The sequence below is a fragment of the Chamaea fasciata genome, unplaced genomic scaffold (assembly GCF_029207755.1).
Source record: "Chamaea fasciata isolate MVZ Bird 193981 ecotype frontalis unplaced genomic scaffold, bChaFas1.0.hap1 SCAF_7, whole genome shotgun sequence".
NCBI classification, from domain to species: domain Eukaryota; kingdom Metazoa; phylum Chordata; class Aves; order Passeriformes; family Sylviidae; genus Chamaea; species Chamaea fasciata.
The window spans coordinates 50,724,988-50,947,319 of NW_027094092.1; the positions used below are offsets into that span (position 1 = coordinate 50,724,988).

The 222,332-nt window shown below is 41.9% G+C and overlaps 4 protein-coding genes and 1 long non-coding RNA gene across 14 annotated transcripts; 4 read left to right on the top strand and 1 right to left on the bottom strand.

Annotated features, from left to right (window-relative positions):
• The first annotated feature begins 407 nt into the window (after positions 1 to 407).
• On the top strand, positions 408 to 21,246 carry HHIPL1 (HHIP like 1). 4 transcript variants are annotated; one of them, XM_066188782.1, is made up of 10 exons: positions 408 to 696; positions 5,397 to 6,043; positions 8,368 to 8,511; positions 9,505 to 9,833; positions 11,656 to 11,782; positions 12,087 to 12,232; positions 12,434 to 12,540; positions 15,070 to 15,151; positions 17,041 to 17,118; positions 19,756 to 21,246. In XM_066188782.1, the coding sequence occupies exons 1-10, from the start codon at positions 430 to 432 to the stop codon at positions 20,310 to 20,312; spliced, it is 2,484 nt and encodes an 827-aa protein (XP_066044879.1). In that variant the 5' UTR covers positions 408 to 429; the 3' UTR covers positions 20,313 to 21,246. The 4 variants fall into 4 exon arrangements, 3 of the variants coding, with proteins under 3 accessions (XP_066044879.1, XP_066044880.1, XP_066044881.1); XR_010721947.1 differs by lacking the exon at positions 12,434 to 12,540 and having other exon boundaries at positions 19,756 to 19,845; XM_066188783.1 differs by lacking the exon at positions 12,434 to 12,540 and having other exon boundaries at positions 17,036 to 17,118.
• Positions 21,247 to 24,055: 2,809 nt separating this feature from the next.
• Positions 24,056 to 28,555, bottom strand: LOC136291816 (uncharacterized). Its single transcript, XR_010721749.1, has 4 exons — positions 28,523 to 28,555; positions 26,979 to 27,119; positions 25,157 to 25,411; positions 24,056 to 25,073 (listed from the first exon to the last, which is right to left on the bottom strand). It is a non-coding gene; the product is annotated as an uncharacterized lncRNA (long non-coding RNA).
• A 97-nt stretch (positions 28,556 to 28,652) lies between these two features.
• On the top strand, positions 28,653 to 42,907 carry CYP46A1 (cytochrome P450 family 46 subfamily A member 1). Its single transcript, XM_066188785.1, has 15 exons — positions 28,653 to 28,823; positions 30,653 to 30,730; positions 31,227 to 31,308; positions 31,827 to 31,900; positions 32,574 to 32,660; positions 33,273 to 33,411; positions 33,999 to 34,109; positions 34,884 to 35,040; positions 35,364 to 35,426; positions 36,638 to 36,710; positions 37,156 to 37,240; positions 39,061 to 39,171; positions 39,426 to 39,514; positions 40,410 to 40,476; positions 41,301 to 42,907. The coding sequence occupies exons 1-15, from the start codon at positions 28,696 to 28,698 to the stop codon at positions 41,460 to 41,462; spliced, it is 1,506 nt and encodes a 501-aa protein (XP_066044882.1). The 5' UTR covers positions 28,653 to 28,695; the 3' UTR covers positions 41,463 to 42,907.
• Positions 42,908 to 47,465: 4,558 nt separating this feature from the next.
• LOC136292710 (extracellular tyrosine-protein kinase PKDCC-like) lies at positions 47,466 to 55,955 on the top strand. Its single transcript, XM_066188794.1, has 7 exons — positions 47,466 to 47,996; positions 48,173 to 48,292; positions 50,421 to 50,692; positions 51,827 to 51,906; positions 52,001 to 52,105; positions 53,556 to 53,732; positions 55,089 to 55,955. Exons 1-7 carry the CDS (start codon positions 47,481 to 47,483, stop codon positions 55,190 to 55,192), a joined length of 1,374 nt encoding a protein of 457 aa, XP_066044891.1. The 5' UTR covers positions 47,466 to 47,480; the 3' UTR covers positions 55,193 to 55,955.
• A 34,712-nt stretch (positions 55,956 to 90,667) lies between these two features.
• EML1 (EMAP like 1) lies at positions 90,668 to 213,272 on the top strand. 7 transcript variants are annotated; one of them, XM_066188793.1, is made up of 24 exons: positions 133,197 to 133,440; positions 160,966 to 161,148; positions 166,399 to 166,531; positions 172,170 to 172,217; positions 175,508 to 175,642; positions 181,978 to 182,006; positions 183,416 to 183,442; positions 186,542 to 186,671; positions 190,821 to 190,970; positions 192,005 to 192,074; positions 194,311 to 194,421; positions 196,247 to 196,342; positions 196,848 to 196,982; positions 198,398 to 198,497; positions 200,631 to 200,785; positions 202,047 to 202,172; positions 202,438 to 202,569; positions 203,864 to 203,931; positions 205,483 to 205,571; positions 206,065 to 206,162; positions 206,290 to 206,377; positions 206,581 to 206,676; positions 211,296 to 211,426; positions 211,713 to 213,272. In XM_066188793.1, exons 1-24 carry the CDS (start codon positions 133,374 to 133,376, stop codon positions 211,836 to 211,838), a joined length of 2,523 nt encoding a protein of 840 aa, XP_066044890.1. In that variant the 5' UTR covers positions 133,197 to 133,373; the 3' UTR covers positions 211,839 to 213,272. The 7 variants fall into 7 exon arrangements, with proteins under 7 accessions (XP_066044889.1, XP_066044890.1, XP_066044884.1 ...); XM_066188792.1 differs by lacking the exons at positions 133,197 to 133,440; positions 172,170 to 172,217 and adding an exon at positions 90,668 to 90,864; XM_066188787.1 differs by lacking the exon at positions 172,170 to 172,217 and having other exon boundaries at positions 133,198 to 133,440.
• Positions 213,273 to 222,332: the final 9,060 nt, after the last annotated feature.

Consider the following 222,332-nt stretch of genomic DNA (forward strand, 5'->3'; position numbering starts at 1 on the left):
TATCAAACATGCCCGTCAGCCTCACAAACTCCGAGTGCTATTATACTGTCGTGTTTGGGTCGTACAAGAGCCTCAACGACAGAACCGAGTCCGGCAGACATCACTTGAGGGGAGGGTCTAAGGAATCAGAACGATCCACTCCGGTGCTGTGCGACACCCGGTTGCCGGCTGTCCAGCCAAGTACCTGCCCGGTTACGCTTTGGGCGGAATCAAAATAAAATCGCCTGTCCAAAGTCATCACGGAGACAGGCTCGGCGAGCGGCGCCGCGACCCTGAGAGCCCGGAGCCGCGGTCCGGGCGCTGACAGAGCCCCGGGCCGGCCGCTCCCCGCTCCCGGTGCGGCGGGCGGAGCGGACGGCGGGGCCGGCCGAGGCCGGGCGCAGCAGGGCGGGGGCAGCGCCCACCTCTCCGGCGGGGCCCCGGAGCGCCATGCGGGGCCCGCGGGCGGCCCTGGCGCTGCTGCTGGCGGCGGCGTTCGCCCCGCGGCCGGCGCGGCCGCACCCGCAGTGCCTGGACTTCAAGCCGCCGTTCCGGCCGCCGCGGGGCCTCGCCTTCTGCCGCCGCTACGCCGAGTTCGGCTGCTGCGACCCGCGCCGCGACCGCGCCCTGCTCCAGCGCTTCTACCGCCTCAGCGCCCGCCTCGACGAGCGCGCCTACGCCGCCTGCGCCGGGCACCTGCAGGAGCTGCTGTGCCAGGTGAGACCTCCGGGATCCCCGGAGCTCCCGCTGCGCTGAGGGGATCCCGCCCCGCAGGGCTCAGCCACACAGGGGTCTTCCAATGCGCAGGGGACATCTGCAGCCGCACAGGAGTATTCAGCCCCTGCACGGAGCTCTGGCGTAGGCGTGGATGCTTCTGCCCTATGGCAGTGCTTTGGCCCAGGTGTGTGTGCATCTACTCATGCAGGGCTGCATCGAGCCCTGGTAGGGATGCTTTGGCCCAGCCATGGGCGCATTGATCCCACGCGCTGGTCCAGGCACAGGGACTTTGGACGGTCCAGGGGAGTGTGAGCCATAACGTCAATTCCCAAGCCCAGACTGGAGTACCCACCCAGAGGTGCATCAGTCATGGCATTAGCACCTGGGCACAGGCATGGGTACATCAGCTCACACATTGGGATAGCACAGCAGCCTAAGCACGTGTTCCCAGGCACTGGAAGGAGTGACTGTCCATCATCAAGTATGCCAGTGGACTTTTTGTGCTTTGGCACTTGTCTAAAAGAGGATCAGGGGTATTGCTCTTCTTCAATTTAGGAGCAGCAGTCTCTGAGATACGTACTTGGGCAATGACAGTTTGCAGACTCTCCTCACTCTCCCAGGGTTATGACACCAGACCTGGTGAAGAAATTCACAGGGCACCTGCCTGCACAAATCTTGCTCCTTGTTATCACCAATTGATGGGGTCAGGTGGGGTTTTCTTGTATTGGATTACAGCACTTTTAGCATGTGCCAGGTGCTAATAGTCCTGGTGATGGGTGCAGAGTAATGCCTAGGAACCTCTGTGGTGGCCATCCTGCTCAGGGGGGAGTTTCCACTCAGCTGATGTTCTGGGGCCAGATATGATACTGGGATGATCACAGTCTGCATAGAGCAAAGTGTCTGACCCTATCATCAGTGGAGGCCTCGCATGTATGAAAATGCCCCTGAGACAGAGCAGTGGCAGCTCGGCACCGTGCAAGTGTAAACCTTAAATTAATTCAGACAGTGGAGTCTTGTCTGCTGTGCTCAGATGGGATCAAAATAGCATTTCAGAAATCCTGCTCTTAGCATTTTGCTGGTACCTCTTGGGTTCCTTAAAGTGTGAAGAGAAAGACAACACTTTTCCACACCAGGTTCTAGAGAACTGACTTCTATTTCATGTCACATTGTACTGGAAGCAAAAAAACATCTGAATATATTTCTGAAACAAACGGTGTGTAAGAGTCCATTCACAGATAGAAAATCAGTTAGCAGTGTGTGCTAAGCACTCCTGCTTCTGGAAGTGATAACTAAGTTTCCTGTGTTTGTCAGAAAGCCAGCCATTGAAAATGTCTTCAGAAGCAGGGAAATACTTCAATGTGGGAGCAATGATTCACTGAAATGTTCTGATGAGCTCAGTGCATCACCAGCCCAGATGTGGCTACAAACCACCGCTTCTGGCTGCACAAGCACGTCATGGAAGTTCAGTCATTGCAAACACTCGAGAACATTCTGCTTCTATTCATTCATTGTGTATACAATTTATATCCTAGACCTGAATTAATAAGTGTATTTCTGTGACTTACTCAGCATGCTTCTGTCTCTTTCTGCTCACAATTCATGATTTCTCTCAAATGTGATCAAATTATGTTGAAAAGGTTCTCAATTTGTGCTTGTGGATTCCTGCTTTTTCTTGAATTCATAGAATAATAGAATAGTTTGATTTGGAAAGGACCTAGTCCAACCGCCCCAGCAATAAGCAGGGACAGCTTCAACTAGATCAGGTTGCTCCACCTGTCCCTGAATGTTTCCAGGGGTGGAGCTTTTTTCACCTCTCTTAGCAACCTGTTAGGATATTTCACCACCCTCATTATAAACAACTTCTTTCTTAAATCTAGTCTATATTGACCACCCTTCAGTTTAAAGCCATTACCTCTGGTCTTATCACTACACTGCCTTGTAAAATGCCTCTCTCCAGCTCTCTTGTGAAAGGTGCCATAAGGTTACCTTGGAGCCTTCTCTTCTCCACCAAACTGCAAGAGCAGATGCCTCACTCTGCTTCTAGGGGAACAGCTTGCTAGAAGGCTTGAGTTTCCAGATGGAGGTGGTCAAGGAATGCCTGGGATAATGTGGAAGCTAAACGCTTTTCTGACGAGTCCTGTTGCTTCCTCCAGGCTGATAGCAGCAGTAAATAAGACATTGTCTGATGTGGGTGTTCCATCAGATTCAGACTGTTGGAATTCCCCAGATAAGGAGCTGCCACTGAATTACTGGAACAGACCGGATGCATTTGGCTAGCCTGTCTTAATGTGACTTGTTTTGTTTTCTGATGAGTTATTTTCATAGTACAAACTTGTTCCAGCCCTACTGAAGTGACTGATCATCTGCCCATTAGTTTCCTCGGTTTTTGGACCACAACAGAGCTTAAAATTAATGAGCAGACAGCATCATTTGGAAATGACAATTTAGATGTAATATTGATCCTGGGCTCTGAGGTAGAGCTTCTTGGTATTTTGAGTTATGTGAACATGACAGAATGATGTGAAGGCTAAAGGACCACAACATTTGCTTCAGAAGCAAAGAAATTCAGCATAAGGCATGAGGCTCCACCTCTTCCAGAACAAAATTTGGAAAATATTTCACATGTCTTGAAAATACCCTAGGACATGCTTAGGTATTTTCAGGCTAGTGATAGATCTCTGAAAGTCACTGCCAGTGCAGTGCTGCTGTGATTAGCTATATGCCACCAGGAATGCTGTTAGGGGGGAAGAAGTTGCCCACAGCTTCTATACAGACACACCTGAGGCTGTGGTGAGCAGCCTGCAATGGCAGAGACCGGGAATCCATATCTCTGGGATATTTTTAATTCTGATCCTGAAGCCAGGGCATTGCTTTATAATGCATAAGATCACTGCATGCTTTGAAAGAGGCTTTCAGACAACGGGGTACACCTGAGTTACTCAAGTGAGGGGCCTCCTCCCTCTGTGTAGGAAACCTCCGTAGGCAACAACAGATTGAGCTCCCACCCAGCCCTCCCATCAAATTCCCGTTCTGTCTCATTTCAATTTGTTTTCTGAGGCAAATTTTTCAGTCATTACAAGTGAATTAACAAATGCTCTGTCTCTTTCTGTCCCTGGCACACCTCGTGTAACCAAGCCGAGTGTGTAACCCAATCTGCCTGTGTAATTTCAGTGCTTTGTGTCACAAGCAATCTTCTTTTTACCACATTAATTGCTGCTCATTTGAAAGCATAATAACCTTCATTTTGCAATGAATGGCTTGACATTCCAGGAGGAAAGCTTATTGTACACTAATGATCTGTTATATGGCCTCTCAGTTTATTATGGTATGTAATGGAAAATAAAATAAAAATTAAATATTGTGTATGCTTATCATCTAATTTAAACAGTTCATAATCTCAGATGTTATATCTTCTCAGCTACTGAATAGTGTTGTAGTCTGCATTAAGAAATATCTCCCTATAGTTCTAGAAACAGCTCTCTTTTTTAAAAAATTAAGCTGGTTTTGCTTAGTAATAGAAGAAGCAATGCCAGATAGGAATTTATAAATACAGAATTTATTTAAGTAGTAGTTTCTTTTCTGACCATTGCTGCCTCAGGTACTTATCAAAATATAACTTTGAAAATAATTGAGCCTCCACAGAGTCATGCTGCACTATTTGAAGAGCACTTTTGAGGTGCTTGTTGGGAAGATGCATTTTAACTGGAAAATACTGTGTTTATTATAAGCAAAAACCCTCACTAAACAGAACTGACTCACTTCAGTCAGTTTGTAACTTACAGACAGTTTTACTGGATCACAGCTTTTTCATAAGGAAAATGTGTCTGTAGGAGTTCTCATCATGGAGATTACAATGAGCTATGTGAAATTGATCCAGTCCTTAAGCAGATTTCCAAGGCTGCACCTTCCATAAACAAGGGTTGAGCTGCAGCTGCTGCCAGTGGCCTTGCCTGGGTTAGGGCCATTTTGTGTTTGCTGTCTGAAATCCTGTAACCTCAGCATCCCTTGCAGAACTTAGTGACCCATGTCATGATCATGAGATGCCTTTCACCCCTCCTGGCGGGCGATATAAACTATCTGTAGGCGAAGGTCCGCCAGCAAAGGCAGCTGGACCCAGGCAAGGATGGTGTCCCCCTCTCCTCCTCCGCTCTCACATCCCACCCCTTCTGAGCTGTAAATCATATCCATGTTTGAGGTGCATGCCTGGATTATCAGATGATGAGGTATGAATGTCCCAGGCTTTGGCCCTGTTGGCCTTTCCCATTCTGTCATCAGTGTGGAGATGCAGGGCCTGAATCTTCTCAGATAACTCTTTGGCTTCACTTCTGTTCTGTGATGGATCTTATTTTTTCGTAGATAAAGTCAAGCATCCAAGGACGAAAAGTCTCTTTTCCCCAGTACAGTCTGCTAGGGCGATGTAGCAACATAGGCATCATTGCAGTTTTTTTTGAAAAGTTCTGTGGTTAGAATAAATGAGTAACAGCTTGAGGAAGTCAGCTTTCACCAGGAATATCGAAGATAATTTCAATGAGTGCTGAGACAAACCCCCTTTCTAAGATCTTTCCCTCTGTTAATATATCTTCAGAATAAACCACAACGTATCTTGTAATTAAGATGAAATATCTCCAATTAGTATCACTGCTCAGCTGTTTCAAATCTGGTCCAAGAAATGACTTGAAGCTTTTTCTCCCTCCCTCCAGGAATGCTCTCCATATGCAGCTCACTTGTATGATGCTGAGGATCCCTCCACCCCGGTGCGGACCATACCAGGACTGTGCCAAGACTACTGCACGCAAGTGTGGCAAAACTGCCGCTCCATTTTTCGCTCTCTCTCTGCAGACCCAGAATTGATTGCACTGGAAAACAACGTGGCAAAGTTCTGCCGCTACCTGTCCCTGGAGGACACCGACTACTGCTTCCCACACCTGCTGGCCAACCAGAACCTGAACCAGAACCTGGGGCTGGTCACGGCTGACGCTGAGGGCTGTCTCCAGCTCTGCCTTGTGGAGGTGGCCAACGGGCTGCGCAATCCCGTGGCGATGGTGCACGCCAATGATGGCACACACAGGTTCTTCATCGCCGAGCAGGTTGGCCTGGTGTGGACCTACCTCCCCGATGGATCCAGGCTGGAAAAGCCATTCCTGAACATCAGTGAAGCTGTGCTTACCTCACCTTGGGAAGGAGATGAGAGAGGGTTTCTGTGTATTGTCTTCCACCCTAAATTCAAATTTAATGGTAAAGTCTACGTCTACTATTCAGTGGAAGTTGGTTATGAGGAGAGAATCCGAATCAGTGAGTTCAGAATATCTCCTACTGACATGAATGCCTTGGACCATGGTTCTGAAAGGTATTGTACACAGGTTTCTCTGACAAATGAATTTAAGATCTTAGAAATTGGGGCGCAGGACTGCACAAGATCTTAGATCTTTAAGAACTTATACATTTTTAAAGACTATTAATGGATGAGACTTATTTAGCTTAATGTTTTTGCATTCCAGAATGCTAGCATGTTAGTCCAAGTCCATGTCTAGTGTATTGAGGTGCAGAATGTGTGTCCTGCATGGATGAACTGCAAGTGTTCAGGGATAAAACATGTACAGTTCTCAGTTCTGGCATGTCTGAGGAATTAACTAAACATGGATTGAACATTATTTATAGTTAGTATTTTAGGGTTATTGTTGGGCAGAGCTTGGAGGTTTATTTGCTTATTTTGTGCTTTTATGATTACCCTTTGAAATAGACTTCTGCAAGGCATGAGTGAAATTCATTCCAAAGCCAAAGGTTTCCAAAATTAGTATAAACAAACAAAGTGATACCAGACCAAAGATGGATTTGGTCCCATATTTCTTTATCTGAACAACAACTCAACCCTTTGATATTACAAATTTAATATCAAATTAAACAAAACACTAGTCACTGTATTATTACTGAGTACATCTTAATTGGAAAGGTCATTTGTTTGAGTCTGGTCTTGCAGTTGTTCCACACTAATATGCACAGATGATGAGAGACTTGTTTGTGGAGTCAGGCTCATGGATTTATAACCTGTTGCAGAACTATGTTATAGAACCACTGTTTTAAGAGACCCTTGAAGATTACTAATGCTAAGATTTTTGCTTCATTATTTGGATTTTATTAGGGGCTTTCCAAACACCCAGCTGTGGATGATTCTAGCTCAAAAATGCACATAGCCTAATGATAGAGAGAGGGGATACTAGTTTATAAAGCAATTACAGCAATCCAGTGTAAACAGCACTGTCGATGACAGGTAAGGGGGATTACAACATGGCACTCAGGAAAGTGAATTAGAAACCTGCAGGTATCAACAGCCCATGAGCTGTCTTGTTTAAGAATCCTCAGGCTCTATGTTTGTAACAATTTCTGTGCTTACTTAGCTTATGGTTAGTACAGCAAAAGCTTAGGAAAACAAAATTGTGGTCCTATTATGCTTATGCAGGCACAGGTCCCACTGACTTCATCCTGAGCTGCTGCCCAAGAAGGAGCTCAAGCTGACATGTGGTGTGCACTGCCTCGGTACAAACGCGTGTGTCTGTTTATCCTCAGACGTTTCTCAATCCATTTTGGTTTTTTCCATCTTCTTTGGGAGGCTGAAGAAGATTCACCTTTGTCTGTACAGGATCCTCCCTCACTCCTTCTGTCAGCTGGAACCTGTGCACTCTTGCACAGAGGTGCTGACATTTAACAGGAGGTGACAATAACTTCATAGTTGGGTTCCTTCCCACAACTCACAATGACTATCAACAATTTAGAGGGGAAAAAAGCCTGTCTAAAAATGAGGTGGTGTAAGTAAATGTTATAAGTTGCTTTCATAGCTATTAAAATGCACTGCCAGCATGAAATCTAAACTTTTTTTAGAAGCTGGAAATAATAAACTTTGGTTGTTATACCTGGGAACCTCCACGGCATGTATTTGTGGCTTTACCATTTTATAAAATTATAATTTATGTATTTTCCCCTTTCATGCTATGGAAGGGATTCCAGGCATAAAATAAACAAATAAAATAGAGAGTTTGGGGTTAAAATTAAGGCAAATTTTGTTGGTACTGCTTTGAATAACATTTGGTAAATTCAGTTTGTTGGTGGGGCTGCTTTTTAACTTCCCTTTAAACTCGTAAGGTCCTGAGTGTGTAATTATCATTTAAGGATTCTTCTCTCTTTAAAAAATTAACTATTCCTTAATGTTTGAAAAGTTTTATGCTCTGGTTGAAAGAGGCTGACAGGATTGTGCCAGGAGCTGGACAGATGCACAGATGGACTGGAATCCCTTCTCTTACAATTTCCAATTTGTTATAAGCTCAGATTGTCTTTCATAAATTATAAAGAAAAATAAAAAATAAGTTTAACAAGGAGGAAGAAAGAATCAGGGGAAAAGTTTAAGTAATTAAAAGTATATTTTGTTATGTGACTTCCCAGACTTTCCATATTACACAAGTTGGTGTTTCTGTAATCTGGAAAATATGTTGAAACTATTTAAGTTTAGAAAATCAGCTATGCCCAAGAAAAATTCAGTAACATGGATATGGAGGAATTTGTATCAAAAGCAATCTGTAGCTGCTTCCATCTGTCAAGAACTACACTGTCATGACGTTGCTCTGCCCTTTGCATGGTGCTTGTGCAGTAGGTAATTGCTTTCTCCCTGTTTTCACTTAGGATAATCCTTGAAATAGAAGAACCTGCTTCCAACCATAATGGAGGAGAGCTGCTCTTTGGAGATGATGGGTATCTCTATATCTTCACTGGAGATGGAGGCATGGCTGGGGATCCTTTTGGCACCTTTGGAAATGCCCAGAACAAGTAAGAGTGGATCCATCGCTATGGCAGCTCCAGGGAGTGGGAAATCAGTGCCAGCCACCTGAAGGCTGTTCGGAGGCAAATGCAGTTATCTTGAAATGGTTCTTTTTTTCAGAGATATTCAAAGACTTGTTTTTTCTAAAACAGAAAGAATGAAACCCTAGACTTTCCCAACCACCCCGCTCTGATTTTTTTGCCATGGTCTAGTGATACAGGTTAACAGGTGGCCACAGTCTTATAAACCAATGTATCAATCTCTGAGGGTCCAGCCCTTGCAGATTGGCTGAAAATAATCTTAGCGAGACTGCTCTTCAGAGGTGTTTTGTAAAGGAAAAGGTTTAATAAAGAAAAATAACAAAATAACAAACGTTACAGAAAACAAAGGAAAAGCCAGCACAGGTGTCTGAGAAAACCTCTGACACCCTGGTAGAAACACTCCAAAAAGCCTCTTACTTCTTTTGTGCTCCTTCCTAAATACTGAATGTTTTAGGAGGGACAACCTGGCTTTTGGCCCAATGAAATTAACAGGCTTTGAGTTACACTCTCGGAGCCAAATCCGTGCTCCTGTCCTGGCACTGAGGAGTGCCAGGACAGGAATATATATCTATATCTATATCTATCTATATCTATATCTATATCTATATCTATATCTATATCTATATCTATATATCTATATATCTATATATAATATTTATATAATATATATTATAGATAATAATATATAATTATTATATATAATAATTACATTATTATATATAATTTATATATATTAAAATAATATAATGTGATAATATGATATTATTTTTATAATATAAAAATATAATTTTTAATATTATGAAAATAACACAGAACTTTCTAGTTAAACTTCCTAAAATGTCTAAAGGTAAACTGAAACTCTTTCCCTGTTCGGAAACACCTGCTGGGGGTGTGGGGTGCATTACTACAGTCTAGCCTTAATTTTTTTTTTTATCTTTTTCATTTCTTCTCCCACTACAGATCAGCCCTGCTGGGCAAAGTGCTGCGGGTCGATGTGAACAACAACGACCGGGGGCCCGTGTACCGGATCCCACCCGACAACCCTTTTGTCAGCGACCCCGCCGCTCGCCCCGAGGTCTACGCCTACGGAGTCAGGAACATGTGGCGCTGCTCCTTCGACAGGGGCGACCCTCACACCAAGGAAGGGAAGGGGAGGCTCTTCTGTGGAGATGTGGGGCAGAATAAATACGAAGAGGTCGACATCGTCGAGAAAGGGAAAAACTACGGCTGGAGGGCGAGGGAAGGGTTCAGCTGTTACGACAAAAAACTTTGCGCTAATTCTTCCTTGGGTAAATAGAGCTGCTCTCGTTTTTAGTTCCTGCCTTCAAAGCCTGGCTGCTTGGTGGTAAACACTACTCTTTGGGATGTAAACCTCTATTGTCTCTGTCTAGAAGGGAACTGGCTTAAATTCAGGGCATAAATACTGAAAGTACAAATGTTACCGTTTCTGAGTTAGGAGGAAAGCGAAACATGCTAGCTGATGTTTTTCTAGGTGATTGGTGTTGTTAGTGAAATTATTTAGTGATTCTGTGGTTTAGAGGGACAGTTTCATCTTTGCCAGATAAAATAAGCTTTTGTGCAGGAGCAAGAAAAATCTGGAGGAATTGTATTTTTCTCCATAACTCACACATAGTGTCCTTATTTTAAACAAAGAGAGAAAAACATTGACTGATCAGCCCTTACGCACGCTGCCTGCTTTGCAGGGAACTGAATGTACGGTGTCTTTTCATTTCTTTTAGCTATGCCACAAAGGAAAACCTCATTTTATTTTAATTTCTTTAAACTGTTCTAAACTTGATTGAGGGTGTTTGCTGGCTGACTAAATTTCAGTGAGCATGTGAAGTCAGAACATATTGAATTGCAAGGGCTGATGTGGACCATGTCTTGTGCTGGAATCTCTTCTCAGAGATTCAGGGGGGCAGTGGAGTGGGCTGGCACTGATTTGCATTAGCTGAGATTCTGATTCTTTTCTCATCTATGTGCTGTTGTTTAATTTTCTTCCTAATCTTAACTCAGTTTAAATTCCTTCCTTTTATTGGCTTCGCTATAAGTACAAGAGTGATTAAGTATATTTTTATAAAAATGTCAAGAGGAGGGAGCAGATTTTTTGCACTCCCTTTGCTGAAGCAGTTGTTCAGAGAGCTCATTTATTGCTCTCCTGTGTGACAGTACCCACATGAGCATTCATGGCAGACACTTTCCTGAGGTCTCCAGGGATTCAGAGCAATTTTTGATGACTTTAGAGACCCTTTGTTAGAACAGTGAAATGTCACAGCCCCTTTAGAATGATAAGTACAGCTGAAGTGTAGAAAACACCTGCTTTAGAGGAAATTCCCCTGGTGCAGATTTCTTGCTGGCAGAGCTGCTGGGTTTGCTACTTGCAGCATCTGCTACATGGGCAGGGACAAAGGCTGTGAGGATGAGGAGGAAAGGGTACCATGAGGTACCTGTGAGCCAGGAGTTTCAAAAGAAAGGGGAGGAAGACCTCTAAGTCTCTAATGGAGACCCTCAAAATCAGGACATCTCTCTCCGTTTTACATTTGTCTTATGTTTTAACTTACATTTCACAATTAATATGCCAGTACTACATCATTCATGCCTGTGCCATGCCATAAATATTTGATGGCCCTTTCAAGTTGCTTCTCCATCTCAGAGGAACAGAAGCTATTTGTGCTGACATCTGACATATCTTTTCTTCAGTGCCTGCAGTCTGGAGTCACCCATCTCTTTTTTTCCTTTTACCACCTAAACAAAGGTATATTGGGCAAGCTTTTCCCACATGGGTGCAGTGACTCCAGGAGTAACCTGTGAATTTGTAGCTAAACCAGACAAGCTCTGTAGAAATGTGCCAGAAGTGGCGCTAACAGAGATGGATTGTAGTGGGAAGAGAAGGGCTCAGGAGAGGGCTGAGGTATCTTGGTGAGGGGCAGGGCAATCAAATGTGATTCTGAAAAGGTGAAAATCAAACTAAATACAGTTCCATTGACAATTCATTTAAATAGATGATGCACCAGGGAACCTGACTGTACTCTGCCAGTCTCAGGGCAATCTAGGTAAAGAGCTATTCTGCAGCATGTGCAAAACAAGTCACAGATCTTTTCTGCCCTACAGATGATGTGCTTCCAATTTACGCATACCCACACAAAATGGGGAAATCTGTTACAGGAGGCTACATCTATCGAGGTTGTGAGTCTCCAAACCTGAATGGCCTGTACATATTTGGTGATTTTATGAGTGGGTAAGTAAACACTTAGGACACTCACTAAGTTGTAACCCCAGCCAAAATCCCCTCCCAAAATAGCCTGATAGCCCTTCAACCCTCCCCTCATTTTTTCATGTGTTTGTGTTGCCCTTGAAAGACAAGGGGTTGCAGGGTATATAATGCATTTGGATTAATATTAACAGTCTTTCACTCTTCAGAGAAGCTTCAGTTCCTATTGCAGCTAGTGGGGATAGGAAGCATTAAATATCCTTCCAGGTGTCCATGCTAATATTCATAAATCATCTGGGTCAGGTTGTAGAAGTGTTCTTTTGCCTTGCAGACGCCTGATGTCTTTGAAGGAGGATCGTGCTACTGGAGAGTGGCAGTACAATGAAATCTGCATGGGGACAGGACAAACATGCATGTTCCCTGGGCTTATCAATAACTATTATCAATACATCATCTCCTTTGCTGAAGATGAAGCAGGTAATCTTCTAACTTTATGTCACACTGAATGGCGTGTTTCTGGTTTCTCTTCAGAATAAAACACCACAGAAGGGATCAGAGAGGACTCCCGGTGGGTAGTGGGGAGGTACAGCACAAGTCTTTAAAATGCCAGATTCCTTGAATCTCCCGAATATCAAACCAGAATTACAATGCTAATTTTGAGGTCTCTGTGCCATGCAGTGCCTGCAGTGGGAGTTGGAGAGTCAGCTGCCTTGGGACTGAATCTGCTGTGCTGGACACGCTGCTGCCTGCACACCTTCCCTCTGGAGAACAGGGAGCAGAGGGGGGCAAGTATAATAAAACAAAGCTTAGAAAAAAAACCTCATTCTTCACAGTGCTGAGCCATGGGGAATGCAGGTCCTAGGAGCCAGAAGCTGATACCCAAGGGAGAGCAAGTCTCTCTTCTTGTCTAGTCAAGAAGGCTGTGAGCATTATTAATGGATGCAGGGAAACAGATGTCATGAACGGCAATTATGTATCTGCTCACCTTGGGCTGGGGTATTTATACCTCTCAAGGTGAAGCAGGACAAAAGCCTATGTTATGTCTTGAGTGAGGCATCAGCAAAAGAGTCTTTAGGTCCATATTTTATTAGTGCCAGTTGGGATTTTGCCTTGCGTAGCACTGAAGGATACAGTCTCCGTGGAGCTTTGCTGTGTTTTCATAACATTTTGCTTTCTAGAAGAGAGTTGCTGTGATTTGAAGAGGAGGAAATAAAGAGTCCTGGGGTGAAAGCTGGTGGTGTCTCCCGTTGTTTGTACAAGGGTGTTGCAGAATATGCAGCCCCTGATTGGGGGTGGGCAGAGGATGAGCCCCACTATGTACACTCCACATGCGACCCAGCAATGCAGGAGTTGTGCTCTGCCCTGTTCCAGGGAGGTCTTGGCTCGTGATCACAACCACCTGCTTCCAGAATGCCCCGGCTTTTAAACATCTGTTTTTTCCTGCAGATTATGTCAAGTTTGGATGTTGCTCAAATCATATAAATGTAAATTTTATCATGTGAATGCAAATCATCCAAGTTAAGTACTAGCTTGAAAATTTGACTTTTTTTTTTTTTTTAGAGTTCAATTCCATTTTCTTTAATGGTTAATATTCATGGAATTTAGAGCTATTTCACAGTGTTGTAGTGAGAAGGATATCTTACCCTAAAATCAAATAACTTCGTTCAAATCAGCTTTATGCCAAGTGCAATATCAAGCTGTTGATTGCAGCCCTTGCGCATGCACGTGAGGATGATCTCCCTCATCCTGTGCTTGTCAACAAGAGTCTGGACAAAGCAGGGGTGGAAGGCTGCCACCTTTTTGCCCTACACTGTACTTTGCATAAGTACGATAGAGCTGAGTGGAGATTTGGGCTGGAATCTCTTTTCAGAGGTAGTTAATTGCCTTGTGTTTGCTTTATAGTAATGGAAAGAAATCTGTTGATAGCACTGCAGTGAGGTTGCTTTATCTGCTGTGAAGAGTTTTGTCTTGCACCTTTTTTGTGTGCTGGGAATCTCATTTTTTACAAGTTTGCCACGCCATTAATTTTAACAGGGTTTTCTTCACAGAAGCATTTAAGTTTTGGGGTTGTGGCTCTGATGAATGTTAATCTATCTGCTGCAGTGTATGTGTGTATGTGGTGGGGAGATCTCTATTTTTGGCCCATTACACAGCCATTATAAAGCCACCAGCCCCGTCCCTGGCCAGCAGAACATGTCAGAGACACCCAAGGCACTGTGTCTGTGAGTCACATGTGTGTAGCCTGTGTGCTTCATGGCCTGAGCATCCATAGTTCTGCCTCATAACTTCCAGGAAAGAGGGGAGGATGTAAAACACACATCGCCACAAAACCCAGTGCCAGGTGTTTCCCGTCCCCATTTGGACCAAGGCTGCATCTGGCCTGTCATTAATGAAGCTCACCAGAAAAATTAAGAAACCAGCCAGGGGTAACCGATGGTTTCTGCCCTGGAATTATCCAGAGGAGCCCAGCCCAGGGCAGCACAGGAGAGTAGGTAGGAGGAAGGAAGCGCAGCCCCAGCTGCCACCAATTGCCCACGTTCCTTTGCTCATGCTGACCTCTCTGTTCCTTCCCCTCTTCCCCTTGGTTTACCCATAGAACACCCCAAAAAAATCTGCCTTATCCACTAAGCAAGTCTATATTGCCTCTTTTTCTGTTTCCTCTCTTTAAAAAAAAAAAAAAAGACAATTTTTTTTTTTCTCTCTGATCCTTTTTGTTTCACCACTCAAGCACTTGAGCTCTCAAAAGAGTGCCAGAAGGACTGTTTATCCCAGTCTCCCCTGCACAACAGGAGAAGGATAGAAATGCAGTTAAGAGAAAATAAGTCAAATAAATGATGATGGACATTGTTTGGTTGAAGGTTGGGCCCTGCTCATGTGACCTGACAGAGCTGTGATGAATCAAATGCCTTTTGTGTGAGATACATCTCACTCTGAGTGTGCTAGAGAAAGCAAAAGCAAAATCTTGTTCTCCTGTAATTCACCCCAAAGGAGTGCTTCATCCAAATGAGCAGAAGACAGTGAACTTGCTTAATTTCCTTTCCTTTCATTTCAACAAAAGTAATTCAGGGTTTGACTGTTTTACAGTAGAGAAGTCAAAGGACACAGATGATAATGAGATGACAAGGAAGGTCTGCGTAGGTGAACCTGCAGTGGAAATTTGTCCAAATAATAATTTTTGACAAGAATATTTTATGCCAATGGACTGCAAATGAGCTCTTAGACCCGTGATGCAGAGTTAATGCCTTTGTGCTGTACAGGACAGAAACTCCATGGACAGTTTTCATGGGTGTGTCTGGGTTTTTTTTTTTTACCAGGGGAATTGTACTTCCTGTCTACTGGTGTACCAAGTGCCACAGCTCCCAATGGAGTGGTGTACAAAGTGGTGGACACCTCCAGGTAAGAGATGTTCTTGTTGCAAGGCATGGTGATGGTGCAGTGAGTCCTGGTGTGGATGTGATGGTATGGGTGGGATGTGTGATGGTGTGGATGTGAAGAGTGATGTTGGCTGATTAATTAACCCTTCTCCCATGCTGGGCCCTTCTGGGGAGGTCGATCAAAGAACATCTGGAGCAACCCATTGTGGGTCTGCTTTGCTCCTGCAGTCGTTGGGGTCTACATTGCCTGGTGCCAAATTTTTATGGGGCTGGTTGGTGTTACGTGGGTTTAGAGATTTTCTAAATGCTAAAGGAGTGTTTTATGGGTGGCTTGTCTTTCTTGGGCAAAGTTTCTCTAGATTCCTGCCCAAAAGGAGGGAGTTTTTCTCAAGGTGTTTATTCTGCATTCTTCTCCATCCCTTTTTTCATCTCCCACAAGAGCCCTGTGCCCTCAGGCCACTTCAGCCAAAGCTGGGCCAGTGTGACCTGCAGTGCTTTCATGGGAAAACCAGACATGAATATCAAAAAGTACATTCTTCTTAGTGTTTCAAAGAGCAATATGGATTGGACAAGAGAACAGGACCATCATTACACCTCCTGGATATCCACCTGCCTGTATCTGAGACTGGGCAAGGCAGGGAATAGCTGTGTTTTATGGGAAGACTTACAGCAGTTTTTTCCATCTTCCTGTTTTTAAAGTGTTACTAATATTGGCTAAACACCAAGCTACTTTCAGCCAGAAACAGAGAGTGAGATTTAAGTAGCTTTTTTTTTTTTTAATAGATTAAATTTACAGCTTTATCTGTCTGAGGATTTTGAAGCAAACCACTTGTCTAGTTTTATGCTGAAACCCATCCACAAAGTTAAAGAGCCCCCAGATCTGTCATGTGTTTCCTCCAACTTTCCTCTGTCAGGAGCATTTTCCATTATCTAATGCAACGGAAGAGTTCCTGTAAACCATGTACTAAGAAGCCGGTGTTACGCAACTTTTGCAAAAATAAGAAAAGCAGAAGTCAAACACAAGCTGTAAGTTTAAGTTTAAAAAGAAGTTTCATTCATGTTCAGAGTACCAAAAAAAAGTCATTGGAAAATTCATAAAAGCAGGGAACATGCTTGTGTAGACACTTGAGAGAGAAGCTCCCTGCCTTCCACAGAAGTGCAAATGCAAACAATCCCAATTGCACAGGAGTTGTACCCTCCAAATGCAAACATCATGCATTTTTTTAATCAATTTGAAAACCTCTGAAAAAGTCTGAGGGGTTACCAAGATGGTTGTCATAGGGAAAAGTGGTGATGAACTGGATGTGACTTCCCAGAAGTGAGATACATCTCTATGGCAAACAAATTGGGTCAAAATTAAGCACCGCAATAAGACAAAGCCTCTGGATGAGACACTTAGAGTTCTTTTCTGAAACTAATGCATTTTTGGCAAGACATTTGTTTGGGCTTTCTGTATGAATAATAGTGTGTTATTTTGCTTCCGTGAAAACAATCTGAAACCTTGCATACACGTGACCTTTGTGCCAGATGTTCAACATATACTGTCTAGTTTTGTAATTTTTATTTTGAGTTTGATTTATCTCTTTCTGTAGTGCTTGAACCTGCCAATGTTTTATTTCCTTAATGGCTTCAATAGTGGCAACTGAAAACACAGACAGAAAACTCCACTGCCTTGTGAATATTTGGAATTTCATCAATGGTGATCTGTGATTCTTTAGTTATGTTTTCTACTGTAAGAGATTAGTTGCATCATTTAAACAGACCTTTTTTTTTTCTTTTTTTTTTTTTTCTTTTTTTTTTTTCCCCCAATAAGAATTATGTTCTTAGGAAAACAATGGGAGGCAAAATGTTGTGATGCCAGAGGAAAGGAATTAATTGTGCAGTGTATGTGTTCCTTTTTTTCAAGGACAGCACCACCAGGAAAATGCCAAGTTGAGCCATCACCAGTGAAAGTCAAAAGCAAGCGCATCCCGTTTGTGCCAAAGGAGAGTGAGTGTAACTCTTGCTGTTTATTATTGGTTCATGTTAGCTGGTAGTAGATACAAACTCCAGACTTCAACTATCTCTCCACATATGTGGAGACTACCCAGAACTTCACTCTTCAGGGTATCCTCAAAATTAAATCTTCCCAGATGTTTTGGATCTGGAGAGGTTGTTCAAATCAGTCATACAGTATTTCCCCTTTCCGGGCCATGTGAAATTTGCTTTGTAGTTTCTGACCCTGTTCATTTCCCCTTTTCGTGCTACATTGTACACATTTCATTACCACCAACTTGGTTTCCCTGTAACTGTTCCTGTCCAGGGACCCTATGCTCAATGGTGCTTTTCAGTGACAAGTGATTTTTTGCAGTAGCTTCAGGTAGTGGGGAGGATATGATGGGTGAAGGATTGGGAAGTAGCTCATAGTAAGATGAGAGCTGAGTCATTGTTAGTTGAAAGTAAGAAAATATGGGATGAGAAAATGCTCCCAAAAGAATCAGTGATCACGTAGTGAGGTGAACTTTTGGCTTTCCCAAACCCTCCAGGGCCTTTTGATTGCTTCATGCTGCATGAAGTATTGTACTGCTGAAGCTGGAGTAGTCAGTGGTGAAGCTGAATCTGCAGCAAGCCAAGTACTACTTATGTGAGCTGCAAAAACCTGAACACAATATTAGGATCTCAAAAGCAGACTAGGCAGTATCACTGTTCTTTCCCCCTGTGCATTTAATTTACACATGTAAGTACCTAGGCAGCACCCTAACAACTTCCCTTCCAACTCAGCATAGTCCACGAACTTTGTCAAAAAGCTAATGGTACTGCAGGAACTCCAAAGTCAGGATACTTTTATTTAATTTTTAATAACATTAATCACATTACATTGCATTTGAGTCACTAACAATTCCTTACAGCTTCGGCTTCAGGGAATAATGAGGGCACTCAGCACCTTGCAACACCGAGTCTTTAAGGTGGAACAAATTCTAAGGCTAATTATTGACTGCTGACATGCCTGAGGACTCAGTATCTTCAGAGATGTTCTCCTTTTCTAGCTGTGCAGGCAGTTTCCAAATATTAGTAACTTGGTTCATGTTCAGTCATTTTTGTCTGTTTCTGCTTATGCATTATTCTCTATGCAAGTCAAAAGTTGAGATTTTTAGACTATACATATAACTAAATCTTTTGGGCTTGTTTACAAGGTAGTTTTTATCATAAATTAAAACTTGGAAGTAGTGGGAGAGATTCTACCAAGTGTCTCAAGAACTACACTCTCTTTTTGGTGAAAGATAAGCACAACTATTTTGATTCAGAACCATGCAAACAAGGATGTGTAGCTGTAAATATTTATTGTTTTAGTATTTAGTCTGAATGTAACAGAATCACCAGGGCATGTGCCTTGTATTAGCTATGAGTGCATTTTTGGAAGTGTATTTATATAATGACAACTATATTTATATAATGACAACTTGATCCAGTGAGGTGAAAAGCACTCCCAGGTGACCATTAGCTTTCATACAGTTCTGCACAGTATTCAGTCAGTCCCAGGGTTTTCAAGTGCTTTGCCAGACCAGGCTCCAGCAAATGAGCTGTGCACAGGTAAGGCCTTCAGATCTGTTTCTTGCCTTGAGAACCACAGCTTTCAAAGGAAGGAAATATTTTCATGTCATGAGCACAATTCCTTTTCAAAGAGCATTATTTGGAAAAACATGGATCAGTGCAAGGGTTTGTCTTTTGGGGACAATAGATACAAAGCACAAATAAGACAGTGATATTTTTCCTCCTCTCTGTACTACAAAGCAAATGATGAATGAGAATGCATAAATCTGGGGTATAATTCAAAGTTATTACATCTTTGCAAATGTCTGTGACGCTGTTCCAGCTCTGTTAAATGTTATTCTGTGAAATTCTGAATTGCTTCCTTCTGGCAAACTAAAACTTATTTTTAAGCTAAAAATAAAGCACATGTGAATAAGTAAGTCCAGTAACACCTGGAAACTGTGACAGCAAAGAATTTTCATCTCTTCAGAGTTCAAGACTTTTTTTTTTCCCTTTTTTTTTTTTCATAAAGAAGAACAAACCCAACCCCAAATCCTGTTTTTTGTGTTGTCCTGGCAACTCCGTTCCTCTTGCACATTCCAGTTGCCAGAGAGAATTGATTCTGAATGTTCCCAATTTCAGCCCCTCTGAATAAAGCATCTGGCCCAGTGGAGAGGCCACGCTCTCCTCTGGTAGTGATCCAATCCTTAGTAATGAAGAGAAGAGCAGAAATAGTGCCGGTCTGTAAAATGCTTTCGGCAGCTCTTCACCAGGATATGGTGAAGAGCTCCTCTCCTGACTGAAATTCCAGCACCTACCCCTTAAGGGCCAGGCTGACACTTGCCAATAAAACACTTGGAGCTTCCTTTTTGGGAGAGGCTCCGTGTTGGCCTTCAGCCCTGCAGTCGTCTCTGCTAACTAACAGCAGCCGACATCTCTCACTGAGGAAATACCGGCTCGCTAAGAGTGTTGCTGCTTTTCAACAGGATCAAGTTAGGCAAATTTCAAGAAATTAGTTATATAAGTCAAAACTCAGAACTCGTTTCGTATAGTTGTCTTTCCAGCATTGCCCGGAGAGCGACAGACTCACGGTTTTCTGGCTTTTCCCCCCAACAGAGTTTATTATGCAAACACCAACACCACACCCCCGGCTGAAGACCACCACCGAGGCCCCGTGGGGACGCGTCCCCGACCCGCAGACTCCCCGCACGCCGGCAGGGGATAGACCCAGGCCGGGCAGCGCGGCAGCGGCGGGCGGCGGGGCCCGCGGGCCGGGGAAGGGCGCAGAGGAGCGGGGGCAGAGCAGGAAGAAGAAGAAGCCCCCCCGCAATGGGGCGGTGCGGCTGATGCGGCAGGGCCGGCGGGGCCGCGGCCGGGGCAGGGTGGAGATTTTCATCGACGGCGAGTGGGGCACGGTGTGCGACGACGGCTGGAGCTTGCCCGCCGCCGCCGTGGTGTGCCGCCAGCTCGGCTTCCCCTACGTGGTGCGGGCCACCAAGAAGGCAGAGTTCGGGGAAGGGACGTCCCTCCGCATTCTTCTGGATGATGTGCAGTGCTCCGGGCAGGAGAGGACGCTGCTGGAGTGCTCCCATGCCGATGTCGGCACGCACAACTGCTCGCACGAGGAGGATGCTGGTGTGGTGTGCAGCCGGGAGGAGGTGACAGACGGGTGATGAAGAGCTGGGGAACGCAGCTGGGGGACTTGGAGCACATCCCTTTCTTGCCCAACCCTCTAAACCAGCTGCAGTATTGAGGAGGGTGTGCCCTGCCTTGAAGATGCTGCATTTGTTCAAAGTAATCTTATGTTTTCTTCATGATTGTCCCCATGCATCTGCCTCAGAGGGTAAAAAAAAGTAAAATGAAGCACTGAATTGAGTATGTTATGGGCAGAGGATGCATTTCTATGGGTTTTTTGTAGGAAGAAACCCCCAAGCATCAGCCTTTATAGATCAGAGAAGAGATGCATTCTGTTGTCCTTTCCCATTTCAAAATACAGCATTCTTCAGCTGTGCTATGCAATGTTTTGCCAAAAAATAAATTCCCAGATGACCGTGTTTCACTCTTATGGAAGCATTTGCGTTGTTAGCCTTGTTTTGCCACCTGCAGCTCTGAGCTGAGATTTCTAAGGACGTGCCTTTCTATATCTGTGCCTTTCTTTGCAAATTACAAAAGTATATATATTTTTTTAACTTTCCACTCACTAGTTTAAAGGAAAATTATTTTTCTGTAATGCTTTTTATTGGTATAAACCTCTTGGTCATCAAGGATAAGTAAGATCAGATGATTTAGAAGAAATCATAGAGTATTGCATGGAAAATATCTCTGCAGTTTACATTAGCCTAAACGAAAAGAAAATCTGACCCCTTTTACATGAACAGGATTGAAAATCTGTCCCTTTTTAGATGAACAGGATCATTATCCAGTTTAGCTCTGAATATACTGTTTATGTGTTTCTCCACTTTCCCAAACTTTATGAAGGAACGTGTTTATTCATTCAGTTTTTCACATGTGTGAAGGACTAGACAAGAGGTAATGCACTGGGGCAATAATCCTGTAATATTTACCCCTTTTTTAGAGGATATTAAAAAAAAAGGCAAACAAAAGCAACCCTATTTTGTCTGAAATGTGTTTTTCACCTGAGTGATGATGGGAGACACATGTTGTCTTATGAAAGCATTTGGCTGGGTTATTTGTTTTCCCTGGTGTAACCAGAATAGGTTTTGTCTTGCTGCTGGCACAAAAACATGAGAAAGACAAAAAAAAAAAAAAAAACCACCCAAACCCCCCCCCCCAAAAAACCCCCCAAAACCCCAAACACAAAACGAAAACAAACAAAACCCCCAAACTAAAAAACCTTAAATATAAAATGACCACTGTGTCCAGAAAAGTTTACAAGCAAAACCTTGTATCTAAAGCTCTTACTGTGGATATTTATTTTAACCCAATTTCAAGTTGACAGTATCTTCTTAAGCCTAAAACATGAATAGAGTAAATTAATCTGTTTAAAATTTTTTTCCTGAACTTTCTGATAAATACTCATTAAATTGGTTTTGGTATTAAATAACACCTTCAATACACAAAACCAGATGATCCAAAAAAAAGTATTTCCCCCTACTTTTTATGAAGTATAAAGGGGGAACAGATGTATAAAGTGCCTTTTGAGAAGTACTATCATTTCGTTTGAAAACCTACAAATGCCATTATGCACCAGACTTATCAGGCCTTTCCCATTGCAATGAAGTTGCAAACTCATTTGTTTCAAGTGCAGAAATTCACTTCAGGGACATCAAAACGTTCAGGGAACAGGAGAGTCCTTTGTAAATTCTTCTGTTAAAAGAGTTGGAAGATATTGAGCTGATGGGACTAGAGGGCCAGAAGAAAATGCAATCTTTCTTTTTCCAAATTCCTCTTCTGCTTCTTTTGGCTCCTTGGCCAAATTTCAGCTCCCTCTGGGAGATTTTAAGAAGAATCTTGGTCATAATTATACCTCAAAACTTCTGGGTAGAAAAAAAGACCTGCTCAATAAAAGTTACCCTAAAGGAATTGAGGCGATTCCAGGATGTCTGCCACAGACAAATTAGGCAGGAATTTCACCGTCTTTTTCTAGCTAATAAGTATTCTTTTTCTAATTTAACTATTAGTTACCCTGCACCTGCTTTAGTCCATTTGAATGTCCTGAGAACAAGCAGAGGCCACTACATCTTAGATGTTGCTGGTGGCGATTGCCAGCACCCCTGGCTGGCAGACAGGGTGACACACAGGCTCTGGTGGCAGGCAGAGGCACAGGGGAACCAGCCCCAGCCAGCAGCTGTGGGTGAGAGTGAGCTGTGCCTGCCTGTGCTGCCACAGAGCTCTGCACACCCCGTGTCTGCTGGTGAGGTGTTTCCTGATGCTGCTACGTGGGTGCTGCCAGCTCCACAGGGAAATATTTATCAGCAGAGAAAGAGACAAGACTTGTAAGTACAGGGTTTTTTTTCTTCTTATCCTTTTTCCCAGCTTACACTGAGAGGGGAAGGTGTTCAAATGGGATCAAGCCAGCTCAGCACACGTGGCTGTGTGTGCATGTCTGTGCCAGCTCAGTACACTGCTATGATGCTGGGAAGGTATTTCTGACTATTGTGGTCCCTTCCAAGCTTAAAATATATCTGTTCTAAATCCTGGTATCCATCAGTCTAGTTCACTGGCATTTAAATTATGAGCCATGTACTATTTAAAGCACACAAGTACACATGCACACATTTAAATACCTGCTATCTCATCTGTTGTTTAATAGGATTCTTATTGATGTCATTTTTATATAGCAGGATGTCACACCAGTTAAGCATTAGATAAACTAATAAGCCCTGCTGCTACACTTGAACATGAGAGTATACTTCCTGGATGCCAATTCAGGATAAATCTTAAAGTAGCCCAGAGTGCAACCAGACTTCCATGTACTTCCATGTACTATGTGGCAGTCCCAAACTTTTGTCTAGTAGCAATATGGTTTATTGCCTTGTCTCCTGATTCAGCTCTGTGGCAGAGACTGGAGCACCTGCATTTCTCCTTACATCTCTTTCCTTAAGTTAGCACAGCTGCATCACATACAGGACCCAGCATATATCTAAGGGAACAATATAAACCCAGCCTTTCCATGTCTTTTTCTCTACCTCCAAGGCAGAGTAGCTCTGCCCAGAGCTCAGGGTTTTTCACTTATGTCCTTGTGGTGCCGAGCATCCAGCCTGAGCGCTGCCACACTGTGTTGCAGCCTGCAGTATAGACGTTACCTTCATTTCAACTTATCATGCTCTTTCCAAGAAATCCAATAGATAAATCTTCCCAGCATATCTAGGAATAATCTTTAGAGCTTGCTGCCCAAGCAGTGGAGGAACAGTGAAATAGATAGGGTGTTGTATCAGGGGTTCTCACTCAAATGCTGGCAAAACCCTCCTGGGAACTGAGCCCTGGCTGGAGCATGCCATGAGGATATCCTCCATGTCAGGGGAATTTCGGCCCTGCCTGGGTCAGGCTGCAGGGAATGAACAGCATGAGGCACACGTGTCACATTAATAAGTGCAGAGGTCTGTAATCAAATTGTACCTGAAAACATGACTCAAGTTCAGAAAGCTCAGTGATGGCACTGTAGGTGACACAGGCACGGGGTGCAAAGATGAGCCAGGGGCCCCAGCTTCACATGCTGCCATCGTGTTTGTCTTGCCTTTATCTCCCCGATCAGCCTCTCAGCGGTTAGACCTTTGTGTTGGGCTTTATGATGACCAAGGGAGAGCAGCAGCTCTTGAACACCAGCCCTGCCCCAGGGCCCTAACCCAGCAAAACACTCCCAGGGCTGTGCCCAGCTCGGCCTGCCTTTTCTTTCACCAGTTAGCATTGATACGGCTGTGGGGGAAACAGTCCCCAGCACAAATCCATCCCTCTGTAGGAGAGCTCAGCCTGCTACTGTGTGGGTGGGGTCAACACAGAAATTCAGAAGCAGAGAGGAGAAAAACAGTCACAACCTATCAATATCCAAATCTGCTTTCCTCTCAGAAACATGCCAGTAGTCCTCTCTAAAGGTCAGCTTGGCATGTGAGATGCATTGGGCCCCTTAGATACTTTCAGACATAAACACACATTTTGCTATATGAAAAGAGATGTAAGCATCTTTTGATAACTACTAACTGTATTCCAAATTTAAGCTTTAGGAAAGCATTGGATTTTTTCATCTCTAAACCAACAAAACATGGAACCCATTTGATGTGTGTTCATACCTTGCTGCCTTGTACATGACTTTCCCAAGGTTCTCATGTCTGGGGCACAGGTGCAGATAATAGAGCTGCCTTGAGCAATGCTTCAACATTGTCAGAAAAGCAGCTATGATAGAAATGGCAATCATTCCTTTACAATAATGTGGCAAATAGGGATGTTATTTTTAATTTTTAAAAAAATCTGTAGTGTTCAGTCAGTTGTAGAAGTATCACATCAAGTAATTTTTTCCTCAGGGGCATTAGCTGTTGGCAATCACTAAATCCTTGGACTGTTTCTGTTATTACTAACATCTTCCCATTTACTTGTCCACTCCATGCTAGAAAATTTTATTGACTGAGAATGATCAGGACCTCAGTATATAAGGGTTGGAGGACAACTGACTCAGAGTGAAAATCACTGCAAAGGTCTGTATTTGGCAATGCTGGGTAATACCTAACAGACTGCAGATTTTGTTTTTATTCCTATATCCAGCATAATCTGTGGCTAGAGCTCTGGTTTTAGATCAGCTCATTTATCATTATTAACTTGTTATGAGAGTTTTCCTGTCCACCTCTGCCGTGGTAAATTCTGAGTGACCAGGACGCCCAGCCCTCCGGCTATTCGTGTGCTGCTGAAGGCGTTTCCCAGCACAAGAGCTGCCTGTGCTCTGCCTTCTCCTTGCTGTCTTCACAACTTAAACAATGCTGCACCTTCAGAGAGAGAACGGAATGTTTTCAAACCTAGATAGCCATGCAAAGACCGGCCCTACGTCTCACCAGCTTCTCAAAATCACCTTGGAACTTCATCTGTGAACCGTTCCCAGTTCCCTGCTGCTCTGATCGGCTCCCAGATCTCTCCCGCTCCTCGCGTTTGCGGGAATGTGCAGGTTGGCACCACGTCCACGCGGTGGCAGTTCAGTCCCCAGCAGCAAGGGGACACGCCGAGAAACTCAGCCCAGCCCAGCCCAGCCTTGCTCCTTCCTCCCAGCGCAGCGTGTGTCTCCCGGGCAGACCATAAACACAGGAGTGTTCGTCCTGGGATCATGATCCTTCACTCGAAGGTATAGAAACACGTCAGAATACAAGCAAAGGGTTGTTTTAAAGTTTCTCGGAACACAAACAAAAGGTTTTATTTTAAACGTCATCTTTAAAGCACGAAAAATAATTTCTGCAGCGTACCCAGGCTGAATACTTACGGGAGTTATCAGCTGATAATTATGTTTGCCTGAGAAGCCTAAGTTTGAGAGCTTACCTGATTTACTCAGGGATTAGAACTGTATCACACAGCCTCTTCTTCCCATCAAAATGTATAAAATACCCAATATTTTATCACCTCCCTGTTAGCTGCTCACAAACAAGGTACAAGCAGGAATTTTTCACAGGAATTATTCTGAGACTGATTCCAAATGAAAGAACAGTTTACAGATAGTTGTGATCTATTCTTGAAGAATGCTGAAAAAACACTGATGAAACTCAGAAAATATCTTTTAAAACATGGTTTCATCAGCTAGCTTTAGTTTTTAAACCTTCTCTGGGTGATGCTATTCTTGCAATCAGCTGTATCTTTCCTAGTGATGGATACTTATACCCGATATCATTATATGCACTGCCTGACCAGTGGGAAGGAATGGTAGCTTTTTTCTGAAAACAAGCAGTTTTAAAACCACAACCTTAACAGGAAGGAAAAAAAAAAAAAAAAAAGAAGAAAAAAAGTAGTTTCAATTAAGATAAATGAAAACAATAGTTAGAAAATAATGATGTAATGATGGTCTTTGAGAATATGTACTCTAAACAGAGGGGAAAATAGTTAATGGTTGTAAGGCAATTATTTTGAGCCAAAGAAGGTACTACCAGCTCAAGAAAAATCAGTGTTAACATTGGATGTAACAGAAAGCCAAATAAGAAAACCAAGAGAAACCTGCAGATTGTTGCCTTCTAACATAGTCAGTTTCCACTTGGAAACTGAAACAAGCTGACTCTTGGAGGTGCCTGGCAGATGATTGATGCATTAGATGGACAAAAACAGAGGGTGCATGAGTTACATTTTCTCCCTTCTTCTGCAGAGAGGCATGACCATATGGGAGCTGCTGAGGGAGGGGTCCAGGAATACACTCCATTGGAAATGGGATGAAAACTCCTGCAGTTTCTGCTGTGGTGCTGCCAAACAAGGCAGAAACCCAGATGTGAAAAATACGCATGATAAAATTCCAGGTAGCTTGGTATGCTACCTCCAGATGGTTGAGCAAAGCCTGTGCAGAGAAAGGAGTGTATAATGGGGCTTTCCTGTGAAAGCCTGATTGGCAGGTGCTGTTCTTGTTTTCCTTTGGGCATAGTGGGGCTGCAGGGATCCTGCTTCTGCCTCTCCTGCTGCACTCAGAGCTGTGGAAATGGTGGAGAGGAGTATCAGCCACCCCATAGGCAAGATAGGCAACCTTCAAAGGGATGGAGTGGGCACAACCTGCTGCAGCATTGGTGGAGTGACCTAGCAAGGGTCTGAGAAGGAAGGAAGACGGGGAGGGTTTGTAGGAGACTATGGAGGTTGTTGCCGTGATTGAAAGGCTGCTGGACTAAGGGCAGGATGGGAAGAAAGGAGGATGCAGTAGATGGTTTGTATACCTTTCTTGGTCAAAAATCCTCAGAGTGCAGAAGTCCTGCTGAGGCCAGTGATGGTTCCTGGTGCCATTCTCCATCGCTTTCCCTGGCTGCTTGTGAGCCAACTTACTTAGCTCCCACAACAGCTTGTTGCCATGAGTTCCCCTGTTTAACAATTTGTTGTGAAAAATGTATTCCTCTTTAACACCTGCTGCTGGATCATTTCAGTGGGTACCTCCTTGTTCTTGGATTACACAAAGTAATGACTCAGTCTGACCCTATTTATCTCCAAACCACTGGTGGTGTTCCTGACACCTGTCATAACCTCCCTCACTCATCCTTTTTCCAGTTTGAGGCTTAACCTGTTCTGTCTGTACACTTCTGCTGAGCTGGCAGGAAGAGTTCATGATGTATTCCCACACAGGGGGTGTGCCCCGGGTTTATCCAGGTCTCTATCTACCAGTATATTCAGGCATCGTTTTACTCACTCACTCACCCATTTCCAATCCCATCAATACTCTGCTTGCTTCTTTGATCTGCACTGAGCATTAAGGTGAAATTCCTGAATAAGTACCACCACTAAATATATATAACTGGCTTGCATGTGTATGGATATGTATACACATATTTTGTCTTCTCCCATGCATTATTTTTCAATCATCAGAAATGAATTTCCACCATATTATGGCTTGGTCTCTTGTGTCCTGCAATCCTTATGCAATTTGCGTAAGTGAGTATTAGATTGCTTGTTTTGAATACAACAGTATCAGCTCTCACTCCTATGTCTGGATGAGGAACAAGCATGTTGTATAACATGGTGCACAAAACAGGCTGCTCTAAAACCCGTCCCTACTGATTCCTACAGGCATCAACAGTACAATTCCTCTGTGTCTTCTAATTTAAACAGTTAAAAGTCAACAAAAAGCCTCTGCCTTCCTTGTCCTGGGACGCTTGGTTTGTTTAGGAGCCGTCAGAGACAAGCTTCATTTAAAACATTTTTGTAAACAAACATAGGAAGGTACAGCATCCTTCCTGACCTTCTTATGCACTTGTGCAAAGTATCATCTCCACCCAGGAAAGCATATATCCATACACACACAAATATATATGTACCTGTGACAGAATCATAGAATGGTTTGGGTTGGAAGGGACCATAAAGATCATCTAATTCCACCTTCACCCCCTGCCATGGTCAGGGACACATCTTCCACTAGACCAGGCTGCTCAAAGCCCCATTCTACCTGGTTTTGAACACTTCCACGGACAGGGCATCCACAACTCCTCTGGACAACCTGTTCCAGTGCCTTACTATCCTCATAGTAAAAAAATTGTTCCTAATATCTAATCTAGATCTACGTTCCATAAGTTCAAGCCATTCCCCCTTGTCATATCATTACATGACCATGTAACAAGTCCCTCCCCAGCTCTCTTGCAGCCCCCGCAATAAGGTCTCCCGGGAGCCGCCTTATTCTCCGGGCCGAACAGCTCCGACTGTCTCAGCCTGTCTTCATGGGAAAAGTGCCCCAGCCCTGTGAGCATGTTCGTGTCCTCCTCTGGAGCATACTCACACTCCTCGGCACTGTCCGGGCGGTGTGTCCGAGCGGCACGGCGCTCCGGCGCAGGCCGCCCCGCCGGGCTCTTTAAGCGGGGCCGTCCCCGCCCGCAGCCGGGCATTCTCCCGGCCCGCCCCGGCCGCCCTTTGCCCGCCCGCCGCGGAGGGCGGCGCTGGCAGCCGGCGGGGATGGAGGTGCTGTGGGCTGCGGGGGGGCTCCTGCTGGCCCTGGCCCTGCTGGCCTTCGTCCTGTACTGCTGCTACGTGCGGTACATCCACGCGAAGTACGACTACATCCCCGGCCCCCCGCGGGAGAGGTAAGGGGCTGGCCGGGCAGGCGAGGAGGCGGCGGGCAGGCTCGGTGTCTCCGCAGAGCGCTCCCTGCCAGGCTGGAGCTGTCAGAGCAGGGAATAAACCCTCCGGCCGGTGTCCGTGGGCCGGGCCGGGCCCGGGCAGGGACAGCGGCGAGGCGTCACGGCAGGCTGGGCTCGGCCTGCGTGTGTGCCCGCTGCCCGGGGAGCGCAGGCACAGCTCGGCAGCGCTGAGGGTCGCACGGCCGGCCTGGCCGGGCCTGCGTGTCCTGAGCTGCGCCTCCCGGGTGGCCGCAGCGGCACCGAAGAGCGGTTCAGAGTCGCCCACCCGAGCTGAGCGTTTGCTCGTGACCCTGAGGAGGGACCTGACAGCAGCGTCAGCCACCGCAGGAGGGACCAGCCCCGCCAGCCGTCCCACACTGCTCCAGGAGGCACAGTGACGCTAACTCCACCAGGCACCTTCCGTGCTCTCCTTCATGAGCCAGGTGTTTAGCTTCCGCCAAAAATAAATAAAAATGTCATAAGCGATGAGGGGCAGCGAGAAAGCTGCCAGCGACGCAGTGGCAGCGCTGTCACAAGGAGTCATGGTTCCTGCAGCAGTGTGAGAGCACCCTCTTAACCTCACCTGTGGGTGCACATGCCCTCCGTAACATGCCACGGGAAGAGACACCAGCACTCATACACAGCCTTACAGGGACACCCCTCTCTCCTGCCCACCTCCACGCTTCAGCCGACTTGTGTAATCTGGGTCAGATACCAAGACTAGAGAGAGAAGGTCCTTGTCGTACCTAGGCCTGCTCGTCCTTAGGTTCATTTTGAGGTGTGAAGTAACACCGTCGGGTGAGGGCGTATCAGAGGAGCAATGAGTGGGACCTCGTTTCCTGTAATGCAGATAGAGCAGTTTCCAGAGCTAACAAAGGAGTTGTGTTGTATTTGGGGCTTCCACATCTATTTGGAATACAGTTACAAAGGAGGAGTCAAACATGTGGAGGATTAAAAATTTCTGTAGATGTTGAGTAACTTTGTTGAGTTCTTGTTATTTTAAGCACTTCCCAGTTCCAACAGTAATAAAATAAGAGCCTGTTTTCCCTCATAGCTTATTTATACTGAAAAGGATGATAGCATGGCTCTCTGTCTCTCAAATGGAAAACAGACCTTGAGTGCAGCTTGCTTCCTTTAGAGGGAAGCTTGGCCAAATCTTCCCTCAGATTTGTGCAAAGCCAGTGGGAATTCACCACTCACAGCTGAAGGAAAGAATTTATCTCTACATTTTTAATGCAGATATTGTAATTGAAGAGTTAACATTTTTTATTAATTTCTTCAATTTCCGTAATAGCCAGTCATTATCCTCCTCAGTATTTGAAATGACACAGTTTTGGACAGAAGGAAATGGTTCCTAATTTCCCTTAACAGAATCCCATTGACAGAAATGAAGTTACACTTACCAGGGATGAGCATGTATTAAAGAGTATTTAATGCAAATGCCTCTTTCGTGTACAGGAATGTAATAGATGCATTCAAGATTCAGTCAGCCAGGCAAAGAGCAAAGCAATTCGTGGGGGCTCCCATCCTGACCCAAACATCTCCTATAATACAACATAAGAAAAAGACCTGATCCTTCATCTCTGGGCTGGTCTTCCTGGCTGCATGCAAGTACCAGCCTGTCTTTGGTCCCCAGTTTTCCAGCTTGGTGAGGGCTGGGCATTGGCACAGGTCAGAGTTATTTTCATCTTCCTTACAAGGAAAACATGACCAACACTCACTTAGCAACAAGGATTGCAATCTGTACAAAACCTTGTGTTGGCATCCTCATGACACTCTTTCATATTCTGCAGCTTTTTATTTGGACACCTGCCAATCATATGGAGAATGGTGAGGAGTCGGGAGTTTACACCAGATCTCTTCCTGCAGTGGTAAGTTGAGGCACATCAATAACATTGAACAGGGTGGTCCTGCAGTGTATACGGAGAAATCAAGGCCCAAAGACCCTTACAGAATTACATAATTAGGATCACTGAGAAGGTTGGCAAAGGAGCTAGAGAGAGAGCATTGATCTTTCAGATCAGATTAGATATTAGAAAAAAAGTTTTCCACTGAAAGAATGGTTAGCCATTGGAATAAGGATGGTGGTAGAGTAACTTCGTGGAAATGTTCAAGAGATGTTTGGGCGTGGCACTTGGGGATATGGTTTAGGGGTGATTATGATGGTGATGGGTTGATGGTTGGATCAGATGATCTTGAAGGTCTCTTCCAACCTTGATTATTCTGTCCCGTGATTCTCTTAATGACTTCATTGGCTGGGGACTGTAGTAGTTCCCTCTCTGATCCTTCCAGGTTATTAGGTCTGAGCTGTTACATGTTAGTAGTTTGTACCATAGTTCTCTTTTTTAAAAATTTCTCTTCTTACAGGGCAGAGAAATATGGACCTGTTGTACGAGTGAATGCCTTTCACAGAATCTCAGTATTGATTGTGAGTCCTGAAGGAGTGAAGGTACTGAAAAACAAAGCCAAATCAATAGTGGGGGTCAACCCATCCCTCCATAATGGGAGAGCTGATGCCTGATGATCAGAGCAGCACAGAGCATCTTGGCTCTGGCTGGGTTAGGAGGATGAGGTGCTTTGCTCTCCAGGCTGTCCTGATTTATCTTTTCCTTGATCAGTTAATTTATTTTGTTACTTTTATTTAAACAGCACATATAGCTAACATTTTCCATTTGTGAAAAGCAGGCAAGAGCTTAATATCTAAAATGAATGGGGTACAAGAGACCAAATTTCTCTCTCTAAATCTTTGCAATTATAACAGAGTGAGATTTCAGGACATTGGGCAAAAAAGTGCTTAGAGGCATGTAAAGCAAGTGAGGAACTGGGGAATCAGGGCACACCAGATAATTCATCTACTCTTCAGACTGTTTCTGCAGAAGAAGAGAGTAAATGTGTGTGAGTGAAATTTTGTATTTTGTCTGGGAGATGGATTGCACTCAGTATTTATGACCTGAGGTTTCATTTTAGGAGTTCTTGATGTCACCCCAGCACCCAAAGGATCCAAAGGTGTATGGTACTCTCTTCAGCCTGTTTGGTGAGAGGTAGGCAAAACCCACAGGAGCCACTGTGATCTGAAAATAAGCAAGATTAATAATATCACAGGCATGACATTTTGACTCGGACCATTTACCTTAGTGTGGGGATTATTTTCTAATTCCAGACACATGTAAGCAGCATGTACCTATTAAACTGTATGTCAAGTCAAATGTCTTCCCAGTCAGGGAGGAGGATATGTTGGATTTTGTTTTACCTTGACCACGTATCTTTTTTTCCCCCTGGAGATGTTCAGTTAGTCTCAGAGAAGTCTGCTCAAAACCATCATCAGACTTCTCAGATTTAGAGCACTGATTGTAGACCACTCCATAAGGCATGGCAGTTTGGAACTTCTTAATTCAATTCCAAAGCCAGGGAATTTTTCTTTGTAAGTCTGAAGCTTTAAAAAATATAATAATCTAGTTATTATGTTAATAATTTGCATAACAGCTGTAATGAACCAGCATCTTATGGGAGTCAGCATTCCACACCTACCTGGCAAAAATATCTGTGGTTCGGTTGTTGACCACAGTGATGCAGTGGTTGCATACTCAAAGGTGCTCCCTACACGTGGGAAAAATAACAGAAAGTAGATGTGAAAGACTTATATCTGTGACTACAAAGGGTACTGCAGGCTCCCTAGCATAAAACTGTTCCTTTCCTTGTTTTCCTGTGTGCTAGGTTTCTAGGGAATGGCTTGGTAACTGTTTGCAACCATGAGCACTGGCGCAAGCAGCGAAGAGTAATGGATCCAGCTTTCAGCCGAAGGTAAAGCAAATATTTCTGGGATGATCTAGCTGTTACTTTCACTGTATTGTCATGCTTCTCCCTGCCATTATTTGATATTTAGATGAAAAAGACCCCAACGTTCAGTGCCAAAATCATATTTAACTCAGAATCCAGCACTCCATTCCCATGCCAAGTATAATTTGACCAGACTTCCCATGGAGCAGTTACACCCCTGTGAACTCAGCAATGGCAGAAAGGTCCGAATGTTGTGTATCCTGGAGCATGGTTATGGCTGCCTCATCCCATTGGAAAAGATAACGCAGAGGGTTGGTCTGCTTTCCTTGTGCCCCTTGATGCGTTGTATGTAGGGTCCAAAGATAAAGTCCATGTGCCTTGATGGGCACAGGTCACCACCCTTTGCCATGACAGATGTTAATTACGTGGCAAGGCAGAGCAGGGCTGCTGTAAGAAGAATGTAGCTCATTCTGTATGTTTGCTTTTTTTAATGTATTAAGGCAAATTAGTTATAAATTTTTAAAAACTTTACAATTTCCTATGGAAAATAGCAAAGGTTATTTTGTTTGAACAAAAGAACAAAGGTTATTATGTCCTCTCCAGAGCCCCCATTACTCATCTTTATTGATTGTTCAGCTACCTGATTGGTCTGATGGAAACTTTTAATGAAAAAGCAGAGGAGCTGATGGAGAAGCTAGAGGAAAAGGCAGATGGAAAAACAGAGTTTAGCATGCTGTCGATGATGAGCCGGGTCACTATGGATATCATTGGAAAGGTACCAGCTGTCCCTTTCTTGTTTCCTCTGCGACTGACAGGAAGAGATGGAAGTAATGCCTACCAGCAGCAGGATGGGATCAGGAGCTGGAGGCAGGGAGAAAGACCTTTACCCAGCTGTGCCAGAAGACCTGCAGGACTAATTGTGCCACTTCCATTCAGGCTGAGCCATGGGAAAAGGCAGTTAGGGAAGGGTCTGCATAGTCTAGGTGTGGCCTGCAGGATGGGGACCCTTTTTAAAAGTCCTTTCAGCCTCATACCACCCTCCCCTCCGTGTCAAAAGGGACACACCAGGGCTCTTTCATGGTTGCAGGTTGTATTATTGCCGTTGCATGTCAGCATGAAGTCTGCCTTACACTGCCTTTTCCCTTTCTATGCGAACCAGTTTGGGATGAATGGAGAGTAGAAGTAAATTACTAATCCACCCAAATAAGGAGAAAACATAATGTCAGTATTGCCCTCCCCTTGCAGCCTCCTGCAAGGTAGGATCTAGCCTGAGATATTTTTAGGGGAAAAGGTGATGCCGTGAGGCTGTCCTGCTCTTCACCCCCACCCCAGCAAGTTGCCTTTTTCTCTCCTGTTTCCCAGGTGGCCTTTGGCTTGGAATTAAATGCACTGAGTGATGACCAGACACCTTTACCCAACGCTGTGACTAAGATTATGGAGGGACTGAACAAGGCACGCAACCCCTTCATAAGGGTCTGTACTCTCCTCACTTCAGTCCTCTCTCCTCACATTCAGCTGCTTCTACTTGAGTTCATGGAGCTGGGCGAGGTCCATATGTGTCAGGGAAATCGTCGTCTGTACATCTTTCCCTCCAATGTGCATCAAGATAAAATTCATTAGAGCTTAAAAAAATTTGAAGTTATCAATAATATTTAATCCTTTTTTTTCTTCTGTTCTCCCCTGCATGTGTCTCCTTCTGATATGGTTTTATGCTCTCATACCCGTTAAAAATTGAGATTTTTGCCATTCATTGAAGAAAAATGGCAGCCTTCACTCAGGGCGGAAGAAACTTGAGCATTCTTGCTGTGAAAAAATTACATTTTCTACCCAAATTCATCTACTAGGAAATGATGGATGTAATATGAAATATTTAAGTAGAGAATTATTTCAGTGTCTCATGAAAGCTGTAGATCAGGCTTTTAGAGCTCCTATTTTTTTTTTTGAGACCAGGGGTGAGATTCTTCATTGCACGCTGCATTTTCCTTCCATGGAGAGGTGATGAATTTTCCTCACAGTGCCCAAAACATCAGCTCTGATGAGACATGACTTCAGCATGCACAGATTGAAATATTTCTTATTTTAGCCCAAACCCTTCATCCTGCGGGCATTCAGTTTGTTGCATGGAGAGCAAATGTTTTTGTGACAAGTGTCATTTAGTGGAAAATAAGGTGCTGACTTGTAAAATAACACTGACATTATTTCTTACCAGCAAAAGGAATAAAATGACAAAAGAAATTCTGTATTCAGTTCATGCCAGGGAATCAGAAGCTCGTAAAGGAGGCCAGGGAGAGTGTGAGGCTGTTGAGACGTGTGGGGAAGGAGTGCATTGACCGGAGGAGAGAAGCCATCCAGAATGGGAAGGAAGCCACAGTGGATATTCTTACACAGATACTGAAAGGAGATGGTAAGAGGCACCTTGCTGTTTGAGTGAATTTCTCTGTGGTATGTCTTGCTGTGAAATTCAGGGAGGATTTTTTTGGGGGATCTGAACTTGGAACTTCCTTTAAAGTTGTTTTCCCACTGAAGATAGTGAGAGTTGCTTTGAAAATTCCCTGTTTCTTTGTGTTGGATCAAATACTGGTCACAAGTCACCACTGAAATGCTCACTCAACATCCTCTCTCGGTGCCACTTCAGCCAATATGTGCCAAACAGGGCAGAGCATTCTGGCTGGTCCAGCTGAGGCGTGGGGGCATTTTCTAATCCCAATTGTTTTTCTATCTTGACAGCTCTGGAGGAGACTAGGGATGATGAAAACATTCTGGATAACTTTATCACTTTCTTTGTTGCAGGTTGGTACCTATTTTAATGCTTGGATATATCATGTGGGAAGCTGTACTCATTCTTGAGCTATCTACAAGGTCATGATTAACGTCCTTGTTAATCATAATTAACATCAGGGTTAACGTCATGACTCCATGTGACGCTGCTGCAACCAGGAGTCTCTTGGTTGGAAGACAGCAGTATTACACTGGAATAGGACTAGCTGGGTGAGGTCTGAAGAAAACTCTTAATTTTCTCACAGGCAAATGATACCCTCTTTCAGTGGTATCAACGCAGCAGATAATGCCAGGCTGGTGTTTTCCAACCACTGGCTTCTCACTCTGTTTTCCAGCCTCTATCTTTCCACTGCCCAGTGGGGTGCAAGGCTATTCCTTGTGGGGTTCTGTCCCTTCCACCCAGATCCCACTAAACCTTTCCAAAAACATCTTTTATATATTCAGTGTGTCTTTGCATCACCTCACCCACATGATTAAATGCCATCCTTGCCTTAGTAGGAGAAGGCACTGTCAAGCAAATCAGAAAATGCATGGGCTAAGTAATTATGTGAGATAAACAACACTTTGCAGATCAAGAGGATTTAGGTTCCAAGAAGGTGAGGTCAAAATGCTGTTCTTTGGCAAGAAAGATGTTATTGCAGCAAGCATCTTTGCAGAAGTCTGTTTTCTGTAATCCTTTAAAATAGTACATATGTCTATCCATGAAAAAGAGGGAAAAGTGTCCACATCTGAGAGTCATAAAGGGGGTAAGGTTGGAACGGTCTTCTGGTCCAACCTCCCTGCTCAATTAGGGTCATACTAACATGTAAAGGAGACCTTTCAAAGAAAGATGGTAAGAAGCTCTGTTTTCTGTCAAAACCAGTAAATCCTTCCTTTTTGGCAGACACTGTGTGTCCCATAATATGACAAGGCAAATCCTGGACTTCACTGGCCCTCCTGTTAAGGAGCTCATGACCAGTAGGTGCTGCATGCAACCAGTGCAGCTTTGATTTGGGCAAGATGGGTCATAATTTTGCCAGCTATGTCCTTTTGTTGTCATTGTTGATAGCTCTTTACATAGACTTTACATACCTTTTATTATTTCCTTTATTTTCTAGAATATTTTTAATAAAACGTTTGGAGTTTGATGTTTAAACTTCCTATTCACAATCACCCTAGTAGACCATCTTGATACCGTGTTATTATTTCATACTAACTTTTAAACGGTTTTTTGTTATCATTAGGTCATGAAACCAGTGCCAATGAGATGACATTTACAGTAATGGCACTGGGTCAGCATCCTGAAATACTGGAAAGGTATGTGTGCTCCAATTTTTAGACTCTGCTTGATGTTAATTTCAAGGTGAACTTAATTGTAAGGGCTATTAAAAAGATAGGATCGGTTCCCAATAAATTCTAGCTTCCCTTCCAAAATAAACAGTTTCCTGGTACCAATATATCCAAAATGTATAAAAAGAAAAACCTTAAGATGGATTATTTCAGTTTCACCCAGGTGATTTTTTTCAAAGCCTTTATACATACGGGTCTCAAATCCCACCTGATTCAGCTGCCCTGTATGCACATTGCCTCATCCTGATATGAGGTACAAGTTTAGGGAGCCTGGATGGGAGTTGGTTGGCATTTTGCCTGAGGATGAGTGTTTAAGTCCAACTCAGAGTCTGGAAAGTAAACTAATGTAATCTGTCAACTTGCCTAGCAAGAAACAGGCATCTGCAGCTAACGAGTTTTAATTGAACTGCAGGGCTCAGGCTGAAGTGGATGAGGTTCTTGGTGCCAAGAGAGATGTTGACTATGAGGATCTTGGCAAGCTCACCTACTTATCACAGGTACTGTAGGAGTGAGGTAAGATACCAGGCAGAACTCTTTGGTAGCATCTCTGACATGTCTTGGAGGAGTCCCACACTTTTAAAACTTTAAAAACTTTGCTAATCTTTTTGGCTGATAGTGCTTGTCCCCAGAGAGTCAGCAAGCAGGTAGCCTGACACATTTGCAGCAGCCCAACCATATTGGGAAAGGTGCTCCTCAAATTTACAGATTTCTTCACTGCTTTCCTTAATTACTACCAGTCTGGAAGCTAGTGTAGAGTTGCAAAATCCCTATCTGTTTAAGATGAAACAATAGCTGTAATTTTAAGAAAGGTTTGCAACTTTGAGCCCAACCTGTGTGCGAATCCCACACACTTTCTAATTCACTGCTCTATTTTTGTTTGATTATTGTTAAAGCATTTCCAGGTATGATCACACCATATGCAATAAAGTGGGATTTGAGGATAGCCAAAAATAATGGCTGAGTTTTCTAATGTCAAATTTTCATTATTCAGTCTTGAAACCCTCTTCAGTCGTTCGGGGGTGGTGGGGGAAAGAGTTTGGTCCTAAAAGAGATCTTGTGTATAGAAATGCTGGTTGGTAATGAACTGCAAAGCCAGGGTTGGCTATCAGCCAGTGTTTGTGTTGCATTTCCTTTTTTTACAAGATGGGGGACACCAGTAGCCCTCAGGAGAGCCTGAATCACAGTCCTGGCAGCTGTTCTGCATAAATTTCCCTGTGATTTTAGTAGACTGCCATGATCCTTTTTGTTTTAAACTGCCCTGCTGAGGTGAGCAACAGTAGTTTACCATTTGGCATATCCCATCCCACAAATTACTGTGCTTTGATAGCAGATAGATTACATAGGTCTATTTCTCATAAGGAAAAGGCAACTCTATGTGATTACAGAAATCAGCAGGCTTCCTTAGGCTTCTCCAAACACCATCACAATTATACCACTCCAATTAGCATGAGGTATCTAAGCCTTTCAGCTGTAAGACAGAACACATGAGAGGTTCTCAAAGCAGACCAGTTATTTAACCGCACAAGCTTGGATCTGTACAACCAAAATCAGTCACCCTTGGTCAGAGCCAGTCCATCACTGGAGTATCAGAGACTATGGGACTCCTCTCCTGTTGTTCAGGCAATTCTGAATCCTTTTGTCCAGGTTTCTTTTTCATTAGTCCTCATGTGCATGCATACTGTTAATTGCATTTTCAGTGCGATGCTCATGTGCACTGTTAATTAGGTTTCACTTTGATGAAATAAGCCATTCTTACAGCTCACTGACACCAAAAGAAATGGTCTTGTTCCATTTTTTTTCTCAACATTCCCTATTCATTTTCCTTTGCCAGGTTGTTTTTTGTCTTTTTGGGGCTCTGACCTGGCTCAGCTCCTCAAGCAGCAGAAGCAGGACAAAGGCAGGAGCAGAGAGTGGGAAGGAGGTGGGAGCAATCAGCCACCCTCATGGCAGCCGGTGCCCAGAACAGCTCCTCAGGGGCAGGAGACTTCATTCTTAGATATTCCCTTTGAGTTTGCTTCCTAATGCTTTTTTGCTTAGTTGTTCATCTGACTTGAGGTGTTAGATCTGTTCCAGGATCTCTTCTGGGTTTTGTGTCTTCTTCTCTGTGTTTACCAGCTGTAAGAAAGAACCAGGCCTGAAGGAGCTGACTTAGCCATATTTTGCCCACAGGAGTCCAAGGCAGATAGACCAGAGTCCATTTCAAAAGTCAAAGTCTCCCATTTAGCTAAAGTGAAAAGCCATATGGAGGTAATCAATTTTATTTTTGTTTCCTACAGTGTATGAACTAACTGATCTCTTGTGCTTTTTGCTGGCACAGGTTTTTAAGGAGTCGCTGCGGCTGTACCCGCCCGTCTCGGGGACGCTCCGCAGGCTGGAGAAGGAGCTCGTCATCAATGGCATCAGAATTCCTGCCAACACCACGGTCTTTGTGAGTCCCATCCACCATCAGCAGCTCTTAGCTGCCCCAGTTAATCCAAATGTAGTGGTCCTGTGGGTGAGAGGGTCAAAATCTTCCCTGGGCATATTTGAACTGGCTTCTCTAAAATTTTGACCAAAACTGGGGTATGAATTAAGACTCACAGTTGGGCAGTGGAAGGCATTTATGGTTTTATACCTCTGAGAGCAAAGAGGCATTTTCAGTGTGTTGCTCCTGACTAACAAAAATAAACTCTTTCTTGCCAGCTCAACACTTACGTAATGGGAAGGATGGAAAAGTTTTTCAAGGATCCACTTACTTTTGATCCAGATCGATTCAACAAAGATGCACCTAAGTGAGCTTCTTTTTACTCCCTTGTTATTAAATATGTATTAAGAAACCATTATGGGAAGACATTTCAAGGGAAAGAAAAGTAGCATAAAACTATTTTTCCATTCCAGTATGAGTAACACTAAATCATCCAAATGTAAATAGAGAGCAATAATGCACAGCTTTTGTTCAAGAATTCTTTAGACCATGTTACCTTACAAAAAAAAAGACCAATATTATTGTTATTAAATGTTTATATTGAGGTCAAAGCTTTGGGCCCAAACCAGGTAGAATATGTGCCTTAGTGCAGTGCAGGCATTTAATATGTGACAGCCCTGGTCCCAGGGTGCTTGAAATGTTTCCATATTAGAGAGGGGAGAAGGGGCTGAGGGAGAGAAGATGCTGTTCAGCCACATGGACAGGCAGCCTAAGTCTAGTCAGTGGACAGGAGTACAATAGAAGGAACCAGTGAGTGACTAAACAGATGCAGAGATCAGCACCAGCTACTTCATGAGTCAGGAGTTTTCCTTCAGCTTAGAGTCTGGTCTCCTAAACCAAACACCGCCTCACTCACGTGGTTCAGAGCTGCCAAAGGAGCAATAATTGGGCAGATTGTGACATCCTCATGAAAGGCTGAAGAACATTTAGAGTGTGCTTGACATTCAGCTTTGAAATAAGGCTGGGATGCCTCAAAACAGCTCTGGCAGCTGAGCCATACAGCAAGGAGAGATGACAAGGAAACGTGCTGCTGAGCTGTATTGCTGCTCTAAGGCAAAAATGAGTTAATTTGGAGACTGCTTTAATAAGTCCGATAGGCAAGGGGATATTTAGACCATTTTCTTGCTGCTGTGATTAAATATTTGCTTGTTTCTTTACAACCAAGTTGTGAGAGTGACAATTTTAAACATTTTTATTTGCAGGCCATATTACTGCTATTTTCCATTCTCCCTGGGACCCCGATCCTGCATTGGGCAGGTGTTTGCACAGGTGAGTAGAGGCCTGGAACAACACTTAGTTAGCAAGCACTGGGCCAGCTCAGGGTGTGCTGGCCATGGGTGGTGGTGGGCACCAGAGGCCACACTGATGCCCTGTGCACTGGCCCTCCCCTCCTCAGAGGGAAGATATCCCGCCATGGCCATGACAGGCATGTCTCTCAAATGCTGTCACAGGAGCAGACATCCATGCAGCCAAGGTATATGCAGGGAGGAGCAGCAGGCTGCACTCCAAACTGTCCTGGGTCAGCCTGCTTGAATCCAAACCCCTTAATGGGGATCACAGTCAACATTCCTTTGCCAGCCAAAGTCAAGCACACAGGGGATGTGCAGGGGGTCTTGGGGGTCATCCCATGGCTGCCACTGACAGAATCAAGGCAGGGAAGACATCAGCTGGAGGAGGACACAAGCCAGAACTGGCACAGAGAGGGTGAGGAGGGGGCTATGTGGACAGAAGGAACAATTTCATGTGTGTGAGCATGGCAGAGAGCGTTTCAGGACAACCAGAGGCCAGTGCTTTGGGTCTGTGCTGTGGGCTCATCTAAGCACCAGTGCTCAGAGTGCTTTAGTTTTACAGTCTGACTTCCAAATGGGTTTAACACATAAACAGAAATACTGATTTTAGTGCCTGTCAGTTGTCTTCAAATCCTGGAAGTCACAGGCTTCCTGCCCAAACTCAACTGGCTGCATTAACAGAGTAACATTTAACTTTTAAAACTCTCTATTGACAAAGCAGTATTAAGATAGTAGACTGACTTTAAGCAGCTGCAGTCCAAGCTGTATTTGCTGTCACTGACAGTTTGCTTTTCTTCTTAACAGATGGAGGTAAAAGTGGTGATGGCAAAGCTGCTGCAGAGGTTTGAATTCCAGCTGGTGCCGGGACAGAGTTTTAAACTCTTGGAGGCTGGAACCTTAAAGCCACTAGATGGAGTAATATGTAAATTAAAGCCAAGGAGCTCTGCAAGAGCCTGCCAGGCATGACTGCTCAGGGAGGGGAGCGTGGCATGCTACTGGCAGTGTTTCTTCTGATTTTGAAGATCTTGACACTAATCAAAGGTTAGATTTAGTAGACCCCTTTAGAGGATTACTAGACTGAAATTATTTCTAACCTTCAATTTACTGAAGAAAACCTTACAAGAGTCACTTTACTGAGCATCATCAATCTGGAAGTGTACCTGGAATTGCCAAGCTTGTTCTTTTCCTGGAGGGCTATTTGATTCTGACCAGACTTGGAAAAGAACATCCTTTCACTGGAGTATCCCTGGAGTGCCAGACAAACCTACACTCCAATTCCAGCTCATGGTTTCCACTAAGCTTGTATACAACACAACATGGTCTAAGTAAGCCCTTGTTTGGGGAGTTTGTTACTTGCACAATGAAATCAGAAAAGAGTAGAGCACAGATTTGGGCTGAATTTAAGAAGAGAAGTTTGGAGATAGTCTCTTGGTCAAAGTAATTTTTCTATCCCTGCTCCAAATGAGAATAATAATTGATAGGAACAATCTGAAAAAAAAAAAGCGCAAAAAATCAGTCAGAGGCCACTTCTTTCTCCTGTTGCTATTGCCTGATTTTTATTCAGTCTCTTCTACTTTTCTTTTGATATTATGCAAAGTATAGATTCCCAGTCCACACTGTAGAAAGGAAGTCTCCTGCTTCCTTCTACCCCTCCACACAGTCTGTGTGCACTCTTCTGAGACACTCTTCTTTGTGGAGAAAGTCTTGCTGCATTTATTTTATCCTGGATCATTTTCCCCATCTTATTTGCCACAAAGCTACAGTAACACTTAGACCAGATGGTGTGGTAGGTACAGGAGGGCTGGAAATAAGTGCCTGAACTAAATGCTGCTTAAAATGGTGTTGCCACTGAAGAAATGTGTCTGCAATTTGAGCCAGAGACAGAAGGAAGGTGCTGCACCCCCTTCTGCAGATGTGCCCGAATAGTTCACTGTGTGTAGGCCTGCAGCCAGGCTCTGCTAGGGGGAAAATTATCACTTGAAAATGCTGCCTTCTAGAAATATGTGGATTCCTAAAAGGAGTTTGGGCCTCCTCTATCATAAAATACAGAGAATTAAAGGTATTTGATGTTGCCACTTTTGTTTCTTAGCTTTCTGAATTAAAAGTGCAAGAATACAGTCTGTATACGATCAGGTTCCTGTGGTGGTTTCCATACCAGGAGAGGAAGACCCCAGAGCTTTCCCTGACTTTGCTTCTGTTGTGCACCATCTCGTTCAGTGCAGCAGTGGGATAGCAGGCCCAGAAGGTTGATGCTGCTTTTGATAATACAATCAACATCTCATAGTGTAGTAATATGACTTGCACCTGGGGTACCAATACCTGCATTGCAAGGGAAGTTTTAGTCCATCAATCAGTAGACTAGCTCTTCAAGACCTTGTGCTGGAAATCTGATTATATCCTCCTGGACATGAATAAAATCTCATTGGGAAGACTGAGGACTCTTTAGGATATGTGTTCCCAGGAGCTGATGCAATGGGAAGCGGGATGTTCCATGCCAGTCAGGCTGGATATGCTGGTGGCATAGCAAATGCCTGATTCCTGAGAATATGTCAAAGGCAGGGCAGTATCTCAGTGCTGTGGGGAGTAGTGGGGGAAAGCTGTGACAGGAGTGGCATATGCTGTGAACAGCACACAGACAGCTTGACAGACGCTGGGAAATTGTGCTGAGGAAATGTGAGATACCACCACACCCGGGCTCTGCTCAGTGTTACCAATGAATGAGTTGAGATTCATTAGTTACACAAACACCTAACTGCCTTCTGCCACCTCTGCAATGAGGTCAGGCACCTCCAAGGAGGGCTCAAGGGTAGTGTTAGCATGTTAAAATCCTGCAGTGAGTTCTCATGTGCCCAAGCCCAGAGCTTCCTGACTGCTTTGTGCTTACCCTCCCCAGAGGACACTCCTCCTGCTCTCTCTGCAAGCCCAAATGCCATCCAGCTCTTCAGGGACCACTGGCTCAGGTCTTTTCTCTTTTCCCTGCATCCAAGAGTGTCTTCTGTCAGGCTGATTGCCTCCCAGCAGATGGCAAGCATTCATTGCCTATGCGCTCAACACCTGCGGGGCTCCTCAGCCTTCACCACTCTTCTCTTAAGTCAGGCTGCCCTCTACCACTGGTGGAGATGGTGGCCTCTGGGGCCACACAAATGCCCTGCAGTGTTCTCGTGGTTTCATCCTGCACCTCCAGCCAGGTGATCCCTCATCTGACCAAAACAAAACAAAAAAGAATGGAGCAGGTTCAGGAAAGTTGCTTTCTAGTACCTTATATGCCAGCTGGGTGCTGGCATCAGCTTTGCCAAACCCTGTTGAGAAACCTCTGACCAGAAGTGCTTAGGGAGACACAGCTGTGCCTGCCAGGGGCTGTAAAAACACCTGGGAGCTGCGGCTGTCTTGGACACCACAGAAAAGGCCAGTTTTTCTTCCTACTGGGGAAGAGAAACATATTATTTCAGTTCTGGGGCAATCATCATTGCACCAAGCCCTTGGCTAGGGTTCCTGGCTGGTAAAGCAAAAAAGCAGAGCAAGGTCTGTCTCCCTATTTCACTTGCTTGTAGGAAGGTATCGTATCTGCATCTACCTTTCTTCTTATCCTTTTCCTGGCTCTTGGGCAATACAAAGAGAAAACTGGAAATGGCTGGTGGGGTGACTTTTTTCCTGGTGCCGCCTAGGCATGGCCACACACAGGCCAGGGCTGCATGCCTGGAGGTTGGATGCAAGAAGGTTTCTCAGTTGACATGGAAGTGCAAAGCCAGGCTGCTCAGGACTTTCACCCTGCCCCAGATGTGCACACTTGCAGCTGGACAGGAACTGTCTGGAGACAGCCAGAAGCTCAGCTGGCAGGAGTCAAAGTAACTGCTGCCCTCAAAGGCAAGGGCACCAGTGGTGACATGTATTCCCAAGAGTCTTTATTAGAGCTAAGTCTTCCTCCTGTTCTGAAGTGGCTGCTGCAGGTTTCTTTGATCCCTCTCCCAGACCTATAAACTCCTTGCCTCCCTCTTCTGGACTGATGCCTAGGACTTTCATGTATGTGCTCAGAGGGAAAACTTTCCCCCCAGGATTTCTCCCCGGGTTTTTTTTATGCTAACCCAAGAGCTTGATCTTATCCCTTCTAGATCAGTGTCATAGACAAGAAATAGGAAAATGCTGCTGCCTAGGTCTCTTGGGATAGGAGGGAACCAACCAGGGAAATTGCACCCAGAGGTGTCTGTCTTTCAGAAAGCAAACAGTTTCAGTGCTGGCATGGGAAAATGGGATGCTTTCTCACCCCAGTTAGTCTGGAGCACAGGAGACTCCCAATTTTTCATCTCAATTCATGTACAGACTCATACTTTCTCATTTTGAGAAAGGAGCCCAACTATCATTAGTGCCAGAACAATTTTTCATGAGAGGAATCTCATTCCAGCCCTTGCAGGAAGCCAGAAGAAGCTAAGAAGCATGGGATTCAATCACACTGAAATTATAGCACAGCCTGATATTTTCTGAACAGTGGACAGCCTTCTGCTCCATCTGTAGCATATAAAGGAATGAATATAGATAAGAAAGTGTAAGATACTGGTAGGCCTAGTGCAAGCACAGAGGTTAACCGTATGTGGATTTGCACTTGGGGGGGTTGTATCATGAGACCTGCAATAGGAGGCCTCCCCTGGATTTACGCAGCCTCTGCTGCTGAGACCATACAATCACAAAGCAGATATCTGTAGCATGTACCCATCTGCTCCACACAGTGCTCACGTGCTATCAAAGGCAATAAAGTCAGGCAGAACCCTCCAAGGAACTAAAAGACACTCAAATGACCACATACTGCACTGCTACATGCTTGCTGCAGCACTTCGCTGTGTTTCCCATTTCAGGTGTCAGGTATGTCAAGCAAGGCCACCTCTTGTGCCATAGTCTGCAAAAAGCCTTGCACAGCAGAGCCACGATCTTGGTAGGAATCCTTACGTGTACTGTAAAGCACATAAATAATCGTTGTGATTTTATAAAGTCCTCTCTAATAGGTCTTAATACTATTACAGTGCTGAGGACCGGCTGAAATTAGATTATAGTACACACAGCTGGCATCTATTCCCTTGGAAACACAGGTAAAAACGCAGTTATACCTCTCCAGTGACAATGAATATTCATTAATATGACACAGATGTATACTTGATTTGAAAATAAGAATAGTAATTAAAGAGCTATTAAAGTTAAAAAGCAACAAAGGAAATTCAGCTACTGAAAGAGCTGTTCTGGGATCAGCTTCTAACCTGTCTGTGCCTGGGTAAGCACTGGAGGCCTGATATTTTCCACTTGATTATTCTACATGACATGTAGGCAGACCGTTTGTTTTGCCTTCCCTTCTCAAACTCTGCCATCTGGAAATGACCTGAGTTCAGAGTTCAGTTCTCCTGCTCTCTTACCGAAAAACTCTGCTCTGCTGAGGCACTTTACTCTGTCTCATTGGCTGCTCCAGTGATACTGAACCAACAAGCAGTGAAAGGGGAACTTCCTGCAGGCATTTGGGAAGGAAGCTATTTAAAAGTGATCATTTATATACATTATTTTTATTAAAATAGCCTTGGGGATCACCAGTCATGATAGCTGACTTGCTGTAATCTCTGAAAATCTCCATCCCACTGGCTGTGTCAATAAAGTTGAATTTCTTAGGGATGTTTCACAAAGGCTCCTTTGCAGGGGTGACTTGTGACCGTGACCTGAGCAGTGCACACAGAGTGTGTTAGAAGTGAGTCAGGAGAGAGGTATTGGCACTGCTGTGCATGGAGGGGGGAGATGGAGCAGATGTGTCCAAGGGCAGCACAGCACGGCAGGACTGAGAGCCACTGCTTGAGCCAGAGCACGCCCTGTGCAGTCTCACCCGCTGTGTGCCTCAGCAGGAGCAGGGCAGCAGCATCCTCCGACCCTAACAACTGTGCCATGCATCACTTGCTCCCTTTCTGGGGAGGGTCTAGTAGCTAGTTATGCCGCTGAAAACGGCAGAAAATGAAGCAGACCAGGTGGAGAGGCAGACCATTATTTTAATTTCTAACCCAGTCGCATAAACATAAACAAAAAAGTGAATCCACCTATTTGGCTGGTGTTTCAGGCTGCTCAGCGAGGAGTTAGTGACATATTGCCTAAATTAGAAGCAGACAAACTGCATCTGCCTTTGCCCTAAACTAATCTGACTTTCTGCACAGCAGAGCCCGGTGCAGACACGTGTCTAAAACCAGTGACAGAGCCACGGCAGGCACCTGTCCTGCTTCTCTCACCCGCGTCGGAAACGCTTTCCTGTCCCGCGCAGGTACACGTGTGTCACAGAAGGCAGCCCTGAGCTGTGTCACCACGCCGCCGATCGATCTGATCTCCTCACAAACAAACGAGAAATGTGTTTTCTGCCTGCATTGGCTGGTTTTGCTGGAGGACGGGTTTGGTTTGATTTTTTTTTTTCCACCTGGAAAAAAATCCAATTCCGTGCTTAAGCAGCGTATTGCTAATTCAACCTAATAGGGTTTATCCTTCTAATTAGAGAAACTGCCAGTGTTTGCTCTTCGTAGAAACGTAACCTAAGAGTTTTAAGCGGCAGGGAAATGTGATATCCCAGTTCTCCCTGATTTTAACCCGTCGTACATCCCTCGGCTGTAATCTGCGGTACCCTCTAGCGGGGCTGACGAAATTCACGCCCGTGAAATCCGCGTGTTCTGCTATAAACAGCCGCCGCTGGGGTGTGGGCGAGTGTCTGCGGGGATGTGCCGCTCGCACCCGGCCGCTCCGGTTCGCACCCCGGGCCACCTCCTCCAGAGCCACTAGGGCTGCGCCGCCGCCGCCTCCCCTCCCTGGGCGGTCTGTGCCGCCGCTGCCCCGAGCGCCCGCAGGGCCGGGCCGGGCCGGCGGGGTGGGGGCGCCGGGAGTCCGACACGCCCCCTCGGCGGCGCTCGCCTTCCCCGGCGCGGCGGAGCGCGGGCGGCAGAGCGGCGGGAGCCGGGCAGAGCGGCGGGAGCCCCGCTCTCCATGGCAGCGGCGGGGCGGGCGCGGCGCGGAGCTCGGCTGAGCGCGGCCGCGCTGCTGGCGCTGCCGGCCTTGGCGCTGTTGGTGCTGCCGGCGCCGCCGTCCGGCGGTGGCGGTGACCGCGGTGGTGGCGGTGAGGCGCAGCCTGACTCTTCGCCGCCGCTCCTGCTGCCGCCGGGCTTGCGGGAGGAGCTGCGGCAGAGGCGGCGCGACCTGCGGCGGCTGGAGGCGGCGGCGGGCGGCGGGGAGGCGGCGGCCACGGGAGGGCTGGGCTGCGGTGACCTGAACCGGGCGACGGCCGTCAGCGTGCTGGGCTGGGGCTTCACCAAGGTGGTGGCGCGGGCGGCGCTGGCGGGCGGAGGTGCCGTGGCCCTCAAGTCGGTGCACGGGGCGGGCCGGGAGGTGCGGCGGTGCGTGCAGCGGTACGGGGCGCCGGCCGGCTGCCGCCGCCTGGCCGCCTACAAGCTGCTCAAGGAGGTGACGCTGCTGCAGCGCCTGCAGCACCCCGGCATCGTCAAGGTACGGCGGGAGCGCTGGGGCGGGGGGCTGCGGGAGGAGCTGCCACGGCGGGGCGGGGGAATTGTTGCCGGGGCTGAGCCGGTCCGCCCGTGGTGCCCACGGCTGTCCCCGGGCGGCAGAGATGTGCTGGCTTTGGCAGCGACATCACCCCGATCGTGGGTTCTGCTCTCCCGCAGCTGCACGGCCAATGCTATAACAGCGGAGATGCTGAGCTACGGGTCACAGCCATGCTGGAGCTGGGATCCCCGCTGGAGATGATTCAGCTCCTGCAGACCCCCTGGGAGGAAAGATTTAAAGTAAGAAAACAAAGCAAAGGAGTTTTATCAGTCGCTTTTAGACCACAAACTGAGCAAACCGGCGAAGAGCCAGTGGTTGACCGCTGGGGCAAACGGGATTCTACTGCCGACACTCTGTTTGATCCTGCAAATTGTCTGTAAATCGTTTCATTTTCATTCCTTTAAAATCACATTAACACAGCCCTAGCTTGGTGTTTCACGGTTAGTTTCTTTCTCCACAGAGCGGTGTTAAAAGAACTTCATCTGGGAGGAGATAAACATAAAATTTTACTCGGTGCTGGGGCAATGGTTAATACCTTCTATTATACGATAACGTTAGGTTTGCCTCTATATTGCCTATATGCATAGATATATGTATATATGCAGAAGGGCTTTGGCCAGGGTGCCCCTCAGCAACCCGAGTCTGACTTGGGACAGCCACCTCACCATGCTCCGAGTCTGCGGTTTGCTGTGTGTTACCTGTTCTAGGCAACAAGCTGAGCAAGCTGACGCTCACATGTGTTTGTGTGGTGTTTCTGATTTTGGCCCTTTAGGAATTACTGTAGTAAAATCACTACTAAACTGCTTTCCTTCTGCTGTGGGTGCTAGGATTGCAGCCCTTCTAGTGAGATCTGCCTCCTCTCCTGGGCATCCTGCACAGGGACCCATATGCTCCCCGGGAATATAAATGACTTGTGACATGGCACTTGCTTTGGTTATAGCTTGTTTTACAGTTTGCCTCAAGGGCTCAGTTGGGGGTTCAGTATAACTTGTTTGGGTGCCAGGAGGAAACAAAATCGTCTTGAAAAAAAGCAAGGGTATCTTAGTGTCAGCAAGAAATGCTTTGGGCAAAATAAAAGCACAACAAAAGTCCTAAAATAAAATCCCTGTCTGCATGTGGTCCTTAATGTTGAAGGGGAGCCTTGCCATCTGAGCCAGAGGGGGAGTGAGGCAACTGCTCACTCAGCTGTGGCACATGAAGTTGGGATTCTTATGATTGCTTCACTAAACAAGCTAAAATACTATCAGAGCTTCCACAGTCATTTCTCGTGGCTTGGGGAGTTTTACTTTCTTCAATTCCGTCCAGGCTTCTTACATAGCTTTCCTAGCACCTCATCTTCTTAAACGTGCCAAAGTCTCCTGTAAAAAACCCATGATGCTGGATTAGCTGGTGGTAAAGTTTGGTATGGTGGCATTAGAGATTTTAATCATCTCTTGACTGCAAAAGACACTAATTCAGAATTTATGCTGGCACTGTCTAGTCCTGCTTCCTAATTAGGATGTCTAAACATGTGGGATTCCCCTGCGATGAGCCACATCAGATACCAGGGATTGTGCGAGCTGTTCCAAGGGAAAAAACCCTCGTGCCTGCACAGATCGCTATCGGCAGGGTCGAGGGGTGACGTGGGCTGCCTGGCACACCTAGCTGAGGATACTCTTTGTCTGATGCCAGGGCTCCTGATACTGAACGAAAACTGCTGCAAAAAGCTACTCTAGCAAAGTGCTGGTGCAGTATAAATGCACTCCTCTAGCTCTAGTTTGTTTAAAAATAATTTACTAAGCTTTCTGCTGGGTCAGGTATTGTCTGGCCTTTCCCTGCTGCCAGAAGGTTGTCATAAAAGCAAAAGAGCTGGCAATAAATCCATTGCAAGCCTTGACTAATTCTTCAGAAGCATGATTGTGTGCCCGAATTCATACTGCTGAGTGATGCAGCAAGGCATGAATCTGGTATTAATGACCATGGAGCCTCAGTCTGTATTGAGCAGCATGGGGGAAGGGAGGGGAATCTATTAATTTTATGCCAGACTGGGAAAAACCCTTCTGATTTCATCTGGCAAATCAATATAGCTCCTGAAACATGAAGGCTGCTATTGTTTTCCTCACAGCTTTCTCCTCTAGTTCTTCTAACTGCAAATGTCTCTCTTTGTGTACACACATTTTTAAAAAATGTTGTTAAACTACTTACCAGTCAAATCCTGTGGCAATGTTGATAATAAATTTTGTAGCATACATATAATTATCTTTTAAGTTCTATATGCTTTTTTCCCTTCTAATTTAATTGAATGCCCTCCCCTTTGTTCTACTTCCAATTTAATAGCTGTTTTTCATCTGTTTTCTTTTTCATGCATATTCATCTTCTCTTTCTCAGATTTGCCTGAGTCTTGTGAAACTGCTGTTTTACTTGGCACATTCCCCCCTGGGTTCAATAGTCCTCTTGGATTTCCAGCCAAGGCAGTTTGTTATGGTGGATGGAAACCTAAAAGTGACAGACATGGATGATGCCAGCACCGAGGAGCTGCCTTGCAAGGAAGATAGTGACTGCACACTCGACTTCCCTACCAAAAGTTTCCCTCTCAAATGCTCTGTGGTTGGGAAATGTGAAGGAATAAATGAGAAGAAGAATCTGTTCAATGCGTATCGGTATGTCCGGCTACATGGGGAAAGAAGATCTGGGGTGGTTGAGCTGACGCCCTGCCATGTAAGCCTCTAGCACCTTGCTCTTCTTCCATGTGGTGATTCCTCTCACCTCTGCCAAAGGGTAGTTAAGGATCACTTTCAGGCAAGTTATTTTCCTTACAAGGCAGGAAACACCTGTTGTCTGGTGAGAATGAAGGCATCTTACTGCTGCTGCTTTCTCTCCCCACTGCCCTCTAAAAACTTGCCCCAGAGCTTGCACCTGTAAATTTGCTGTTTGCCAAACAAGCCCTGGCGCTTGACATCTATGGGCTGTGCTTGCTGAAAGCAGTGGCAGTGCAGGCTACCTGCAAAACCCCACCAGCTTTGAGTCCCCGTTGCTGGGAAGAGGCTGGCCAGTGCTTCCCTTCATCTTCAAACCTCCCTACGGGCTCCTGTGGAAGAGCAATGGAGCACGTGACAGGCAAGGGGCTGAGGCTGCTGCAGCACTTTGTGTAGGCCATCAGCTGAAAATGCAGGGACTTTTGCTCACCACTGATGCTTGGCAGGTCACATCCTGGAGGGAAGCCTTGGCAACAGGATATTTACAAGAAGGACTTAGTAAGAGAGCTTGGATTTCCAGGATTCAGTGCTAAATGGCAAATCCCTGCATAGATTATTGCAGCCTTGGAGTTGCACTTGTCTCTTGTGCACTTGTTCCCTAGAACAGGAATTTTGTGGAAGGGTCAGGAAATGAGTCATCCTAACTTTTCATGGGCAATAAGAAGGTCAAACCTTTTCAGGGCAAGAGAAAGATCTTGTATGAGTCTTCTTTTATACAGGTCTTTTTTTTTTTTTTTTTTTTTTTTTTTTTTTTTTGGTGGGAAATACATTGTTTAGTATACAAAAATGGCCCAGGGGAATGAGGGCAAGCTTTACGGCATGAAGCTTTGCAAGGTAGATTTCACGCAGCAAAGACCAGGTTTTCAGCCCAACACACAGGAACCATCTGAGGCACCAAGATGTGCTCCAACATAATTTCATAACCAAAGCAGACTTACTAGTTGCATATGGATAATCAAGTCACAGGAAAGTGTAGACAACTTAATCACCAGGGAAATGAAGGCACTGCATTCTAATCAGCCTGTGGGATTTTTGCAGGTATTTTTTCACCTATCTCTTGCCACACTCTGCACCACCAGCTTTGCGACCCCTTTTGAGCGATATTCTGAACGCAACAGGTATCAGCCAATATTCATAAACTTCTTCATTAGAACTCTCTAAATGGTATGTCATGGAATTGATTATCTTTGTCATCTTTTTCCTTAAATGTAGGTGATTTACGATACGGAATAAATGAAACCCTGAGAGCTTTTGAAAACGTTTTACATCTGTACAAGTCTGGGCTCTATCTGCAGGAAAGACCTCTTCTTTTAAAAGGTAGTTGATTTTGAATGCTCTAAGTAAAGTAACTACTGAAGGGAGCAAGGCACTTGGTCAAATTCTGATCTCCCATACATTTAGGCAGTTTATAGTCACTAGAAAAAGCACCAGAAGTGTCTTTTTTTGAGCAGGCTTTTGCTGTTTTCTTTTCATGGGAGCTATGCATGATTGTATAGCTTTGCAAAGTAATAGCAGTACAGATAATCTGCATGGACATGTGTTTGCACTGCTTCTAAATACTCATCTCATAATGAACATCAGTGTTTCAAAGGAATGTATTTGGGATAGCAAACTGAGTGGTTCCTGTCTTGGGATATGCTTCTCCTTATCCTTTGGACCAACAGGTCAGTTTTGTGGGCTGATATTCAAACTTCCCATTTCACTGTGTGGCTTCTGTCTGCTGAGCACAGGTTACTGTGGAAACCTAGAGTGGGGAGGTGACAGCACCGAGATGAGTGTGGCAGGGTACCTGGAGTCTTGGTGCCCTCTAAGTTCCTTTTCTCTGAAGATCATTCTATTGGACCTGTGGATGGATAAATGTGACTTTACGAGGTGCATTCCTCTGAAAAGGACCCATTCAGTGGTAGAGATGAGGCTGATCAAAAGGAAGTTTCAAAATTCCAGCAGTTACTCTTGCTTGCATTTTCCTGAGCATTCACATGAGGTGGTGGCTTGCAGAAGGAAATCTCTTTACGCGTGAAAGAACTGTAATTTGCACTGTTATGAACAAAGATATCTGGTCATTTGCATGGAGGACCAGCAGCTTTAACAGGAATTACTGGTATTTTCCAACAACACCTGTCTGTTGGCTTTGCCCTGTGCCAAAAGGATCACCATCCTAGAGGTGTGGGAAGGTGGGGAGAGATTCTTAGCAGTCAGTGAACAATAGCCCGAACAACACCTGCTCAGACTTGTCAGATCTTTTGTCACGTCTCCTTGTCAGGAGCAGGATCTGGCCTCCCTCTTCCCCACTGAGGTTCCCCAGTCTCCTGTTTCTATGGGCGGCACCATGATGGGTGGGTCAGTCTGTGCCCCATGTAGCTTGGTGCTGGATCTGTGATGAGCTTCTGCTGTTGGGGCTGGGGTGTAGGAGAGGCTATTTTGAGGTTAGCTTCTCCAGGGAAAACATGGAGGGCCTGTGGCTTTGCACAGCAGCCTCCTCCTCTTACCCACCCCTGTGGTGGCACCCCTCTCCCTTCACCCTGAAGACTTCTGACCCCTCCCCAACATCTGTGGGGGAATTGCTGTCCTGTGCTCCACTGCAGAACCAAAGGGCAAGATTTGGGTTTCTCTCAACTTTGCAGCTCCACCCCACTCCACCTTGGCTGGTCAGTTAAGTCAGTCACTGTTTCAATTCTTTTAAGAGTTTCACTGATTGAGCAGCATAACTAGTCTCTGAAAGTGCACCTAGAGTATTTCCCTAGACACCCTCTTTCTGATCCCCCAGACTACATCTCCCTGAAGGGTTTCAGAACGGTGGAAGGAGAGGACTACAAGTGCTGGCCCTCCTACAGCCACCTGGGCTGCCTGCTGTCCATCCACAGCCCCGAGGAGGCCGCTGCCATTTGTAACTCCCAGCTGCAGTGTCAAAGCTTTATCGTCACCCAGCACAGGACGTGGACAGGTGAGCTTGGCAACGTGACAGGGTGCTGCCACGTGGTGCTGCTGCCGTCCTTCATAGTTCCCTGAGTCTACAGGCTGCCTTCCTTATTCTCAAGCTCAGATGGCTGTCGCTGTGGGCATCCAGAAATCCCCTGAGTGTTTGTAAGGAGACACAAGAGCAATTATGTTCTCCCTCTGCACCTTTTTTCCTCTAAAAATTTTGCCCAGGAATGCCAGGTATTGTTAAACACTTGCTCATTTCTTGCAGAGTAAGTGGCTTCACCTTGGTGTTAGGCTAAACAATCCCTGTGGTATGTATAGTTTGCAAAGCTGTGGGGATTTTAGAGATGAAAGAAGTAATATAAAAGAAGGTGGTTACTATTGTTATAATTAAAAGAATCATAGCTTACAAGTTGTTATCCCCTTTATCAAAACTAAAGCCCCAAGCCAAGGGATTTCCAGAATGTCCCTGTAATTAGCTCTGATTATAGCCTCTTGCAGTAAGCATGTTTTCAGAATTATTTTAAATTATCTCATTTAGCTGACACTTCAAGCGTGGGCTAAATTGTTTCTTGAAGTAAAACACTAAATGAGGTAAATGAGTGTTTTCATTCACAATGGTGCTGAAGAATCATGTTTTGTCAGCTCACATGACATTTAAAAAAGAAACCAAACTACCAAAAATGCAGCTTTTCTGTGGGCCTGTGTGCAATTGGCATGTGGTGAACTAGTTACATAAGAGTACTTACACGGATGCAACAAATCTCTTTGAGCCACCAAGTTTCACACCAGCAGTGGATTGTGTGAGTTGTGCATAACACAGCACATCTGGCTTCCTCACGGGGCAGCTGTTAGTTCTGTGTGTAGTGCCTGCCTGGAAGGAATCCTGTGTGAAACCACAGTGAGGATGCAGGAGAAGCATGTGGGACAGTGACCTTTTCTGCAGTGCCTTGCTAGGTTGCTGATCCCTGACATCCTGCACCATGCCTGATGTCTTTAGTGTTTCCCTTCCTGACATTTTCCTTCCTTGCAATTTCATGTCCCATCTTTGCAGCCAAAGATCCAGAACTGTGTGGCTGCAATGCTGAGTGCCTAAGTTTGCCAGCTGGACTAATGAGAGCTGTGGGAACATGCTGCTCACTCCTAGGGCTGCTTGGTAAAGCAAAGCAAGGCGTAAAAGCCTCTGGGGTTGGATGATGCATTCCTTGTGCACACTCTGAGTATCTGGAATTTACTGGGAGTGTAAAGCACATGTATGACAGGGCAGAGTGACCCTCCATTGGGCAAGCAGTGTGTTGCTGTGCCTTTTGCAATAAATAGCATGGGTCAAGGTGAACCTCTCTCCTCTATTAAACTTGTGTTTTTATTTCCTTTCCAGGACGCCCACTCGCCTCATTTCAGAGTAGCTGGACTGATTTAATACCGGATACTAACGCTGTAGTCTATATTAAACGTTCGGCTTCCTCAGGGGAAAGACTTTAAAGACAATGAGATCACATAAAATGATCCTGGGAGGAACAAACCGCTGGGGAGAATTTCATCTGCTGGAAAGAATGACATATTTTATTTTGCTTTGGGATGGGATCTCCCTGCCAGCTCAGATAGAGTCAAATGCTGCTGTCTCCTTGATCAAAGCTCAAATTTCTCATTGCTGCTCCGCTAGATTCTTTTCTGTTCCCACATTGCTGTTCCACATAAATGGTCTCAGTTTTAGTCAGATGTTGCTAGACTGTGCAATACTTAGCTTTGCTGCTTTGGCCAGCTTGTCAGCCAAGAAATAGAAATAGCTGCAATGGATCCAGCTTGGGTAGGCTTAGTTATTTCAGTCATCTCCAAAAACCTACAGATAATGCACTTTGGAGAAGGCAACGGCTCTTTCTGCAGTTACAAAGTGGGTTTTCTTCCTACTGCAAATGTAAAGGACTGGATTTCAGTGATGAGGCCAAGGTTGCAGGGTTGGGATCCACAACTGGAGGTTGATGATGGGGGTGGTCCTCCAAGGAGTGTCCTGGTTCAGTTCCTTCCAGTCCAAGGGAGGGAAGTGGTCTATAGGTCAACACTGGATCCAAATATCTGTGTGTTTGGCTGCAGGATTTGGGGTTGATCCTATGTGATTTCTCATACCAGCTCCCATGTATCAACCTTGAAGGTTTTTCTCTGTTACTTTCCATGAAAGAGCAAGACATTCAAATTATTTATGTGTAAGGTGTGACTTTCTATGATAAAGAGTGACTTTGTATTCTAAGCATGCTGTGAAAAGTTGTTGGTTTGTTTTGTTTTTTTTTTTTTTTTTCTTTAATTGCCTAAGTCTTTACTGTAACCAAATGAAGAAATGCCAGTTTCCTACCTTCAGCTCACCTGGCATCGTTACCCACTCCTGAGGCCAACCTGTGAGTGCTCCAAGCAGTGTATGAATGTTCCTGAGCCCCCTCAAACACTTAGGTCTTGAAAGACACGGTGGCTGTACTTGCAGGTTCCTGAGTATAGAGAAGACAGTGTGGTACCAAGAGCCTCCTGCAACAGCCCTTTGCTAAAACTGTAGATGTGGCCTCTGAAAAATGGCTGGGGTTAGTATAATTTCAGACGGTAAGAGATGACTGGAAGTAGTGACCATCCAGTACCTCTTCTGCAGCACTGTCTGTCGGGAAAGCCTAAATCGCCACTGACCTCATGCCTCCTAGGGAAAATCCCTGGCTTTGTGCAGGAGAGCCGCACTACAGCCTCTGTGTGATGCCGCATTGTTTTCTGCTTATCCCACACCGGAAATCACAGCGACGATGTAGCCATTTCCGTGTGGGACCTTGGAGCAGCTGGGGCACCCCTGGACTGAAGACACTGGAGCTCTTGCCTGGAGTCGTGCTGTGTTTTTGATGGTCTCTCCCCGTGTTTCCGAGTGCAGGAGCACACCTTTCAGCTCGTTAATACTCAATTAACCCACAGCAATGCCTTTGCATGGTGTCTTTCTCATGCACTGTAACCCCTGCTGCTTATTCTGGGGCTGAAGGACTCCGATAGTGATATCAATTAATGAGAATTCCTAGTTAGCACAACAAGAAGGCTCTTGTGATGACCACATTGCTGCAGGCTTTGTGACAGCGAGGCTTTTTAAATGGACACGGACAAACCACTCCCTCCGTTACAGCGGGACCTGTGGAAGTTGAAGGGAAGGTCCTGCTATTATTTTAAATCGACCCCACTGAGCAGGGCTTCAGACATCTGCTGTGCTCTACGTTAGCAAGAGGTAATGGATGGAAGTTTATTCCATATCTCTCAAGCTCCTGAGATACACATCAGAAGTACTTCCCCCAAAGCAAGGCCTTGCAAGGGCCAAGCTGGGGTCATTTCAGAGAGGAAGAAACAGAATGCAAAAGTTGAAGTGGTTCCAGTTTGTGTTAGAAAGACCTTCCCATCTTAAGAGTTTCTCCTGGTGGAAAGAACATTGAGTATTTTAGTCGTGTGATGATTCTTTCATGTGGCAGGTTTTTCTGTCAAGTATTCATTGTAGAGTTGCTGCCAATCATGTACAGCCCCTTGGCAGACGGTGAAGTTGCAGGGAATGCCACTGTCATTTGTATAAATGCAGCTTCCAGCATCAGAAAGACCACTGATCATGTCCTGAAAGTTCTGAGCACAGAATGATTAGCAAGCAATAATAATAATAATAACAATAATAAGAATAATAATAAAAGTAAAGAGAAAGAGAAGCCAGGCTTTAAAGAATTACCATGCTCGATCTGCTGTTGCCACAGCAAGTGGCTTTTGTAGGACATTTAGACCACCCTGTGCAAAGGAATAAGCACATTCTTAAAACCCAAACCTGAACATTCTTAGAATTCTGAGCACATTCTTAGAGCCTGAACCCTCATGAGTGCATTCATCTGGCTGGCACAGAGAAGCAGCCAGGGCACAAGCATACCTTTGCATGACCCATGCTGCTCATGTGCTAGAGACTTAGAAGTTGCCACAAGTATGCTGGTGCATGCACTGCTTCTCCTCCTACCTATGTGCAGCTCCCCATGCCACTGGTGGGCATGCCAACTTCAGTCTGATTTGGGGTGGCATCCACTGCAGCCCAGTGGTGCCCAGCGAATCCTGGGTGATGGAAAATGTTTTCTCACCCTGTCACACCTACAGCTGTAGTTTGACATGCGTTTGAGGAAACACAGCCACTGGGAAAAGCAATTCCCACCTTTCTTTCCCCCAGCTTCTTGTTATTGTCTGCTGAGAAACTTTTACCAATGGCTGTGCCAGCTTTAAAGCATGTAGGATTATTTCTCTGCTAGACTGCAGTGAGCAGCTTGTGACCCCCAAGTTTCAGGCAGCTCACATGTGGCTCAGGTGCAGTTTCTGTGCTAGGTCTGTGTGAAGCACCCAACCTGTTCCCAGCCCTAAGGGGAGGCTACAAGAGGAAGCATCATCTATACAGCTTTTGGGCCCATGTGGCTATTTTGTAGTGCACTATCTTTATGCCCCATCTCACTCAGTCAGTCTTTATTCATTCTATCCTTTTACTAAATTATAACTGGCTCAAGAAACTTTAGACATTCAATGCCACTGAAAATTTCAGTGCATGCCTAAAACCTGTATTTCAGTACATAAAAACTCAGATATAAACATTTATTGCCCTTAAAACTCCCAGTTGCTGGAGTCAATTTGTCTCTGCTATTGCTGATCAGTATTTCAGCCACCATTGTGGAATATATAACAGAGGAAAGTGCTTGGAAGGAAACAGCAGGGGATCAATTGAAATGGAAACCATGTGTGCTGGAGGAATGATATTTTACCTAAACATGTCTATCATATCTTCCCAAAGGATGCTGCCTTTAGGGGAGAATGGATACGAAAATATTGCCACCGTAGATAAAAGTTAGGAATATAATTTTTTTAGACACAGACTTTAATATTCTTAATTAATTCTGTATTGTAATAACAGACTTAAAGCCACATCCATGAAGGATAATACCATGTACTCCAAACCACAGTTTCATAAATAGCAACAGATGCTGCATTACTCATGTTCAGTATGTTTGCACAGACATTTACACGACCAGTGACTGCATGACAGATTGAAAAGCAGAGTGAGGGAGACAGAGCCCAGTAATGAAAAATCAACTCCTGGTGCATCAGGCAGGGTTCGAGTACCAATGAGTGTCATACTTCTATTTTTACATGGCATATTCTGCAAACTTGGATGCTCTAAACAACACTCAGATGAAATTTCAAATTAGTTTGGGGAAAGAAAAGAGGGATCTGTCACAATCAGCTGGAGGCCCAAATCACACATCTGGATTAACACTGATTTCTGTAAGGGCACCTATAAATTGGTGTACCCAGCACTGAACTTTGTGGCTAGAAGTCAGAGCACTTTGGTTCTACTGGGTTGAAAGACCTGGGTTTGGGCTCCAGTTTGAGGAATCAATGAAGTGTAACCAGTGTGGAGAATGGCCCGTTGTGGTGCATTGGTAGGACTTCAGAGTGGACCATTCCTGCTAAACTGTAGTACTTGGAGCAGTCTTTCCCCTTGGTTCCATTGTCCCAGTGTACTAACGTGTCACCACCAGCAATGTGGAGATGGGAAAATTCACAGAAGAGAATTTTATGAGAGGTTCCCATGAGCCCCTCTGCCTCGTCTGCAGCATCTACTTAGTTCAGGATGGTGGATTTTCCCTGAATTATAGTTCTTGGCTAATGGGAAAACATATCAGATTACATCAAACAGGTCTGAGTGTACCAAGGATGGGTGATAGCTGAAGGGAACAGCTGACAGACTCCTCTGCTTGGAATTCAGCTCCTGGCTCTGTGTGAGAGCTCCAGGCAAGGGCTTGTGCTTTAGGGCCTCCAGAGCCCCAGCCTGCCTAGCTGGCCAACCCACATGGCAAAAGTGCTGGGTTTGCTGGGAGAAGAGACTTCTTGGCATAGTTGTGGAGGAGACAGAGATGCTGATAGTATTTTAAGAAATACATTTGCTTGGACTTTCTGGGCACAAAGTTATGTCCCTTCGGTGCGTTCACTGCCACAACTGCCTTATCCTCACCCACACCAAGGACCACAACCACTACTCTTCCCCCAAGCTCAAATCTATACCTAATGCCTGCACACTCAAGTCTCTCTGTCCTGTCATCCACTCACACCCCTGCTCCCCATGTGCCACCCCAGCATACCTACATGTTAAGCCTTTGTAGACCAACACCCTCAACATCCACACATCATCACACTGCCTCTTTCTCTTACAGCCAACACACAGAATCACAGAATCAGTGAATCACTGAGGCTGGAAAAGACCTCCAAGTTCATCGAGTCCAGCCATTAACCCAGTACTGCCAGGTCCACCACTAAACCATGTCCCTAAGTGTCACATGTTTTTTTAACACTTCCAGGGACAGTGATTCCACCACTTCCCTGAGGAAGCAGTACCCCATAGGGCTGGGGAGCCCTTGTTTCTATACTATCAGGGGTGAAATAGCCCTGTGTGTATCAGGAGGCTGCATCTGAAAGGTGTAACGCAACATCAGCCTGCTTTTGGTTTGTAACCTCTCTTTTCATTTACCATCAATGGTTTCTAGATTAGCAAGTGCTAAATACAATGTAGTAATAGCTTCCTGAAAAACAACCAAGTTTAAAGCTGTGCATTAAATTCACATTGCCTTAACTACATTGTATGTCACATGGTGTATCACACCTTCCAAATCCGAGTCTAGACAAGGCTTAGGAAAATGCAAATTCCGACATTATGTTACATTTATCAGTATTTATCCTCGAACCTCATCAAAATCAATAGGAGTCTCAAGTGGACCTTTTGGCTAAAATCTCTTGCCCTACTTACTGTACTGGAAATGTAAGACATAGCCTCAAAACTAAGTTAAACACCAGCAGCACTTAAAATTACAAAACAAATACCCAAATTTTCAAATTCTTGTATCTGAGAGTTGTATCTCCCACACAATATCTTTAGCGACTAGTTTTTCTTTGCTGGGAAAAACCCAGCTGCAAATTCCCTCACTACTTCAGATGATAGATCAGAGAGTTCAGGTTTAGATTAAAAACTTGATAGTGAAACCTAAGGACACAAGTTTATCATCACAACAGGTAGCCAGAGGCATGGTTTATGAATGTTTTGGAAGCACCGGAGTGCAAAGGAAATTCTCTTGGACATCCAGTGGAAAATGTCGAGAAATATTTTTACACTGCTGCTGTGTCCTGTCCAGCACTGTTCCTCATTCACTTGGGGAAGGAGTAATTTACTCCCACTCCTAATTAATCTTGCCCTTGTTTGTTTGTTCTAATTCTTTAAATACACAAGAAACAAACCATGGTCCCTCCCAGTGGAGTTAATGCTGTGGTTTGCATTTTTCTGGGCTTGACTCCTTCAGTTTATCTAGCAAAACTATTGTTACATAACTATATTAATTAACATTACCTCTGAAACAAAGCAGTGACATCAGCCTAAATTCACTTGTACCCCAGAGTTGTGTCAAACCCCAAAGTTTTACTGGCACAGCTAAAGAGCAGTTCAAGATGTACTCTGGAAATTGCCTAATCATTGAAATTGATTTGTTTGCTTGCTTGCTGAAATGAAAACAACAATTAAAACCTCTATCAAGTCCCTTTTAAATCAGCAACATATTGTTTGATTCACCCAGAGAACCTTTGGTAGAAGCTGCTTTCAGCACAAAAGAATTAACTTTTCCTTAAAAGAAAGTAATGGTGTTTAAGAACTGCATCTCATGAAATAGTTTTCAATTTTGTTTTAACAGAGTGCTTCATCTTTGAAAATCAGTGTTATTTTAACAGTGCTTCCTCCATTTTACTAAGACAACACAGCAGCATAAGGATTAGTCTCTCATCCTCACCTTCTGTTTTTGTGCTGATAGTAGCTGTCATTCCATGCTAATGGAAAAGCCCATGTGCACATGCCAGTGATGCCTCCAGGGAGAGAGAGGATGGTCTGCAAAGCCTCACTGGGAAGGACCCTGCAGGATGTCACCAACGCTGTCAAGGGAGCTGCCACCCTCAGGCAGAGAAGATGGACCTGGCATCCCCCTTGTCACAGCACCTCACAGCATTGCCCTGACTCTTCCCCACCAAGAGATAAGGCTGTGGCATCAGACAGAGGTCAGGCACTGCTGGGATCTGTCCATGGGAGGAGGGTGGAGGCACCTCGTGTAGGGACACAGCCCACCCATGGCTGTCTCTGGCAGCGTGTATGGAAACAGAGCTCCTGCACCCACAGAGCTGGGGGTGGGTGGGCCTGGGACCAGCTCCCTGTGTTTTGGCATCATTTCAGCTCCTGATCTGAAGGAACACTGTCCTAGGTCTGAATCTGATGGTGATGGTGCTAAGAAAAGCAACAGCCAACGTGCGCTGCAGCTTGTTTGAAATACAGATATCAGGAATTCTTTGTTTGGAGCCATTGTTTAGCAAAGGAGCTTCATTCTTGCTAGTCTGTAGATGAGCTATCTTGGGAAAGGGGAATTGTTCCCACGCCAGGAACCAAATCAAAGTTATACCTTCATCCTTAGAAGTGCAGTTTTACCTTGTCTGACCCTCCCACCCTCCGGAGGACCCCACGCTGGAGAGGATGGGCTTTGCACGTTCATGCACAGGAAAAGAATAGGGAGAACAAACAAAACACCCCACCCCCTTCCACTTATGTAAGATCAGAAGGAGAGTGTAGGCTAAGCCCAGAGGACTGGATTTATGGTTTCAGAAAAACCTAGTTATTAAAATGTTATGAAAGTTTTCCTCTCCTTTAAATGCATAAATATGCAGATGAAAGGAGCCATGTGATCTGGCCAGTGGCCATGCTGCTGCAGGCTCAGTCTAATTATCAGCTGCCAGCTCTGCTGCATTTTAAGTGGTGAACATGATTAAAGATACACAGACAACTGAAGAAAGTTAGATCAGTTCTTCAGGCCTGCTTCTATTTTATAACCACATGGCAGCTTGGCCTTGAGACTAAATCTGCCCTTAGATGCTGAGGGAGAAAAGTTCTGCTGATCAGACGGGTTTTTTCAACCACAAGCTCCACGTGCTCTTGAATTCATCATTTTCATAGCAAGCTATTTGCCAAGTCAGACTGTTTCCCTTTCCCACTCTGAGCAAAAGGGGGCTCTGAAGGGGGGAAAGTTGCAGGTAGAACCTGGTGCGGGGGGGGGGGGGGGGGGTCAGACACTGCAAACGTGGCCAAAATATTCAAACTCTCCCAACCAGAGAGGTGCAAACTTGTTTCAAATGAGTTTCAAAACCAGCATTTCCTGGGGCTTCTTCTTTCTCTTGGGACTGGAAATATCATCAAGAAACCCAGATGGTCTCATGCTTTTGGGGTAGAGCCACAGTCCTGTGGGCAGGACAAGGAACTAGGAGTTCTCTTCCAGAGCTGCCAAGTTTTTGAGTCGAGTGTCATTGCCATTGCAGCGACAGCAAGGCCAAACAGTCTGGCAGCATCTGTCCTTTTGTCATTGTATTCGCCAGGGGCCAGAGCCTGGCTCTGCAAAGTGACATACCCGTCAAATCTCACACACTGGGTGTGAACCTCACACTGTGGGGTTTTGCCTCAATGCTTACCACAGATACGGCTGGGTCTTGTGCAGTCCCCAAGCCTCACTCTGATCCCAGGGCTCAGCAAGGTGGATGCATCTGCTTGGCTGTGCCTGGGAGCTGATGTCAAGCTGCACCCTGCCTGGGGACTTGAAAAGTGTCAGGCTTTTGAGTCACTTGTTTTAGTGTTGTTTCATGGCTTTCCAGAAAGACATGTCTTTTCAAAAGACAAAGATTTGGCTGGGTTTTAGCACCACTGCAAGTGTGGCACAGTTATCCATATGGTCCTGGGAGTGAACTGGTGTCTGCACAGCTGCCATGGTCCATTCCAAGAGTGACCGGAGCCATTGCCTGCTTGCACATCCCTTGGATGAGCACAGCAGCTCTGCCCTGCCTCAATCTGCTGGGTCAGTCCAGAGCAGATGGCTGCCCATGCACCTGGCATGTCCAGATGAGGCAGTTTCTTAAGCCAGGTAAGCAATTTGTGCTGGAAGGGTGCACCTGGCTTCAACCTAGCCAAGACGTCCTATTTCATGCATGTTCTACTGTTGCTTCAGCTGAGCCCCAGTTTCAGCTGGGATTTCAAGATGCCTTGGATATGCACTGATTACCTGTGCAGGTTCCCTGAAGGGACACCCTGCTCCAAGGCACCATGTGTATCCCAGCTCCTGAGCAGCCACTGTGGCCTTCCCGTGAGCCAGCCTGGCCAAGGGCAGTTGCCTGGGTGACACCAAGCTGTGCTCCAGGGCACTGCTGTCTCTGTGAGGAAGCTGTGGTTCTCACAGACGAGTGGCAGCACCAAGCTGTAGGTGTTGTGCCCAGACACCTCTGCCACAGCAGGGACATCTCACCAGTGTTTGGTGGGCAGCTGTAGCAGAGGCAGCAGGCTCAGCACTCCTTGCAATCAACAGAGAGAAATGGGTCCTTTCTGGGGCAATGCATTTGACCCCTCTTAGATATCTACTCCTGCACAGGGTGAATTACATCCTCAGAGCACCTATCAATTAAAGAAGCAGGCCAGGGTGATTAGTTCAGACACAGACTTGGGAAATGAATCCTACTTGAGGAGCCTGGTGCCAATACTTGTCTGTATAAGCTAAGAGACACAGCTGGTGCACTCCCTGTGCTGCTGGAAATGTGACTCTACCCCTCTGCTGAGCCAAGGTCTTCATATGTCAGAGGCTGGGGAGAGGGGAGCCAGGCTGTCTCCTTGCCACCCTGATTTATGAGCTAGATGCTAACAAAGTCACTCCGTCCTTTGAACAGGAGCAACACATGAAGGCATGTAGCGCTCTCTTTCCAAGGTCGGGGGCTCCTCCAGTTTCTTGCTGATTTAACCATCACACATCCAACCAATAAACCAAGGGGAGACAAAGCTGGAAGATAAAACCCATTATTATGTCTCACCACCTGGGCAGCCCCAAAGGCCCCCAGCCCTACTGCACAAGATTTGGGGTTTTAGCCTCCTTGTGTTATATTTGTCAAGACACAAACCAGTCAACAACATGACTCTCCACTGTGCCAAAGTTATGCCTTAGGAAGCCCCACTGTAATTTTGTGTTCCCCTCAAAGGTTTTCTGTTTCACCACCAGGACGGGGGCACCGCTGTTCTCAGATAACCAAGGATCCCCAAAGACACAGTTTGTGATTACGGATTGGCTAAGGTAGAAATTTGCATTTTCCCTATTCTGCTCAGCCTGCATTGCTTCCCAGATCACATTCTCTCTTTTAGGACTAAAGTGGTGTTGTGCCCTAACCGCTCAATAAAGGCTATTTCAAAACATAATCTCTTTCGCTGTTTGACAAAATAAACATGCCTCTTCCTGGAGATTATTCCATTGCAAAAGATAAGAAAAACGGACCAGTTATCAGTGCTAACTCTCCTATAAAGGCCATTCCATAGTGATCCAATACATACAGTCAGGCCACACAAGTCTATTTTTTCTGACACATTAATAATGCATAAACATGCTGCTCTTTCTAGTCTCAGCCAGATGTCTCTGCATTATTAGCCTACTCTCACTAATATATTCTCTGGTAGAGGAAAAGAGGATTAATAACATGCAGAGGAAAAAAAATATATAATTCTCTGTTTTCTGTTCTCAGTATTTGTTTGCATTTAAACATGAGGAGAGGGTGGGAAGGGATTCCTTGTCAGCCTGCTGGCTCTTCCCTTGTCTCTTCAGGGCTGGCCCTGAGGTACAGTACAGCTGGGACTTCTGAGACCCTCTGCCCTTGAAGTAAAACGTTATCTGTAGATTTGCATCTCAACCCTGCTATCAACTTACTGTTTATCCACACTCCAGTCATCTAATAGCATACATTTTTGGTTAGGGAGCTGTTAAATGGATTGAGGGGAAAAAAAGTGACTACATTTACAAGCCCAATTCACATTTCAAAACCTTTGTTTTTATCAGAACAGGGGAGGAAAGAACACAAGTAATTAAATTGGAGAGTGAGAACGAACAGGAGCATCTGACTTCAGTCTGTCAGGCCAAAGCAGCACCTCATTACTGCCAAAAGGGTCTCACAAACTCCTTGTCTGCCCTTGCCTCTGTGGTTCTGCCACGTACCTTGAGCTCCTGCTCCCTGAAAACCAATTTCACCCATTAAAATGGCAGAAAAATTTCTGAGCAAAGAAATTAAAATTAGTATGTGACATTAGTGAGAAAAAACTGGCTGGGTAAGTGCCAGAGGAAGAGGGGGGTTGCTGATGGGTTAGAAAATATTGGTAAAGAAAGGCTGGAGAATGGGCAGGGGGACATAAAAGGACAGGAGAAAGGGCAGAGCTGTGGCAGGCGTGGCTGGAAGCACCATGGCACAGGAGCACTGCCCTTGTGGTTTCGTGCTCCACTAAAACAAATAGGAATCTGTGTTTCTGGAAAAGCTTTACCACCACTTCCCTTGCACCATCCCCTGCAGCGAGGCTGCTCCACAGTCAGACAGATCAACAGGCATTAGAGACAGAAATTAACCTGAAGCAGGTATTAGTGTTAAGTCAGGGAACTCCCTGCTGTGAATATGTGGTTGCATGAGTGTGGTCTGGAGGCCAAGGAGGCAGTGAGAACGTGGGTGCCAGAACCAGGGAGCTGCACAAAACCCACTTTTCCATCCATTGTCAGTGCAGATTGAGACTGACTCACCTCAATTAGGCAACTGCCCTCTGGCTCTCCTCCCTGGGGTTGGGCCTTCCACCCTGAGGCTCATGTCCTTACAGCTGCTTCTGAACTGTTTTTAATGGGACACAGAATCATCACAGAATGGTTGAGGTTCAAAGGGAGCTCTGGAGGTCATCCTGTCCAACCTCCCTGCTGAAGCAGGGCCACCTACAGCTAATGGCACAGGATTTAACCTAGGTGTTTTTTTATTATCTCCAAAGAGAGAGATTCCACAACCTCCCCAGACAGCCTACTTGTGAGCGCAATGTGAACAACACAAGTGCTCATCAGCTCTCTTCTACAAGGGACTTCAGGGAAGATCTCAAATCTGAACTTGTGAGATACTGCGTTTCATCACCCTGCCTGGACTCCCGTGTGTCTAGTTGTCCCTTTGTATGACAGGGCAACTGTATATGCTCTGTCACATTGCTTTAAAATTACTTCGGTTAGCACTGGCATGGCCCCCCTCTTGCCTAATGAAAATACCTCCCCAAATGGAGATACACCCTGAGAGGCACTCCCATCTCCCAGATACTGCAATGAGCCAGTGCAAGAGCTTACCTAGCAGAAAGTAATTTTTTTTTTTTTTTCCAGGTCAGTTTTCTGCTGGTTTAGTTTCCTGAGCTGACTTACCCCACGGTCAGATAAGCATCATGCCAGCAAACAGGTATGCAGGAGGGACTGGGACTGCACACCAGATGAAACACCTGGTTAATGATGTTTAACCATTGTGCAACTACAGCTTGCACAGTTCATGTAAGTAGTAGTAAAGCTCTTGGCCTCAGAAACCCCAAATCTCTAAATACAATACTGCACGAAGGGATTCTGCAGACCCATTACCTTGGATTATGAAAGCACAGTGAGTAAGGCCAGGATGGCAGTAGTGCTAAGCATTTTGCATGACCCCAGTTATAAGAGTTGCATGCATCTCCTTTGTATTGACTCTTGGTCTGATTGCTGATGGCAGGAATCTGCTTTCTCACAGCAGCAGCAAAGACATCCATCCCCTTCCTCAGCTTCCCCATCTGTGGAGGCTCTGCCAGGCTGAGGTGATGGCTGTTGGGGAAGGAGCTGTCATGCACTGCCCTTGGTGAAGCCCCAGGGAAGGTCCCATGTGCCCTTGAGGGCTTCATACCCTGGTTATTGCACTGCTCCATGCTGCTGAGAGCTTTCTTCTCAGAAAGGGCTGTGCTCTCCACAAGCTCTTGTGCTTGCTGTGAGAGCCAGGCATACAACTTCCATGATGTTGTGGTCTCACCCCAGCCAGCAGCCAGGCCTCTTCCTTACTCCCCCACCAGTGGGATGGGGGAGAGAATCAGAAAGGCAAAAGGAAGAAAACTTGTGAGTTGAAATAAAGACAGTTCAACTGGGGAAGCAAAAGCTGCACAAACAAGCAAAGCACAACAAGGAATTAATTCACTGCTTCCCATGGGCAGGCAGGTGTTCAGCCACCTACAGGAGAGTAGAGCCCCATCACAGGGGATGATGACTTGGGAGGACAAACACCACTCCAAATGTCCCCCCTTCCTCCTACTTCCCCCTGCTTTATATATTGCACACTGTGTCTTATGGTCCGGAATATCCCTTTGGTCATTTGGGGTCACCTGTCCTGGCTGTGTCCCCTCCCAACCTTCCATGCGCCTCCAACTTCCCTGCATGGCAGTGCAGAAAGGAGGAAAGGCCTTGGCTCTGTGTGAGCCCTACTCAGCAACAACGAAAACATCTCTATTACTAACCCTGTACTCAGCACCAATACGAAACAAAGCCCCACACCAGCCACTGGGAAGAAAATTAACCCTACACCAGCCAAAGCCAGTACACATGATCCTAAGTCTCCTTTTGGTTTATTTCACCCCTTAGTCACCCTTGCTGGTGGCAGCTGGTGGGCAGCTTTGTCACTGTGGTGCATCTTCTGACAGCTGCTCCCAGGGCTGAGGGCAGCTGAGGCTCCCTGAGAACTGCCATGCTCAAAATCACTCTTAATGGGTTTCATTTCTTCACAAGACATTTACAGTTTGGGTCTGTGTGACACACGGTAAATTCGAAAGGGATAAAAGCATGAATGGGTATAAATCATTTTGGTCACTCAGCCTTCTAACGGAGATGAATTCTTCCCCTCATATGAGTCAGTAGAAGAGAATCCACCGCCATGACTCAAGCCCATAGCTAAAAATCGTGAAGGAAGTATTCAGCAGTTAAAACAGTCAGAATTCCAGGCCTCTCTACTAATTTCTGAGAAACATAAGGGGGGGCAAAAAAAAGGGGAGGACTAAATCAGCAGGTGGTGCCAGGACAGCTGTGGATTAACCCTGGTGGACCAGATAAGGCCTGGCTGGTATGGGAAAAGTGCCTCAAAAAAGTCGGAAAACTGAAAATAGCACCCTGCACAAATGAAACTAATGGATGTTGTGATGCATAAACAGCAAAAAAAGCACGGGGATGTAGGAGAAGCATGCCTTCTGTGCCCTAGTTTTTAGCCCGCCTTGCAGCAATGGCACCAGACATCCTTTGAATGTTCCTGCATGTTAACAAAGGATACCCTTCCAAGAAGACTCGCTGGAATTTCCAAGCTCTCCTTCTGGCAATGCTGGTGGAGGCAACGACCCCGAGCTGCATTGCTGCGGGCTCCCATCCTTGCCCAGCTGGCTCAGCCCCACGGCAGCAGAGCTGGATGGAGCTGCCCCAGCTCCCTGCTCTGCTGCTGTCTGCACAAGGAAAACAGTGCCTGCTACAACATTATTTCAAGGTGATTTAATTAAACTGATACCAATCTCTCTAATGTAAACACAAAACAAGAAAAAAAATGTATCCTTGCTTTAAATCCCGTGTAATGTAGCGAATGGATGGTAAACAGAAGGTCGAAGGGAGGCTGAGCTGTCTTGTGCATGCTTAAATTTGGAGGCTGCACTTGGTGTTTGGTGTAAAGGCAGGTAAGCTGCTGCCTAGCGGTGACAGAAGGTAGGACAGCAAAAAGGCAAATTCGCAACAGTGAAATCATTCTTATTATTCCTATTGAAACCGTCAACATTTCAATTGTCTGTGGATTTTGGTGTGAAATTAGAAAGTTTCCCAGAAAAGGTGAGAGGAGAAAAGAAGATGGTGCCTGTGCTGGTTGACTGCATTTACCCTCAACCTGAGGCGTGCAAGTGGGGCAGCACAGGAGAAAAAGCCTGTGGAGGAAGAGCTACTGTGGGGAAAGAGATGGGGTTGAAAGGAGGCAGGAGAGGAAGGGGCAGGGCAGCACTGCTGATACTTTGGGCAGAGGCTGGGCTGCCTGAGCTCGGGGTGGCAGATTGCTGTCTGGAAGGATGTAGTGGGAATTGCTGTTGAAGACCCTGCCTTGGGAATGATCACACTCTGGGAAAAGCTTCTCATCTTGATCTCAGGTGCTGGGTATTTCAGCCATTCTCTCTCTGCAGCCGCCCTGAGGCCGTGGGGACTCCAGTGAAAAGTACATATATGAACTGGAAAGTAGACGCTCACAGGCTTTCTGCTGCACTGTCTGGGATGAGGTATTGTGGGGAGCAACCACATCTTGTTCCTTAAAGACCATCTGCTGTGCTCTCCAGACAGGCAGCTCTTGCCAAATGCACCGTATGGAAGCTTGATTCATCTACCAGACATGCCAGGGAATGGAAGTCACAGGACAGGCTTCCCTGAGATTGAGGGAAGGATAGATTTTGTGGGCTGTGCCACTGGCGTGGAAGTCAGAAGAACACACAGAGTGAGCTGAGAATGTTTCCCTGCCATTCATTCAAAATTAACCATCTCACAGTGCTCATTACTTCTTCAGGTATTGACACAATGCTGGTGATGGGTTTGGTAGGTCCTGAATGCCATCTCTGGTGCAGCTCCAGGGGAAGAAGAGGATGCTCCAAGGGGGCTGCACTGCAGGCTCCAGAACTCAACATCTCCTTCCTGCTGTTGCTGCTTGCTGTTTGCTGTGCCAACTTGATCAGTTTCCTGGATATATTAGTAAGGCTTGCTCTTTCTGTATCTGAGGCCTGCTTTCACAGCTTCTGAATGTCTTCTTACCTTTACTATTTCCCACATGGAACCACAATGTGCTAACCCTCACCAAGCTTCATCAGATTCAGTGGATTATGTGGTGCTTCCTGTCCTCATTTTCAAGACAGGTTTGACAGATAGAGCTGCCACATTGCTATCAGCCCATGGTATATTCACATGAAAACACAGAATCAAAAATGAGTTTCTGCACAGTCCAGCCAATGAGAAACAGGGGGAGTTTGGGGTAATTTCTTTAATTGCTCTAGTGAGTGAACTGAAAATTCACTAATTCAGATGATCCTAACTTGTCCATACAGGCAGTCACCTACCATCACCCTACAAGTCTGTAGCAGAGCTAGATATAAAACACCAAATGCCTCAAGGTAATTTTGCTGCTATTTCCCAGACTGGCTATGAAAAGCGTTTATTAGCTTCAGCACAGAGCAGTGCTAGCAGTGGCTGCTCATCTCCTGACTCACAGACACCTCATGTCCTTGCACCATGTGACATGGAGAAAACAGATCTGTCTACAAAAGATTATACAGGTATCACAGATTTCTGGTCTTAAGCCTTATTTGTGAATTTAGGTTTTATCCCCATTGCAGGTGGGGTATTCAAAAGACCCCGATGTTGCTGGTAAACTAAAATTTGAACACCTACTGTAGTAACTGGTTATGATAGAGAAGGATCACATCATGTCCTGCAATAAAATGTGGAGAAAGCATCCTTGCTGGGGAATTCATACACTTAAAGTCTACACTGCAGCACATCAGATGAGTCATACAATTAAATGATTTCACTCTCTCCACCTTCCATTTAGCAATCAATGAAAGTTCTCCCTTCAGGGAAAAGCTTGATGGGGGGGAGCTCTTGGCCCATTGTTTGCCTGGGGTGCCAAAAAGAAATACATCATGATTTATATGTTAATGGGGAATTCTCTTTAGGCAATGCATTCTGCAAGGTGTTGCAATGGGGGACTGGGCGGTTGATCCACCAGAGGAAGCTAATTCATCATCAAAGTGAGTCAGGGAGCTCCCTGGTGAGAGCTGTAAATAGGGCATTGGGAGAGTGACAGATCCCTGGGTGGCATCTGTCCCCCCCCATTAGCACTCCCACTGACAGCCCTGCCACTGCCAACTCCCAGGCTCCAGCTCATGCACATTATTTATAGAGCATTCACATTCCTGGTTGGTATCCAGTCAATGTTAGTTTCAATTAGAATAAATGCTTATTGATTGAGAGGAGATGGGCCAGCTGATTAGCTCCTTGGGAAGCAGAGCACGGTCGGCTGAGGGCAGGCTGGGCTTTGCGCAGAAGCAGCAGGGCATGGGGCTCTGAAAATCTGTCAGGGAGGAGAAGTCTTCTAGATTAAATCAATTCATTGAAGAGTCCATCTAATAAAGATAAGCGGCTAACTTCATTAGGGAATTAATGATAGGCCTGATTAAAAAGCCCTGTGGGAGCCCTGTTGACTTCAACAAGCTTCGGATCCAGCCCAATATTTGCCTTGAAGCCACAGTTCCCCACCTCTGATTAAGCTACTGAACGCTGTATTCTTACAGCCAGGCAGCGATCAGAGCAGGCACACCATGCCCTGCTTGGGCTGAGAAGCATCTAGAAATGCCCACCCAAACCAGAAAAACAACTGTATGTACATTCAGGAGGGATTTTTTAAAAAAAATTAGGCGTTCTGAAGAAGAATCTTAGCTGGTGGATAAAAGCTCCAGCAGCATGAAATCACAGAGCATCATCCCTTCCCCAGCCCGGTGTGCGCCGTCCTGAGCGCAGCGAGGTCCGGAGGCGCAGCGGTCCCGGCCGTGTGTTCGGGCACCCGGCAGGTCTGGCTGTGTCACACCCCGCGGCTGTGACACACCTCGGCTCTCGCTCGGGGTCACGGTGCCGGGCCGCCCGCATTTATTACAGTCACAAGCACGGGATGAGGCCGTGGGGACGGCCCCCGCTGTGCTGCGGGGAGCCCGGGGTACCCAGCCGCTCCCCGCCTCCTCCCTGCAGCCCTGCCCTGGGCTCCTGCCCGGGCCCGGCCCCGCGGTGAGGCCGGGGCGCAGCCCGGAGAGCCCGGGGCCGGCGCGGTTCGTGCGGCAGCGCTCCCCTCCTGTGGCCGGCAGCGGCCGGTGCAGCCCGGGCGGGACGGGGCTGCTGGCCCGGGACAGCGGCACGGCGCGGCAGGATGGCCAGGGGGAGCTACAGAGCACTGGGCAGAGACGGATGGGGGGAACATTTACGTTTTTAAACAGTTTTAAACTTTGTATTTTAATTTTTTCCCCCCACTTCCTTTCACATTTTCTTTTTATCTGAAGAGTGCACGTCGTTTTAGGTTCACCATCAGTCCGTGCTTGGATCAGTGCTGTGATTTGTGAGCTTGGGCAGGGATCTCGAAGTGGCTGCAAAACCCTCTCCTGGCGTGACTTTTCCCATCCTAGGGACAGCATGACCTTGCCAAGCACAAAATGCTCAGTGGGATCAAAAGAGAAAGACTTCGACATGAGTCTCTAATACTGATGAAGCCGCAGGAACAGCCATTCTGTAAATGATTAATGAGTGCCTCCATTATTCATGCCTGTGTCAGGTGCTGCCAGGGAAAGTCCCACTGCAATCTGCCATTGCCTGCCTGCTGCTTCACCAGAGCTCCTGCTGCCACAGGTGCAGGTGCTTCAGGGATGCAATTTCTGGGCAGTTTCGCTTTGTAAATACCAGATGAAGCACCAATGGCACAAAGGTGCTGCCTTTTTATGGGTCTCTTTTGCCATTAGTTGAATAGGTTTCAATGTTTAATAGAGTCAGGATATTCTTTAGCAGCTTCTGTGGTACATCATGCAGTACACAGACTGAAGGACGAGGTGTTTCTAGTGGTTAAAACCTAACAAAAAAATCAAATCTAACAAAAATCTCATCTACCATTTTGTCTACAGCCACAACAATACGGGAGGAAATTCCTTTGGAGCCCACACATGTAGGAGGACTCAAATCATTTGAGCAGGACTTCCCCTCAGCTGCAGGATTTTCTCCTCCAGCCTAAGCCTTGGGAGGTGAGGCTAGGATGCTCTGCCCAGGGGGGACATTCACAGCTCACCACCGTAGCTCTCCTACCCTGCAGCCAGAGCTCTAATTACCCACATCATTATCTCAGCCTGCCCTGCTGGAAATGTTAACATGGAGCATGGGGATTCGCTAGGAACACTCCTTCCATCGTAGGACAATGTAATTATTATTGCCATCAGAGAAAGGAATGACTAATAAGGACATTCAGAGAGCATTTTGTTCATCCTTCGCTCCATGGCTTCAAAGACAACTTTAAAAGGCATAATTAAGCAGCTCAAGTGCTAAAACTGCCTTGGCTCTTTTAGTTACTTTCTTTCCAATATCAAGACATAAAGTGGACAATAATTTCCCAGCAGGCCAACAGCTCCACCCTTAATGAGCTAATGGATCTTACATCTGCCCACTCTCATGTTTTGCTTTTGCTGTGCATTATTACCTGGTATTCCCTTTCCCCCCCGTGCTGATTCCAGTCATACTGCCCAGAAGAGGTGATTGGCCCATTTTCATCTCACTCCCACCCCTCTTTGCAAAGTAGCTCCTCACAGCTACAGAGGAATGCTGGGTTTTTTGACTATCTGCTTGAGAGAATAGTTTGATTAGGCAAGAGATTTGAATGTGCAGGCATGTTCACCACTCAGCACAGGTTTATTCAGCTGTTTTGTAGAGTATGTGATGTTCTTCAAGTCTTTCTGGGCCTGTGCAGAGGGGAAAGCTGGACACAGCATTGGTGACTATGGCAATTTCTCCCGTGTTACCTTGACCAACAATTCTTGATATGATGCCACAAGCTGACACTGTTACAGAATGTTCTTTTTAAAAAAATATTCTACTTACAACAGTTCCACATAGTGTAGAGCTGTTTTGGGGGGTTTTGTTGTGTTTGGTTGGTTGGTTTCATTAGGGTTTTTTCCTGTAAGGATGACTAAGCCACAGAGAAGTCCTATGTGACACATCCATTAGGCTCTCAGAGCATGGCCGTGGTGTCCTGTCCCTTCCCAGCTCACCAGTGCTCATGCCATCAGTGAACACCAAGGAGCTTTCCCAGCACAGCTATGGTGTAGGTGGTAGCAGGGAAAGGGCTACCTCTGCTCTCCCACCCCACAGGCTTCAGCATCCCTGCCTCTATTAACAGGAAAGAATGATTGCAGCTCACCCATGCTTCTTTGAGTGAATTTCTCCTTGTGGTAGTACCTGTAGTATCAATGCCAGCTCTTCAAAAACGTGCATAAACCTAAGACACAGCCAGGCCCCTAATTCTCATTGAATTGTTTCCTAGTATTAATTTTAAAATATGGTGCTCTTTTCTGTTAAAGCAAATATATCTGCTTTAGGTCTTTTCTTCAGTAAGATACCTTAAAATGAGTTGTAAATTGTAAATAAGAAAATCTGAAGGTTAAAAAAAAGTTTAAATAAACCCACACAAGCTTTTCTGACCTTCCTGTATTGAAGTCAGCGTCCAAAAATAGCAAAGCAGGTGTCTGGTATTCCTTTATACCTCTGTGTGTCAAGGGAGGCTGTTAAAATTAATGAAGTAGTACCAACATAAAGGAGGGATAATGAATTTGATTGGTTTTATTGCTTCATCCAGTGCTACTGAGAGGTCCCAATCTGTTTGCAGAAGATGTTGCAAGACACTTCCAGGTGTCTAAAGAACTCAGCCAACGTAATGCTGAATATGGGACAAACCTAATGAACCTCCTAAATGATTAATTACACATCCTCTTTTCAACACTGGAGACCAATTAAGCATTTTAATACAGTGGTCAAAACTAGGTCAGCTATTTTGATGTGACATGATGAAACCTGACTTTCTGCTCCCCAGGTGTTTGGATGGGGCTTTGAGCAACCTGGTCTAGTGGAAGGCGTCCCTGTCCTTTGTAGGAGGGATTGAACCAGATCATTTTTAAGGTCCCTTTGAACCCAGGCCACTCTATGATTCTAGGGTTCTCAGTTGCTATGAAGAAAAGCTCATTATCTGCACAGAACAATAATGCTTTGTAGCAACAACATGAAACCTTTGCTGCGCTTGGTGATCTCTTATCACCTGGTTAAAAGGAACTCCTTAAAAGTGAATTTAAACAGAAACTAGCGCAGTCTTCTCCAAACAATTAACATTTATGAAAACAAGAACTGTTTTTTGTTAAAACCACCTCTATAAGTTACTTAATTCTTTACAGAGAGTCAAATTCTATGTATACTTTTTGCCGAAACTGCTAAAAATAAGTGGAAATCTGAAAAAGCATAATAAATCTAGGTGTATCCTTGATTTATGCTCAGTCATTGCTATCATTAATATAATATATATGAAAGAGAGGGGATGTAGCTTAGAGATGGATATACCTGCATCAGTTACTAAAATGTTTTTCAGTAAATCTAGTAAGATGATAATATTGGTAGCTGTAAAAAGAGCGGGTATACTTATGAACTCTTGAATGAAGAAGTAGATCAGTTATAACCGTGCTCTTAGAACTGCAGAAAATTCATGTATTTATGCCTTTGGTTCATATATATGTACATCAGTGTGTGTTACACATATAGCATATAGTTTATATTTATATACTATATACATATATGTGTGTCACACACGTCCTATACATGATATATCTCTAAAATAGCAAAAGAAAAAGTAATTTCCATAGGTCTGATGTTCAGCCGGTTGGAAGAATGCAATAGCAACTCCCTCATGTTCCAGGAGAGGGCAGTCAGATATGTCCACAGGGTTTACAAGCCATTTGTAAACCCGGAGCGCACGTAGGGTAACCTAACAAATATGAACATTTATTTCTGCTTTTATGGCCTTGCTGATTGCAGTTCAGACTAAAAAACGGCCCTGAACTTTCCAAACGATCAGTCTGGGTTCAAAAATACAGCTCATGTTACAGCCAATGTTTTCACTGACCTCCTGAACAATGCCTTTTCAAGCAGCTGACAGACATTAAAGCATTGTATTAAAGGCAAATTTAAATACTCTGGAGCAGGTGGTCCATGGACATTTCACTCTAGCATGGCTTCTTCAGGAAGTCTTGTGCTTGTGGAAGGAGGATGGTGTTGCAATTTCCCTGCAGCTCAAGCATCCCCACAGCAAGTGGGTAATAGCCCAAGAGTAGCTACATCACTGCGAATCATCTGAAAGGTGCTATTAATTTCTTTTGTTGTGCTAATAGAAGGTACAAGTCAACACAAATAATAATTGTAAACCTGTTCAGTCAAAGTGCTTTGTGCCAAGCAGACATGGTAATGCTGCTGAGAGGCTTTGTGTTTTATATTAATTAACTCAACAAGAAAGGCAATTGAAGTGAAATGTTTTCAGTTGTGTTTTCCAGTGCTAATCAGCAGCTCGTTATCTTTAATCACACCGGCATTGCTGTTCTTTTCCAGCAGGTTATAGAGGGACTGCACAGGAGTGTGTGGTGGTGTATGACACGGGTGGGGTGAGTGCAGCAAGGAGAGGATGAGAGGGGACAGAAATCCCCTGCCCACGTGGAGAGAGCTGAGCCCTGTCACAGATCCACAGCCACCATTGTTGGCACCCACCAGATGAGCAGATCCAGCTGTTGTCCTGCCATTTCAGCAGCCTGTGCTGCAGCTCTGTTGGCCTGAATGGTGAACATTCTCCAGGACGTCACAGGGGCCAGGCTACCAGCACTCAGATGGATCCCAGCCTTCCTTCTCCCCCATCATCCTCACTGATGACTCTACAGGTGACACTGCGCTCACAGAGATTCTCAAATCCTCATGCATGGTTGCAAAAGGATACCTCACCCTCTAAGGGCCAGTCAAGGCAATAGGACCTGAATAGGCTGGATGTCCTTTCCAGCTCCCTTCAGGGCTGCAGTGTGCAGCTTGTTTCAGGGTGTGAGCACCTCTGGTCCCTTCAGAAGCAGACAAAGTGCCTATATCACTCAATGGTGTCAAGCCTGAGAGAGCAATGGCAATGACAGGGCTCTCTTAAGGCTCTACCCCAGCCCTAGAGGCCCCTCCCTCTGTGCACCATGCAAGGGACCTCCTTGACTCTCCAGCTGCCAGTCCAGCATCCACTTAGCTATAAAAGTGTGAGACTAAACTCTTACAGAAGTTCTTATAGCTTGTCACTGCCTTCAGTTCATTATCTCCCTACATCTTCACTTCTCCCCAGCGCAAGTTGGTTGACTGGTTAACAGAATGACATATCTGTTATTTTCTGTGGCTTTTGGGTAGCAGATCCAAATGGCCTTTTCTATCTTGAAATCATGTGTTTCTGTTGACTTACTGCTCTGTCCTCTAAGCTCCCCATGTCCAATATTGATGTTTCTGTCTCTGCTATGTGGTCTTCATCACTGACTTAATAAACTGTGTCACCTCACCATGGAGTTGTATTAGTGCCCGTGATTTCAGAGTTCTTTTGGAAACATCAGGTATCTATATAAGTCTCAAAATTTCAAAGTTTGATAAGTTTCCCTCATTCTTGTGTGTTTTATATCTTACAGCATTTAGTACTGACAAGATCAATTATGTTACTTAAAAGTACTATTTCTAGGGCTATCTATAGATATGAGTTTGAAGCAGTATTTTGCCGTATTAAATTACATAGTAAGATACATGTAGGTAGTGGATAACAAGGTGTGGATAAATCTCCAGAAAGAATGAAATCCTTCTTTGGAAGGTCCAAAAAACAAATTAAACCCAGATACAATCTAGAAAGAGAGCCAGACAAAAAGCCAAGTTTTTGCTATGGTTTCATAAAATCTCATCCATTAGTTTGAGCCTGCAGTGCCATCCCAACTGCGATTTTATAGAATCATAGAATGATTAGAGTTGGAAGGGACCTTAAAAATCTTGTAGTTCCAAGCCCCCTTCCATGGGCAAGGATGCTTTCCACTGGGCCAGATTGCTCAGGGCCGCATCCAGCCTGGCAATGTGAGTATGCATCTGAATTACTGGTAAGAAGAGATAGCAGTATTAGCTACTGCCAGATTCCAGATGAAATAGCTCAATACAATGCAAATGCAGATGATCAGCAAGACAAACCCTAGAGCCAGAACACCAAAGATGAAATTCTGCTTTTGGGTATTAAAAAATCCTCAGGGGGCTGTACTGGTCTCTAACCAGGCTGTATTACCCACTATTGGATATTGCCCCAGTACCCTGAGAGCTGGTGGCAAATCTCCCACTGAACTCAGTCCTTCCTTGCCCAGCTGCTGGGTGGCTGCCCAGGCCCTGGACAGGCAGAGAGGAGTCTGTGCAAACAGGCTGGGCTGAGCCTGGAAATGGTCCCTGCATGATGGCACAAGTCCCTGCAGAGAGTTGCTGGGTAACACTGCAGCACCCCGTGGACCCTTAGACAGAGAAACCAGGCTCAGCAGCCTCAGCTTTTACATGCCACAAAAATTATGGGAAAAGTGAAACCTGAATTCTTTCCTGCTCAAGACCTAGGATCCATACATCAGTGTTTGAAAGCCCTTAGGACCCTATGGTTCAGACCATCTCAGCTCTTCCTGGAGTTAATGTCAGTGCATCTCCATCCTGCTGCAGGATGACTTGCTTTGTGATGGACTCAGTACACATTGTATGAGCATGTGTTACATCAGACAGATCTTCCAGAAAGGTTACCACTTCTTGTTACTGTCCTAGGGTGACTTTATGATATTTGTATATCCTCCCAAATTCGCCCTAAACCAAGACAGTTACCTTCCAACCCCCCCGCCTCCCCCCCCTCCCCCCCCCCCCCCCCCGTTGAATTGGTTTGAAAAAATACAGCTTATCCAGTGTCTGGTAAATACATAAACCTAACCGCTAATTTGTTCCTCATATTTTTGGAGAACCTCTGCAACCTTTCATAAAAACAAAGGCAAATTACCATCATTGCTATGAAAAGCATGGGCTAAATGACCACCAGAAATAGTTGTCAGGGATGACAGTGCTCAAGAACTGAAAACTCTACACTTGCTGGAGCACCAGCCACAGCCAGAACACCCCTGTCTGGGTGGCTGTGATGTATTTCAGGTCCCTTGGCCGTACTGTTGGATGCCACGTAACCCTGGGGGTCAAGTTCACTCCTGGTGTAAGTTCAGTGAAATCAAATCATCTGCCTTTGGGTAACTGGTGCTGCACCAGGGACTAATTTGGCCCTTGGTGTTTCGCTTCGATCGTATTCAGTCTGAATTAGCATTGATCATTTCACACAGCAGGCAGGCTTTATAAACAGGCGTTTTCTCTTCACCTCCTGCTGTGTGCCTCCCCACGTGTCTTCTTCCATCTTTGAAAAATTATTCTCTTTAGTCCTATTGTATCTGAGGGAAGTATTCATCAATGGAGAGAGAAACGTGGATTAGCCTCACATCTGCTCACCTCCCTGCTATGGAGCAGGGTGACGCTGAGGAGTTTTGCCAAGGGAAACAGGAGCAGAGAGCACTGTTGATGTAGATAGAAGTAAAAAGTCTGCCCTGAGGACAGCTTGTCAAATGAAGCCTCCTGTGCCATTAATTACAGTTCCAAGGTGCAGATGAAATATGTATGTGATGGAAGACGTTTGCCTTTTAATGTATTATTTGAGCAATTTTTTAAAGAGACAGCATCAAGCTGAGCCTTCAGCTCATACACAGAGGGTTTTCTTTTCTTGTTGCTCATAGACTCGTGTCATTTCATTCCTACAATGAAAGAGTAGCTCTGGTTACACCACCAAAGACTGGGCTCTTCCTGGGAAACCTACGGGAAGGGCTCTAACACTGACAGATTGTTTATGGCCACATCAGCTCTCACATCAATATCCAGAGTTATGAGAGCAATCCCAAAGTAATTTTATTTCTTAGAGAATTACAACTAATTAAATGGAACTGCATACAAAATAAAAAGGAGTGTTGTGAAGAACTATAATTAGGCTCCAGTTAGTATTTTTGTGTTTCATAACACAAGTGTAACAAGACCTTTGATGAAAACATACCATGATTGTACTAACTATTAAAGTACCCTGGGATCTCGGCCAGGGCAGGAGCTGCAGAGACAGGAGCAGTGCGATCAAGTTGTATAATTGTATAAGCTCCCACCTGAGGCAGGTTACAAGAGGGAACTTTGCTGTGTCCAGAGGGAAACTGAGGCAGGGAGAAATCTAATCTTTGATTAGTGTTAGAGAGGCGATCCCTGGCAGAGCCAGGAACTAAACTTAGCCTGCTGAGTCCTGGCAGCAGCAGCCCTTTCCCTGGGACAGGCTGCATTCCTCCCCCGAATACTGCAGAGCAATAAATAGCAGCAAGCAGGGAAAATGGAAAGGAGAGCAGGGAGAGCTCGGGGCTCTCCTCTGAGATTGGTGATGACCTGGCAAAGCAGTGAAATGGCCAGGGAGGAGGATTCACAGCTGGGGAAGCTGTGCCTCCCTCCTCTGAGCAGTGCAGGAGGACAGTGGAGACAGGAAGGTCAGGGAGGAAGGTGGAGATGATAAAGGTGGCTTCGAGAAACAAAGAGATTTATTTTCAGCTTCCTCCTGAGAGGGCTGAGCCCTACAGGGCGTGAGGTGAAGCACTGCCCTGTGGGTCAGGGGACCTGTGGGCAGTGGGCCCAGGGCAGGCTGGCTGCTAGGGACAGACCCTGAACCCCTGCAGGGAACACTGGCTTGCTTCTCCCTGTTTTCTTCAGCTGCAATGACTCCTTTTTTACACCCCAGGCTCTCTGGCATCCCCAGCACATCACAGCAGTCCTCCATGGCCCCTCCAGCAGCCCCCACTGCAGTGCTGCCTGACACTCCAGCCTCCCATTTTGGGTCCCCACCTTCCTCTTGTGTCCGTGTAACCCTGTCTGTGCTGCTGGCAGGGATGGAGGTGGCACGTGCAGGGCAGCTCTGGGGCTCTGTGTGTGCTGCATGTGTCACACACAGTGACTGTGGGGCACACTGTCACCTGCCCCTTTACAGTATGGACAAGTGTGACCCTTAACCACTCCAATTTCTCCTCTTTAAAGAGTCCCAGTTGCTTTCGGGAAGCTGTAGGTACTTTAATGGCCTGTGAACCTCATTTTCACTTGGAACTAGGAACATGAGGATTTATTACCACAGGCACTGTGCAAATCTTGTTTCTTGAGGAAACAGCAATGAAAAAGAATATTTAAATGGCAAGACAGCACTGGGACAAACTCTGCCTCTAGATAGGATGGGTGTTTTGGTTATTTCAGTGCCAAGCACCGTGTGCCTTTCCAAGGGCTTAACTTTTATCTGGCAAAGGTGTGGCTGGCCTGGCTGTGCCACAGGGAGGAGCAGGGAAGGGAGCCATGACCTTTTAAAAATGAGCAGCCAGATTTCTGAATGCATGTGTGCTGAAAGGAAAAGCTCAGTTTTCTTACTCTTTCTTCTCTTCCCCCACTGAAAAACTCAGCTCAAAGGAAAAAACTTCTCTGCAAATGGAAATACAATTGCCACATTGCCCTTTGCAAGAGAAACAACTTGACATTTGACCATAGGTGGAATTTCCTTAGATGTGGGTTCTGCTGCAAGCCAGATTTCTCTTAGGCTTCTGCTGCTTTCGAAATTAAAGGAAAAGAGTATCAATGGTGGTTTAATTCTCTGCTCCGCAGCCTTTGAGGTTCTCTGGTCTATTCCACTCAAGTTTAACATCTTGTCATTAATAAGGTTTAGTAACTTTTAAGTATAATATTGCAAAAAAATGTAACTAACTATACACTGATACTGTACTTCAAGAAAGCCAGGATCCCTGATGAGTGAACATTAGCTGCTGCAGTGATGGCCCGGGGATGGCCCCTCAGCACATCTGGATCTGCTCTGCACATACAATGATGATTTTATGTGCCAGCCCTGTTGATTAGCTGTAAACCACATTTTCAGAGGCAAGTGTTCACCTGCTACTTCTAATTCCTGTCATTTCTGTGGATTAATAAAGTGATTGATGAGGAATGGATCCGGGATAAAGCAGAAATATTGGCTTGGGTTTGTGCTGAAGGGGAGTAAAGGCACAGTATGGAAAAGGCATCACTGAGAGCTGCAAGAGGCAGCCCTGGGGAATGTTGAGAGGCAGAAACAACTCTGGCTCTGCCCTGAGATGAGAGTCCTTAGGTTTGTGTAACTGCACGTGGGAATGCTGAGATTGGCCTCAGTGACGGTACAGTGCCTGTGTTTAGGAAAGGCAGAGGGGGAGATTCTGCCCCCACATTGTCCCTGGATCAGAATTGGAGAGGAAGAATGAAAAAGCAGCTCCATGCATCAAATTAAGAAATTGCAAGGAAGCTTGTCCCTCCAATTTTAAAGCATAAAATACTTGATCTGGACCTCCTGAATGCCTGCAGCTCCCAGAGCAGGCTGGGGCATTTGCTCATATATTGAAAGAAGCACTTGCTGCTGGACTCCTGCATATCTCAAGAATGGTTGTAAGATATTTTAGTAGCAGAAGTGATTGCAGCTTACCAGAGAGCAGCCAGGTGGACACCAAGCAAATCACAAAGCTGCCACAGCTCTGTGGTGATGCAGCAGCTACAGCCAGGCTGGCCAGTGTCCAAAGGGCACTCCTGGACCAGCTGCAGCACTTCAGTACGCTGAGACAGAGGTTTTGGGTAAGTGAGAGGATGTCACACACTTAAAGCCTCACTTCCAACAGTACTGAAGCAGCTGTACCTGTCCAAAACCCTAAGAGAACAGTGCCAGATCAGCCCATCCCACAAAAATATTTTTCCATACATTCACATTTTTAAATAGAAAGAAGAATAAAGGTTGTTACAACTTTCAAGAGCATTGAATGGAAACAGATATTATTTTCTCTTTTATTTTTTATCACAATAAGCAAATTAGGCTTCCATGTTTGCAGGCAGCACTCCAAACGGACTGATTCAATGAATCCTTTCCCTTGCCTCCTGTGGAACAGGGGCCAGGCTCGCCTTCCACCATGCCAGAGACTGAAAGGACGACTCCAGGCAAGTCACTTAACCCCCTTCCAGGATTTCCCCATCTCCCTGCTGGCATGGGGCATTCTGATTCCCGTCAGGAGCCTGAGCTCAGATCTAAGGCAGTCCCTGCTCTGCACCTTAGCCCAGGCTTCCCACCCCCAAACCCAAGAGTCTGACCACACCAAGGCAGTCTTAAATTTCTTCATGAGACAGCTGGAGATGCCTGTAGTGAAAAACATCAATATCAGAAATCTTTAACCAAATCTAATCCTGTTTTCAAATGAAAACTGTTTGAAAAAACTACTTATGTGCTACTTAAGCAGTCACAAGCAAGCTTTCCTTTTACCCCAGCAACGTGCCTCACCCACAACGTGACTAAGAGAGGTTACTTAAGTGGTAATAATCTGCTTGATTCACTGTTCCCAAGGAGTCTTGTCCTCTTTTCAGAAATTGCCAACAAGGTCACAACTTCCGTTAATTGTGACTGTGTTTATTATAGGACGGAGGCGGCTCCAAGTGACTGAGGATGGAAACTCCTCCCAGCTCATTCCGCTGTCAAACACTGGTGCCCAATGTTTGCAGAAAAGCAAATGAAAGTGGGCTGTAAAGGGCACCACATTAAATAGCCTAATGAATAATTTTCCCTGCTGTTCACCTCTGATTCCATTATCAATTTCTTAGTCAATTCTGTCTGTTAGCATGGCAGACCTTCACTCAGTGTTTTGGGGACAGCAGTTGCATTGCTAGAGGAAATCAGCTGGACAGATGATCAGCTGGACAATTATCAGATCTCTCTGGTGCTCTCTTTCTGTTGCTGGCCATTCCCAAAAGCATAGTTTGCTCCTGTTCCAAATTTGGAATGAAAGCCTGATCTCTTGGTTACCTGTTGTGGCTCACCTTGGCCAGTGACAATTTTAACATCTTCTTTTCAGCTTGGTGAAAACATCTTTCTATGCTTGACATAACACAGAGCAGGGAGAAAGTCTTGGAGATGAGAATGAAAATGAGATGTAATTTGTCTGAGGGTAGGACTATGTTCAGCTGCTGTAAATATTCTGCCTTGGTTATGTGCTCTCTGGGGCTGCTTCTAGCAAAGGTAGGTGATGGTGTGATCTCTCTCTGACCTGCAGCGGATGCTTTCATTCCCTCAAAACAAATTTCAGAGTTCCTAGATGAGCCAATAATTCAGTGTGGCTGACACCTCACCTTCCTTTACCACCAAACTGATATCCTTGATCACAGGCAGCTGCAATTAGTCCCCAGAGCAGTGAGAGTACATGATGAACGCTGTGGCTTTTGCCTTCCTAAAGAATGACACTCTGCCTCTGTAATTGCTCTCGAGATTTTCCAGCTCTGAAGCCTCTGTCAGCTAACCTTGGATATACAAGCTCTCTAGGAAAGTTATTGATTCCTCTCGTCCCCACCTTCTCCCTGTCCAGTTAGACTGATTTATAGGAATTTTGGTTGGAACCACTAAAATCCTGGCAGAACTCATTAATCTGTAAATCTTTTAAAGACTTCCCTCCTTGAAGAGACTATCTGTTTGCCTGAGTGCTATTTCTGCAGCTGCCAAATCAGGTTTGCAAGACTCTCACCTTCTTCTCAAACCCACCACATGAAACTGGAATATTTACATTCAGGGCCCAACACTTTTTCCTACCAGATCTGTGCAAAGCAAATGCAGCTTCACTCATCTGTGGAAGACTCAAGTCCAGTAAAATAAACAGCAATAATGCCCTTAAACCCAAAAGCAGCAAAATCAGACTGAATCATGTAATTCCTCTTGGCTATTATGTTCACTGGGAGACAATTCAGTAACACCTGAAACCTCTGCAGAGGGAACGGCCAATAACTGTAATTGGAGCATGAAAATCCACCTTGTATTGATGGGAAAAGAGCTTTAGCCTATGTCCCCTGTGCTGGGTGACTCCTGCAGAGCTGGGCAGCAAAGAGCCATTCGTGTTTGTCAGCAGATGCCAAAAGCTGGGCTCACGCTGTCGTGATCACCTTTCCTCCATCTTTGTGCAAATGCATCTCACCTGTGCACCATAGCAGGCTCTTTTTGGCTCAGTGTGTCAGAAGACATTGTCAGCAAGAACTGTGGTAGCTCAGAAGCCGGTTTTGTCTTTCAAATGTAGGTTTTTTTTGTTTTTTTTCACATCATTGCAGTGGTCTTTCTAAACTCCCCCCAGAGAATGTAACCTTTTATAAATTAGATGGGATGAAAATCCCACCAAGATTCAGACTATAAATTCATTTCTTATTTAAGATAAATCCTCTTTTGAATCTCTGATCTTCTTATTTTATTTACTGTATATTTGCACATTTGCATGAAGTGTTTCCTCTGTGAGCCAGCAATTATCATTGGTAAGGCTCACATTCTTGGAGATAGCTGGAATTTCTCCCCCATTTTCTTTTTAAATGTGCAAAATTATTTTCCCTGCTGCTGGATTGGTGTCACCTGACATAGTTAATCTTCTAATCTTCTCTCTGGGGTGACATCAGAGGAGACGATGGAGAAATTTCCTTCCTTGAATACAAAGCTCAATACTAGTGAAAATCTTGCTAATACCATAAAAAAAAATAGAGATAAATGCAAAATTACGACATGCCTAGTTATTTTGGGGGGCTACTATTACCTTTGTATTTGTTGTTTCCTAGAGGGCTGTTCAAGCTGTCAGCTGGATCTTGCCTATTTTTATGACTCTTCCTTCTCTGGATGAACCCACGTGAGATCTTGTCAAAGCATCAGCTCCTCTTGAAGTTGCATTATTATACTCCCCATCCATCAAGTTGAAACGCGAAGAGAATGTGTCAGAAAACAATAATGAAATAAAATTCCAATAATTGGGACTTCCTGGGCGCTCAGCTTCTTACTGAACCTGGTTGCTGATTGCTGTACAGAGGTTCAAGCCCATCTGAGCAGCAGCTCATTTCACTGCCACATGTACTCGTGGCACAGCATCCCACTGGCCCTGGCTTTGGCCCACTGACCCCACGGGTACATCTGGGACCTCACCAAGGCCCTGTCAATGACCCAGGAGATGTGGGGCTGACAGTGGGGCTGGTGGTGCCCAGCCAGCACACTCCCCTCTTGCTTCTCTGCCCTTTAACTGGGTGCAACCCAAAAGCTGTTTTTTTGTTTTTAAAATTAACCAAAAGGTTAATTTTACCCGTTACATTAGAGGACAGAAAGGCACATTCTATCCCCATGGCTGCAGGCCTTTTCAAGAGGGAAAAAGGTGTCTCAGCTAACAAATTCCTAACATTTTGGGGTCTTCAGTGCTCTGAGAGAAGGCCATCCACATCCTGATGCCAACCTGCTTATATCAGCCTGCAGCTTCTCTTCTAGCCCTGTCCTTCCCCTCCCCCTCCCTGGGCCGTGAATCTTCCGTACACAACAGTCAGAAATCTCTTCACATGACAGAAAAAAACCCGAGGGAATTTGCATAAATTAGACGGGAGAAGCGCATTTCAGCCATTCTCTCCTTAAACTGCGTGGAAATCACGCTGATGGGAGATATAAACGCCTGCCGGAGCGGGCAGTAAGGCGCTTGCTTCAATCTCACGGAAAATTGCAGATTTAATAATCAGATCTGACTTGGTTAGCCAAAGAAGTAATTCTCACTTCCCATGATTTCCCTCTGTCAGGAGAGAGAAAGGCAGAGGGAAGCAGAACAACTCACCCATGGCCCTGCAGCAGTGCTGAGCTTAGCAAAGCCCTTCCACCAGTTATGTCAGCAGGCAGCCAGAGTCTGGCAGGGCCTGAGATCCCACAGTGGGTAGCACAGCTCCCTGCCTTTCCTGTGAGGTTTGGATGAGGCTGGCTCCATCCATGGCTGAGCAAGAGGCAAGTCAGCAATAGCAAAATCTCTGGTCTAGCAGAGAGCTTTCAGGTGGATCTGGCTCTTTTCACAATCAGATTGCTGAGTCAGTCAGGTCCTGGGGAAAATTATGACCTCCCCACAGAATATGAAATCTTAAAGCCCAGATTTTCCATATTTAGGCACTTAGATGAGGCACAGATCAGATGGGATGTGTAAACATGTAGACGAGAAACAAAGTCCCACTATATGTCTTACTTGTGTAGGTGACAGTATTTGGGCTCTAAATTGAGTGTGTACTTGTGCCAGATATTCCCCAAATATGCCCTCTTTCCCCAGGCATACCAACTCAGCTCCAGGGCTTTTGTATCTCAAAAGCCCTTTGTGCTGTCAGGACTGGCCTTGAACATGTCCAGGGATGGGACATCCACATCATTCCTGGGCAGGTAATTCTTTCCTGGAAATCTCCAGAGAGGGGACATCATAGTAACTGCTTAAATATTTCAAGATGCATCAAGAAAATGCAACTGTCTTCCACAGGAGACTAAATGGTCCAGGAAAATCTTTTTTAGGAAATACTTCAGTGACTTCCTTCCATACATTGCATTTACTACCCCAGTCACAGTACTTGCCATGGATTTATGCAGATTTAGGCTTTCTCTCAGGGAGTAGAATGAAGCAGAGAGATTGATATATGGTTCTCTCTGAGTTTTGAGGGATAAGCATCCTTCTGGTTCCTTGGAAAGCCTAGGTGAGAGCAGTTATTGGCAAATACTTAGCCCATTTCTCATGTTAGTTTAATACCTGCTGAAATAATATGTGCTTTACCTCTCGCGTTTTATTGTTTATTTCAATTTCTGACTTTTGCCTTTTTTGCTATGACAGACACCAGGTTTATTCATAAATGCCCAAATCTTTCTCTGTCAGACTTAAATTTTCCAGGCTTGGCCTTTTTCCAGGAGCAAACATGGCTCTTCTCTTTTCAATCTGAGTAACAGGGGAAGCGAAAAGAAATACTCTGTTTTAATAAAAGAAAAAAAAAAAAGTCTTATAATTTATCAAAACCCACCATTATAACTAAAGTATCCTGGGATCAAAGATAATTTTTGATTGAAGCATCCACATCAAAAGAAGGTGTTTGTTTGTGAATATCATAGTAAGAATTAGGTCTTATTTGTTCAACTTTTGACCTGCTTTAGTGTTTCACTGAAGAGCTCTCCCAAGACCAAATCTGAGTAAAGGCTGTGGCAGATGAGCTCTTGCCAACTTTGCTGTAATAGTTTAAGATGTATTTGTCCTTCCCCCTCAGTTTTCTCTACTGTCTTCTCTGCCCTTCTCCCAGATGATGCTAACCACCTGCAGCAGACGTGGCCATGGACAATGTAATGGGGGTTACAGAGGCAGAGGCTTCTAAAACTCTCTGGAGGATGAGATAGATCAGACACCAGCCTGGGATTTGGCATGCCTTCCCTGCAGGCACTTGTCCAGCTCTGCTACAGGGCTCGAACCTTCAGCAGAGGAGCACCAGCACACAGCTGTGAGAGGTAACTTCAAAACCAGCTGCAGCTGTTTGCTCCAAATACAAGGAGGAATGGTGAGCCCTTAATCCTGCGAATACTTATGCATGTGTTTATAACTGTGAGCAGTTCCAGGAACTTCAGTGGGGCTTGAAGTTTAATTGGCACGTAAACGCTTGCAGAGCTGGGAGCCTGCATTTTCACAGTTGAGCTAAGAAAGCTTTGATTCTCACACATTGGAGCAATATGTTTCTGCAGTCAGATGACACTGCAAGAAAAGGCCCCCAGTCTGGTTTAGGCCTTCTTCCTTTCCCAGACATCAAGAAGAGACATCTCCCTGACTGCAAGAATAGCTAGTGGCCACTCCTTGGGTCTGTGGGCGGCAGCAGGATGGAGAGGTTAGGCTTGATGCCCTGCACTTCTCCTCCTTGTACAGCCTCTTTGCAGAGAGTACAGCCTGAGGCTCTGCTTCTCCTCAGAGCTGCCTTCCAGGTGAGCCTTACAGCAGTGAATATCTCCATGAGTCTTGCATGAGCAGCTCAAGAAGCAGACACTGACAAGGGCTGCTCTGACAGAGCTGTGCCAACAGATCCTCACGCTGGCCAGCTCCAGTGGCCACCGGACACTTCTGGCTCTGCTTGCCCAACCCTCTGTAGGCAACCCGAGGAATGGTTTTGGGAACATGTCACAATCTACTTTTGCAGCTATTTTTACTTCTTAGTCAGAGGCCTGACATCCTGAATTGAACCCATGGTTAGCTGTGCTGCTGAGTAACCAGAAGAGAATTAAAAGGCTTCTCTCCAGAGAGAGCGCAGGCAGAGCCAGCAGTGTCAGCCTTTGGGTGCTTAGACTGCAGCATCTGAGTAAAAACAGCCCAATTTTTTAAGAGATGCTGGGCACCCTGAGCCCCTAGGATAATTAATGTAATTTATGCTTTTTTTTCTTCAAGGCATTTTGAGGAAAGGCATTCCCGATGGCTCATTTCCCCCAGGGGCTGTCTCTGGCCACACGGTCTGGAAGTGCTCCCCAGAGAGCCCCCCTAAAGAGCCCCCCTTGCCTCCTCCCAGCCCTCCCTCCGGCTCCGGGTCCAAAACCCCGACATTTGTGAAGGGCTCAGACACGAAAGGTCTGAGTCAGGCAGAGCCCAGACAGTTCCTGGCTGTTCCCAGGAGAGAAAGTGGCAGCAAATCACCACCCCCCCCACGGGTTCTGAGGCTCCCACCAGGTCCTGCACATGTCTCTGCCAAGCCCAGCCTGGCTCTAACGCTGCCAGAGCCTTTGCCGGCACTTCATTAAGGTGCCTAATGAGCACACCAGTGTGCAGGGGTACTCTCCACTGACTCTGCGAGTCTGGGAATCTCATATCAAACAAATCCCACATAAACATTTTCAAAGACTAAAAAAAAACAAGTTGTAGGAGCAGCCACAAAACTGGCGTTAAAGTGGCATGTTTTAAGCAAGAAAAGGCATGAAGTTACAGAGAAATCTGCACTCACAGTATTATTATAAACTACGAAACAGCCTTTGGTAACAGTGTCACAAAACAATTTCTCAGATATTACAATATAAACAAAGACCTTTTATTTTCCTTCCTCCTTAAAGGGATACACCCTGGCTTCTGCCCCCTTTCCAGCGGTGTTTGTACCCGGACCCTGCGGACAGAGAAGGTACAGAGCAAGATGTGAGAGCCTATCCCCCAGCCCATCAGCTCCCCCCGCAGCCCCCCGGGAGGCAGGAGAGCCCTGTGGGGTGGCTCCCAGCACCAACCCCACCGCGCAGCAATTAGCTCTGTTCTCCCGCGCAGATTTGCGGCTTAGCTCTTAAAAGCCGTTTCATAAATATTCGATGGCCTTTCCGACAGGGTAATGTGCCTCTGTGACATTAAAGAGGAAACTCTGCGAAGGGGAGGGATGACAACAAATTTATCCACCAATAGCACACTCTTTTGGCACAAAAGCACATTCTTATCTTTACATCCCATAATGAGAAGGCAGGGACGGGACTGTTGCTACAGCTCTCTGGGTGGGTAGATGTGGAGTGCAAGAGAAGGGTGGCCATAAACTGTCAGATATTTCCCCCCCCTTGCCTTTGCACAGAGAAGGACCTGCCCTCGCGGTCCTGCAGTGGTTTTCCTGAGCCCCCGGTGAGGAGGACTTCTCTCACGATGTCAGACTGCGAGGGACTGCCTGTGGGTAAGCGCCAGATTTATATTTACCCCGGTGTCCTGCCGCCTGGTTCACATTCTCAGATTGCAAAGTCACACGCGAAGGCGCTTTGCTGTCGAAGGGAGCCGGAGCCGCAGCAGGGAGAGGAGAAACTCCCTGAAACCACTGCAGATCGTGGTGCGGTGCCTCAGAGTCCGTGCTGCAGGGCTGGCGAGGGTGGTAATGCCTGGATTTTCTCTGAAGGCGCAGGGGCTGGGTAGGAGGAAGGGGTCTGGGATTCGGACAGAGGGACTGGAGTGGCGGTATCCGTAGGGATGATGGTATCGATGTGTACAGTCTAGAGCGCGCTAAGGAGAGTTTGTGGGGATGGGTGCTGCAGGAGCAGGCACTGTGTGGGTGTCCTGTTTGCTCCTTGATAAACCTTCCTGGATGGTAACGGACACAGCAAGGGCAGATAAATGTAGTGCAAAGGGTTGATTTGCTGAAAGGAAACAGAAATGTACATTATTTTTAAAATAAGTGCATTACACACTTTGCCTGTATCTGGGAAGGAATCGTTTGCTAGAGCGTAGGGCTGTACCTGTCAAACTTCACTGAGCAGTAGAGCATGTCAGCAAGAGGCAGGTTTCTCAGCTGCTTTTTAAAAAACTTCTGTAGGAACTGTAAATATTATCTAGGCTGCCTGTACAAAAGGAAACTCTTGTCAAAATGATACCCCAATTCTCTGCCAAGGCATTTTACTAATGAAGAGATGGACTACTGGAAACACCTTTTATTTTTTTCTTTTGCCATGGCAAGCATTTATCTTTTCACATGTAAATGAATATACAACACGTACTGCGTAGCACTCCTGTTCCATTGGTCTGTGAAGGCTGTGCATCAAAGATGAGGTTCTGGGCTAAAAAGTGCAGCTGGAGAAGGAAAAGGCTGCTGCAGTGTTTTTCTTTTTTCCTCCTCTCTCTGCTTCCATTTTACAAAGCAAATCCCAAGTCCAAAACAGCGTACTCATAACTAGAGTGGAAAAATATAAATTATGTATATGGTGCGGAGCGAGCTGCACCATGCACAATTCCCTGGGCTGTTGCTATCAGCTAAGATGAAAATGAGTATTTCAGCTCATGAAAATGACTATTTCCTGCTTACCTGCTCAAACGGGTGAACTGTTAACCAGCAAAGTTTCGCTTCTCCAGGCTTTGATTTTAAGGGCCTGGCCCCAGTTTGCTTATTAAGCACTCTGAGTTGGGGGTGGGATATTTCAGGGTGACAGTATCAGTATCAGCTGGCATCTGATATTAATGATGAAACTGATATTGAGAGTGCATGGCATCTTGTGTGCAGAAGTTACTGATATCTCAATTACCTTTGCTGCTGAAAGGACCTTCAAGTTTTCTGCCAGAAAAACATTCATGGATGCATTGAGGGAAGGAAGCAATTTTCCATGGGCAGGAATGAAAATTAAAGTGATGTTTAGATGTGAATCAGAAATGTGCCAGCATACACAGAGCAAAGGTTTATTTCTCTCTGTTTCCCCAATAATTCTCCCATGCTGCCCAGCCCTGCTTCCAGGCCTGCTCCCAGGCCAGACACAACCAACCTGTCCCAAGGGATATCTGCTTCTCAGACCTTGCAAAATATTCTGGTTCCAGTACTTAAAGATGTGTGGATGCATGGATGCATATAAAAATATGCACAAAACCAGCAGTGGAGAGAGAAATGGTGGTACTCCATCAGAGTTATTAAGCAATCTTAGTGAACCAGTTGCTGACATCTTGCTTTTCATGGCAAGGAATTTTGAAACAATTCTCTTTGTGTCTATTGCTCTTTGACTAGCTAGGTCAAAGTTAAAACTGTAGCAGTTGAAAACTTAACTCTCCCTAAAAAGAGTTGCAAAAAGTCGTCATCAAACTTTCCAATACACTGATTAGTGTTCACTAGTGCAGAAATGCCCCTTTGCTGAATCCACTGAGGATAGCAAAGCTGGAACTGTACTTCTGAAATCCTTGGTTTTGAATGCAGCCAGATAATACAGCTACAAAAAGTTGGTGCAGTGACAGATATCATTAGCACTGCAATGTGGCTGCAATCCAGAGCCCTGCTTCTAACACAAACCCTACAGCCCTGTGCATGTGCCTGTGTATACACATGCACAGGGCTATAAATAAGTTTAGCCAAAGCACAGTATTAGTGTCAAGTGTATGTACTGCTTCAGTAACCTCTTTGCAAAGGGTATGCCTCACGAACAACCTGGGGATTGCACTTTGTAGTTACAGGAAATTAGTGCCAGAGTTTTTAGGCTGCTTTCAGCCTACACAAGAATGTAGCAGGAACAGCTGCGTAATTGTTCCCTCAGAAAAGCAACTTGGGGGGAATGGCTGAATACAATCTTTGACTTAAATAGCTGGATATAAATGGCTTGATACACCAATAATTTTTCGAGAGACTTTATTCAGTAAGAGTATCCTACTTCAGTGCTGGAAATGGTTATGCAATTTTTCATGATGAAAGCATTGGGTGTTTTTAAATTACTGGTTTCTGTTCAGTTCCAGCCTGGCTGCACCCTTTCACTGTTGTGGAATGGAAAATGAAACATGTGATGCAAACAAAGTTTTGTTTTGTTGTTTGAATGTAGTACAGAAGATATTTAAAAAAGGATCTTAAATGCCAGAATGCAGATAACATGTAAGCAAGGGTCATTTTGGATTGAATTCATACCAAAAAAGGCATTTGAAAGCCTTTTGAGATTTGAAAGTGAATGGAATTCTAAAATTTACACTAGTAATTTCCCATTGTAACACAGGGAGATAAAGAAAGAAAGATCAGTCACTTCAGGACAAATGCTCTCCTATTTCTTCCTCATTAGCAATTATTGACATACAGATGCTATCCATTAGTGCCAGCTACATAAATTTCTTGTCACTTCTACAAGCAGATAAAAGAAAAGCACATCAATTATTTAAGTGCTTCCCCTTGTGTGTATTATTTTCCTCTTGTAGGGAGTCGTAGTTCAGTCTCTGAACGACTGAACAGCTTTTCACGCACCCAGCATTTTGATTAGGAATATATGAGTCATGATGGTTCTGGTTCTTAACACAAACCTTTTGACTTCAGAAAAATCTCTGAAGTCATGCAAAGCTTCTTCAAGTGCCTCTTTTCTTTCTTTTCCCCTTCAGCCACAGACTGCTTTTGAATAGCATGGGTAACTTCTTGTGGATAACACCACTGTTGAAATAACACAGGGTATTGAGCCATAACAGATGAGGATTATAATGCTGAAGAAGAACACCAGGAGTCTCATATATGCATACTTTCTCTGTTATTTACTGCAACAGGGCTAAGAAAGGAAGAAACAGAATTGATGTAGCTTGTTTTGCAGCAGGTGGCATACGAATCTAACCAAATTTCCTTAAAATTCCTCACAAACTTTTATTGGCCTCGTTTCAGTAGACATTTTATCTGAAGTACGTTCCTAACTCTTTAGCTAAATTCTTCCTTTCAGAGTGAAAATTACATATTTCAAACATGTCTTTAAGACAGACTGGAGCCAGTTGATAAAATTGGTGTTTTCAGAATTAGGATATCCCAGAAAAATATGGGAATTTAGATTTCCTGAAATTCAACACATTCTGCACTGTCATGGGGAGTCCATTTATCTCAGCCAGAGAGGCTGTTAGTGAGCAAGACCTCCAGGTCCCCTGCTGGGCCGTCTCTACACAGCTACTGGGAATAAAATACAGCCCACATACATTTCTGTAACAAAAAATCATGACCCAGCACCTGCATGAGCACTACTCCTGTCAAATAAAATTGGCCCACTTTCACATACTCATATTAGCATAGGACCACACTTGAAATTAATATTTCATTAGATTTGGTAAAGAATGTCTGTCTTTTTGCAGGTAACTCCATGTTTCCCTTAGGGGTGGAGCACCACTTCTGCATTACAGTTTGAAAAGTGAAACCCTCAGTAAAAAGCAAGAGCCTGAAATCCCCTTGCAGAGTGGCTGTGCAGACTGCAGTCAGCACTCAGAGATAAGTAGAGAAGTGGGAAGGTTTTTCCAGCACAAGCCAGCTTATGTTACCTGCTGTAGCTTGGGAATGAAATAGCATGGCTCAAGCATCTCAGGAGAGAGGTCTGCAGGATGAATCATGGTCCCTGACTTCACTGAGCCCACCAGCACTGGCTGGCATGCTCAGAGCTCCCCAGGAGCATCCCCCTGCCAGGGGAAGGTGAGCCCAGGGTGCTGGGGTGATGAGAACCTGGCAAGTGTCTGTATTATTTATCAGGGTTTGTGACTGATAAACACTTCACAGAAATTCTGATCTTGGTGTATGGACTCCTTGGCAAACTCATTTCCTTTTACATTTGGGAAGTCAGCTTAGGAGATGAATGCTAGCTATTAGAAGCAGTCACACATTTTCCAATAGAGTGTTCTTTGATCACAAAATACAGATGTTAATAATTCAAAATGCAACATTTTGTTGACAATGGCAATACATTAATACATTTCTAAAGATCACATTTTTGAAAATTGAAATTGAGTGGGAGTGAGACAGAAAGCCTTTGGATGCTCAGGTAAAATAAAATCAAATATAATATCTAGGAGTATTGCCCCAGTTTGATGAAAATGGAATTGAAATACCAGAATTATCTTGGCAGCTAGGAACTCTCCTCCCAACCAGCTCTGTTGCTCCTCCAGAAATTCCATGTGTCCTCAGTCTGTCCAGGCATTGCCTTGAGCAGCAGAGGCTGTGCATTCAGGGGGAAAACACTGATGGTGATGAAGCAATCATTATGGTTTAAAGATTTAGGGAGGGTTTGGAACATGAAGATCAGGCAACAACATCACACAAGGAAAACTGAGTGACTCTGGTGCCCCAGAAATCCATGTTTTGTGTGAAAAACCCCAGAAGTAGATTTATGGTGCTGAGCAAGCCCCGTGGAGACATCAGGTTGGGAGCCTGCCAGAGATATGCCTGGAAAGCCCTCTGTGTTCAGACAGCATTGTAAGACAGCCCCATGAGTCAAAATATTCAGCCTAGAATCCATGAAGAGTTAAAATCACCTGGGTGCAGTCTTCAGCTTCAGAGGCTGGTGAGGGCTGAGCCTGGGTTAAAGGGCTCCCTGCTGAGGAGCGGTTCCTACCTTCAGGCAGGGCTTTCAAAGCCTTGGGGCTGTATGGCTCAACTGCAGTCTCTTCCCATGCACCTCCTCAGATGTTTTGCTGAGGGGAAAAGGGCTTTTCCATTTGGGAGAAATCTGAGACCACCCCAGACCACAAAGCACTTGCTTCCATGCTGAGAAAGGGAGAGAGCTGGGAGAGAGACAGAGGGCAAGGAGCAACTCCCCATTTGCACTTGGGCATAATGCCACAAATGGCAAAACTGGTTCTTTGTCATCAAAAGCAAAGATGAAAGAAGGTGGTGTCTGTTGCAGCCCAATATTAGGGGGTTCCCAATAGGTGTTCAGCCTAGCTTAGGCAAACTTAGTGTAGCTGTACATATCTGTGTAGTACAACACTCCTCTGCCACTCATAAAGTTATTTCTGACAACTAGCTTAAAAGTTTGCAACCTCTGGAATTAGAAAAAAAAGGCAAACTCTGTTGTTAGCTTTCTTTTTCTCCTCCAACATGGGTGTCCTGTCCCTTAGGTTTGGTGGTGGTTCGGTGGGAGCTGACTGTGTTCCAGGAGTGTCCTGAGCACAGGCACTGGGTTAGTCTTCATCTCCAGCCTCTGCCTTTAAAATAGCAGGTGTGGTTTCCTTCTAGACTAACTAGACTAGAGTAGACTACTGAACTAGTCTAACTATTCAGCTGGTAAGCAGAGGCTGTGCCAGTTCACTGCTTTTCTGAAGTAGAACGTGAGTATGTGTGCTATGTGCCACAGAGGCTCCAAGTGGGGGTATTTGACCCAGCAGACACATTAACACCCATTTTCACACGAAAATGTTTGTTTGTTTGTTTGTTTTACTTTGAGGAGGACTGCTGAAGACGGAGAGCTCTTTCAGGCAGTCAGTAGAGGCAGTAGAAGTTTGCGTGAACGTTTGCAGCTGGGGTGGGGGTTAAGGATCTAGTTAGGAAATACAAAAGATGCTACATCTTTCCCAAGTGATCCTCCCTCCTCCCCCATCCCCCAATGGGAGGATTTCCCTTATCTGCAGAAATACTTGGAAGCTGTAGTTTGTCCCAGGGTCTGTGAGCAAGAGCAGTGTACAGAACATTTCTGAACAGCTCATTCCACGATGTTTACAGTAACTTAAGGTATGCAAAAAACAACCAGTGTGATTTTTCTCCTCCTCTTCTCCATCCCTCATAACCTCTGCAGTATTTCCAACGTATTCTGTGTTAAGCCATCAGTATTTAGAGGCCACAATTGCATTTTACAACGTCTGGAGCCTTTTCTTGCACTAGACCTGTTATACAGGCAGTAATTTAGAGGGTGGGGCCCCTTTCCCTTCCTTTGCCATTCAGACTGCAAACTGAATGCTCAGTGTGCCCTCCCAAAAACCTGGCGAGTGACCAGTCTCTCATAATCATATTCAGTTTCTTCTCTGTCTCTGTTATTTCTTTCCTTACAGACTGTGATCAGCTCCCTCACCACACACTAGGGGTTTCCGCAATTAAATTTGTAACATTAAGGATTCCCTTACATCTCAGACCTCCTCTAAAACTCACATAAAAAGCTATCAAGGTCCCCCAAATCCTTTCTTCCTTGTAGGAAAGAAACTCTGGGGCAGAGGAATGCGCTCCTGACCAGTGCCAGGTGCTGGGCATGGACATGTTAGTAGTGCCCAGGATCAGTTCCCTGAAGGAGTCCTGGGTTTCACGGAGCAGCTGAAGTCACCGTTGAGTCAGCAGGGCACAGGGGGTCTGGTCATAGCTGCTCTTTGGTTCTGCACACAGTCTGTCAATCACACAAATTGCTTTTGGAAGAAAAGCAAGCCCTTCCTCGGAGGACTCCAAACCAGGCTCAGTAAAACGGTTGTGACCCTTGAGGAATCACAACAAATTCCAAGAAGGCTTTGGGAAGTACAATGCTGTCTCCACAAAAAACAGGGAGCATTTCAGAGAGGTGCCAGTGGCTGATTTACCTCGGGCACCTTTTCCACACTGTCCAGGCAGGAACCCTCCAGCACCACATCACTGCTCTCAGCACTCTTTGTATGGCTCATGTTTCCACCACTTCTCCCTGGGAGAACACAGGCTCATCCCCACCAGGTATTAGGAAGGCATGAAATTAAGTTTGGAGAGATGTTTGAAAGGTTTAGGCCCAAAATCCCCTCATAAATCCATAGAAACTACTTGAAAACTTGACATTTCTTGTGGCTCTCACCCATCTTACAGATAAATATGCACTTGCACACTTATCCTTTGTGAAGAGTTCTTTGTGGAGCTGCAGAATATGCTCTGGCTTTGCAATCACATAGTATACCCAGAACACTTCCCAGTGACTAACATGGCAACTGTCAAAATGGTTAAATCCTTGTTGCTGAATTAGAAGGTGAAAACTCCTGCAGCCAGACAACTTGCCTGAAGAGGTCTGCTGAAGAAATAAAGAAATAAAAGAAATAAAGAAATAAAAGCACACACAAAACAAAAAGACCTGTGTGTAAAACATCTGAACACCTGAGTGATTTTTGGCAGAGACTCAAAAATCTAAAGCAGTGATAGCAAGCTGAGCATCTCAGGTTGTGCTTGATCATGTGATTATGAAGGCCCTGAGTTCAGGTTTAACTCACAATTTGCTCATCTCCCACTCATGCTTTGGGAGCATGACCCAGATTCTTTGAAATCAAGAGGATCCTTTCCCTTCAGTCCAATGAATTAGGATCACAGCTCTCAAAAATCTCAGAAATATCTTTATCCCCCATACCCATCAGTACAAACTGTGGATGGGTCAATTTGGTTCCACTCCTTAGACCAGCAGCCTGAGCCCTGTACTCTGTGGTTGGTGAGATTTGCTGGGTGAGGCCCTGCCAGCAAGCACTCATGGGGCATGGGAAGCACCAGGCACTAGTCATACTTTGTCCCAGCACAATTGCTCAGAGAAATGTATTTATATTTGCACTAATTAAAACTTAGTGAAGGTTTCATATTTCCCCTACTGAAACATTGCTGGATATGACTCAGCAATAAGTCACACAAAGAGCCATGGGTGCAGAATTATTCAGAGTTTATATGTGAGAGACTGAGGCACATCAAGATTAAGCCAAAAACAGTTCCCAGAGCTGTGGGTGTGTAATAGGAGAGGCCAAGGAGCTCTTCTTTCAGAGCACCCAGCACACCACTGCATTTCATGTATTCAAGCTTCATTGGCAGCTGTGAGCACTGGGCACGTCCATAAATCAGACCTGTGGTCCCTGGTCCAGTTTGAGGAGATGAGGAACATGCCATTAGTGACCATTTCGGAAAACCTGGGTTCTCACAGTTGCTCCATGGACCAACTCTTCTCCCATCAAGAGCTGCTCTGCAACTGAGGCACAGATACAATCCAGTTCCCAGCAGAACTTTTCAAGCTAACTTCACCTGAAATTGTCCTTGATATTTCTGGAATGGTATACTTTACCATGTTCAATATCTTCAACAAGTGAAGCTGGGATATTATGAGAAACAGCATATTGGAAACACGTAGGTCATAAAATACAAGATGCTCAGACACCTCATAACTAGATCTCCAGCAATAAGTATACTTGTTAAAATTATAACTTCATATTTCACCAATTGCTTGGAGATGCTCTGCAGTGTCAATAGCCTCACACACAAACACTTCTGATGCAGGGCTGTTTTTGGGACACTAAGTCTGTCATTTTCTACAGCTCATTATCTCAAAACAGAGGTTCCCAGGTTCATCTGGTTGCTATGACAGTCAGCTGGCTTTCTGACACCCATATGACTTTGGCATGATATCACATTCTCTTTGTGCTGGAGGCATATGGATCACATGTGGAAAAGATTTTGAGAAGGAAGCTATTATTTCCTGCATCTATCATAAATTCCAAATGGTACATTCAGGCATAACTGTTCAAAACCAGACAGTGCATTGATGAAATGGAAACAACTTATCTGGGAAATCTCATCTAAACTGTTTGATTATTCTTAGTGCTGCCAACTCTTTGATGTTTTTCATGAGCCCCTTAAGACTTGTTTTAATTTCTTTTTCCTAAAGCCAGGTTTCTTGGGTCATGATTTTTTGGTGGCTGTCAAAATGTCTATGCACTGTCCATTTTCACCCAGTCAGCAACACATGGGGCTTGTTATGCCACCGAAGAGTGGGGATTTTTTTGCAAAGACGTTTTGGTCAGGTATTTAAACATCCAAGGCTTAGGGAGAAGCATCATGTGGGAAAGCGTGAGAGAATATGCAATGTCTGGAACACATATGGCAGACTGGGGCATACAGTGCTCACATTTGTAGGATGAAGAATAATATTTCTCTAACAAACGATGTCTTTTTAAACACCAACCACATTTCTGCATGTTTTCATTTTGAGTCATTTAATGAAAAAATTGGAAAACTCCAGGGAAAGCATTCAATCTGCTCACAGTTTTTCACAGGAGGAGTGTTGTTTTTTTTTTCTCTGCAAACTCCTCTCCTACAACTATTTGGTTTCTCCAGATCTTTGGGGAGCATCCTGGCACAAAAAGCAGCTGGAGAGTCTTTTTGCTGTCCTTTACTATTCCCTGCCTACTTTGATGTCCAGTAAAGTGGGAGAAATAAGAAGACAGCTTTTCTCTATTCTCCCACTACACTGGAAGGAGAGAACCACTGAAAACTGACCAGATGACACATTTTTGTTGAGGCATGGTGAGTCTCGCTCCCTACTGTAGGAGTTTCCCTGCTCAGGCCAATCAAAACATAACCAACACCAGCAAGGATCCAGCACCATCTTGGGCTTTGGGGATGCAGAGAGATCATCAGACCCTGAGCAAGAGCATCTCCCAACTTCATTCTGCCTTTGGGATTTCAAAAGACAAAGCCAGTTCCTGGAGCAGCACATGTGCTCCTGTGCCATGTCCCTCATTCCCAAGGTCAGGTGTCCCTGCAGAGGAAGGGAGACAGAGGAGTATCTCAAGATTAGTGAGAAAATTCACGACTCTCTGGCTATGAGACAAAGGCAGACAGGAGCTGAACATCTCTGTTATGTTCAAGGGGATGATACAGGATGAGAAAATACTTGTTTGTACTAAGAAGATTTTATTTTCTCCCACAGAAAAGAGTTGAGCATATGCATTTGCTTCATTTTCCCTATGAAGTTCAGCAGCTGGGTTATCCTAGATAATAGTGCCAAATCTTTAAATATTTCCTTGTTCTGAGATGATTGCTCAATTGACAACTCGCCTTGTTAATAAGGCTGCTTTGAGGGACAGTGGAGAACTGGAGGCAGCTGGATGTTTTAATGAGTCACTTGAGGAGTGATACAGGGCTGTAGCAGGAGTCCATCCCAGCACGGCCCCAAGCCCACCCCAACAGCTGGTCTGTGCCACCCAGAGTGCTGTGTTCTCAGAATAATCCCAACAGAGCTGTTTGCAATGAAGGGCTAGCACAGCATCTTGCCATGGGCCAACCTGCTCACAAGTCAGTCCTGGAGAATGCCAAGGAGTGAACACAGCTGGGCAGGCACCCTCCAATACAGCTTCTACAGGCTGTTCTCCTGTGCAAAATCCCTTGCAATGGGTCCTAGACCTCTCCTCTCAACAGTTCATAGCATCTGATGAGCCCATGTATTCGAATTTCTTTTCTTTGTTGATCCAATATCAAATATCTATAAAAGGTGCAAAAAATCAGCAGGAGTGCTAATTACTCACTGAGCTCAGAATGTGGTCAGAGACAGTCCTAGGCTTTTGCCCAGAGAGGGAGATCAACTTTAATTCAGTCAGAGGTTATTAGATCCCTGTTTCTACTTCCATTATTTCCCAAAACCACTTACCAGAACTGAGTTATCTTCCTCATCTAAATTCTCTGGCTACTGATGATGTTTGGCTGCCTTGTCTGTACTTTCAAGGCCTTATCCTAAATTTGGACAAGGAGGTGATTCTTCTCTCAACCTTCATTTTGAGTGTTACTCATTGAATGTTGTGGGCACAGTGTAAGTTAAAATTCCATTTGCTGCACAGCCACATGGGTTAGGGCTAGAAAAACTAATTTCTTCTTGCCACCTACTAGACCTCCACATGCCCTTCATGTGAAGGGCACATGCCTTGTGCCCTGAGAGATGCTGCTGTGGATTTCCAAAGACTCAAGATCACATCTTTCTTTTTTACAAGTTACCTAAGGCAAGCACTTCTTAAAAATTCTCTCTTTAGCTGTGTATGGGGATCTCAAAAGATCCTAAATAAATGATGTCTCTGCTGCAGTGCAGTGCTCCCTGGAGACACTTCCTCTGAGACCTCTCTGGCCTTTCTTTCATTTTTTGAGTCCTGCTCTGCTGCTGCTGCCTTCCTTGTTCTGCCCACCAGCAAGTCTTGGGAAAATCCCTTGATTTTATCCAGAGAGGAAAGAGGGAGCATCAAAAAAATAACTGTAAGAATTCATGAGAGTAAAGTTTTTGCATCTGAATACTCATGAAGTAGAAAAGCAAAGTAATTTTCCGTTCGCAATGAAGATCGTGAGAAAATTCTTTGTACTTATTAACAGAAAGCATCTTTTGCTATTTGTGCATCTTTAATAAAGGTGTGTTTCTCCAGTTCTTTTGTGATTAATATGGAATTCTACCAAGTATCTAGTGATGACACAAACTACAGTAGTGACATATGATCCACTTGCTCATGTCACTGAAACCTCAGAAGGGAATTACAGCCTTCAGCAGGGTTCATTTGAGGTATACTACTTAAGGTAATAAGGCTGGACAATCTCATTAAGATTTATTTCCACCCCATTTAAACACAGGTTCAAAAGTCCAGCTGGAGCTGTACTGGCTTTATCTTTGGCTTACAGAAGAGATTGGAAAAAGGAGTAAACAGAAAACACTCAGTCGCTCAATCAGGCCATGAGACTGCAGTGTAGAGCAGACATAGGCTTGTGCCCAGGCTTGGAGGCTGAGAAAATTGGAACAAACTTTTTATCCTTATTGCATTGCATAGGCTTTTTTCTTATTTTTTTCCCCTCCCATGAAATTTAGGAGATATTGCATCATTCTGTGAGGGAGAGGGAGGCAACAAAACAATTGCATCTGCTCTTCTTTTAATGGAAGTTCCCCATGTTCACTGGATTTCTTCCAGACATGAATTTGTCTGTACCCATTAGGGAAATGTATGAGTTAGGAAAAATACATTTTCAAACATTTCAGCTTGCGTTGCAGATTCCCTAAGTAGTTTGAGATGTTTACAATGCTCCCAGCACATCAGGCTTGTCCTCCTGCAGACCATGATATGTGATGACAGTAATCCTTCTATTACACTCCAAGTGCCTGTCCTTGCTTCTGTTGAAGCCATCCAGACTGTGAGTTATTTGGAAGTATTTTTCTCTTCTTTTTCAGTATAAAGGAAGCAGAGGATATTTCCACCTGGGAGAGGAGAATTCGCTAGATAGCAAATGCAGCAGGCCCCTATATTTGCTCCAGTGTCTTTCTGGTGAGGGTGAATAGATGCACCCAGATGCATCAAATGCTAAAGGCTGGCTGCTCCTGCCCAAACAGACTCCTGGTGATCATGCCCTGAAGGCTTTTGGGATCAGACATCCTATAATCCACAGGCAAAGCTCAAACTGCCAGCACAGTCCAGTTCTTCCTACTGCAGGCATCATCTTCAGGCCCATTCTGGTGAGAGATGGACTGCAGACTGCAGGACCAAGGGGAGCCTTCAGCCGGCAGATGATGTAAACAGCAGAGGACATGACCTCAAGCCTGTCCTTGGTCTGGTTTCCGCATGCAACCTAGCCGAACCCTTTGGTCTGGGAGTGGATTTTCTTGTTCGGATTGCACTCTCACCCCTGTCAGATTTGGACCATCCTTTGTGGTTTACCCAAATCCAGAGCAAATGAGTACATCCAGAGGCCCCTGGAGAATACTAAAGCAAAGAAAGGCATTTAGCCCTCTCCAACACTTTCTGTGAGAGACAGCTGAGAAGTAGATCCAGCACTGCTATTCCCTAATTTGATTTCCTTGGCACCTGTTAGATGCACAGAAATGTACAATCAGCACTGCCATGTAGACAGGCCTAAAATTTGTTTGGAAGAAAAATAAGGGATTGAATAGAAAGAAAAATGGAGTCGGCAGTTCTAAGAACCCATCACCATAGTATCAAGACACTGTTTACAAAACTTCTTTGTTAAGAAGTTTCCACATGCTCTTTCTTTCAATTTCAGTTAAACTCAACATAGTCACTGCTCTGGATTTAAACTGTGCCCTGAAAGGCCTGTAATCTAAACATGGAAACATTTAAGTCATGTGCTAAAAGAAGAAAATTAAGCTGCATCTAGTGCTGTGTGAGGACCCCGGGGCTGATCCTGGTGGACCTGCAGTGGCCCATTAACAGCTAGGGAAAGACCTCTGGCAAGCCCCAGAGCTGCCATGCTGGAAGGAAAACCCAGACATGCCATTGTTCAGTGGGGAACTCTCCTGCAAGCCCCAAAGCTGTTGTCCCTAGGTAGAAACCCCCCTGCAAGCCCCAGAGTTGCCATCTGCCAGCCCCAGAGCCGCTGTCTCATATTTACAACCCTCAAGCAAGCCCCAGAGTTACTGTCTTGGAAGTCCAAGGCTGGGCCAAAGGTAACGAGAGCTGCCCAGACAGCTTGGTGAGCTACCATATAATGTGGCCCCTCAATCTCTGCAACTGCATCTCCAGCACTGCTGACACATCCCTGCACTGTCCTCTCCCCTGTAGTCTAGGTATGCTGCAGCCCAACAGCAGCAGAATAAAGCCCTGTCTCTTCTCAGTGGCTGAGTTGTGTGGAATGAGTTCAGACTCTGGCATGAAGTGGGGGAAATTATTTGGGGAGTCAAACTTCATTTTGTTTAATTTGGAGTTACTAAGAATATTCATATTTTTAAACACAATGTTTAACCTGACAGCATCCCATTAAAATGTTTTATATAAGCTTATTAGGAGCTTCGGTGCAGTACTATATTTATTGCCATTAGCAAATATTAGTGGCTCAGACAAACTGCAAGATATATTTTCTGCCCTGCTCCTATTTCGTTCCTCATCTCCTTGCCTTCCATAACCTAAGTCTAGCTTAGAATAGATCCTGTCATGATCCTTTCTGCCTGACAAGTCTTAAAGAAGGAGAAATAAAAAAAGGAAAATGAATAGAAATTAACCATTAGGAGCCACTGAGAAATCAAAAGAGCCTTTTAGATTAAGTCTCTCACTAGTGTCAAGGCTAGTAGCAGTGCCAGTGGCATTAGTGGCATTAAGTTACTTAATTCTAGTATGATTCAAAATCATTTGTAGCTATGAGCTTACCCAGAGTAAATCCTCATCCTCCCAGGTCTTTTGTTTGCTATCTCTTGACAAGCTACGTTGCATATAAATGAGGTCATAAAACATGTGAAGGAGGAATATATTTTCATTTGTATTGAAGTTTCATGCATGCAAATGCGACTGTACAAATACTAGTAATGAGTAGTATTAGTAGTTAATGAACTCAATCCTTATTTGGGCTTTGTTTTGGGGGGTTTGTGCCCTTAGATAGATATGAAGTATGTGAGATGAAAGGAAGGTTTCCCTGAATAAAGACAGAGGTCAATTTTAAGAGGTTCTTAGACCTCACTCCAATCAGTGACAAAGGGTGGCCTGGCTGGCCTGTGTTCCAACCAGCATGGTTCTCACAGGATGGCTGGAATTTATCTTCTGAGATCTTTCATGGCTTGTGAGCAAATCACAGGCTGCTAAGCCACTTTAAGCCCACAGACTGTTCAGAATCCCATGGAGGAGCAAAGGTTTGGGTACCTGAGTCTCAAATCCTACCACATGTGCCAGAACTCTGATAAAAGGGCTAGTTCAGACCTTTCAGGTGAACTTGACGCTTGTGTGTGTACACACAAATGCCTGGGCCTTGACATTGATGAGCAGATAAGCACTGGTGCTTATCCTGCAGCCTCCTGAGAGGATTCAGTGCTCTGGCAGAGGGAGGGCAGCCTGGCTGGCTGGGCTGGGGTGTTGTGTACAGATGGTGTGGAGGAGCATTTAGAAAGCCAATGTAGGACCACTGCTCAACCCTCCACAATTGACCTTTTCCCTGACAGTGCCATGAGGGTGTGCTGGGAAGGGCTGCTGGGCCCCTGTCAGGCTACAGCCCTACTTGGCAGCACAAGATGCTAATGCTCCTTCTGCCCTGTGTGCTGGCCTGCACTCTCCATGAGTGATGATACCTGGAAAAAAAGACCAACCTTTCTGAGGTGCTGCTAGAGGTTTTTTACTTTTTCTGGAAAGGGAGAAAATAAAGGTGTCTATGAAATTCACTTACTCACTTAACAGTTAGACAAAAAGGTATCCAATCATTATCTTCATGACTTAAATAGAACTTACTGTAAATGTGTCAGGTATGTGGAGCACCGATCAGTAAAATGATTTTTTATTTCCTGTGAGCATCAAAACTATCACACAAGGTTGAGAGACCAGTTTAGAGAGCTCATTTTGTGGGCTTGGGCAATGAAAGCCCTGGTTTAAAGCACCATTCTTCAGCCATTAATTATCTAGATTCAAGGACCCAACTCACAGATATTATTGAATTCTGTTCTTTTCTATTGGAGTGGCTTGGGTCACTGCTTCTCTTCCCAGCTGTCACTGCCCTTTCCTCCTAATGCCCTCCAGTGGGACAGGCTGCTACTTCACCACTTGGGAATCAATCCCAGAGAGACTCTTGCAGATGTACTCCAAGGGCTCATCACTGGATAAGCATGACCCCTAAAGGCCATTGAACTGTGCTGTGTGTCATTGCCACCAGTAGAAATTATCAGTTGCAGGATGTCTGGAGGTGGTTTGCATTCCACCTGGAAATATTCATATTGAGTCTCTCTCATTCCTCATATTTTTACTGATTTCAGGGAGCTCAGCTTGGACTTACTGTTTGGGTTGAACTCATGCTCCTAAAATCTCGAGATCCCATCTGTTATTTTTCTTGGAAGTTTTTTGATCCAAAAATGCATCAGCTGACAAGTGTATCTTTGTCCTGTTGTGCCTTGTACAAGTGTAATCTTTATGGCATGTACTGGTTGAACTGAAAAATATCACTGATACCTACTTCCACTGCCTTTCCAGGAACTGACTTAGGACACATTCTCAAGATTGATGCCTTGGCTGATGATGAGGAGCATTGAGTAGGACCAAGATAGGGTCAGATTACATGAAAGGAGAAACACTAGCTGCAAAATCCACTACTATGTACAAGAGAGCAGAATATCTCATGGATTAATTTATCAGCATTTCAAAGCTGCTGTGTTGGAGATGGAGCCAGCTACAGCACTACAAACTAGAATCTGTATTCCAGTTATTTACTATGATCTTGCACTAGTTGGTTTACAGAGAATTTTAAAAGAAGGATAAATATTGCCTACAAGCCCTGTTGCCAAAGAAAATGTAAGAGGTATTATTTTCAGCTGCTTACTCATTAAGAGGGAACTGCAGCACTTGAGTCTTGCTTTGCCCTTTGGCTGCTGGGAGCCAACAGTTTTCCTCTTTGAGTGTGGAACTGTGCACGGCCAACTCTTGAATGAAAACAGGGAAAAATCACAAGTTTTCCAAAGCTACCTTGTTAAAATAATATGTATAGTCTAAGCATGTGCAATCATAAACATGCTGTTGGAAGGGAAAATGTTTGGGGAAACTTTTACAAATTGGAAGATGAATCTGCTGGTATCTCTAGTTGTGCTCCAGTAAGGACATGTAGTATTATGTGCAGGTTGCCTGAAGACATCACCGCCTTTGCCAGTGGTAACAGTGTTTCCTAACAAAGACAGATTGTGCCTACAGGGGAGAATAAAAGTAGTGACTGCCAAACAATGTCAGTGAATGTATCGAGAAAATACTATTTAGTTACAAAAAAACCCGTAAAACATAAAAATCTGGTTATGTGGCTTGTCTAAATTGAAAGGACTAAATTGTTGGTAAATAAGATTCCTTCCAACCCAAACAATTCCATGGTTCTATGAGCTAAGTATAACTGCCCAAAGGATTCATTCATTATTCCCCAGTTATCCTACTGCAACTTAAATACCTCAGAAAACAGTCCTTAGCAGCAAAATTAAAACCAGCTGTATTTTATTAGTTACCAGTGAATCTGCACATCAAAAGATAAACAATGTCAAGAGAGGAGGAGAGGAGAGGAGAGGAGAGGAGAGGAGAGGAGAGGAGAGGAGAGGAGAGGAGAGGAGAGGAGAGGAGAGGAGAGGAGAGGAGAGGGACCATTAATTCCAGCATCCCAGATTCATTCTCTCTGAAGGTTGGTGTTCATGGGCACACATTAGTGAGTGGTGGTTTCAGCCTCAGGAAAGGCCTGACAGTCATGTGCAGCTGTAGGGGTGTTCTGAAGGAAAAGCAGGTTTTGGCTCCTCTCTGTTTGGGGCTCACATGAATAACATCAGTATGCCCTCATTGTCCTGCCCTCTCAGCTAAACACCTCTGATTTACCTGCCTTTCACACTGGAGCAGACATAAGGAAGACCATGGGCAACTAAAGAAGCACCTCGTTCCATCATTCTTCCTAGTGTTGTTTGTGGTGGGTAGAGTTTGCATACAAAAAACAAAGGATACTTCCAGGAATATAGTGATATTTCAGTGGATAATAAAAATCCAACATCTCCAAACACAGCCCATTTCAGGCTCAAAATGTCTATCAATAAGCTCAGTTACACATTCATAAATCATCACTTGAACTACAAGGATGACACCAAAGAGCCCAATTTATTTTCCTCCCAGTCCATGACAATTTACAGGACTCTGATTTAAAATCTGGTCATCACCCTGAGTGGGTGTGTTTGGGGGCTGGGCCTTTAAGTCACATGAAGCTTTCCTTCTCACATAAAGCCTTCCTTACTTGTACTTCTAGATGTCATTCAGTGCAATTATTTATTACTTGCATAAACAAGAGCAATGCAAAGAGGTCTGCCACTGAAGTTTAGCAGTACACTCCTGTTTCTGTTATTATTCAAACACATCTAACCTAAGAAAGGGGAAATTCCTTGCTTTGTATGTTGGGGCTTATTTTATTATTATTTTTAATTTTGGGGAGCTGGGTTTTTTTGGTGGTGTCTTTGTTTTTGTTTGTTTGGGGTTTGTTTTTTGGTTGTTTTTTTTTTTTTTTTTTTTTTTTTTTTTTTTTTTTTCCCCATGCTACCAGGGAAATAGACAGTGATTTATTTATGAAATTCCTACAGCAGGAGGAAGTAATGCTTGGGTCTTGCTGCCATGGAAGGAGATAAACAAACTAACATATTTAGCTAAAGAATATATAACCCATAGGAAAATAGCCTGAACAAGACTGGAAGACATATACAATCTGGCACAGGAGATACTGAGACAAGGAACAGAATGTTTAGATAGAAGCACTTATGGGTACTCCCCACCAACAAATGAATCGTCCAGGGCATAAGTGGCTATTTTTAGCAGCAGTGTCTATGTTATTTTTGCCTTTTACATTGAGAAAACTGTGAAGCACTAGATAGGAGATGCTAAAAATCCATACAGAGCAGCACTGGGCTTCCCCCTACACATGTGCAGGACTCTGAGTGCCTTTGGCCTGGCTATGCAGTAGACCTACAGAGGTGACAGATAGATAGGTAGGTAGGTAGGTAGATAGATAGATTAGATAGATAATGAGGGGAGGTGTCTCCATGGAGTAGTAATACACTCTTCCAACATACATCGTCACCAGGTGGGTAGAATGGGAGTCCTCAGGCACCCTCTGTGCTGACAGCCTCCACTTCCAGCTTCCCCTCAGCTCCTCTGTGGGGATCAGGGAGATTGGGTCTTCTGATATCCTAATCATTGCTCTGGGCAAAATCCTTTCACTTCAGCTGTAAGGATCATGACTTAATCCAACAATTTAGCCCAACAATGGAAACCAGCTGGTAACACAATATTTGGTTTTGTCATTATGTTCACCACTTGGAAGTAACGGGCTGCAAAGCCCCTTGGATTTGTGGCAGGGCATCCCATTAACACATCTATAAAAACAGCCAAGATGTTTCCATTGACAGCACTTAACAATTTTCTCTATTACTTTGATGACTATTCACTTTGAATGGAAAGTGCTTTTCCGCACCATTGAAGCACAGCTAGTACGTAACCTTGGAGCACTCTGAACTGCTGAGATGCTACAAGAAGTAATCTTCAGGAGAGCACATCCACTCTTTGGCACGCACTGCCCTGTGCAGCTCCCTGCCTGCAGCACGGCCGTGTCACCCACGAACCGGGATGGAATGTGCCCTGTGACATCGAGGGGGGAACAGAGCTATTTCATCTGCCTTCCCCTTTTGCAGGATTACCAAATCGATTTTGCATTCAATTCCTTGTATGCAATTGGTGGTGAAATCTATGCAGGTTTAAGCTTGCTTCCTAAGCTTTTATTGGAGAGCAAAAACAGCATGTACTTGTCTGGCAGTGGAGGACATAGCGACTGTAAGTTGAGAGGCTGATGTTCAAATCCAGCAGATCAGCATAAAGCCCTCAGGATATTATCCTTGCTGCAATTACAAGTAACAGCTAAAGAAAGGGTAGGAGACTCTCACGGTGTGAATAGAAATGTTTCTCTTCATCTGCTTGTATGAACACTGCAGACAAGGACAAATAGTTGTAACTGTAAAACTCTCAGTGAAAAATTGATCCCCATTTGTGTCTCTAGCTGCCTCCAGCTTTTCCTTATGGGAGGCAGTGGTGGATCATCAATGTAGTCATTTTAAGCTTGCTACAAAATAAATCCTAATTCAAGAGTCTCCTTGAGTGACGTTTGCTTATCTGCAGGAGAGTTTCTCATGCAAAGAGCCCCAGTGATGTTGATGCTAATAGGTAGATGGTAGAGACAATTTCACTGTGACTGTTAGAGACTGGAGATGAGGAACAAAAGCTCCTTTCTGAGAGCTGCTCATCCATCTCGAATGCTCTGACTCATTTCACCTCGTGTGGGACTGCCTGCTTAGAAAAAGCAACACTGCCATCTTTTACCACGTGTACAGGATCACAGCTTTAGCATACACAAAGCATTACTCATTGCAGCTGATCCCATTAACGCTGAAGACACAAGCTTGCACTTACTCTGGACAAGCTGCAGAAAAGGCTTCTGTGTGAGAGGATTATGGCTACTGTTCAGATGCTCAACATTTCCTAGTTAAAATAGTTCACAGTGAAGCAACAAGACCATTAAGTTTGCCATGTATCAGCATCTGTTTTATTTCTTCTGTTAAAGTTTTCCTAAAGTTTTTGGGGTTTCATAAAGCTGTGATGAAATAAAAACTAACTTTTTGCTGTTCTTGATTTGTACAAAACTGCTTACTTAAGAAATAGACAAAAAAGTCTTATGGTCAGTTGTGCAATATAATCAGATTACCAACACAAAATGGCAATGCCACGTCAATGGAAGCAGTAAGATGAGCCGATTTCTGGTTGCCCAACATGTGCCTCTCTGAGTATGCTTGTATGCAAACACAAAATCAGTCTGACATAAATTAGATGAACTATGTTATCTTTCATCAAAATATTTTCCCAGTTCTGTGTGTTTCCAAATATAACTAATTTATGCATCTTGGAGCGTATAGTGCATAATGCTCAGAGTTGAAGCAGGTGTAGCAGCTCTTCTCCTATTTAAATCAGAGATGCTGTTGCATATTTCAGTGGATAGAAAACGTATTTCTTCAGGTGATGCCGCTTTCAGAAATAAATGGACAAATTCAGAGAAGGCATCCAATACATGCCCTCCAAACTACAGTCTTTTACTGCAGGGCGTGTACTCTCCCTTTCCAGTGACCTTGCTATCCTAAGCATGTTCTTATGACATCACCTTAATGCTGCGGCTTAGAAACAGCTTAATTAATTTAGTGTCTATGCATTGCTGTCTGCTGCCATTGTAACATCCACATAAATAAAAAGAAGAGGAGGCACTCAGCTGCCTCTCATGCAGAGCCCTTTGAGTCCCGGACATAACCCACCAGCTGCTCCAGGGCCATCGCTGAGGAACATGAAGTCCATCCCCGAGGAACCAGCCCAGGCAGATCACAGTGGAGCACCAGAGTTCTGTGCAGGTCATTTGTTTCTTCCATTACTTAATCCCACATTGCTGTTGAAATGATGATTGCCTTATATTTTATGACAGCTGGGATTTTAACTTAATTTACAAAGTAATTAATTTTCTTTAATCGTGATGGGGGCTTGCTGTTAAGTAGTAAGTAGACAGGGATAGTGCAACGATGATTTCTGGTGTCTGGATGCACTACTGTAAGATAGTATCATTTCTGAACTACAGCAAGAATAAATGTTCTTTGTAAGTATTACCTGTTCATGGTGGCTAGTTTAGTCTGAGTGTAGAACAGGAAATACCGTTTCTTTTCCTCCAGTACAGACTGGAAAGTAGACAGGTGGCAGTAAAAAAAAAAAAAAAAAAAAAAAAAAAGGACTACAAATCTAAAGCAAGCTATAATGCCATTAATGGTTTAAGTTACTTTATTAAGAAAGGATTTATTGCTTACTAGCTTGACATTATATATAACTACTTTCAGTCAGTAAGGGAAAAAAACCAAAAAAACCCCAAAAAAGCTATCAATATATTATTATTTTAATATATTTCATTTTCCTAAGTAGACGTACAGATCTTTTTATTTTACCCATTAACAAAAGTAATCCCCATCTGAGATCTAGACAAGAAAATCTAAGACTGGAGTTCATGCAGAGACTAATCCATGTAGATTACATTTGGCAGCATACCCCCAAACCAGATTTAAAACAGAAGGATGAGTTGCATGTCTACCCCACACTAGAAACACCAGCTCTCCTGTAGCAGGGTACAGCGACCTGTCAGGAAATGGCTGTGGCTTGGTGGTCTGCAGGTGTGATCCTGGGATGTGCTGTCAGTGCCTGCTGTGTCCTGCTGGTGCCCTCACCAGTCCTCCCCTTCTCAGCACTGGACCCCACAAAGCTGCCCAAGCCTGGCAATAGGCATCCTAGCAGCAAGGGGATTTATCTGTGTTGCACAGCAAACCTGGACCCTGCACAGCCAGAACAGGTTCAAACCTGTCCTGCCAACAGCCCCACTGCTGCATTTCATGGCATGTGGCTCATTAACTGTGAGCAGCTGAGACAGCACAGGTAGAAGGATGCTTCTGGAGCTGGCTGCCTTGCTCAGAAGAGAGAGTCACAAAAATGTTATGTTTGATCCTGTGGAATAGGCACACTGAAGATTGAAGAGATCCCTTGAAGAGCCAAGACATTTTATCCTGGCACATGCCAAGAATAGTGCTCTGTCAGACATCCAGCAGCTATTGAAAGACAGAAGCACACTGAGATCTCCACAGCTATCTGAAGCTATCCAGCTGGGAAGTTAAATACCAGGGTTTGTAGAAGATAGGTGTTTTTCCTTTTTAACAAAAGTGGTTTATAATAGAGGGTGTGATGAATCCATCCTCATGGGTTCTTCTGTGCTCAAAATAAAGAGATAAGATAGCTAGATGTGGATAAATAATACTAATTTTATCATATTGCTGGAGTTCACATTGCCCAGCAAGTGTGGGGTGGGAATCCCCAGCATGCAGGGGACCCGTGGGAGGTTGGGAACAGTGGCTTTTGGAGGTACCACAAAGCTGTGCAGGGAATGGTCATGCTGGGTTGCCTCTTGCACATCTTCTGGCGTCGACACTGAGCCATGCGTGCACCCAGGCACTTATCTGGCTTTTATTGCATACTGATGTTCTCCTCCTGGCCATGTCATCTTCAAGATGTTTTTCCATCTCCTCTAATCAGATTAACCAGCTGCTCATGCTTTAAGGACACCAACTCTGCGGGATGTACTTCAGACTGTGGTCTGTCTCATCTTCCTATTTACTCCCTTGACAGCTGTGTGCCTGAAGCAAGGGGATTGTATCTGTCTTGAATTGCTGGGGCACCAAAATTCCATTTTCTGTTTTCTGAGCACTAGGTTCCCTCCAAAACAGGGCTCAAGGTGGTACCTTCCCTAAGGACCTGGCAGTGACAGACCTGTGCTCTCTGCTTCAGGCTGGTATAATCTGCCAAGATATTTTAAGGGATGATGTTCTTACATCCCTCAGGGTGACACTGGGCACTGTGGGATGGTAGCAAGAAATTGAGATGGCACCTCTGAAGGGAACAAGCTGCCACTGCAGCTGAAGCTCCTTGCTTCTTTCAAAGGATGTGGTGAGGAACTAATTTGTTAATTTGCTGTAAATAGGAAATAAAATGGGAATGTAAAAATGACACCTCTGGTGATGTAAGCCAAATTTTTTATTTTTGTCTCCACAATCCATATACAGAGCAGTAAATGTCTATGCAAGCCAAGGAATAAATGTTTCCATTGTTGTGCTTACACTTTGAAACAAAGACCCAAATAATCCTCTGAATAGTATCAAATATATTCAAACTACAACATAAAAGACTTTTCTTTAAATATATTAATTTCAAGGTGCCTGTAACTCTGCTCTTAAAACACACCCAGAGTTAATTTGGCAGTGAAATCAGCAGTGGCCACGCTAATCAGATGATCAGCAAAGAGCTAACTAACACTGTTTATAGGACAAAGTCTGGGCTCCACTCAGCTTCACAGTTCTTAGAAGCAGCTGCCATCACTACTTTTTTCTGATATTCTCAAAGATCTTGAAGATTTACAACTGGACTTGTGAAGCAGGAGTTACTATGACTATGACAATGCATAAATCTTCCCTCATAAGTTATTTCTGGAATAACTGCCTTACATGTTTTTAGTAAGGCAACAAAGATACATGAACTAGATGAACTGTAATTGTTTATGTGCAGTTATTTTTTATGAAATAACTTGGGTTTGAATCAGAGGTACTTTTACTGTGGTGCCCATTACATCATTTAAGTATTGATTTTGTTCCCCTGCTGAATAAATAGGGGTTTTAATATAAGTTTATTTGCATAAAGCTAATATCTGTGATGCGTGTTTGTTGCTATATTGTTTCTACAACAAATATTAGCTGCAGAAGATGAGATAAGGAACCTGTACCCAGCTTCTACCTTGGCTGTACCAGAGCTGAGAGCATGACCACGTTTACATTTACTACACTTTTTTGCACTGCTTTTGCACAGTTTTACATTTACTGTCCGGCTTTACATGGTCTTGTGCTTATAGTACTGCAGCACAATTTGTGCTGTAGGTAAATTTGCACTTAAGAAAGCTTGGATAGATGGTCATGTGATCATTACCCATTTGCCATAATGACAAATGACAAAGTTGACCTAAAACAAAAAGAAAATTAGCATTAAACTAGTTAGTCTGCCAAAATACAACTGTCTACATACACAATTTTCTTTCTGCCTAGTAATTAAAATGTTAAATATATATAATGGCTACTTATGAAAAAATATTTTAATCATTTCTTCCTCTAATGATCACTGAATATAATTGTTAAAAAAAAACTGATAGAGAAATATTTTCATTTCATAGTCTGTAAAGTCTTCTGGAAACATAGGCTTGTGTTTCAACATAGGCATTCCTCAGAATAGTTGTTTAGATCCATCTGTCAAAGGAAGATATTAAACCAGGCATTCTTTATCTATTTTTATATTATAGGCCTAAGTTGACAGTTTTTTCTGAAGCACATTTCCTGTTGTTTTCATTACCCTTCTGAAACAGAGATGATACCATTTAGGAACATTCTCTGGTACATTTATTTGCTCTTTTTGGCTGATTAAATTCTCCACATCATACTTCCGAGGTTTATGTGCACCAGTACTTAGCAATACCTACTCCTAAGTGTAATCACATCATCGGCACTGACTCGGAAACATTCTCAAACATTATCATCCCCCCTTCCATCTCCCGTACTCAAGTCTCCCTGCCAAAATTCAGGTTTCTTTCATATTCTCATTAGGTGCTTGTGCCGTGTCTCTTTTCAGCGTTCTTTGTTCATACACGGCTGAAGCAGTGTGTCATTGCGTTCCTTAAAAGTGCTTGGGGCGAGTGGGGTGGGGAGAAAGCATGAAATCCCTGCCCTTCCAAACCCTGCTCCTGTTCCAAGGTGCAAGGGAAAGCTGGAAATCCCTGCCCCTCCAAGCCCTGCTCCTGTTCCACAGTACAAGGGAAAGCTGGAAATCCCTGCCCCTCCAAGCCCTGCTCCTGTTCCACGGTACAAGGGAACGTCAGGACATCATCCCTCTGGAGTGGAGCTGCACTATCAGCCCGAGCACATCACCTCATTTGAACTCCTACAGTATATAAAATGAGGAAAGAGGTTTTATTTTATCCAAGAACATCCCCATGAAAGGAGTTTTAAGTCATTTCACCAATTGTGAAATCTCAGCCATTAAACACTTGCTCAGGCAGAACTATTGATGGGAAGATCCCTATTACAGCTTGAATATTCTTTCTCATAATAATAATGATGAAAAACCTGATACATATTATTATATTTTGAATGTAAGGCTTCTATGCAGTAGGGTTTTAATGATCTCACTGTTGCCAAGTTTTGCTTTCAACATCCCAGTGGAACATTTTTACCAGGCCTATTAGGTAATGCACACAACTTTCAGGCACAAATTCACTATCTCCTATTCAATGTCCTCATTCTAGACCTTGCCAATATCACAGATGTTCTTTTTCCATAAATTCCATCAACCATAGTCTGGAAGCTGTGGTTTTTGTTGTTCTGTTCATTGTTGCTTTGTGTGCATTTTTTACAGCTGGTCATTACCCTTTAACAAAAAAACCTCCTGTTTCTCTTCTTAAAAAAAAAAAAATCTGAGGCAAATTGTAGAATGATCCTACTCTGCTATGGGCCAGTTTTGACCCTCTTGCAATCATCAGAAATATCTTCAGAATTTAAGATGAGAAATTGTCACAACCAGTGAATGAAAATTTTTTCCCCAAAACTCAGAACAAGTAATTTATACAGATTTTGGATTGATTTCTTCTTACTGGCTTCTTTCTAATGGGATAGTTCACATTTTGTCAGCTCAAAAGTGGAGGCTTTAAAATTTATGAATCTTTCAAGTGCTACTTTCTACAGGACATTAACTTGGTATTTTCCAAAGATTTCAGGCTCCCAGGGCCATAATAAATATATTTGACTCCAAATCAGCTGTGTGGAAGTTGTGCCCTAAGAAAAGACATGAACTTAATCAGTGACTGAGGTCTGGGCTGACTCTTCAATCCTCAGATAAATGATTGCCCCAGAGCATCTCAGGATGGGAGATGGGAGCCTGAGGGCACATCGAGGCTGCTGTCACTATTTAAGGCTCCTGCTGCGAATCCTCTGCCAAGGAAAAGCCAATTCACCAATTCATCTGTCATAGTGGATCCTTTGGTCATTCCTGTTTTATTGCCTTTCTTTCAGTATTGCTTAAGAAACAGTCCTTTACAAACCAGAAGATTAATGACATCATCTAATTGGTTTTGCTATCCTTAGAGATGATGGGCCAAATTAATCCCTGTTAGAGCTCCATTAATCTTTATGGATTTACACCCAAGATTAATTCATCCTCATGATACTAATCACTTGCTGTGTGGTCTGTGGAAAATCACTTAACTTTGCATGTTTGTTTTCCACCCCAGATGGAAAATGGAGGCAATAATTCTGAGTTCAGTGAAGAGAAATGCTCTAAACACTCCTAGAATTGGTTAAAATGTAAGACAGTTTTTAATAAAATGCACATTTTATTTCTGGATGTTAGTTTGCACTTGTATTCTCATTTTTTAGTGAATCTTGGATAGAAATATTTCCCTGTGGAATTATGGATGTGCCTCATATTTATACCATTAAAAGTCCCGGTACTGTAGAGCTTGGTGAGAATTTATGTGCTGATTATCCCAGACCCAGGGTGTCACACTTCAAGGTTTTACAGAAGTCACACGCTCACACCCAGAGGCAGAATTTGGCCTTTCTCATTTCTGCTTCATTTAGGCCAATTTCTACAGCTGTTCCCCAGTGAGCATCTCACTGAAGATAGAAGGAATTTTGCTTAAGTGAGGATTACAGGATTAATCCCTCTATCTCCAGTCATGTTTATTTTGGCAGTCATTTAGCTTGGAGATCTCCAAAGCTCCCAGCTTAGGTTCTCTCCATTCTGCTCAGATATGCATCTAACTGCACCTCTCATGGGTTAAAGTAGCAATTGCATTTACCAGGAAACTTCTATATTTGCAGGAAAATGTTCTGGCAATGCCACCAATTAGATAAAATTGGGACTTCTCATATATAATAGAAAAGAAACTACTGATAAGGGTTGCAGCAATTTATCTTAGCTGGGACCCATGCTAGAGGTGAGTAACAAGCAATCCATCAATCAGATGACAGAAAGTACACTTGAGTTTTACAACCCATTCTCTTTGAATAACCCCAGGCACTATTACTCAACCAGAAAATATCAGTGTTGAAATCTGTTCTTCTCTATTTATACTTTTGTAATGTGTTCAATTGCCTATATTAGCAAATATAGGCATATTATAGCAAATAAATAGCATAATGAAGTAGTTAAAAGCTTAGTTGTTGCAGTCTTTTCTTGAGAGAAAGTATAAAGTAAGATTTAATAATCTTTGCAAAAAAAGAAGGTACAGTGTGTTCAATAAAGAAATAATTACAGGGTTTGTATATTTATTTGATACAGCAGCTTTGAGCAATATACAAATTGCTTTGTTAAGTGCAAGTAGTTTTCAGCCATGCATTTTATTTTATAGTCAGTATTAGTCATTTCTTCTTCATTCTAGGTATATGAAACTGTTTTACCTCCATACTGGAATTTGAATGGACGTGCTAAATACGCAGTGAAATCATCGTCAATTATTCATTTGAGTTGGCAAGGAAAAATATTTTTAAAGTTTAATGAAGCCAGCAGTGATACACAGTTCCATGTTGCTGAGCAACAATACTGGTGGCCAGGACATTTAAAGTAAGGGAATACAGTATAATCATGTTTATGCCTCAGGACTCCATTGTACCTCCCACAGTAAAAGTCAGGGGAGCAGGATCAAAGGGTGCCCAGGACTGCATCAGCTCACTGCATTTCTCATGAAGAAGCAGCAGCTTGCAGGTCAGGAGGGGAAGCTCAGGGACAGTCCCAAAGTTCCACAGGTCCCAGAAGGAAGGAAGCTGTCACCTCCTTCAGGGGAGAAACGATGGATGGAGTTGAGTTAAATTGGAAGGAGCTTAACAGGGATGTAGGAAAAATTGAATGCTATAGAGGGAGTAGTTAATCTGATGCTTCTTGGAGTTCAAGGATAAAGAGTCATTAAACTAAGTAAAAGACAGAACATAAATTTGATTAAAAGGAAGGCTTTTGCACAATGCAAAACTGACCTGTGGGACTAACGATGTCAGAGTGCTACTGAGGCCAAAAGCATAAATGATCCAGAGAATGACTACTGCTACCACAGGCCATGAAATCATCATTAGCTGCAAAAGGTAGAAGACTTTTTTGAACAAGGAAAAGAAATTATGTATATAAATATACCCATTTGAGTTTGTTTCTTATATATATATTCTTCCTTGGACTAAATAACTGAAGAGGAAAACTGGGGAGGAAATTCTTCTGAGGACAAGCTATCTAATAAATGCCTGTTGTGTGGCAAGCTGAAGCACATCTGGTAGTGTGCCAGTCAGAGCACAGGTCTGGGTTAGCCTGGGAATTCTTGCTCATGCAATGCTCCGTAGGGATGTCTCCCTGCAGGATGGCTCTTGCCTTGGGCTACTCCTTTTTATTTGGGCCAAATCCCAGTTTGATGGGACTCAGGTCAGTGAGACAGGGGACTTCACACAGGGGCTTCCTATGGCCTCTGTGGGTTCACAAGTGAAAGGAGAAGCGTTTCCACTTGGAAAGGCCACGGAAGTAGCACACTGACTTGGAGTGCAGTTTGGAGTCTGTCCAAACCTGTCCCTTACTGATAAATGCACTTTCAGCCACAGGGCAGCCCTGTGGAGAATGGTGCACAACTCAGAGGAGCAGAGCAGAGTGTTGCTGCTTCCTTCACCACCAGCTTCTGTTTCCCTCTGATAATAGAGGGGCTGAAAATACGCAGCACTACGGCTCCTTATTTATTAATTGCATTGTCCTGTAAAAACACTGGAGCAAAGCAACAGCAGATTCTCTTTGATTCGTGTGTATTTTTGAAAAGTGTACTCTGTGCCTATTGGGAATTATGTTTCTGAATGTTCTTTTTTCTGTACTCTCTGAGTCATATTCCCTTCATTCCTATACCTCACAATATTTTCCCATTGCCATAGAGACAGCCTGTGAGGAAAGCACAGCCGAGTAACCTCAGGTTTTTACTGAACCCAAAGTGCCTGCCAGACTGGACCTCTGCTTGAGTTTATCTTACATCAAGAAGTTGATATGAAATAAGTAGTGCTTTTTCTTTTTAAGAGCTTCATAGCTCCCTTTCAAACCAGAGGTGATATTGTCACCTGTCTGATCTAAAAATCCTCTGATTTTAAACCTTCTGAGCATGTCTGAATCTGTAAGCAGCAGTGACTCCACACCTGAATTCTCAGAGAGCAGCTAAACTAATTGAATTGCAATAGTAAAGCATGTATTGCTCACATGCATTTGCGTGTGTCCTCCTCTCCCCTTCTGTTGAATTCCTTAATCTTAGAAAGAGTTTGGACCAAATCCCTGTTTCTGAACACCTCCCTCTGTTGGACACAGATCCAAATGCCACAGCTTTCTCAAATGTCACTATGATACTCCAACAGAATCTGAGTTTTTTAAGTGTAAAGATATAATTTTAGACGTTGTGGTTTAAGTTCAGAAATATATAAAAGATTAATATATTTTATTGTTTTAAAGGTGTGTCTTAGATAATGTAAAACCTGAATTTCTCTTGTAGAAACTAATTCTGTTAGCACTGTGAAGGGCAAGTACAGGAAATAGAATAGCCTTCAAGGTTAATGATAATCTTCAGTCCCTGTTTAGGAGATTGTGGCACTAAGATATAAATCATATTAGATCATCACTCTTTATAAGGGAAAGGGAGGACAGAACGCTTTTATGTGTAGGTGTGTGTGAATGCAGACAAAAGAGATGCATAAATGCCTTTCATTTCATACAAGAGAATAATACAAACACCTCCGACATCCAATTCTGTCCCTAGCAGTACTTTGTGATATGAAGACATATATAGGCTGAACTCACTTTAAAATGCTTTCAGATGTGCTGATTACAGATGCTCGGGAGCATCAAATGCCGTGACAGCTCTTCTTTCCATAGGTGTTTGTGTTTGCCTGCTAAACAGCAAATAGTGGCTTTTAACTGAAAACAAATACTTCAGTCAGTGTGAATTGCCTTTCCACTTCATCAGTGTGTCCATATGAGCATGAAAGGAGTGGATCCAAAAAAGGGAACAGAGTAGAAAAATGAAATCCCAGGCCTCCCATGTACTGCTTGGGAAGCAGATAGTGAGGACACCTCAGTCCTAATGCCTGCTCAGGCTTTTGGCATTTCACTGTTGCAACTGTAATAGTGATTTTTTGGCCAAGTTTTGACTCTGCTTTGTACCCATACAAGAATGAAAAAGGCATTGGCTCATTTTATAACAAGCACTAGTGGACTGTGAATGCTTTGTGTTGACCTGACCTGACACACACCAGTGGCTGAGAGAAGAAAGGCTGATTCTCCATCACTAGCCTTCAGAATAGTAGCACTGCACATGAGTACGCAGTAAAGTGACTTGTTTTTTGGTGTATCAACTTTATTTTCTAGTCTGATGTTAACTAAACTGTTTTCTTCACCACCTGCTCTTGGAGATGGTAGGAATATATTACCAATGACTAAAATGGGGAAAAACTGATTTCCTCAGAACACACAAAAACCAATGGAACAATACTGTAATTTATATTCCAGCTTCAAAGCAACTGAGATTTTTTTAAAGTAAATTGGTATTATTTGAGGTTCACCAGTCAATTATTTGTGAACCTCCTGCAAAAACAACAGCAAAGTGCCCGTGGAAATGGGCCTGGAGCTACTTTTCCCAGAAAGCTTAATGGTTACGCAATAACCCTTAGGAAACCTAGGCTGTAGAAGACCTTGAGAGTTCATCTTGTCAATCTGACCCAAAGCAGGACCAGTTATGTCACATCAAACAGGACATATAGCTCCTTAAACTGATTTCATGGGAGCTCTTACTTTCCTACACAATTTAACCCAGTGATTTATTGCTCTTACAATAGGAAAAGCTTTTTATTCTAATGTCTAACCTGAAAGAGAATCTTTGTTGATACAATTTAAACAGGACTTTATGTTCCTGTGCTAAGGCACTATCAGTGCTGAATAGGGTGGCTGGATTTCTTCATACATTTTCAGGATTATTTATCCATTGTGTTACAATTCTCGCCTTTTCCACTCTGCATAACACAGCTCCAGGTTTGGTTTGTGGTCTACCCTCAGTCAAGCTATTTCCTAACCAGTTATTACCCACCTTCCTGCAGATAATTCCTGTCTAAATGTAGTCCCTTGTACTTGTCCTTAGTACACTTTATCTTGCTTTTAAAAACAGTTCCTTCAAGGTGACAAGATTTTGGAAGAAATTTTATCTGCTTATTGACTAGTGTATTTGCAGAGCTCCCAAGCTGCAACCAGCACATCTACTGAGTATGTTTTCTGCTTCCTTTTTCAGTCACTAATGAAAATGTGGGTTGTAGTGGGTCTAAGGTGGAAAATGTGCAGAATCATATTTCATACCTACTTCCATTTTGTGCCACTGTTTAGGTATGGTTACCTCAACAGTCTTGCACCTGTTTGAACAGGTGAAGCGGGGTCAGCAAGGGCTTTCCTCATTTGCTTCTAAGAGTGTCATGAGCATGCAGAAAGCCTTATGGAAGTTGAGTTACATGATACCAACTCCCTTTCCCTGCCCACAGCACAATACAGGCATGGGAAGAATTAAGCTGGTTTGACAGACTTTGTTCTGAAAACGGAATGCTACCCGCTTCCCTTTTATTACGAAGGCACTCATGACATGTATGTCTAAAAAATCCTACACTTTGGAGCCGAAATTTAATTTAATCAACTGATCAATAATCTACTACTTGTTTTTTCCCAATTTAAAATACAGGTCCCATGATTTCCTATTTCTGATCCTCTGACACATTAAACATCCAGTCACTCAAAGACTTAACCAGTCTGCCCTTTAAGCATCATAGGATGAAGTTACTACATCTAGCTAATTTAAAATAAAACATTGATTGTGATACAGCTAAGAGATGGACCAAACTGCAGAGCTAATTGCTCTTAGTAACTGCAACCTATTTGCTGGATTAATTTTCAGCTGGAGCAGCTCCCCATCCAGCTCTCTGCACGCCTTTACAAATCACTGTGGCTGAGGGATGAAGGAAAGCAGTGAGGAGGTGGGAGTGGAGTGAAGCAAGGAAGGTGTAACTACATTTTTCAGCAATAGCTGTGTCTTAATTGCATTAATGAAGACAGATACAAAAAAGTCATTAATCACTTGTACATTCCTCACGTCATGTGTCATTAGTTGCCTTGCACAACTGAGTACTGAACCAGCACTCTCCAGGCCTTCTTCCTATGCATTTGTAGCATGACACCTTGCAACCTCACTGTCCCTGTTTAGACCTTATTTTGTGGGTTTTTCTTTCTGATTTTACATGAACACACTTCTGCCTTTCATATATACTTCTCCTGAATAATTCAACCCCTTTCCATACACTTTCCCCTGGTCAGGTCAGAAAGGGAGTTGTGATGAAGCCAGGAACTTTATTACTACATTTCCTCTCCTTCCCCTACACTGGCAGAACTTGAGTTTCTGAGTTCCAAGGGAAAACATGTAGAGATGGAAAAAACCTGGGTTTCAGACTTCATGTGCCATATTTCCTAATTTCATATGGAAGGAAATGGTGAATGAATGACAGAGCGAACACTCTTCATACAAATGAAAAACATAAAAACTGCCAAATCATATCAAGACTCCCCCTTAATTGTACTGCTTAAATACGAAGTAACGCCAAGCAGAATGCAGCCCATGGAGGACATGAGCAAAAGAGAAAACGACATTTTTTTCTCCAGCCCTTCAGCAGTTCTGCTCTGTTCAGCAGAGCTGAATGTAAACAGATATTTTGCTCTGCTTCTGGCCTCTAATTGCATCATTTTCCACAAGTTCACATCTACAACAGCTGAAAATCATGAGTCACATGTATTCTTTTCCAGCATAAAGTATTATTTACTCCTTATTCTTGGATAGTCATAAAATGGCATTTAATGTCATTTGTGAGGTTGGAAAAATGTCCTTTACCACAGTCTTATGTGGGTTTTCTTTAAAACATCTTACTTATCTGAAATGAATGCCATCAACTTCTTTGAAATGTCTTTATTTTCTTAACTGGTCATAAAACAATAAATTGCATCAATATCGCAAAACTCTTCTTCCCCTGCTGAAATGACTGCTGAATAAAAAAGATCTGCTGATGCCTTGAAATAAAAGACATCATGAAAGAATGAGAAGATATTATGGATGTTTAAATCTGACAAATCTGGATCCAGAGTTTTGGCTTTGCCAACAGACTGCTTAGTTGAATGGGATCTCTGATGAGCATTAGGCAGCTAGGTTACTTGTAATTATTTCTGTGTATAGTGCCACTAAGCTACATAACACTTTTACTAATAAATAAAAAGGAATGAAACCAAGAATTCAGCTGAAGGTGATGGTGCTCTGTGAGGCTACACATGAAGAGTTGGCCCTTGACCTATTCTACCCATCCCTCTAGTTTAGGGAAACTCATTCACCTTAATATGGGTATCTTTGTCTGAAGGGATGGTTTGGGCAGAAGATGCAAAATTCTTCAGTGCAAGATTTCTGACATCCGTAAATCTGTAACACCTGTGAAATATACCACAAGCTGGTTATGGTCAAAACATTCATTAAACAGCTACTGATATGAAAAAAAAGAGAGCTGTTTAACAGGAAGAATGTAAAGGAAAACGTGGCAGACCCCTGTATAACTGGGCTACAGGCTGATGTTTAGAGCAAGATCTTAGCTTGGACTGCATGGTGGTCCCAGAGTGTCCCTTAGCAACTCCCAGCCCTTCATCAGCCAGTGCACACTGCAGGGGTTTTATGTTCCTAATTCTCTTGTGCATGGCTGCATCTGCTTGTATAATTTATGGCACACAATACATATTTTTCTTTTGAGGTTCGCTCTATTATTTATTCTAGAATTTACTCTGTCAGTAAGTGGTAGGACAATGAGAGGTTATCTGGCATCAAAAAAGTTGAAAAGAACTTGCCCTTTTTTCCTTAAATTATGATTGCTAATAACAAAATTCTTTTAGTTTCTCTTCTTTCAGTTATCTGTAGCTCTGGTTTTCTCTTGCTTCTTGAAAGCTTGAGAGAGAAAGGTGGTGAAATACTTAAGAATTAAAGGGCTGCATCAGGAAACGTTTTTAAAATTAGGTAACTTGGTATCTGAGACAAATGTACGATTGTTCTTCATGCTTGGGTGGCTGGCAGCCAGGCAGCAGGGCCTCGGCTGTTTCTCAGGGCTTCATTCAGACACTGTCATTATTGCCCCTATTACTTTTTCCTCCATCCAGGGCTCTCTTGAATGTCACCACCAAAGAGAAGAATGCCACGCATGGCTTACTCTGAGGAGGATTAGTAATCCTACACCTTGCACTGGCTGGCAGAGGTGTTTTAGGAACAACAAGATTTCTTTCGCCAAAGCCAAATATTTTATTACTGTATGGACCTGATTCTGCCATGTAAACCTCGATGCTTTCCATGTAAAACCTTAACATAAACCTTTATATTTCTGGGCAATTCAGTGAAGGCTTCTTTGGTTCAACCATTTCCTTTCTTGCATTTTATTTCTTACATTTTATATGTTCAAAGGAGTTCAAAAGTGAAATTTATCTAAATTTCTGCATGCACTTGCTATGAACCTTCAGAAAGAAACTGCTTTGAAAAAACATATTTAACACAGAATTGCTTTGATCACGATGTGGGCCTTGGGAGATTGCACAGACCAGAACAAAAAAAAAATAGTTTCTTCCAAGGCAAATTCTGTTCCAAAGTAAATAAAAAAGTTTAATTCAGAATTATAGTTAGTCACAAAAATAAAAGCTACAGCCCATGCTGGAAATCAGTGTAAAGTAATCTTGAAAAGTGTAGGAAAGGATTATTTCCTATTGCTTCTTTCTCCAGCCAGCCAATCTTAGTTTAGCTGATGATTTAACTGTTTCCTTCCATCCCCAGATTGTGTCTTGGGATCTTGAACTGGGAAAGCAGAAATAAGCTGAGGCAGCAAAAGCAGTGCAGGGATGAAGGTCTCAGTGTAGGTGGTCTTGGGGTCTGTAAGACATCAAAGGAATCTGCAAGTGTAGTGGATTGAAATTCCTGCGTAGCCCTTGTAGGTCACACTGCAATCCACTCTCCTGTTCCTCCAGCCACTTGAGGAAAGCTCATGGAAATTCAATGAGTTTGAACCAGTGGAGCTCGTATGGAAATAACCCACACCATACAAATGAAATACTGTCTTCTTTCTTCTCCTACTTCTTTTGGCATAATTAATATTATATTTGGTGAAGGATACAAGGGGATGGATAAGCAAAACTTGAAGTTAACTTAGTTGACGTGGTAAATGGCTTATGTGATGACAGGAGTTAAAATTATAGGTAAACTCTCTGCAGTTATTTCCTATGACTTGTTTAATAGCACAAATTAGTTTTTCCAATAAATCACTCACTAAAAGCAAGCATAACTTGAAATCATGAAATCACTAGAAGAAATACAATATTTTTTCCAGCTATCCCTCTGAAGATATTTGCCATCATTCATTTTCCATATCTGGGCAAATTTCCAGGACCATAACTGCAAATGTAGCAAGTGCCATAAATGAGATTGTCTAGCCTCTTCTAACATTAATATATTGAACCAACATGGTGCTTTGTCTCAACCATACATTTTTATGTGTGCTTTGTTATCTATGTGGCTGACAGTAAATTTTCCTGGTATGCATCAGTTCCCATGAGATGCCCTTGATTGTGCTGGATCCCAAAAACAGTGAAAAAGTGACACGGGAAGGTGGGAAATTTGGAATATCAGTTCTGGTAAAGTGCAAGTTTAGACCACCATCCTACTGACCAGGGAATATAAAATAGAGTGCTGAGATCCTTCCCTCTCAGCATAGGTGCTGTGGGTACCTGTCTGCAGAAGAGAGAGACTTCTTTCTCACAGTGTAGCTGATACATCCTTTGGACATACATCCTGTTTCATACTTCTGGGTTTTATATGTTCATGTGAATTGTCACAGTCCAGTTAAAATGCTCCTTCTAAAAAGTGAACAGAATGGGTACTGTAGAAAACCACTTTGTTAAAAAATGGCAAATTTTGTATACGTCTTAAATTATCAACTTGCCATGCTGTTATTTAAATATAATTTTAAAGAAATATGTCTATATTACAGCTTACTCTAGTCTCATTATTCTCAAATATAATTCAGAAGGCATAGATTTATGTAGTTGTGTCTTTGTATAACTCAGACATTAAATTTTAACCAAATATTATTTAAATATATGCATAAAATAGATCTCTGGAATATATATTGTCACAGTAACATCTTTATAATCATAGCACAGAAATTAAAATGAAACTACTGACCTCAGCCATGTGCAAAAGGGTGTCAGTGTGCTGCAAGCCACACGGAAGCATCACTTTTTCATACTTGCTGAAAGCATTTCCCAAAACCTACATTCTGGGGGCTGCCTGAGCTTCCAGTGGCTGCAGGAAAGATCTTTCTGCTGAGAGGGAATTCCCCCTGGAGAGTGTAACAGACCTGTAGCGATGATCCTCCTGTGCCCTGAATGGTGAACTAGTGAACCTGTGCCAAAGCTATTGCACCTGAAAGCAGAGATGCCCCTCTCGCAGGAGGTAGGATTTGTGCTCCTGGGTACATAGATCTCAAAGAGCTCTGCTAGCAGAAGCTTTCAGCCTCTATTGAGGGCTGAAGCCACCAAAAATAGGGTTGCAGAACTGAGTTCTAACTGAAAACTTCTAAGGAGTAAGTGGATGGATCATTTTGTTATGATGCCATCCATCAATGCGCCTCTTCACATCAATCATGCAGAGTATTAATATCTCAGAAATGCTGTTCCCATCTGCAGATTGCAGTGGAATATGGAACAGGAGTTCCATTCCTGTGTATCTGTAGCATATTTTGCTTCTCCTCAGTTTCAAATCACAATGTCACAGCTGTGGATGCAGTAAGTCTGCACTCGGCCATTGCACACATTGATGTGCTTTTGAACCCAACATGCTAGGGGTTCAAAAATACCCTTGCAAAAATAAGGGTATTACTACTGCAGGCACTGTGCTTGAAAGCATTTCATAACAAACCATTCAAGTAGTATCTTCAGTGTTTACAGGCAGGGTATTCTCAGTAGACTCACATTGCAGTTGGTGCCATAACTGGTAGTTATTCTGGTTTGATTCTCTCACAGATTTCCCAGCATGACTTTGGCTGTGTCATGTTTTTCTTCCCATTTTCCAAATAAGCAAATAAAGCCAGCATTTATTTCAAAACGTGGTGCAAATCTGAAAGCATCAGTGTTTGCTGAGCAGCCTTCCACCTTTGAATAGGAAGAATCATAGATGTGGAAAGCAGTATGCTTTTCATCTTCAAAGTCTTCTCTTTGTATTTACAAATTAGCCAATCTGCAAAGCAGCATTTTTTTTCCTGGGCAGTATGATTAAGACTATTCTTATTAATTATAGGGAAACTTCCATAATTGCAATATATGTAGTTTAAAACAGCATGATATATACAGACATATTACGATGTATTTTCATTTGGATTGTTAAACCTGCATAGCTTTGATGGTTTCATCCCACATTTGCTATATTGGATTTTTAATGCGCTCAGACTGTGCTGGTATAATGGTGATCCTCCTCTTATACCCCATCTTTCCCACATGCATGCAGTCTGCTTTGTAGTGACATTCATGAAGCTCCCTGCTGTGGCTGAAACACTGGAGTCCTGCTATTTAGAATGAATGATTATTCCAGTGGTTGAAGTGTTCTCACAAAGGAGACTGGGCAGCAAGGCACTTCTTCCTTTCCTACCACACTAGGAGAGGAAATCCTTATTTGAGCCTGTGATGGGATCCTGACAGCCAATACCTGGAGATAGTCTTAGCAGTGAGAAAAAGCCACTTCTGAAGAATAAAGACAATACACTCACTGCATGAAATTTTCTTAAAACCTCCAAACATTCCTGCTGCTTTCTGAATAAAAAGGGAAAACAAACATTAAAAAATCAGTATAAATCAGGATTTCATCACATTTCAGGAAGCTAAATCCAAAACTTAACCCCAAAGCCTCTCTCTCCTAAGTGTTGATGTCATCCTGCTAGTCCCTAAACCAGGCATTGACTCCTCCTTTCCCAGGGCTCCTGCTGTGTGCAGCTTGCTCCTGCTGCTGCTCAGGCCTGGCCTGGCTTCTGTCAAAGCACTGTGTCCTCCAACGCTGAGGCAGGGCACTGTGCCTGTGCTATGATGCCAGCTTTCAGACCATCTAACTCTCAGTGCTGTGGCTGAGCAGCTGGAAAAGATGCCCATTTCTTCTGTTTTGAATGAGATGATTCAGGGAGAAGCACACATGTGGTACCTTGTGTTTTGGATTGCAGTCTGGGCCCAGGCACCAAGTGTTGCAGTGCTCCAGCTTTTTAATGGATGAAAGGAAAAGCAAAACTTATACAAACATACAATTTAAAAGCTTCCAGGCTCAAGCAGAGACCAACTGCTTCATTAAGTGAGACTGTGAATGGTGAAACGGACTCTTACATATTAAATGGAAACACAGTGAGCTACAGAAATGAGCTCAGCTCCCTTTGATCATGCTGCAGTAAACGTGACCTACCAAATGATTGCTAAAGAGCTTGAGGGGATCTTCAGAAGTTAGTCATGGTAAAATAGATGCTATAATTATATCCACTGATAAATTTTAGCAAAACCAGCACATTTGCTGATGGTGCTAGATGCTTTGCCTGATGAAGATTCCTCTAGTTACAATGTACATTCAGTGTGCGCAGCAGCCGCCCAAGCTTCCCTGATCTGCAAGCAGACGGGCTTTGCACTGACCTGGAAGAAGAGCCCTCCAGTCTCTGGGGTGAACTGAGCCTTCACCTCCTGCAAACTCTGCACAGAAGGGCTCCCTGCAGCTGATGCCATCAGCAGCTCTGCTCAGCGGGCTTTGCCATTGACAGCCAAATCCCAGCGTACTTCCCTTAGCAAGTGCCATCACCTCTCCACCCACACAGGCCCACTGGAAGCACTGGCATTCAGCACAGACCCAGGGGGCAGCTATGAAGGGCAGGCTGTCCAAGCTACCACCACATGGTGAAAGCAGCCTGATCCTGTTTTCAGGAAGGGATAAAATTTTCAGGACTTGGACTTTGATGACCCTAGTGAACCCCTCCCAACACAGAATATTCTGTGATTCGGTGATATTTGACTACAGCCTGTTAACAGGGAGCGAAAGCAAATTTTCTTTGTCCTAACATTGGAGTATATTAACTCCTGAAAATTCAGCAAGGGATAGGAGAAAGCTCTTTTATTCTCATTTAGCTATTATTCATTCGTACTACACCACTCAATACAAAGTTATATCATTAGGTATAAAATACAGCTTTCAAAAATGCAACATCATATGGTTTCTGACTGCCAGCAGTCAGTGTGCACGAGTGTACAGCAACAAATCCTCTCCCGATATACCAGTCCCACTGTACTACTCAGGATGCCACATTCCCACCTTTAGGGTTTCACATCTACCAAAGAAGTGGCTTTGAACATACAAATGATGAAGGCTACAGTATACTGAAAATGGAAAACTAAAAGGTTTTTTTGTTGTTTCACCATACTATAAGAATTCCCAGAGACACATTAGTGCATCTTTCTAATCCATTGTCCCATTGTTCCCACAGCCAGACAGAATTTCTTTTTCATTTCATGCCTTGTGGTGCAGTTTAGTATAATGAGATTGTAACAGGTCTCAAAATCATTAAATTATGAAAGTGTTTCCCTCTTCTAGCCCTTGCTCTTAGAGTATAATGGCATGATAACAGCATCTGGAGACTGGAGCTGAGACCACTTTCTGTCACATTGCTGAGCTGATTTGCAGTGCGCTGAGCCGAAAGGCTTCACAGACACCTTCACCATTAATTTCAGTGGGAAATCAATTGTAAGGTTTTACATGTTGTATCACTCTCTAAGAATGGATTAGATTTGAGTTTCTAAGTGACTTTTAATTTCTACTCTCTGAAATGGAGCTGCATTGCCTCTTTCTGGCCTTTCTCATATTTTGGCAAATCTCATAAAAGTTACTGAGCATTTACTTCTCTTATCTTTGCAACAACCTCACTGATAATACAATTTTTACTACAAACATAATACTTTTAGATAGCATAGGTTTCATATTTTTATTTTACAAAACTTACACATCAGAAGGAGGTGGAGGTTAAAGCAATGTTGATATCCTATAGCAAGCACACCTCTTGTCTGAAAATGGTGGAAAAAAAGGCATATTGAAACACTTCTCAACCTCAAAAATAATAACCAAATTATGGCAATAATGTTTTAAAATTAAGGAAATTCTTGGTCAAAACTTCTACTGAAAACAAGCTTCATTTCTCTGTTTTTGCAACTTGTCTGCCAAAAATCCCATATATATCTTTCTGCATGTGTACGATGTTTTAGAATAATGTGGCATCTTTGAAACTTTTGATGGCTTATTAAAGAAAAGGTCATGAGAAAACCTAAGGGCTCTGTGTTAATTTTAAAGATGAGACAGAATCACGACTCATTTAAAACACTAAGAAAACCTATATAGTTTTGTATTTTTGAAGTAATTTTCTATTATTTTTTGATCTCCGGTTTTGGTTTTTTAAAATACATCATTAAACTACCACAATTTTCTGTTATTTATAGCCCACAGCTATAAAATGCAGTTGTTTTTGTCTGATACAAGTTAAGCACATCAGGCTGGGTAAGCGCTTGTGTTGGAGATGACTTCAACCCTACCAGTACTGGTGCTGGCAGTTCAGGAGGGAGCACTTTTCACTCCACTTTAACATGGAACTGATATCTCTGTCTAATTTTATAGCATACTTTTGTGTTAGCACTGCCATGGTTTAGTGGTTGGTGAAAAGACTCACATATACCAAACCCACGCCTGTAAATGGATCCACATGACAGAACTGCCCTGAAAAAAGCTCCTGGAAGGACTGGGGTCTGAAGACATGATGTGTTAAGTGCTTCGGCATTCTTCAAGATGAAAGGTGCTATAGATACTCAATGAACTATTTCCCTTGTGTCCCTTGAGGAGCTTGAACTAAAAATGCCTTTCGGTCACTGGACACTTCAACATCCCTTAGCACAGAAATTGAAGCCCAAAATGTATCAAATAATTTTACAATATGACTAGCCACCAGTTTTGGACCACTACCTTCATCTCACCATGAATGGACATTATGAACATACCTAGATAAAAACATGTTAAACAGTTAAAGCTGGTTTAGTACCCTGTATTAGGAAAAGTGTATCACTCTTCAAACTACATAGTTTAAATTGTATAAAATGGCATAAGGAATTGCAGCGTGTATAATTCTTTTTTGGTTTTGTAAGAGAGAGTATCAATTACAATGTCATCGTGACAGCTCCATCCTGTAGCCAGGAGAATCGCCACTGAAATCAGCGGAGAGCATAAAGCGCAATGACAGACAGGCTGTTGCTTCAGTGGAAGAAACGAGAGGAGCCTCGGATAAGGCAGCCGAGTGCTGAGGCAGCTGGGAAGGATGCTGAGGCTGCGTACTCGGGGCTCCCCGGCTGCACGGCTGCCACGGCAAAACCTGTGCCCCGCATGCAGGGACCCAAACGGCGTCCCTGGTCGTACTTTGAGTTAACCCCCGGGTCATCGGCGGGCACCTCCCGCCGCAGGGCCGGGCAGTTCTCTGCTGCACCTCGGCCCGATCGGGACACCCGGTGCCGCCGGGCCCCGCGGTCCGGCGGCGGCAGAGCCCCGGGCGCGGCAGGGGGACGCCGCGGCTCGTCCTTCTCTCAGCCGCGGCCCGGAGCCGGCGGGGCGGCCGCGGAGAGATGGCCGCGCCGGCCGAAGGACGCCGCTCCTCGCCGGCCCTGCCGGCCCGGGGTCCCCCCCCGCCTCCCGGGCCGCGCCGTGACGGCGGCCGCCCCGCCCCGGCCCGCCCCGGCCCGCCCCGCGGGTCTCCCCCCGCGCCTCGGCGGCGGAGCGGAGCGGAGCGGCCGCCGCCCCAGCCGCGGCGGAGTGAATGGGTTGCCATGGCAACTGAGTGAGGCAGGCAGCGAGGCCGCCGCGGCCCCAGCCGCCTCCGCTCCGCAGCGTGTGGGCGAGCAGGCAGCGGGCGGCCGCCGGGACAGCCGAGGGGACGCCGGGAGCGCAGCGGCAGGATGGAGGACGGCTTCTCCAGCTACAGCAGCCTCTACGACACCTCCTCGCTGCTCCAGTTCTGCAACGGTAGGGGCGGGGGCCACCCCCGGCGGGCAGCGGGGTCCCGGCGCTCCGGCGGGGCGGAGGCGGAGGCCGGCGCGGGGAAGGCAGCGCCGGGAGCGGGCCTGGTGCAGGCTGCCGGCGGCGTCCCCGCCGCCCAGGGCCGCCCGGCTCCGCGGCGCAGCTCGGGGAGAGGAGGAGGAGGAGGGAGGAAACTTCACCCCCTTCAGCCTCCCCGTTACACGGCGGGAAACCTGCCAGCCCTCGGGGCGCCTCTGCGAGCAACTTCTGCAGCTCCTTCATGGGAATATGCAGAGATACGTGTGCGTATGTGGATGGTGTGGATGTCTATGTGCATCTTTCCCTAAGGCAGATCTGGGAGCTCAGGCGATCCCCCACCGCTGCGTGTCTCCGTTGCGCCTATGCCAACATACAACCACATACATACATACATACATACATACATACATACATACATACATACGTATATAAACATATATATATGTATAAGACGTGTATTTATATGCATGTAAAGGGCCGGCATGACCCCGGAGGCGCAGTGGGACGCCGCGGCTGGGGCAGGTGTCCTTCAGCCCCCTGCCCGCCCCCGCTCCCGGAGCTCAGCCGGCGCCTCTCGGCCCCAGCGAAGGCGGTGTTGAGGTGCGAGATGCCCCTGTGGAGGAGTTACGGGAGTTGGCCTGCAGTTACTGATTTTTCTTTCTGCTGTTTTTTTAAGGTAGGGGTTATTGGGGTGGTGGCGTCACCTGGGTGGCAGCAGGACAGGGAAGCTGCCAGGTTGCAGTGGCGGGTCGTAAAAAAGGAAGGAGATGAGGAACTGCAAGTATCCTCACAGGCAGTATTGGAGATTGGCCTGCATAGTGCTAGGGATTATTCAACTAGCTGATATTTCCCTCGGGGGAAATCAATCAGCTCTTCTAAATATTACAGAGAGTTCTTCATGGGAACCTATAATCTCAAAATACCTTACTTTGATACGAGCTATTGTATTCTAGCAGCAAAATTATGAGCAGTTATAATCTCATATTTCGTATTAGTGGATCTCTTATTCCTCTACGTTTTAGTAGTAGTCTCTGCTTCCTACTGCTGTCTGAACAGCTGGAGTCAGGTTAATATGAAACTGACAGCAAATGCATCAGACATAGCTGCCTCTTTCCTTGGAAGATATGAAGATGATAAATTTCACATTATTTTCTTTGTGGTGTGGTGCAAGAAAGGGACAGGCTTGCAGAAAACTCTCATACATATGGATCTGAGATTGTGGGAGCAGTTTTTTCAGGGCAGCAGGAGTTGTGTGTGTGGGCTGTGCATTGTGTGGTGACACTGTATTTTTGGAGCTCTTCAGGAGAGAAAACTATGACTATGTACGGGGGTTGTACACTAATAGCAGATGCCTGTTTTGCCTAAACTTAATAAATATTTCATTGTAAGTGTTTTTAAAAGGAAACATACAGCAATGTATTTCAAAGTTTATACTCTAATCCATTTATAAGCAAGCTGTCTTCCTACCAAAATCCCTGGGCTTTGCTTTTACAGTAATCATGATAGTAGCCTGCATGTGGTAGCAGAAGGAGTAGCATCACTTACGGAATAGTTTGAAAAAGCAGAGCAGTTTATTCCTGTGAACTGTCCCTCATGCTGATTTGGTAACTCTGAGCACCTATTATTCTCAATGGAAATAAGCCATATGTATTTATACTGTACATAGGTTTTTAAATCTTAGTTAATCCTTAAGTATTATACTCTAGAATGTGTTTCTAGAGTAAATCACTTGCTTAGCTTTGTCTCATTGTAGATAGTGACCTCAAGGGCTGCTGTAAGTTTGTATTATTCTGTGCTTATAAAAGAAAGTGTTTGAATTCAGAAGCCCTTCATTTTACAAGTTAGCCTTTAGTGAAATGAGATGAGGAATTAAAGATAATCAGGCCTATGTGTACAGCCTTGAGGTAATCAGGTATTTCACACAAGACCCATGAGGAAGAAAATACAAATAGAGGATGCCAGTGAGGGTTTTGAGGTTGGAAAGTGGTAAGTAAACTTGCTTTACAGGGAAGTGGCAAGCTCTTGTAAGTATAATGGGCAGTATGAAAAATGATGTGAAGTTGGGAGTAGGGCAGGCATAAAGAAGAAACCAAACAAGGCAAGCAAGTGGTAGAGATAGAAGGGCAATATGATTTTAGTATATGGTAAAGTGAAATACAGAATGGCTGGTAAGCACTCTAAGTGATCACTGCTGTATGCTGTAAAGGTTCCTGTTCTGAATAGGATTAATTTTAGTTGCCCAAGTAAAGACATGATGGAATTTTCTGGTGCTCTCAAACAGAAGAAATGATAAAGAGATTCCCTGTATGTATTGATTCGAAAGATCAGGATGCAAAGGCTGTGCTCCTGAAAAATATCTGTGGGTCACCTGTAGGGTAGCAACCAAGGTCTAGCCTGGGCCGAGGATGGCTGCAGCTTCTCCCACTTCTCAATACATTCTCCTTGTTTGAAGTGGGTGTGAGCCCAAGAGGGGATTGGGAGGGAGGGAGCAGTAGTGGGCAGGAGGCTGTGATGGGGTTGAGGGAGCAAGACCTTGGCTAGTGGAGGACCTGGTCAGGGAGAAAAAAGTCAATTCGAGAGCAAATTTGCCCCAGACTTGCTCCTTTCTTTCTAGAAAAGGCCCTGGGTTCAGGAGAAGAATTTGGGTCTTCACTCATATGCAGATTTAGTTTGCATGATTATTTAGTAATGTATTTTTACGGCTTGTGATGTGTAAAAAGTAAGGTAAATGGAGAAGGAAGGGAGAGAAGAAAGAGGTGAGGAAAATATGTTAGTTTTGAGCTGCATGTCTAAAATCTAGGGCAAATATTTAGCACAGCTAGTTCAAAGACACCTACTTTCTTCAAACTCCTTTTTACAGAGTAGTCAAGGTACAGTTGGCATTTGAGAAACATCGTGTTAATGAACACAAATGTCAATCTGAGATAACATCAAAGCAACAAATACAAACTTCCAACGTGATTTTTAGGCAAGTTATTTCATTCTTGATGCCTTAGTTTCCTTAGTTGTAAACTGAGCAGAAAGTACTTGCCTGCTTTGGAGGAGTTTGTCATATTTATTGATTTGTTTGGTATCTCCCTCTTCAGCTTCAGAGGACAGTCTTCAGATGGACCAAATGTTTTGTCAGTTGCTGTGCCTGTTCTGTTTGTTTATTTTTAAGAAAGACACTAAAATAACTCCTTTCAAAGCCCAAGGACAATTCCCAACTTATGTGTCACTTTCCAGGTAATGAAGGACTCTGTTGGTTTATTTTGCATGTTGTAAAGTAAAACTGAGATAATATTAACTGTGCCTGGTTATAGATACCTTTCTTGGTATAGAAGTTACTGTTAGGTAGAAAGCCAGTATGTTTATCTGTAGTCAATCAGGTTGTTAGTTGTGTGTTATTTAAGCTGAAGGTAAAAGTGGAAGGATGCTGATAAGGCAAGATAGTGTTGAGGTTTTTAACATCTGCTTAAAAACTGATGGAGGAAACCATGCTGGACATGAAACACTACTAAACAAGACACACACTGGAATTAGAGACAGTGCTCATCTCCCCTCCAGCTGATTTACTAGGCTGCAGCTGTGATCAGTGCTGATTATAGACAGGTTGGGAAGACACGTAGGGTGTGGGCTGTTCTGTGGGTTCTCTGACCACAAATCCCTATCTATCTATTCTCTATTTACATAGCCTTCTTCACAGTAATTGCTGTGGGCAGGATTATTAGGTAGGTGTAAATGTAAAGGGTGAAATCTGGGATGCCTGCAAAATGCTTCTGTAGACTTAAAGATGGAAGTGAAAATTTATCTAGGATTTCTTTGGAATTTGTAGCATCTTTTAAATGTCCTTCATGTGGCTACTGGGAAAATCATAGCTGTCAAATGACCATTCCTGCAACCACAAATGCCTTGTTTTGACAGAAGTTTCAACTTCAGAGTATCTGTGTAAAGCAGTAAAAAAAAATTGTGAAACATTATTTCTTAGTGAAATTGATATATTTGGCAAGGGACTCCATAATATTAATTACAGTTCTGTTTAACAGGTAACCTGAAGTGTAATTGTTAATAAAAAAAATTAGTGTTAGAGAAAAATTTAAATTGATACAAATGATGTTATAATTTATTTTTTAAAAAGAGCAGAATAATCACAGAATCACAGAATATGCTGAGTTGGAAGGGACCCACAAGGGTCATTGATCGTCCAACTCTTAGCCCTGCACACGACCATCCCCAAGAGTCACACCATGTGCCAAGAGCATTGTCCAGATGCTTCTTGGACTCTGTCAGTCCCGGGGCTGTAAGCACTTCCTGGGGAGCCTGTTCCAGTACCCAGCCACCTTCTGGGTGAAGAACTTTTTCCAGATATCCAACCTATGCTTCCCTTGACACAACTTCTGGCTATGCCCTCTGGTTCTGACACTGGTCACTGCAGTGGCTGCCCGTCGTATTCCCCTCATGAGGAAATTGTAGACTGTGATGAGATCTCCTCTTAGTCTCCTGTTCTCCAGGCTGAACAGACCAATAATAAAATAAACCTCTTAAAAAGTAATGGTTCCTTTTGGCTCCCTCCCCCCAAAATCACTACATCATATCAAGATTTTTGATGGGTAATAGCTTTGATAACTGTCAGTCACTCTTAAGTCACGAAAAGTAAATTGTGTGACTCAGTTTTTGTCAGTCTCTTTACAGTTTGAATCTTCTGCTTCTGTAATTCTCCTCCATTCCTGAAAACAAATTGAATATGTGTACCTCTTCTCTCCAACTCCTGTATCTGCAAGTGGAGCAATGCCTGTCAGTGAGGAAGTGAGCACCACAAACAGGAAATCTGTATGGACAGTATTATTCTGGTGGTTGTCTCTTCTTTCCCATTTGACACTTCCTCTCCTAAACCTTCCTAAACACAGCCAGTTACCCTCTTCCTACAGCTGGACCAAAGTCACACAATATGGAATGGGTTATGAAAGGAACAATGGTAAGTTGAGCCTTGTAGCTTTCAGGACACCAGTTCAAATCTGTCAAGGGCTGGAAGAGACTGTTATTTGTTTTACTGTGATCACTTCCTAGCAATAATGCAAAACAAAATTGGATTTAATTCAGTTCTCACTGGGCAGATTCACGCACTGTGTGTAGGAAAAGGTGTTGTACGCATGTTCAAAAAGATGTTGCAAACATGTTAATAGCATTACTCATGTTGTTTTTCTCACAAGTCCATAACAACACAGTCAGAGAGACAAATCAGGCTTTCTCATGTTTCATCTCTAGACCTCTTCTCTCCAGAACAGCAGCATGTTTTGAACTCAGGAATGGAGGCAGTACCCCATTTGAAGCTTCTACCAGTTTTATAGGACAGAAGATTTTATTACCTTAGACAGCATTGCTTAGACAGCATTCTCTTAATTTTTCTTTCAGTGTTCTGGCTCTTGCAGTCAAACTCTTAAATGAAATGCTGAACTGGACTCTACATTGTGTCAGTTTATGCATTTTGCAGCTGTACAGAGTATAAGTTGATTCTAGAATATTTTTCTTCACTACTGGTGTAAAGGGGAGGGAGGGGTGGCATACAGAAATGCTTTTTTTTTTTTTTTTTGGTATGTGCAGTAATTGAATGCAGAATAAATCAGTATGCTATGAATTAAAAACAACTTGCTGCAATGGACACTTGCACAATATATATTGTTAGCCTATTAGAGCTCAAACTATTATTACTAATAAGACACTATATAAGTAAACTGAATTTGTTGCCCTTTAATTAGCTATTTATTTCCAAAACATGAGTTCTTAACACTTATTTTAGTCATGAATGGTGTTAATTATAGTTACTGGAATTTAATTTTTTTCCTTTTCTCTTTTTTTAACTAAGCTTCTAGAAACAAATGGAAATGTAGACCAGTCATGAGAGAATCCTCTAGTGATAGTCAAACCTCAATAGAGAATCTGTGTCAGTGTGAGCAATATGAAGAGAAACTACAAGTATCAAGTATTTTATCATGAATAAAACAACATACAGAATTGCAAATTAAAGCATTGGGCTCTCAGCAGAAAAACACGCTTTATCTGATCTTCAAGGAGTTTTTAAAAAATTTAATAGTACTTTACAGAGCTGATAAAATATATGTTTTAAGTTCTAATTAAAAATAACAAATCTGAAATTCTTTTATTGAACCTTAAACCACAGGCAAATAATTCAAATAAGGATTAAAATTATATTAAAAGTACATTATTAAAAAGTGAGTATACGTGGGGAGACAGTGAGGGTGTGCACCAGTCAGTGACATACATTTTAATAGGTTTTATTCTAACTTCCCTCTTCTTTCTCCTTTCCTTAGAAATTTAAGATGAAGATTTTAAAGTTGATGTGCAGTTCTTTTGTCAAGAGAAGTTTTGCAAAGCTGTAATAAAGAACCTGTCTTTTGATCTCTAAAGTCTTGGGGATGATGTGAGAGAATAAGTAGGAAGGTTGCATGAAACGGTGTAATGACTACATTTTTTGTTGGGTGCTTGCTATTTGCAAATGACACTAATTGGGCAACCATAAGGAATTGTGAAGGCTTAGAGGGAGTACAAAAGGAGCTGTGGATGATGCTCTTCTTCCATGAAACACAATTTAAAATGTTCGTCCATTACATAATTAAAACGTGGAAGTAGCTCCCTGAGGTTTTTTAGGGAGATGGGGTGGGGATAATGATATGTTAACATGATTTCACTAAATTAATTCTTTGGAAAGTAATTAAGTGAGATTGTCCACACTCCATTACTTCCAAAGGGTAAAATCTGACATGGTCCATCATGTTCTCGTCTTCCTTTGAAATGACTGATTATTGAATAAATATAATATATTCATTTGAAAACTAACATTGGAGATCTCTGACACTGTTTTTGGGTATTGTGGAATGTAGAAACTAATCGCCTTTTTGGACTTAAAATCTGAAATAAACATTTCATTGTGATAAAAGCAGTTTGCATTTCTTAACAGCGTAGACCCTGTATTTAATTGGAAACTTACATCAAGGTTCCTGCAAACAGGAATGAAGAAATGCTTTCTGGTTTTAAGTGTAACTTCTATAATCTCTTGCAGGCCAATACATGAAGCATTGCTACTGCCTTTTAGTCATCTGACAATGGATGAACACATTTCAAAATGTAAATAGAGAAACAATCTTTGTTTCAAGCTAGTAAAGGCAAATATTTTCAAATTAAAACTGTGTAAAGAACCTTGTGTTTTATTAAAACTTGATCTTTCTTTTACTTATAACTGTGTTGAAAAACACAGCAGACTGAAACATCCTTTGACGTCTCCCAGTGCACTCAAGTGGGGCTGACTGGGCCCTGGTGTCTAGAATTTCCTTGAGGCTGTTAAAGGTTTCTGTACCCTAAAGTCAGCAGCATTAGGAGCAGCTCTTTAATTTTTCCTTTCGTGAAAAAAAAAAGCCAAACAAACTTCTGAAACCTGACAAAGATCCTGACAGATAGTTTCATATTTATTTCATGCTAAATAAAACCAGTTACCATTTTGTTGCTTCCTTTCCCCCTTTCCTATGCAGCATTTCACAAGCCGTTTTACTCAGACCTGTTGCTGCCTAGGAGGCATCCTTCCATCTCTCACGTGGAGATGCTGCTTTAAGGGGCTTGCAGGATGTGGCAGGTGGGTCCTGGTGCTGCCCCTGAAGCAGGTACAGCAGGGTTCTTGTGTTACCCACATTGTCCCACTGCTCAGTCCCCGAGGGTGGTTCCTTGGAGGTGGCAGAGGTCTGTGCCTACATGGGTGGTCCAGCAAGGCTGGCTGGGCCACAGGGGGCAATGAGGTCTTTATCTAAACTGATAAAAACCTTGCAAGCATTAGCATATTCTGAGGCTCAGGCCAGTCTTTATTCAAACCAGTGTCTGCATTGCTGCCTTTTTTGCCTTACGACTTCCAAATATAGACCAAAATTATAGGGCAGTGACAGACAGGACTATGCTTAAATGATCTGAAAAATCAGGCCATCATTTTTAGGTTACTGTGGACCTAAACACTGAATTTTGAATTAAATATTAAAATTGAATTTATGGAGTTTCTGTCCATGTATTGTATGAGGCTGTGTTATAAAGCACACATACAATACCTCAGTGTAACACAGTAAATAATTACTGATATGATTTGGGGTGAGAAGCAAAATCCAGACAATGTGCAGGTGATAGAAATTTAATTGTGGATTTCAGTACAACTGTAGTTTGAAGCTCTGGAAATGATCATGGCAAAGTCCATTTGAATCTAAAAAAATGAGGATTCTTAGAAATTTTGGCTCTCATAGTAAAATGTATATCTATTGTAATTTAGTGAACTCTATATAATGCCATGCACAGAAGGAGGTGTGAGGGTAGGTTCTTTCTTTTTCTCCCTTTTATGCTAGACAGTGTGAGAAGTCCTTGTGGTAGCTGTATTTCAGTTCGGAAATAAATGATTTCCTCTGTGTTCAGAAGTTTTAATGAACTAATGAGGGGTTCTTTGGAACCAAATATTTTACACATAGAATTTTTAGGTTAAGCATTTATACGTTTTGCAAGGCTTGAAGCCTTTCTCTACTGAGAAGTGAGAGAAGATCCATTTTTAAAATTTGGGGTTTGGTGTGTGGTCCAGCAGATGGGTAGGCTGGGGTCAGCTACTGGTGGCATACAGATTAGCCTTTTCTTGACTGGTGTACTGCAGGGTCTGGCAGCTGAAGGGCTGAATATTTAGGGTGATAATTATCACTAGCTCTGTGATACTGCACTTCAGTGCTCTGTCCACATTAGCAGGAGCTGTGGGACCAGAGGAAGCAATCTGTAAAGCAAAATGGTTTGTGGTGAGGGCTGGGGTATCCACTGTCTCTGCATTTACCATGGGCTAGCTCTAACTTAATGCCCTGTACGAAACACACTTCAGCACTGGAACACTCCTGCTGTGCCACTGGAGTGCTCTCCCAAGGCTTGGCCTCTCTATGAACCAAAGAGGGGTGATGGGTGATGAACACTGTATAGGCTTCCTTTGGGTCAAAACTGAAGTATGTGTAGGGAGCTGTGGCAGCTAGAGCTGGGGCAGTTGTGTTGTCGTAGTCTTTGAGAGAAGTTGCTTCTTTGATGTTCTGTTCTGGTTTTCTTGAGAAGAGATTCTTAATAACATGAACAAGGGACCAGAGGACCTGTGTTGGGCTTGAGCACTTTAGGTCTGAAGATTTTTTGACAGTTTCTCTATCAGAAAGATCATTATGAGTGTTGACCATGTTCAGAACAAAAAATTAAAAATTCTGGACTTCTTTCTTTTGAGCAAGTTTTAATGGATCAGACAGAACTAAAATCAAGGCTTTACATTTACAACAGTTCTGCTTTACTGAAAGACCTAAGCCCAGTCGTTTTTAAGGCAGAGAGGGGGGAAGGATTATGGGTATAGCAGTCTACCTGTCCTTTTTATTATTTAATAGCTTGCTATTTCTGTCTCTGTTTTTAAAGCTGAAAAAAAAGGATACAAATAGTAAGGGCTTTGGTTATGGGCTTCCCCAGTTGTTATTGATTATTCTACGGTGAGTTTTGCTTAGATTGGTTGCATTGGACGACCTGTTGTTTGAAAGACTTAGGATAAAAATGTTATCTGTGCAAGCCTGGGGAAAAAAAAATGGTTCTGACTATCACACCAGTAGGAATTCAGAACAAATTTATAGCTGAATTACATCATTAGTTATTTGAATGGTATTTTAGCTTTCTTTTATGATCTGGAGGCTTTGGTTTGGTTTTAGGGAAGAGTTGAATAACTGAGTTGTGGGATTCAATGTTCAGCTGTGGAACTGAAAAATGTTTGCTGTTGTGTTAATGCTTTATCAGTAAAATTCATGGAAGTGGGAAAACACATTTATTGGTATGGTCTCCCGAGAGCAATATATTTGTATCTACTCACTAATTTTTTATGGAGCACAGGGTTTTAGGCATTAAGGTGAAACTTAACAGCAGTGAACAGAGTAGTGTTGTTTATTCCGTCACTGCCTCACGTGTAAATTATTTGAGAGATTCTGTTCTGTAGCTGTCAGGCCTTGGTAAGATACTCTTGCTGGGATTGTAGCTTCTTCTGTGAACATATACCACTGGGTGATTGATCTGCTTATTTCTAAATTTTGTTTAAATAGGGGGAGTGTATAGCAGGCCAACCTACCACTTCCCATCCTCCCACAGGGCCAAGATGAATCAATAGAACTCTTTCTCCTTTCATCTGCCCTTTTAAAATAAAATGTACCTTGTGTCTGATGCATACCGATGTAATACAATCATTTTTCTAACTTTGAAGATGAATAACACTATGTGATAATGTTTCAACTGTTTCAATGAAATGAAAGGATAGAAAGTAACATGGATGGGGAGACAAAGGGATGTTAAACATGACAGGCTCGGTCCTTCAGATGTTATGTGATTAGAGGGTGTATAGTGTTCCTTTGGAGTAAAGGTTAATAAACCAGAGAGCTGTGGGAGCTGGAAGTTAGTACTGTAAAATTCAGAAGACAGAGGTTAAGTGGATTCTGGTCTTGAGGGCAAACCTGATGTCCCTACCCCACTGCCAGTTTCCATTTTCAACTGGGGCTGATAAACTAGGCCACACTGTGTAGCTGCTTGGGAGGAAGGTCTTGTCTCCCCTTCCCTCACTTGCTCTCTGTGGTTTTACCTACTTGATGGACTTAATTGTCGGGAGTTAGTTTAACATGCTAACCTAACAGAAAAAAAAAAATTAAAACCAGGCAGTATCTGTGTGTGGCATTTTTGTCTTGCTTTTGCTGGGTTAGTTTTCTGCCAAGTTGGAGAATGAAATCAGCTTCCAGAGGCAGCAGAAGATAAATTGTAGGAGGAGCGAGTGCTGCAGGCTGGGGCTTCTAGAATGGCCATTGTGTCTTGTGGAACTGGACCCTTTGCTTTTGTCATTGCAGCTGCTTGTGGCACCGTGTGTTGCACAGCATCAATAAATTAATCCAAGTTAGAAGTGTTGCCCATCTGTTATGTATTGTAGCAGGTAGAAGTGATCTCCTTTTTTCTGTCTTGTGCCAGGCGTAGTGGTGGTAGGCAAACTTTTAAAACAATGCATAAGGCAGTACAAGGGAGAGACATGCATGTGCTGAAGACTAATAAAGAGAGTAACTACTTTTTGACTGCTACAACTATGATTGAAAATTGAATTAAGGTTCATAGAGGTGGAAAATTACCTATGCATCATAAATTTAATTTCCAGTCCACCTACCCATTCTAAGCAGAGTGAACTAACATAAATTTTTTGCCATTGAGATTCCTGTCTTTTTTGGAGAATGTTTCTGTGGTTGCTTTTCACATGTGTCTGTGTGTGTTTTGTTTTTTTCCTTCCCTGGAAACTAGATTGAACCTCAATCTTTTTTGTAATCCTTTTTATGTTCTTTTCAGAACATGACATAACATTCAAGTGTAAAAAATCATAGTTAGCTCCAGGCACACAGGTGTACTCAGTATTTTTTTGAACTGAAATTATAATTAGTAATTGAATATCACCTACTTTTTTATTGCACTTCATAAATTTGTAACTTCATATTTCTTACAATTTTCCTTTATAGTTTTGAAATAGAAATAAAATTTCTATCAAAAGATCAATGATCTCTTCTTTCTTACATTACTTTACTTGGGAACATACTTGTTTCAGGGGCATGTTCATCAGATTATTCCATAACTTTTCAGGAAAAGGCATACCCTAAAACCAGAATTAATCAGTAACAAGCATCATCAGTGTGATGCTGCTGCTCTGTTCTCAGAACCAAGCCTGGGCATTCTTTTGATTACAGTAGACTCATTGCAAGGAGAAGAGGAAGGTCTGAAAGATCTCTGTACATTGAGGAATTTAAACAAATACTCTTGCAGGAGCTCGTAATCATCTACAGTGGTCTCATATAGGAGGGGATGGATTAAAAACTTTGCACTTGAGAGGGAGCAGTGTGTCCTGTTTGTTTACTCTTTGTTGTTTCCAAGAAGATTAAATAAGCCTAAAGCAGGTCCAGTGATTCCTGCAAGGCTCTGTAGGATTTTGTGAAGCCCAGAAACCATTTGGTTGATGCTGTGTTATTAACCTTGGTAGTTGTGACTCAGAAGGTTATGAGAGATTTGTGTGCACATTGTTCCAGAAGAGGGTAACTTCAGGGCTTTTCCTCCTTTCTAGTTTTTATATTTGAGTTTTTAATTTAAAAAAATGTTTAGCCTCCGGGAGCCCTCTAAATCTAAGCCTTTTACTGCCTCCTGAATTTGGCAGTTGCTTCTCTTGGTTTAAGTCTCTAGGCATGTGGGATGTGAAGCTTTGAAGTAGCTGTTGCCTGGCTGAAGCCTCTCTGGAGGCAAGGAGAAGGATAATAAAGTTTTGACATTTTTGTTCTTTCCATCATGCAGATATTTTAACAGGAGTGAAACAGCCGATTTTTAGTAGAGACCCTAAAATTACAGAATTGTTAAGACTGTCACTTTTGTGGTTTGTGGTTTTAATTTAGAACAATTGCTAAAGTCAGTGGTGTGGAAAGCCACATGCATTTTGTCAGTGTTTTAATATCTGGCATTAGGAATTGGTTAATCCATTTTAGAAGTGGAACAAGAGATTCAAGAGGGAGATGTTGCAGCCCAGTTTTCTTAAATATTGCCCAATGGACCACTGACAAATACGAGAAAAGGCAAAGAAAGATATTTGGGTGGAGGCAAAAACCCTAGCAGAAGTTTTTCATTCTGTGTAATTCTGGTTTTGAATAGTGTCTACCGGTCCCATGCTCAGTGAGCAAACAATTGCCAAGTCCTTGGCAGTCTGGATCCTAAAGAACAAGCACCTTATCTCCACCTTTCCCAGCAAGGCTCCATCTCAGCACTGCTTGTGTACTTCCCCCAAGAACAAAATAGATACAGGCCACCTTTTCTTGGCTATTCCTAACTTTTTCCAACCTGGCTCCCTTAAAATAAGTGTCTGGTTGTACAGAATCAGAAGTAGGACAATACATGAGGGAGGAAAAAAAAGTTATTTCAAACATCTTGATTATGACATGGTGAAAGTCTTTCTCTTTGGGTGTTTCCAGCTGTTTCTGGCATAGAGCACTTCTGACACTACACTGGTTTGTATTAACTAGGTTTATTAGATTTAGTAGTGGCTAAAATACATAAAGTGCTTTTAAAACAATTGGTGTCATGCAGCCATTGCTCAGTTTACCAAACTGCCTGTGTTCTTCTGTGCTGCAGAGACTGTGCACTGTGGAAGCTTTATCTTTACTGTAAATGTAGTAGTAGGATATTTTTGTAGAAAATTAATTTATCTTAAGAAGTGTAAATTATCTGGTTTTAAATGCAGTTTATTGGAGTACCTTTTATTCTGCTGCATAAATAGGTAGACCTATATAAAAACTTAGTCACTTTGTGCTGCAAACAGCAATTCTGTTACTCTACTGACAAGTCAGCAACTTGCACAGTTGTGAAATCTTTCCTCTTTTTTTCCAGTTATGAAAATTGGGAAAAATTGACACATTGTTTGGTCTTACAAGTCCATGTTACCTGTCCTTTAGCGAGCTGTGGTTGAGCGCTGCATACTAAATGTCAGTTATCATATTGTGCAATCTGTATGAGCAGAATTCCCACTTCCACAGCTTTGGGAGTAGAAATGGGAAGCAGTCAAATAAGCTCAGTCCCTCAAGGCTTCTCCCAAGGTGACTGGTGCAGAGTACAGTAAGGTCCAGGGAATTCTTCTGACCTTTTGGAGGCACAAACCTTGGGAAACAGATGAGTGTTGTTAAAGTGATGACATCTTTCAGATGATAAAAGTAGCAGCTTAAAAAAAAAACTTTTGACACATTTGACAGGCTTGCACATGATAATTAGATAGTAAAAAGAAGGTGTGGGTTGGCAAGGCATTAGATATGAAAGATATGCAGGTTCGTATCCATTTCTCTTTAAGCAATGTTGCGCTGAAGATGAAGCCCTCTGAACAGTTGTGTAAAGCAGAGGTTTTAAAGTGAAAATGGATTGTATCCATTTGAAATAATTCAAGGGAAGCTGGGGAAAGCTACTGGCACTCTCATTTCTTTTTCTGAATCACTCCTTTGCTTTGATAAGAAGTTCTTAATATAGCATATTATGGGTATAATCTTAGAATTGTGTGCATTGGCTTACCTAGTGTCTTATTTATTCACTTTCAAATTAACTTTCAGGAATAATGAGCTTTTTCTTGCACTGTATATTCTGAATGTTACCCTTACTGCCTTTACAGCCTGTCAAGGATGCAGGAAAACAACTAAAAGAGGGGGTGATTTTTGTAATTTGCATTGAGAAGGAGAAGGATGAATGGGAAGATGGAGTGAAGATGAAATAGGGCCTTGACCTACCTATAGTGTATGAATTTTATGATTAGTCCACAGGAAAATGAATTATGGGGAGATGCACATAAGGCAGAAGACAAGACATGGAATTTAGTATTCCTGTGGGATCTGGGAATCTTAAGCCTAATTTGGCAGGGTATCGTCAGCAGGCCAAACGTAGTGGTGGCAGCAGAATTGGGTTCAGATAGTGGCAACTACCCCTCTCCTATTGTCATGTTTCTGGCTGCTTACATTGGATTTTGTCCATATTCTGTGAGCTGTGCCATCTGGGAGCCTGATTCCATACTTTCCACCTGCACACTGGATCCCAGCTCTTTCCCACAACAAATAGAGACCCACTCCTACCTGCTGAAGCCCCCTGAGCTTCGAGCCTGGCAGTGCTGCCAGCTCTCTCCAGTACCTGCTGGTGTCAGTCACTCCAGCCCTGTGCCCTGGGATCACAACTCCTGAGTGCAGCTCAGATGTGGAGGTATCCCTGCGTGTACTGACTTGAGATGTGGGGCAATCTCTTCTGTGAAGGTGGGAGCAGCAACAGCTGCCTGTATTGCAGGGACTTGTCTGTGGGCAGTCAAGAGGCAATTGTGAGGCCCTGGTCTGTGCTGGCAGTTTTTAGGTTGGTTTGTTGTTGTTGTTGTTGTTGTTTTGGGTTTTTTTTTTTTGGTTGGTTGGTTTTTTGGGGGTTTTTTTTGTTTGTTGTGTTTTGGGGTTTTTTTGCAAATTTTTAGTACCATTTTGATTTCCTGAGAGAAGGTCAGGCTGAGTTCTGGACAATTCAGCACCATTGGGGAACCCTTTTCCCACCCCACTGCTGCCCTGTCCTATTTGCCAGGCTCCAAGTCCTTCAGAAATCAGATGAGAGCTGCCAAAATAGCAGATGTTTCTGCTTGCTGTAATCTCTCACAGCACTCATGCTGATCAGGCTTTGTGTGCAGGCCTCAGCAGCACAACTGAATGTCCTCCAGCCTTTGGCATGCCTGACTGTGTGGTCTTTAGCCCCACGGAACAGCCCTGACTGAGGGCTGCAGCGTAGGGCTGGGTAGAGTTTACTGATGATGGAGGTAGGGGACACCTTCCATTCGATCAGGTTTCTCAAAGTCCCATCCAACCTGACCTGGAACATTTCTAAAAATGGGGCATCTGGAGCTTCTCTGGGCTCTCTGTTCTGGTGCCTCACCAGCCACTGAGCAGGTTGAAGAGAAGAAGACTCCAGAACCTGCAGCATGAGAGGGTAGTCTCTTGAAGAGTTTGTGAGGAAATGCTTTGAAAATTCTTGAGACTTGCTTTTTTTTCTGCTGTAAGCAGTTGACCATGAAACAATATAGGGTTTTTTAATCATCTGTTACAGATCCATGGATGCTAATGCATTCTCCTTGCCATTGGTTGTTTTGTGGATGAAGTGGCAAACAGACAGAAAGTTCTAGCACCTCTGGAAAAATGAGAGAAATTATTTAGCTTTCCTTTTTAAGCTCTGGGAAGTAAGAAAATGTGTGAACTAAGGCTGAATAATGAAGCTTAAAACAAACCTGTTTTGTTAATGTATTTTAAAATTTTTTAATTACTTAATCATTCCCCATAATTTTTGTCGGAATCAGGCCTCATTCATTTCAGAAGACAGACTTTCCTGGAGTGAGATAAATCCAGTAAACATATTTAATACAATTTTGAAATGCAGTAAATATGAAACCAGTAAATTTGATGTCCAGTTCAAAAGGCTCTTTTTCATGCAAGGGGAGCTAGTAGGGAACTACTAGAACTACTAGAACTACTTTGCAGTACAGTAGGAAAAAATGTTTTCCTTTTTAATGATTAGGGAAGCAGAAACTATTGCACTCTGTGAATGACTGCTCAAAATGTAGTTTTCATTTAACTATTTGGGTTTGGGTTTGTTCTTGTGTGGATTTTTTGAGGAGCAACTTGTTTTTGTTTCTTTGCTTTGGGTTTGGTTTTGTTGTGTTTTTTTAATTTTTTTTAACTTGATAGTGAGCCTATGAAGCTGTCTTGTTTCCATCTAAAAGGAAGAAAAAGAGAGGTGTGGATAGATTTGCTTGAGTGTGTGACCCCTGTCTTAGTGGCACTCACTGCTACAGCAGTTGTTTGTTGGCATAAGTGTAACAGGATTCCTGATCAACTGGATCATTTTTCCTTTCTTTTCAACTTTTGCCTTTGGGGATACTGAATCCTTGCTTTTAGTGTAGAATCAACGTTTGGACACTGTTACAAATAAGACCATTGAGGGTGAGGAGTTGGGTCACTGGCTCAGGGCAGCTGTAGCTCTGAGGGTTAGACTTCTCTGCCATGGAAAGAGCATGACTGCTGGGGGATTTCCTAAGTGGTCATGTTAAGTATTTAAAATATGACCATCTGATCTGTGTATCTTAACATGAGTTTGTGTATTAGGTATGTGACTTTTATGTAACTAAGTATTTTTGTGATGAAGCTGTACTGTACTAGGCTTTAATCTTGACTGTCTTCTGCTAAAATGAAGGATATTTTGAAAAAGGCATCTCCTGCATGCCATGGCTGACTTAAAAAATTGATGTGCTGTGCATAGATGCTGTTTTCTGAACTATCTCTTCCGTGGAGTTGGGAGAAATGTTTTCCAACCAGTTTCAACTTTTTTCCATGTCTCGTAAATCTAGTAATTTTAAAGTTCAATGTGGTGCCCGTGGAAATCACTGCTCTGTGCTGTGTTGAGGAAGTTTACTGTACCTGAATGTTGTTTTGGGCAAATCTTATCACTGCAGTAATCTTTATGTACTTGTAGACCACTAATCTATGTGCAGGACTGCTTTAAAAAATGTTCCTTCTTGAACTGTAAGTAAAGATTGCATTGTTAAACAGTGCCTTTAAAACACTAAATTCATTTAGTTCAAGGAGTTCTACTTGACCTGTGTCTATGCACTTGCATAAAGAAGCCTGACTTATGTGAGTTCTGCCCACATCCAGTGCTAAGATCGCATAAGAGAACTCTTGCCCTAAATCTGAATAGCCACATTAGCCTTAGGTTTGTCTTTGCCAAAGGTTTGTCTTTGCTGATAGGCTCCACCTTATCATGAAGGTTGAAGCTCAGATTCTCAGTAATCACAGGGCTACAAGAGCGTTATCAGCCAGGCTTTCTGCAGGGTTTGTTCACACTTGTCCTTCAGCACACTGCTATTAGGAGATGGTTTTTAGAAAAGGATTTGCTCTGTACAGCCTTCGCCCATCTAATCTCTCAAGTGAAAACTCGTACGGGAGAAGTACTGACTGCCGCCAGAAGGAAATCAGTCCCACAAAGTCCTTGAGGGAGAGGAACGGTCAGAGCCAGGCTCCGCTTGGACCTTGGCCTGGGGCTTGTTCCCAGCCTAGGGCGGACCAGACATCTGCTGACTCTGTCGCTTTCACTGAGGGCTCTCCGTAGCCCTGGAGAGACACAGTATTGCATTCGTTGATCAAAACGTATTTGTAAACTTTTTTCACGCAATGAGAAAGATATAAAACTGTTTATCTCTGTCTCCTCCTCCATGAAAGCCTGAGTTTCTTTTAAAAATAGGCAACGTGCATGCTGTAGCATTGCCAAGTACTGTGGAGGATGCGGCAAGGCTTGGAATACAACTCGCTCATTCTCACAGGGCGGCAGGACCACATTTGCTCAGTGTGCTGGGAATGGCATCACAGCTGGGTGAAATTTGTCACAATGCTGTGCACCCTATTGTGGTGAAATAAGGATATGATCTCATGCTAGGGAACCCAATTAAAAATAAAAAGAATGCAAATTGTCTTCAAATAGAGAAGTAAAAATTTTAACCAAATAATTTTTCAGATTATGTGTGTTTCTGTGTTTCCTGAAATAAACCTGAATTCATTTTTTATTTATGGATAGCAAATAAAAGGGTTTTTTTCTTCCTTCTCCTAAACAGCCTTAAAACCATCATCTTCCTGGTTAATACCAGGACATCAAACACTGTATCAAATGTGGTTTCTCTGGCTGTGTTTGAATCCTTGGAAAGGGGAGTCTGTTCTTTCTGCATTTATGTCAGCAAAGATTTTTTTGCTGGAGAGTGGGAATATGTAATGGAAAGATTTTACAGTAAGAAAGTGTATTTCTAATAATTATATTACTATATTGTATTCTATCTGTCAGAATTAAATGAAGGGAAGACTTAACCCTAACTGAAGATGAAGATGGAGAGTGTGGGTAAAATTCCAGTCTGTTATGGGCATCCTGGATGCTTTTTTACCTCTGCCATCCAAGCAAGGCTATCATTAGTTAATTCAAGTACCTCCCACATGCACTAGATGAACTGCCCATTCTAGAAGAAAATTCTACATTCCTGTGAGAGACAGTTCTGAACAAGACAGGTTTTAAAAGAAGACTTATAATAGTTTTATAAATTTGAAGTAAATTTTCCTTTAAATATTTAGATTGTGATTTGTCTTTGTGACAAGCTGTAATGAAGCCTAACACTGCATTAATTTCAGAAACTAAAATATTCACGAGGTACAGAGTTCTAAAGTCAGACCACTGCTGAAAGTGAAGCCATTAGCTGGGAGCAAGTACCCAGAGTTTGTGAAAGTGATAAATCTGCTTTAGACATCAATGGCCCCTTCTGCAGGTGCAGGAGGAATGTTTTATTCTCTTTGTATTGTGTCCCTTAGTTTGAGTCTACAGAAAACACTTAGTAAAGCTGATAAGCCTTTAAGAAATGTAAATGTAGAATATTTGGGAGTGGTATTTATTTTACAAATAAATACTATTGATTAGAGGCTGAGATTTTCCAATTCTTATTTTTCAGAGGATACACTTTTGAAATAAGACAAAACATAAACTATTTCAGATTGACAACTATGGATTACTTCCTATTGATGCAGTCTCAGTTTAATAAATTTTTAATTTCTTAAATGGTAAAGTGTTTAATTGTTTATGTATTTCTGAAGTTTAATAGTGTTTTAAATTTGTTTTTAAAAAGCCATATTTATATAAAATTATAAGTTTCATTAGTGGTCCAAGTAAATTTGAGAATCAATTGCCATTTTAATATTGAATATGGAAATCAGGAAAACGACAAAATTTATGCTGACCTAAGTAGTTTCTTAACCTGTCTCTAATGTAACATAAAGGCTGCATTTAACTGCGGATGAGCTACTGGCTGATATGTCTTAGGGTTTCTTTATTGTGGATCAACTTTTCTTCTGTAAAATAACCTAAATACGCAACAAACAAGAAAAAAAAATAAAATTGGCTTGTAATACATTACCACGGGCTAACACCAGTAACTTAAAATGTGTTTTAAATCAGTTTTCTTGCCTTTTGAATCTCTCTGACTGCAAGTCAAAGTAAATCTTTCTGCTTTTATGCATATGGCATAGTTGAAGAATCAAATGGGGGCGTCCAGTTTTTTACAGCAGTGAAAAGATTTTGAACTACACACTATAAATTTTCTCAGAGAATGTTTTTTGTGAACTGATGTGTGATGTTTATTTGCATGCATTTAAAGTATATTTAGGAGAAGCAAATCTCTTCTGAATTGGTTCTTTTTGTCTAGTCATGCTAAAAAAAAGCTGAAGGTTTTTTACCTTACATCGTGTGATTAATTTGCATTCATTCCTTCCTAGTTCTTGTTGGATGACTTGGACATTGAGCCACAGCTGTGACGTGGAGATGGAGAGTCATTGGAGATGTTCTCCCATGTTCCACAATCTATTTTTCTTCTCTTGTTTTGGGGGTATGATATGGGTACACTCTCAGCACATCACTGAGAATATAAGATGGTAAAACACAGCCCAGCTATTCTCCTGATACCTTAATTACCCTACTGGTTCCTTTATTAGCAAGTTCTTATTAGGCTGAATCTTCAGCTTCTTAACTCCAGGCAGGTGCCATGGAGTCGCTTCCTTTTCAAACTGCAATCCTTGCAATAATGTTATACTACAGAATATTATCTTTACTCTCCTGGTTTCTGTTTGAAATGCTGAGGTTTGGGGGTTTTTTTCAATGGTATGGGCTGATCTAGCGTAGTGTAGAGGAATCATAACTGGCTAAAACATTTTCTGTTGAGTTCTGTGTTGAACAGAGGCAGCACAGTAGCTCTGAACTGTTAAAGCATTTATGTTGATAGACCTCTTCTGGGTAAAATTCCTCTAATTTATTGATGTGTCAAAAATTTCTTCCATCTTCCTCTTAAGCACTATTGGGGAAGATAATTTTTAACTGGTTAATTTCCAAGTAGAAACTCATTTACCATCTGCTTGGGAACAAGTAGTAAGCTGCTGGCTATAGCTTGACAGCTACAGGCAGGTCAAGGGCACATGCTTATAATTTTGCTGCAGTGATTCCTAACTAATTAGCCATGAGGAACTTTCTGAGAATGTTCTGTTAAGATCATTTTCTTCTCTCCCATTTTGTTAATGAATGCAGTGCTCCCAGCTATGAGGCTCTGAGTGATGATTGCCATTATGGATTTATCCTTTCAAATTCTGCCTCTAATTTTAAGAAATTTTATTTTCTGTCTTTAAGTTTCTAGTGGTAAAACTGTAAAAGGACAAGTTATTCATCAGTGAATGTTGGGAAATACAAAAATAAGATTTTATAAATAGTGGGTTGCAATAGCTAGCTGTATTAGAGGAGGGAAATTATTATTCACAAAAATAACCATCTGTAGTCCATATTAGTTGACAAAAAATTATTTGTATTATTGTTTTTTTTAATAGAATGGTTTAGAAGTGATTCACAAGATGATGCTTCACTTTACTTCTACTGTGATTCCCAGTACATCCAGAGTAGGGCATTAGGCAGATGTGTAGGATAAAGTTTTCTTCCCATTTCCTCCCACACATACATAGCTTGTGAGGCCATGGAAAAACTAATCTGGGCTGTTCAGATTACTTAATGTGAGATGTACCTGATTGTACCGAACTAGGGGCATCTCCTTGCATTGCTAATCACTCTTAAGAACATGCATTAGAATACAGAATGAACTGAAAAGTTGTCCTTCCTGTTCATAAATGGTATGTGTGTATACATGCATAAGCTTATAGATAGGCATGGCATTGTTCCTGTAGCTATTGGGTTTAAATATTAGATATTTCTTGTTCCTCATAATTAAAATTTTCCATCTCAAAAAGTAGATTTGAAGCTTGCACTTTTATCCTATTGTATATACATTTATAGCAAAATACAGTAAGAGGTTTAGACATTCAGCTGGCAATAAGTTTTGATTTCCAAAACTTCACATAAAGCAACAACGTTTACAGTTTTACCTGTAGTTAAAAGATTCTGCCTGGTTTTTCCCCCTAACCATGCAAAGTAACAAGATTAAATAGGATAACATTATTTTGGGCTTTAAATCCACTTGCTTCTCACATTGGAAAGCTCTAATCTGGCAGACCAGTCCAGTATGTACCAGACTTTATGATAAGCTGTTGCCCATATGTGTTGTCATTGTCCCCAGGAGACAAGCCTGGAGGGCCGCTGCTGTGTTTCAGGTATGGTACAGTGTTTTGCATTAGAAAAGTGAGCAGAGGAAAGATATTTAGTCTGTGAAATACTGTCGACACTAATCTTTTAAACAAAGGAGCTCAGCATGGTGTTGTCAAAGGAAACTAAACCTGCTGTTTTATTTTCCCATTGTTCCCTTGCACAGAGACTCTGGTCTGCGAGTGACCGCTGACATTGTGCCACAGAAATTGATACAAGGAGAATACTTGGTACTTTCCAATCTTGCTTCGAAGCCTGGCAACAGTGTTGTGGCTGCATTCCCCTGTTTCTGTGCTACAGAGAATTGCTTGTGTTCATACTGAGGGAAGTTGGATGGTTGTCTCTCTCCCCGGGTATTTTTTCCCTCTCTGTTGCTGTCAGTTCAAAAAAACCATACCTATCAAATAGCTTGTCTGCCTGACTTCTGTGGCCCAGACTCAAAGATGCATGAAATGAACCAAAAAAGGGAGGGCGGAATTTGAAAGGTGTAGGAGATGTCTGCCACAGAGGGATGTTTTTCTGCACTCTTAGAGTTTCAAGCTAAACAGATGGTATCAAAAGAGGTGAAGCAGAGGTCATTTGAAAGTTAGTGGTAATGTTACTCCCAGGCTGCTTGAAGGAAGTAGTTGAAGTATCTCAGTTACTTGCATGACATCTCAGTGATGGTGTGGGCAGGAGAAGGGGAACTTGCTATATGACTCCCAAGGGACATGTGCCACATATGACAGCTTTGCAGCTAGTGGAGTGCAGAACCATGGGCCTTTATGGGTAGAAAGGTGTTTCTGGAAGTGCAGGGTTTTCAGTGTTCTTAATTGCTTGCTAGTATACTGGGTCAGATTCAGGCTGTGGATCTCTTAATCTGTAGGATTGTGCTTTTTTTGTTTGTTTGTTTGCTTATTTTTTCCTAATTACTGTTTTTAACTTTCTCTCCTTTGATGGCATAGCTTTCTCAGCAGCTGCTGTGTTCTGCCACAGAGTTAGCTGCATGTTGAGGGTGGAGAATTCCTTTCCGTTCATGTGCAGTTTCATAAGGTTGTAGTAGTGGCCCTGAAATTCATAACTATTTCCAAGGAATGTAAATACTTGTACCAACCAATTTCAGGAGAAGTGCAGAACGTGATACACTTAATGAAACCTCTCAGTGATGGAAAGTATTCCTACCAGCTGAGCTCAGTTCAGGCTTGCTGGCACAGTCTATGTCTTTATACTAGAAGAAGAGCTGCTCTGTGTGCGGGTGATGCTGCCTTTCCACTGCCATCCCTTGCCATGTTTTCCGTCATGTGAGTTGTCTTTAGTTTTTGCCAAAGACCCCTGCTGGAATTTGCTGTCCTCAGAAGGCTTGCGTTTTCTTTCTTGATGTCCTGCAGGGTGTCTAAACACAAGGACAGCTCTGCAAAGACTTTGAGATGCTGCTTTTAAAATGGATTATTAAAAAGTGTCTAGCAACCACAGTTGCTATCAGTTTTGGAAGTACTTCATGTACAGTTTTATCCTGTTAATTGGTGCTCCAAAGAGGCCATGTAGATTGAATAAACTCAAATTTCTTGGTCAATCTTTTAAGAATCGGTACCTAATATTCCTGATATTTTACTGCATGGTCAACTGCTGTGGTCTGAGCTGGACAAGATAGCCTCAAAACTGATGTCTGCATAATGCAAAGGTGGAATATGTTTAATAAAGTTGTACTTCTGGGGGAGGGTAAATGCCAAATCTTATTTTAATACTTTCATACATGTTAACATACAGTGAAGATTTAGATTTTTCAGAAGGTAGAAATCTATAGAAAATAGTATGCGTCTAATAGGTTTCCTTCTAACTAACGGTGTAAGTATGATTTAGCTTTAGCCTACACACAATGAAATAGTACTGAAACTCTTGTAAACAGCATACACATCCTTTTGTTGGCTTTGCTTCAGCTGTTTCTTCACATTTGGCTAAGCTCAAGTAATAAATTGCTGTAAAACTGGAATACACTCTGGAAGCAGATTAATCATCTGACTCAGTATTGTCTTTTAGTTTGCCATGAGAAATCTTTCCAATCTATGAGATCATGGATTAGCTGGTTGGACAATTTAGAGAGTCATGTAGTACATTCTCCTTTTTTACTGCCTTCCCTTTCAAACTTGTAGAATCTCAGCAAAGCAAAAATGATAAATGACTCTTTTTTCTAAGTTTTGCCAGAAATACGTATTGCAATGACAAATCAGGCATCTGAATTGATACCTCCTTGTTTTATCTAGTTTTGGATATTGTAGGTGGCATTTAACTCATGAGATGTAAATTAACTTCTTGCCCATTGCATGTGGGCAGGAATCTTTAAGGTCCCTTCCAACCAAAAGCATTCTGTGATTTACATGTTGGAGACACTGATTTAGACTTGCCTTGAAATCGATGAAATGAACACCGTAGAAAGTGACTCACTTCAAGTTTCTGAAAACATGTTGCATAAATTCCACTGTAAAGTCCTTTTTCTTCCCACTGATGAAAAAAGGTACCAATTAATTCTGTTGTGCTAATGATGATGCCCATGTAGGTGATGTGATGTCTGTTCTGTCCATCCACAGGCAAGGGGTGGTTGTGACTGATAAGGAGATCTAACAATTAAAGGCAATTTGTCTGGATTTGCAGTCTCCTTTGTATGCCTTTCCAAATTTTGTTAGAAGTGTGTGCTAAAATATTCCTTGCAAATGTCCTTTGCTGTGAGGTTGAGTAGTACACTGCAGAGGGAGGTCACAAATTAAGCTAACAATGCCTCTCTTGCTTGTGAGGGTAGAGTAGGTGACATCTGTGGTGACAGTTTTGTTGTTGTATTGTTAATTTATAGTGTTAATTGGTTTTTTTTCTCTTCTGATACAGTACCATTTTGCTTATTTGGCTGTGTTGAAGGTGAAACTTTATTGCTCAACATTCTGGGATGTAATGATCTCAATGGCAAGAACATTCTATCCTCAACTTGCATAACAAACAGGTTATGCTTATTTTATAATTGAACTCTGCATTCTTCATAAAATGTAATTTTATTGTATTCTGTGCCTGTTTTCTAGCTTACTTGTACATGTGTGCAAAGAGGAGGTAAAATGAAGTGGTACTGGACTGTAAGCAATCTTGTCTCCAGCTGCAATCTTACTGAAAGCTGTTAATTTATTTTTTTTCTGGATCCATGGAAGGGAACTGTATCCAGTGAGGTAACCATGAAAACCAAACAAGCTGTAGGGTACGGCAAGGATGAGGATTATGTTGCCAGGACCCTTCAAGAGTGATAGTAGTGGAAGACACAGATGTTGTGTCCAAAAAAGGGTTTACTGGTGCCTGTTGGTCAGTGAGGATAAGAGTCACAGTGGCAGATGGGGGAAAGGAGAAGACAGGAGAGAACTGTAGATTTTAATAGTTTTTAGTGGGAGTGAATTCTCACAGGACTGTAAATAAACCAGTGCCTCTGATATACCACTTCAAGATTGATGACTGGGCAAAATTACTCTTTCTCCACACTTAAAAATTAGTGAAATGGATACTTCAATGAGGATGTTTTATTTTGTAGCAAGGGTAGATCACTTCAACACCAACTGATTTTCCCCTGGGTTTCCTTTACCTCCCTGGTTTTGGGATTTGGCTATTTCTTGCAGACTGAATTCACAGAAAACTATTCCTGATATTGAGTTTGGCAGAATGGCTGAAGTTTGAATTTGGCTTGTACTGGTTAAATCAAGCTTTTGATTTGGTTGCCTATTGTCCAGTATGCTAATCCATATTATTTCCAGCTGAGTTAAAGTGTAAAGTCATTAGAGCAGCGTGGGGCTTTTGTTTGTAGAGGAAAGGTTAAGTTCTGCAGGCAGCTCTTACTGCTGCCAGCATAGCTGCTAATCTGAGTTTGGGGACTAATTACCTATAGTAGCTACGGGACAGTCCTGTGTTGAGCAGAAGTCTGATTAGGCCAAAGTTTGGAAAGCTTTGTTGTGGGGAATGTTTTTTAACATTTTTCAGGAACTTGAGTTCTGATTTAGTTCATTCAGAACCAGATACTTACCGTAGTACTATATTCAGCCCAATAATTTCCTAATGCTGATATTTTAAATAAGGTTTAAAAAACCTATAATGGAATTTGCAGGCATTTTAAACTGTAGTAGCCTGTAGCTACTTATGGACTGTCAATATTGTTACATTGGTTCTAAGTTGTTTCTAATTCAACTTTTGATAATCACAGATAGCTACTGGGGGTGTGGGAGATGAAGAAGCCAAAACTGATGTGATGAACAGATTTCAAAACCAATCTGTATTGGAGTGGTTTGCAGATTAATAGATTAAAAAAAAAAAAATTAATGCCATTGTTTCCTAGACCCTTACGGTTAAAAGTTTGTATGCATTATTATTTTTGGATATACTTTTAGCTGTACTCAGAAACAGTTGTTTTCCTTTTTTAAACACTTAACTTTGTTTTAAAATTCTACAGGAGTTATTATTATACACAAACCATTTAACTTTTGTATTATGCCCTTTTACAAAAGAAGTGGAAAACTCTGGTTTAGAATGGAGGAGAATTAAGAACACAAGAAATGAAAACAAATGCTGCTCTCTTCACAAAGAGAGCTCAGGTTTAACAGAAGAAATACAGGCTGCAGACTTGCATTGGGAATGAGGGAGAAGTCAATGATGCTTGCAAATACCCATTTTTGCTACAGTATGACTTATTAAGTCATGAGTTGAAGGCTATGATTCTTGACTTATATTACTTAAGATCATCCAATATGTTAGTACCTAACATTTTAAGTTTCAAAGTTAAATAAAACTTTGTAATTCTATTGAAAAACTGCACATTATTTCCCTATTTGATACTGACTTTGATGTCTTTGGTGTTGCTTTTTTCTTCTTTCTCCTAACTTAATATTGTAATAAAAGACAGTGTTTCTCTGTGATAGGAACAAAAGTGCTCATTTACTACTAGTAAATAGTAGTAAATACTATTAAAAAAAAAAAAAAGAAAAATACTACTAGTTTTGAAAGGAAAGAACGTGTAGTCCTCATCATGGATTTGCAGTGTTGAAGCTTCTATGGGTTACTTCCAAATAATGGGTGAATTGTATGCAAAGTAATGACCCTTTTAGTAATTTGCAGGCTTAGAGTATAGTTACTGAGTAATGCTGAGTTTATTTGTGGTTTTATTTCAGTCAGAGGGAATGTTCTCAAAGCTGCTGGTATAAACTAGGGGTTGGGAGATTGGGTCAATATCTGTTCTTCAGTCTGTATGGTAGCTTGCAAAAGGGTAAACCTATGTGTTACTTGTGTATTTATAATATATCTCTATGACCTATATGAGACAGAAAAATCTGGAAGGGTGTGTAGCATATCAGAAAATGTAGCTCTCTACCTGAATGCCCAGCAGTGTCAGAATGTTGTGTTGAGCAGAACAGTGAAGGCTGATGATTGATCACTGCAGTTCTGACATGCAGATAATCGGTAGTGGAACCCAATTAACAATTGGCCCTGAAGCCAACCTCATCATCACATCTTACTTACATATGTATCTTTTATTTATTTATTTTTATTTCCATCTCTTCCTTTTGGTCACTTGAAAGCTTTCTTCCTCAGGAAGTCATCAGGTCTGAGTAAAGCCTTGTTTTTTACCTGCAGCCAATTGCATTAGGTATTTTTGGATGGCTATCCATTATTGATAATGCTTTTTTTTTTTTTTTCTGCTGTTTTCTTTAGATGACAGTGCCTCTGCTGCAAGCAGTATGGAGGTTACAGATCGCATTGCCTCTCTGGAGCAGCGTGTCCAGATGCAGGAAGATGACATCCAACTGCTCAAATCTGCCCTTGCTGATGTGGTCCGACGCTTGAATATTACAGAGGAGCAGCAGGCCATGCAGAACAAGAAAGGACCTACCAAAGGTTTGCATTTCAGACAGATGTAAAATAGTGCAGTTCAATGGGTGTTTCATATGTATCAAAATAGGTTATTCATTAGATCTTGAAATATTCAAAATCAACAAATCAAAATCTAAATAAAATGCATTTGAAATTCAACCTGTTAAAAAGAACATATAAAAATCCAGATGGTTAAATCTGTGAGCCTTCTGCAGTTTACATGAACCAGCAAAGCATTTGCATTTTCTTAATGCTTAATCCACAATCTACATTTAACCATTGCTACTATTTCCTTACTTCCGATCAAGATATATTATAAACTCTTTAGGGAAGGCATTGTCTTCTGTGGGTGAAACTTCCAATAGGTTGGGATTTTTTTATCCTAAAAAATGAATTAAACTTAAGTAAAATGTAATTAAAATTTAATTCAAAATGTCTTAAGTGTCTATGGATCATACAGACATAAGACAGATCTCTAAGCTAGCACAGAGTTGACATGACTAAGGGGATGGTACAACACCAGCTGCTCAGCTGTGAAAGAAAGGTAGAGCTGTAGTTGTTGCCTGACCATGTTCCAGAGCAGCAGAGCCAGCAGGGTGCAACAGAAGTCACTGCTTGGTGGAATTCTGTGCTGTGCCCACGTGCCACACTGTGCTCTCGTGGCTCCTGCTCTGCAAGAATGGGTTTTTCTGTGCACAATTCCGAAAAGCTGGACCTGAACATCCAACACTTCACAGGAGTAAAGGTTTATTAGAACCTAACCAATGTGATTTACTGTAGTGTGTGAGGCTGCAAAGGCCTGAGAGGCTGCCTGTGTGCATCTTAGAGAAACACACAAGGTATTTTAGGATGCTCTTAGGAGTAAGGGTAGTGGCAACCTAGACATGGAAGAAAGTACTGACTTCACAGGCTCTCTGTTATCTAACTTAAAAAGTTGTTTCTTTCGGGGTCCTGATACATATTAATATTAATTAAAACCTTACTGTGCATGAGAATTATGTTACATATTTATGGATTCATAACTTACTCAGTTTAAAGTTAGGACTTCCTTGAATCTTGGTTATGTATCTGTGACCCTGCAACAAATATTTAGTTCTAGTCATTGATTTAACAAACTAGGTAGGAACAACTTAATTTGCTGTACTGAGATCTCATGTTTGTTACAAAGTTTTGAGTTGGGAGATGAGGAAAACTGGAAGGGACAGAATTACAGAGCCAAATAATGAATTGGTTATGTCTCATGCTCGCTGCCAGATGGAATAGGTACTAAATATCTACAATCTTGTCTTCATGTTCTATTCCCTTTCTGTTGTAATCTCCTTATTTTGTCTTTGTTTTACTGAAAAAAAAAATTTAAAATATCAGATAAGTTAAATGTTATTAAAGATAGCCCCCACTGTGATAGAATATTTCATCAAATCTGGTTTTACAAGGGATTAAGAGGCTTCATGTTGCCTGTGAAATAGATATTATCTGATGTATGGAGGAAATAAAGTCTAGTAATTATAACTGAGTTGTAACCAAATCTGTTCTTCTTGCCTGCTGGCTTTACTTAGCAAAATACAAACCAGATTTTCATGGGCTCTCTGAGCAGAGTTGAACTCTAAATCAGGAGATGTTTTCCTTGATCATGGCAGACCATTAGTGCCATAGTTTGATGTACGTTGGCGAAAAGCTGCTGTGAGCCCATCCCCCTGTCTTTTAAGGCTGGTTTTGTAGGGTTGGGTTTGTTTGTGTGATTTGTGTGTGTATGTGGTTTGGAGGTTTTTTTAATGTATAATATGGCATGGCTGGTCCTTAATGTGAGTGTGAAATGACAGTGTAAGAAGTTTTACTGTAATAATGCAAATAGAGGACTACAAATGTCAATTGGTCTTCCATTGCAAATTACCAGAATGAGTCCTGATATTTGTCAACAAAACCCACCTAATTTCTGGAGAAGATTGATACTGTGACTGCTTATGTAAAGAACTTTCAGTTTGCTGTACATCAGCTGCATTATTTAGTGTATGGTCAGTCTTATTAAACATGAATTATAAACATGAAAGAGAATCTGAAGTATTCCGATCACTTGTTTTTTTCCAGCTGTTTTGTCAAATATAATGTATTTCGTGATGGCCTATTATTCTGTAGTAGGCACAACTACTTTATAAAAAATTGTGTGCAATTACTTAGCATAAGACTAATTTTAGTTTGGAATGGCATTATGGAGGCTCTTGATGGAGACTCTTAGGAGGGGGGGCTTTTTTAGACGTGGGGGAAGCTGGAGTGGTGACTTCTCATGCTTTACCCCTTGGGTTGCATGGACTGAACCTATTTATTTTCCCTGTGTTTTTAATAACTTATTCCACGTTTTGAATTTTAAAAAGCGGAATTTGAGCCCACAGAATGTCACAGAGATTGTCTCCTGGGGCCTGAAGCATACTATGTGCTGCTGTTATCATTTGATCTATAGATGAAGTAGATCAGGATTAAGTGTGTCTGTTGGGAGAGGTCAGTGCCTTTGGAAAAGCAGGATCCCTCCGGTACTGTAGTAAGTCAGGAACAAGAATCTTCATGGGACAAATGACTTAATTTTTCTGAGTATTTCAGATTTAAAATTATTGTAAGGATTTCATTTTTCAGACTTCCAAATCTAAAATGGACAAATCTTGAGCTTGTTTTCAGTCTTTGTATTCTTGTTCTAAACTTGAGCTAAGCAGCTTAAAAGCAGCATATATCATGGAAAGGGAGCGGCTTATCTTGTCCATTTGTGGAGCGCCTTCCCTTATGGTGTTTTGAGTTTTTGTTTAGTTTTTTGGGTTTTTTTTTCCCTTTCCTTATTTAATTCTACTACTTGGTGGAGTTTCAGTATGGCTTCCTGCCTTTGTTTTACTTGTGTTTGTTGTTTTTCCTTTTGCAATTATTGGTTTGTTTGTAAACTTAACAGCCCTATTAATCCATAGATCAGAGTATGATTAAAAAAGCTGCTGCTGAGGCTGATAAACTTGTCAGTCCTGCTACCACAGGTAAGACCTTGAAGCACCAGAACTTCCAAAATAAACATTACTGACAAAGCAGTAATAGCAGTGTGTTACTGACTTCTAACAGCAATGACATGTTTGGAGTTGTGTGACTGTGATGCCAGTTACCACTGGTGTGAACTAGCTGTTGTAAGTAAAACTAAATAGTTCCTGAGTAAACAGTGGTTTTATTGAATGAGGCACAGTTTTTCTGTGTATTGTGCAAGAGTTTCATGGTATTGCTTTCTACACTAGCTGACCATTTAAATCTGTATTTCCAGAAGTGTGGGTTGTGGGTTGGTGCTGGATCTGAAGCAAAATTTCTGTTAAAGGTTGCAGGGTTTATTCCTGGCTGCTGCTAGTTTCGATTTCATAAGGTTAGGAGAGTAAACAGACTCCAGCTAGTTCACTCCAGCTACTCTTTAGTAGGCATCATTTTTAAATAACTGCAAATAAGGAAAATATTTTAATAATTTATTTTTTTAACTTCAGTTGCTGTTTTTATTCATCTTCTCAAAGCTCAATAAAGTTTTGTGACCTACAGAAAGCTTGGCAGGAGACAGGTCCACAACTTCTCAACTGTAGCTACCTGTGATTCTGTAGAATGCAACAGTTTTATATGTATGGATTAATTACATCAGTTAAGCAATAGGGAAACAAGCAGCAGAGCTTCAAGCACAAAACTGTAAATAGAATTTAGTATAAAAAAATGAATAAAGGAGAAGTAAATAGAATTATGATATCTGAATTCATTAATTAAAAAAAAAATAGAGGTTTGATAAGCCAAGTAAACTTAAGATGTTTTGTATAAGCTCTAAAGACAGCATTAGTCAGTTAAAACAGGTCAGGCAAGGCAGGGCTGGAAGGCACCCCTACTGAGCATAGAGAAAATTTTCTTCTTTTATCTCCTTTGTTGACTTTCTTTCCTGTCATCCTTTACTCTTTCTAAGCCAAGTAAGGCTCATTCCTTCAGTATTTCCCATATAGGTTGTTTTCTAAATTTCTGTCCTGTGAAGAAATAAATGACAAATACATAACAAGTAAGTGTATATTCTAACAAAGTTTCAAGACAGTTTGTCTTGCAAGTTGCATTCTCTAGTAGACCATATTTACTGACAATCTTCTGAAGGCACAGTTTTTCACATCTATCTTTTTGTTCAGTATATGAAAACTTAGGGTGAACAGGTCGATAAATGCTTGCTGTTAGTGCTACAATAAGATGTTGTTACAATATGACCTATAATTGTATAGAATTGGTACTGTTTCAGTTTAGCCTGTGAGATCTTTTATCCTTGGCAGTCTTTTTTGAAGAACATTTAATAGGTATTCTCCCTGTTATCTTCTCCAAGTTCAATGAAATTTTATGTTCCTAAAGTAACTTTTGACTGCTGCCTTCTCTCAGGTGGTGTTTCTCTGAACCCAGAGGTTTTTGGCATCTTTACAATGGCTTGTAATATAAAATCCTGTCAAATTTCAAGTGATTCAAGCTTTTTTCCCTGCTCTAGAGATAGCACTAGTCATGTTTGTGTCTGTGTTTTGAGGCTATGATCCACAGGAGTTTTCATGTTGGTACTCATTGCTTGCGGTTTTAAACACTTATTTAGCAACTAACTTCTAACTACTTGAATGGGACTTTTCTCTTATTCTAATTTTAATTACAGCTATGACATGTAGATCTTTTTTTGAGCCAATGTTTGATCAGAAGAATGTAGGTAGATAATGCCAGCTTATTACCTTCACTCTTCTGCTGATTTCAGTAGCTTTTTCTGAATAAAGTGTACAAATCCTTTCTGTCAAACATAAGCCCACGTTCTTTGAAAAAAAGACCTTTTGGGGGGAGTAGAATTTTCTTAATAGATAATTTGCTTGTGGAAAACCTCCAAGAAGACTAAGGAATGAGGAGCAGGACTTTCTGGGATGACAGCTTGCCTTAATTTCTCGCACTCCTTTGGATGCTATCTATGTTGCAAGAGACTGATGCTCTTTTGACAGAGCGGGATTGTTTTTGAGAACAACTTCTTTTGCGCTTACCACTAAGCTCCTTTATCTAGGCCAGAGTTTTTACTTGATAGGACTATTATTATTATGAATAAAACCAATAATTTCTAAGAATTCCTCAATGTTAAAACCCTCATCTGTGCTGAATTTGGCCATAGTGACACAAAAATGGCAGACTACATAGAAAATTTAAGATATTCTAATGTTGTTTGCTGAGAAAAAAGCACAGAAAAGTAAATGAAGGCAATGATTTAATCTTACGCTTGTTTTACAGCAAGACCACTGGTACAAACCCTGCCTTTAAGGACTACAGTTAACAATGGAACTGTATTACCAAAGAAACCAAGTGGCTCTTTACCTTCTCCATCAGGAACCAGAAAGGAGACTGTATCACCAGCAGCAAAAAGGTAAGCATCTATGAGAAACCTTATAACCATGGAATTGAAAACATGGTGGTGTTCCTGGTTTAACCTTCTGGATATGTAGTTTTTCTTACTTGCAAAGCAGGAGTCTAAATATTTAGTTCGGAAAGAAAAGGAGCTGGATTTCATTCTAAGAGGCTTTAAATTTATTCATTCTAATTACAATTAAGGTTATTTCCATGAGTATTAAAAGAATGCATAATGCTTGGTCTTACTGGTTTGTGTTCATTTCTTGCTTTTCAGAATTTAGCATAGTGAAAATAAAGCATTTCTCCTGTGCTGTTGCCCAACATGATGTGAAAAGTGGTGCAAGAATTCTTTGAGCAGCTAGCAGCAAATATATAGTCTGCAGAGAAACAGTGTTATCATTGCAAATCAGTATGCTATCTTTGGTGGTTTTCTCTCACTAACAAAATTATCATATAAACTGCATGCACAGGGTTAGCAGCATCTCAGGGAGGAGGAAAATTTGATGCCTAGCACATATTTATGCAAATGAAAACATCCATCTTTAGATATCTTACCATTAGCATGTATTAAGCCCTTTTAAAAATTACTGCTCTGTCCCAATTTGCTTTGTGTATAGCTGTTTTTTAAATAGCCTAAATGTTTTATACATCTGGGTTACAAGGAACAGAATGGATTGGGTGAAGCAAGTTCAAGTTATATGTGGCAGTTATTGTGGTGTGAATCTGCTGTGTGGTATGTGTAAAAGATAATAGTGTGGGGTTTGGGTTGGGGAGTGTTTTTGTACATTTTTTTGTGTGTCTTCTCATCTTTTTGTAGTGATGATGCTATCGGCTCTGAGGGAGGGTAAGTTGTAGAGATGAGGGCATTATCTGCTAAGATCTGAGGTCTCTCTCATAAAGGGAATTTTTCCTCAAAGGAGAGATGGCGGCTAAGGATATGCCAATTTTTTTTTTACTGTATTGAAGGGGACGGATTTTTGAGAAACTCTAGGTTCTGTTATTGTAGAGTAGAGAGAAGTTACACTGTGCACTGTTAAAATTGGAAAATACCATGTTTGTTTATGTCACAAAAATGGACTTCTGTGAGCTCTTATGAGCTGGAGCTCACTGCAGGTGTAGGCTTTGGTAGGCTGGTCTGAATCAGCCCTTAATAGAAGAGAAGGAAAGCAAATACTATCCAAACTGTTCCATTATTAGATTTGTGTTATCAGAAGTTTGAAAATTTGTGAAAGAACTTTCCTTTTAGAAAAGGAAATGTATTAGTGTTTAAAAAGGAAGACTATTTAGTACATGCTAAATTTTAAAACACATTTGTTCTTCACATATTATTTTTTCTTAATAGCTGTCATAATTTCATTCTTCCTAATTAAGTTTCAACTAGTAGTTATAAAACAAATGAGAGCACAGGCATTGGGAGACTTCACCTGTGTACAGAGGGTGTGATTCCCAAGTCTCTGTGCTCTAAGGTTCAGCATAGGACTCTCTGCTCCAGAGCAGGGTGGATGAAGTGCAGGTCATGCTTCCTCTATTCTTGGAGGCCTTTATGTAGTTCAGATACTCCATCTGGTATTGCCTGCAGCCAGTAGGGATTATCCTGGCTTAGGATCCCTGTAGCTAAGTGGCACCCTGTATCCCTTCCACCTGACCCACGTGCAGCCTGGATACCCAGAATGCCAGTGGGAAAGTCCTTAGAGAGCATCATCAGGGAGTATTTTTAGACTGTCTTGTTTCCTGTGTGAGAAATTCTTCCACAGGGCAAGTATTTCGTGCCCTTTTGTTATGCTTTGTCCCTTCTCATTGCTGAAGAAGCTAGGCTTAAGGTGCTTTAAATATGCAGCATGAAAATGTGTATTCAGTTTTGGAAAAGAAAAAAAAAAATATGGACAGTTTATCCATGGGTAAATAGGTGGGCACTTATTAAGACTGCTTCGGAGGGTGGGATTGCTTCATGTCCTGGAAAAAGCAGTTGTAAATTCAGGTGCTGTAGAATTTTTGTTCCCTTCAAATGCTCTAAAATTCTGTATTGGTGTCTCAAATGTGAAAATCTTCTTTATTGTTACCATTATTAAACTGTATTAAAGCATATTTCTATGCCTTGCCTATAAATGTACTTCAAGAGGAATTAAGTGGAATGGTAAGAACCTCATCGATTAATTACTGTACAAAACTTTTTTTTAGCTAAATTTTTTTGTAATCATTTAATAGTAAACCTTGAAATAACTGGTTGGATTTCAGGGTTTTTTAATAAATGGTGTTCCACATATTCAGTATTCAAAGATGATACATTAAGTGCTCCAAATATCTTTCTTTTATGCAGTCAAGTAGACTAATTCATTATGCATCCTTAAGGTGAATTCAATCACACTTTGTATTTGTAGTGGACCCTTTTACCTTTGGGAACTGCATGTGTTTATGCATAAAATAGTAATGGAAATACATCAGCAAAATCAAATAGCTTCCTTTTTCGAGGGGCAGGACTTGTTTATTTGTTTTAGAAGCTTCTCTCAGCATTGCACAGTTTACAGATGGTGGGAAATCTTGAGGGTGTTTTTTAGTTCTGATTTCTGCTAAGCAGTGCTCTTTTCTTATGAATTTCTTTGAGAACTGCAGCTCATTTGTAGTGTAGGTATTCTTTAGTCCAAAATATGGTCAGTGACACAGCAGCTGTAAATAGTATTAAGTGTTTATAGATGTTTTTAAACTTAATTTTTATGTGAAGGCTTTTAATAGTTTTTTCTATGCAACACAAGTGCACAATTGGAAAGGTAGGGTTTGAAAAATGAAAGTTAAAAACAACAGTAGAATGGGAAAAATATTTTTTGCTGAGTTGTCTTCTAAATTTTTGATCTGCTGTTGAAACTGACAAATATCTGCTAGGATTGCAATAGTAAAAAAGAGTATCTTTCATTCTTTTTTAAGTGTGGCCATATACCCAAGAGAAAGTGTGGGTTAACAGAGTCCTTCCCAAATGTTTTACTGCCTTATGAAATAAGGGCTTACAATCAAATATTTTCTGATTCTTCTCTTCTCCTATACTTAGCACTGTTTAGGTTAAGATTGTATGATGTCAAATTGAAGTGACATCAGGCTGTCCCTTGAAACAGTTTGTTGTGCATTATTTATGTAAATACATGCAAATAGTCTGCATGGGGGCTAAGTGTGCATCCATACATTCTCCTGCTTAGAGATAGATGTATTTACTGGTATGTCTGCAGACACAATCTCATTTCATACAATAGCTGTATTAAATGTGTTGGTTAACTCATTTGAACCCACAGGTTGGTATATGGCTTATCTGCCTTGCTGGATTACCAAGGAGATGTGGTTCAGAGTTCACTACATTTTCTGATTTCCCATTTAATATTTGAAATGGAAATGACTTCTTCTGGCGGGAATATAAAATTGGAGGTAATAAAAAAGGCTTGAGGCTGAAAGGGTGGAACTAGCAGGCTTTTATTTGAGTTCTGCCATATATTCTGTCTGTGACCTTATGCAAATAATTTAACCTCTATGCATATTACTTTTCCATATGTAAAATATGTATCTCTGGATATCAGTAGATTCTTATAGGGCCTAATGTGATAATTAGATCCAGATCTTGCAAAGCATTGAGTAACCTCAACCGACTCTGACTTCAATTAGAATTGAGGGCACCAAACCCCACTTCAGCATTCAGATCTCATATAGTCAATGCCCAATTATCCAAGTTAAGGAGGGACTGAAAAGACTTGAATAGAGCAAAAGCACAAATCCAAAACATGGATCAACTGGATTATAAATGTATATGGTGGTAATACAGTGCAAGATAGAAGGCCTGGTGATGCTGGTGGTACTGGGACCAAAAATTGTGGTCAAGAACCAAGAGGAGCTGCTGCACTCAGCCTCTGGGGGCCATGTGAACACAGCTGGGAGGTTCTGTGTGCCAGCCAGCTTACAGAGGGCTGGAGTGATTCTGAGATGGGCTGAACAATCACCTGACAGAGAGAGACAATCAAGAATTGCCTGGCTTTGTAAAGTGTTTGCATGTCATCTTCACAAGAAACATTTGATCAGAAAATTTGATTTTTATTTTAATATATTTACTAATTCTATGATGTAGAAGTGTATGAGCTATTTTGAGTAACAGTTTTTTGAATGCTTCCATAGTTTTATTCTGAACTTTGTGCTTAGAGTAATTGTTTGAAATTTTCATTCCAAATAAGCTAAATCTAGTGTATCATGAGTAGAACTTTCCCTTCCCCCTGCACTCTTTCTTTGGCATGTAATGTGGCTTGAGATTTGCTGCTTAACACTAAATTTGTCTTTGGAATTTAGCCAGTATGTAGAAGTGGTGTTTTGTGTTCCCTATTAAAATCTAAGGGTTTGTGACTCATCTAGGATAGCTTTGTTTCCAAGAGTTGAGGGGGGAAAACGGGAAAAAAAAAGTCAGGGAGGAGAATGCAGACAGTACCTTTCCCAGTAGGGATGCTGGTGCAGGCTGCAGGCTTGCACATACTTTGCCTTTCAAAAGGAGACAATCAGTCATTCTTTCTCCCCCAGCAGATTGCAAAGTATTAACAATGGTGCAAAACTCTGACAATGGAGATCAAAAGGAAGAAGCACGGACAAAGAAAACATAAAGAGCTTTGTTTGCAGGGAGAATGAAATACTTTAATATGATAAATTCCTGTTCTTCTAAACTCTAAACACATGGCCCCTAGGAAATTGTTCAGTCGCCTGGAATTAATGTTGTGCATTCTGTTGGGGGGCAGTGATGGTTTGTAACTGGCGCGCACACAAACTGAATCAAACCTTCAATTAAATGCTCAATGTAACACTTGTCTCTCAAAGAAAATGGTTTAAAATATTTAGAATATAAATTAAAAAAGAAATCCCTCTCCACTGAACTTCGGGTGGCAAAACTATTACGCCACTTCACAATATCTCTAACAATTAAAGTTATTAGTGCATTTTGCTCAGAGGCGTAATGGAATTAAAGTCATGTGTTATTCCTGAATTCATTCTAATTGATTTAAATCAGGGTCAGAATGAGTGCTAGACAAAATATTAATGCCATCAGTTTCTGTCTTAAGAGCATTGTGCGCTGTATTTTACTTTCTTTTATTAAAAAGCTTTTATATTTTCCCAAATAATTTTAGTAATAAAGTGTATATATCTTTTTAATTTTGGCCAGATTTGTTCACCAAAATTCAGTAATGCAACTACCTGAAACATTCATGCTATGCAGTGGTATATGTATGTATATATGAGGATTTATTTTCTTTTCTATGTTGTTGCTTTTTTAATAGTCTTTGTCTTTTAGCTGGATCATCTGTCATGTTCCTTCAGATAACCTCTTTGATTTTTTTTTCTATTTTTTTTTTTTTAATTTTAATTTTGGATCGCTTTACAAATGGTCAGTCTGTCGGGGCACTGCTGAGATTTTGTCATTCAAAGATACATTGGTGTTCTTAAATGTATGGTTTGAAATGATCAAACATCTAACTGAGTCAATAAGCACTTTGTTGTTTACTCTTGCACGTGACTTCATATCTTGAAAGCATGCAATTTTGTCTTTTAATGTAAGTCTTGTAAATGTCTTGTTTCCACATTTTATTGTTGCATTCACTTTTTATTCTGCTTTGTTTACGCACCTCTCAATCTGGATTAAGCAGGTCTGTGAACCTTCTCAATGCATGCAAACTGAAAAAGCCTGCTCTAAGGTGAGGGATCCTTAATAGCTTTGTAGTGTTGAAGTTCAGTTGTTTTTCCTTTCCATTTCAATTCAACACCTAGAAAGTGGCTATTTTAGTAAAAACATTGACATGCTAGAACTGTAACTATTGTTGCCATTTTTAACATTTCCAGAAGTACATGTCTAAAACTTTCTCATCATTGATAAATGCATCACACAACCTAGATAATAATAATGTCAGTGATGATATCTGCATTATTTCATACTAATATAATTTTTATTATAGGGGTGCTAGACCACATTGCTGCCTTAAATAATTTAAAAATTGTGTAACTAAATGTTATGTTCCTAAATAATTGCAAATGCTCTCCTTTCGTATCACTAATGTGGAAGTCAAATTCTGGAATCCAGTTATACTCTTACAAACCTGTAAGGTAAATGAATATTTTATGTCATTTTAAATTCCTCCTCAGATGACAGTGTATCTACTGTAGGCATGGGTATAATCACTGGTGTTTAACAGTCTAGCTAACAAAATGTGTATAATGCCAAAACTGAGTTAATATAATGTAGTTATAGTCCTTTTTTCCAACCACCAACTAGTATTTCTCACTGGGCTTTTGTTGTGTTGTTGAAAGTTTGAAATAAGATTTGTCAGAAGATAGCATTACTAATTAGTTTAAGCTGTGATGGACCAAAATCATAAGGGTTTAAAAGAACTTTACACCTGTGGCTAAAGTAGTTTTTATACTGATATGAGGCTTCTTTATTCAGAAAGAAGATAGAATTAAACCTTTAAATTTTAGTCCCACCCTTTCATTTCTTATCCCCTATATAATCTTTTGAATGTTGACAGCTATAAAAATAAAACCCCAAGCAGCATTAAAATTAGTTTCAAATTTTTTCTGTAACTGGATTTTTTCCAAGATTAGTATACTTTGATAATGACCTTAATTAATTTTGGTGTAGGCTGATGTTGACGCGTATTTTCTGCATTAAGGGTAAGAGGCATGAACATCAGCCTACACTGAAATTTTCTTAAAGAGGAAAGGGTGCCAAAATAAAGATTTGATCCTGACAAATCACACAGGATTTTTCTGTAATTAATGCATATAATAGTGGAAGACACATGCTAATAAAGCTATTTAATGTGAAATAAACATTTTCAGTGTCAAGGTTTTATTTTTTAACTGGAGTAGTATTAAATTGGATGATGTTATGAGATGTGGGGAGAATAGTTAAATATTAACCGTATATTCTTTAATTTACTAGAGAATGTTTTTTTCATGCATTTGACATTGAGATGACTTGGATAATGTTAGTCTAGTGTAGGAAGTAGACTTCTGAAATTGAGACAGAACTAAATTCTTGTTGCTGCCTTTTCTCTTCCCCTATAAATGTATTTTGTTCTGTCTTTGTGTAATTTTGCATTCTGCTTGCTCTCTTACACTGCTTCCTCCACAGAAACACTATTTTTTTAATTTCAGCTTAATCATTTGAAGCTTCTTTTTATTACAAGAATGCAGCACTGAACATCTGTCCTACCATCGCATGTACCAGAAGGTTTTTTTGTCAAGCTGCCTTAACATGCATCGCCTCTGCAGATCCGCCCCTGGATGGGCGCTGCCTTCTTTTCAGAAGGGCAATTGCTTTGCAGAAAGACTCTGGTTCAGGTGTTCCCATCGTTTCTGTAACTGAGTCTCAGTTGAGGTGCTGAAACATTCTCCTCCATGCTGGTAAAAAGACATGGGGGAGCAGAAATAAGTTTGGGGTTTTTTTAAAGCAGGTGGTATGCAGTTGCTAAGCTAAGTATTTTTTGACCAGACAGGAAAGTCTTATCTTGGTTCTTCTAGTTATGGAGAGCCAACTTACACCACACATAAAGTGAGACAGAGCCAGAGGAGCTGACTGAAATGGCAGGGTAGGATAGCTATTAGAGACTGGTGGGGAGGTTTGGAGTAGTCCTCAAGAATGCATGAGATGAGTATTCTGGTAAGCAGAGCATCTCTGGGGCTGTATGGAAGCCAAGGGGGACGTGGCTGGGGATGGTAAAAGGTCTGACTAGGATGAGACTGGTCTTGAAGGAGCAAGTACTGAGGTTTTCACAGTGGGATGGAGCTAGTGGTTGGGATTTGGGTAGAGAGATGTGAGCTTGAAAGCTATCATTGGTGTCCCTAGTTTCTGGGGTGAGAGAGCTGTTGAAGATGGTTGTTTAGTATGGGGATTTTATGGCTTAAAGGGGATATTTTCATTGTGCTTTCTGCAGGGGAGAAAACAGTACAGGACTGAAATGGGGGGAAATGAGACCCTGTCATTGAGTTCTGTCATTCAGCTGCTGCCATGGGGGTGATTCCTGCCTCAGTCTGGGTACTGCTGCCTGAGCCTCTCTGCTGAAAAGGGCCTGCAGCAACATGTAAAACATTGTCTGCTTTGGGGCCTTGCCCTTAGCTGCTCCCTGTCTTGCTAGGAAGCACTGCTTTAGGGAGAAGTGCTTTGGTCAATAATTTCTCTCCTATAAGGTGTAAGTTCTGACTGAGCTTCTCTTAATTTGCTAAGTAATACTGCTTGTGTTTTGGCTCACGTTTTCTGCATCAGAGAGAGCTGGATGACTAAGAGGTGCCATAAAGACACACAGGAGCTCCCTTTATAGCTATCTTGGCAGGAAGGATGGTTTAAGAGTGAGAGGGTAGGGTGAGCTTTAAGCCTTTGAGAAACCTCCTGTCAGGACATGTGGGGAATCTAATCTATTCATATATGTAACTAGGAAGCATACATTTTTGTCAACAATAAAAAAAAAACGCAGGCTAGCTCATCATTAATTGCAGTTTGGAGTATGTTAAAACTAACTTTGAACCCCAGAGTAACTGATATTGGATGAAGACCCAAAGTTAGCATGCTTGTATTCAAATTTTGACATACTTTTGGCATTCTCTGTAGTCTAGCTGGAAATGTCAGGCAATATGATTTCTCTTTAAATCTTTCACTTCTTCGTAAGAGAATCCAAAAGTTCAGAAGTATGGAGTGGTAGTCAGAGATTTGAAACATGACCCAGAAAAATGATTGCAACTACTCTATGAAACTGATTTAGCTCATCTTCTATTTTATGATTAAGGAAAAATCAGTATTTTTGTCTCTGTTGCACCAGGTACTCAGCAAAACTCTTACGTAAGGTCTTTAAGAAACCAAGTTCAGATTTTTAAAAAATTGTAGTTATTTTTTTAGGGTCAGTGTTCTACTTGATACATTTCTCAAAAATATTTATTGTAGAATATATACTTTTTTAAGTGCCACTGTGAAACTTGCTCCTTGTTTTATTAGCACCATTAAGAGAACCAGTTCAGCTGAGCGTGTGTCCCCAGGAGGTCGGAGGGAAAGCTATGGAGATTCCAAAGGGAGTCGCAACCGCACTGGTTCCACCAGCAGTTCATCTAGTGGTAAAAAGAACAGTGAAAGGTAATGTTATCTAAGTATCTATCCCCTTTCTCTGCCTCCTGCTCTAATAATGAAATTAGTTTCTTTAGTGAACTTAGTTTCTCTTGCTTAAAATATTGGAAGCTTTCTTTTTTTGCAAAGCTCCAATTCTTGGACTGAAGTATTTATTAAAACACTTGAAATAAAACAGGTTTTCATATTTAGATTAAATTTCTTTGCCTTATTTCCTCACTCTAAACAGTGTGAGAACTTAGTTTTCAGGAAAGTTCATAATTATTAAACATGCCTTTTCTAATATCTTAGTGCTTTCCCTTGGTCTTTATATTCCTGACAAGTACTTCTTTGAGTTTCTGGTTGTGGCACATTGACCCCAGCTGGCATCTAAGTATCACACAGCCATTCACTTCTTGTCCTCCAGTGGGATGAGGAGAAGAAAATAGGAAGAACAAAACTTAGAAAACTCATAAATCAAGATAAAGGTAGTTTAAGAAGTGAAGGAAAGAGGAAAAAAAACCAAAACAATTGCTGAGAAGCATTCAGTCACCACATCCCGCATGTAGACTGATATCCAGCCAGTCTCTGAACTGTGAATGCCTTGGTCTGAGAGCCAGATTAAAGATAAATGAAGGGAGAGGCCTACATGCAAGTGCTGTTCAACGAAGCAGAATGAAGTGATGCCTATCTCAGTGTATCTCTGATCATGCTTCTCTGTATTGCTGACAGTATGGAGAAAAGAGGATACTTTGTCCAAGGGTTTCAGACTTAGGATAGCCTTGAACAAAAAGCTGTTTCATTGAGGTTCATTGGTATTGTCAGCATAGGTCAAGCAGTTCTTTCCTGTATTTTCTAGTCAGAATTTAGTTTTGGCCATTTCACTTGACTTGTTCTATTGCAGTTTCCTTTGCCAGAGATGGTGTTGATAGTACTGTTTCACTGTCTCACAGATGATGTGACCATAAAAGCACATTGTTAATGAAGCTCAGCTAATAACTTAATTTTACCTGCTTTGTGTGGACATCAATGCCATTAACACGAATCACTGTCAATGGTGTGGCATGTGGCACAAAATGTTCCTTCCTTTTTATGCCTTCAGCATATTTGCTTGAGTGAGGAGTGACTGAGCTGGTTTTGTACTATTTTACAGCCCAAATGTGGGTGATTACATTATTAATAGCTTGGTTTCTGGTTTATGTTTTCAGCTACGAAGGAAGACAGCAAGTGTGCAAACTATGGAACTTAGAATGTTATGGCTTGGGATAAAAGGGCAGACTAGTAAGGACAGCAGCAAACAGCTTTGGGGCTGTTTGCCACAAGCTGCCTGAACAGGAGGAAGTGCATGGGGTCTTTTACAGGCAGCTGGAAGCAGCCTCAAAGTCACAGGCCCTGGTTCTTGTGGAAGCCTTTAACTACCTGGATATCTGCTGGAGAAGCAGCACAGTAAAGCACAAACAGTCCAGGAGGTTCCTGAAAAGCATTGATGACAACTTCATGTCGCAGGTAGTGGAAGATCCCACAAGGAATAGTGTGCTGCTTGACCTTGTGATAACAAGCAGGGAAGGTCTTGTTGGAGATGTAAAGGCTGGAGGCAGCTTTGGCTGTCATGACCATGAGGTGGAGTTCAGTACCAGGAGGGAATGAAGCAGGTCAGCAAGTAAGGTTTTAACCATGGACTTCAAAAGAGTTAACTTTAGCCTGCTCAGGGATCTTGGAAGAATCCTGTGGTAACAGGATCCTTGATATTCAAGGATCACTTCCTTCAGGCTCAAGAAAAAAGCATCTGGATGAGCAAGAAATCAGAAAAAGTGGGCAAGAGACTTGCATGCATGGATAAAGGAGAAGGTGTTCTGGTGGACAGCAAGCTGTCCATGGGCCAGCAGTGTGCCCTTGTGGCCAGGAAGGCCAGTGGAATCTTAGGGTGCATTAGGAAGAGTATTGCCAGCAGGTTGAAGGAGGTGATCCTATACAAAATCATAGAATTGTCAAGGTTGGAAGAGACCTTTTAGGTTATCAAGGCCAGCCATCCAATTCTTCCCCTCTACTCAGCTCTGGTGAAGCACATCTGGAGTGCTGTGTCCTGTTCTGGGCTCTTCAGTACAATAGGGGCATGGAGCTCCTGGAGTGAATCCAGCAGAGGGCTACAAAGTTGATCAAGAAACTGGAGCATGTCTTTTAAAAGGAAAAGCTGATGGAGCTGGGACTGTTCAGCTGGGCTTGTTCAGCCTCAGGAAGATACAACCGAGAGGGAACCTCATCAATATCTATAAGTATCTGAGCAGAGGGTGGCAAGAAGATGGGGCCAGGCTCTTCTTGGTGGGGCCAAGCAATAACCAGAGGCAACGGGCAGAAAATGATGTACAGGAATAGGAGGAAAAAATTTTTTAACTGTGTGGGTGACTGACCACCGGACCAGATTGTCCAGAGAAATTGTGGAGTCTCCCTCAATGGAGATATCTGAGAACTGTCTGGACACAATTCTGTGCCATGTGCTCTCATATAACCTTGCTTGAGTAGGAGGGGGGTTGGACCTGATGAACAACTGTGATCCCTTCCAACCTGACCTGTTCTGTGACTCAGTGAAAGGCTTAGTAGATTAAAGGAATAATTTAAATGCTATCAGAGAAAATGTTATAAAATTGTAACCAAGGAAGATGTAATATTTACACAAATTAAAATCTTGTTTGCATTCTGCATCTGTGCATGTGAATAAAGTTTTGATAAGCCAACAGAATTCCACAGGACTGGACCTTCTGGTACTTACAGAAATTTCACTGTATCTTAGCATCTGAATTTTCTTCACTTACAATTTTTGTAAGATAATTATAAACAACAGATAACTAATAGATGTGGGCTTCATTTTGTTTCTAAGATTTTTGTACTTCAAGATTTCTAAAAGACAAATATAACTGAAAAAAAATTACTGTAGCAATACATTATATCCATAAATAAATATTACTTTTGAGAGGAAAAACGATCTGTTATTAGTTCACTTAGGAGCAAAGAGTCTTTCTGCATGTGCAGATTTGAAATCTTTTCTCAGACCCTTGTAGCACAGAGAATGTATATCTACACACATCTGAATCAGCAAATCAAGCCTCAACAATCTTAGGGACAAGTGAGCCTGAAAAGTTTGAAAGGCAAAACCAAGCAAAACCCATAATGACCAGTGAAGGGACAGCTAAAAAACCAGCTCACTCTTAATTTAAGCTGCAAATTCTTTGAAGTGTTGCAACAGTGTGTAACTTCCTGCAGCTACTTTACCTTGGTGAAGTCATTAGCCTGGAGCTGCTGTTTTCTGTATTGATCTCTTGAAATGGTTGGATTTTTTTTTTTCTAAGGGTTTGCTTTTTATTTTGCACCTTCCTGCTCTATCACACATAACAAATTATATCAACAGCCATTATGTGGTGACCTCATTGATTAAAATAACCTTATCTTCTATGTACAAAACAAATGTCTTATCGATAGTTTTTGTTAAAAAAACAAGTTTCTCTACATGGATGAGTAGACTTGTTTCTGGAATATGAACAGCAATTATTTCACCTACTAATGGTGAATCTCATTGCTTTTCCACTTTGCTGTAGTAATTTACTGTAGTTTTTGAAAAAGTTTTAACAAACATGATCTTACAGTGCCCTTGCTCTGTGTATTTTATCTTATATAAAAATTGCATTAGATCAAGTGCCCAAAAGATGAATTCAGTGTGTGTTATGCAGTGGAAGATCTACATGTCAAAATCTAAGTACAATACAGTGCTTTGTAAAGTCCATTTTATGGATGTATCTCAAATCCTGCTACCTGTTTAAGGTGACAATTATCTGAAATTATATGTTAAAACTACTAAACACATAAAGTGAGAATATTAGGTTTTTCACTTAAATTGAGGAAAGCTATGACTCCTATGAACTATATAGATGTACTGTACTCTTAAAAATTGATTAGAAATTAGTTGATAAATAAAAACATTGCAACAAAATAATGGCTATCTGCAAAATGTTTTGATTTTGCACTAAGGTTGACCACAGTACTTGAGATGCATTTTTAATTTTTACATACTATTTCAACAGAAACTCAATGTTTATGTGCTTTTGCAGTTGTAAGGCCACAAAGGATTGAGCAACAGTACTGATCAGAAATCACTCACTTAGGACTTGGGGAGGAGGTCCGGCACACAAGGCATGCAATGCTTAAGTAAAGTGCAAGTATTCCCAGGAACTAATCAGGAGCATGTGTTAGATTGCCTCAGCTGGTGCTCGTGTTGTTGGTACCACTGTGAAAACAATCATTGTATGGTTAGAGACTTTTCCCCTCATTTCTGTCCCATGCAGTCTGTTCAGCATCCCAGCTTTCACCTCCTTGAAGAATGAGTGTCCTTATCCTGTGGAAGAGGCTGGCTAAAGACTTGCCTCATGCTTCTTCTCGAAACTGAGCCACCATGCAAAATACAAAGCAAGAGTTATGGGAAAGAAAATGATGGTTCTGTACACTGGGACTAAGACTGTCCCCCCAGAACTGACTGTATGTGTCAAAGAGTGAGGAAGAGTGTGTTAACCCTCTACTCACAGTCCATTTGTATCCTTGACCCCTTTGCATTCCTTCCAGCTTGACATATTCTGTGACTGTTTTTCAAAGCATATAGGGTTGTAGGCTGTTACACAAAGCCAGAATGCTATAGAAAGCTCTTTCAAGAAGCTTTAAGCATAAGGAGATGACCATAATCTCCCCTGCTACTATGAAGTGTCCCTAGTCCTGTAGCTATCAGCCAGGAGTAAGCCTTCCTGAGGGTTACTTAAGTAGGATGTGACTCAAGTTCAGGAAAAAGGGTAGCCAGAGCTCTGAGCTGTGTGTGGTAAGGGTTTGTATAATTAGAAGGTACAGATGATTTGCTTTATTACTGTCATGAATCAGCCTTTGACATTTGCTTGATTAGCTTGAATAGGTTGGCATGGTCTGTTCAGAGCTAGGGACTGTTTTGTCTCTAATATGGCAGCATTTCTGACTAGTGCTCCATCCCATGAATGTTTTTGTTTTCTAAAAATATCTTCATTCATAAGAGAAAATGTTCATCTTGGTGTTAACAATGGCAGTACATCATGCTATTTATATAAATGACATTGGCTGTGTATGCCAGCTTGAAGCATGTATTTTGATGCATGATTAACACAAAAGCTGATACTATGGAAAGTTGCTAAATTGGGAGTAGAATCAGAATTAGTTTGGTTTGAGTTTATCATTAAGTAAAGTATTACTCTCAATATAAGTGTCAAACCAAAGCAAAGGGAAAAATACAACAGAATTATTTGCTACTTCTTTCATTGTAGTGAGAGAGAATCTTTTATGGTTAGAAAAAAAACTGTGTGCAAAAGTCCAACACAGTCTTGTTTCTTTTTTTGATTTCTCCTTATCTGCCCAGTGCAGTCATGGAGAGGGTGTTGAGATGGCTCTGGGAATACTTCATACTTCAGCATTTCTCCATCAGAATGATAGGGGGTTCAACCCTTTTGGGATCACCCTAAGAAACTTATTGCAGTTATCCCATACTTCAAAAGTTTTATTGCATTAAAGAAGGAACTGGAAAGAAAAATAACTGCATGATATGACTTTGTGTCCCTTCGATTCTTGGTCAGAAACAACACCCTCAAGCTTGATTTACGGGAGCAAAGGACAAAAAACCCCAAATGACTAGCATTCCTTTACAAGGATTAACAAAGATACCTTCCTTTTGGTCAGGGTAGTATCATCCAGAGAGCTTCTCAACATGCTGTATATATTTTCCCCTTAAGTTTTCCCAAATGTTTTCTCAAGACAATAAGAAAAACCCATTTCCAGTTGTCTTGCAGGCAGCTGTACTGTGACAAAAAGAAGACATTTTAATCATAGTTATATGTGCTTTCTATGTTTTGCCAAGTACTGTCATTTACCAAGGAACAACTGGGCAGTTCCATGTTTTATGTGAAGTCTTTGAAAAAAGCAGGATTCAAACTTTGGTTTGATCCTTAAATCCAGGCTGGAAACAAAAACTGATACAGCTGCTTGTTGCCAGTTCCTGTGTTTTCCTGTAACTGGACTAACTTCACAGAAGAAGAGAATTTGATAGTTAATAGAGGAAAATCGATAATTTTGAGAATGTAATGAGAATTGAATGTAAAAGTGCCATCCAGGATGTTTACTGGTTTTAACTGTGTTTGCCTGGGGATTTACTTTGTAAATAATTTAATTGAAAAGGTATTTTTACTCATACATACGCTCAACAAAAATTATATTATTATATACTTGGTTTTGTATTATATTGATACATATACATGTGCAGACTGTATGTGCATGCTTTTAAAATAGTAATTTCTTCATTATTTTCACAGCAAACCCAAGGAACCAATGTTCAGTGCAGGTAGGAATTTTTAAAATTTTTAAGCAGATAGTAACTGTGATAACATATTTGGGTTCCCCCACTAGCCCCTTTTCTTCTGTGGATGCCTAGAAATTGGTATTGGGAATCTAATCATGATACTTACAGGCTGCTGCTGATAAATTTTAAAAATTTGATCAGTTCACTCTTGATTTTATTGATCTAATAGATTTATTTTACAGTCGGGATTCTTTGTAAGAAGACAAGGACAAAAAAGACCATGTCTTCTTGCTTGGCATATGTCTTCTCTTTCAAAGCAGTATTAAGGTTTTGGTAATTAAAGCAATGCCAAATTCCAGCTATGGTGCTGTCATGTTAACCATAAAATGGTGCCCTCTAAAGATTGCCACATCTGTCCCAAAGCCTTGTAATGTAATTTACCAAATTACAAATAAAAACGTGTTTTGTTACTACAGTTTTGGTAATCCATCTTTAATTTGAAAAGCACTTCAATTTTTTCCAACTTAGATATTATTCCTGCTTGTAAGATTTTGAATGTGAAGTAGTAGGTATAAGTGAAAGCAGCGTTTGTCCTTGTCATTAGACAGTTAAAATTTTGAAGGGTCTGAATAAAAATATGAAGCTGAGAAGTGTATATAACAGTTATTTTTGCTCTGAAAAGTCAACAACAACTAAAATAAAGATTTTTTTTAACAAAATAGGGAAGGGGAAAATGCTCTTCATTTATCAGGTGTACTGTATTATTTTTATGCATAGTTCTATGACAGTAATCATACATTAAGCTGAAAAAGTTGGACATCTTTTGTTTACTGCATGGATTGATCAGCATCCAACAAAGCTCTTAAGCCATATTTCAAGGTTTAATGTAACTGATTTTGTACATGAAGTTAAATAAGCATTTAAGTCTCTTGTGACAATAGAATTATGGTTCATGTCCCTTCCATGAAAACTGATGGTTTAGAAAAAGAAAACTTCTGGTTTGAACAGAATATGCTTTCCTTGCCTAATTTATCTCCTTCCCTTATACCATGTAAGCAAAGGTGTTTGTAGTATTTTTTCTTCTGCCACTTTTCCCATAGATAAAGGTTAGTAATTAAATAGGTGTGACGCTACATTGATGTCCTCACCTAGACAAAATTCCTACTGAAATGAATGTTTTTTTCTAAGAAGGTTTTACTTGGTATTTTACTTAAGTATATGGTTACATAACGGAGTTTAAGCCAGTGTTTTAATGGTAGAACCAGAGGCCCATAACTGAGGAAGGAGGTTTAGAAGGTAATTACCCAGTGTATGGCTCAGAGTTTTGTCAAGCCCCAGGTTAGCCTGCAGCAGAATAAGGCTGGACAGCCTGTAGAGCAGGTATTTAGAGAGTTATTGTATTCAAACACATCTTTATCTAGCCCTTCTGTCTCTGTCTCTGTAATCACAAGGGAAGCGCCGTGTGACACACTGCAAAGGTAGGCTTCACTTCCAAAACCTCATAGCTCTCGAAGCAAAATGGCTCTTGTGGGATAAAAGCTCAATATACATACAGCTGTTTTCTAACTTGTGCGCATTTTGCAATGTTAAAACTTTTCTAGTCGTTTTGAGTGAAACAAAAATGTTATACCATTTATTATGTGATCTACTGAATTATAACCCTCAGGTGCACTTTGATCATAATAACGGGTTATAATTTACAGTCCTGTGGACTTATTCCTAAGAATTTGAATTAGAAAAAAAATGTTGAGAGAGCTATATGGCAACATGTGGATGTTCACTGTGTTTGAAATGGCATTCTGCACTTTTGCTGAAATTCATATAGAATTTGCCCCTTTGTTGGCTGTTTTGCTGTTGGCCTAACATGATCATAGAAGCCTTTGTTTTTTCCTGCTTTTTCTTACTGAGTAGATTGTAGATGTTTCTGAATCTTATTTAAACAGACTTAGGCCTACAACTAATTTCTTGTTGCTTTTTGCTTAGTGTCATAAAGCAGAGTTACATTTGGTAAACATACCGTGTTGGTGTCTAAAGTTTTAGTTAAGTTGTAGTGTAAATATGCACATTTTTGATGCATGTTTATATCTGTGATCTAATCACAGATTTATCTGCTGTTTAGAAATAGTTATATCCTAACAGTTTTTCCACTAATCAGCATCTTTCAGCTTTGCAATAATTGTGAATTTCACAAAGCAAAAAATGTTTTTTCTCAAGGCAAAGTCTATTAGAGTCTCTACCTCTGTGTATTCTTTGTATAAATTTATACCTGCAATCAGTGGTGGTCTCCTTTGCAGATCCCACTGGCGTTGATGTGCCTTTTTATTTCAGTTCATTAAATGTTAATTTATGCAACAACAATATCAAATACAAAACTGCAGATGTAAAAGATATATTTGTCTAAAAGTTTTGCTGTTGGTCTATCTTTGTAGTTTGATGATTGTCTGTTCTTTACATCTACATCTTTACATTTAGAACTCTACTTTCTTAAAACTTACTTTGGAGAAGTATGAAAAGAAGGATGGAGATTGATTGTGTAGATAATATATTTGGGTTAGGAACAAAAACTAGTAGAGATGGAATATTACCCAAAAGTTACAACTAAATACACAATATGACTTCTATGCCTGACCTAATCAGCCTAAGTTCCTCTTTATAGTTAGGAGAGACACGTACACACATTCTGAAGGGATAATTTATATACTTGTTGTAATATACTTGGTATAGTTCACTGGTTAGTATATACTTTCCTAGTCTGGTGTGATCAGGTGAAATGCTCCCACTGTAGATAGCTAAGTGCAACTTTTATGAGTCTCGTAAGCTTCAGGTGAGAAAAGCAGCTCGGTGAATTAAACTTTGGTTCATTCACAGCCTTTGATAAGTAGAGCCAGTGGTTGTTATTGCTGAAAATCTGTTGACTTCCAGTGCACCGGCATCAGCAGTGTTGGCACGTGTTTGAAGCTCATTAAATAGATGCTGCATGCGCATACAAAAGTGCTGTAATGCTTTGCTATTTAATGCTCAACCCTCTATTTTATTTTCCAATACAGATATATTGGAGTAGATTTTTAAAAACAATTCCAATATTCTATCATTTTAACAGGCATCTTGAAGTTCCAACCTTCTGTCACCATTATTTCATCATTATTATCTCTTCTTTTTTTTCATTAAGTTTTCTGTTGCTTTCATGTTTATGTATGCATTCTGTAAATGAAGCTAGAGAGGCCTAGCTGTAACTTCTCTGTGACAGATCAGGTAGATCTCTTTCCCGTATGACTTAGTCTAAAGGCAAAATACACATCTATTTAAGTGATACAGCATAGCTATGATGTTTATTTGTTCAATCTTATTAGTCAGGATTTGTAGCATATGCATATTTCCAATTAAAATAAAGCGCTAGCTTTCAAATTTAAAAAATAGTGGTATATTTGTAATGGTACTTAAAAATTCATAGCATAATTTAACAGACCTAAATTGTATAATTTTTTTTTCATTTACATGATTTTTGTTACTTTTGCCCTTCCATTTCCTCTGTGCCCACGATTATTCTGTCTAGTAACTCTACAGATGTCACTGACTCCAAAACTGCTTGATTCGCATGCGAACAAGGCTGAACCCCTTGATCTGCCGATGGAGCAGCAAGAGCCAGCACGTTCTGAATCTGGACAAACTTCATCAGAAGTTCACAGGACACCCACTTTGGCCTTGCCACTTCCCAAAAGTCCTAGTCAGACCTTCATGGCATTTCCCAGATCTCCTAGTTTTATAAGCCCCATGAAGTCCCCAAGTCAGTACTTCCAGATCTGTTATTAATCTCTGCTTCTCTGCCCCAAAAATATTTCTTACCAGTTCAACACATTACTTTTAGTGTTTTCTTCTAGAAATGTTTACTTCTGTCAGCCAATTGAGTTTTTGTAGCTTCTCTCCTGTATGTCATTTTCCTTTCTTTTAATGTGCTGTCAATGTTGTCATTCCTATTTCGATGTTTAGTAGTTCTTAAAGCACATATCTTTTCTGCATGTACATCAGCATGATTCCTCTTACTAATTGTTTCTGTTCCTTATTTCAAATGTATCTCTAACACTGTATCAAGTGTAAAGCATATCTTTACACTGGGATGCAAAGAATGCAACTGAGTGTTGGAAAATAATTTAGATGCTGATGCTCAACTGTAAACTTTGATTAAAAAATAAAATTAATTTTAAGTGGCATTTCTGCGTTAATTGTAATCTTTGATGTATTCCCCTCCATTTTTAATATTTAAAAACCATAATATTGTAACATTTTTTTAAAAGTTTCAATTTCAGACCTTTCTGTTTGGTAGTTCTTCATGACATTGTTAAGTTCTAATTCTGCTCAGAATATTTAGAGGAAGAAGGGACTTCATATGTTTTTAAAAAATTCTGCTTAGTGATTATGATTTAGGAAAAAAAAAAACCTGCTATATTTCTAAGTTCGAGATTGCATGTCATTCTGTAATTGTAATGCACCAAACTGTTATGTGGGAAGGGATGGAGGAGCACTGGAATTCTCCCCGGTGGCTTTTTTGTGTAACATTAAACATTTCTGACCTTTTGTAGAGGAAGGATACGTAAAAATGTTTCTTCGTGGACGTCCTGTTACCATGTACATGCCCAAAGAGCAAGTGGAATCTTACAATTTGGAAGCAAAAGTAGAACTACCAGCCAAGAGGCTTAAACTGGAATGGGTGTATCCTTTCTGTGCTGGAGGACTACTGGAAATCAATCATTCCATAATGATTTGGGTTAAATAACTTTCCAAGCTCAAGTATAGCAGGATTAAGGTCATAGGGTTCATTTAATTGGTGAAGGGACATTCCATTGAAAATAGGTGTTAATTTCTTGAGGCTGCTGTTCTTCACCTTGTAAAGTACAGGGTGGCAGCTTAAGAAAGATTTTGCTTAAATGTTGCCTGAAGGTTAAGTCTGAAGCATGCTACTTAGCCAAAGATTAAACTAGGCATATCATGAGAATGTAGTGAGCTGGGATTATTAATTATAATATGCATAAGACAAGCTCAGGTTTTTTCTAGTTCTTAGCAGTAATTTATCATTTTTAACTGTTTTATAAAGTGCACACTATTGTCCTTAAGAGGATTGTACATTCAACTTGAATAAGCCCTGAATTGAGTAGTGCTGTGCAACTGATATGTGCTTAGCCATAAAATTTATAAAATATCATATATAAAATAATATTTGAATTTGTATCTTAAGGGAGCTTAAACACCATAAATACTGAACAACCAGATTTTTCCACTGACTTCCATGAGTGGACATAATTGCAGAAATCTAGCTTGAAAGAAATCAGTGTTTCATTGCATACAAAAGTTTTCCTATTTCACTTGTAATTATAATGACAGAATATATTCTTTATTTAAAAAAAAGACATTTCACTTTTGTATAATCTTTTTTATATGTAATAGATGATTCAAGATAAAATATAAACACAACAAGATTTGCGTCTATTTGTAATATCCATTATCTTTAGAGAGATGATGTTTTCATAAGGTTTTCTCTTTTAAGAAAAATCTCTTTTTTGGTTGCAGTGAAAATAGGAAATTACTTTGTCTTCATTAAAGAAGACAGACTGCATATAGTCTTTTTCAAAGTTGTATAAATAGAACTGCATGTGGTTTCAGAATGTTCAGAGGGTTTCCAAAAGTCCCTTTGTATTCACAAGAGATTAATGACAGATTTAATAACCATTCTTATTTTTCCTATTGCAGCTGAGGCTGTAGGTTCTATCCCATTCTGCTGGAACTGTATAGATAGTGCATGCACAAATAAGTGAAGATGGGTTAAAAAGACAAAAAACCCATAAAATTAGTAAAACAGGTGAGATTAGAGTGATAAACGCTGCTTGCAGCATTTTATCATCTAATTGTACAAGTTCTCACCATTTGTCACAACAGAATTGAATTATGTCTTTTGCAGTTTTAAGGATCTCCTCACTTAGGGGACCTGAGGCTGATAAGGAGAAAGTGTTAGAAAGCTTGCTGAAACAACACAACACCCAGCCATGAAATAAAGCAGGATGTCATTAGCAGCATGTAGATGGAACCTGAAGTCAATATTTCAGACTATTATGAGAAATTATAATTAGGGTGGGTCATGATTTCGGTCTCATTAGTTTCTCACTTAAGCCTATTTAAATGACTGAATATTTGCCAGATGGACTATTATTTTTAGTTTGAATATTCATATGTCCTTCCAGGTGTGTGTCCTTATACCCAGCAGAATCCTATCTAAGGTTGTCTATGAATAGAAGAGGTGTGAATTAATAAAACAATCTAACTAACCCTAGATGCTTATTCTAAATGGCATTGAAGAGGAGGTAGTTTTTTCCAGAAATACTGCTAGCATCTTCTGTTTCTAATTTATTTGCAGTTAAATCCAATCATGATATCCATAGTTAATACTTATAGCAATGTCTAGGTATGTGGAAGGTTTAGAAAGACAATCAAAAATAATTTTTAAAAAAGAGGGAGAAGGTAAAGCCCACTTTGCAGACTATAACAAGGAGAAGAGAAAATGTGAGCAGGAGGATAAGACCATTTAAGAAGAAAGATAAATACAGCAGAAACCCAAGCATTATTGCAGGCATTCATTCCAGTTGAGTTGGAGAAGCTGCACTGTTTGATTGGAGGGTGACAGAACTGGAATAGGAAAAAACATCTTTGTAACAGACAAACGAGTCTAGCTGTGGGAGTACAGCCAGAAGTGCTCTATAATGTAAGAATGGGGATAGGGAAACAAGATATTAGAGGTGGTGTGGACAGATGGAAAGGAAAGCAGGCTGTGATGAGAAACAGAAGGTAGAAAATCTAATGTATAGAGATTTTTGGGCATACCAGAACCATAAAGGGTTATTACAGTCACGTTAGCAACTGTCTGGGTAAGCTGAAAAAGGTGCACACTTTTGATATATTATCATTTATATATTAGGCCAGGAAGAAACAAAACCACTGAGATATGAAGTGTGAGGGAGGCTGGAGCAGAGGTGGAAAATCCAAGTGAGAAATCAGCACTAAGGACATCAGGGTGGGAGCAGTGGCCTGCCCAGATCCATTTGAGAGCAACTCACTTGGCAAGCAGGACGTTTGAAACAAAAACTGCAGGCCAAATGAAAAGAAAAGGTCAAGGTAACACTCCCTGTAGTGCCAGCTCACCAAATCCAAGTCGAAGCCACCAAATCCGAGTGTGGGAAACAGTGAGGAGAAGGAGGGATCAACCCCAGGAGTTTGCATCTGAGAAAAAAGGCTGATAGAAAGAAATTGAGTGTTTGACAACAGCAGTCATGTGAAGGGTTGAATGCAGCATTGTTCCCCACAGGAAGAATAGTAAAGAAAGGAGATTTTCCCTAAAGAATGTAATCTTTCCCATTTAATGGCTATTTTTGTGCACTGAGATTTGTTCCTTATGCATGTTTGTGTAATGTTCTTCACTTCTTTTAGAAGCTCAATTCCTTACACTAACTTCAGCTGCTGGTTCACTGTAAATTTGATAAAATGTTGTTAAACTAGGGAAATACTATGTTGGCTTCAATTTGTAATGGTGTCTGGCCTTAGAGAGAAAAATTAATTTAAACAAATAAAGCTTTGTCCAGCAATCTAGAGGAGTAACACCAACTATCACAGACAGATTCAAATTGATAGTAAATTCTTTGTAGTTGAAGATATTGATTGTTTCAATGTCATCACATTTTAATATCTCACACTTGAAGGAACTTTGTCTGTGAGATACTTCAGTTTGAGACTAAAAGCTCTATTTCTTGAATTCATACTTGAATAATTGGGTATGCAGCGCTAGTTCTAGTGCATTTATAAGAAAAAAACAGCAAACTGTTTCTTCTAAAATAAGTATTTATATAGGATAACTATTGACCTGAATATTTCCACAAAGCTAACATGACTATCTTAGTTTTAGTGGCTTATCCTTGACCACACAGAATAGTGCATAAGTATCTTGTTTAGATCAAGTAGTTGGGGTTTCATTATCTGTCCATATATTTTTCACAGCCAGTTTCTCCATATGACTGCATTAGAATGCACTTCTGTTTTGCCAAGATTCTGCTTATGCTGTTTCTTTCTGTTCCCATAATAAAAAAAGAAAGCCAAAATAGTTGTAGTCCCTAATGATTCTTCAGAAGAATAAAACTACAAATTTTGGCTGAATTAACATTCAGTCTAAATGAGATTATTATTCCAGTCATTTCATTGAAATAATTTTAGATTCGTGATGATATGACTAGCATCAAAATCTGGGCCACTGCCTTTTAAATACTACAAAAATAAACTGGAATGCATGATGTAACCCTTTTATGGTTTTTATCCATCTGGCTGGTCATGTCCACATCAATGAAATCAATCAACCTGCACACAAGATAATGCAATCAATCCTTGTGTAATGCAGGGAGATGTGCTGAATGACTTATTAGTGTTTTTATCAAGTCCAGGTTTTTTTTTTAATTAGTCAAGCAGTGTAAATAGTAAATACACCTGGGACAGAATTAGTATTGCCTTTATCTGGAATTTAGCAAATTCCAGGAGATGCAAAAGGAATAGTACATCTGCAAATCCCCATATTCTTTGGTATGGATTTTCTGTAGGATTTGTAGGTTTTAAAGTCTGCCATGTGCTTCAGCTCTCTACTGTAGTAAGGGAAAGAGTTCTGAAGGTTGTCAAGTAATAAAGCTGTGCTCAAGCCAAGAGATGGAGACTCTAGGACAGAGACTGCAGACTACAAGGACAGAGAATCCTTTTTTTTTTTTCCCCTCTTTTTGCTGTTTTTAACATTCTTCGAGGGTAGATAATGTTATTGCAGCTTGACCAACACTCTAGCTATGGATATAGGGGTCGGGATTGTCGCAGCAATCTCTATCTCCTACCAACGGGTGAGACCGTGTATTTCATCGCGTCTGTAGTTGTGTTATTCAATGTCGAAGAGCAACTTCAGAGACATTACACCGGTCATAATGATGATGTGAAGTGGTAAGTCATCTAATAATAGTTCTTTTTTTCTTCATAAAACAGTGTTTGAGATAGATACACTTACTTTCCTTACTCTTCTTTTAGGATGATTGAACACTATCTTCTTTAGAAACTTCTCCTTGCCATTTTTAAGTTGGATTGATTTATTACCCTTCACCAGGGCCTGGGTGCCTTGTGCAGTTCTTTAGGTTCAGCCTAACCAGCAGAATAGATGTAATTTCACCTGTGGTCTGCCTGGTACTCTTCAGGCATGCTAATCCCATGGCAGATAGCCTGTAAACTAGACCTGGTTTGTTTGCTGTCACACACACAGACCAGATTGAGCTTCAGAGCGATTTAAGTGTGTTGAAGCTCATAGGATACTAGATACCAGCAAATATCAGAATCATTAAACTGAAATCTAAATAAACATATGGTTTATTTTGATGGTATCAGTCTGCTTGCACAGTGTAGCTGAGAAAGAGCACCTGGATTATCTGATGGGCCCTAATGTATGAAATGAGTTTGACATCCCTTCTTTCAATTAGGCACTGTGAAACACCCATTGTCCCTCAAAGCCAAAAATAGGCCTGATAACCAAATCTGCCTGAATTGTGAGCATGTTTCATAAATTGAATTATTTGTATAATCTGGTTGTTTTACAAGGAGATTTTTACATTGGCCCTGTTCCATCTCATTTCCTTCTTACAAATTTTCTGTCTCTAGATGTTTCAAAGCTATCAGGTTTACTGGAAAGAGGATGCCTTTCTGGTTTGTAAAGCTAAATGAATTATTGCCACAGTTCATTTTGTAGGGTATTTGGTCTCTAGAGCTGCATGCAAAGCAGATGCAGTGAAAAAAGAATTCAGAGGATTTTAAAATACAAGACCATGACAATTGTTTTGTCAGATCTGTTTTTATATTCTTAAAAAGTTTACTCATATGCTGTGTGCTTTATATGACTAAAATAGGGCTATTTATTACAATCTCAAGTAATAGCTTGTTGAAATAGATAGTCAATGGTTTTAAGTTTGGCCTCTTCTTTTCTTTTGTAGCCTGGCTGTTCATCCTGATAGGATCACTATCGCAACAGGTCAAGTTGCAGGGACATCCAAGGATGGAAAAGTAAGTGGCTGCTTTACTGATGTGTAATTGTTTACGCTTCATAAGAATATGTTATTAAGAAGATACATGCTGTATTCTTTTCTTATTGTAATTGGTCTTTCATTTTTGGACTGAATGAAAGTAAAACTTAATTTGAGAGTTCCTATTGCATGCTATCACAGTTACCCAGTTCCATTATCAAGACTGGTCAATAGTTTCTAGTTCCATGACTTGGACTGAAGGTAAATCTGGAGCTGGTCTCTGAGAGACATGGAGGAATAAGGCTGCAAAGGAGACCTGAGAGGGTGGGTGGATGTGGAGGAAAGGAGGACATTAAATTGTATGGTTTACAGCTTCATTTTTGATCACAACTACCAAAGCTAAACTATAAAGAATGGGTTTGTGCTGTTTGCTGAAAAAATAAACAAAAACAAACCCTTTTACTCTTGCCATCATTTAGGCAAGAGTATTTTTCTCTCAATTGCCACTTGTAAGCTTCTCTGTTGTAAGCTTAGCTGTAAGCTGGGACTTTATTTGAAGAGAGAAAGATGAACATTACTCCAAAGGGCTAACTAAAGGGAAAAGAATGGAACAAGCAGAGGCAGTGAAAACCATGAGGAAAATGTTACTCAGCAGACTATGCAGCTGTTGTCAAAACCAAACTGTTGCAAACTTTTTGGCAGGCGCCAAAGAAGAATTTTGGGATGAAAACTGGACTATCAATATGCTGACTGCTTTGAGTGTCATGATTTAACTCCAGTCAGCAATTAAGTACCACTCTTCCACTTCTCCACCCCTCAGTGGGATGGGGAGGAGGATTGGAAAAAGGACAAACCCTGTGGTTTGAAGTAAGAACGGTTATTGTAATTGCTGTTATTATTAAATTTTAATTAAATAACAACAACAACAACAAGAAAGACAACAAAAAGAGAGAAATAAGACCCGAGGAAGAGAACTGATCTACAATGCAAGGGCTCATTACTCACTGGCTGTTGGCCAGCTCGTCCCCCAGTAGCAATTGGCCTCTGCTGGCCAACTCCCCAGTTTATGTACTGGGCATGATATTCTGTGGTATGGAAAATCCCTTTGGCCAGTTCAGATCAGCTGTCTGGACCATGTTGCCTCCTGGCTTCACGTGCTGCTCGTCACTGTCAGAGCATGGGAAACTGAAAAGTCCTTGACTTAGGGTAAGCACTGCTCAGTAACAGCCAAAACATCTGTGTTATCCACATTATTCTTGTCCAAAACACAGGACTGCACCAGCTACTTGAAAGAAAATTAACTCTATCCAAGTCAAAACGAGGACAGTGAAAAAAAAGTAAAATTAAATCCCAGTTATGCAGTGTAAGTTTTATATAATGATAACTTTGCTAAGTAGTGTAAACTATTAATTTTTGTTATGTGTTGGAGCTTTTTAACTTACCATTGTATTTATGAAATAAAATCTAAAAGTTCGAGGTCTGTGTTTGAGTGGAATGTAGTATATAGGTATATAAAAGCCACTTATATAACTGAGGTACTGTTGTGCCCTTCGGGGGTTTTTTATATATATTTTTTAATGTTAAAAGACAATTTCAGGGCCTGTGAGCCAGAGACTCCACCAGCTGCCCGGGGCCGCCCCCTGGTGGCTGTGGGCGGCATCGCGGGGCTCCCGGAGCCGAAGGCAGAGAGACGGGAGGGATGGAGGGAGGACGGACCTGGGGCCTTCACAGGGACCTGATCTGGGGCCAGGATGTACATCTGGAACTTTATTTACAAAAAAAAATCTCGTTCTGATTACGGTTTTGATGAAGAATTTGAACATAAAGTTCTTTTCCCTGGCCATTTTTATAATGTTGAAATGCATTTTAGAAATTCCTGAACTTCTTTTCACACTTTTGCCTTTTACGTTTACTAGTTATCTCAGTGGGTACAGTTTAAACTCTACCTGGGCCTACCAGTTAATCCCATGTCACAAAGTCATCAACAATTTTCAGTTCATGCTGAGTATCTCAGTGGCCATGAACTTCAGTGAACAAACTGAGATCTGATGTGTTGCACACTCTGGATAGTCAGTCCCAGATATTGGTCCTAGGCACAGTGATCAGCAAACCATTTGTAGTGTATCTGTGCTGACATAGGTGACTGCAGAGAAATTCTGATCATTTTTATACCTTCAATTGTGATTTTTCTTTTTTCACATGCATTCTCATTTTTTCAAATCCTGTTGGGTTTTCTCCATCATTGCTTGAGCTGATGTTTTCTGTCTGTTTTATAGCAATTGCCACCACACGTGCGTGTCTGGGATTCTGTAACTCTGAATACACTGCATGTCATCGGAATGGGGTTTTTTGACCGAGCCGTCACTTGCATTGCTTTTTCTAAATCTGTAAGTAAAGTAAATTAATAGTCATATTAAGACTGTTTGCTGGAAGATCTTTGAAATATATCAAATTTATGTAACCAAAACAAACTTCCAAGCTGTCTCTTCTCTCAAGTTCCTCTTTAGAGGACAAAAGCTTGCAGCCCAGTTGTTGCCAGCAGTTTAGGTTGGTATTAAAGTTAACAATATCTCAGCAGTCTCAGAGATTTACCATATACTTAAAATAAACTGCAATTAATTTCTTCAGCAGTTGCAAAAATACTTGTGTACTTGAAATTTCAGCATCCCTGCTTTTCTTGAATCATCCTATTCTGTTTCTCCCTACTTAAGAAATTTAATCTCTCCACACCTTTTAACCCTCTCACTGTGTCTAAAATGATTGATGAAAGACTTTTAAGAAATGGAGGCTCCCATAGGAGAATCAAAATCTTTTGCTGAAAAGCAGCAAAGGCATATGGATAAAGAATTGTAAAAAAAGTAAAATCTTGTTGTTTACCTCTTGGCACCATCCTTTGAACTCTAATCTGTCAGAGAGATAAAGGAAATACTTACATGCTGACACAGGCAGCCTTTGAGTCCCCACATAAAAACCTGAGCCTGTGACCTGACACGTGCAAGCCGCAAAGCCCCCTGTGTACAACAGAATCTGTAAGCAGTGTATGTGGTGGTGTCTGATTGCCTTGACAGCATTTTTAGATAGGAGAGGACTACCTAGGTGTATTCTTTAGGCAAAACTTACTTCAGTGAAAGTTTCTACAAACACTTGCAATCCACTGATAGCTATGTTTATAGAAAGCAGAAAAGACAGGGGTGTATTGGGAGAATTAGTTAAGAATACAAAGGTGAAAACTAACACAGTTTGACATCACTTTTGAAGGATAAATAAAAAGGATTAGCAAGCAAATGCTCTGTAAATACCACTCTGGAGGGAAATAGATGCGTAATGACAGAGGAGCACTATTTCTGGCATTTGCTAGAAGAAAGCAAGTATTTAATATGTTTGTTTTGTGATTTCGCTCACAGCTTGGCCTGTTCTGAGCATCACTTCCCATTCTGTAGCAGCCCTTCTCTCACTTTAGACAGCCCTCTCTTCAGGTCTCTTAGTCCTGCCTGCCCCACCTTGAGGATTGCTTTGGCACAGTTGTTTTTGTAGTTGTGTCTGGCAGGTATTGTGGGCCTGAATCATCAGGATAACAACCAAGCAACCTCATATGTAAAAAGACACACCAGAAAAATGGGTACCAACAGGAGAAGGTCTAGGAAATATGATGCATAAAGAAAGAATGAAGGAATTAGGATAATTAAGATTAGAAAGAGTGATAAACATCATAGCTATAAAAAACATGCCTGTCAGGAATAAGTTGTTTTCTAATTCCTTACTATGTTCCCTGGTTTTTATCCACTATATCAATATGAAGAATTAAATTGGTTCCTGTATTAACAGTCGTCTGAGAAGAAATAATTGGTTTAAATTGCAAAGAAGGAAATCCAGTATAGTTATCAGGAAAAGTTTCCTTAGTAAAATAGATAATGATGTGTAGTTTGCCTTTGGAATTTCCACTACTGAATATTTGTAAAGAGATGCCTACCACATTCCTGACACTCGTCTGAATTTTGCAAGGGTTCCTCTTCTAGGTCCCGTTTTAGCCATCCTTTTTTCAATGACCTTATAAATTACTATATTTTATGGAAATCTAACTACAACAGTTAAAGTGTAAATATGTGTAAATACCTTCACTGAAACATAAGTATTTAATTATTTTGAGTGTGTATTTATATGTTCCTCATGTTGTTTGGGTGGTGCGTTAATATTTCCCATGTTTTGCCTCAGAATGGAGGAAGTAGCCTGTGCTCTGTGGATGACTCCAACGACCATGTGCTTTCAGTGTGGGATTGGCAGAAAGAAGAAAAGCTGGCAGATGTCAAGGTGTTGCAATAAGATATTTTGTGCTACTTGCTTGTATGTAGATCTGGTTTCTTGTAATAAAATGTCTTTCTGTATTTAACTTTTTATGCCTTTTTAAAACTTTCACTGTATAAAAGGCAACGAACATGAAGAAAGGGAATATTTTCTCTCTGTTGAGATTATCCCAATAGTTTTGGATTTTTAAAATTTTGCTGTTGTTGTCATTCTAGAATTGATTAGAAAATTCTAGGCAGCAATGATAGGAGCATGTGCTAGAAAAATGTCCTAAACTAATATTTTGTGTAGAAGTTCTCATTGTCATTTTTAAGGATACATTTTGATGCTGACTTATAAAGACATAAGATCTTTTGACTACAAAGTATTCCAGTCTATGTTAGTAAATTAATGACTCAGAATTTCTCTTATATCAGAAGTATCAGTTTACCTAACTAGAAAACCATGTAATATTGTTTTCTTTCTGTTGCATTTTAGATTTTGATACAATGTTTTTCTTTTTCCTTCCAAGTGCTCTAATGAGGCTGTATTTGCTGCAGATTTTCACCCTACTGATACAAATATAATAGTTACTTGTGGAAAATCACACCTTTATTTTTGGACACTAGAAGGAAATTCCCTTATTAAAAAGCAAGGATTATTTGAGGTAAAATAAAACATTTCTCTAATTTTATGCTTATAGTAATGATACAGTCATACAGAAGTAAGGTTTAATAAGGTTTGAGTAAATCAAAACAAGTGATCATTATTAAACTTGAAATGTTGCAGAAGCTCAGGTGGCATTCATGGTATGGCACAGGGAACTTTTCCATGGTAAAACTTCCACATTGAAATTTTTAAATGCAATTACCCATTGTTCCTTGTATCCTTTTTCCTATATTCTTTTTGTAACATACCCCCATCCCCAACCTGTGCAAAGTAAAATTACCTTAAAACTCTCTATGATTAACTCAGGTTAAAAAAAAAAAACAAAACAGAGTGTGATAGTGTGATGGAGGAGATTTTTATTTTGTGAGAAGAAAGACCACATAAAAATACATTTGTATGAATTTTCTTCCCTTTTCCTATGTTCTGCTCAGACACATATGTCATTCAAATACAGATTGAGCTGGCCACTATTTGGTAAATATCGTTTTCATTTCAAGGTTTTGATTTGTTCTTGAGTGTAGACTAAGCTGTTCAGCACTTGCATTCACAACTGATGTTTGCAATGACTGCAGATAATTCCAGTGACTGCTGGTTAACTGCTTGTGGAGTCGTGGCTCTCAAGGATAGTCAGAACAACTATTTACAATGTCAGTTAATATGCTCTGTGTGAAATCAGGAGGAGATGCTGAGGGAATGCATTTAAATTTTGTTACATTTTATTTTTCATGCATTTTTAGTGGATTTTTCTCTCTGTTCTGGCTCTGGTTGGTCTTGATGATGGTTAAAAACAGCTCTTAGTTTGGGGGAGAAAGAGATCACACACATGGGTTGTCAACAAGGAATATATAATGTCCTTAGAAGCTGCCAGTGATGTTTTTGTTCGCTTACACATTTAATTGTTTTGTTGCTGTCAATGTCTTAAATGCAGGGGTTTCATTACTGAAACTTGGGCCTCTTTCAAGAGATGACTCCTTAATTCTTACACTATGGCCAAACCCTTTAGTATTTTTCTTTTCCTCCTAGAAACTTTGGAGTTAAGAATTATAATAATAAAGCTTCTTTGAAACTTTGGCCATTTCTAAACACTCAACTACTTACTCTGCAATAGATGGGGGGTTTGGTTTATCTCAGAGCATCCCTGGTCACGTGTTACAGGTTGGCAGGCCTTCTCACTCACTCTTGTCCCCAGCTTGCAATTAAAGGGTGCAGGGTTTGGCCACAAACCTCAGCTGATGCATCTTTTGCCCTTGCACAGATTATTATTCTGTTTAGACTGTAGGAATGTGCTTAACTCTTGTAGATATTTAAGTAGTAATAGTGCTGTATAAGACTAACCTAAATTAACTAAATGCATAAAGTTAAAATCCATGGGTTGTGTCTTGCTGTGAGTGTATATTTTTCATAACCATGCAGAAACAAGAGAAGCCAAAGTTTGTCCTGTGTGTGACCTTTTCTGAAAATGGTGATACTATTACAGGGGACTCAAGTGGAAACATTTTGGTTTGGGGAAAAGGTAAGACAAAATTTCACTATTAACTTCCGTCTTAATATTAGACTGTGAGTGTAGACTTGAGTGTAGAGCATCATTTCAAGAATAAATTTTGTTTTATCTTGAGCTCTTTCCCAAGACCTATCCAGCAGATTGTGCCTGGATTCTTTTCTAGAAGAAGCTAGAGAATATCTGTACCTAACTGCTAGAGCACAAAATTCTATCTAATGTGTTCCCTATTGTCAAATACTGAACCACAGTGCTATGCCAGCATGTGGGGCTTTTACTGATGTAAGAGATGCCAAGAAAAGTTCTTTCTTTAATCACTGTATGGAAGGAAATATTGTTAATGCAATTGATTATCTCCAGTCTCCTATCCTGTCCCTCTCTACTGTTTGCAGAAATTATGCCTATTGACACACGCTTTTTAAAAGACAACAAATAGCAATATTTGTTTTCCTAGGAAGTCAAGCTAAAATGTATTCAGATCTAATTGAATTCCTCAGCTTTATTTCAGAAGAACAGATGGATAGGAAGAACTTCTTAAAAAGCATTTTCTAGTAAGAAGAGACCTTTTCTAAGGCAGCAGAAGGCAATATCTGCCGGAGGGCAAACAGCAGCAACATCCTAAACGTTTACTTGCTTCCTGAGATGCCATGCATAGGAATAAGGAGAATCCCTTAAAGGAGGCCTTATTAGTAAAGGAAGAAGGGATATGGATGACAGCTTTTTCCTAATTGCACAGTGCTTTCTCCCAAGATACTACTCAAAGGGATAAGACCCTGAAAACATGCAGTGAATCAGTTATACAGTTGAGCCTTAGTGAACTGTTTTTGTAGATTTCTTTTTCAACCTAGGACTGTCAGCTAATTATCTCCTTGGCCACTACACTGCTGAGGACAGGGATGGATGTGGTGTTTATAACTTGGCTTCTCATTTACTTCCCTTTCTTTTTCTCCTATGGTAATTTTAAAGCAAGGCACTTCAACACTTTTCCTTCTAAACTGACTTTAGAAATTGTACTGTCCCATGTCCCTGTTCTTCATTGTTGTTTTGGACTGTCAGCAGACAAGGGGGACAGGTGCAGTGTACTATACAGGGGCCAGTTTGTCATCATGCTAGTCGACTAATTTCTACTTTGATTGCAAGCACCTCTTCTGCCCTTTTTCCCAGAAATAAAAGAAAATTCTCAGTGTGCTCAAGATCTCAATTTCTGCCAGCTCTTTAGGGTTGGACAAAAATGTTTTCTTGTTTTTCTATCTCAGTACAGTGTACTTTCTATGTCTTCACTACTTTTGACTCAGAGCTCTATGTGCAAGAGAGGGCTGCTTCCACCAGGTCAGAGTACCCTTAGCAAAAACTTCTCTTAATAGAACTCAGTTGTGCCTGACACATTATATCCATAGACGTGGATGAAGGAAAAGGCAATTGTTTTTTCCTAACTTGCATCAGCCCCTCACTTGTGCTAAACATCAGGTTAGCCAAGCTTTGATGCAAGATGCACATTTCAGTAATAGAATCACTAGTAATCATTTATTTGTACTTCATGATATTAATGATTAACCAAATTAGAGATACTTAATCTAATGTAGTTGATTTTGATGGTGTTGAGTCTAAGACGCTACTTGAACAAGCCAAGTTCATCAATGAAGAAGTACAGGCTCCTCTGGAGAGTGGTCAGCACATTCTGCCAGATAGACAAGGACCTCTAGCTTAGTCAGATTTTGGTACAAGTTCAGGATCTGGTGCCCGTAGAATGTCTTTGGAGGATGAAAGTGACTGGGTTATGGGGTTTTTGCTGATAAGGTGTGTAGTGCTACTGCAGGTCAAAAGTGATGTCAAATTATTTTGCTTAAACCCCCTTGAAAGGTTTAAATGAACTTATTTTACTTTGTCCTTGACCGAGGCTTTTCATTTTTGAGGTGAGGGGAATATATAGTAAGATGTACTAATTCAACCTCTTCTGTGGGTCTGTGTGTTTTGGTCCAGCACCCCAAGCCCACTGTTATCATTGTTTAAATGCAATCCTTGAGAGATAATAAAGAAATGGAGAAATGGAGAGGAAAAAAAAAAAAAAAAACGAAAACAAAAAACAGGGGGAAAAGGACCCAGTAAGCTGAGTATTTCAGTAGTAATGCCTTTTTTTCTTCTATTCAGGTACCAACAGAATAAGCCACGCAGTTCAAGGTGCACACGAGGGTGGAATCTTTGCACTGTGTATGCTGCGAGATGGCACGTTGGTATCAGGAGGTGGAAAAGACCGAAAGCTGATATCTTGGAATGGAAATTACCAAAAGATTCACAAAACTGAGGTGATACCGCCTATCTTAAAATTACTCTGCTGCTTAAAATGAAATTCTCTTGTCCTCAGAGCAGCGTTTTTAATCAATTCTTTTTCTTATGGATATGTGTTCTATGGGAAAGCAAATCAATGGTAAAATACAACAATTTCATATGCTGAGTTGGAAGGGTCCCATCAGGATCAGCGAGTCCAGCTCCTGGACCTGCACAGGACACCTCAAGTTTTCAGTCCTCAGGTCATTCTTGTGATTTCCTATTCATTAAAACAATATTTCTTTTCTAAGTTCTATGGTAACTGGAAAACAAGTCTTATGTTCATATCTTCCTGTATTATTTCTTCCTTTCTTTGCATTTAATAATGTGAGGTAATCTTTAACTTCAGAGTATTACAGTATTGAAATGGTTTTGTTCTTTCCTGTTTCCCAAAATGACGTGAGGATTTTTTGAGGGTTTTAATACTTAAAGGTTTTCATTAATTTCTTGTTTGATGTTGTTGTTTAAATGTAATTTAAACAAAATTTGAAAATTACTCCAGCTGCTATGTAGGAACTTAAAATATTAAAGCAGAATTTGTTTGGACAGAACTACTTTGGCTGTTTACACACTGAATGTAAGAGAAGAATCAGCAGAAAAGTCTGAGGAGGGGCTTCAACTCTACTATATAAAAATAAATAATAATTAAATAATAATACTAAATAATAATATTTAATGTTGCAAATTTATATACAACTGGAATGGCATGTCTGGTTTTGTAATTCAGCTTTTAACACAACACAAGGGACATGCTTGTTGTGCTGTTTCTAACTGTGGTGTCCTTCTTTTTCTCTTATTTGTTCATATTCTGGTATTCCTTGTTATTTTACATCTTCACTTGAACTTTATTTTAGAGATTTGCACTGGCTCTTTCAGAACCTAGGCTGCAATTAAAGAAACATTCATTGCAAGAAAATGCTCTGAGTAGAAATGCTTAGTCTGATATCACCGCTGCAATTAAATAGTATTGAACTAACACAGCATGAAGGAACCTTTTGTGTTTCTTGCAATACTTGCTTTATCTGAGTATTCTGTAGTCTTGTCTTGCAGTGTTATGGAAGTTATCGAGCTGATGCAAGCTGTTATAAAGTTTTGCAAGACAGGCACATGTATTAATTTGTTTCATTTCTTCGCTGTGCAATATTTATTAAAACACATTTACTAGGCCATATGTCTTTAAAATTGCAATACCTGACAAATTGCCTGACTCATCTATCCTTTTGTCTGTTACAATCACAGATACCAGAGCAGTTTGGTCCAATAAGAACAGTAGCAGAGGGAAAAGGGGACGTTGTATTAATAGGAACCACCAGAAACTTCGTCCTACAGGGCACGCTGTCAGGAGATTTTTTCCCAATTACCCAGGTAAGCTTAGTTTCCTTACAAGAACACTTTTAAGTGTGTAAGAGCAGCAAATATCCCGCTTAAAGTTAATTTTCATAAATATGCATCTATTTGATTAATTATTACCATACCTTTGGCAATAAGAATCATTGTAAATATGTATGTATCTAAAGCTAACATATTTTTGGAATGTTTTAATATATAGTTTTGTCATTATAATACTGTTTAAACATATTTACTTTTGATGACCTGTCCTTCATGTCTGACAACATCTCTGCTTGCTTAGGGTCACACTGATGAGCTCTGGGGACTTGCAGTCCATTCCTCTAAGCCTCAGTTCTTCACGTGTGGACATGACAAACACATTACACTCTGGGATGCAACCACTCACCATCCTATCTGGGACAAGATTATAGAGGTATAAATCTATTGAATACAGCTCTTCTGTTTTAGAAATTCTCTAGTCATTTTGATTTTTCTTAAAATTATTGTTTAAAAATACCTTAAAATAATAATTTGAGGGGAAAAATCATTTCATGTTAACCTATCTTTGTCATAGAGATCAATGTAAAAGCTTTTCAATGTAGCTATTCTGAGTACAAGTTAGCTTAAAGGCACTGTTTGAACCTCTAGTTTATTCAATTCAATATCTTAGCATTTTCTGTGAAATTATACTTTAAAAAAATTAGGAAATTTTCTTTTCTGGGATGCTGTAGTATTTTAGAAGCTGTGCAGAGAAATCCTGGATCTCAACAATTCTCTGAAAGTTTCTTTAGAGTTGGTAATCCTTTTGAATTAGTCACTTGCATGTAATTAATGAGAATATCCTTTTCACCTAGCCTCTAGGGCTAATAATTACCAATTGCTAAAAATGTCAACAGGTTTATTGAAATAGCTACAATGTGATACTGTTTTAAAATACAGAAGATTAAGGACAAACATTGCCATGAGATGGATCACTGGACTGGGATTTTTGCATACATTTTAAAATTATGTTTTAATGGTATGAGGGGGAAAAAAAAGCTATACTGGTATTTTCTGCTATAACCTGAAAAGTTCTTTGTAACTGGACAAGTATTAGAAAGAAAATACCTTGTTTTTAGGTGTATGTTGAAATTGCAAGATAAACACTAGAGTTTTAAGAAGTAAAATGTTTTAAAATTGCACATCCAAATAAAAAAAACAGTTCATGCCCTTAATCTCCCACTGAGCTGCAGCTTGGCAGGTTCTGGGAAAAGGTATTGATGTGTGTAGGAGTTGGGCTTTACCCCTCCTGCTAAGTGCCACACATCTTTGTTGAATAAGGGACTTGCTTGTCCTTCAGACTGCAGGTAAACTGCAGCTTTGATGCTTAATTGTAAGGTCAGCTCTGGTTTAAGAAGTCATTTTTATCTTATTTCTTTGTGATTTGTTGAGAAACTGCCATTGCCAATGTTATTGTTATGAAATCACTTGCTAGGTTTTTTTTAGATAGTACAGAAAAGAAAACAGTGGCCTTGTATAGAGGGAAAAGACATTAATTAAATTAATACTTCATTCAGTTAAAAATGCTTTTTTACCCCTCAAGTTTATATTGAAAGAGAAAAACCTACCCCTAAAAATCAACAAGATAGTTTCACCATGTTCCAGAGGCAGATAATTGAATTGTATTTTTGTTATAACTTGATAACTTGGACCAGTAAAAAAGTGTGCTTCTTTCTGAAACATTTCAGGATCCAGCACAGTCTTCAGGTTTTCATCCTTCAGCATCTGTTGTTGCAGTAGGGACACTGACTGGAAGGTAAGAAGTGCAGAGCTACACCTTGGGCACCAACAAACACTGATTTTTCCAGCTCGCATCCAAGTTCATGTTCTGGCTTTGCAGATGTATGCAATGACACATCTTCATTCCCTATTGATTTCTATTCAGTGTCACAGTGTAATTTATTTGTATTGCCTTAGTGCCTAGAAACCATAGGCTTGGGCCAGCACCCTGTGTTTGCTGAGAGTTGCATGAACAAAGAGATGGTTTCTGCCCTGGGAGAGAGGCAGTGTAAGATCAGTGGGAGGAGGACATTTAGAGAGGGGAAGAAGTCCAGGTTAGCTGTGAGACCAGGCATGGGAAATACTGTCACCATACCAGCTACCTAAATGTTAAATCTTTGTGTCCACTGGGAAAAAAGAGAGGCTAAAGGAGGAGTCTGATAGAGTGGGTTAACTTTGCATATGTGGAGGGAAATTTCCTCCAAGGCCTTTAGGGCTACATGGAGGAAATCACATAGGAAAATTTTGTGTTGGAAAATGTAGTAAGTGGTTCATGGTCCCTAATGCAGTGACAACCAGAGGCTTTAAAAAAAATTTAGTGCATGTTCCACTGTGCTAGACATAGTATAAAAATGCACATTAAGAGACTTGTTCTGCATAAAGAGTGTGAGGAATAAACAAGGCAGAGGAAACTGAGGTGCAGGAGAGTATTTTAGACAGCAGGTTGAGCCCTTGGTGACATCAGTGACAGCTGCTGGGTTTATCTGTGGTTGTCTCTCATAGGAGGGACTGCCTTTGCCTGACTTCTCCCTCTCTTTTAATGTCACTTGAGGGCAGACTTGGCTGTTAGGACTGAAAACGGTTCCAGTTCACTGAGAACATATAGGAAGCTTGTAGCTTATGAGGCAAGCTTGTTTCAGATTTTATATCAGCCCTAAATAAAGGACTTGCTTTTGTTACTGAATGTACTTTATTTACTAAGTAAAGTAAAATAAAAGGAGAAGCTTTGAGAGGAATCTTCTCTTTATCGTTAGTAATCTGATGCAATTATTCAATTGCAAATTTTATCTTTGTCCTTTCTACATGTTTCCACAACCTAATTTTTGGTTCGTTAAAAATAATTAATTAAATTGAACTACAAAAAAATAATTAATTCACTTTAAAATTAATCAATTCATCTCTTTTATCAGAAGAGAATGGTCCTGATGCTTGTTTGTGTTTCCCCTTGCTCTAGGATTTAATGCAGGCATCAATTTAAACATCAGCATAGCATAGAGGAAGGTCTTTAAAGGAGAAGGGACATAACAAGCAATGATTACTTTATTCTTATGCATGACATATTAAAACACACTAAAATCTGAAGACTGATAACGGGGTCAATGCCCAAACATTTTTATGATTAAAAAAGATGTGAAAGAAACTATCCTTGTGTTAAAGTAAAAATAGACCAAACTGAGTAGCAGTTGCTGTTTTTCTCTTCTTGGTGTAAGACTTTTGCTATTTTGACAGAAAAAAAGTTGGTCAAGATTACAGTAGATTTAAATTCCTTATGGAATGATTTATTGGCCTCTTTCTGTGTTTACAACAGGTGGTTTGTGTTTGACACAGAAACAAAAGACTTGGTCACTGTACACACAGATGGAAACGAACAGCTGTCTGTAATGCGTTACTCACCAGGTTTGAGAGCATTTATTTACTGGGCAAAACAACGGCGTTGAATTCTTTTATTAAACTAAGGGTTGGTTTGTTTTAATGTTTGCCATAGTGAAATTGAAAATAAGTGAAAGGTGAAACATTGGCAGGACTTTATGGGTGGTTTTGTTTTCCCTCCCTCCCCAACACATTCAATATGGTTTCACTGTGAAGAAGGGAAAAAGACTTAACTCTGCAGGTTGTTGCAGTCGGGTTAGCCCTAAATGGACTATAGCTGCTTCCAGAAATGTTATGTGTCGTTAACAGTAATATTTGTTAGTATAAAATTGCTGTTTTGTAGTCTTGATAGATACATCAATATGCAACTTGGAAAATTAAAAATATAATTTCATTTATTCATTTTTCACTATCAGGGCCTTTAAGAACAGTTCCTCTTGTCTGTGACCTACAAACTTTTCAAAATTAGCCTAAGTTCTTTCTTACAGAAATAATTGCAATTTCACTTTTGTGTTTATAGATGGAAACTTCTTGGCAATAGGTTCCCATGACAACTGTATTTATATATATGGTGTAAGTGAAAATGGAAGAAAGTACACTAGAATTGGCAAATGTTCAGTAAGTAATGTTTTTTCTCCTGATTCAGTATCAATACCCAAAGTGTATTTTGTAGCACTGTATATATACTGTCACATTGTGGCACACTGTTAATGTGCAGTTATTGCAATACTTTTTCTCCTTGTAGGGTCATTCCAGCTTCATTACTCATCTGGATTGGTCTGTTAATTCACAGTATCTTGTGTCTAATTCAGGAGACTATGAAATCTTATACTGTGAGTAAGAATTATATTTAGTTCTTTTTTGCAAAGTTCAGGCAATCTAACACAGATTTAAAATTTAAATGAGACCATATAACTGCCAAGATCAACCTTATGTTTTAATTCATCTGGTGTAATCAGGACTCTATACAATTTGAGAATAAAATTTGTTGTTATGTGGGTTTTATGTAGTTTATGGCTTTTTTTTTCTTTTGTAGGGATCCCCTCTGCTTGTAAACAAGTTGTGAGTGTGGAAACAACTAGGGATATAGAATGGGCCACTTACACCTGTACTTTAGGATTCCATGTTTTTGGTAAGTATATTTCCTCTTACATGCTCTTACCATTCTTCTTATTAACAAACACATGGAATGCAAACTTTTGCTTATGAAACATGACTATTCATAATTCAGGAAAAAATACAGAACTTCTGTTATGCCATTTTTTTTACAATCTGTCTTCTTATTTCAATCCAGAAAGACACTGATTTAATATTTCTGCTAGCTTCATGTACAAATATCATATTACAACATAAGTGGCAGAAAAGGAAAAAAAACCACACACTGCCCTTTCTGTCACAGTAGAGCAGCTTCTCATCATTTTAAATTTAAAGTATCAGTTCTGTGAAATTGTCATGTATTTAGGCAGTTACTGGGTTGAATCCCCTTACCAGAACTGGTTTCATTTGCTCTGATTACTGTGCAAACACAGAATCAATGATAGTCTCCCTCATTAGGAACTTATCATGTATTGTGATACAGTCTGTAGCAATTAAATTGAGTGAAAGAAATTCAAATAGAAAAACCTAACAAAAAATCCAATAGTTTGTTTCTGTGAGACTTCTCTTTTGCCAGTTTTGAAGGATCCACTTTCCCCAGTGTAGTCTGAAGCTTTGTTCTCATTCTACAATATGTACAGAACTGGACAGATGGTTACAAACACTGACTGTGAGAAGCTTCAAGTTCTTGAGTCCTCAGGAGGTAATAGGAAGTCGTGGTAGAAGTTCAGAGAAGAGTCTGGTTTCGTATAAGTGTAAGCCAGGAAAAGTTGCACCCGTGTTTCAAGTAGAATAGATTGCAGTGATGTGTTTGACGCAGCCAGAAAGGGTATGTTTTCAAAGCCTGATGATGCTATGGCAGTAGCAGTATGCTTGGAAAACACGTTAAGATTTTCTATCATTTAGCTGACAAGCAGTGCTTGGATATCACTTGGATATCACAACATGCAGATTTAGTAAAAGCAGGAAATCCTGGAAGATTGGCTGCATGTTGACATAATGTATTTTTCATTTAAGGGATTGAGGCTCTTATGGAACTATTAAAATATTTCTGGGGTTTGAGTACACTTGCACACAGTTAGAGAGCTACAAAGTCTTTGCATTTAGCATCACAGGTTCAGAATTCAGACACTCTGAGATACTAAATACTTTGTGTGAGGGTTCCTTACTTTTTAATTCAGATTCCTGCAAAATACAGTGCTATTAGAATCTGGGGCTGCTTTTGAAAGAAAGTCAGAGGAGAGAGGCACATCACACTTGAGAGGGATTCACCCCATGCCTTGCAACAGATCAGCTTTTTGAGCCAGACCATGGGACAAAATAATCTACCGAGAGGGGAGGAGAGATGACACTGCTAAAGCTGAAGTGTTACAAAACCCAATGCTTTTAAAAATACTTCTTTAATAAAAGACTTACTACAATTTGATGACAAACCCAGTTAGTGCCTACTGCTTTCAGTAGGGAAGGAGTAGTTTGGGAAGTTGAAATAAGTCAGGTGTTTTCAAAGTATTTGAGTGTGATGAGCCTTGTATCTGTAAAAACAACCGGTTAATGTCAGCTTAAGACCATTAGTACTTATTTTTGACACCTCAGAGAGAACAGTCAAAGTACTGAAAAACTGGAGAATGAATGCAATATCTGCAGGATCGTATGTATACCTTCAGAGCCCATATGGAGAGGCTAAAGTGTAAAGTGAGTGGCCAGAAGATACACATAGATTATGAGTTGGAAACCAGTTCATTTTTACTGGAAGTCCATCAGTACTTTGGGGCCCCAGAGCAGCCAGATAGCACAGTCTTCACATGCTGGACACAAAGCAGCAATCACAGCATCCAGGATGTGAGGCTTCTAGTGTATTGATTTTTCCGTAGCTATGGCTGACTGAAACTAGGACTATTTTCTCTCTCTGGTAGAACCACATAAAAATCCCAAACTATGTGCAGCACCTGCAGATGAGCGTAACCAGTGCAGGGGGGAAAAGGAACACTGGTCCGTTGAACACCTGTCTTTGAGCATGAGAACAGATTAGTAATTCTGGAAGTGTTTAGAGATGATTCAATAGAAAGTCAATAGCATGTAAAGAACTCTGCCTGAGGGAGGATGTTTTAGTGATACAAACACATAAATATGAAGGAGCAAAGACTTTAAAACACTTACTGATCTATAAACTCTTTCAAGAGCCATGTGCTGCTGGATACACGAGTAAGGTATCCATTCATAGCACATGCCTAGTTTTGAAAAAAATAGTGTTTGAGGCAAAGAACAGGAGCAGAAGAAATCTAAGATACTGTACAAAGCCTGACAACATTGCAAGCAAAGCAGAGCTCAGACTGGTTGGGTTCAAAACCAGCTAGAACACTGTAAATTGAATATTATGTTTGTTTGAATATATTTATTAATAGCATGCATGATAAATTAGCATGTAAAGTTTGTAGGTGGTGTAAAGCTGCAGGATTAGCAAGTTGTCTTGAGAAACAGAGGAGTGGTATGAACAAAGAAAGGAATTCAATAGGGCCAAAGAGGAGGATTTCCACTAGAATGGCAGAACCCAGTTGTACAAATGCAGAACAGATGAGAGCAGATCTGCACAGAAAGATTAGATTACTCTTGCATACAAACTGAACATGAGTCAAGAGCATTATGCTGTTGTAGAAAAGGCAGATACATTAGTGGGATGTATAATGAAAAGGATGCCATGCAAAATGTGAAACAATCATCTATTTATCAGTATCAGCTTCAGTCACAGCTGGAATGGCTGCTTCTGGTTTTTGCACATTGGACCAACAGATAATGTGCTGACTAGCAAGAATAATTAATTATCCATCTAAATATTGTTCCGTGAGAAGAGACGTAATGAATGAATTTTAGAGAAGAGGAAAAAATAGCATGGCATCAGTCTTCAAATGAGGGAAAGGAAATGGTCTCTTTTTCAGATCTGCAGAGGATGGGAAAAAATAAGGACTTCTTTTTCAGCAAGGGGGATTCAATTTGCATGTTCATAAAAACTGATAGGGAGGCACTGGGATGAATTTTGAAAGAACCAAGAGATTCAAAGAAAAACTCTGCTATTATCCTTTCCCCATTTCAAAATGGCAATCTTGTTTCTTTAACCATTTCCTTCAGGGGCTATTTCCAGCTTGTCATAGTGACCTCTTGGGAAGACTCCTGCCTCTTTTTAGCTAGCATTTGATATTCAAATAGCCTCCTTCTTGTCAAAGAAGATATTTTAAAAAGCTTTTCTGTGTCGCTTTGTTCTGCGTATTCATAATTCCATGAGTAGCAATTACCGTGTTTCTTTGCAGCTTCCATTTCTTTGGAGCTCTTCTACTATCCCTGATCTAGCAACGTAGTGTTTCCACACACACCAGGAAAGTTAACAGCAGTCTACAAAGCAGACTTTGCATTTTATTTACAGCAATCTGTAATTCCTGATAAAGACATGGAATCACCTCCTCTTGGTGAATTGCTGTACAGTGATACAAAGGCTGTGTTTGGGAAGAATCCCAGTGATTGAAGGATAGCTGTTCCCGCGGTGCATGGCAAATGGCCACTGTGGGCTTAGAAGTATCCCAAAGAAGGAGGAACTGGAGTGTGCCTCAGGAGTTCTTAGGGGGGTAGCAACTCTCTCAGTCTGACCTGCAGTAGCCCCAGAGGAGGAGCATGCACTGGTGGGCAGGGCTGCAGGGGCATGCTGCAGAGGACAGGTGACACAGGGATAGATATTGAAAATCAGAGAGCCAAGACATGGCAGGGGTTTTGCCAAGTCATAATGGCAGAACACACAGTATAACTCAAGATGACAGTGGTCTCTGAAAGTTTGGTGCCCTTTATGTTGAGTAGGGATTAGATTAAATCTAAATTAGAAAATCATAACCAAAAAAAGGCTGCAGTACTGCATACGAAATCCTGAAATTTCAGTAACTGGGTGGATTTTAGTAAAATTGCAATTTATTACAGGCAAGTATTCAGAGACATTTAAGATGTGGTGCACAGATTTGGTCTCTGCCTTGTTGACCTTACAGTTTGATTTTAGAACGCTACTTTGTGCAAGAACAGCAAAGAGTACAGTATGTGGGGAAGAAGTACTTACAGTAGAACAGAAGCATTTAAAACCTTATAGTAGGTTCAGTTCCTTTTCAGTAGGTTCAGTTCCTTTTCAAGGGATCTATTAATTAAAAAATAATAATTTTAAACTATATAATGTCTTTTTAATAGACTTTAGACTTTAGTAATATGAAGAAGTTACTTTCGGATCATACTCTAGTCTAAAAAATATACCCATGTAATATGAAAAATGTATGTCAACTTATACATAAGGAGAAGGGAAAATAAAAGCAGTAACTGTTACTTTTCCACATAACCATATGAAAATTCTTTCAGGCTCAGACACATGACTGTAGTTCAGCAGAATGTGTCTTCTTAGAGTAAAAAACACTTTGCTGACTAGAGGGAATAAAGCATTTTTTAATGTGCTTTATTACCCATTAGGAACTGGACTTTAGCTGGTATGGCAATACACATTCTGACTCAGATGCAGTTATTTTTATAGGTTTTTCTTTTCCTTAAACAATTGCTCCTTTTTTAATATTTTAACAGAAACTTAGGCTGTCACTATTTCCATTATAAAAGCCTTTAATTAGTCCCTCTGTGTTTCAGGTGTATGGCCTGAAGGTTCAGACGGTACAGATATCAACGCTGTCTGTCGATCCCATGGGAGAAAACTGCTGTCAACAGGAGATGACTTTGGCAAAGTACATCTCTTCTCATATCCATGCTCACAGTTTAGGGTAAGGTATTTCCCAAAAATTTACTCCTGTAGTTTGCACAAAAGCATTAAATGTTGTTTTCCTATGAACAAAAACCCCAAACACATCAAAACAGGAAGAATGGGAGTATTTATACATCTAAGGAATTTTTTTAAGGTTGATTGAGACAGCAATTCAATTTAAAAGCTGATTTAATATTAAAGTACTTTGAGAGAATGATGTGATGCCTTGCTTTCATTGTTTCATGAATGTTTTAATGAGATGGTTTTATGACAGTTGCTATTCTCACTAATGTGGTGTTTTCTAGGCTCCAAGCCATGTGTATGGTGGACACAGTAGTCATGTAACTAATGTAGATTTTCTCTGTGAAGACACCCATCTCATCTCCACAGGAGGAAAGGACACAAGTATTATGCAGTGGCGAGTCATTTAAAGGAAACATCAGCACGAACATACACAGTTGAGTCGACCATGCACAGAACTTATGTATAAACTGTATATTTAAAACTTAACAGTATGTTTGCAGTTTAGCCTGGTCACTGTGATTTTTGTTTAAAAAATTCTTACAAACCTCAGGAAAATTAAGCCCTGTGCTGGTTACCTTACTCAGTCTAGTATTTTTTTTTTTTCATTGTGTCACACCTTAAGATTGATTGTTCTCTGTTGTACAATATACAATGCAGTACAAGTTTAATATAAGAAATGTGGCTTGACAGTTTGCAATACAGTGGTATCAGCAGAATGTGACTATCTTAAATGTTTTCTATAAACACTGCTAAACTGGTCACAAAAATGCCTTTCAAAGACTGTATATATGTGCTTATTCGTTTCACTATCTACACTTTGTACTATATATCTACTTATTTAGAAAAATCTATGACAATGTCAAGGTACTGAACTGTTTCTGCTGGAGGCTGATGAATAGATACAAAAAGTATAAACTGCGATGTAAGATGCAAAAATTAGTGTTCTAGACCTGAAAATGTGAATGCTGATAAATTTGAATTCTCTTGGGAACAGCACACCGTGGGTGTCACCCATGAGGAGTTGTGTTCCTTTTCCAATGAATCAGCAGGCTTTGTCCCAATTTGACCTGAATTTCTCAGCAGGGCTTACAGATGCCTGTGTGGTTCAGGTAGTCCATATGAGTTTAATAAAAGATTAAAAATCTTTTTATTTGTATATGAAAAATTTCTTTTTGAAAACAAACCAATAAAGCTTGGCCACATCCCCATTATTGGCTCATATATTTAACTAATATGTATATTAATCAGCATGATGCTATATTGTACATGTATAAGATTTTAGCAGTTCATAACAAATGGTAAGGCCATCTAGCTTTACTTTTTTATGCTTATGGATATTGTATATTTGTATTTTAAGACCAAGTAGACCAAGTCTAAAGATATCTTTTTAAGTGTACCATAAACCTGCAGAGGGTAAAGGAAGACTTGGAAGCCTACATGAAATATTAATGTGTAACTTCTGGCCCCTGTGTTTTGTGCATGGATGGGTATTTATAGTATGAAATAAGATTGTGTTTTGCAATGAAGTAACAGTGGAGGTGGTATAAAATGGTTAAGAAGGCCTTATCAATGTTGATTGTGACTCAGATCGAAATGTATTGTTTACTATGACGAATGTATCTGAAAAATTTTAAAAGAGGAGTTCTAAGTGGACTTGAAAAAGGTAATATTAAAATTTTGCTTGTAACAGACAGTAAATGTTAATTCTCTGAACTCTAAAGCACTGGTTGTTTAGAGTGATTTAAATGAAATTGAATAAATAAATTTTGAAACTTTTTTATTACATCTCCAACCTCCTACACTGAAAGTGCAGGACACCAATAAACATGTATTAAAGTGAATTCTCAGTGCATTCTTCCTGTTTAGTAGTGTGTCTTTGTTTAAGTATGATATAGAGGAGACAGGCTTTTAGTTAACAACACACATTTGTGATTTCTCGATTACAGATGCATTTGAAAATGTTTAGCAGTAAAATCTACATTTTGGGGTACATAATTTTATGTGTGCCCACAACCCTGGGTACATAATGACAATGCATACCTAGAGAGTGAAACTCCAGCTTTGCAGCAGGGAAGGATACACCACATACTCTCACCTACAAACTGCCTTGGTTCTGCCTCCCAGTACACATCTCCTGTTTCTGGGTACTCAGCTGGTGGAATGTTGTTCCATTGCTCAGAGTTATGTTCATGGCAAGAGCTCTTGACAATTTCTGTGTTAGGAACTTTTCCTAAGCAAGACTTTTGAAGGCCATAGTTTCAGGGTGATTTTAACCTGATGTTACCTGGCACTGCCACTGAAGGCAGAGGTCTTGATCCTAGCTGGTTACTCTGATCCCATGCAGCAGCACAAGAGTTATTGTGGCCATAAGCAGAACCCAGCTGGGACACAACAACTAATGCAAACGAAAAACCTGTTTCCTCAGTTTCTGACCTAGCTGTGCAATGTGGAAAAATAAATGTCCAGAGGAGCACTGGAACAACTTTTTTTAATAGTTATGTAATCTCCCTCTTCTTAAAGTGTGTGAAGCTAAGGCACAATACCCTTACCCTTTCTAAGGTTAATGCAGTCATAAGAGTCCATAAGACACAAGTGACAGGTTTTCATTGTGTCTGGGTGCTTGGTTATCCACAATACCTTTTGTTTGTTGATTTTTTTTAATTTGCTTTTGCAAATGGGGTGTTTTCAGGTTTTCTGCTTTTGGAACTGTAGGTGATTTGTCATTACTTGCAGCAGAGAAAACACGAGTTGCAAATTGGCTTGGCTTATTCTCTTTTCATCCTTCTCAAATGGTGCTACTCTTGGGATATAGTAAAGCATTTGTGATCCCTTTCTTCATTTTAAACTGTTATCCTTTAGAAGAAATAGATGAGGAATACTGCAAGTTCATCCCTAGGGTTACTGATCAAAGGGCTTTTCAACAATTCCATCCCATCTGTGCCTCTGCTGATCCTCTGTTTCTAACTTTTGCTGTTAAATGTGTCTTTGTTCCTCTATGAAAACCTGATAAACGTATTAGCTGAATTGGCAAATGGTGGGTAATGTCTTAAGCCAAATATCCGTTTGATGACTGTTAAAGTGATTCTCCTTTCTTTATCCAGGAAACTCTACACAATTTTACTATTGTTATAGCTAAGCTTCAGCTCTCCTCCCTTCCATCCTTGCTCCTTTGTTCTTGCATTTATTTGTTTTCTCGGGAGTGTCCTCTTTTTCACTTAAAAAAAAAAAAGAGAACAAAATAAAATAAAGAAAGAGTTATGCCTGCAGTTTGTGTATTTTATTCTCTCAGAAACACCTGAATTCTTTACCTGACACACTGTCTGCAGCAGCTCTCTTTTCCTGCCCTACCACGGAGTATAAAGCTGGTCTTAAGTCCATGGCTGAAGACAAACCTGGGTTTCTGCTTCTCTCTGTTCCCTCCCCTCATCCTGGCTGCAGCAGGTGCAGTGTTGCTCAGAGAAGAGACTCATCTCTTCATGTCTTTTGTGTATTGCTACTGTCTACCAAGCATTCAGATACTCCCCTTCGACTTCCTTTGGTTTCAATTCCCATTTCTTGCTTTACTTCCCTTCATTTCTAGCATTACTCCTCAGCTTACAGCACTGCGTCCGTGACTGGTGCATGTTGCTGCCCTTACCTGCTCATAAAGCCAGTGGCCCTGTCTACCTTCTGATAGTTTTGGGGCTGTGTTCCTGGTTTCTTACTGTATGTCTGTTCACACTTCTTCTGTGACTTGCACTTTGGGATGTCAGTGAGTGCATCTGCTTTTAGCCCTTTCTCCCTGCCCTGCCACTTCCTTGTGTGGGGACACTGAGGGGACCAGCACTGTCTCATTGTTTCTCGACTGTCTCTGTCTGTGGGCAGCCTGTAATTTGTATCATGTACTTAGATTTCGAAATATTTTTAGGGTAGGGATTTTTTTTCTCTGTTCTGTGGCATTTAGCAATGGGATTTTGGGATCCTATACTCATTCCAACAGTATGACTGTCATAATTGTCCAAAATGACGAGCATGTATTCAGGTAATGCTTCTCTGTTAGGGTATTCAAAGTGATTAGCTACTAAAGTTGATACTATCTATTCTCTTAAGTCTTAAATTATTCAGAAAACAATACAAATGCTTTCAAAATACTTCTCTCTCCCTCTTTTACACACTTATAAAATAAACATAGATTCAATCTGGTTTTTAGGATCATCGCCATTTCCAAGTAGAGACTTTACATTATTTTGCCTCTTCTGCCTGTTGTCATATATTTACTTTACTCAGAAAGGATATTTGTGTGATATCAAAACTACAGCCTTTTTCAACTTAATCCTATATGTACTATTTTAATTATTTCCTGAAAGATGATTATTACATAAATGCTTCTGATAGTGCTTAGTTATGACAGGTTGTTGAAACCTGAGAGGTATTAACAATTTCCAACAGATAAGCTCTACTAAAAACAGTCACTATACTATTTTTTTTTAAAAAAAAAGGGCAAAGGAGGAGATAAATGTAAAAGAAAATAGTTTTTGCAATGCTGGTGAATTAAAAAAACCCTACCATTTCAAATTATTAAAATAAATTCCTTGTGGAGCAAATCAATTTTGTTGAAATGGATTTTTTATGATTGTAATTAATATGGGGTTAGTTAATTCAAGGTCATATTTCCTATGTGAAATATTTGGATGATTTTTATTCTTCAGAAGATTTAATATTAGAGGATACTATTTTTCTTCAAAAATATTCATGTGACAAGAGCTTGCAAGGGCAAACAGCCCCATTTTTGCAAGGGTTGGCATTTTTAATTTCTTCTGGTTCTGCTCAGGGAAGCAGGAAGTCTTTTTGCTCTGTTTTCTACTGGAAATAGGACTGTTGACAGATCACTCAATTGCATCCTCAAAAAATCCTACAGATGGCAAGGAAAATGTCACTTTAATTACTAGTGGAAAGAACAGACTTATGGGAAGCCTAAACTGGAATCTTTTTCTCCCATTGCTGGCCGGGATTCACAGCTGTGCTGGGGTGGTCTGGTCACTGCCATGCAGCTCCAGCTGCAGCAGCCTGCCCTGCACTAGAGATGCCCCAAGCCAGGGCACATTCTCATCCAGAAGATGAGGAGCTGACTCCTGGAGGGAAGGATAGAACTGCTCCCAGATATCTGCTTGTGGATGGAGGCTGCTGGCTACTGGGTGAGTGAGGACATTAGTGGTTCATGCTCTTGCTGGGAGAGATTTATGTTTCTCCTTAGTCATGAACTTCTGCAGCAATTTCATTTTTCTTAATGGAACTACTTTGGCCCCTGAATTCATTAAATAATTGCAGAAGACCAAGTGATAATTTGCATGGAGGTATCAATGGCAGTGCAGCCAAAGCTACCATCTAGCTCTGAGTCTGACAGACCTTATTTGAGTCAGCAGTGACAGCAATGGGCTAATCTTCAAAAGCCACTTCAGAGACCTTTGTCCATCGGGATGGTTCACAGCATTGTGGATCCTCCCATTTCCTGCAAATGTGGAAGTTTAAGAAGGGGCCTTCTTTCCTTCTTTCAATAGGGCCTGTCAATGTCACCTGATGCTGTAGGCACTCCTTTGGATCTCACATTTCATCTGTCTTGTTAAGAAAGCTGGATGTCTTGGACTCAAGTGGTTCCTCCCAACCAACTTCACAGAGGTTTGGCTCCACCATCTTTTGGCTGACTACAGACTACGCCAAAGGAATTTAGACATTTCTGTATGTTTGTCGTGGACATATGTGTTTTTAAAGGCTGCCCCTTTGGGTCTGGTCTGAGGTGCTGAGCTCAGAACCATTGGAATGGTGACCTGCTTTCTGGGTCTCCATGCAACTGAATGCGTTTTTAGAATGAGCTTGTAAGAGATGAACATTTTTAAAATCTGCCCTTTGGAATTACCTAGAATAAGCATGTAGCCAGAGGGAAGCAAATTCATCTGCTCTGTGGATTCTGTCAGTGCTACACGAGCTCCAGTTGCTCCAAATTCCAGGTTGTAGGATAAAGAAATCTCCTTCAGGCTGTTCAGTCATTATGGTTAGAAAGAAAAAATTAAAAAGCCTGGGTGAGTTCTGCAGCCACGTTGGATTATTGTAATTTGCCCTTTCCTTGTTTTACCCTTGCACTGCAGAGATGTGCTGAAGGGGGAACAGTCTGCACAAGCCTGAAGAGAACTCCTCTCTACAAAATCAATTGCCTGGCTGTTCTTTCTGGATTCAGTTTCTCGTTAAGATAAATGTCAACATTTTAGGGTTCCTTCCTCTCTCCCCTGCTCCTTTTCATCAGCTTTCAATGACATTATAACATCAAATTTATGACATCAGTCTAGAACCACAGGGAAAGTTAATACACCAGAGGTTCAAGTATTTTGGCCTTTTTACAGCACCTAAAAAGAGCAGAAGCTGAGCTCTGTCTGAGAGTCTCTGTCTACAGCTCAAACAGTTGGAGAGTGAGCTGACAGGAGGCTCAGCCCAAGTGAAAAGCCCTGTGGCATTTCCTGTATGTGCAGCTCCTGCTCAGCAGAAAATCTGGCCACACGCAGTGCAGCAGCCTGGAGAGCCACGGCTGCCTCTGACCTCCGGAGCACAGCATCACCTCTGTGCCAGCTCCCTCCAGACTAGTTTTGGGTGAGAGGAGAAGTCACCTTTGGCCTTGAACAGGTCCCCAGGGTCTGCCTGCAAGGCAGAGCTCCTCCCTGCTGCCTGGAAGTCTGCAGCTTCCTGCTTCAGCTTCCCTACTGATTGTAAACCCTGCTCTCAGAAGGCATAACAGGAAAAATAAAAGTGCCAGTGAGCTCCTCCCTTTCCAAGAGGAGGCACTATCTCCCTGAAAGCAGAGTTGGACTCCCATCTTCACTGGAGGAAGTGTAATAAAATAGAATTAAAGTGTATCAACAGTCTATTTTTCCTAATTATTCTCTGTCCTTTCCTATATTACTTCTTTCCTTCTTCATTATTTCCTCATTTTTTTCCTTTTCATATAATGTCCTTTTCACTCCTTTTCTTGTAAAAATAAAGATTCCAAACTTATGTAATTCCTTCATTTTTCTGTAGTATCCATTTTCCTCTCCCCTTTAGCACCTGCTGTACTCTTCTGCTACTTGATTCTTTGTTCCACTCTCTTCCCATCCTTTCCTCTTCATCCCAGAACCGGATGAAGCATTGCTAAGGAAATCCAGGTGCAGACAGTGAGTGACCTCACCAGGGCTCCTTTGGGCTGCCACAACAAACCTGAGATGGAGCCTTTGCCAAATGGTGCCAAGGATCATAGGGATGTGGTGATGGCTGAAAACCCAAAATCCAGGACAGAACCTCTCTGAATTCTGGGAATCTTTGAATCTCGCTTTGCACCTGAATTTGGTAATCACATTCTTTCTGCCTCAGCAAGGTCTCTGTGAAACTGTACAATTTCGTCTTTGGCAAAAGTTCTGAGTCATGTTGCTGTCTGAGGAGTAATTCCTTTTAGAAATAAAAGCATACATATATTACTGGATGTGATGTAATGAATTCATAGAATGAATTCCTCTCAAGGGTGACTTTCACAAGGCTAAATCCTCCTTGCTTAGGAAAAGCCTTCCAATAATAAGTGTGTAAAACAAACTATTGTGGACATTTGTTTTCCTTGAAAAGAGGTGGTTTTGTGGACAAGTCCACAGGAAAGTGCCAGAGTTTCAAGAGAAAGCTCTGAGCTGGACAAATTCAATGGGAAAAAATGACCACAAGACTCTTGCTGCACCAGCCTGGACATGGCATGGAGTCTCTGAGAAAAACATTTGGCTGACCTTGAGCTCCTGATGGGAGGATTTTTACAGAGGATGTTGCCCCAGGCTGTGTGACTGCATAAAGAGGGCATCCTCTTCCTTTTCCTCCTCCTCCCCTCCTAACATGAAATCTCTGAAGCAACAAACAGAGCAGGCCCCAGGGCAGTTTTTGCAACAGGACTCAGAGGCATGGCAGCAGATCCATCAGCGTTTGTCTTGCAGGAGATCTCAGCTGGGAAAGATGCAGCCGTAGGGACAGCACTTCTTTTGTGCAGGTCTTCGCTGGGCTTTGCAGGAGAGTTTGCAGTTAGGGACAGGTGCAAAGGGAAGAGGGAAGAACAATGAGCCCAGCAGGATGGAGACCTCCCTGGTGGGTCAGGATTTCCCCTAGGGCAAAGAGCAGGTGAATTAACAAGACTATAGTCAAAAATTATATATCTGTCGATACAAATTACCAGCTTTAAGTCTCTTAGAAGACATGCAGTTCTGATTGCAGTATGTCAGATTTGTCCCAGCAAAACAATTATTACATGGTCCAGTCACATCTTTTTGTCAACACGGTAATGTGGTGGTCAACCAATGAATGTTGATAAGGAAGCCTCGTGGATTCTGATACAAGAAAGATTTTTTAATGCTGTTCTATTTTTGTGCCATTAGTGGCCAGCAAGACAGGCATCTGTCTTTCCTCTCTTGCTTCTTTCTGTAAGAATAAATAAAACAGCAAATATAATTGTCGAGTCTAGTAACCTCACTGCATTTCTGCATTGCTTCTCATGGGCAATTTAGCCTCCCAACCCTTTGCAAGGGTAGATACTGCAGAAGTTTATATCCAGTGAGGTGTTGCAGCTTGCCCAGGGCCTGAGAGTACCTGTGCTCAGGAGGCATTGCTGGTACAGAGTGGTGAGTGGCAGAAGCCAGCCCTGTCCTTACCCAGTGGTTTGCAGTCCCTCGTGGGCAGTGGATTTGTCAGTACTGGGGCATGTGGTGGCTGTGATTTCAGCTCTTTGTGCCTCCTTATGCTGTGCAGCCAAGGTGCACAGATGAAAGTCTTTGCAGAAGACATTTTTGCTTCTATAAAACTAAACATTCTAGTTTTATATCTCAACCATAGTATGATTTATATAAATTTATTTGCCTGTGATTTGTGCCTATATAAACCTATCTTAAGGAAATTATATTTTTTAAAAAGAGATTATCAGTAAAATCACATATGGATTTTCTATTTTAATCAAGTTTTAAATTCTAATATTACCACGAAACTCTGTAGTTTAATGAGTATCCTCCCTGCCTTATGCTGTCTCCCAAATGTCCTGTGAGCTGGTCAGTGACCCACACTCCAAAGGATTAGTCAGATGATAGTAATAAGAAAATAGGTTTTATTTTTGCTCATTATTTCTTCATATGCTTACTACCTTCAGCAACCTCATCACAAATTATGTGGATGAGTTTCTCCAAGCCACTGTCACTTGGGGGAGACTGCATATCAGATCTGTGGTCTGACACAGTTATTTGTTTATACAAACAATGTATATTGTGCCTCCTAGGAGATTTGGGGTAATTGCTTATAAGAAAGGACTATGAGTTTTGGTTTCAAACAAACAAGGAGGCCCCTTAGATATAAGGGAAGCAGCTTCTTTAGGAGACCCTCTCTATCTGAAGTGAGCTTAGATTCATCGGTGGGGTCACTTGGGAAGAGGATGACCTGCTATGGGACAGGGAAAGCATGAGCTGGGATTTGTGCTTGTGAGGCACAGAAGTGGCGGGGGTTCCCTCCCCCTGGTCTTTCAGTAACTCTGTCTCTGATAATTTTTTTTAACATATTAATGATCACTGAAAACAGCAGATATCAGGTACACATTAGCTACCAAGAAAAAAGCATGGCCTTGAATAAAAGGCTACCATGATTGCAACCATGGGCTTTGTTGCGGTCGCATTTTTGGTGTTGTTATTGTAGTATATTTTTCTTGGTATGGAGCTGCAGTGGGCAGCAAACCTTGACAAGCCAGTGGTGAAAAAGCTCTGTAGGGTATCAAATCTATGGGCTTGATTTTTGCAACATTTATTCTGGTGGCATAGGTTACTACATGAAAAATAAGTGTTATATTGGCATGAGTATTTAAACTTTGCAGAGAAATTGAAACAAAAATGTGAAGTATTTATGTGGAAAATGACGCCTACTGCTTTGCTCTTCATCTCCTGCATGTTCTGTGCCATACCTGGTTGCCTCCCTTGCAGACCCATAGGCACGTTCCCCAGAGGCCTCATACAACCTTGCAGTGTAGGCACTGCCCAGAGTCCACCTTCTCAGCCACACTGCCTGCACCTTCCCAGAACCACCCCTGCACACACAGACTGGCTCCAGCTCCACGTCCCTTCACAGCAGGGATGCGGATGGTGGGTCTCAGGGAGTGATGGGAGTGATGTTAACTGGGACACAGACATGCAGAGGGATGGAGGGGGCCAGAAGCCTTCACTGTTCTAGACATCATGTGCACACATGCACCAACTGCCTGAAAACCCACTGCTTGCTGTGGGATTACATGGTTGTTTTGGGGGTTTTTGTGCCTAAACTGGGTGATGCAGACCTTGGAGAGATCAGTGGGAGATGATCCACAGAGAGTCAGAGTGAAGAACCCTTATCCTTGAGAAATGGGAAACAAATTATGGTGACCTATGTATGGAAGACCTGAGAACCAACTGCATAATTTTGTCCTGTATCATGCCAGATCCTTGAGGATATTCAAGTGATACCAATTTCAACATAATCTTTTTTCTACTGAGTAGTGCACGGGAAGAGGTAGAGAGACATGGAGAGGGGCAAGGGAAGTTCCAGGCTCTGGACCTCGTGAATATCATCACCGTGTGGTTTGGGTTATACAATGGAGTTGGCAGGAGGTGACTGGGAGGAGAAGGGCAGCGGGTTAGGCACGGGACTGGCACGTGGAGTGAGGAGGAGATTTGGATGGGAGAAACACAGGACGTGGAGGCAGCCCAAGGTTCCCAGGGTGGGTGGTATGAAGGTGAGTATGGAGAAAGGACAAACTGAAAGCACGGCACTCGCAGGGACACTCGTGGAGACAAGTGGGAAGGGTGACGGAGCAGGAACCACAGCTACCCTCCGGTGTTAGCTGGAAATGCCATTTCTGCTCC

Bases quoted from the DNA above. Each gene is read 5' to 3' on its own strand.
- HHIPL1 (XM_066188782.1), top strand. From the start codon at position 430: ATGCGGGGCCCGCGGGCGGCCCTGGCGCTGCTGCTGGCGGCGGCGTTC. The intron at 12,233-12,433 runs GTAATCTTCTAA...TGTGCCATGCAG, and splicing joins CTTTGCTGAAGATGAAGCAG to TGCCTGCAGTGGGAGTTGGA. The intron at 15,152-17,040 runs GTAAGAGATGTT...TTTCAAGGACAG, and splicing joins AAAGTGGTGGACACCTCCAG to CACCACCAGGAAAATGCCAA.
- EML1 (XM_066188793.1), top strand. From the start codon at position 133,374: ATGGAGGACGGCTTCTCCAGCTACAGCAGCCTCTACGACACCTCCTCG. The intron at 172,218-175,507 runs GTGAGGGATCCT...TTGTTTTATTAG, and splicing joins CTGAAAAAGCCTGCTCTAAG to CACCATTAAGAGAACCAGTT. The intron at 186,672-190,820 runs GTATCCTTTCTG...CCAACACTCTAG, and splicing joins AGGCTTAAACTGGAATGGGT to CTATGGATATAGGGGTCGGG.
- LOC136292710 (XM_066188794.1), top strand. From the start codon at position 47,481: ATGGCAGCGGCGGGGCGGGCGCGGCGCGGAGCTCGGCTGAGCGCGGCC. The intron at 52,106-53,555 runs GTAGTTGATTTT...CTGATCCCCCAG, and splicing joins AAGACCTCTTCTTTTAAAAG to ACTACATCTCCCTGAAGGGT. The intron at 53,733-55,088 runs GTGAGCTTGGCA...TTTCCTTTCCAG, and splicing joins CCAGCACAGGACGTGGACAG to GACGCCCACTCGCCTCATTT.
- CYP46A1 (XM_066188785.1), top strand. From the start codon at position 28,696: ATGGAGGTGCTGTGGGCTGCGGGGGGGCTCCTGCTGGCCCTGGCCCTG. The intron at 35,427-36,637 runs GTTGGTACCTAT...TGTTATCATTAG, and splicing joins TATCACTTTCTTTGTTGCAG to GTCATGAAACCAGTGCCAAT. The intron at 40,477-41,300 runs GTGAGTAGAGGC...TCTTCTTAACAG, and splicing joins TTGGGCAGGTGTTTGCACAG to ATGGAGGTAAAAGTGGTGAT.